Here is a 288,358-nt window from a genome sequence, read left to right on the forward strand (position 1 = left end):
GCTTTCCCATTGTAGCCATCCCACGCCATTGGGTAACCTGCGGGCGTGGGTGTGCTGCCAACAAAGCGGAGGATCCCGCTGACGGAGAATCCCGCTGACTGAGAATCCCACAGAAGGTTTTGATGAGAACTTGGACTACTCAGCAGTTACCTTAGCACAACCAAGCCAATAGATGATAGCCATTGTATAGCTACTGCACACTCATTGAGCAAGAGTACCCTCCATTCCCTTCTGAAAATGGGTTATATTGTCCCGTCTCACCTTTGCTGACGGTCTGACATGATCAGTCAGTGTGTGAAGCTGTGGTACACCACCACCTGTCCAAAACAACACCACTCATATAGTATGAAGAAAGAATGTATGATTTAATGTTTGTTCTTACAAAACGTGTAGCATACTGAGAAATATCACGAGAAAATGTTGATCTTGACTTGCGAGTATTCGGAGAATAAGGAAAACAATTAAGGAAACCAAACATGAGAGTCGGAGTTTTCTTTCAAGTTTGAGAGTGAAATAGGAAGGGAGGCGTGTTTGCAGGTGGAGCCAGAGAATGGACGTAGCATCGCGGTCACTTTAATTGCAAATGGGAGAGGAAGTGGAGTGATGAAGACTGATAATTAGACTTGGGCAAAGAAACCGTCCCCTGACTGTAAAAATGGCCTCGTTTAACTATAGAGGGCGCTGACTTTCTCGGTCAGTGCAGTTTGATCATAGAACAAGAGAGAAGGAAAGGGAGAGCAGAAAGGATCACCCGGGCTCGGGGCGGTGGGACCAAAGCACATCGCTCAGAAATGGCCGAAAGATTGTGCTGGAGCCGAGGTTGGACAGTGCCCGTTCTCATTCTAGGGCTTTGTGCTATTTCTAGCCGGACTGAGGAGGACAGCTTTAGCGCAGAGGTAAAGAAGACATCCAAACTCCGGTTGGAGTCAGTTTTCAAGTCGGGTCGCTGCATGCACAGCTGCTACAGTATTCGTACAGACAAACGCATCTTCGTATAGCTGTTGCTGATCTGACTGTACACTATTAACAAACACCGGGAAATACAATGTTGATACACGTTATTTCTGTACAGTATAAAGTATGCATGGTTGGACTCGTCGGCCAGCATTAAAGCGTGCTAATAAATTGCACAGTATTAATATGCATTTAGTCGATGTTCAATAATATATTAATGGCTTGACTAATTTTACAGTATTAATTTGCATGGTTTGATTACTGCGCAGTATTACTACAAATGTTTTTATTTGCTGTACAAAATGAATATACATCCCTAAATTCATTCAATACTATAATATGCTATTAAACTGCGTTGTATTAAAATACATGAATTTATTCATTGTACATTACTGATACTTATGAATAGATTCATTGATCAGTATTGATGTGGAAGATAGTCTCACTGTACTTCATTAATATACATTCATAGTTTCATTATTCAATGGTAACAGTGCAAATACATTTCTAACATTGAAATGCATGCATATGTTTATTGTCCAATATTAAAGTGCACTGATTCATTTGCAGTATTAAGGTGCATGTATATACTCAGAACAACACATTTGCTAATAAAGCTAAAATGTTAAGCTGCATGAATATACCCATTGTCTCATATTAATGTGCATGAATTAACCTGATAACAATATGGGTGGATGGATCGGAGCATGAGAATATAAAGGCTATTTAACAGATTGAATCCATTAATTTGCAGTTGATAATACACTACATTATTAATATACACAAGTGTTACCAAGCACAATTAGACTGCATTTTATTATGCTAACTGTATGCTACTTAGATAATGATCTTAATTGAACAATAGTACTCAGATCCATTTACATTACAGTACACGTTTAATGAACTGAGACTGACTAGGGTGTGATTATTGTGCAGTGATAGGCTCTGTAAAGTATAGAACAGTACAGCACAGAACAGGCCCTTTGGCCCCTCTACAGTTAATTTTTACACAATAGGATCATTCACTGATATACTCTCTTTATGCTGTCACGAGCAGGGAACCACGATAAATATTAACGAGCACTGATCGAGTCAGGTCAGTAGCTACAGGCAAAAGACTTGTTTATTCAGTATAAATAATCAGGCAATAGTGAACTCCAAGAATATATGTACATTAAAGATTTTACTGGTGCTGCTGAGTTTTGTGGTTATAACTCCAGGTAATACAGTCATTCTAGAGTCTGATTTGGTTTAAAAATATTGTTGACATTGGACTTTAATACTGTGCTTGAAGCTTGTGGTTCAGTAAATCAAGGGTGAGAGCTTAAGGTAGTTACTCTGACTGACTATACGTGGGAAGTGGTGTTCATAGAATCACTCTCGTGGAGAAGGAGGCCATCCAGCCCTCATTGAGTCTGCACCGATCCTCCAAAAGAGCATCCTATCTAAGCCCAATCCCCACCTTATCCCATATTCCCACATAACCTTTGGACACTAAGGGGCAATTTATCATGGCCAGTCCACCTAACCTGCACATCTTTGGACCGTGGGAGAAAACCGGAGCACCGGGAGGAAACTCACGCAGACACTGGGAGAATGGACAAACTCCAGACAGACGATCACCCGAGGTCAGAATCGAACCCGGGACCCTAGCACTGTGAGACAGCAGTGCTAACTACTCTGCCACTATGCTGCCCTCTTCCCGAATTGTTGCTGGAAATGCTGTTGCTCACAATTTGCATAAATGCATTGGATTGGGAAGTCAAATGTACAATTTCAAAATTTGTGCATAACCACCAATTTGGAGGTCTTACTTAGTTAATAATATGAATTACTGTGACAAAAGACCGGAAGACGTTAATAAACTTGCAGAGTAGGCGTATAGCTGGCAGAAAAATGTCAATATAGCTAATTGCGATTTGGTGCACTTTAGTAGGAAGAATATCGAGACCACTGTCTCCATTGAAAATAAGACCAAATGAGGTAACATTGCAAAGGGACCTAGGGGTAGAGATGCAGAAATCACTAAAAGCAGCAAAAGACCATAATAAAACCATAAAATAAAATAAACACAGCACTGGGTTTTATTGCTTCAGAGAAGTAGAGAAGCCATATTAAATTTATATCAAACTTTGGGTAGACCACAATTGGTATACCATGCATAGTTCTAGTCTCCATATAATTCTAAACTAATTGAGGTACTGGAGAAGGAACAAAAAGATTTAGATAGATTATATCAGAATTCAGATATTATACCTACCAGGAAAGATTGAACAGGTTGGGATTCTTTCCTTTGGAAAGAGAAGGTGAATTCTGAAACAGTTTATTTGATTAGAAGATGGCAGCTTCATACAGGTGGTTTGCCTGTATTTTGTTGCAATTGGTGCAAATTTAGTACCAAAATAATGTCCATGCTCTGAGCAGAATGGTATATGCTAGACCATTTTGGTGAGGGTGTTAGCGTGGTTTTTGGGAGGTGTGCCAGATGTACGCGGAGCAGGTTGGTTCTTGCCAACTTGGAACAATTGCAGCTATTTTCAACCTCACTAGTCCAGCTAATGCCCTTTGTTAAACATCCATAGTTGAGCATGCATTCAGCAGTAGAAAGGACCTTCCCATTAGCGCCCCTCAAAGGGATGATCAGCTACTTTCAGTTTTGTTGCTGATTGATTTCTGCTGGCTCCGCCTCAGTTGGTAGAAATGCTGTGAATTTGCTATTGCTATTTAAAGTTGGTGAAATCAACAGGGAGTGGTGTTGCATGTAGTGAAAGCCTTTCTTCTGGTCAAACCAGTCATGTGTGCTTTAGTTATCATTCTTCTGAACTGCTACATGACAAAGAAATTGAGCAGAGGTAATACAGGGAAAAACAAGCTGCCTGTAGAGACAAAAGGACAAGAGACAGTGGGTCTCCAAGTATGAGGTCTTATCAACCCAAGTCTTCAGGAACCATTTCTCTTCCCTGAAGCTAAGCCAGGAGCAGAATTTGCAACATCTCTGTTTATGAAGGCAGTGATCGAAAAAATCAGCCACTTCTTGCAGGCAGACCTGCAGCCTTAAAGCAGGGTGAGGCAGGTGCTGTTAGTGGCTGTCCAAGTAGCGTGGCCATGACTTCGTTACACCAGGGTTCTTCCAGGCCGGGGCAGGTGATATCTTTAACATTTCCCAGTTTTCTGTCCACTGCTGTATGAAGTAGGAAATTGATACACTTTATGCCTCATTGCCTTCTTTAACCTGAGGGAAAGACAGATAATGCAGGTGGCTTCACCAGGATAATGGACTTTCCTAAGGTACATGGTGCCATTAACTGTGCACATATGGTTTTGCATAACCAGGGGCTGGTTTAGCACAGTGGGCTAAACAGCTAGCTTGTAAGGTAGAACAAGGCCAGCAGCGCGGGTTCAATTCCCGTACCAGCCTCCCCAAACAGATGCCGGAATGTGGCGATTAAGATCTTTTCACAGTAACTTCATTGAAGCCTACTTGTGACAATAAGCGATTATGATTTTTATATTATTATTATTTAAAAGCAGAATATCTACCACTCCCTGAGTATGCATTTGGTGTGTGATCATGCTCAGCTTATCAAAACGGTGACTGACCAGTATGTTGGAAGAAGGTTTGATGCTTTTATTCTGAGCAGTCTGTTGTTCAGAATTTGAGCCACCATGTCAAACTAGAAGGTCGCGGCTGGGCCGCAAGGACTATCGTTTCTACATTTGGCTAAAGACTTTGGAAAGCAATGTAACCACATGTGAGCACGATGAATATGAGAGCCACAGGAAACATCATGGAGAAAACCATTACGGGGCTCAAGCAATGCTTTCACTGCTTGAATGCTTTGTAGGAACTCTGCAGTACTCACCAGGCATTCGTCACAAAGTCTGTAGTTTCTTGCATAGCTTTACCATTGCAAGGGCATAGACCTTGCCACCAGGCATACAGTGATTGGCTGGGGAGGGAGGAAGGAGGCAATCAATTCATCTTCCTTCTGGTTGAGCTCTCTTTGATTATCTCATCCAACTGTGGTACCATTGAACACAATCCCAATTCTATACAGTCCCACATATTACCTTTCCCCTGTCACTGACTATTACAACTTCTTCATGACCAGAAATAATAACCACGACAAAATAACGGTTTCAAGCAAGCTTTATCTAAAAAATATTTAATATTTCATTGTTATGCATTTCCATTATGACTTTGCATTGGCTAATGCGCCTATTCAGCGTTACTCCAATGGCTGCAGTATGGCTGGTGGAATGCTGCTGATTTTCAGTGGGGGAGACTAAAGGTGGGCTTGCAGGATGTCCTCAACCAGCTCAGGGCCAAGAAGGCCCGCCTTCAGGCTGCACAGCTTGACATGGGCGGAAACAGTCTCAGCTGGCTGACTGACTGGCAACAACAGGAACAGTCCTGTTGTCATAGTGGTGGAAGGACAGATGCTGTCTCTCTGAAAGAGGACAGCAGATCTGTGCTCCATGGAGTCACCGCCACTCATCATGGGTAGGGCCTCAACAAGCCAAGTGACCTGTACGAGGAAAGATTACTAACCTGCTGTGAGACCCTACCTGCTTCTTTGAGCACTGGTATTGACAGCATTAATGGTACAGTCAAAGCCTGCATTGCAGCAAACTGAGATTGGTTGACCTTAATCTGAGCTTCCATTGCAGAACTCAGACACTGGGTGGCCACTGTTTGTGCTGCAATGGAAGTTAAAGCATAAAGATTCAGATGCTGTACCTTGGTTTGGTCTACATGTGTTTTCATGGAGATGGCCACAACCCTTCCATGTTGGGCTATAAGATCTGTGCCAAGTTTGTATCTGACTCCTCCACCCTCCTTCATGGTGATAGCAGTCTATGTGGCAAACCTGACAAAATCTGTCATTGTCACAGTACGGCTGGGCTGGGCGGGGGGGGGGGGGTGGATATAACTTCACAGTTCCTTTAACAGCACAAAAGATTATTAACAGTTTAGATGTCTTTGATGTGAGTCATGTGGGGTGGTACGGTGGCACAGTGGTTAGCTCTACTGCCTCACAGCTCTAGCGACCTGGGTTCGATTCCGACCTCGGTAACGTGTCGAGGTTGCACATTCTCCCCGTGACTGCTGGGTTTCCTCCGGGTGCTCCGGTTTCCTCCCACATTCTAAAGATGTGCAGGTTAGGTGGATTGGCCATGACAAATTGCCCTTAGGGGGGTGACAGGGTAGGGGATTAGACCTAGGTAGAGTGGTCTTTTGAAGTGTCGGTGCAGACTCGATGGGCCAAATGGCCTTTTTCTGCACTGTAGGGATTCTATGATTGTGCATCCTCTCAGCCTTTTACCATATGCTGCCCCATTAAGTCCTTATTTTGGTCATCTGGTGCAGAACTCATGTGCAGCCTCAACCTCTGGGGAACTGGCACATGTGCAAGCCTTACCTTCTGCCTTGGTTGCAGGCCACTCATGCCTGGTGATTCGCTATACCCATATCCTGTTTCTGTACAGCCCTCTAAAGTTTACAGAGTGCCATTGTTTGGGTTGGTCCTGCAAGTGTGAGATTGAATGATCATTTTTCATTGTCGCCGTCTTGTTCCTCTTGAATTCTATACTCTCAAGCCACTGCCTAACGAGGTGGCAGTTCTTGGGAGATAAGCATAAGGATAGGGGGCGGGATTCTCCCCTGCCCGGTGGGGCGGGGGGTTCCAGCGTAATGGAGTGGCGGGAACCACTCCGGCGTCGGGCCGCCCCAAAGGTGCGGAAGTCTCCGCACTTTTAGGGGCCAAGCCCTCACCTTGAGGGGCTAGGCCCGCGCCGGAGAGGTTTCCACTCCGCTGGCTGGCGGGAAAGGCCTTTGGCGCCACGCCAGCTGGCGCCGAAAGGTCTTCGCCAGGCGATGCATGCGTGGGAGCATCAGCGGCTGCTTCCGCTGACCATGTGAAGACCATGGCGAAGGTGGAAGAAAACGAGTGCCATCACGGCACAGGCCCGTCCGCGGATCAGTGGGCCCTGATCGCGGGCCAGGCCACCGTGGGGGCACCCCCCGGGGCCAGATCGCCCCGTGCCCCCCCCAGGACCCTGCCTGCCCGCGCTGCCTTGTCCCACCATTCAAAAGGTGATTTAATCCACGCCGGAGGGAGAGGGTTGACAGCGACGGGACTTCGGCCCATTGCGGGCCGGAGAATGGGCCCGCCGACTGGCGCGGCGCGATTCCCGCCCCCGCCGAATCTCTGGTGGCGGAGAATTCGGGACACGGCGGGGGCGGGATTCACGCCAGCCCCCGGCGATTCTCCGACCCGGTGGGAGGTCGGAGAATCGCGCCCAGGGTTACAATGAGGAAAAAGAGAGAAAGCAGGAAGTACATGCTTATATCAGAAAAAAATTATCGGATGAGAGGGAAGTGGAATGTGAGAAGGTCGATTTAGGTCATTCGATGACCTACTCGTGGTTGTGACCGCTCCAATAATAGTCAGTACCATCTCCTCCATTGGGCTGATGCATGTCCCTTTTCAGTTAGGTGCTGCTGCCTGTAGTTATACACACTACCCTGTCTGCAAGAGAGAGGGCAGTGTGTCAGTGAGTATGGTGCAATTATTTGGGTGATGAGGCCGTTATGGTTAAATAACTGGCAAAGTGTGCAAGCTGCGAGATGTGGTTGTGAGGCAAGCAGCAGTGGTATGTTTGTGGAGGTGAAGTGAAGCTGTAAATGTGAAGTATAAGCGGTAACAAAATGTTAGTAGCTGAGTGAAGGGGCAAAGGCTGGCAGTCAATGGAGTTGTGTGTGAGACTAGCGGTTCGTTTGCAAGGGTTTGGCATTTGAAGATGAGTGTAATGAGCTTGACCACTTGTGAGTTCATTGAATCACTTGTGGCACTGCATTCAGTCCTTGGGGCTAGACTGCTGACATCGATTGTGATGTCTATCTGTTGCCATCTATTTCTCAATGTTTATCTGGATGACCTTCAGGGTAGAGGACTTCATTCCTTTTGCATCGTGGGCTCCAGTGCTACATAAGAGAATCTTGTTGTGTGCTTCTGTCCTGTTGTGCCATATTCAATGTTCTGACAGGTTATATACTCGCCCACTGCAATTTTCGGCACCTACTGTAGCCAGAATGCACCTCCACTCTAAGAGTCACAGGCTGGTTTTAAGTGATGCAGGCTAGCAATACATGGTGCTAACCTTTGAAGAATGCGAGCCGCCGGTGAGATGTGGAGTCACTCAGCACACTACTACCTTTTTAATTAGCAACAGCACCAAGTATGCAGCACACAATCCCCATACTCGTTTTCTGGCTGTATCCACTCTGTCCCCCAGTGTTTCTACATGTGAGGGAGATCAAAACCAGGGATCTTAATTATAAAGCAGTCACTAGCAAATCCAATAGGAAATTCTGGAGAAAAGTATTCTATTCAAAGAATATGGAAGAAGTAGTTGAGGCAAATGAAATAAATGCATTTAAGGACAAGCTAGGTAAACACATGATGGAAAATGATGGTAGGATTAGATGTTGAAAGATGGAAGGGTGCTTGTGAGGAACATAAACACCAAGATGGCCCACTTGAGCCAGATGGCCTATTTCTGTGCTGTACAGTAAGCGTATTTCTATATATCCATTCAACTAATTATTGGGAAGAATTGCTTTGCTTAACATATAGTGCCACCAGATTGAACAGACAAACTAAACATATTTTTAATGTCAGTAATTCTTCCATCAAGGGCTTTCACCTTGTTAGCGATGTTTTTATGAGGAACTCCTTAGCAGAAAAGAAACTGATTAACAAAATGAAGGGATGATATAGTACAATCACATACAAAGGTAGTGGGGTGATTTTCTGGGCCTGTTAACCGCGGGTGCAAATCCCATTATGGCCATTAAATATAGTGAGAAGCCCAAAATAGGATTATTGCTGGCGGAAAATCCAAATGTGATTTTCCCAGCCCTTTCTCGCTGACATAATCAGATCATGCCCAGGAAGGGAAAGAACCTGATTTGAATCTAAATCAGATGTTCTGGCCTCACTGAATCTTCCTACACAGGCAGCAATTACTGTTGCTCTTTTAAAACATGGACCAGGCGCCATGTACTCCGAGAGGAAGTAAGGAGGTGAGTCCCACTCTCCACTTAGTGTCAGGTGCACAAGGGGAAAGAAACCGCTCGCCAGATCCCTAGGTACGATCCTTCAAGGATGTTGGGGTGTCGGGCTGGGGGTGAGGGGGCCAGATCAGGGGTCTCCCATGGGATAGGGGTCACCGTGGGTCTATGTTGCCTCGAGGCCTGCTGTCTTTGAGGTTTAACACCCATTAACACTCTGCAGCACATCAATTGGCTGACTGTCCAAAATCTTTTTATAAGAAGGAGCAATTCTGCATTTGTCGCCTGGAGAAGCATCTCAAACCCCATGAAGTTTGAATAGGCTCTGTTTTTTAATTTGTTCATGGGATGTGGGTGTCACAGGCTGGGCCAGCATTTATTACCCATCCCTAATTGCCCTTGGGGGGGCAATTAAGTAAGAATCTACCATGTTGCTGTGAATTCTTTAATTAATAATCTTTATTGTCACAAGTAGGCTTACATTAACACTGCAATGCAGTTACTGTGAAAATCCCCTCGTTGCCACATTCCGGTGTTAGTTCGGGTACACAGAGGGAGAATTCAGAATGCCCAATTCACCTAACAGTATGTCTTTTGGGCCTTGTGGGAGGAAACTGGAGCACCTGGAGGAAATCCACGCAGCCACGGGGAGAACGTGCAGACTCCGCACAGACAGTGACCCAAGCCGGGAATTGAACCTGGCGCTGTGCAACAACAGTGCTAACCATTGTGCCACCCAAGTCACATGTAGGCCAGACCGAGTAAGGATGGCAGATTTTCTTCCCTAAAGGACATTAGTGAACCTGATGGGTTTTTATGAAAGTTGACAATGGTTTCATGGTCATCATTAGATTTTTAATTCCACGTCTTCATTAAATTCAAATTTTACCATCTGCATTGGCAGGATTTTAACCTGGGTCCCCAGAGTATTACTCTGGGTCTCTGGATTACTGCTGTTAATGTTCAGGTAGGGAACAAGCAGATGGGAAACTATAGGCATCTATGAAGGGGCATGGACAGTATCAGTGACTGGTGGGTGAAGCGATGATGTGTTATGGACAACACCTACTTGAGGTCGCGCTAGCCGCCAGAGATTGGGTGCAGTTGTCAGTCTCATGGATCGTAGGGAAAGGAGTGTTGGGAAGCATTAAGGATTGTGGGATGGATCACTTACCCTGACTGTCTCTCCCTCCTCTCATTTCTCCCAGATTATTGAATCAGTGTAGGTATGGAGCCAGTGGAGCTGGCGATTATCTTGAGTATTGTTCTGGAGTTGGACAGACAGTGTCGACTCCAACCCAGGCTGTAGCCTGCACCAATAGAACAGGGGCCACTGGGAAGGCACTGGACCCCGCCGCCCATCAGGCCGAGGAGGAGGGGTCCAAGATCATGGAGAAGGAGGCCTTGTGTGTACTGGACCCAAATGTCCTTCATTGAGCTGTCGAACACCATGTGTGGCCGAGGACTCCAACTGAACAAGGAGCCGGTGTGGCACCCTTGTAATGTACTTGCGGACCTGGCACCATGTGGAGAAGGAGGATAACTGCACCCAGTGATCGTGAAGCTCACAGCAGCCCTGAACTGCTACACAACTGCGCTATTCCAGTCCTCGAGCGGCAACTTAGGTGGCATCTCTCAATCATCAGCCCACAAGTTCATCCGGGAGGTGACGGATGCTCTGTATGCCTGGGCCTCTGAATACATCCAGTTTGCTCTTGACCAGGTCCAGCAAGGTGCCTGGGCTGCAGGATTTGCTGCCACCACCGCAATGTCTTAGGTCCATGGGGCCATTGACTGGACGCATATCACTTTGAGAGCACCATGGTATCAGAGAGTGCTTCTCATCAACAGTAACAGGTACCCCTCGTTTGTGACCACCGCCTTTGCATCATGCACGTGTGTGCACACTTCCCAGGAAGCGTGCATGATAGCCAATAACTGATTCCTCGGGTCTAACAGGAGTCTTTGAAGACCACCCCCGGCTCTTGGTTGAAAGGGCTACCTGTTGAGGTCATGACTGATGATGCCAGTGCGGAGGCCTGAGACCCAGGCGGAGTCCCATTATAATGAGGCTCACACTGCCACATATACAGTTAATGAGCAGTGCATAGAGCTACTGAAGATGTAATTCCGCTCCCTGGACCGCTCTGGCGGTCTCCTGCATTGTTGTCTGCTGCGCCCTCCATAACCGTGTGCAGCAGCAGGGTGATATTCTGGAGAAGGAATGTGCTGCTCACTCTAGTGAGGAAGAGACCCAAGAGGGAGAGAAGGACCTGGAAGATGGAGGACTGGCTGCAGCCAGGCCAGGAGGGCGTGGAGGCCCTGATGGCCTCCAGATTCACAAATTTAATATCTTGATTTCTGCCTGCTCCACAACACCGTACCCCTCAAGATCTTCCGACCACTAACCCCCACACATCCCCGCCCCCTGAAATTGCAGCCCACCCCATTCCGAAGGTCTCCTTGACATCTCAGCAGGGTGTGGGCATGGGTTAGCAGTGTGAGTGAGTCGTTTGTCAAGGCAGAAGGGTGATGGCGACTCACTGTGAGGTAAGCTGTGATGTTTCTCAGGTTCGGCCTACGTCTGACTTTGACTGTCTGCTGACTGCACACTGACTCCCACGCTCATGCCTGAGTGAGGGACAACATTCCTTTGTCACACTGTTTAAAGGGTGAAAAAGGGGCAAGGTAAATGGTTCAGTGAGTGATAAAGCAGTCATTCGAGGATATCAGACACTGAGGGTCTATCTGTTGGGATTGCTTGGAGGGCCTGCAGGAGTTTCTGAGTTCAGATGTGGAGGTATACCCTCCCTGTGGGATAGGGGTTAAAGATGTATCCTCAATGTGGGACAGAGGTGTTAATGTTTTGAGGTGCAATATTATTTACTCAGATGAGTAAGTGTTACATTATCTATGCCCTTACTAACCGAGTCTGACTTCACCCATGCCCACTCAATGTCCACACAACCCCTTACTCTTGTGTGACCTACCACTATGTCTAGGTGTAACCACAGAATGCGCATCAGAGGTAGAGGGCGCCTGCTGCCTTCCTCCCTCTGTGGCTGTGATGCCCTTGACGGGCGTCCTATGGAGTGCCTGGACCTGGAGGGACCCAGCCGACTTTTGGGTGTCGTTGGTGTTGCGGCGTCACCCTGTTATGCCAGCTGCCACCGAGATGCGCCGGTGTCAGGAAGGGGGGATTCTGAAAGGGTGGGGACCGGCAAGGTCTTCTTGCTGGAAGGCCCTGGGATGGGCCCCAGCGCTTCCTCCTCCTTCAGGGCGCTCGTGGGCCCCAGGACTACTACATGGGAGGAGGGACAGCTGGAGTTAGCTCCAGGAGCCTCTGCATCCTGACACTGACAGTCCTGGAGGCCCGACATTGTCTGCACCTTGTTGTCGAAGGCTTTAGTGATGGCATCTATGACTGGTCTGTGATCTTAAGGCCCTCGACTATGGTCCTCATACATGACTCAATGCCTTGAACTCCACCATTCATGGCTCGGACCTCCTGCCCCAGGTTCTCCACTGCGGTCTCCACTCTTGCAGTATTGGCCTGGATGCCACGCAATGCTGGCAACATCTCCTGTGACTGAAGGCTTTGGAACTTCTCCAGTCGGGCTTGCAGTTGCAGGAATGTCCCTGACAATCCCTCCAGTGTTTCCCGGCTCTGCCTTTGCATCTCCAGCAGCTCTTGTCCAGAATCTGTCCAGAGGCACGGCATCTTTGAATCCCTGCAGTGAAGAAGGAGGCTGTTTGGCCCATCAAGTCTGAACCAACCCTCTGAAAGAGCATTCTACCTAGGTCCACTCGCTTGCCTACCCCGCAGCCCCATGCATTGATCATGGCCAATCCACCTAACCTGCACATCTTTGAACTGTGGGAGGAAACTGGAGCATATGAAGGAAATCCACACAGACACGGAGAGAACATGCAACCCCCACATAGGCAGATACACGAGACCAGAATTGAATCCAAGTCCCTGACACTGTGCGGCAACAGTGCTAACCACTGTGCTGGATGGGAACAGCTGTGTCCTCGGATCCAGCAGACCTCCGACTCCCACTCGTTAGTCGAGGGTAATAATTTGTGCTTTGGGTGTTTCAGTCTCGGAGTTTGCGAGAGGTCCCGGATTCAAATCCTGGGTGAACTCTTTAATAGACCGGTTAGCCTGACATCGGTGGAGGGATAAATGCTGGAGACAATTATTAAGGATGAAATAACTGAGCATTTGGAAAGCGGGGATAGGATCAGTCCAAATCAGCATGGATTCACCAAAGGGAAATCATGCTTGATAGATCTTCTGGATTTTTTTGAAGATTTCATCAGTGGAGTGGAAAAGGGTGAACCAGTGGATGTTGTGTATCTGGACTTTCAAAAGGCTTTTGACAAGGTCCCACCCAAGATATTAGTAAGCAAAATTAAAGCTCATAGTATTGGGGGAAATGTATTGACGTGGATAAAGAACTGGTTGGCAGACAGGAAGCAGAGAATGGGAATAAACGGGCCCTTTTCAGAATGGCAGTCAGTGACTAGTGGGGGTACCACAGGGTTCAGTGCTGGGACCCCATCATTCAAAATATACATTCATGATTTGGACAAAGGAATTGCATGCAATATCTCCAAATTTGCAGACACTAAGCTGGGTGGCAGTGTGTGCTGTGAGGAGGATGAAAAGAGGCTGCAGGGTGACTTGGACAGGCTGGCTTAGTGGGCAAATACTTGGCAAATGCAATATAATGTGGGTAAATGTGAAGTTATCCACTGGTGGCAAAAGCAGGAAGGCAGATTATTATCTGAATGATGGCAGTTTAGGAAAAGGGGAAGTGCAGCAAATACTGGGTGTCATGGTGGGACAGGTGCTGAAGGTTGGCATGCAGGTACAGCAGGCGGTGAGGAAAGCAAATGGCATGCTGGCCTTCATAGGGAGAGGATTTGAGTATAGGAGTAGGGATGTCTTGCTGCAATTATACAGGGCCTTGGTGAGGCCACACCTTGAGTAATGTGTGCAGTTTTGGTCTTCTAGTTTGAGGAAAGACCTTTTGCTATTGAGTGTGTCCAGTGGAGGTTCACCAGACTAATTCCGGGGATGGCAGGACTGACATATGAAGAAAGACTGGATTGACCGGGCTTGTACTCACTGGAGTTTAGAGGAATGAGAGGGAATCTCATAGAAACATATAAAATCCTGATGGGACTGGACAGGCTAGATGTGGGAAGAATGTTCCCGATGTTGGGGAGTCCAGAACTAGGGGTCACAGCCTAAGAATAAGGGGGTAAGACATTCAGGACTGAGATGAGGAAGACCTTTTCTCAGAGAACTTGTGGAATTCTCAACCACAGAAAGCTGTTGAGGCCAGTTGGATATATTCAGGAGGGAGCTGGACATGGCCCTTGCAGCTAAAGGGATCAAGGGGTATGGAGAGAAAGCAGGAGTGGGATACTGAATTTGCATGATTAGCCATGATCATATTGAATGTGGGGCAGGCTCGAAGGGCCGAATGGCCTACTCCTGCATCTATTTTCGATGTTTCTATATTTTCCCGATCCCTGGGACATTCCTGTCTCCACTTTATGTGCATCAGCAACTGTGTGGTGCTCACCAGATAGTGACCCAGAAGCCTGTCTGCTAAGAAAGCTCACTGAGGTGTGTATCTCTGGGATGGTGGATGGTGCGGCTGATAGCAGTGCTGCCTCTTTGTTGTACTCCCAGGAGATCTCCTCCGAGGTACTGTTGAGGTCAGGGGACTCTGCCATTGGATGGCCCGACCTCATCGGATGGTGATCCTACAAAAGAAGGGACATGGTTTTAGTGAGTGGGAAGGACAAGGTTGTGTGCAGTTAACAACTCACTTGAGATAGGTCATCTGGATGGAGGTTCAGTGAATCCTCACCTCAATGGCACAGGCCAACGTCACTGTCGGTGACGGCTCGCTCCATGCCTTCCCCCGCAAGCACGATAGCCCTTTCTTCTTAGGAGGTGAGGATTCTGAGCTTGGGCATCGCCCTCCCCCCATCCCACTCGCTCCCATCTTCTCCTTCTATCTTTTGTTATGAACTATCTGCACTCCTGGGATACAAGGAGGACATTGCGAGCCGGACACCTGGCGGGCAAGGTCCATAGCAACTGGCATCTGTTGGCACCACGCCTGGATTCCAAGGGGCAGTCATAAGGAGTTCTGTGGAGTTTGAAAGAAGATGTTGGGATATCGGGTGTTGGGTGGCTGCGAGGTAGCATCCGGTGGATTGAAGATAATATGCCTAGGGTGACTGACAAGAGTGATGCTATGGGGAGAGAGGTGGTCACTCACCCTTGCAAAATGTAGGCGGTCATTCATCTCTTTCTGGCATTGGAACCTCAGCCTTCTGGTTATGCTGCTGGCACTGACTGCAGCTGCCACCACCTCCCAGGTGGGGATGATTTGGGGGTCTCCTGCCAACATGCAGGCAGATGGTGGACTGCCTCTCTCCACTGCATCCGAAAGCCTCTTTAGGTCACCCTCCAAAAATCATGGGGCTGCTCTCCTTGCTGCCATCCTCCAGGCTTATCTGGGAATAAGTGCTGAGGAAATCTTTAAATACAGCTCCTCCTTGATTGCAGTACTCAGCTGAGCCTCAGCGAATCAGGGGCCGGATTCTCCATTCCTGAGACTAAGTGTTGATGCCAAGGCAGGATTCGTGGAGTGCTATGACAGCAAAACTAGTGCCGCACCTGGACCACTTCACTGTACGTTGAGGGACTAGCACCGACGCCATGTGGAACACGATCAATTCTAATGGAAAACAAGGGCAGCACAGTGGTGTAGTGGTTGGCACTGCTGCCTACAGCGCTGAGGACCCAGGTTAGATCCCGGCCCTGGGTCACTGTCTGTGGAGTTTGCACATTCTCCTCGTGTCTGTGTGGGTTTCACCTCCACAACCCAAAGATGTGCAGGTTCGGTGGTTTGGCGACAGTAAATTGCCGCTTAATTGGAAAAAAAATAATTGGGTACTGTAAATTTTTTAAATTCCAATGGAAAACGGTGTCTGGTTCGCCGGAGTCAGGATTGACTCAAGAGGCTGACAAGTTGCAGCCACATATTAGCACTCCACTTCCCACACACACTTATCCCAGCCATCAAGATGACACTGGTTGTGCTGGAGCGCGCCCATCCCTTTGATGGGTCGGCTGGGACCAGAGGGTACCTAGGGGGGTCGCCCGGGGCGCATCCATACAACTCATGGCGCTAGGTTCACAGTGGGCAGCCAGCGATGTGCACAGCCGCATGGCTACTTGGCAGGCTGTGGCGACTGTGTTCTGTGTTCATCCACCACAACCCCACAGCCCACCTTCTGGCTACCTCTTGCTACTCCCTCTGTCACTGGTAGAAGCTCCTCCCGGCCAGCGGCACAACTGTCAGCACACTATGACGATATTGGACACTTTCTGTATCCCCTCTCCCCCCTATTAGCAACGGAGCCTTTTTCACGATTTTTGAAAGTACAAATGAACCTCGCCATCGGAATTTCACCCCGGTGGACGCGGAGGATCGCGGAGGCCCCGCAGAATATCAGGTCAGGCACGCTAATGTTATGCCACAGTGTTTACTGTACATGTGGAGTGGAATGCATTGATGCCGCTGACGAGGCACAGGAGAATTGCAATTTGGCATGAACCCGGAGCCATCACAATTTCAACGTCAAAATCAATTCTCCACCCAATCGCGTTTCATGATTTCGGCTTCGGCTGATGGAGAATCCCGCCCCAGATGTCTGGCAAGTCAGCCGCGGCGTGCTTCATAGTGGGGGAGAACTAATTGCACTAAGTAGGGGATGGTCACGGTGAGAATTGCACCTCCTTACCGGCGCAAAGCGCACTGATTTTCATGCCCGAAATGACACTTAGTTATTCTTCAGGAAAAGTCGGTCGGTGCAGTTATTTTTCAGGAAAACTCTGCCAGTGTAAGTAACAGAAAAATGCTGTAGAGAACGCTGAAAGTTTTTTTTGGGGAGTGCTTTTTAAATTAACATTTCTTGTGAATTGATTGAATTACTGTACAGCATCACCAGACAGCATTTATGTTTTTGTGAATTTTGTGACAGGATGCAGAATTAGGATGAAACACTTCCAGATCAGGGACAGAGGGCAGGATTCTCTGATCCTGAGGCTAAGTGTTGACGCCATTGTAAACGCCGTCGCGTTTCACGATGGCGTCAACGGGCTCCCAGGAGCAGCGATTCCGAGTCCCTCAGTAGGCCAGCACGGCACTGGAGCGACCCACGCTGCTCCAGCTGCCGATACCGGCGTCAAATGGCCGCCACGGGTCTGCGCATGCACACTGTGACCGGTGCGATTGCACGCAAGCACGGTGGCTTCCTTCTCCGCGCCAGCCCGACGCAACATGGCATAGGCCTACAGGGGCCGGCGCGGAGCAAAAGAGGCCCCCAACCCGAGTAGGCCCCGATCGCGGGCCAGGCCACAGCGGACCCCCCCCCCGGGGGTCGGACCCCCCCAACCAGACCGCCCCCAGAAGGATGCACGCCGAGGTCCCGCCGGGTAAGACCACACGTGGACAGCGCAGGTGGGACTCAGATTTTATTTGCGGGCACTCGGCCCATCCCAGGCGGCGCGGCGGCGCCAATGGCGCCGATTCTCCGAAGAGCTGCAGGGGCAGCGATTCACGTCCAGCTGGCGATTATCCAGCCCGGTGTGGGCTGAGAGAATCCCGCCCAGGATATTTTGTTATGTTCTAGCACCAACTATAGAAAACCACTTTCTACGACATCTGGGTAAAAGTTCCCATTTCTGATATCATTTTCCTGGAGCGCCTCTGAGTGAGATTCCAACTTAGTGATAATTAATGGCAAGTTGGAGACAGTTTTATGCCCCAAACATTTCACATAATACACTTATAGCTGGCAGTATAAGAGGTTTTCAGCTGATCAGACTGGATGTAATTTAAACACAGATCACAGAGGTGAATGACCAACTTATCACCCAGTCTCGTGAGTCTTTGAATTTTCTCCCACTGTGGAATTTACCTGCCCCCAACACAGCACTGGGAGGGAGAGCCAACAAAAATATTAGAAATAAAACAGCTCAGAAGTACATTTATTAATTCTCTTTTGGCTGTTGCAATCATGTGATTTTTAAAAATGTATTCTTTCAAGGATGTGGGCTTCACTGGCAAGGTCAGCATTTATTACCCTTCCCTTCAGAAGGTTGTAGTGAACTGCCTTATTGAACCACTGTAATTCCTGCGTCTTGGGCACACTCATAGTGCCGTGAGGAAAGAAATTCCAGGATTTTGACCTAGCAACTGTGAAGGAATGGCGATACAGTTCCAAGACAGTATATGGATTCAAGGGGAAATTGCAAGTGGTGGTGTTCCCATGGATCTATTGCTCTTGCCCTTCTGGGTGGAGAAGCCATGAGTTTGGAAGGCGCTGCCAAAGGAGACTGGACAAGTTTATGCAGTGGATCTTGACTATGATACCCATAGCCAATGTGCAACAGTGGTGAAGATAACTTAAGGTGGTGGATGAGGTAGCTTTGTTCTGAATGGTTTCAAGCTTCTTGAGTATTGTTGGAGTTGCACTTATCCAGGCAAGTGGGGTGTATTCCATCGCACTCCTGACTTGTACCTTGATATGGTGGATAGGCTTGGTGAGTCAGGAGGTGTGTGACTCACCACTGAATTCCTAGCCTTTCACTTGCTCTTGTAGCCACAGTATTTATTGTTTATTTATTATAGTTGGTTGAGTTAAGTTTCAGGTCAATGGTAATCTCTAGGATTTTGATAGTGGCGGATTCAGCGATGATAATGACATGGAATGTCAAGGATAGATGGTTAGCTTTTCTCTTGTCGGAGCTGATCATTGCCTGGCACTTGTGTGTTGTGAAAGTTACTTGCCACTTAGCACAAACCTAAACCTGAATGCTGTCCAGGTTTTGTTGTATTTGGACACAGACCGTTTGGTATCTGAGGAGTCACGGATGGTGTTGAACCTTATGAAATCATCAGCGAACATCCCCACCTCTGACCTTATAAGGGAGGGAAGGTTATTGATAAAGAAGTTGAGATGACTTGGTCGAGTACACTATCCTGAGGAACTCCTGCGGTTTGTCCTGGGACTGATATGATAGACCTCCAATAACCATTGTCATCTTCCTTTATACTAGGTATGACTCCAACCAGTGGAGACATTTCCCATGATTTCCATTGACTTTAGATTTTACCAGGACTCCTTTATGCCACACTTGGTCAAATGCTGCCTTGATGGCAAGGGCAGTCACTCGCACCTCATCTTTAGAGTTCAGTCCATGTTTTCACCAAGGCTGTAATGTGGTCAGGAGCAGAGTGGCTCTGGCTGAACCCAAACTGAGCAAGTCTTCCATTTGTTTTTCAATCTTCAATTTACTCCGAACTGCGTTACCTCAGTCCTATGACAGTCTCATCAATATGCTCCCGACAGCGTTGCCTCAGCCCCAGGACTGTCTCTTGACTCTTCCTTGGACATTATTATAACTCTTACCCCAGGACAGTCAGTCTTTCACTACTCCACTCTGTTCTTTGACCACCCCCTAGGGCTGCCTCACTCTCCCCTTAACTCTCCTATTCCCCACTTGTCCTACCTCTGTCTCCTCCTCAACTCTCTTGTTCATTCCCTTGTCTTGTCTCTGTCTCTCCCCTCCGCTCATGTGTCTCCTTGCCCTTCCCAAGTCCTGTCTCTGTCTAACCCCTGCCTGGCCTTGGCACAGCTTGTGCTACAGGCACCCAATATATTGCACCAACGTTCTTAAAAGAAGGTGACCTCCAAATTGCAGATGATCGGAAGCTTACCAAGTGTATACCTCTTATATACAGTCATGGAACAGACCATTCTAATTATCCACTGGCAGGGCACTTAATTTAGAGGGGGACTGTAATTCTGGGGCTGGTTAGCACACAGCTAAATCGCTAGCTTTGAAAGCAGACCAAGGCAGGCCAGCAGCACGGTTCAATTCCCGTATCAGCCTCCCCGAACAGGCGCCGGAATGTGGTGACTAGGGGCTTTTCACAGTAACTTCATTGAAGCCTACTTGTGACAATAAGCGATTTTCATTTCATTTCATTCTCTCCTAGCTCCTATCAGCTCACGAATTGACCCCCAAGGAATAAACCTTAATTTCCTTAATCCCCTCTTGCCCCATCCCCAAAACCTCGCATCCATCCTCCCCGGCTTGAACCCATGATTCCCTCTGAATGGCATCCCCCCTGACTCGGCTCCCAGCTTAAAGTGCTGCCTAAACTGCCTCCAAATCTTCAATGTGGCCACCACTACTGAACTCACAAAGTACTTTCCTGGGGCCATCGGGAGCGGCGCTGTTGCCAGTGACCGCACCCCCGACTCCCTACAAGAACCCGCCTCCATCTTTACCCACAGAGCCCCCCCCCCCCTTTCCCCCTCCTCCTTACTCCAGCCCCGCACCTTCTCCACATTCACCGCCCAATAATAATACATCATGATTGAGAGGCCTAAACCCCCGCCTGCAGTCCCTTGTGCAATACCACCCTCCTAGTCCTGGCCAACCCCCCCACCCCCCCAAAACCAAATGAACGAGGAGATCAACTTGTCCACCCACCTGAAGAAAGACTTTATTAATCTGCTCCGGAACCACCACTACCTTCCCTGTCCTATCCCGTGCCCAATCTATCTCCCTTGTTGCTGTCTCCCTCCAGAGATGGCCCACCAGCCTTCTCCCCATACTCATAAACAGTCTCCTTCACCCTTCTGAACTGACGTACCGCATTCCCCATGGACAATTGGCCGAACCTTGCCTGCAACTCCTTCCTCTTGGCAAGGAGACCCGGGTCTGAGTCCCCCGCATTCCTCCCATCCACCTCCAAAATTTCCTCATCAGCTTTTACCGTTCCTTGCTATCCACCTTAGCCTTGAACGAGATCACCTCCCCCCTCACTACTGCCTTCAGAATTCCCCAGACCACTGTCTGCAAGATGTCTCCCATGCAATTAAACCCCATATATTCCTGAATCATCTTCCCGATCCTATCACAGAAGCTCCGGTTCGCTAACAACCCCACATCCATCTCCACCCCGGCCTCTGGGCTATCCATTTCTGCAAAACCACATCCATCCAATGCGGAGCATGATCCGAAATCACAATTGCTGAGTACTCCGACCTCCTAAACCCAGCCAATAGCGCCTTCCCCCCGAGCCCTACTATCAAACCCCGAGTGAAACACCTGACTCACTCAACCCTTCCTATGATTCACCTGATCTTTCACCCTCAAATGGGTCTCCTGCAGCATCACCATGTGGGCCTTTAAGCTATTCAAATGTGTAAAAACCTTCGATCGCTTCACCGGTCCCCCTACCCCCTCACGGTCCACGTCATTATTCTGACTGGGGCGGGGGGGGGGGGTGGTTCTCACCCCTCCTATCTGCCATGATAATAACCCTGCGCCCTGCCCCCTGTCCCTCAGGCCTGACCCATCCCATCCTGTTTTTACCGTCAAATCATAAGACCATAAGACATAGGAGCAGAATTAGGCTACTTGGCCCATCGGGACTGCTCCGCCATTCAATCATGGCTGATATTTTTCTCATCCCCATTCTCCTGCCTTCTTCCCATAACCCCTGATCCCCTTATTAATCAAGAACCTATCTATCTCTGCCTTAAAGACACTCAGTGAATTGGCCTCCACAGCCTTTTGCAGCAAAAAGTTCCACAGATTCACCACCCTCTGGCTGAAAAAATTCTTCCTCATCTCTGTTTTGAAGGATCGTCCCTTTAGTCTGAGATGGTGTCCTCTGGTTCTAGTTTTTCCTACCAGTGGAAACATCCTCTCCACGTCCACTCTATCCAGGCCTCGCAGTATCTTGTACGTTTCAATAAGATCCCCTCTCATCCTTCTAAACTCCAACGAGTACAGACCCAGAGTCCTCAAACGTTCCTCATACGACAAGTTCTTCATTCCAGGGATCATTCTTGTGAACCTCCTCTGGACCATTTCCAAGACCGCACATCCTTCCTTAGATATGGGGCCCAAAACTGCTCACAATACTCCAAATGGGGTCTGACCAGAGCCTTATACAGCCTCAGAAGTACATCCCTGGTCTTGTATTCTAGCCCTCTTGACATGAATGCTAACATTGCATTTGCCTTCTTAACTGCTGACTGAACCTGCACATTAACCTTAAGAGAATCGTGAACAAGGACTCCCAAGTCCCTTTGTGCTTCTGCTTTCCGAAGCATTTTCCCATTTAGAAAATAGTCTATGCCTAGATTCCTCCTTCCAAAGTTCATAACCTCACACTTTTCCACATTGTATTTAATTTGCCACTTCATTGCCCACTCTCCTAGCTTGTCCAAGTCCTTCTGCAGCCCCCTTGCTTCCTCAATACTACCTGTCCCTCTACAGATCTTTGTATCATCTGCAAACATAGCAACACTGCTTTCAATACCTTCTTCTAGATCATTAATGTATATTGTAAAAAGTTGTGGTCCCAGCACAGACCCCTGAGGCACACCACTAGACACCGGCTGCTATCCTGAAAAAGACCCCTTTATCCCCACTCTTTGCCTTCTGCCAGTCAGCCTATCCTCTATCCATGCCAGGATCTTACCCTTAACACCATGGACTTTTAACTTATTTAACAGTCTCATATGCGGCACCTTGTCAAAGACCTTCTGGAAATCTAAATAAATCACGTCCACTAATTCTCCTTTGTCTAACTTGCTTGTTACCTCCTCAAAGAACTCTAACAGATTTGTCAGACACGACCTCCCTTTGACAAAGCCATGCTGACTCAGTCCTATTTTACCATGCACTTCCAAGTGCTTCGCGATCTCATCTTTAATAACAGACTCTAAAATCTGACCAAAGTCAGGCTAACCGGCCTATAATTTCCCGTCTTCTGCCTCGCTCCCTTCTTAAACAGTGGTGTTACATTAGCCACCTTCCAGTCCTCTGGGACCATTCCTGCCTCCAGTGATTCCTGAAAGATCATCCCTAATGCCTCCACAATTTCCTCAGCTATCTCTTTTAGGACCCTAAGGTGTAGTCCCTCCGGTCCAGGTGACTTATCCACCTTCAGACCTTTCAGTTTCCCCAGAACCTTCTCCTTAGTAATGGTCACTGCACTCACCTCTGCCCCCTGGTTCTCCTGGAGCTCTGGCATCCCACTGGTGTCTTCCACCGTGAAGACTGATGCAAAGTAACTGTTCAATTTGTCTGCCATTTCTTTGTTTCCTATTATTCTCCAGCCACATTTACTGGTGGTCCAATGTCTATTTTTACCTCTCTCTTACCTTTTATATATTGAAAAAATCTCTTCCTATTTTGCTTTATATTACTAGCTGGCTTGCACTCGTACTTCATCTTCTCCTCCCTTATTGCTTTTTTAGTTGGCCTCTGCTTGCTTTTAAAGGCTTCCCAATCCTCTGGTTTCCCACTAATCCTCGCCACTTTGTATGCTTTTTCCTTAGCCTTTATGCTGTCCTTGACATCCCTCGTCAGCCATGGATGCCTTGTCCTCCCCTTAGCATGTTTCCTGCTCCTTGGGATGAATTTCTGTTGTGCCTCCCTAATAACCCCCAAAAACTCATGCCATTGCTGTTCCACTGTCTTCCCTGCTAGGCTCCTTCTCCAATCAACTCTGGCCAGCTCCTCCCTCATGTCTTTGTAGTTACCGTTGTACGGGTTTCCCGGCGAAGTTGGGTGGCTTCAACGGGAAATCCTATTGACAGTGGTGGGAGCAGAGAATCCTGTCACCAACGAACAGCACGTCGCCTCCCACTGCCGAGAAACACACGGCTGAGAGGCCAAAAAACTCTGCCCATGATGTAAAGACAAAGGCTGCTCATTATGCTGTACAAAATTCTAGGGTAGGGTACATCTCTGAGAAGGCCAGCATTTTTTGCCCATCCTAGTTACCCTTGAGAATGTGGTAGAGGACCTTTCCCTTGAACTGCTGGAGTCTGTGTGATGTTGGCCCATGGTGAAGGAACGTGATATATTTCCAAGTTGGGATGGTGTAATGTTAATTTCACCTCTTGGGAGAATATTTTGTCAGTAAGTCAACCCAGCTGAGATGAAATCTATTTTCCATGTTGAGAATCCATTCAATTCTAGTGAATTATTTTGATGATGGTGACAGTTTTCTGTTTCCATTACTCGTTTTCCTTCAGTTTTCTTTTATGAACTATTAGGGTTAAAGGCTGATCGGTGGAATGGGCTGTATGTCAAAGCTGCCTGCACACAGCGGGATGTAATTATTTTCAAAGCAAATGCTCGGATATGTGGCTGACCTCGGATTTTGGCAAAAAATTGCTGTCATCTAGTAAAAGTTTCTGAAAAGGAACCTACATCAAATTAAAGAAAAGTAGATAGGAGTCATGTCCAATTGACTTTTGTACTAAGTATACCACACCCTTTATCCGTAATAGTTCAATTGAAGGCATTGGATCTAATAGATTTGGGGTGGCATTTAATATGGGTGAAGAGGCTATTGCCTGCCGGTTGAAGAGCCAGTGAGAGTTCTGCATTGCCTCTTTTGCAGGGTGGCTTGCCTAGTTGAGGCACTTAACTGGACAGTAACGGGATCAAGGTCCTTGGGGGTGGAAGTCACAGTTGAGAGCTGACAGCCAGTCAGAGCCGTCAGCTCTTCATTGCTCGGCAACACCCCTGGGAATGTGGTGACTGTTGTCAGTAATGCACCCATCCATGGCCCAGGATTGCTGAGAGATCCAGGCCACTGATTTGTCTTGCCGGGTGAGATATTGTGGCGTGGCGGTCATGGAAGCGAATGGGAAGGATGATCAACAGTACAGGTATGGGATGGGCCTCAGAGAGCCCCCCTTTTCCCAATGCTGGGTCCCTCATCAGGCACTAAGTGTCTTTGAACGAGGGCCCTCTCGACTGGAAGCCCACAAGCAACTCTGATACGGTTTGCTTTAAGTTTCCCACATGGTGTCCCTCCCATCTAATGTTGGGCGAATGCCAGAAGTGGTTATGATCTGGTTAGAGTTATGTTTAAAGTAGATGAAGTTTGAGTCCGAGGTACTTACTAAGATAGTAAAGCCAAAAGATACCACGGTCCTAAACAAATAAAGTAAACTACTATACAAAGTCAGCAAAGTAAAACTGTGGGCAGGATTCTCTGGCCTCCCCATGGCGTGTTTGTCAGCAGCGGGAGGCAGCTCTCCATTGGCTGGATCTTCTGGTCCCGTCACTGTCAATGGGATGTCCCATTGGATACACCCCACACTGCTGGTAAACCCGCAGCAGGGGTATACCGTCAGTGGGACCAGAAGATCCTATTGGCATAAACTGTCGGAAGATCTCTCAAAATATCTATCTTGTGCTGGATTTTCCACCCCGCCGCTCCACTTTTCTGCCTCGACCCACCAGCAGGATTCTCCGGTAAGCCGGCCGGTAAATGGGGTTTCCCATTGTGGGGCAGCCCCACGCCATTGGGAAACCCCCGGGTGCCGGCAAAACAGAGAATCCCGCCCCTGATACTTTAACATTCAGAATTAACTTGTGATAAATATGAATTAATAGACAAACTATCGACAAACACAGCACACTGCACATTAATGGTAGCGGCAAACCAAGACAGATCCCACAGATTTCACAGCAACCCATCCAGACATCAGTGAGTTACAAAATCTTGTAAAAGCTTTGCCTCTTGAGGGATTCCCAGCCCTTCATTTTTAAAAATCTAGCCTCCGAATTCCATAATAAACTGCTCTGCCTCGATCTGCCTCAACCAGTGCTCATCTCTTGATGGTTCAATCTCTTCTTCTGAGAATACTTTCCACAAGATTCACAAAGCTGCACTCCCACCTCTAATTACCGGCACCATTCCAATTCTTTTGAAAAACACTAAGCTGGCAGCACAGGTGAGTTGACACCAACACCATCTGCTGATGTCATAAGAGTCATAGATGTTTACAGCATGGAAACAGGCCCTTCGGAACAGCTTGTCCATACTGCCCAGTTTCTATCACTAAGCTAGTTACAGTTGCCCGCATTTGGCCTATATCCCTCTATACCCACCCTGCCCATGCAACTGTCTAACTTTTTTAAAGGAAAAAATTGTACCGCCTCTACCACTGCCTCTGGCAGCTCGTTCCAGATGCTCACCACCCTCTGTGTGAAAAAATTTCCCCTCCGGTCTCTTTTGTGAGAGGTCTCTCCCCTCAAACCTGTGCCCTCTAGTTCTAGACTCCTCTATCTTTGGGAAAAGATGTTGACTATCTATCTTATCTATGCTCCTCATTATTTTATAGACCTCTATAAGATCACCCCTAAGCCTCCTACACTCCAGGAAAAAAAGTCCCAGCCTCTCCTTGTAACTCAGACCATCAAGTCCTGGTAGCATCCTCGTAAATCTCTTCTGAACTCTTTCTAGTTTAACAATATCCTTCCTATAATAGGGTGACCAGAACTGAACACAGTATTCCATGTGTGGAACACCAATGTCCGAACAACTTCAACAAGACGTCCCAACTCCTGTATTCAATATTCTGACCAATAAAATCTAGCATGCTGAATGCCTTCTTCACCACCATGTCCACCTTAACTCCATCTTCAAGGAGCTATGAACCAGTACCCTTTAGATCTCTTTGTTCTGTAACTCTCCCCAACTCCCTACCATTAACTGAGTAGATCCTGCCCTGATTTGATCTACGAAAATGTATCACCGCACATTTATTCAAATTCAACTTCATCTGCCATTCATTGGCCCACAGGCCCAATTGGTCAAGATCCTGTTGCAATCTTATATAACTTTCTTCACTATCCATTATGCCACCAATCTTGGTGTCATCTGCAAACTTAATAACCATGCCTCCTACATTTTCATTCAAATCATTAATATATATATAACAAATAACAGGGGACCCAGCACCGATCCCTGAGGCACAGGCCTGCAGTTTGAAAAACAACCCTCCACAACCATCCTTTGGCTTCGGTCGCCAAGGCAATTTTGTATCCAATTGGCTACCTCACCCTTGATTACGTGAGATTTAACCTTTTGCAACAACCTATCATGCGGTGCCTTGTCAAAGGTGTTGCTAAAGTCCATGTAGACAATGTCGACTGCACTGACCTCATCTACCTTCTTGGTTGCCCCTTCAAAAACCTCAATCAAATTCGTGAGACATGACCTTCCCCTTACAAAGCCATGCCGGCTATCCTTAATTAGCCCTTGCCTGTCTAAATGCCTGTAGATCTTGTCCCTCAGAATACCTTCTAACAATTTACCCACTACAGAAGTAAGGCTAACCGGTCTGTAGTTCCCAGGCTTATCCCTACTGCCCTTCTTAAACAAGGGCACAACATTTGCTACCTTCCAATCTTCAGGCACCTCTCCTGTGGCTGTCGATGATTCAAATATCTCAGCTAGGGGGCCAGCAATTTCCTCCCTAGCCTCCCACTAGGGAGGTCCTAACTACAAACTTCTTGGTACTAACTACAAACTCCAAGCCATTGCTACTGACTCTCCACTCACTGGCAACTGTCTGAGGTTAAAACAGAGTGCTCACAACTTTTTGTTGTCATGTTTTACCCTGACATGAGCTTCCAATGACATATCCACACCATTACTAAGACCCCCTATTGCTGCTGAAGTTCTCGCGCACCCCTTTGTTACCTCTAATCTTGACCATTCCAAGATACTCCTAGCTGGCCTCCCACTTTCTACCTTCCTAAACTCGAGGTCATCCAAACTCTGCTTGCATTTCCTTTACTTTTTAAGTCCCATTCATATTTTGCTCCTATGCTTGCTGATCTACATTGGTTCCCAATAAAGCAGCTCCTCCGTTTTAAATTCTTATCCTTGTTTCCAAGTAATTTCATGGCCTCGCTCCTTCCCTATCCCTGTAATCTTCTCTAGCCCCTGAACCTTCGGAAATAAACAATTTTTATTGCTGCATGAAAGAGGGCAATGCCTTCATCTGCTAAGGCTGTAAATTCTGTAATTCTTTCCCTAAACCTTTCTGACTCTGTCTTCCTTTAAGATGCTCCTTAAAACTTACCTGTTTGACCAAGCTTTTGGCCAACTGCCCTAACATCTGAGTTACACAGATTACTGACCTACACAAGATTATGGGGGCAGGCAAGAAAGTGGAGTTAAAGCCATAATCAGATCAACCATGATCTTATTGAATGGCGGAACAGGCTCAATGAGCTGAATAACCTACTCCTGCTCTTATTTCTTATGATCTTATTAATATTGATTGACGTGGCTTAGTGTAAAATCCTGCTTTAGAAAGCTTCTGTGCTTGGGACTTTTATTACACCAAAGGTGCTAGATAAGTACATGTTGTTGTTGTATCCGCAGTTAACTGTGCATATATCCCTTGCCTGAAATTGCTGGACCAGATGCACATGAATCACGACCAATGTCATTAGTGTCATTGTTAGTTTGACAGTAAAATTTGGTCCTATGATTTAACAGTTGCAGCGAGGAGCTTTCGGAACAACGGAAGATCCCACAAAACTATGGCATGATGTGAGTGATTGTCCAAGTCACTGACACCATAATGTCCGAGAATGACTACACTAATAATAGCGTATAAATTTAGGCTCATCCATTATGTTCTTGTTGTTCTGTAAAGTAGAAATAATTATCTTTATTCCTTGATATTTTCCTAAAAATTAGAGGTGTGACTTCTTGGCCGGGATTCTCCATGCCGCAATCGCGCTCGGCACGGGTGCGGAGAATGGGCCGTCAGACCCGCGATTGGGTCTGACACCTTCCCGCGATACCGGAGAATCACCGCCAATTGCACGCGCGCAGTCGAAGCAGCGGCAGTTGGGGGCCATTGAAAGGCCCCCGCAGCGATTCTCCGCCGGCAACTAGCTGAGTTCCCACTGGCGTGGTTCACTCATGGTTCCACCTGGCGGGCACTCGGAGTGTCGGCTGCGGACACAGTCTGCGGCCTTGTGGGGGGCGGGGGGATCCGTCACCGGGGGGGCCTCCAGGACGGCCAGGCTCCCGATCGGGAGCCACCAATCGGTGGGCGCGCGTGATCTGGGGGGTGGGGGGGGGGTCTATATTGTCAGGGCCGGCCCGCTGTGTGAATCTGCCATGTTGCACGGACCCGCGGCCGGAAGTGCAGGGCCCCGTATCGGCAGCCAGAGCTGCATGGACTACTCCGGGGCCCTGCTAGCCCCCTTCAAAACGGAGAATCACTCTGGACTTTCTCGAAAAAAAGTCCAGAGTGATTTGCGCCCGTTTTCTCGCAGGCGTGGGGATATAGCCCCATTATCAGAGAATTCCGCCCCTTATATCAGACAGATTGAAAGCACATGCTGGAATGACCATTTTTATCATGTATCGGATCTCCTGTGGCATTATGCATGCTCTGTCAGGTATTATGGTGTTTGATAAGAAGATAACGTAAGAACTAGGAGCAGTAGTAGGGCCATCTGGCTCTTCGAGCCTGCTCCGCCATTCAATGAGATCATGGCTGATCTTTTGTGGACTCAGCTCCACTTCCCCGCCCGAACACCATAACCCTTTATTCCTTTATTCTTCAAAAAACGATCTATCTTTATCTTGAAAACATTTAATGAAGGAGTCTCAACTGCTTCACTGGGCAGGGAATTCCATGGATTCCAAACCTTTTGAGTGAAGAAGTTCCTCCTAAGCTCAGTTTCATGTGTTATTAACAAGGTCATTGATTTATATTGATTACAGAAGTCAAATTATGTTAATATTAGATGTTATTATGGGAGTTATGGTGGAAAAGAACTGCCTGCAACATGAGTTCAGGGCTCTGGTCATGGCAAGATAGGAGCATAGAAACAGGAGCAGCCTTCATCCTTTTTCTGCCATTCAGTTATATTATGACTGATTTCCACCAGAACTTCCGGTGGTGCATATAGAACATAGAACAGTACAGTACAGACCCTTTGGCCCCGATGTTGTGCCGACCACTTATCCTAATCTAAGATCAACCTAACCTACACCCCTTCAATTTACTGCTGTAAATGTAGAGGGGAAGTCGCACATTGGATGGATTCTGCTTGAGGCATGTTTTTAGGAGTTTTAATGCCCAGTCCGAGGGACAATTTGTTAATGATTGAGTGTAGGCAGGTATAAAGAAGGCTAATAATGTCAAAGAGTCAAAGGAAAACAGATATGAAGAAGGGAGGGAGTGAGGGTTCACCGTTGAGTGAGAGGGCCAGCCCGGGAGCTGGCAAGATGGCGGAGGCCGGGCCGCTGGGCGGATCTGCACTGCTTACGGCAGAGAAGATGACTGAGGTGATGTCCTTGGAGTTGGAGAAGCAGTTTGCAAAACTTATGGAGGTGCTGAGAAAGGAGAGGGCGGTGGCATTGAAGGCGTTGGTGGAGGAGGCAATTACTCCAGTGAGGGTGGCTGTGGCAAAGACACCGGCCGAGATGAGGGAGCAGGGCGAGAAGATGAAGGGAGTGTAGGAGGCCATATCGCAGCACAGTGATCAGCTTACCTCTATGGGGGCTGAGCTGTGGAGCGTCGTCGAGGCCAATAAGTGGCTGGGAGCAAAGCTGGATAACGTGGAGGACCGCTCGAGGCGGCAAAATTTGAGGATTGTGGGCTTGCCTGAAGGGGTGGAGGGCCCGAGACCGACGGAGTACTTTGCCAAGATGTTGACGGAACTGACGGGGGCGGGAGAGGAACCCTCGGTATGAGCTGGACCGCTCATAACGATGTGGCGTTGGCTGCATCAAGTATGTACCGCAACATTTTTGCTGTTGTGCCAACTTTCACTTACCAGAGTCAGTGCAATTAAGAGTGCACCACTGACATTCTTAAAGATCATGGTCTGCTGAATTATAAGGCTGGAAGATGCAAGTGTGAATGCTGAACTTGCACCCTGCATTCTTTGGAAGCTGGAGATGGCTGCAAAGCTGTTAAATCTCGCAGCCTGGCTATCATCATTAAATGTAAATCTGACATGGTGATGTGCCTTGCTGTAGCAGGCACGTTTGAGCACTTTGATGCATCTATGTGTGGTGGACTGTGGGATGTCACACAGGTTCCCTGTGGATCCCTGGGACAATCTGCAGGCAAAGAAATTGTGAGAATGGCAGAGGCACCTTTAACATTGCCCCTAAATTCGTGACCCTACATGAGGCTGCCTCCATTCACTCCCATGCCAACCCCTCCCCCACTACCCACTTCCTGACCATTGCTATGTTCGCCGCCAATAATAATTTATAAAATTCGGTAGGGCACGCATCCCCCGACCCCGCTCCAGCAGTACCTTCTTCACCCGCGGGGTTTTACCCACCCACACAAACCCAGACATCATCGCATTCACCCTCTTGAAGAAGGCCTTGGGGATAAAAATAGGAAGGCTCTGAAATATGAACAGAAACCTCAGGAGAACCACCATCTTCACCGTTTGCACCCACCCCGCCAGTGACAACGGGAGCACATACCATCTTCTAAAGTCCCCCTTCATCTGCTCCACCAACCGAGCCAGATTCAGCTTGTACAGCTGCTCCCACTCCCGTGTCACCTGGATGCCCAAATACCGAAAGCTCCCTCCACCACCTTGAACGGCATCTCCCACAATCTCTTCTCCTGTCATCTTGCCTGGATAATTTAGATCTGAAAATAGTATCTTAAATGGAGGCAATTACAAAGGTATGAAGACAAAGTTGGCTACATTGGGCAGGGAAAATGGATTAGAAGGCAAGACAGTAGAGAAACAGTGGCTGACATTTAAGAAACTCATAACTCTCTTCAGATCTGTGGCTAGCTAACCAGTTTCAGGATGGATCACATTGAAAGGAAGACATACATGACTGTAACGAATAGAGCGAAGCCAGAAGGTTAGGAAAATTTCAGAAAATGTAATAAACAGGAGTTTTTAGAATATGAATGAAGATATTAGAATGTGCAAGAAATATAAACATAGACAGTAAGATCTTCTGCCAGTATGGCGGAATGGTAGCATAGTGGTTAGCACTGTTGCTTCACAGCACCAGGGTCCCAGGTTCGATTCCCGGCTTGGGTCACTGTTGGTGCAGAGTCTGCATATTCTCCCCGTGTCTGCGTGGGTTTCTCCGGGTTCTCTGGTTTCCTCCCACAAGTCCCGAAGGGCTGTTAGGTAATTTGGACATTCTGAATTCTTCTTCCGTATACCCGAACAGGTGCTGGAATGTGGCGACTAGGGGCTTTTCACAGTAACTTCATTGCAGTGTTAATGTAAGCATGTGACAATAAAGATTATTATAAAAGATTATTATTAGAAAAAGGAAGGTAATAGCTTAGTGAAACTGAGTATTACAGCTTTATTTCCCGTTGTCCAAAGTTAGGGGACGGGATTCTCCTTTTCAGAGATGACGGGCGGGATTCTCTATTGGCCGATGTGGAAATCGGGAAATGCAATTGGGCGGGGAATCGATTCCACCACCAAAATCGGGGCGCAAATTGCAATTCTCCATCACCTCAACAGCAGCACCAATGTTCAACACACGTACAGTAAACACCGTTTGCATATCATTAGGAGGCACGACCCGGTATTCTCTGGGGCCTCCGCGATTCTCTGTCTCCGATGGGCCAAGTTCCCGATGGTGCGGTTCACTTGTGCTTTTAAAAATCGTGAAACCGGCGACGTGGCTGCTGAGAGAGACAGAGGGGGTACAGAAAAGAGTCCAACAGTGACCTGGCTCCAAGAAGGCCAGGACTGAGTATTAAATATCCCTAGGTACAAGGGGCTGGATTCTCCGTTCTGGAGACCAAGTCCACATGCCGGCGTGAGAACGGTGGCGTTTCACGACGGAAAGATCATTGTGAAACAGCCACCGATTTCCCGTTTTGCGGGGGCTAGCAGGACGGCAGAGTAGAGCACCCGGCTCTAGCTGCCGATAGGGCCTGAAGAATTGACAGGTCTGTGGCCGCGCATGCACACAGCGGCGGCCTGCAGCGGCCGCGCCGTGCTTCATGGCGGATGCCACCCGCAGACCCGGCCCACAAAATAGTCCCCCCCTTCGGCTGGCTCGCGCGCCAGGACCGCCCCTCCTCAGTGCCCCAGCCCAGAATAATGTCCCCCTACCCGCGGATCGACCCTCCCTCGACTGGCGGTGCTGGACTGTGTCCGCAGCCGCCATGCTGAGTACGCGGCGGGTGAGACCATGAGAGACCCATGCCATCGGGAATCAGCCAGTCCGCGGCGGAGCATCGGGGGCGGGCCTCAGGCAATGGCAAGTACAGCGCTTTGGAGGGGGTGTGGAGCATCGCGGAAGCGGCGCCGCCCCCGATTCTGTCGGGAATTTGGATTCCCAAAGCGTCGGCGACCAGAGAATTCAGCCCCAGGCGTTTGGAAAATAAAAGAAAGCAAGGAAAAAGGAGGGCTGGCAGTCTTGTTTAAGGAGAACACTGCAGTGCTAGAGAGAGAAGACGCCTTAGAGGGGTCAATGACAGAATTTATTTGGCTGGAGCTAAAGAACAAAGAAGGTGTAATTACATTGCTCAGTGCAGACTGTAAGCCATCAACTAGTGGGAAAGATGTAGAGAAGCAAATTGGCAAGCTAATTACAGAGAAGTGCAAAAATTATAGAGTAGTTATAATGGAAGACTTTAATTATCTGAAAATAGACTGGGATAGTAGTAGTCTAAAGGGAAGAGTGGGGCAAGAGTTCCTAGAGTATGTTCAGAGGTATTTTCAACAGCAGTATGTTTTCATTCCAACAAGACAAGAGGCATTGCTGGACCTGGTTCTTGGGAATGAGGTGGGCCAAGTGGATCAAGTGTCAGTAGGGGAACATTTAACGGACAGTGATCATTGTATCATAAGGTTTATGTTGGCTAGAAAAGAGGACAAGAAGCTATCCAGAGTAAGAATAATTAACTGGTGGAAAGCTAACTTCATTGTGATAAAAATGGATCTGGCACACATAAATTGGAATCAAAAATTGGCAGACAAAACTATAACAACTGAACAATGAGCTACTTTTAAAGAATAGTTAGTTAAACTATAACTGAACTGAGCAATGGACTACTTTTAAAGAATAGTTAGTTAAAGTACAGTCAAGAGGCGGCGATGCAGAGCTAAGCCGCACATTTCGGCAGCTCCCGCTATAACGGACTTTTGGCTCTCCGGAGGAGCCCCAACGGAATTTTTTTTGACTAAATCCCGTGTGGGAAGGTGAAGTAAGGTCCCCCTTCCGTTGTATGGAGGCGATTAGCAGTGGAGCGGCGGAAAAAGAGGCTTTGGAGCAGCGGCAGAAACGAGGGGGAAAAATCAAGATGGCGGAGGTCGGAGATCGAGCAGCATGGGGGCTGGACCAGCAGGAGTTTCTCAGGCACTGCGTAGAGGAGCTTAAAAAGGAGGTGCTGGCGCCAATGCTGTTGGCGATCGAGGGGCTGAAGGAGACCCAGAAGGCCCAGGCGGTAGAGCTCCGAGAGGTGAAGGACAAAACTAACGAGAACGAGGACGAGATCTTAGGCCTGGTGGTGAAAATGGAGGCGCACGAGGCGCTGCACAAGAGGCGGGTCAAGAGACCCGAGGTCCTGGAGAACAGGTCGAGGAGGAAGAATCTCCGGATTCTGGGTCTCCCCGAAGGAGTGGAGGGGGCTGATGCCGGGGCGTATGTGAGCACGAAGCTCCATGCGCTGATGGGTGCGGAGGCCTCTCCGAGCCCCCTGGAGCTAGAAGGGGTTCATCGGGTTCTGGCGAGGAGACCCAAGGCTGGCGAGCCGCCAAGGGCGATAGTGGCGAGGTTCCATCGCTTCGCGGACAGAGAGAGTGTCCTGAGATGGGCCAAGAAGGAGCGGAGCAGCAGATAGAAGAATGCGGTGATCCGAGCCTACCAGGACTGGAGCGCGGAGGTGGCAAAGAGGAGAGCTGGCTTCAACCGGGCCAAGGCGGTGCTGCAAAAGAAAGGGTGAGATTCGGAATGCTGCAGCCAGCGCGACTGTGGGTCACTTATCAGGACCGACACCACTATTTCGAAACGCCAGAAGAGGCTTGGACCTTTATCCAAACGGAAAAATTGGACTCGAACTGAGGGATTGTGGATGTGGGGGAGATGTTGACTGTATACAGGGTTGTAAATATGGGTAAAGAATGTTTCATGGGTGGGACGATGGATGGGGATGGGGGAAGAGTTCTTGATGGGGGGACAGTGAGGAATGTGGGCGTCGGTGCTGGAGGGAGGTGAGACTCGGGGATGGGGGAATTGGGATAAGGCCGCAACAGGAGCTGCGCCACAGGGGGGCGGGTCTGGCTCAGGAAAGCGTGGGCTTTTTCCCGCGTTAGGGAGGGGGGGGATGGAGGAGCGCAAGGAGTAGGAGGGATTTCCACATGGGGGGGGGTCAACGGGAAGGCGGGGGAAGCCGGGGTCAGCAGGAGTCAGCTGACTTACGGAAGTATTATGGGGGAGCAAAAGAGCTAGATTCGGATCTAGCGGGGAGGGGGGCAGGGGAGCGAGGGAGAGGGGGGGACAATAGGGTTGCTGCTGCATTGGCCGAGGGGGAACTGAAAATGGAAGAGGTGGTCGGGGTGGGGGTTCCCCGTCTGGGGGACTGGAGGTTGCGGGAGACGCGGGCACAGGACTGGCCTAAGATAGGAGATGGCTAGTCGGCGGGGGGGGGTGTAGCCCCCCAATCCAGCTGATCACATGGAATGTGAGGGCCCGAGTGTTCGCGCACTTAAAGGGACTGAAGGCAGACGTGGTCATGCTTCAGGAGACACATCTGAATGTGGCAGATCAGGTCAGGTTAAGGAAGGGATGGGTAGGACAGGTGTTCCATTCGGGGCTGGATGCGAAGAATAGAGGGCTGGCAATACTGGTGGGGAAGCGGGTGTCGTTTGAGGCCAAGAACATAGTGGCGGACAATGGAGGCCGATACGTGATGGTGAGCGGTAGGTTGCAGGGGACGGCGGTGGTATTGGTAAATGTATACGCCCCGAATTGGGACGATGCTGGATTCATGAAATGGATGTTGGGGCGTATTCCGGACTTGGAGGTAGGAAGCTTGATAATGGGTGGGGATTTCAACATGGTGTTGGACCCAGCACTGGATCGCTCCAGATCTTGGACCGGAAAGAGGCCGGCTGCGGCCAAGGTGCTCAGGGGGTTTATGGATCAGATGGGGGGAGTAGATCCGTGGAGATGTGCCAGGCCTTTGGCCAGAGAATTTTCTTTTTTCTCCCATGTACACAAGGCCTACTCCCAGATAGATTTTTTTGTTCTGGGCAGGGCATTGATCCCGAAAGTGGAGGGAACGGAGTATTCGGCCATAGCCATTTCAGACCATGCCCCACACTGTGTGGAACTGGAGCTGGGGGAGGAGAGGGACTAACACCCGCTGTGGCGGTTGGATGTGGGACTGCTGGCAGATGAGGAAGTGTGCGGGAGGGTGCGGGGGTGTATCAAAAGGTATCTGGAGGCCAACGACAACGGGGAAGTGCAGGTGGGAGTAGTATGGGAGGCGCTGAAGGCGGTGGTCAGGGGAGAGTTAATCTCCATCAGGGCTCATAGGGAGAAGAGAGAGGGCAGGGGAAGGGAGAGGTTAGTGGGGGAGATCTTAAGAGTGGACAGGAGATATGCAGAGGCCCCTGATGAGGGACTACTCGGAGAGACGAAGTCTCCAGACGGAGTTCGACCTATTGACCACAGGGAAGGCAGAGGCACAGTGGAGGAAGGCACAGGGGGCGATGTATGAGTATGGGGAGAAGGCGAGCCGGATGCTGGCACATCAGCTCCGTAAGTGGATGGCAGCGAGGGAAATAGGTGGAGTCAAGGATGGAAAGGGAACTACGGTGCGGAGTGCGGTGAAAGTGAATGAGGCATTCAAGGCCTTCTACGAGGAGCTGTATAGGTCCCAGCCCCCAGGGGGAAAAGAGGGAATGCGACGATTCTTGGACCAGCTGAGGTTCCCGAGGGTGGAGGAGCAGGAGGTGGCTGGTTTGGGGGCGCCAATTGGGGTGGAGGAGCTGGTTAAAGGACTGGGGAGCATGCAGGCAGGGAAGGCCCCGGGACCGGATGGGTTCCCGGTGGAGTTCTATAGGAAGTATGTACACCTGTTAGCCCTGTTGCTGGTAAGGATCTTCAATGAGGCAAGGGAGGGGGGGACCCTGCCCCTGACAATGTCGGAGGCGACGATCTCTTTGATCCTGAAGCGGGATAAGGACCCACTGCAATGCGGGTCGTATAGGCCGATCTCACTCCTCAACGTAGATGCTAAGTTGCTGGCAAAAATGTTGGCTACGAAGATTGAGGACTGTGTCCCGGGGGTGATTCACGAGGACCAGACGGGATTTGTAAAGGGCAGGCAGCTAAATACCAATGTGCGGAGGCTCCTAAACGTGATAATGATGCCATCGGTGGAGGGAGAGGCGGAGATAGTGGCAGCTATGGACGCGGAGAAGGCCTTTGACCGAGTAGAGTGGAAGTATCTCTGGGAAGTGTTGCTGAGGTTTGGGTTTGGGGAGGGGTTTATCAGTTGGGTTAAGCTCCTGTATAGAGCCCTGATGGCGAGTGTGGTTACGAATCGGCGGAGGTCGGAGTATTTTCGGCTGTATCGAGAGACGAGGCAGGGGTGCCCCCTGTCCCCCCTGTTGCTTGCATTAGCAATTGAACCTTTGGCCATGGCATTAAGGGAGTCCAGGAAATGGAGGGGGGTGGTCCGAGGGGGAGAGGCGCATCGGGTGTCGCTGTACGCAGACGACCTGTTGTTGTATGTGGTGGACCCAGTGGAGGGATGGTGGAGGTCATGCAGATCCTAAGGGAGTTTGGGGACTTCTCGGGCTACAAGCTCAATGTAGGGAAGAGTGAGCTCTTTGTGGTGCATCCGGGGGATCAGGGAAGAGGGATAGACGACCTACCGTTGAGGAGGGCGGAAAGGAGCTTTCCATACTTGGGGATCCAGGTAGCTAGGAGCTGGGGGACCCTGCACAAACTTAACTTGACGCGGCTGGTGGAGCAGATAGAGGAGGACTTTAAACGGTGGGACATGTTGCCACTCTCGCTAGCGGGCAGGGTACAGTCGATTAAAATGGTGGTCCTCCCGAGGTTTCTTTTTGTATTCCAATGCCTTCCAATTGTGATCACCAAGGCCTTTTTTAAGAGGGTAGGCAGGAGCATTATGGGTTTTGTGTGGGCGAGTAAGACCCCGAGGGTAAGGAGGGGGTTCCTGGAGCTTAGTAGAGATAGAGGAGGGCTGGCGTTGCCGAATCTGGGTGGCTACTACTGAGCAGCCAACGTGGCGATGATCCGTAAGTGGGTGACGGAGGGAGAGGGGGCAGCATGGAAGAGGTTTGAGATGGCGTCCTGCAAAGGAACGAGTCTGGGAGCGCTGGTGACGGCACCGCTGCCGCTCTCGCCGACAAGGTACACCACGAGCCAGGTGGTGGCGGCAACGCTAAAGATCTGGGGGCAGTGGAGACGGCACAGGGGTCCGATGGGAGCCTCGGTGTGATCCCCGATCAGAGATAACCATCGGTTTGTCCCAGGAAGGATGGACGTGGGGTTTCAGAGCTGGCATCGGGCAGGGATTAGAAGAATGGGGGACCTATTCATCGATGGGACGTTTGCGAGCTTAGGGGCGCTGGAGTAGAAGTTTGGACTATACCCGGGAAATGCTTTCAGGTACATGCAAGTGAGGGCGTTTGTGAGGCGGCAGGTGAGGGAATTCCTGCTGCTCCCGGCACAGGGGATTCAAGACAGGGTGATTTCGGGCGTATGGGTCGGAGAGGGCAAGGTGTCGGCAATATACAGGAGGTGAAAGAAGAGGGGGAGGCTTTGGTAGAGGAGCTGAAGGGTAAAAGGGAAGAGGAACTGGGGGAGGAGATTGAGGAGGGTCTGTGGGCTGATGCCCTAAGTAGGGTTAATTCCTCTTCCTCGTGTGCCAGGCATAGCCTGATGCAATTTAAGGTTGTTCACAGAGCGCATATGACAGGGGCGAGGCTGAGCAGGTTCTTTGGGGTGGAGGACAGATGTGGGAGGTGCTCAGGAAGCCCGGCGAACCATGCCCATATGTTTTGGTTGTGCCCGGCACTGGATGGGTTCTGGAGGGGAGTTGCGAGAACTATATCTAAGGTGGTGAAAGTCCAGGTCAAGCCAAGTTGGGGGCGAGCATTATTTGGAGCAGTGGACGAGCCGGGAGTGCAGGAGGCGAAAGAGGCCGGCATTCTGGCCTTTGCGGCCCTGGTAGCCCGGCGGAGGATCTTGTTAGTGTGGAAAGATGTGGAAGCCTGGATAAATGACATGGCAGGGTTTATCAAGTTGGAGAGGATAAAGTTTGCCTTGAGAGGATCTGCGCATGGGTTCTACAGACGGTGGCAACCGTTCCTAGACTATCTCGCGGAGCGTTAGATGAAGTTCGGTCAGCAGCAGCAGCAACCCAGGGGGGGAAGTGGGGGGAGAGGGGGGGATATCTTTCTTGGAGGGGGGGAAGAGGGAGGGACGGGGAAGGTTTTTTTTTCTGTTTCGGGGGGGGGGGGGGGTTTGTTTGTATGGTTGAAAATTTTGTTAAAAAATTCTTAATAAACATTTTTAAAAAAAAGTACAGTCAAGATTCATTCTCACAAGGGCCGGCATGTGGTGCAGTGGTTAACACTGCTGCCTCGCAGTGCCGAGGTCCTGATTTTGATCCCGACCCCGGGTCACTGTCCATGTGGAGTTTGCACATTCTCCCCATGTCTGCATGGGTCTCAACCCCACAAACCAAAGATGTACAGTGTAGGTGGATTGGTCCTGTTAAATTGCCCCTTAATTGGAAAAAAAATGAATTAAGTACTTTAAATTAAAAAAAAGATTCGTTCCCACAAAAGGGAAGGGGAGGGCAAACAAATCCAGAAATCCAGATGACGAAAGAGTAGAAATTAAGATGAAGCAGAAAAAGTATGCTTATGAGAGATGTCAGGTGTGTACAATTGAGAACCAGGCCAAATATAGAAGGGCCAAATTATGCCTGTGTCAGCTCCAAGAAAAATGTAAAATAAAATCAAAATACTTCGGATGCTGAAATAAAAGCAGAAAATGCTGGAAAAACTCAGCAGGTCTGGCATCATCTGTGGCGAGAGAAACAGAGTTAACAGGTGCGATTTAACTGGGGGGGGTCACGCTTGATCGAGAGTGCGACAAGGGAGAGGCCAAAACCGGGAAACGAGACGGTTGCCGATCGGTTTGCGATTTAACCAACCCGTCCCCGTTGGTGAGAACAGAATCGCGCTGTGGCGTGGTGATGAACCAATAATCACCAATCTCCATAAAATTCGTGGGAAAGACCCCCTCTCTAACAGCAAGTCGCCTCCCAGCAAGTGGTCACAAGGACGCCGATTAGTATACCGTATTAAAAACGTGAAGCTGGTGGAATGGCTGTTGTGGGGATCGGAGGAGGTGACAAGCCATCCTCGCTCCTGGGCAATAAGCCGGCAGGCACTGGGGGGGAGCCCTTGTGGTTTGGGGGGTGGTGGAGGTAGTGTCCCGGGCTGGGGAGGTGGTACGTGATTCGGCGACCATGGGTCCGCATGCCACCCCCCCGAATCAATGTACCCATAATAGGGACAGCCCCAGCTTCTGCCTGTCTGTCCCACCGACCAATCATAATTCCAAACTTACATAAAAGCTTACAAAACATAAACAATTCGGGGAGCAAACTCCCCAACACACAACTATACAGTTTGTACTAATTTGTCCTTTTCACACACCCCCCTCCCTCCCCCTCACCCCTACCCCCCACCCCCAACTCCCCACGATGAATAGCTCCTCAAACATGGCCACGAAGATCCCCCACTTGCCTCGAAGCCCTCCACTGAACCCTTTAATTCGTACTTGATGTTTTCCAGCCGAAGAAAGTCATTTAAGTCCCTTAGCCAGGCCGCCACCCCTGGCGGTATTGCTGACCGCCACTCCAAAAGAATTCTTCACCAGGCAATCTTGGAGGCGAAGGCCACAACCTCGGCCTTCCTTGTCTCCATCAGCTCCGGCTTCTCCGATACCCCAAATACCGCCACCAAAGGGTCCAGCTCAACGTCCTCCCCCACCATCCTTGCTAGCACCGCGAACACTGCCGCCCAGAATCTCTCCAACTTTTCGCAGCCCCAGAACATATGTGCGTGATTTGCTGGTCCTCGCCCACACTTCTCACACTCATTTGCCACCCCCTGAAAGAACCCACTCGTTCTTACCCAAGTCATATGTACCCTGTGTACGACCTTGAATTGTATCAGGCTCATCCTTGCACATGAGGAGGTCACATTTACCCTTTGTACCACCTCACTCCATACTCCCCAGATTATCTCTGTTCCCAACTTCCCTTCCCACTTCATCTTCACCACCTGCTCTCCTCCCTGCTCTCCCAGCCACCCATATATATCTCCGATCCTGCCCTCCCCTTCCACATCAGGAACAGCAGTCGCTCCAACAGGGTGTACCTCGGCAGCCTAGGGAACTCTTTCAAACCTTCCGTGCTAAGTCCTTACCTGCAGTACCTAAACTCACTTCCTCTCGGAGCTCTACCCTCTCCTTCAGTTCCTCTATACTGGCAAACCCCTCTTCCAGGTACAAATCCCTCACCTTAACCAGTCCTCTCCACTTCCTATACATGCCATCTATCCCGCGCACCCCCCCCCCCCAACCGTTTTTGTACAGCGGCGCCAGCCCCAACATCCCTTCTATCCTGAAATGCCTCCTCAGCTGGTCCCAGACCTTTACTGTGGACTGCACCACAGGACTGTCTGCGTATTTCCTTGGCGCCGTTGACAATGCCGCCGTCACCATTGGACCGCCTACAAAATTCTTCCTCCATCCTAACCCATTCTGCCCCCTCTCCTTCCCACCACCACCTCACCTTCTCCACGTTTGCCGCCCAGTAATAGTGTAGCAGGTTCGGCAACACCAACCCTCCTTTCTGCCTGTATCTCTGTAACAGGGTCCTCTTAACCCTGGTACCTTCCCTGCCCATGCACAGTCTGAGATAATCCTTTCCAGTTTTCAAAGGATGGTTTTCGTCACAAAGATCTGAAGTATCTGGAATATGAACAGGAACTTGGCAAGACATTCACCTTCACCACTTGGACCCTCCATGCCAGACACAGGTACAATGTGTCCCACCTCTTCAGATCTTCCCTCACCTCCTCCACTAGCTTTGTTAGATTCCATTTATGTAGCATCGCCCATTCCCCCGCCACCTGAATCCCCAACTATCTAAACCTGTCTCTGGCCACCTTGAATGGCAACCCCCTCGATTGACCCGCCGACCCAACTTGTTCACCGGGAACACTTCACTTTTCCCAACACTTAGCTTATATCCCGAGAACGCCCCAAACTTCCCCAACAGGCCCATGATCTTCTCCATGGTCTCCAGTAGGTCCGAAACATACAATAGTAAGTTGTCCGCATATAGTGATACCTGATTCTCCCTTCATCCCCTCGTAATCCCACGGGCCTTAACTGTTCGTGCCGTTCCTGGAGGAGCACGGCCGAAAGGGTGCGGTCTGTGCTTGCTACCTCTATAGCGTAAGGGGAAAGCGGGTCTGGAACTTGTAGTGCGGGGCTGCTATGAGTGCTTGTTTCAAAGAGTCCACAGCATCCGTATGCTGCGGGAGCCATTCCCAGGGGGCTCCTTTCTTTAGGAGGTCTGAGGGGGGTGCTGCCTTGCTGGCGAAACCGTCAATGTGGTTTCGGCAGCAGCCAATCAGTCCTAAAAACGACCGGAGGGCTGAAACGTTCTGGGGAGGGGGCAATTTAGCAATCGAGTCAATCCTTTTATGCTCGATCTCGCGTTTACCATGCGTGATAATTGTACCCAAATATATCACTCTGTTTTCCAAACTCTGGGCCTTTTTGGGGTTAACTTTACATCCAATTGCTTGTAGGAGTTCCAGGAGTTCGGACAGTAGCTCAATGTGCTCTTCCTTGGTGTCTGTCTGCAGTAGTAGGTCATTTTGGCTAAACCATTTGCCAGCTGTCGGTGGAAAATGGAAGGGGCATTGTAGAATCCTTGTGGAAGGCATGTCCACGTGCACTGTTGATTTTTAAAGGTGAAGGCAAATTTGTCCTGGCACGCCTTTGCCAATGGAATGGACCAGAATCCATTACTGATATCCAAAACCGTAAAGTATCAGGAATTGAGTCCCTGCTTGAGCATGGTCTCGGGACTTGTTGCTACTGTGGGGGCTGCTGCGGGGGTGATTTTGTTGAGTTCCCGGTAATCGATGGTCAGTCGCCATGATCCATCGGGCTTTCTCACTGGCCAGATCGGGGCATTATTAGTGGAGGCTACTGATCTAAGTACGCCCTGCTCTAATAAGCTGTTGATTACTTTTGCTATTTCTTCTTCTGCCTCTTGGGGAAATCCATATTGCTTTTGGGGTCTGGGGTCAGGTCCTGTGATTTGTACTGAACCAGTCATCCGGCCACAGTCGTGTTTGTGGGTCGCGAATGCTGTCCTGTCCTTTTGTAACACTGCCCTAACCTGCTTGTCCGTGCTAATTATCATCGGGTTTAACCAAAATTCGCCTACTGCGCAAATTTTGTTGCCATATTCACCTATTGTGAGCGTTGCGGGGGCTCTTACAGATTTTGCCATTTTCCAGACACATTGGTTGACTGGATTAAAGGATAGATTGTGGGAATTCATAAAGTCTATGCCCAAAATGTGTTCTGCGGTGTGGGGCAGGTCATCTAAAACTGTGTGGTGCTTGGTGGTGATGTTGCCGATTTGAATGGGAACAGGGGCTTGTGATGTGTCCCTGCTGTGAGTGGCCTGTAAAGCCGCTGAGGGTGATAGTGGCTGTAGTGGGCCACGTGTTTTTTTGGAACATGGTGGAGGAATTTATTGTGGTGCGGGACCCTCCTGTGTCCCAGAGAAACTCGATGGGCTGTCCCCGTATTTTTGCTGCAATACCGGTCGGCCGGACCTATCCCAAAGGGTGTTGCAGACCCAACTGGGGGAGCCCGAACACCGTCAGTCCATTCCGTTCAGGTCCGTCTGACCTGAACGGGTGCTCACACTATGTATGGACTCTGTCTTATTCTTACTGAGAGTGCCCGTCTGCTGGGCTCTCTGTGGCTTTCGTGGGGCATTGCACTGTCTTGCAAAGTGTCCCAACTGTCGACAGTTGTAACACTTCTGTGACTTTTGTGGGGGGCTGTTCTTGCCTTCATTTACCCATGCGGGGTTCTGGTGTGTTTTAATTGCTTGTATGTCTGCTTCCGCCTGCTTTTCTTCGGGATTTTTAACTGCGGGTTTGTTTTGTACAGACTGTTCCCAGGTGCGGGACAATCTTTTTACGACCCATTTCTCATTATGAGCCTCCTCTGAGGGATCTGGGGCGAAATTCTCCTAAAACGGCGCCAATCAGACGGGCATCGCGCCGCCCCAAAGGTGCGGAATGCTCCGCATCTTTGGGGGCCGAGCCCCAACATTGAGGGGCTAGACCGACGCCGGAGGAATTTCCGCCCCGCCAGCTGGCGGAAACGGCCTTTGTTGCCCCGCCAGCTGGCACGGAAATGACATGTTGGGGCGGCGCATGGGCGGGAGCGTCAGCGGCCGCTGAAAGTTTCCCGCGCATGCGCAGTGGAGGGAGTCTCTTCCGCCTCCGCCATGGTGGAGACCGTGGTGGAGGCGGAAGGGAAAGAGTGCCCCCATGGCACAGGCCCGCCCACGGATCGGTGGGCCCCGAACTAGGGCCAGGCCACCGTGGGGGCACCCCCCCCGAGGCCAGATCGCCCCGCGCCCCCCCCAGGACCCCGGAGCCCGCCCACGCCGCCTTGTCCCGCCGGTAAATAGGTGCTTTAATTTACGCCGGCGGGACAGGCAATTTATTGGCGGGACTTCGGCCCATCCGGGCTGGAGAATCGAGCGGGGGGGCCCACCAACCGGCGCGCCGCGATTCCCGTCCCCGCCGAATCTCCGGTGCCGGAGACTTCGGCAACCGGCGGGGGCGGGATTCACGGCAGCCCCCGGCGATTCTCCGACCCGGCAGGGGGTCGGAGAATGACGCCCCATAATTCGCACAAGCTTTTTGTCCTGTTTCTGTGGCAAGGGAGATAAGGATGCGGGTCCATTTGGTCATGTTGTCTGGGGACAAATGGGCGCGGACTAATTCTCCAAAACCTGCTGCAAAATGGATCCACAGGCATCCAGCAAACGCTGTGGGGTGCTCGGTTTTCTTTTGCCTGCATTTATTGAGGCCATCTACGGGGTCACCCCGGTTATACCCGATCGAGTCTAGGACCGCGATATGCATTTCTGCAAGGGTGCCTCCTCCTACATTCTGTGGGTCGGGAAGGGCTGCTACGACCGAAGGGTCTAAACCCAAAACTGTGAGCTTTACATGCTCATGCTCGTCCAGGTCGTACATGGTCACCTGCTGCTTTACTCTGGCAAAGAAGTGGTGGTGGTCTGAGGTGGGGAGGAACGGTGTGATTTTCTCGCACGCGTCCCGTAATTGGGTCACTGTTAAGGGGTTGGTGTACAGAAATTCCGTATCGTCCGATGTGTGCGGTGGGTGGTGACTGGGTTCATTGGAGCCTGAACTATCTGCTCTATGGGGGGTTGGGGCGCTTTCCTCTTTTGGGGCTTTCCCTGCGCACATGTTCCCTGAACATATCTCTGCGCTGTCTCATTCAACTCTTCCCAATCAGGGCGGTCTTCCTCATCTAATTTTGCTCCAAAGGTTTCCTTGAATCCTTTTTGAACTGAAAGCAGAGATTGCAGCTCTGCAATCTGCTTCCGGCACTTTGTGTGGTCTAGTGAGCTTTGTCTTTGCTCCATGGTGGCAGCATGGAGTGCTCTTAACGCTGCCTTCAAGTCACTACACTGCCTCTGCAATGCCTCGACCTGCTTCTCGGTTTCTTCTCGTACCAGGACGGCACGTTGCGTGGCCTGATAGGCCTTTTCATACTGGGACTGGAAGCTGCTTAAGTGCGCCAGACAAGACTGGTGTGCCCGCTTGGCATCATCCACCTCTCCGTCTTTTGCTGCCAACTTCCTCCTTAACTCTAAGTTCTCTCTTTCTACCTCACTTACATCGACCTTGCTCATTCGATGTATGCCTTCTATCTCTTTCCGGAGCGTCCTAACGATCTCCTCTGTGCCTCGCAATTGTGCCAAGCAGGACACGATTACCATCGGCTTGCGAGCTTTTCCTAAGCTCTTCTTGTGAATCTCGGTCAGGTTCTCCCACCAAGTATGTCCTATACTCCCGGGACCTGTTCCCTCATTGTTACAGAATTCGCTCCAGAGGGGCCATCCTTTCCCTTTGAGGTACTTCCTGATTTCCTCTTCCCATACGGGACACTGTCCTACTCTACTGCTACTGGTCGCTGTGACCGCAAATTCGTCTGGGTTCATGAGGCGTTGCATTGCCTGCAATGCCATCTTTCTTATCTGAATGCTTCTTTTAAAATTTGGAACAGGGGGACTAAGGCGGTGCTGTAATTACGGGTACAGCTTTCGCTAATTTCCGAAATACAAACTCCCGACAATTTTGTCGCAACAAAAAGATCTATCAGTTTTACCTTATAGCCCTGTTAGTTACGCATGCATTTAACACACTTCCGAATTATGAGGATTGATCAAAACTGCTTGAACACTTGTGGTTTTCCTGTTCCCAATTGGATCTCTAATTCAAATTTTTGGGTTCTCCCGGAGTGGTTAAGCCACTTCTAGATCGGGTCCCGGCGGAGTCGCCAGTAATATGTTGCTAACTTTTGGTTGGTTCAATTGGCTCTGTTTTATAACCTTTGCTCTCGATTTGCCAGGTATCTTTATGATACCGCCATGAGGTTCAAGTTCAAGTAATGATCAATAACTCAATACACCAATTAGTAAGATTCAAATCAAAGCACATTTATTAAACACAGTAATCGCTACTCATGCATAAATTCTACTTCTAAGCTACTTCTACAACTAACAGGCCTATACTTAGCTTCGGACTGGCCCACCAGGTCAGGGGAACAAATGGCCTTTCGTTCGGGTTCTGAGTCTGCGGGATTCGAAGTTGGTACAAACTGGTAGCTAGGAGCGTCTATCTCACAGCGAGCGTTGACTTAAGACTTACTGGATTTCGGCGGCAGCAGCACCGGTCACTGTCAAGGGTTGGTTCGTGTTGCTGAGTAACCCGGTCAAGAAGAACGATTTGAACTTGGGCGCTTAACTTTATAGTCCCCAGAGGCTTCCCGCCTTTCGGGGCGGACCCTGTACCTGGTTCCAAGTGATTGGACTTCGTTCCAATCGCTTGGTTCGATTTCTCCAATACTGGAGCGATTCCCTGATCGATGGGCGGTCTTGAGGTGTCCGTTAACCTCTTTTGTGTTGGCTCCTGCTGGCGCCGGGGAGTCTTTGTTCATCCCACATGTTTTGCTTGTACCTGGGGATCACTCATTAGTATGTAGATGGCTGCTACATTATTATGCAGATGGCTGCTTGTATCGATGCTGTCTGGGCTTTTGCAGAGTTTAATACTCAGTAACTTGCACCTGCTAGTTTCTGCCTCTGTTGGCTGAATTTCCCTGCAGCCTTTACTGTTCTCCATTTTACGTCGGGTGTTGGTCAACCCAGGTGGCTACAGTTTCGCAAGGCGGTTTCTGGACACAAATGCCAGAATGGTCTGGTGTCAACACTTAAAAGTGCAGTAACTGGTATTATTAGAAACGGTATATTTTATAAGTATTCTAAGAACTGTATTGCTTTATCAGTATTGTAAAGTTTACTGGCAGTACCAAAACCTATTGGGAGGTTTTATTAATTATAATTAAATGAATTATCAATTATTAATTAATTAACACATATTGGATATGGCTGGACAGGTGATGTACTGCAATTGTCAGATGTGGGAGCTTCTGGATACCTCTGTGATCCAGGGCAAACACTTCTGGAGTAGGTGTTTGCAGCCGCAGTAAGTTTTATTGAGCTGGAGGCCCAGCTGCATTCACTGTGGCACATCAGGGAGGAGGAGGTTTACCTGGACACTTTGGGCGGGATTCTCTGAAGTGTTGACCCCGTTGTAAACGCCGTCGCATTTCTCGATGGCATCAACATGGCCTCAGGATCAGCAATTCTGGCCCCGACAGGGGGCCAGCACGGCACTGGAGCGACCCATGCTGTTCCAGCTGCTGACCCCGGCGACATGAGTAAGGTTTCAAAGTTGCAGGAGTGTACCGGCAGGCAGGAAGGTGGTTTAAAGTGTGTCTTCTTCAATGCCAGGAGCATCCGGAATAAGGTGGGTGAACTTGCGGCATGGGTTGGTACCTGGGACTTCGATGTTGTGGCCATTTCGGAGACATGGATAGAGCAGGGACAGGAATGGTTGTTGCAGGTGCCAAGTTTTAGATATTTCAGTAAGCTCAGGGAAGGTGGTAAAAGAGGGGGAGGGGTGTCATTGTTAATCAAGGACAGTATTACGGTGGCAGAAAGGACGTTTGATGAGGACTCGTCTACTGAGGTAGTATGGGCTGAGGTTAGAAACAGGAAAGGGGAGGTCACCCTGTTAGGGGTTTTCTATAGGCCTCCGAAAAGTTCCAGAGATGTAGAGGAAAGGATTGTAAAGATGATTCTGGATAGGACCGAAAGCAACAGGGTAGTTGTTATGGGGGACTTTAACTTTCCAAATATTGACTGGAAATGCAATAGTTCGAGTACTTTAGATGGGTCCGTTTTTGTCCAATGTGTGCAGGAGGGTTTCCTGACACAGTATGTAGATAGGCCAACGAGAGGCGAGGCCATATTGGATTTGGTACTGGGTAATGAACCAGGACAGGTGTTAGATTTGGAGGTAGGTGAGCACTTTGGTGATAGTGACCACAATTCGATTGCGTTTACTTCAGTGATGGAAAGGGATAGGTATATACCGCAGGGCAAGGGTTATATCTGGGGGAAAGGCAATTATGATGCGATGAGGCAAGACCTAGGATGCATCGGATGGAAAGGAAAACTGCAGGGGATGGGCACAATGGAAATGTGGAGCTTGTTCAAGGAACAGCTATTGCGTGTCCTTGATAAGTATGTACCTGTCAGGCAGGGAGGAAGTGGCCGAGTAAGGGAACCGTGGTTTACTAAAGCAGTCGAAACACTTGTCAAGAGGAAGATTATGTAAAGATGAGACATGAAGGTTCAGTTAGTGCGCTCGAAAGTTACAAGTTAGCTAGGAAGGACCTAAAGAGAGAGCTAAGAAGAGCCAGGAGGGGACATGAGAAGTCTTTGGCAGGTAGGATCAAGGATCACCCTAAAGCTTTTTATAGATATGTCAGGAATAAACAAATGACTAGAGTAAGAGTAGGGCCAGTCAAGGGCAGTAGTGGGAAGTTGTGCTTGGAGTCCGAGGAGATAGGAGAGGTGCTAAATAAATATTTTTCGTCAGTATTCACACAGGAGAAAGACAATGTTGTTGAGGAGAATACTGAGATTCAGGCTACTAGACTAGAAGGGCTTGAGGTTCATGAGAAGGGCAGCACGGTAGCATTGTGGATAGCACAATTGCTTCACAGCTCCAGGGTGCCAGGTTCGATTCTGGCTTGGGTCACTGTCTGTGTGGAGCCTGCACATCCTCCCTGTGAGTGCGTGGGTTTCCTCCGGGTGCTCCGGTTTCCTCCCACAGTCCAAAGACGTGCAGGTTAGGTGGATTGGCCATGATAAATTGCCCTTAGTGTCCAAAATTGCCCTTAGTGTTGGGTGGGGTTACTGGGTTATGGGGATAGGGTGGAGGTGTGGACCTTGGGTAGGGTGCTCTTTGCAAGAGCCGGTACAGACTCGATGGGCCGAATGGCCTCCTGCACTGTAAATTCAGTGATAAGGAGGAGTTGTTAGCAATTCTGGAAAGTGTGAAAGTGTGAGAGGATAGCAAATGTTGTCCCCTTGTTCAAGAAGGGGAGTAGGAACAACCCAGGTAACTATAGACCAGTGAGCCTTACTTCTGTTATGGGCAAAATCTTGGAAAGGTTTATAAGAGATAGGATGTATAATCATCTGGAAAGGAATAATTTGATTAGAGATAGTCAACACGGTTTTGTGAAGGATAGGTCGTGCCCCACAAACCTTATTGAGTTCTTTGAGAAGGTGACCAAACAGGTGGACGAGGGTAAAGCAGTTGATGTGGTGTATATGGATTTCAGTAAAGCATTTGATAAGGTTCCCCAAGGTAGGCTACTACAGAAATTACGGAGGCATGGGATCCAGGGTGATTTAGCAGTTTGGATCAGAAATTGGCTAGCTGGAAGAAGACAAAGGTGGTGATTGATGGTAAATGTTCAGACTGGAGTCCAGTTACTAGTGGTGTACCACGAGGATCTGTTTTGGGGCCACTGCTGTTTGTCATTTTTATAAATGACCTGGAAGAGGGCGTAGAAGGTTGGGTGAGTAAATTTGCAGATGACACTAAAGTCGATGGAGTTGTGGACAGTGCGGAAGGATGTTACAAGTTACAGAGGGACATAGATAAGCTGCAGCACTGGGCTGAGAAGTGGCAATTGGAGTTTAATGCAGAAAAGTGTGAGGTGATTCATTTTGGAAGGAATAACAGGAAGACAGAGTACTGGGCTAATGGTAAGATTCTTGGCAGTGTGGATGAGCAGAGAGATCTCGGTGTCCATGTACATAGATCCCTGAAAGTTGCCACCCAGGTTGAGAGGGTTGTTAAGAAGGCGTACCGTGTGTTAGCGTTTATTGGTAGAGAGATTGAGTTTCGGAGCCATGAGGTCATGTTGCAGCTGTACAAAACTCTGGTGCGGCCGCATTTGAAGTATTGCGTGCAATTCTGCTCGCCGCATTATAGGAAGGATGTGGAAGCATTGTAAAGGGTGCAGAGGAGATTTACCAGAATGTTGCCTGGTATGGAGGGAAGATCTTATGAGGAAAGGCTGAGGGACTTGAGGCTGTTTTCGTTAGAGAGAAGTGACTTTCGTTAGTGACTTAATTGAGGCATACAAGATGATCAGAGGATTAGATAGGGTTGACCGTGAGAGCCTTTTTCCTCGGATGGAGATGTCTAGCACGAGGGGACATAGCTTTAAATTGAGGGAAGATAGATATAAGACAGATGTCAGAGGTAGGTTCTTTACTCAGAGAGTAGTAAGGGTGTGGAATGCCCTGCCTGCAACAGTCGTGGACTCGCCAACACTAAGGGCATTCAAATGGTCATTGGATAGACATATGGACGATAAGGGAATAGTGTAGATGGGCTTTCGAGTGGTTTCACAGGTCGGCGCAACATCGAGGGCCGAAGGGCCTGTACTGCGCTGTAATGTTCTATGTTCTATGTTCAACTGGGCGCCGCGGGGTCCGCGCATGCGCAGTGGAATGGCACCAACGCGCGCATGCGCAGTGGGTCCCTGCTCGGCGCTGGCCCCGACGCAACATGGCGTAGGGCCGGCGCGGAAGAAAGGAGGCCCCCAGCCTGAGAAGCCGGCCTGCCGATCAGTGGTCTCCGATCGTGGGCCAGGCCACAGCGGAGCCCCCCCCCCCCCCCCCCCCCCCCCCCCCCCCCCCCCCCCCCCCCCCTCACAGTCCACCCCCAGACCCTTCCACGCCGAGGTCCCACTGGGTAAGACCACACGTGGACGGCGCCGGCTGGACTCGGGTTTTTTGTTCTGGCCATCCTGGGCCGAGAATCGGCGGTGGGGGGCGCGTAGAACGGCCCCCGACCGGCGCCGTGCCGACCATACCGGCGCCAATGGTGCCGATTCTCCGTCTGCGGAGAATCGCGGCGTGGTGCAATTAACGCCAGTCGCGGGGATTCTCCGGCCCGGCCCTGGGCTGAGAGAATTACCACCCTTTATTCCAGGAGGCGGTCACGCCCCCCCCCCCTCGATATGATCTTCTGATTTGGTCAGTGGTCAGGGACAGGAGGGTGCAAGTGGGACAGTAAGGGAATCCAAATGACAGGAATGCAAAAGCCATGGCATTGCAATTGCCCAACAGGTTTGCGTTTTTTTCAGCTTGTTTGGATGAGAGTGGGGGTTGCAAGATGGATGCACTAACTGGCCATGTCACCGTGGTACAAGAAGCCATTCAATATAGTGGCAGTAGGGGACATTATATTTAGAGAGATTGACACCATTCTCTGCAGCAAAGAGCGTGAGTCCAGCTGGCTGCATTGTCTGCCTGGTGCCAGGTTTTAGGACATCTGGAGAGGAACCTGCAGGGGGTGGGGGAGGATCCAGTCATTGTGGTCCATGTTGGTACCAATGACATAGGCAGAACAAAGAAGGAGGTTCTGTACAGTCAATATGAGGAGCTTGGCACCAAATTAAGAAGCAGAACCTTAAAGGTCATTTTGATAAAGGTGAGGGGAATCCGACAAATAGACAAAAGAATATTTATAAGAACTAATATTTACGTAAGGCCTGCTGATACCCCACTGGGTCCTCTCTCTCTGTCAGTCGTTTCCTGTCAGGCTGACTTTTTATACAACATGGTTATCAGCCCCGTAGTTAGTGGGGGAGTTCATACTCCTCGAGCCACACAGGGAAAACAATCAACCCCGCTCCGTGTGTTCCATGCAGGTTATTACACCCCTCCCCCAAAAAAGTCTGAAGATCCCCATGGGGAACTTGAAAACGAGGAGTAGAAGAAGAAGTCAAGAACACCGAAGATGAGGAAGGAACAGAAGAAACCAGCGCAGTCCCGGCAGATGATGCAGACACTTTGGCTTCGGCACATCGCTGCCAGGCTGTGGGACCGGGTCGACCAGAGTCCTAGCGAATCGCATAACTAGGGCTGCAGATTGGGCATTAAACTAAATAGTGGGAGGGAGGGTTCAGTTTAATGGAGAATTAGAAAATCAAAGTTAAAGGGGAAGATAAAAATACAGGTTATTGACAAGGACTTTAAACTCGTTAAAGGGGCCGAGGGCTCACAAGAGATAAGTAACGTTTCCAGAACACGTAATAGAATAGAGAGTATAGAAGGTGTCAGGAATCTAACTTTAAGCAGAGCAAAATAGGGTACAAATATGAGAAGGGGGGCAGTCAATGCAGGACTGAGGTTGTTGTACCTAAATGCGCGCAGTATATGGAACCAGGTAAATGAGCTTGTTGCGCACATTGAAATTGGCCGGTATGATGTGGGCATCACAGAGACGTGGCTGCAAGGGGATCAGGACTGGCATCAAAATATCCAAGGATATGTGCCCTATTGAATTGACAGGCAGATGGGCAAAGGGTGCGGGGTTGCATTGTTAGTATTGTTATGGGTCAGGGCTCAGAGAATCCGAAAGTGTATCATGGAGTTCACCTGACCCACAACTTTTAATAGATTGTGGTATGGGGAACACATGGCATTAGTGGGAAGCCAGAGGATTGAAAGCCTTTAAAAGCGAGCAGATGACAACCAAAAACGTAATAAGGGGGGAGAAGATGAAATATGAGTGTTAGCTAGCTAGTAATATAAAAGAAGATAGGAAGAGTTTTCTTCAATATATAATAGGTGGTTCCCCTTCTTTAGGATCAGTGTAATCGACACCTGTGTCATAAACACCTTATAAAAACTCCGCTAGAAAGCCGTCTGGCCCTGGGCCTTCCTCGACTGCATTCCCCTGATGCTGGCGAGGCAGTGGCGTAGTGGTATTTTTGCTGGACTGGTAATCCAGAGACCCAGAATCATGCTCTGGGGACTCGGGTTTGAATCGCGCCTTGGCAGATAGTGAAATTTGAATTTAATTAAAATCTAGAATTAAAAATCTAAAGGTGACCATGAAACCATTGCCGATTGTCATAAAAACCTATCTGGTTCGCTAATGTCCTTTAGGGAAGGAAATATGTCATACTTACCTGGTCTAGCCCAGATGAGACTCCAGACCCACAGCAATATGGTTGACTCTTAAATGCCCTTATGGATGGACAATAAATGCAAGCCCAGCCAGCGACACCCACATCCTATGAACGAATTTTTAAAAAAAATCTCCGCTCATGACAACGCTCAGCCTCCAACTCTGCCATGTCGCATTCCCTCCTCCTCCCCTCAGACTGGCCACCATTCGCGACCTCTCCTCCACCTCATCTCCGTTCACTAACATTGCTTGCTAGCATAGCAACTCCTACGTGAAGGCCTCCCTTGCATTCACCCCCATCCTTCCCCTACAAGTCTCTCCTTTGCCTGTGCAACTGACTCCTTAACCCCCTGAATACCGATGAAACCATCAACCCCACCCAAAGGGCCCCGTCATACACATCCCTTACATGAAAAAGAAAGCACCCAAATTCATAAATCACCTCCTCTCAAAAGACAAGACAAACTTACAACCCCCAAAAAAGTTCTCCCACTTCAGCAACACAAAACAGCCATAACACACAGCTTTTGCAGACTTAATCCCTCCATTCCACACCACCCCTCAGTTCCCCCGCAGTTTATGGGGGCATCGTGTCTCAAAATAATACTCCCGGCAATCGGAATTTAACGCAAAAGTCCTGCCGGGTACAGCACCCCAAAAAGAATCTTCCGTCAATACAACACACAGCCTTGGTGTTGTTGAATCCTGCGCGTCTTTTCACCAGCCCTGTGCCTATGTCCTGGTATATCTGGACTCGATTACCCTCCCATTTGCAGTCCCGCTTCGCCCTGGCCCACCTTAGAATCTTCTCCTTAACCACAAAATTGCACAACCACACAGTCACCACACGGGCAGCTTCCCTGCTCTCGGCTGCTGCCTCAAGGACCTGTGGGCCCGATCCACCTCTGGGGCCTTGTCCATAACCTTCTCCATTAGCCCGGCCAACATCCTCAAAACATACTTCGTGGTGTTCGTTCCTTCCACACCCTCTGGCAGACCCACTGTCCGCAAGTTCTGCCATCTGGACCTGTTCTCCTGCTTCTCCACCTTCACCTGCAGCAACTTGCATAGATCCCCAGGATCCCCACCTCCACCTCCATAGTCACAATCCGATTGCTCTGGTTGGACACCACCTTCTCCACTTCACGTATCATCGCCCCTTGTGCCTCGTGGTACTTCTCCAACAGGTCCAACAACTCTTGCAGAGGTGCCAGTGCTCCCTCAATCACCTACGACCAGTCATCGTGCAACTTCCTTTGCTGGTGAAATTCCTCCTTGACGAAGCTCATCAACTGCTCTGCCTGACACTTTCCAACTGTCGACGACCCTTGCCCCTCTGCCATTCTCAAAATTGGAGCCGTGCCACAGGTCTCCTCCAACTCCTTAGCCAGGTCTTTAACTGTCTTCTGCCGGGTCTGATAGCCAGTAGACATGTCAACCTTGGGAGAACCTCTTCTCCTGGACCTTCCGCACCACTTTTCTGCTGAAACTACCCCAATAACGAGTATAAAATGTTCAAACCAACGCCTTCAAGCCGGAGCTGCCCTGTATGCAACTACTCACTCCATGGCCGCCACCGGAAATCTGTATGGTGCACTTTTGTGCCAATGTCGGGGAGTAACAAGACTAACCGAGTCCAGAGTCACTGTGTTATGGGTCAGGGTTTAAAGAACCCCAAAGTGTATCATGGAGTTCACCTGACCCACAACTTTTAATAGATTGTGGTATGGGGAACACACGGCCCACTCTACAGGTGTGGTACAGCAGAAAATGGACAAGTATTTCTTAAAGCAGAACAGTGTTTATTCTATGAACTCAAGTTAACAACACTAAGTAACCCTGTAATCTGTCCTTTTAACATCCAAAAGACTTAACAAACCTTCAAACAGGAGCACATTAGGTTTACATTCAATACTGAGACCTTTTACAATTCTGGGTTCACTAAGTGATCCATAGATAGTCTTTGGATGGCAGAGATCAACCGTACAGCTCTACTTCAGATGCAGCTCACTGAAAAACACAGATACACCAAGCTTTTCTCAAACTGTAACTAAAAAGCAGTAGAGCTCAGCTCCACCTACACTCTGACATCACTCCAGTAACATGAGCAGCTCTATTTCTTAAGGGTACATTTCTTAAACACCCATTTCGTAAAGGTACCCTCATATGACACCTCCCCCCAAGAAAAAATAAATAAACCATCAACTTCAAGATGGTTTCAGTTTTCACCTTTTCATCATCCTTTAAGAAATGCACACAGTAAATATACTTTTACGTTTCAAAAAACAACACACGCAAACAGGTATAATAATATAGTCCATTCTTTTTTTTTCTTCTTCCTCCAACTGAAATCCTTCTCGATTGACAGTCTCGGCATTTCTCTTTAAAGTCAGATACTTTAGTTCAATCTGAACACAGAGTCCCTTGTAATTCTCCAACACAGGAGCATTGGTTATCACAGCTTTCAGGCAGTCAAATGCCTGTTGACACTCCGCTGTCTACTGGAATTTGTTACGCTTCTTGAGCAAGTCCATCAGTGGAGCAATCACGCTACAAAACATTGGCACAAATGTTTGATCAAATCCACTCATGCCAAGAAATCGCATTTTTCCTTTCATCTCGAGGACATCAAAAATTCCTCAAGGAAAGTGACTTGGGCTTTTCCAACTTCACTTTTGGCTAGGTTTATCACCAAACCCACCTCCTGAAGTCGATCGAATAACTCCATCAAATGTTCAGTCCATGTCTGGCTGAAAATTACCAGATCGTCGATGTTTACCGCACAATTGGGTAATCCTGAAACAACTTTGTTAGTTAACCGTTGAAATGTAGCTGGTGCATTTTTCATGCCAAATGGCATAGCTTTGAATTTGTATATACCATCTGGAATGACAAAAGCTGAAATCTCCTTCGCCCTTTCGGATAAAGGTACCTGCCAGTAACCTTTAAGTAAATCCAGTTTGGAAATAAAAGCTGATTGTCCCACTTTCTCAATGCAATCCTCCAAACGTGGGATAGGATAAGAGTCCGTTCTTGTAACTGCATTACCTTTCTATAGTCCACACACAACCGTTGGGTACCGTCTGGTTTAGGTACCATCACTGTGGGTGAGCTCCATTGGCTGCAACCCACTTCAATTATGCTATTTTTAAGCATACTCTCAATCTCTTTGTTAATCTGTGCCAATTTTATGTCTGTATGGATGTTGTTTGATCGAAACAGCATTTCCCACATCTACATCATGTATAGCCATTTTAGTACTTCCCAATCTATCTCTACAAACTTGTGCATGTGATATCAATAACTCTTTCAGGTCAGTTTGTTTTTCCTCTGGAAGGTATCTCAACAATTTATCCCAATTTTTAAGAACATCCTCATTTTCCAATTTAATTTGAGGTATGTCAAATTCACAATCATCTGGATTTGGTTCGTCACTTTGAGTTGGAATCATTAAAACTTCCTTTTTCTCTCCTTCCCTTTCAAAGTACCTTTAAAGCATATTCACATGATGCACTCGTTGAGTCTTCCTTCTATCTGGTGATTTTACCACATAATTCACCTCACTTAATTTCCTTTCAATTTTTGAAGGTCCACAAAACCTAGCTGTTAAAGGGTCACCTACCACTGGTAACAACACTAAAACTTTATCTCCACTGGCAAAACTACGAACTTTGGATTTCTTGTCCGCTACCCGTTTCATCACATTTTGTGCAACTTTCAAATGTTGTCTTGCAAATTCACCTGCTCTATTTAATCATTCCCTAAAATTTGACACGTAATCCAATAATGTAATTTCTGATTTCTCACTCACCAATTTTTCTTTAATCAATTTAAGTGGTCCTCTTACCTCATGATCAAAACTTAGTTCAAAAGGACTAAACTTGGTTGACTCATTAGGTGCATCCCTAATTGCAAACAGTACGAATGGAATTCCTTTATCCCAATCCTCTGGATAATCTTGACAATAAGCCCTCAACATTGTCTTTAATGTCTGATGCCACCTTTCTAATGCTCCCTGCGATTCTGGATGGTACGCAGTTGATTTACATTGTTTTATTCCTAAGCTATCCATAACTTCTTTGAATAACTTTGAGGTAAAATTTGATCCTTGATCCGACTGTATTTCTGTGGGTAGTCCATATCTAGTAACAAATTTAAGTAATTCCTCCACAATCTTTTTAGCTGTAATATTACATACTGGAATGGTCTCTGGAAACCTAGTAGACACATCCATTATAGTCAAAAGATATTGATTCCCACTTTTTGTTTTAGGAAACGGTCCTACGCAATCAATTAGGACTTTTGTAAAAGGTTCCTCAAATGTTGGAATGGGTATTCAGGCTGCTGGTTTTATCACTGCTTGAGGTTTCCCTATCACTTGACATGTATGACATGATTGACAAAATTTAACTACATCCTTATGTAGTTCAGGCCAATAAAAAATATTCTGGATTTTAGCTTGAGTTTTCCTTATTCCCAAATGACCTCCCACTGGTACCTCATGTGCAATTCGCAACACTTCCTTTCGATACCCTACCGGCAATACCACTTGATGAACTTCTGCCCACTTTTCATCCGCCTGCATATGAAAAGGTCTCCATTTTCTCATTAAGACATCACTTTTACGGTAATAACATTCTGGTATACATCCATTTTATTTCTATATCTTTCTGTTGTAACTCCACCAATTTTCCTGAACTAAAAATATCCGCCTCATCCTCCACCTGTTCTTGTTCTTTTTCAACCATCTGACCAAAAATCGTTTCTGATAATTGCACTTCAACTTCACCTTCACTCTCTGATTTCTCCTCTTGTCTTAACCTGTGACTTTGCGACCTTGTTACTACACAATCCGGAAACCCCCAGGATATTCGTCCTTCAACACTTCAGTTGTCTGATTTTCCACTGGCTTATCAACCACAGTAGGCATCACACCACCTGCAATCCAACTATATCATTACCCAAGATAAACTGTATTCCTAGACAAGATACTTTCTCTATTACTCCTACTACCACTTCACCACTCTTCACTGGACTTTCCAACCTTACCTTATATAATGGAACACTACTCCTCTCACCCTGAATTCCACATATTACCACCTTTTCTGGCAACATTCTTCCCAAACTACATAACTCCTCATCTCTTACCATTAAAGATTGACTAGCTCCCGCATCTCTTAAAATTGTGACTTCTTTACCTGCTCCTCCTGATACACATGAGTAAGCTTTACCCACACAAGTAAATTCTTTAAAGAGCTCTGGCACCTTCTGATCAATCACCTCTTGATCAGGCTTTACAATCTTTCGCACCTTCTTCGCTTCCCTTGGACTTTCCTTTACCACTCGAACAAACCCCACTGTCTTATCCTGTTTTACCACATCAGCCTTCCCAGTGCTTTTCTTCAACCATCGACACTGCGACTTTACATGGCCTAGTTTATTACAGTGAAAACATTTGAAACTTTTCATTTCTTTTCCACCTTCCTGGATTAAAAAAAAAATCTGAGATACACTCTCCTTATTATTTCCCATCAGATCACCTTTACTTTTACCACTTGAGTATTTCTCATATTCCCAGTTTCTATCCCTCACAGGCTGAAACTTATGTCGGAAACCAAGCTTTGATTTATGAACTAATTCATAATCATCTGCCATTTCTGCTGCTAATCTCGCAGTTTTAACCCTCTGTTCTTCAACATGAGTTCTCACTACATCAGGAATTGAATTTTTAAACTCCTCCTAAAGTATAATTTCTCTGAGAGCTTCATACGTTTGGTCTATTTTCAAAGCCCTTATCCACCTATCAAAATTATTCTGTTTGAGCCTTTCAAACTCCATGTATGTTTGACCAAATTCTTTCCTTAAATTTCTAAACCTTTGTCTGTAAGCTTCAGGCACTAGTTCATATGCACCTAAGATGGATTTTTTCACCTCCTCATACGTCCCAGATACCTCCTCCGGTAATGATGCAAACACATCACTAGCCCTACCTACCAGCTTTGTTTGAATCAGTAATACCCACATGTCCTGTGGCCATTTCATTTGTTTAGCTACCTTCTCAAATGAAATGAAAAAGGCTTCTACCCCCTTCTCGTCAAACCTTGGCAATGCTTGGACATATTTAAATAGATCCCCACCACGCCTTTGACTATGACGCTCTTTCTCACTATCCTCATCACTATCATCCAACTGTACGTTTCCCTTTACGTCTGCCAATTTTAACTGACTGTTATGTTTCATAGCCATTTTCTGAAGTTCAAACTCGCTCTCTTTTTCCCTTTCCTCTCTATCTCTTTCTTTTTGTTCTGCTAAGGCTACTCTTTCTTTGTTTCTTTCTTCTCTCTCCTTTTCTTTCCCCCCGATCTGTATCTCCCTCTCTCTTTCTTTTTCTCTCATTGCATATTCAAGCTGCTTTAATTCTTTTTCATGTTCAAGTTGCTTAATCTGCAACTGGATCTTTTCCATTTCTAATGAGTCAGACTGTATCTCAGGCAACTTTAAATGCTTAGCCATCGCCATAATTACTTCATCTTTTCGCATTCTGTCAGGTAATGTTAACTGCAATGTTTTTGCCAAATCTAAAAGTCTATTTTTAGTCTCTGTCCGTAAGGTACTGCATGTCTCCACCCCAAAAACTTCAGAGCCTCTGAAAGAGCCATTGTCCACAACACACTCCCCACTTAAACTAAAATACCACACCTGAAAAGCAACCACAATATGCTCACCCCTCACTGTCTTTAAGTTCACTAAGCCAATCCAATAGATAGACTTTTATCCCCCTCGAACCGCCAATTGTTATGGGTCAGGGTTTAGAGAACCCCAAGTGTATCATGGAGTTCACCTGACCCACAACTTTTAATAGATTATGGTATGGGGAGCACACGGCCCACTCTACAGGTGTGGTACAGCAGAAAATGGACAAGTATTTCTTAAAGCAAAACAATGTTTATTCTATGAACTCAAGTTAACCTTTTTACAAAAACAGTGAACATCTTAGCAACCAATAAATCAAATACAACCCCAAAGACTACAACACAAATAACCCTGCAAGCTGTCCTTTTAACATCCAAAAGACTTAACAAACCTTCAAACAGGAGCACATTAGGTTAACATTCAATACTGAGACCTTTTACAATTCTGGGTTCACCAAGTGATCCATGGATAGTCTTTGGATGGCAGAGATCAACCGTACAGCTCTACTTCAGATGCAGCTCACTGAAAAACACAGATACACCCAAGCTTTTCTCAAACTGAACCTAAAAAGCAGAAGAAGAGCTCAGCTCCACCCACACTCTGACATTACTCCAGTTACATGAGCAGCTCCATTTCTTAAAGGTATATTTCTTAAACACCCATTTCTTAAAGGAACTCTCTCATGACAACTGACCCATCAACATTTTGGTTGGGGCCACCCTAGTCACAGCATGAGAACATTCTATACGAGAACCGAAAATGTGCCAGCCTGATATCCATCGAACCTGTGGTTTGTTTCTTCAGGCCCCGTTTCACAGTCTGTATGGCGTGCTCCGCCAGTGCATTCAATGCCAAGTGATGAGGAACAGTGCAAACATGGTGAATGCCATTTGCTTTCACGAAGGCAGCAAACTCCTCACTGATATACGAGGCCCCTTTGTCAGTAACGAGAACCTCCGGTATGCCGTGGGCCGGAAAAAAGTAACGCAACCATTCAGTGGTGCCGGGGAAGGTGATGGGTGTAATTTTGTGTAATCACGTGGTGGAATGGAGCATAAAGGATGAAATAATAGGAGCTTCTCAGAAAGGCACAATGATAATCATGGAATAGATAGATTAAGCGAGCAGTAAAAAATCTGGTAAATGGAGTATAATGTGGGAAACTGAAATAGTCCATTTTTACAGGAAGGACAAAAGAGAAGCATATTATCTAATTGATGAGAGATTACAGAGGTCTGAGATGCAGAGGGATCTGGGTGTCTTCTCAATGAATCTCCAAAGACTAGTATGCAGATACAGCAAGTAATTAGGAAAACGAATAGAATGTTAGAATTTATTGCAAGGGTAATTTAATACAAAGTAGTGGGGTAATGTTTGAGTTATACAGGACAGTAGTGAGACCACATCTGGAGTACTGCGTAAAGTATTGGTCACCTTATTTAAGGAAGGATCTAAATGCTTTGGAAGCAGTTTGGAGAAAGTTTACCAAACTAATACCTGGAATGGCCAGGTTGTCTTGTGAGGAAAGGATGGACAGACTAGGCTTGTTTACACTAGAGTCTAACATATAAAATCCTGAGGGATCTTGACAGGGTGAATATGGAAGGGATGTTTCCTCTTGTAGAAGAATCTAGCACTAGGGGCCTCTGTTTAAAAATAAGGGATCGCCATTTAAAAAGAAGGTGAGGCAAAATATTTTCCCTTAGAGGATAATGAGTCTTTGGAACTCCCTTTCTGAAAAGGCAATGGAAACAGAGGCGTTGAATATTTTTAAGGCTGAGACTGATAGATTCTTGATAAGCAAGCAAGGTGGTGATAGGTTATCAGATGTAGGCGGGATGCAGATTTGAGGTTGCTATCAGATCAGCCATGATCCTATTAAATGGTGGAGCAGGCTTCAGGCTTGAGGGGCTGAATGACCTACTCCTGCTCCTTGTTAGTATGTTGGTATTGTTACGATCGAGTTGATGTTATGACTGGACAACCCCTACACCTAAAAAAACACCTTCGTCCCGCATCAATCTAACTATAGATTTTACCCTTCTAGGCACAGAAACATCAAATTAAACCCATTAAATACTAGACCTTGGGCTGGATTCTCCGATCCTCAATGGCAAAATCGTGTTCGGCAACAGGGCGGAGAATCCCCAATGGTGCCGAAATCGAGGGCGGCGCCGCTTTCACGATGCTCCGCCCCCTGAAAGGCAGCGTACTCACAGAGTACATATCCACGGTCTCCGTATGTTGGCTGAGACCCGCCCCGCGATGCTCTGTCCTCGACCGGCTGAGTTCCTGACGGTGTGGACACGTGTGGTCTCACCCATCGGGAACTCAGCGTGGCGCCTGCGCCTCAGTCCAGTGCCGCCGCAGTCGGGGGAGTGCCAATCCGCGGGCATGGGTGGCCATATTCCAGGCTGGGGGCACTGTGGTGGTGTGGTCCGAGGCTCGCGAGCCGGCCGAAGGGGGGGACTATTTCGCGGGCTGGGTCCTCGAACAGCATCTGCCATGAAGCACGGCACGGCCGCTGCAGGCCGCCGCCGTGCACATGCGCGGCCACAGACCTGGCAATTCTCCGGGGCTTATCAGCAGCTTGAGCCGGGTGCTCTACTCTGCCTCCCTGCTAGCCCCCAGCAAAATGGGGAAATTGGTGGCTGTTTTGTGACAGTTTTCCTGGCATTAGACGCCACCGTTCCCACGCCAGCGCCGGCGAGGACATAGTCTCCAAACGGAGAATCCTGCCCCTTATTTCTAATGTTTAATAATAATAATAATTTCTTATTGTCACAAGTAGGCTTCAATGAAGTTACTGTGAAAAGCCCCTAGTTGCCACATTCTGGTGCCTGTTCGGGGAGGCCGGTTCAGGAATTGAACCCGCGCTGCTGCCTTGTTCTGCCTTACAAGCCAGCTGTTTAGCCCACTATGCTAAACCAACCCCTATACAAATGTAAACCCCTTAAAGCTACCATTGTTTTCCTAACAGCATATTAGTCTGGACATTTTGACATCTAGGATGCAATCGAATAGCCACGCTGCGCTAGAAAAACAGTGCTCGCTATGGGACTTTGATCCCATTTAGTTAAATTCCACCCCTAGATATTGTGATCAATGTTACTTTCATGCCACTGTTTACCTGTTTAAAATGAATGTGTTAATGTTGATGAGTAAATAACACTGCTTAGAAAACTTAAAGTTTGTGGTGTATATGTTTGACAGATTAATAATTTGCGTTTGTATTTAGCACTGTATTGCATTGCAGAAGTTAGGTGCCTGTATTTCTATTTCTTACTGCGCGTTGTCAGTATTGCATACTGTAGATACAGTCTAGCCATGTCTTGTATATATGTAGAAGATGCAAGCAGAATATTACTGCAGAATAGCTGAATAACAAACTATAGTCTCCATTGTTCAGATGAATTTGCAGTGATGCATTGTGAGTGAGCATTTACAACAAAGCTGACTGCTTCATTTCCCATGAAGTGGGTTATCTTTACTCATCTTTGCAGCTCTCTGTGAAGGTTCCATACAGGGAACATCTTTGAAGTGGAAATCCTATGGCAAGATGCCACTCAGAAAGCTGGCTGCGAGTTTCAAGTCTGCAGCCAGTTTCTACACAAGAAGAAGCTGTGGAAAGACCTTTGTATTGTGAATCCTTGAAAAAAACAAACAGAATTCTGGATTTTCCACAAGACATTCACAAACACAAGGGAGACAAATTTACAAATTGGGAAATGTATCCCTTGGAACATGCAGAAATGGTGGCAGTACCACATCCCGTATTAGAAATGACCTCAACTGTAGGGTCTTTTTTAATGATGATCAAAATGCGTCTGTTGAGTGCATTATTTTTCTCATGGGTTGTCTACTCTGATACAGGGGTTGAGCAGTAATAAACCCTGATTCCAAGCTTTGGTGAGGAAGTGGATGACAAAGAATTCTGTATGTATACAGCATTAGCGTAGTGATGGGGGATGGCAAACACCATCAGAGTAAACTGCTGCTGATTAGAAAACCTTCTGTGGCCTAAAGATTTCTTTAGGTTTCCATGTAACCCTGTCAGAAGCTGAGACACTGCAGAGACTGTGTTGACAGGAAAAGCAAAGGCTGAATGAAACAATACTGTGGAGGAAATTCAGCTAGAGAGGTTATATTTAATCAGCTGTACACAGAGCCACTGTATTAGAGCATCTTCAGTTCCTTATATCAAAGTGGAGAACTCAAGTTAGTTAATCAGGTTATGTCAGAAGAAGTAATAAACTGGAAAAACTCACCAGGTCAGCCAAAATCTGTGGAGAGAGCAGATGTTTTGCACAGCTGGAGTCCCATTTTGAATCTGCAGGCAATTACACCTTTGAAAAAAGAATCCAGCCTAAAATGGTTTGACATTCAGGTGTTTGAATTCCTGTATTTTTGCAGCCAAATGTATCACTCATGATAATGAATGACTCATTATCCCAATTTTCTGCTTTCTGTTAGTTAGCCAATCCTTTATCCAGTGCTGGCCCGAGGCAACAGAAGAGCTCCTATGTGACTGCTTGGAATCAGTGGAACATAGAACATAGAAAAATACAGCACAGAACAGGCCCTTCGGCCCACGATGTTGTGCCGAACCTTTGTCCTAGATTAATCATAGATTATCATCCAATTTACAGTGCAAAAGGAGGCTATTCGGCCCATTGAGTCTGCACCGGCTCTTGGAAAGAGCACCCTCCCCAAGGTCAACACCTCCACCCAACACTAAGGGCAATTTTGGACACTAAGGGCAATTTATCATGGCCAATCCACCTGACCTTCACATCTTTGGACTGTAGGAGGAAACCGGAGCACTCGGAGGAAACCCACGCACACACGCAGGCTCCGCACAGTCAGTGACCCAAGCCGGAATCGAACCTGGGACCCTGGAGCTGTGAAGCAATTGTGCTATCCACAATGCTACCGTGCTGCACTTAAGAACAAATAAATCTACACTTTATCATTTTACCGTAATCCATGTACCTATCCAATAGCTGCTTGAAGGTCCCTAATGTTTCCGACTCAACTACTTCCACAGGCAGTGCATTCCATGCCCCCACTACTCTCTGGGTAAAGAACCTACCTCTGACATCCCCACTATATCTTTCACCATTCACCTTAAATTTATGTCCCCTTGTAATGGTTTGTTCCACCCGGGGAAAAAGTCTCTGACTGTCTACTCTATCTATTCCCCTAATCATCTTATAAACCTCTATCAAGTCGCCCCTCATCCTTCTCCGTTCTAACAAGAAAAGGCCCAGCATCCTCAACCTTTCCTCGTAAGACCTACTCTCCACTCCCAGCAACATCCTGGTAAATCTCCTTTGCACCTTTTCCAAAGCTTCCACATCCTTCCTAAAATGAGGCGATCAGAACTATACACAGTACTCCAAATGTGGCCTTACCAAGGTTTTGTACAGCTGCATCATCACCTCACGGCTCTTAAATTCAATCCCTCTGTTAATGAACGCTAGCACACTATAGGCCTTCTTCGCAGCTCTATCCACTTGAGTGGCACCTTTCAAAGATGTATGAACATAGACCCCAAGATCTCTCTGCTCCTCCACATTGCCAAGAACTCTACCGTTAACCCTGTATTCCGCATTCATATTTGTCCTTCCAAAATGGACAACCTCACACTTTTCAGGGTTAAACTCCATCTGCCACTTCTCAGCCCAGCTCTGCATCCTATCTATGTCTCTTTGCAGCCGACAACAGCCCTCCTTACTATCCACAACTCCACCAATCTTCGTATCGTCTGCAAATTTACTGACCCACCCTTCAACTCCCTCATCCAAGTCATTAATGAAAATCACAAACAGCAGAGGACCCAGAACTGATCCCTGCGGTACGCCACTGGTAACTGGGATCCAGGCTGAATATTTGCCATCCACCACCACTCTCTGACTTCTATCGGTTAGCCAGTTCGTTATCCAACTGGCCAAATTTCCAACTATCCCATGCCTCCTTACTTTCTGCATAAGCCTACCATGGGGAACTTTATCAAATGCCTTACTAAAATCCATGTACACTACATCCACTGCTTTACCTTCATCCACATGCTTGGTCACCTCCTCAAAGAATTCAATAAGACTTGTAAGGCAAGACCTACCCCTCACAAATCCGTGCTGACTATCCCTAATCAAGCAGTGTCTTTCCAGATGCTCTTTCCAGATGCTCAGAAATCCTATGGACTGGTCCATATTTAAGAACGCAGCGCCCAACCTAAACAAATATGCCACCACCGTCACAGACTTTATCAGCAAATGTGTAGACGACTACGTGCCAAAGAAAGTAGTATGTACATTCCCCAATCGGAAACCATGGCTTAATCGAGAGATTGACTCCCGACTGAAGGCCCACGTCTGAGGCGTTCAAGTCAGCCGACCCTGACCTATACAGGGAATCCAGGTACTACCTGTGACAACATCAGACTAAGTTAGAGTCACAGACTAACACTCTGGACTCTTGTCGGTTGTGGCAAGGCTTAAACAACATAATGAGCTACAAAGCGAAGCCGAGCAGAATCTCCTGCAGCAGCGCTGAGGCATGGTCAATTGATCAAAGACTAGAGTTGGATACAACTGAGGCTTTATTGCTCTAAGATGTGTGGCCTCCCACAGCAGCTGGCGAAATGGCTGCTGAATGGAGGGCACGCATATTTATACTCCGCCTACTGGGCGGAGCCAGCAGGCAGGGACTACCGGCAAACCTGAAGTACAGGTCCTACCTTACATCACCTAATACAGGTGTAACAGTGGTTTACCACATTCACCCCCTGTTAGAATTGAGTCCGGCGGGGGTGGTGGAGAACTTTCTACAGCAATGAATCTATATTTACAGTATTTGAGCAGAACAAAAATGTCTTTTGAAGTCCGGCAGACCTGTTAGAGGTTTAACCGGTCCGGTGCCTTGATGTTCCGCTGGAAGCGACGTAGTGGTGGCGGCGATGTCGATGCTGGCCCGATGTTCGGTGACTCCGGGAGCGTGCTTAAATCCTCTTCATCCTCGGGCGTGGGCAGGGATGGATGGTCCTGGTGGGGTTAATGCTGGGAGCGCCGGGGGAGGGGAGGGTGGCACCGGGCCGGAGGGGTGTGTGTGTGTGGAATCTGCTGGTCCCTGCTGGCGGCGATACCCCTGCTGAGCAGGAACTGACGCAACTCATCGCTCATGAATGAGGATCCCCTGTCACTGTGGATGAAGGTGGGGAAACCGAACAGAGCGAAGGTAGTGTTTAGGGCTTTGATGACGGTGGCAGACGTCATATCAGGGCATGGGATGGCGAAGAGGAATCTGGAGTACTCATCGACCACACTGAGAATATACGTGTTTCGGTCCGTGGACGGGAGGGGCCCTTTGAAATCCACGCTGAGGCGTTAAAAGGGGCGGGAGGCCTTCACCAGGCGCGCACAGTCCGTCTGGTAGAAGTGCGGCTTGCACTCCGCACAGACCCGGCAGTCCCTGGTGATTGTCCGTACTTCCTCGACGGAGTAGGGCAGATTGCGAGCCTTGACAAAATGGTACAACCGTGTGACTCCCGTGTGACAAAGGCTATCGTGCAGGGCCCGGAGTCGGTCTACTTGTGCGCTGGCACATGTATCTCGGGAGAGGGCGTCTGAGGGCTCGTTGAGTTTGCCGGGGCGATACAAAATCTCGTAATTATAGGTGGAGAGCTTGATCCTCCACCTCAGGATTTTATCATTTTTGATCTTGCCCCGCTGTGTGTTATTGAACATGAAGGCTACCGACTGTTGGTTAGTGAGGAGGGTGAATCTCCTGCTGGCCAGGTAATGCCTCAAATGACGCACAGTCTCAACAATAGTTTGGGCCTCTTTTTCGACGGATGAGTGCCGAATTTCTGAGGCATGAAGTGTGCGGGAGAAGAATGCCACGGGTCTGCCTGCCTGATTGAGGGTGGCGGCTAGCGCGACGTCCGATGCGTCGCTCTCTACTTGAAAGGGCAGTGTCTCATCTACTGCGTGCATCCCAGCCTTGGCGATACCGGCTCTGATACGGGCGTAGGCCTGTTGTGCCTCGGCCGCCAGGGGAAAGTGTGTGGACTGTATGAGTGGGCGGGCCTTGTCCGCATAGTTTGGGACCCACTGGGCGTAGTATGAGAAGAACCCCAGGCGGCGTTTGAGGGCCTTGGGGCAGTGGGGAAGGGGGAGCTCCATGAGGGGGCGCATGCGGTCGGGATCAGGCCCCAGAACTCCGTTCTGGACTACATAGCCAAGTACGGCTAAGCAGGTCGTGCTAAACACGCACTTCTCCTTGTAGGTGAGGTTGAGGAGAGTGGCGCTGTGGAGAAATTTGGCAAAGTTGGCATCGTGGTCCTGCTGATCATGGCCGCAGATGGTGACGTTGTCTAGGTACGGAAAGGTGGCCCGCAAACCGTACCGGTCGACCATTTGGTCCATCTCCCTTTGGAAGACCGAGACCCCGTTAGTGACGCCGAAGGGAACCCTGAGGAAGTGATAGAGACGACCATCCACCTCGAAAGCGGTGTATGGATGGTCTGATTTACGAATGGGGAGCTGGTGGTAGGCGGATTTGAGGTCTACCGTTGAGAAGACCCGGTACTGTGCAATCTGATTGACCATATAATATATGCGTGGGAGGGGGTATGCGTCGAGCTGCGTGTACCGATTGATGGTCTGGCTGTAGTCCACGACCATTCTGTGTTTCTCCCCAGTTTTAACGACTACCACTTGGACTCTCTAGGGGCTGTTGCTGGCCTCGATGATGCCTTCCCGAAGCATCCGCTGGACCTCGGACCTGATGAAGGTCCTGTCCTGGGTGCTGTACCGTCTGCTCCTGGTGGTGACTGGTTTGCAATCCGGGGTTAGATTTGAGAAAAGAGAAGGCGGATCGACCTTTAGGGTCACAAGGCCGCACACAGTGAGGGGTGGCAGAGGCCTGCCGAATTTGAGGGTTAGGCTCTGGAGATTGCACTGGAAATCCAAGCCTAGTAGTAGAGCAGCGCAGAGGTTAGGGAGGACGTAGAGGCGGAAGTTGCTGAATTCTACACCCTGGACTGTGAGTGTGACTGTACAGTACCCCCGGATCACGACGGAATGGGATCCGGAGGCCAGAGAGATTCTTAGGTTGGTGGGGTGTACCGCGAGGGAACAGCACCTTACCGTATCTGGGTGTATGAAGCTTTCGGTGCTCCCGGAGTCCAGCAGGCAAGAGGTCACGTGGCCGTTGATTTTCACGCTGGTCGATGCGGTGGCCACGTTGTGCGGACAGGACTGGTCGATCGTCACTGAGGCGAGTCGTGGTCGGTCGTCGCTGCCGTCGGATGATGGGGAGCCTGGGGGGCCCAGGTCCTGGAATGCTGTCGGTATCCATGCCCCGTGGGGGAGACAAGATGACGGCGCCTGAAGATCCTGCGGGGGACAAAATGGCGGCACCCTGGGCCGCATGTTGCGGGGGTTGGACAAGATGGCGGCGCCCATGGGCCGCACGTGGACTGAGGGGGAGAAGATGGCGGCGCCCACTGGCCGCACGTGGTCTGGGGAGATGAAGATGGCGGCGCACATTGTGTGTAGACTAGGGGGTGGGGGCGATAGCGGCGACTGCGCAGGCCTGGCACACCGCGGCGAAGTGGCCCTTTTTGCCGCAAGACTTGCTAAGGGCCGCGCGGGCCGGGCAGCGTTGGCGAGGGTTTTTCTGCTGGCCGCAGAAGTAACATCGGGGACCCCCGGGGTGCGTGGGCTGGCGCGTGGCGCAGGCGTACTGGCTGGATAAGGCCCCCGCTGGGGCGGCCGTCTGTGGGGTCCACGATGCATAGGAGGGGTGGGCCGCGCGGCTGGGGGGTAGGCCTGACTGTTGCGCGAGGCGACCATCATAGAGAGCGCTAGCTTATTTGTCTCAGCTAGATCGAGCGTGGTCCCTTCTAACAGTCTTTGGCGTATGAGGTCCGACCCAATCCCCGTAACGAACGCGTCCCGCATAAGGAGGTTCGAATGTTCAGTGGCCGTAACGGCCTGACAGTCACAGTCCCGGACGAGTGGGATTAGGGCCCGCCAGAAGTCTTCTATGGACTCACCAAGGAGCTGAGAGCGAGTGGCGAATACGTGCCTGGCGAAGGGCGTGTTCGTCTTCTGTGCGTAGTTTTCTTTGAGAAGCGCCATGGCGTCGGCGTAGTTCGGGGCATCCTGGATCAGCGGAAACCAACCTTGGAGACCAACCTTGAGTACAGGATCTGTATCTTCTGAGCCTCCGGAACAGGGGTGGTCGCTGAGTTGATGTACGCCTCGAAGCAAGCTAGCCAGTGAATAAAGTCCTTTTTGGTGACTTCCGGGTGCGGCGATGACCAGCTGAGTCGCACGTTTCGGCAGCTCCCTGTGAAACGGACTTTTGGGCTCTTGATAGGAGCCCCAACGGCAATTTTAACGGCTAAAAACACCGTGCGGTAAACCAGGAGGGTGTTCCCCCTGGACACGGATGGAAAAAGGAGAGGAAAGTGGCCGGATTGCAGCGGATCCTTTGGAACAACGGCAAGGGAGGCAAGCAAAAACCAAGATGGCGTCGGAAGGTGGCAGTTTCATATGGGGCCCTGAACAACAAGAGTTCTTGAAATGCTGCGTGGAGGAGATAAAAAAGGAAATGAAGAAAGAGTTGTTGGCCCCGATACTACAGGCGATCGAAGGGCTAAAGGAGGAACAAAAGACCCAGGAGCAGGAGCTTCGGGTCGTGAAGGCGAAAGCAGCCGAGAATGAGAACGATATACAGGGCCTGGTGGTGAAGTCGGAGATACAGGAGGCACACCAGAAACGATGTGTGGAGAGGTTGGAGGCACTGGAAAACAACGCAAGGAGGAACAACCTGAGGATTCTTGGCCTTCCTGAAGGTGTGGAGGGGGCAGACGTCGGGGCATATGTGAGCACGATGCTGCATTCGTTAATGGGAGCGGAGGCCCCGACGGGTCCGTTGGAGGTGGAGGGAGCATACCGAGTGATGGCGCGAGGACCGAGAGCAGGAGAAACTCCCAGAGCCATAGTGGTGAGATTCCTCCGTTTTAAGGATAGAGAAATGGTCCTTAGATGGGCGAAGAAAACTCGGTGCAGTAAATGGGAGAACGCGGTGATCCGCGTTTATCAAGACTGGAGTGCGGAGGTGGCGAGAAGGAGGGCGAGCTTTAATCGGGCCAAGGCGGTACTTCACAAAAGGAAGATAAAATTTGGAATGCTGCAACCGGCAAGACTGTGGGTCACACATCAAGGGAGGCACCACTACTTTGAGACGGCGGATGAAGCGTGGACTTTTATTGTAGAAGAAAAACTGGAATGAGTGGATTATGAAAAAGAACGTTTGGACAAAGTGGTGGGGCGAATGGGGGGGGCGAAGAGGGGTTTTATGTTCTAATCCTGCGGTATGGTAACTTTTCTTTCTCCCACAGGTGGTGATGGGGGGAGGTGGGGAGGGAGAGGAGATGGGGCATTGGCCATGGGAGGCAGGGCCGAGGGAGAGGCGCGGGCTTGGCTCCCGCGCTATGATAATTATGGCGGGAATAGAGAAGCAGGAAGGAGGGGGCGTCGCACGGTGCGAGCCGTGGTCACGGGGGGAAGCCGAGGTCAGCCAGAGTTTGCTGACTTCTGGGAGCAACATGGGGGGAGTAATTACGCTAGCGGGGGGGGTGGGAGGGGGGAATTACTGGGTTGCTGCTGCTGGGGAAAGGGGGGAGTGGGTACGGGAGAGGATGGGCGGGGGGGCACCGCCTGGGGGAGATACAGCTGCGTGGGAACTGGGTGAGAAGCTGGAAAAAGATGATGGCTAACCGGCAAGGGGGGGGGGGGGGTGGGAAGCCCCCCAACTCGGCTGATCACGTGGAACGTGAGAGGGCTCAACGGGCCGATAAAGAGGGCACGAGTACTCGCACACCTTAAGAAACTTAAAGCAGATGTGGTTATGTTACAGGAAACGCACCTGAAACTGATAGACCAGGTTAGGCTGCGTAAAGGATGGGTGGGGCAGGTGTTCCATTCGGGGCTGGATGCGAAAAACAGGGGGGTGGCTATATTAGTGGGGAAGCGGGTAATGTTCGAGGCAAAGACTATAGTGGTGGATAACGGGGGCAGATACGTGATGGTGAGTGGCAAATTACAGGGAGAGATGGTGGTTTTGGTAAACGTGTATGCCCCAAACTGGGATGATGCCAACTTTATGAGGCGAATGCTAGGACGCATCCCGGACCTAGAGACGGGAAAGCTGATAATGGGTGGAGACGTTAACACGGTGTTGGAACCAAGGCTGGATAGGTCGAAGTCCAGGACTGGTAGGAGGCCGGCAGCAGCCAGAGTGCTTAAGGATTTTATGGAGCAGATGGGAGGTGTGGACCCGTGGAGATTCAGTAAACCTAGGAGTAAGGAGTTCTCGTTTTTCTCCTATGTCCATAAAGTCTATTCGCGCATAGACTTTTTTGTGTTGGGTAGGGCATTGATCCCGAAGGTGAGGGGAACGGAATATACGGCTATAGCCATTTCGGATCATGCCCCACACTGGGTAGACTTGGAGATAGGGGAGGAAACAGGAGGGCGCCCACCCTGGAGAATGGACATGGGACTAATGGCGGATGAGGGGGTGTGCCTAAGGGTGAGGGGATGTATTGAAAAGTACTTGGAACTCAATGACAATGGGGAGGTTCAGGTGGGAGTGGTCTGGGAGGCGTTGAAGGCGGTGGTTAGGGGGGAGCTGATATCAATAAGGGCACATAAAGGGAAGCAGGAGAGTAAGGAACGGGAGCGGTTGCTGCAAGAACTTTTGAGGGTGGACAGACAATATGCGGAAGCACCGGAGGAGGGACTGTACAGGGAAAGGCAAAGGCTGCATGTGGAATTTGATTTGCTGACTACAGGCACTGCAGAGGCACAATGGAGGAAGGCGCAGGGTGTACAGTATGAATATGGGGAGAAGGCGAGCAGATTGCTGGCACACCAATTGAGGAAAAGGGGAGCAGTGAGGGAAATAGGGGGAGTGAGGGATGAGGAAGGAGAGATGGAGCGGGGGGCGGAGAGAGTGAATGAAGTGTTCAAGACATTTTATAAAAAATTGTATGAAGCTCAACCCCCGGATGGGAGGGAGAGAATGATGGATTTTTTGGATCGGCTGGAAATTCCCAAGGTGGAAGAGCAGGAAAGGGTGGGACTGGGAGCACAGATCACGGTAGAAGAAGTGGGGAAAGGAATTAGGAACATGCAGACGGGAAAGGCCCCGGGACCGGACGGATTCCCAGTTGAATTTTACAGAAAGTATTTGGACTTGCTCGCCCCGGTACTGACGAGGACCTTTAACGAGGCAAAGGAAAGGGGACAACTGCCCCCGACTATGTCTGAAGCAACGATATCGCTTCTCTTAAAGAAGGAAAAGGATCCGCTACAATGCGGGTCCTACAGACCAATTTCCCTCCTAAATGTGGATGCCAAGGTCCTGGCCAAGGTAATGGCAATGAGAATAGAGGAATGTGTCCCGGGGGTGGTTCACGAGGACCAAACTGGGTTTGTGAAGGGGAGACAGCTGAACACGAATATACGGAGGCTGTTAGGGGTAATGATGATGGCCCCACCAGAGGGTGAAACGGAGATAGTAGTGGCGATGGATGCCGAGAAAGCATTTGATAGAGTGGAATGGGATTATCTGTGGGAGGTGTTGAGGAGATTTGGTTTTGGAGAGGGGTATGTTAGATGGGTGCAGCTGTTGTATAGGGCCCCAGTGGCGAGTGTGGTCACGAATGGACGGGGATCGGCATATTTTCGGCTCCATAGAGGGACAAGGCAGGGATGTCCTCTGTCCCCATTACTGTTTGCACTGGCGATTGAGCCCCTGGCGATAGCGCTGAGAGGTTCCAAGAGATGGAGGGGAATACTTAGGGGAGGAGAAGAACACCGGGTATCTTTATATGCGGATGATCTGCTACTATATGTGGCGGATCCGGCGGAGGGGATGCCAGAAATAATGCGGATACTTGGGGAGTTTGGGGATTTTTCAGGGTATAAATTGAACATGGGGAAGAGTGAGCTGTTTGTGGTGCATCCAGGGGAGCAGAGTAGAGAAATAGAAGACCTACCGTTGAGGAAGGTAACAAGAGACTTTCGTTACCTGGGGATCCAGATAGCTAAGAATTGGGGCACATTGCACAGGCTAAATTTAACGCGGTTGGTGGAACAGATGGAGGAAGATTTCAAGAGATGGGATATGGTAGCACTGTCAATGGCAGGGAGGGTGCAGGCGGTTAAGATGGTGGTCCTCCCGAGATTCCTCTTTGTGTTTCAGTGCCTCCCGGTGGTGATCACGAAGGCTTTTTTTAAAAGGATAGAAAAGAGCATCATGGGTTTTGTTTGGGCCGGGAAGACTCCGAGAGTGAGGAAGGGATTCTTACAGCGTAGTAGGGATGGGGGGGGCTGGCATTACCGAGCCTAAGTGAGTATTATTGGGCCGCTAATATTTCAATGGTGAGTAAGTGGATGGGAGAGGAGGAGGGAGCGGCGTGGAAGAGATTAGAGAGGGCGTCCTGTAGGGGGACCAGCCTGCAGGCTATGGTGACAGCCCCATTGCCGTTCTCACCGAGGAACTACACCACGAGCCCGGTGGTGGTAGCTACACTGAAGATTTGGGGACAGTGGAGACGACATAGGGGAAAGACCGGAGCATTGGGGGGGTCCCCGATAAGAAACAACCATAGGTTTGCCCCGGGGGGAATGGATGGGGGATATGGAATGTGGCAAAGAGCAGGAATAACGCAACTGAAAGATCTGTTTGTGGACGGGAAGTTCGCAAGTCTGGGAGCGCTGACCGAGAAATATGGGTTGCCCCAAGGGAATGCATTCAGGTACATGCAATTGAGGGCTTTTGCGAGGCAACAGGTGACGGAATTCCCGCAGCTCCCGACACAAGAGGTGCAGGACAGAGTCATCTCAAAGAAATGGGTGGGGGATGGTAAGGTGTCGGATATATATAGGGAAATGAGGGACGAAGGGGAGACTATGGTGGACGAACTAAAAGGGAAATGGGAAGAAGAGCTAGGGGAGGAGATCGAGGAGGGGCTGTGGGCAGATGCCCTAAACAGGGTAAACTCGTCGTCCTCGTGTGCCAGGCTAAGCCTGATTCAGTTTAAGGTATTACACAGGGCACATATGACTGGAACACGGCTCAGTAAATTTTTGGGGGTGGAGGATAGGTGTGCGAGGTGCTCGAGAAGCCCAGCGAATCATACCCATATGTTTTGGTCATGCCCGGCACTACAGGGGTTTTGGGTGGGGGTGACAAAGGCGCTTTCAAAAGTAGTAGGAGTCCGGGTCGAACCAAGCTGGGGGTTGGCTATATTTGGGGTTGCACAAGAGCCGGGAGTACAGGAGGCGAGAGAGGCCGATGTTTTGGCCTTTGCGTCCCTAGTAGCCCGGCGCAGGATATTGCTAATGTGGAAAGAAGCCAAGCCCCCGGGGGTGGAGACCTGGATAAATGATATGGCGGGGTTCATAAAGCTAGAGCGGATTAAGTTCGTCCTAAGGGGGTCGGCTCAAGGGTTCACCAGGCGGTGGCAACCGTTCGTCGAATATCTTGCGGAAAGATAGATGGGGGAAAAAAGAAGGCAGCAGCAGCAGCCCAGGACTTGGGGGGGGGGGGGGGGGGGGGGAGGGATGGGGGGGGGTGGGTGGGTGGGGGGGGTATAGCCTGTGACAAGGCAGTTGCCAATTAGGGCTAGTTTTCATTTTTGTTATTTAATATTTATTTATTTGTTGTTTTTTGTTTATATAAAAAAGGTCATTATTATCTGTATTGTTATAATGTTGTGTAAAGGATGCACAATGTACTGTGTTGGTTGACCAAAAATTTTCAATAAAATATTTATTAAAAAAAAAAAAAAGTCCTTTTTGGTGTCGCTTGATTGCGGATCCAGCTGCAGGCGATCTGGCTTGATTCGGAGGTCCATCTTTTAGAAAATCTTAGAGCAATAAATTGAGGCACGATCAATTGAACAAAGACTAGAGTTCGATACAACTGAGGCTTTATTGCTCTAAGATGTGTGGCCTCCCACAGCAGCTGGCGAAATGGCTGCTGAATGGAGGACATGCATATTTATACTCCGCCTACTGGGCGGAGCCAGCAGGCAGGGACTACCGGCGAACCTGAAGTACAGGTCCTACCTTACATCACCTAATACAGGTGTAACAGTGGTTTACCACAAGCGCACTCCTCCCCGATGAACTCAATGCATTCTATGCTCAATCCAAGCAGGAAACCATCAAACCGCTGTCAACCGCCCCAGCAGCCCGAGACACACCCATATCCACCGTCATAGCTTCCGAAGTCAGATCGGCCTTCTTGAAAGGACCTCGGAAGGCGACGGGTTCTGACGGGGTCCCTGCTCAAGCACTCAGATCCTTGCAGACCATCTGGGAGATGTGTTCGCGGACATCTTCAACCTCTCCGTTCTGAGGTCCCCACCTGCTTCAAGAAGACCACCATCATACGGTGCCAAAGAAGAACCAGGCAACGTGTCTCAACGGCTGTCGTCCAGTGGCACTGACATCGATCGTAATGAAGTGCCTCGAGATGTTGGTCATGAGGCACATCAACTCCATACTCCCAGAATGCCTTGATCCACTGTAATTCGCATACCGCCACAATTGATACACAGCAGACACCATCTCACTGGCACTACACTCATCCCTGGAGCATCTCGACAACAAGGACTCCTACATCAGACTCCTAATTATTGACTACTGCTCCACCTTCAACAGCATGGGTGGGATTCTCCGAGCCTCTGCACCGAAATCGCGATCGGCGCTGTGGCGGAGAATGCCCTCGATCGAGTCCGATGGCGAGATGCGATTCTCCGGCGACTGGAGAATCGGCGCCAGTCGCGCGTGCGCGCGCGGTCGACGCAGCGCCGGTCGACGCAGCGCCGGTCGACGCAGCGCCGGTCGACGCAGCGCCGGTCGGGGGCCGTTGAAAGAGGCCCCCGTGACGATTCTCCGCGGTCGACCGGCCGAGTTCTGCCGTCGTGCTTCCCGTATGGTTTCACCCAGCAGGAGCTCGGCGTCGCAGCTGCGGGGGCCATCCTGGTGGGGGTGTGGGGGGATCAGACTCCGGATGGGGGCCTCCACGATGGCCAGGCCCGTGATCAGGGTCAACCGCTCGGCGGGGGCACGCATTCCGGAGGGGCCTGGGCCTATCTTCTTCCGCGCCGGGGCGCTGTAGGGCTCCGCCATGTTGCGCGGGGGATGGCGCAATAACGGCCACCACGCACATGCGCGGACCCGCAGCCAGAAGTGCTGTGGTCCGTATCGGCAGTCGGAGCTGCGTGAAGCACTCCAGCGCCGGCGTCAACACTTTGCCGCGATGTTGGAGAATCCCCGCCCATAATCCCAGCCAAGCTCATATCAAAGCTCCAAAACCTAGGAGTTGGCTCCTCACTCTGCAACTGGATCCTCAACTTTCTAACCCATAGATCACAATCAGTAAGTATAAACAACAACACCTCCTCCACGACAGTCCTCAATACCGGCGCACCGCAAGGCTGCGTACTTAGCCCCCTACTATGTTCCCTATACACATACGACTGCGTGGCAAAATTTGGCTCCGACTCCAGTTACAAGTTTGCTGATGACACGACTGTCGTGGGTCAGATCTTGAACAACGATGAGTCAGAATACAGGAGGGAGATAGAGAACCTAATGGGGTGGTGTAACGACAACAATCTCTCCCTCAATGTCAACAAAACTAAAGAGCTGATCATTGACTTCAGGAAGCAACGTATCGTACACACCCCTGTCTGCATCAATCGGGCCGAGGTGGAGATGGTTGACAGCTTCAAATTCCTAGGTGTGCACATCATTAACAATCTTTCCTGGTCCACCAGGTCAGCGCTATGACCAAGAAAGCACAACAGCGTCTATACTTTCTCTGGAAACTAAGGAAATTCGGCATGTCCACAATGTCTCTTACCAACTTGTACAGATGCACCATGAAAGCATAGAACGCATCCTGGGTGCGATTCTCCGAGCCCCGCGCCGGGCCGGAGAATCGGAGCAACCGGCGCCGGTGCGCGATTCCCTGAGGTGTGGAGAATCGGCGCCATTTGCACCGGCGCGTTTGGCCCCGACACCGCATCGCGATTCTCCGAGGTGCAGAGAATCGCCGCCATTTGTGCCGGCGCGTTTTGACAGCGTCGTAAATGCCGTCGCGTTTCTCGACATGACCTCAGGAGCAGCGATTCTGACCCCTACAGGAGGACCAGCATGGAATGCTGTAATCGGGCTGCTGGAATCGGCGGGGCCGCCAATTCTCCGGCCCGGATGGGCCGAGCGGCCGCTCCGATACGACAGAGTCCCGCTGGAGTCACCCCTGGTCGCTGCCGGCGGGAACGCTGCGAGAATGCTTGGGGGGGTGGCCTGTGTGGGGGGGGGGAGGGGGGCTCCTTCACCGGCCTCTCCTCCTCCGGGCCTACTTTCTGCCGCGGCCGGCCCCTGAACACCGACCCCATGTTGTGTCGGGGCCGGCGCATGTAAGAAGTTCCCCGCGCATGCGCAGGAGGGCGCGGCCCAACTGTGCATGCGCAGGATTGAGCTGGCCCAACTGCGCATGTGCGGGACCCAAGGCGCCGCGTCTTTTACGCAGCGCAAGGTCTCCGATGCCATGCTGAGGCCCCGCCCCCGCAAATCACGCCACGCCCCTGGCAGCCCCACGGAGGCCCCAGAATAGGGGTCTGGGAACGGGTGCCGACGCCGGAGTAAAACACTCCGGTTTTTACTCCGGCGGCGGCACTTAGACTCCTGTTGGGAGAATTCCGCCCCCTCTCTTTTTAATAGTAATCTTTATTGTCACAAGTAGGCTTACATTAACACTGCAGTGAAGTTACTGTGAAAAGCCCCTAGACCGGCATCTATTTGGGTACACAGAAGGAGAATTCAGAATGTTCAATTCACCTAACAAGCACATCTTTCGGGACTTGTGGGAGGAAACCAGAGCACCCGGAGGAAACCCACGCTGACACGGGGGAGTGTACAGACTCCACACAGACAGTGACCTAAGCCGGGAATCGAACCTGGGATCCTGGAGCTGTGAAGCATCAGTGCTACCCACTGTGCTACCGTGCTATCCCACCTGGCTGCATCACAGCCTGGTATGGCAACTGCTCGGCCCAAGACCGTAAGAAATTACAGATGCTTAACCCGATGCCTGTATCTATGTACTTATATTGTGTAATTTATGTTTGCCCTATGTATTTTCTTTTCACGTACAGAATGATCTGACTGAACTGTATGCAGAACAATGGGTGGGATTCTCTCAGCCCAGGCCGGGCCGGAGAATCGCCGGGACGGGCGTGAATCGCGCGATGACGCCCCGGCGAGCGGAGAATCGGCGCCGGTCGGGGGCTGCTCTACGCGGCATTCCCACCGATTCTCCACCCGGTTTAGGCCGAGCGGCCACGAAAAAAAAACTGAGTCCCACCGGCGCCGTTCACACTTGGTCTTACCCGGCGTGACCTCGGCGTGCATGCATCCGGGGCGGCCTGGTGGGGAGGAGGGGGTCTGACCCCGGGGCGGGGGGGCTCAGCTGTGGCCTGGCCCACGATCAGGGCCTACAGGTCGGCTGGCCAGCCTCTCGGGCTGGGAGCCTCTTTTGTTCCGCGCCGGCCCCTGTAGCCCTACGCCATGTTGCGTCGGGGCCGGAGCGGAGAAGGGAGCCACTGCACATGCGCGCATTGGCGCCGGTCCCACTCTGCATGCGCAGACCCGTGGCGCCCATCTGACACCGGGATCGGCAGCTGGAGCGACGTGGGTCGCTCCAGTGCTGTGCTGGTCCTCCTGTAGGGGTCAGAATCGCTGCTCCTGAGGTCATGTCGAGAAACGCGACGGCATTTAGGACGCTGTCAACACTTAGCCTCAGGATCAGAGAATCCTGTCCAATACTTTTCACTATACATCTGTACATGCGATAATAAACAAATCCAATCCAATCAAATCCCTTAATGGGGGAATCTCGAATGAGGGGCACAGATTCAGAATGAGGCGTTGTCTATTTAAAACCGAGATGAGGAGGAATTTCTTCTGCCAGAAGGTCGTTAATCTTGAATTCTCCATTCCAGAGAACTGTGGAAGCTGATTGAGTCAAGGCTGGGGTGACAGGTTTTAGAATAAAAAAGGGAGTCAAGAGTTGTGGGAAATAGGCAAGAAAGTGGAGTTGATGCCTGTGGTAGTATGTATTAGGGGTCATGTGGGACTGTGAAGCCGTGATGCTATTGGCTGACAGACCCCGGGTCCTGGTTGGCTGTTGACCCCTAGCTCCGCCCTGAAGGCGGAGTATAAGAACCCGGGCTTCTCCCCGCCGCTCCAGTCTGTTGCTGAACTGCGGGGAACAAGTCACGCTTAATAAAGCCTCATCGACTTCATCTCTATTCGTCTCTCTCGTAAGTCATTGTGCGCTACAATGCCATGATCACGTCAGCTATGATCTGCTGAGTAATAAAGTGGTCTTCAACTGTTATACGGCCTCCTCCTGCTTCTATTTCATGGGCTAGATTCTCTGTTGCTGAGAGTGTTGACACAGGGGCAGAATTTGTGGACTCTCAATACAGCAAATTTAGCGCAGAGCCTGGATAGATTCAGCGACTGTGGACAGGCTAGCACAGGCACCACATGGGACACAATCAATTGCAATGAAAAATGATGTGGATTCACTGGGACCGTGACTGATACTCGGGAGGCTTTCAAGCTGCAGCCGCATATACGCACTTCTCTCCCCACACACACCATGCCAGCCAACAAAATGGCACTGGTTGTGCTGGAGCATGCCCATACATACAGCTGATGGGTCGGCTGGGGCCAGAGGGCACCGGGTGGATGGGGAGGGATGCTGGGGGGGACACCTATACGACCCGTGGCCGTAGGTTCACAATGGGCTGTTAGTGGCGTTTGCAGCTGTGGCAATGGTGTTCCGTGCCTGTCCACCCCGACCCCACAGTCCACCTCCTGGCCACCCGCTAATACTTCCCCCGGCCCTAGCAGACACCCCCCGGCCAGCCGCACAACTGTCAGCAAACTATAGTGCTGTTGGACACTTTCCGTATCCCCATTCTCTTCCTCAGCAGCCACAATGCCGGTTTCACGATTTTTAAAAGCACAAGTAGCACAGTGGAGGCACGCAGTGGTTAGCACACTTGCCTCACAGCTCCAGGGTCCCAGGTTCAATTCCCGGCTTGGATCACTGTCTGTGCAGAATCTGCACGTTCTCCCCTTGTCTGCGTGGGTTTCCTCCCACAGTCCAAAGATGTGCAAGTTAGGTGGATTGGCCATGCTAAATTGCCCTTAGTGTCCAAAAAGGTTGGGTTGGGTTACGGGGATAGGTGGGGCTGTGGGCTTAGGCAGGGTGCTCTTTCCAAGGGCCGGTGCAGACTCGATGGGCTGAATGACCTCCTTCTGCACTGTAAATTCTATGATTCTATGCAGTGAACCGCACCATCGGGAATTCGACTCACCAGAGGCGGAGAATCACAGATCGCGGCGAATACTGGGTCAGGCCTGCCAATGATATGCAAACGGTGTGTACTGTACATGCGTTCCGGACCGCATTCACGCCGCTGTCGAGGTGTCAGACAATTGCGATTTGGTGTCAAATCGGCGCCCGCCGTGATTCTTCTTTTGCTATTCTTCGCCCAATCGCGTTTCCCGATTTCGGCGTCAGGCAACGGAGAATCCCGCCCCATATATTCTTAAACTTGGCATAATCTAATTACATCTTCCCTGATTCATCGCAGCTCTGTTTTGTTTTTCAACCACCTTGGTGTTCTGCGTTGTCGGGCAAAGACCTTATAAGCTTTCTCAATATAAAAGTGGCTAGATGGATCACCATTTCATCAGTGTTTTTCAGTCGACTAAAAGGTGAGAAATGTCAATACAGTGTTAAAGCCTGAGAGTAGTGCCTTTCTGTCTTAATTTATGATTAAGGAAATTTTGCAGAAATAGTAGGGAAACAACTATAAACATTACGATTTACAGACAAATTGGCCTTGGATCCTTGAATCCTCCACAAATCATTGCTGGCAGCTTTAGACTGAGCAAAGTCAAGGTTGATTCTATTGTTCTGCACTCCGGTTGAGGATCTACGCAGGCAAAGGGCTAAATCATGACTTTATGTGAATGCATAAAATGGATGATAGTGAGTCAGCAACATTTCAATGGAAATTGAAATCATGAGAGATATAAAACAGGCTGCCAATTCGCGAACACCAATTTTACACTATTGCACAAAGTCAAGTTCTGTACCAAGGATCATAATTTGAATAACTGTAGTTACGTACTGTAGCCATATCCCTGACACAGATGTCAGGCTGTGAGTGTCAATTTACTCCTATTGTGTTTCAGGGCCCAGCCTTTATAATAATAATCTTTATTGACACAAGTAGGCTTACATTAACCCTGCAATGAAGTTACTATGAAAAGCTACTTAGAAATTACATGAAGCTGACAACCAGTTCAAGGTCAGCAAGTGTTTATTTCCTTCTAATACTTAAATTAGATACCCTCTGTCTCATATGTTCCCATGAACATTCAGAAGAAGGTAATTGGAGAGATCTAGCATTCCTTGAAGTGTCTATTTTAATGACTGTACACAGTATTGTTTCTATGCAATTGAGCTGAAACCTAACAGGGTTTATATCAATTAGGGTTATGTCCTTTGAATTACTTTTCCTTTGTCCATGCTTCAAACATACTCTTCACACTAACTGCACATCCCAAAGCCATGCAGTCATCTATCCATGATGTACTCAAACCGAGCAACAAAGGGATAGAAAAAGTAATTAAACCTCTTTATTTGATTAGTGTTTCAACTTCTGATAGGAACAAGATGTTGGACTTCCGGTGGCAGCCATGGAGTGAGTGGTCGCACATTTGGCAGCTCCCACTCGAGGCTGTTTTTTCGGACCTTTTCCCCACTTGTAGGGTGGATGTTTTGCTGATACAGGGGAAGTCTCGGACACCACACTATGGGAGGCGCTCAAGGCAGTGGTAAGGGAGGAGTTCACCTCGATCCAGCACATAAGGAGAGGATAAACGAGCAGAGATGGCAAGGCTGGTGGACGAGATTCTGCAGGTGGACAGGAAGTGTTCGGAGGCCACCTCCGTGGTTGGTTGCTGAAGGAGAGGCAGAAACTTCAGATGGAGTTCGGGTTGATGTCCACGGGGAAGGCAATAGGGCAGCTCCGGAGGGCCAGGGGGTAATGTATGAGTACGGGGAAAGGCTAGAAGGATGCTGGCCCATCAACTTAGGAAGCAGGAGACGGCGAGGGACAAAAAAGGTGAGTTTATGTGCATTTGTGCTTTGATTTCATGAACAATGGCTGTTTCCTCTTTTATTTTCTAATCAAAAATGCATTTAGCCACTTTGGATTCCCAATTAACCATATGTAGCTGTTTTTCTTATTGATTTATGGGATGTGAGCATAGCTTGCTTGTCCAGCATTTATTGCCCATCCCTAATTGCCTGAGAAGGTGGTGGTGAGCTGCTTTCTTGAACTGCTGCAGTCCCTGTGGTGTAGGTGCACCTACAATGCTAATGACACTGACATTGAACATGAATTCTTAGGAAAATATCTATTCCATTCAGATTCTAGATAGCTTGGACATTCCCAAATGATATAAGGTTGATTAAAGTTTTTCACTTATATGGCCTTTATATGGCTCAATAGAGTAACCCAGTGTTCTTCAAACTTTTTTTCCGGGGACCCATTTTTACCAACCGGCCAACCTTCGGGACTCAACCCGGCCGACCTTCGCAACCCACGCCGGCCGACCTTCGCAACCCACGCCGGCCGACCCGCACGACCCACCATTTTCTCTTACCTTGTTTGCTGCTGACAAAAATGTAGGAAATGGTTTTGGGTCCCTTTGGCCCTCGTACACGCTCCTCCAATGGAATCTGTTGGATGAAGGTGAAGCCTTCCAGTGTCGGAAAGTATAGAGTCTCCATCTGTCCAAAGTTCTGCATTTTGTTCCTGTAAAATTTGATCAAATAAAACCCCCCCCCCCGAACTTGTAAAAAAACACAATAAAATGAGTAAAATAAATGAAAAAAATAAATATTAAATGAATAAAACCCCCTCCCGAACATGTAAAACAAAAAGCTGCGACCATTTAAAAAAAAAAGCGGCCGCACTGCGCATGCGTGTGCATGCGCGCCGATGATCAGGCATGCATGCGCAGTGCGGCCGCAATTTTTTTACATGTTCGTGGCCATTTTGACGGTCGCTTGCAGCCGGCGTTATTAATAGCCGACTGCTGCGCCTGTTGCGCGCAGATTTGCGCGATTGGGAGCGCCGTGACAGCCAGCTCCGCGACCCTCCCGACACCCGCCCGCGACCCACCTGTGGGTCGCGCCCCCGAGTTTGACAATGCCTGGAGTAACCTGTCAATTTTTATTTTGACCCAAAAATTCCAGAAATTAACTTTGTATCCTTCGGAATTGATGCTAGCCCATTGGAAAACCTATCCTGTAATATGGATCAACTTCTTTTACCTGACATACAGACTTACCCAGTCTCCCCTGTCTAGTCTGTCCATCCTGAACACTCTTGGTTTGTTGCCCACTTCCCTATCATTAGGGGTTTAACCTAAATTACTGAAAATGTTATTTCATATAGTTCCCAATTGCCTCACCAGCCTCATGTTTAGTCATCTTATTGGAAATGCTTTTAGCATTCATAATTAAATACTTTAATTTTCTATTTTTCTATTTTTGTAATAATTAGCAATCTCTTTCTTCTCTGTCCCTCTTTACTAAGTGCTGAATGCAGTGACCACTAAAACATCTCTGCTATCTCTTTGTGATTGCTGACCATTCTCCTGCTCTACTCTTTTGATGCTGACTGCTGACATTCATTTTGCAAAATTTTGCATTCTTATAATGCTGACATTATAAGAGTAGCTGAAAAATGGCACCAAATTAAAAAGTCTGAATTTTAGTGATGTACACATTTTTGCTATGTTTCTGCAAAGGGATATTTAAGCTTAGTTGTTAAAGGTTTTATGGGGTAGTGCAGCACGGTGGTGTAGTGGTTAGCACTGCTGCCTCACGACGCTTAGGACCCGGGTTCAATCCTGGCCCCGGGTTCAATCCCGGCCCCGGGTCACTGTCTGTGTGGAATTTGCACATTCTCCCCTGTCTGCGTGGGTCTCACCCCACAGCCCAAAGAGGCAGCACAGTAGCACACGTGGCTAGCACTGTTGCTTCACAGCGCCAGGGTCCCAGGTTCGATTCCCTACTGGGTCACTGTCTGTGCGGAGTCTGCACGTTCTCCCCATGTCTGCGTGGGTTTCCTCCCACAGTCCAAAGTCATGCAGGTTAGGTGGGTTGGCCATGCTAAATTGCCCTGAGTGTCCAAAAAGGTTAGGAGAGGTTATTGGGTTAGGGGGATAGGGTGGAAATGAGGGTCGGTGCAGACTCGATGGGCCGAATGACTTCCTTCTGCACTCTATGTTCTATGTGCAGGATAGTTGGATTGGCCATGCTAATTTACCCCTTAATTGGAAGAAAAAGAATTGGGCACTTTAAATGTATATTATAAAAAAGATTTTGGGGGGAAAAGCAAGTAAATTGGCTTCCTTAACTTTTTTTTGTACAATAGCCTTATCCTCCTTGATATCGTAGTTGTCGGCAGTTATATGTGGGTTTTTTAACCATGCTTTATTATTTTGGCAAAGATTAATGGCCAGGAGCCAGTCTTCCAACAAGTAAGTGCTAGGGAAGTTAGGCTGTATTTGGGGTTGGGTGGGGTGAGGGAGAGGCAATGGATTCTTGAAGGTTGTGAATGATCTCATAATTTGGCTGAGATTTCCTGGGGACTAAAATTTCAATCTGTAACAATAATAAATTCCCAGTTAGTTGTAAACCATGGAAAAAAATTATTCTACACGGACCAACTGCTCCGCAAGGAGCACAGATGGCTGTCTCAATGACACAATAAATAATAGATGATCTCAGAAATTGTATGTGATGAATAAAAATTACTTTGGCTAAATAACGTAAAAAGTCAAGGAATAAATACTAACTACAAAAGGTTAAGATTTTAGATACATGTTGATGAATCTCACTTGGGAACCTCCTTTATTTCTGAAAAGGTTTTGGTTCTGAAGACCAGAAAATATTTGTTGATACTTAACACATTACTTTCCACGTTTAAATTCATCCAAAAGAACCGGAGCTAAAATTTCAAGGGCCACTTTTATAGTGCAAAACTCCTCCTGTAATTACTCCACACTTTAAAAAAAGTAAATTTAGAGTACCAAATTATTTTTTCCAATCAGTGTGGCCAATCCACCTACCCTGCACATCTTTGGATTGTGGGGGTGAGACCCACACAGACAAGGGGAGAATGTGCAAACTCCACACAGACAGTGACCCCGGGGCCGGAATCGAAACTGGGTCCTCAGTGGCGTAGGCAGCAGTGCTAACCACTGCACCACCATGCCGCCCAATTACTCCACACTTGATCAAGGTGATGCAGGCAGCGCACAAACATTTTGCCGCTTACTCATCACCATGATTGTAGCGTGCAGTAATGTGCTGCTCATTCGCTGTATTCTCAGCAGGGGGACCAGGTTGTGAGCATGGCTGGCAAGAAGCCACCTGCAACTCCTAAAGAGGAGGTACATTCTGGCTTCAGCAAGTGGTGGGACTGCACATCAAAAAGTGGTTGTGCAAAATCTACTAATGGAGCAGCTGGCCAAACAGAGGGTTTCCATGTTCTCTGATAAATTTATGGAGGTCTTATGATGGAAGTAGACAAGAGAAGCGAACTCAACTTCCACCTACCTGCCAGTGTAGCCTCATGATGAAGGTGAGATGGCGCACATGACTGACAAAGTGTTAGGAAACCAAAGATAGGGGTGTTAAGAGATCTATATTTGTATTGGTAAACATTAGAAATAAGGTCTGTTTTCAGATGGGTTTACTTCTGTTCCACTTGGGATTCTATTGTGTTTAGAAAGCTGCGGTGTAAAAGGGAAATATAGTTGTTTAGCAACTAGGGGCCCTTATAAGATAAAGCAAAAAGTTTTCTTTGTTCTTTTGGTTTTAGCTGGAAGCTAGGGCAGTTGCAGACAGATCACGGAGCTGTGACCAGCTCTCTCTCAACTCTGCTAGGAGAAATTAGAGAGACCAGTTTTCTCAGCGTTGCTGGAAGAAAAACTGTATAATGGAGTAACATGCATGAAAGCAAGCCCCAGAGGAACTAAGGGATGCTTGGGTCTGGAAAGCTCGACATAGAACAGGATTCTGTACATGAAGCTGAGGAGGAATCGGTTGGTGAGAATGGTAGAAAAAGGTTTATGAAGTAATCCTAAAGTTTGTAATGTCTGTGAACAAATTTTAAAGTAATTGGAATGAACGTATTGACTGGATATCAGAATTTGTCTAACAGTGAAAGTCAATCAAGGCAACGAAAACCTAAAGGGTTGGTACAAAACGCTGGAACGGAATCACTGTTAAAAGTGGAGCAGAAGCTCTGGTCAAAAGAGAGTCAGTTGAAAAATGTGGAGTAGACTTTAGAATATAAATTACTAAGTGAATGTATTCCTACGAGAGAAGGTTTTAAAGCATCTTTTGGGAGTGGAGTTTGTAAACTCTCATGTGACAATAATCTGGATGATTCTGAGAAATCCAAGAACACTGGGGGCGATTCTCCGAGCCCCGCGCCGAGCCGGAGAATCGCTGCAACCGCGCCATGATGCCCCGACAACGGCGCACGATTCTACGAGGTGCGGAGAATCGGCGCCATTTGCGCCGGCGCGTTTGGAGCGGCGCCGGCCGAGGGCCACTGAAATCGGCGGGGCCGCCGATTCTCCAGCCTGGATGGGCCGAGCGGCTGCGCGGATACGACAGAGTCCCGTCGGCGCCGTTCACCCCTGTTCGCTGCCGGCGGGAACTCTGCGTGAACGGTCGGGGGGGGCGGTCTGTGCGGGAAGAGGGGGGCTCCTTCACCGGGGGGGCCTCCGATGGGGTCTGGCCCACGATCGGGGCCCACCGGGCCTACTTCCCTGCGCGGCCGGCCCCTGAACACCGACGCCACTGGGGCCGGCGTGCTAAAGAAGTCCCCCGCACATGCGCAGGTTGGCGTGGCCCAACTGCGCATGCGCGGGTTGGCGCAGTGTCCATTTGGCGCCGGGAAAGGAGGCTGGAGCGGCATGAACCGTTCCAGCGCATTGCTGGCCCCCTGTGGGGGACAGAATAGGTCATACCCAGGCCCGGTTCATGCCGTCGTGAAACGTGACGGCGCAAACACTTGGGCTCCATTTGGAAGAATCGCCCCCAATAACTTTGTGAGTTACTGAGACCATTATGACAAACATGAGGCATTATGAGCCATCAGCAGCAGATTGGTATTAAATCACAATCTATAACCTCATGGCCTCACGTATCGCCCAGTCTATCTGTAAGAGCTTGCATGGGGCCTACGGGGTGGAAATGATTATCTTCCCCGTGGTCCTTGCAGAGTAAAATCTCCCCCGCTTGGGGGTGGGGAGAATCTCTAGTAATGTTTGTATGAAAGGTAGGCCAGTATGGCACTGACAAGAAAAGGAACCCGGTAGGGATCTACCATGCAGTGTATATATCGTATATAAATAAAACGACATTTCTTTATTTTACCTGGTGTGAACTCCTCGTGTTCTTATTAAACTGGCAATGAGGAGTAAACTGGTTTGCTGTTGACGCTGCGACCTATTTAACTGAGCTACCTACCTGATTTTCTGGACCATTACCATCAAGCAGGGGGATCAATACTGGTTCAATGAAATGTGCAGGAAGGAATGCCAGGGAAAGCACCAGGCATACTGAAAACGAGGTGTCAACTTGGTGAAACTGCAACACCTGCATGCCAAACAGCAGAAGCAGCAAAAAAATAGACAGAGCTAAACAATCCCACAACCAATTGATCAGAATTAAGCTCTGCAGTTCAGCCACATCCAGTCAGGAATGATGGTGGACAATTCAAACTGACAGGAGGAGGAAGAGTTTCCACAAATATTTCCGTGTTCAATGATGGGGAGGGGGGGCAGCACATAAGTGGGAAAGACAAGGCTGAAGCATTTGCAACCAGACGTGTGGGTGGGATGATCCATTCTGGCCTCTTCCTGAGGTCCTCAATATCATGGATGCCAGTCTTCAGCCAATTCCATTCACTCCACTTGATGTCAAGAAACAGCTGAAGGCATTGGATACTACAAAGGCTATGTGCCCTGACAATATTCCAGGAATAGCACTGAAGCCTCGTGCTCCAGAATCTGCCACATTCACAGCCAAGCAGTTCCAGTACAGCTACAAATAGGCACCTACCCAGCAATGTGGAAAATTGCCTCTGTATGTCCTGTGCACAAAAAACAGGACAAAGCTAACCCAGCCAATAACCCGCACCATCAGTTTGCCCTCGATCATCAGCAAGGAGATAGAAAGTATTATCGACAGTGCTATGAAGTGGCACTAACTCAGCAATAATCTGCTCACTCATATTCTGCTAGGGCCACTCAGCTCCTGACCTCATTACAGTCTTGATCGTAACATAGACAAAAGAGCAGCATTTGACTGAGTGTGGTATCAAGGAACCCTATTAAAACTAACGTCAATGAGAATCAGAGGAAAAATCTCCATAAGTTAGAGTCATAGCTAGCACAAAAGAAGATAGTTGTGGTTGTTGGATGCTAGTGATCACAGTCCCGGGACATTGCTGCATGAGCTCCTCAGGGTAGTGTCCTAGGCCCAACCATTTTCAGCTGCTTCAATGATCCTCTCCTCCCGTTCCTTGAAGTTGAAGAGGAGATGTTCACTGATGTTTGCACAATGTTCAGCATCTTTTGCGATTTCTCAGGTACTGAAGCAGTTTGTGTCCACATGGAGTAAGATCTGGACAACATGCAGGCTCTGACTGATAAGTGGCAATTAACATTCGTGGCATTCAAATCCCAGACATTGACCTCTTCAACAAGAGAAAATCTTAACAATCACCCCTTGACATTCAATGGTATTACCATAACTTAGTCTCCCAATATCAACATCTTAAGGTGACCATTGGCCAGAAACTGAACTGGACCAGCCATATAAATACTGTGGCTACAAAAGCCTGTCAGAGGCTGGGAATTCTGTGGACAATAACTGAACTCCTGACTCCTCAAAATCTGTCCACCATCTAAAAGGCAAAAGTCAGGAGTAAGATGGAGTAATTCACATTTGCCCAGCTGAGTGCAGCTTCAACAACACTCGACACTCAACACCATCCAGGAATAAAAGCAGCCTGCCTTATTGGCACCATATCCACCACCTTAATCATTTATTCCCGCACTCGGGCTGAGTGGCCTACTCTTGCTCTAATGTTCCGCCACCATCGCGTAATGGCAAAAGTGTGTACCTTCTGCAAGATGTACTGCAGCATCTCACCAAGGCTCCTTTGACAGCACATTCCAAACCCGCAACCTCTACTGCCTGGAAGGACAAAGGCAGCAGATACATGGGAATAATACCACCACTTACAACTTTCTGACCGAATCACATAACATCCTGACTTTGAACTATATCACTGTTGGTTCACTGTTGCTGGGACAAAATCCTAACACTCCTGTCCTAACGACACTGTTATTGTATCTGCACCACTTGAACTGCAGCATTTCAAGATGACAACTGGTGCCTACTCACCACCACCTTTTCAGGGGCATTTAGGGATGGACCAGAAATGCTGACCTAGCCAACAACACTCACATCCCATGAATGAATAAATCAAACAATCAAACAAAATTCCCTCTGGACCAAATTAGACTGAGAAACAATCAGTGATAGAGTTGGGGAGATGTGAAAACAAATAAATTATAATATCGAACTTTGAAATGCTGGAGATCTCTTTCGTAGCTTTAACCCCAGGATAACTATCTCTTTTAAGAGCCACTTGCAACAAAATGTTGGTTCAATCAGAATAAGATAAAGGGCGAAATTCTCCGTTATCGGCGCAAAGTCCGCCGACTGGCGGCAAAAACGGCGCAAATCCCACCTACATCACGCCGCCAAAAATGTCGCAAAGTCTCCGGCCCGGAATGGGCTAGCAGCGACGTGACGCTATCCGCGCTGGCTCACGTGGTTCACGCCGTGCGGCGTGTATGACGCCGCACGGCGTGACGGCTCATTAAGGATGCGCTGCTCCCCCCACCCGACCAGAACACCCAACCGGATGGCCGCCCGCCGCTCAGCCCTGAGGTTCCAGACTCGTGACATTGAAGCGCTCCTGGACGCAGTGGAGCAGAGGAGGGAGGCCCTGTATCCCGGGCACGGCCGCAGAGTTGCCCCACGCCACAGCCGGCGTCTGTGGAGGGAGATGGCAGAGGCCGTCACCGCTGTGGCCCTGACACCACGGACAGGCACCCAGTGCCAAAAGAAGGTGAACGACCTCGTCAGAGCAGCTAGGTTGAACCTCCCTCCCCCCCCCCATGCCCGATATCCATATCCCCCTCCCCCATATCCCCCCTCCCCCATATCCCCCCTTCCCCATATCCCCCCTTCCCCATATCCCTATCCCCCATATCCCCCCTCCCCCATATCCCCCCTCCCCATATCCCCCCTCCCCCATATCCCCCTCCCCCATATCTCCCTCCCCCATATCCCCCCATATCCCCCCTCCCCATATCCCTCCTCCCCCATCCCCCATATGCCCCCTCCCCATATCCCCCCTCCCCCATATCCCCCCTCCCCCATATCCCCCCTCCCCCATGTCCCCCATATCCCCCCTCCCCCATATCCGCCTTCCCCCATTTCCCCAAGTGAATCCAGCCCTAACCTTAACCTCTGCAATACACGCGCAACCGATGGCGTGCATTCATATACCTGTCTTAACACTGTTGCCTTTTACCCCTGCCACCACCCCCCCACAGGAGAAACGCGCACACAACACCAGGGAGCATGTGAGGACTGGAGGAGGCCCCGCTGATGAGAGGCCACTGACCGAACATGAGGGAAGGGCCCTGGAACTGGCTGGCGGACCTGAGGACCGGGAGGTTGCTGATGCAGAGGTCGGGGGCCCACCAGCAAGTGAGCCACCGACAGCCTGTCCCCATATCCCCCCTCCCCCGTATCCCCCCTCCCCTATATCCCCCTCCCCCATATCACCTGATCACTGCCTGCGTGTCTAACCATGCATGCTTCATTGTGTATCGCAGGAGCAAACGTCGAGGCACCCATCCCCGCAGATGCAAACCGCCCGCATGATGCCCCTCGGAGACCACGGGGGACGGAGAGACCCGGACCCTCTGGCATGCGACGCCCGCAGGATGCCCCTCGGAGACCACTGGAGATGGAGAGACCCGGACCCTCTGGCATGCGACGCCCGCAGGATGCTCCTCGGAGACCACTGGAGATGGAGAGACCCGGACCCTCTGGCATGCGACGCCCGCAGGATGCCCCTCGGAGACCACTGGAGATGGAGAGACCCAGACCCTCTGGCATGCGACGCCCGCACGATGTCCCTCGGAGACCACTGGAGATGGAGAGACCTGGAGCAACAGGGAGACGACGCCCCCGTCTCGTGCGGGTGCGACGACGCAGGCGTGTGCCACCCAGCGACGAGAGGGGCAGCTACAGGGCCCCGTCACAGCCGAGCCACGAAACCACTACCCAGGACACCACTACCCAGGACACCACTACCCAGGAAACTGAAATACAGAACAGTGACACAGATTGGATGGGCGGAGACGAACTGCCACCCCAAAGTGCCATGGACTCAGAGTGGGACGATGCGCACGACACAACGCCACTGCTGTCACCAACACCCTCCACCATCGCAGAGACGCTCACCTCGGTTGGGCACTTGAGTGATGAGGCGTCTGGTACACTCACTGGTGCGCACAACACAGCCGTCCCGGTACAGCAGGTGGAGGTAGGAGCAGCAGAGAGGCCGGACGGTTGGAGGGCAGCCGGAGGGCAGTCCAGCACAAGCGAACATCTGCCGCCCAGATGGATCCTGGGTTCCTGGAGTTACCACACCCACCCATAGATCCGATGCAACCACCGAACCAGAGACGAGCGAAGAGGGTGACGGCCGGCTTGCGGCGGCTGCAGTCGCAGGTGGAGGAGTCCACCCGCAACCAGGAGCTGGGAGTGGTGCCGGTCATGCGTGCCACCCAGGCCGACACCGCATGGGTGGCGTCCGCGGTGGAGGCAATGGGTGCGACGGTGTCAGACATGGGGAACGGTTTGCGAGGCCTGGGGCTTTCCGTGCAGGCGGCGTCTGTGGCCCAGGACATGGCTGCCCTCTCACAGGAGTCCATGAGCCATCGCCAGCGGCAGATGGCAGAGGCGCTCAATGCCATGGCCCAGTCTCAACAGTCCATAGCCCAGTCTCTGCAGGCCATGGCCCAGTCTCAGCAGGCCATGGCACAGTCTCAGCAGGCCATCGCTGAGGGCATCGGCGCCATTGCCCATGTGCGAGCCGGCGTCGCACAGTCACAGACAGGGTTTGCCAATCCCCTGAGCTCCATGGCTGCAAACCTGCAGACCCCTGTCGATACCAGCATGGGCCTCCAGGACTGGCAGCGCCAGATGTCGGGGGGGGGGGGCGTCGGATGGCCAGTCTGTTCGCATCCCCCACCCATGTAGAGGCCTGGGGGCCATCGGGCACCCCGAGGGAGCAGGAGGTGCTGTGGTCCGTCCCGGGTCCCCCTGTAGGGGAGGCCCCGGAACACCGCGACACCTCGGACTCCCCCCCCCCCCCCCTTCCGTTCCAGGTGCATCGGGTGGGCAACGGGCAGGACAGGCTGGCAGCTCGCCATCCCTGTCGCCCGGGCCGCAGCCTGGCCCATCTAGGCCAGGCCACCCCAGGAAACGGCCGCCAAAGGGATCCCGTGTCAGAGGGCAGGAATCACAGGAGTCCACCTCCAGTTCTGCTGTACCATCTGGGAAACCACGTAGACGTAGTCATAGGGTCCGTAAGGCCAAACAATTAGACACTGAGTAAGTTGGCACGGGTGCAGGGCACAGATGAGTTTTAGGGGCTAGGGCACGTGCATGAACTCCTTTCGTTATTAAAGTCAATGTTACACCTACAGAAGCTGCCTTTGTGCTCTGTCCAAAGCGTGGGGGGTGTCATGTACGTTGAGCGCAAGTGTGTGTGTGAGGGGTGGTCTTACCTCAGCCCCAGGTGAGTCTGCCCCCTTCCCCCTGGGCCGCCATCAACATTCCCCCGGGCAGAGGACGGGACCGTGCGCTGCAGTGTCACAGCCGCATGCAGGGATGGTCCGGGTGGATGGTGGTACTGTGGTCATGGGTCAGACATAGTCCAACGATGTGGAGCCAGGAGCTCATCGCAGGGCGGGTTGTCATCATCCTCCATGGCCTGCAATAGACACGCGTCCACCGGCAACTGTGTGAGCCCGGCCGTTGTGCCGCAGGTGGATCGGCAATGGGGGGGTGGTGTGCATGCGGGTGGGGTGGGTGGGTTTGGGGAGGGGGGGTGAGGGTGCTGGGTGGGTGGATGGGTGGGGGGTGTGGGTGGTCGGCTGTTGCCATGGTGTGCGGTCTGTGGCCATACTACCCGATTCCCACGCCCATCTATTCAGTGAAGCGGGCGGCTATCAGCCTGTCCCCTGCCCGCTGGCCCAGCCGGTAACGGTGGACAGCCACCCGCCCGTGTCTAGCCCGTCTGCCCTGACCATTGCCCCCATCCCCTCATCTGGGGAGGACCGTGCCTCTTCCTGCTGCTCCTCCACTCCGCCCTCCTCTGCCTGTGGCACATCGCCCCTCTGCTGGGCTATATTGTGCAGGACGCAGCACACCACAATGATACGGCCGACCCTATCTGACCGATACTGGAGGGCGCCCCCAGAGAGGTCCAGGCACCTGAAACGCATCTTCAGCACGCCAAAGCACTTCTCTATCACTCCCCTTGTCGCTACATGGGATTGTAGCGGTTCTCCGCCTCATTGCGTGGCCTCCGTATAGGCGTCATCAGCCACGATCGCAATGGGTAGCCCCTGTCGCCCAGCAACCAGCCCCTCAGCCGGGGATGGCGTCCCTCGTACATGCCGGTGATGTATGACCACGACAACACGTATGAGTCGTGTACACTGCCCGGGTACTGTGCGCAGACGTGCAGGATCATCATGCGGTGGTCGCAGACCACCTGTATGTTCATCGAATAGGTCCCCTTCCTATTGGTGAACACTGCCCTGTTATCTGCAGGTGGCCGCACGGCGACGTGCATCCCATCAATCGCGCCCTGGACCATGGGGAACCCGGCCACGGCAGAGAAACCCATGGCCCGGGTATCTTGGCTGGCCCGGTCCACAGGGAAGCCGATGTAGCGGTGCGCCATGGCATATAGGGCGTCTGTCACTGCCCGGATGCACCGGTGCACCGATGTCTGCGATATGCTGGACAGGTCCCCACTTGGTGCCTGGAATGCCCCCGTTGCATAAAAGTTCAGGGCTACCGTAACCTTGACGGACACGGGGAGAGGGTGTCCCCCGCCAGTGCCGCGCGGTGACAGGTGCGCCAGCAGGTGGCAGATGTGTGCCACGGTTTCCCGGCTCATCCGGAGTCTCCTCCTGCATTCTCGGTCCGTGAGGTCCTGGTATGACTGCCGAGGCCGGTACACATGGGGCGCCCTCGGGTGCCTCCGTTGCCGTGGGGCCGCGACGTCCTCCTCCCCCTCCTCGTCCTGTCGGTCAGGAGTCCCTCCAGCCTGGTCGGCTGCCGCCTGCCCCTCTGCGGCAGCCTGCGCCGCCTCTCTGGCACGCTCCTCCTCCTCATCCAGGGCAACATGGACATTAGCGACGGCCTGGGGGTGTGGGGAACGACCCCATGTCATCATTGCCCATACCCCCTCCTCCCCCCAGCCAGGTGGCATGGACCGCATGGGTCTGACTGTTGGAGGTTGGCACCTGGCCAGGTGGACCAACTCACTTGCCCCCCCCCCACGTCCCTCCCTGGCACGGACCCCGTCCCCCCATCCCCCTCCCCGGCACGGACCCCATCCCCCTCCCCGGCACAGACCCCCATCCCCCTCCCTGGCACGGACTCCATCCTCCTCCCTGGCACGGACCCCATCCCCCTCCCCGGCACGGACCCCATCCTCCTCCCCGGCACGGACCCCATCCCCCTCCCCGGCACGGACCCCATCCCCCTCCCCGGCACAGACCCCATCCCCCTCCCCAGCATGGACCCCTCCCCCTCCCCGGCACGGAGCCCATCCCCCTCCCCGGCACAGACCCCATCCTCCTCCCCGGCACGGACCCAATCCCCCTCCCCGGCACGGACCCCATCCCCCTTCCCGGCACGGACCCCATCCCCCTCCCCGGCACAGACCCCATCCCCCTCCCCGGCACGGACCTCCCCCATCCCCCTCCCCGGCACGGACCCCATCCCCCTCTACGGCACGGAACCCCCCCCCCCCCCCCCCGGCACGGAACCCCCCCCCCCATCCCCCTCCCCGGCACGGATCCCACCCCCCTCCCCGGCACGGACCCCATCCCCCTCCCCGGCACGGACACCCCCCATCCCCCTCCCCGGCACGGACCCCATCCTCCTCCCCGGCACGGACCTCATCCCCCTCCCCGGCACGGACCCCATCCTCCTCCCCGGCACGGACCCCATCCACCTCCCCGGCACAGACCCCATCCCCTCCCCGGCACGGACCCATCCCCCTCCCCGGCACGGACCCCACCCCCCTCCCCGGCACGGACCCCGCCCCCCCCATCCCACTCCCCGGCACGGACCCCATCCTCCCCGGCACGGCCCCCCCCCCATCCCCCTCCCCGGCACGGACCCCATCCCCCTCGCCGGCACAGACCCCATCCTCCTCCCCGACACTGACCCCATCCTCCTCCCCGGCACGGACCCTATCCCCTTCCCCGGCACGGACCCCATCCCTCTCCCCGGCACGGACCCCATCCCCCTCCCCTGCACGGACCCCCCCAATCCCCCTCCCCGGCACGGACCCCATCCCCCTCCCCGGCACGGACCCCCCCCCATCCCCCTCCCCGGCACGGACCCCAACCTCCTCCCCGGCACGGACCCCATCCCCCTCCCCGGCAAGGACCTCCCCCCACCCCCTCCCCGGCACGGACCCCATCCCCCTCCCCGACACGGACCCCATCCTCCTCCCAGGCACGGACCCCATCCTCCTCCCCGGCACGGACCCCATCCTCCTCCCCGGCACTCACCCCCCCCCTCCCGGCACTCCCCCGGAGCCCAGCCCACTCTAACCCCCCCCCCTCCCCCCCCGCCGCACACACACACACAAAACCCTACACACACCTCTCCCCCATACATTCAGACTGCGGCCACGCCATCGCCTCTCCAGCGGCCAACCCCCCAGGCCGTCACCCACCTCCACGCTGATCGGCGTAAACCTTGAGCACTGGTTGACGCCGATTGAAAGGTGGTTTGATTTACGCCGATGTGACCCGTCATCACGTCGGCGGGTCTACGGCCCTTCCGGACGGGAGGATATCGGCAGCCCCAAAATCCATTGCTTTACGCCCACCCGTGCCATTCTCCGAGGTGTGCGGTGCCATTGACGCCCCGCCGACTTTTCTCCCTTTGGAGACTGCGGCGGGGGCGGAATTCAAGGCGGCCAACGGCCATTCTCCGACCCGCTGGGGGGTCGGAGAATCTCACCCAAAGTCTGTGAAATTTGGACAAAGACCCTGCGAAGAGCAGTTGTTGTTTTCCAAGTTTTATTAAGGCAGAGAATGAATCTGAAAGTTTTCAGCTCAAATAGATGAATAGGCCTATCAGTCAAAGCGGCCATCTTGCCCAGGATCTTCCGTTTCAAAGCATGTCGGTCAGTAGATAACTAAAATAATTGCTGTTGTTCCTAAATGAACCATTTCCCACACACATAGTTCTCACTTAAAATCATGTTTGTTTTTTTCTGTAGTGCTTGTTTTGATGTTCACAGAATCAGAGTGCGGCAGGAAGTATAATATGCTTTCCAATATATTATGATTTTACACTGAATTTTTTTTTGCTGATATCTGTGGTCTGTGAATGCACAGTGAGCATCTGTGTTAAAGCAGACCTGGAAATGGCATCAGCCTCTGGAATTATCTTTGTGAGACTTGAGTGACAATGATCATGATTGTATAGGTGGTAACACTGTTGTATGGCTTAAAATTTTCCATTGCATTGATCAGAATGAGCATCTGTAGCGATGACAAATCAGGCTCATTTATGATTAATCCACCACTCTAATTTGGTAAGCTTACTTTTATTGCTGGTTGTTCTACAAATACATACATAGCTGTCTTAATTGGATGGAAATCTCACTCGTCTTGTTTGTATTTCAGTCTTGGCTTCAGTCGTACGGATACATCCCTCAAGGTGGCTCACGAATGTCCACAATGAGATCAGCGCAGACACTCTCCAATGCCATTGCTAACATGCAGAGGTTCTATGGAATTCAAGTAACTGGGGAACTGGATGAAGTAACAAAAATGTAAGCTTGCTTGAAAATTATTCCATCTCAGACTAGTCTCCATATAACATTCAGATACACATGGGCCTCAATAAAACAAAATAACACAAGAGACTTGATCCCCGATAAACAATTCCATAGAATTGAATCCCTACAGTGCAGAAAGGGGCCATTCAGCTCATCGAGTCTGCACCGACTCTCTGAAAGAGCCCCTACCTTGGCCCAATTCCCCACTATATCCCCGTAATCTCACCTAACCTACACATCATAGACACTAAGGGGCAATTTAGCTTGTCCAATCCACCTAATCTGCACATCTTTGAACTGTGGGAGGAAACCGGAGCACCGGAGGAAACCCGCACAGACATGGGGAGAACATGCAAACTCCTCACAGACAGCCATTCAAGGCCGGAATTGAACCTGGGTCCCTGGCGCTGTGAGGCAGCAGTGCTAACCACTGGGCCACCCTGTTGCCCCATGATGAGTGCCTCAGTACACCATCCCACCATATTATGCTTTCACTGCACAACATACTTTTTTATTCTTTCCTGGGATATGAGCATCGTTGGCAAAGCAGCATTTGTTGCTCATCCTTAATTGCTCATGAGAAGTTGATGGTGAGTAGCCTTCTTGAACTACGGTAGTCCATGTAGTGCAGATCATCCACAGTGGTGTTAGGAAGGAGTTCCAGGATTTTAACCCAGCAATAGTAAAGGAATGGTGATATATGTCATGATGTTATGTGGCTTGGAGGGGGACTTGCAAGTGACTGTGTTCCTTGTGCTTTAAGGTAGTAGGTCCTGGGTTTGGAAGGTGTCGTCGAAGGAGGCTTGGAGAATTGCTTGGCATTTCCAAACAACATCTTAGATAAGAATGTAAAAAAGAAGACCAGTGTTAAAAAAATCACGCTCATTCCTTCAACAGGCTATGTATGGTTTACTATAATCTGATGAGAATTTTGTTGTGTTATTTGTTAAAATAGAAAAACTTGAATTAAAATATATATAATGTGATGCAATCATTTGCCCACCCTGGTGGAGAGTTTAGTGAAGGGTCATTTAATCAGGTGAGAGCTGGTTCCCCACCCTTGCTTCGCATCACCAACTCGATTAATTGCAGGTGGGAAAGACATGTGAATGTCCTTCCCGCCCGCTGCCAATTGAGGCCCTGAAGTTTATGCCCACTTAAGAGTCTCAGCCCACCACCGCTGGTATTAGCTTGATGGAAAATGAGGGGCTCGCTATGCGGGTAGCATGATAAGCAAACTTCTGTGGGATTGCTTGCAGGCTCACAGGGGGTTCCTCGTTCAGAGACATTCAGTACCTGATTGAGGGACCTGGTATTAGGAAGAGGGCTGCCTTTTGAGAAATGCACCACTGCTGTTCGTATCGATCCTGCCATCACTCACCTATAGCCTGAGATCCAGTAACGTTACCGGGCCTCGGGTACGTAGCATACCAGCGGGGCAGCATGGTGACGCAATGGTTAGCACTGCTGCCCCCCCCCCCGGCCCAGGACCTGAGTTTGATCCCAGCCCCGGGTCACTGTCCATGTGGAGTTTGCACATTCTCCCCGTGTTTGCATGGGTCTCTCCCCACAGCCCAAAAAGCTGTGCAGGGTAGGTGAATTGGCCACGTTAAATTGCCCCTTAATTGGAAAAACATATTTGGTACTCTAAATTTATAAAAACCAAGGTAGCATACCAGCAACAGCCACAAATTCCCCGGTGGCGTTGTCATTCAATAGAGCTGCTGGCCGACAGCTCTCGGTGGATGGAATCTTAGGTCCTTGATCCTACTACTGGTCTGTCAAGTGCCTGAGTGGAACAAGATGAGATGGGCCTTCCTGGAAAAAGCAACATAGGGCTCAGCTCTCCAGTCGGCAGCTAAGATACCGAAAACCTCCACAAGACTCCGCACATTAAATCTACACCACTGCTTTAATCTTCTTTGGAATACCTAGAATAATACTTCCTGATCGTCAAATTTACTCAAGGTAAGTTTCAGATCACAAATCGCCATGGGCTGGAGAGGGCGCATCACAGTTAGGAGTGAAAGGGAGGCAGAATGTGTACGAGATCCCAGGACTGCCTGGCTTCTACCCTGTCTGGACCAAAACTTTAAACTTCCATTCAGAGAGGGAAGCGTGGGCAGAGATAGTTCCCATCTAGAATTGAGGGTGTGTTGTACGGAGGTCTTGAAATTCCTAAGAAATTCCTCCCTTTATGGGCGGATTCTACAGTCCACCAGCCCTATTTCATAGAACATTACAGCGCAGTACAGGCCCTTCGGCCCTCGATGTTGCGCCGACCTGTGAAACCACTCTAAAGCCCATCTACACTATTCCCTTATCTTCCATATGTCTATCCAATGACCATTTGAATGCCCTTAGTGTTGGCGAGTCCACTACTGTTGCAGGCAGGGCATTCCACGCCCTTGCTACTCTCTGAGTAAAGAACCTACCTCTGACATCTGTCTTATATCTATCTCCCCTCAATTTAAAGGTATGTCCCCTCGTGCTAGGTGTGTCCCCTTGCACCATTTGCTGGCGGCGGGATTCTATCTTCCCACTGCTTGTCAATAGGATTTCCCATTGTAAGCACCCCATGCTGCCGCAAAACCTGTTGGCAGGGGTATGCCCTCTGCAGGAAAATTTAATTGCAATGACCAGAGAATTCTGGCCTAAGCCTTTGAAATATCTCAGTGGAACTGCAGTCATTTGAACCTTTGTGCCTCAGCACTCTGAAACCTTCTAAAAACCCAAAACCTTCACTACAGTTCTAATTGATCCCAGAGATGATTGATTACATTCTCTATTAAATCGAGAATTGAGGATATTTAAAAAAACAAAAAATGCTGGAATTTTGCTTTTGAAGAATTGATCAGCTCATCCTGGGGCAGCTGTTGCTGATGACTCTTGTAATTTAGAATGAGATATTTGGGTAACAGTGAGTGGGGATCCCACTTCACCACCAACTGAGCCAAACCCACAAATTTTCCAGGTCCAAATATTAACCTACTTTCATGTTTCCACTATTTAACTGTGGTCTTGTGTTTTACAGATTACATTGTGTCCCTTCAGGAATTGTTCTACCTGTTAAATAATTTTATCATCTTAACCTACAACATTTCCTTCAACTTGCAATCCCATTATCCAGTGGATATTTTTCCAGTTTTTTAAATTAATTAATTGTTATCACCTCAATTTCCTATTGTGCATATTCACTCTTCTGTGGGGAAAGTGAGCATTTTTTCTCCTTTGAAATTTGTTCATTTTAAACCCGTGTGTTCTCCTTCTGTCCATACAGCCAAGTGAAGTAACCAGCACACATTTACATTATTTATGGTTCCTAGCATTTTAAGAACTTAGATTGTATCCACACTTAATCTCTTCTTTTAGTAATTTATTAGGACTTCCGGTTGCGGCTATGCAGAGCTAAGTCGCATGTTCGGCAGCTTCCGTTAGAAACGGACTTTTGGGCTCTTTTTAGAGCCCATAACGGCGCTTGCTCGACGTTTCCCGGTGTGGGAAGGAGATAGCAACATTCCCCCACTAGTGTATGGCTTGGACCAGGAGTGGGACGACCAAAAAAGTGGTAGTGAAGCAAAAGAAGATGCGAGGGAGGAAGACCAAGATGGTGGCAGGTGGAAACCAGGCAGCGTGGATGCAGTAGGCGCAGGAGCAGCAGGAGTTTCTTCAGCGCTGCTTTAGGGAGCAGAAAGCGGATCTGTTGGAGCAGATGAAGGCGTCAATCGATAAGCTACTGGAGCCTGCTGGTGCGCAATGGAGGGGAGGGGAATTTCCACACTGGGAGGGGTCGAGGGAGTGGCGGGAGTAGCTGGGGTCAGCAGGAGTTGGCTGACTTACGGGAGTGCAATGGGGGAGCAATGCAGCTAGGGGGGGACCTAGCTAGGGTGGGGGGGGGGGGGGGGTGGAATCGGGTTGCTGCTGGAATGGCCAAGGGGGAGCTGAAGTCGGTAGAGGAGGTCGGGGCGGGGGTCTGCCGCTGTGGGGAACGGGCCGTGCGGGGTGCGCGGACACGTGGCTGGCCTAGGAGGGGATATGGCTAGTCGGCGGGTAGCCCCCTGATCCGGCTGATAACCTGGAACATAAGGGGACTGAACGGGCCGGTCAAACGGGCCTGGGTTTTCGCGCACCTGAAGGGGCTGAAGGCAGATGTGGCCATGCTTCAGGAGACGCACCTGAGGGTGGCGGATCAGGTAAGGTTGAGAAAGGGGTGGGTAGGCCAGGTGTTTCATTCGGGGTTGGATGCAAAAAATCGGGGTGTGGCGATCTTGGTGAGGCGTCGAGCATCGTGGCAGACAATGGCGGTAGGTATGCGATGGTAAGTGGCAAGCTGCAGGGGGAGCGGGTGGTGTTGGTCAATGTATACGCCCCGAATTGGGACAAGGCGGGCTTCATGCGCCGTATGTTAGGCCGGATTCCGGACCTGCAGACAGAGGCTCTGATAATTGGGGGGGGGGGGGGATTTCAATATGGTGCTGGACCCGGCACTAGATCGCTCCAGGTCTAGGACGGGTAGGAGGCCGGCGGCGGCCAAGGTGCTGAGGGGGTTCATGGACCAGATGGGAGGGGTGGACCCATGGAGGTTTGCGAGGCCAGGGGCCAGGGAATTCTCATTCTTCTCCCATGTCCACAAGGCCTATTCCCGGATTGACTTCTTTGTTATGAGTAGGGCGCTGATTCCGAGAGTGGAAGATACTGAGTACTCGGCGATAGCCATTTCCGATCACGCTCCGCATTGGGTAGACCTCGAGCTGGGGGAGGAGAGGAACCTGCGCCCGCTGTGGTGCTTAGAGGTGGGGTTGCTGGCGGACGAGGAGGTGAGTGGGCGGGTCCGAGGGTGCATAGAGAGGTACCTGGAGGCTAATGACAATGGGGAGGTCCAAGTGGGAGTGGTCTGGGAGGCACTGAAGACGGTGGTCAGGGGAGAGCTGATCTCCATTCGGGCCCATAAGGAGAGGAGGGAGAAGAGGGAGAGGCTGGTGGGGGAGATGGTGAGGGTGGACAGGAGGTACGCGGAGGTCCCAGAGGATGGATTGCTTGGGGAGCGGCGCAGCCTCCAGGCCGAATTCGATCTGTTGACCACCAGGAAGGCGGAGGCGCAGTGGAGGAAGGCGCAGAAGGCGGTATATGAATTTGGAGAAAAGGCGAGTCGGATGCTGACGCACCAGCTTCGGAAGCGAGAGGCAGCTAAGGAGATCGGGAGAGTTAAGGATGGGGGAGGGAGCATGGTACGAAGTGGGGTGGGTATCAATGGGGTCTTCAGGGACTTCTACGAGGAACTGTATCGGTCCGAGCCCCCACTGGAGGAGAGAGGGATGGGTCGCTTTCTGGACTGGTTGAGATTCCCGAGGATGGAGGAGGGGCATGTGACGGGGCTGGGGGCATTGGTTGGGTTGGAGGAGTTGGTCAAAGGGATAGGAAGCATGCAGGCGGGGAAGGCACCGGGGCTAGTTGGGTTCCCGGTCGAATTTTATAAGAAGTATGCGGACCTGCTGGGACCTCTGTTGGTAAGGACCTTTAACGAGGCAAGGGAAGGAGGGGCTTTGCCCGCGACGATGTCTCGGGAGCTGATCTCCTTGATCCTGAAGCGGGACAAGGATCCCCTACAATGTGGGTCATACAGGCCGATCTCACTCCTAAATGTAGATGCAAAGTTGTTGGCGAAGATTTTAGCCACGAGGATAGAGGACTGTGTGCCGCAGGTCATTCACGAGGATCAGACGGGGTTTGTGAAAGAGAGACAGTTGAATACGAATTTACGGAGGCTCTTGAATGTTATAATGATGCTGGCGGTGGAAGGGGAGGCAGAGATAGTGGCGGCGATGGATGCGGAGAAGGTGGAGTGGGGGTACCTATGGGAGGTGCTGAAAAGGTTCGGGTTTGGGGAGGGGTTTGTCAGGTGGGTTATGTTGCTGTATGAGGCCCCGGTGGCGAGTGTGGCCACGAACAGAAGGAAGTCAGAGTATTTTCGGTTACACCAGGGGACAAGGCAGGGGTGTCCCCTGTCCCCCCTGCTCTTTGCGCTGGCGATTGATCCCTGGCCATGGCATTGAGGGAGTCGAGGAATTGGAGTGGAATGGTGCGGAGTGGGAGGAACATCGGGTGTCGCTCTATGCGGACGATTTTCTGTTGTATGTGGCGGACCAGGTGGGGGGGATTGCCTGAGCTGATGAGGATTCTCAGGGAGTTTGGGGATTTCTTGGGGTATAAGCTCAATATGGGGAAGAGCAAGTTGTTCGTTGTTCACCCAGGGGACCAGGAGAGGGGGATTGGTGAGCTCCCACTAAAAAGGGCGGAGAGGAGTTTCAGGTACCTGGGGGTCCAGGTGGCTAGGAGTTGGGGGGCCCTGCATAAGTTTAACTTCACGAGACTGGTGGAGCAAAAGGTGGAGGAGTTTAAGAGGTGGGACATGCTGCCACTCTCCCTGGCGGGTAGGGTGCAGTCAGTTAAAATGACGGTGCTCCCGAGACTTTTGTTCCTGTTCCAGTGCCTCCCCACCCTGATCCCTAAGGCCTTCTTCAGGCGGGTTAATAGGAGCATTATGGGGTTTATGTGGGTGCAGAAGACCCCGAGGGTGAGAAGGGTGTTCCTGGAGCAGTACAGGGGCGGCGGGGGGGGGGGGGGGGGGGGGGGGGGTTGGCGCTGCCTAACATGGCGATGGTGCATAAGTGGGTGATGGAGGGTGATGGGGCGGCATGGAAGAGGCTGGAGATGGCGTCCTGTGTGGGCACGAGCCTGGAGGCGCTGGTGATGGCGCCGCTGCCGCTTCCTCCAACGAGTTATACGTTGTGGTAGCGGCTACCCTCAAAATTTGGGGCCATGGAGACGTCACAGGGGGAGGTGGGGGCCGCGGTGTTGTCCCCGATTCGGGGGAACCACCGGTTTGTCCCGGGGAGGATGGACGGAGGGTTCCTGAGCTGGCACAGGGCAGGTATTAGAAGGATGCGGGACCTGTTTGTGGACGGGAAGTTCGCGAGCCTGGGTGAGCTGGAGGAGAAGTTCGGGCTCCCCTCGCGAATCACCTTCAGATAAATGCAGGTAAGGGCGTTTTTTCGGCGGCAGGTGGTGGAGTTCCCACTGTTGCCGCCTCGCAGGGTCCAGGACAGGGTGCTGTCGGGGGTGTGGGTTGGAGAGCGGAGGATCTCGGCAATGTATCAGGTGATGCAGGAGGAGGAGGAGGCCTCGGTGGAGGAACTAAAGGGTAAGTGGGAGGAGGAGCTTGGTGAGAAGATTGACGAGGGGACATGGGCGGATGCCCTGGAGAGAGTGAACTCTTCCTCCTCTTGCGTGAGGGTCAGCCTCATATAATTTAAGGTGCTGCATAGGGCTCACATGGCCGGGGCAAGGATAAGACGGTTCTTTGGGTGCGAGGACAGGTGTGTTAGATGCTCAGGGAGCCCAGCAAACCACACCCACATGTTCTGGGCGTGCCCAGCGGTGGAGGGCTTTTGGAAGCGTGTAGCGAGGACGGTGTCGAGGGTGGTAGGTTCCAGGGTCAAGCTGGGCTGGGGGCTCGCAATATTTGGGGTGGCAGAGGAGCTGGGAGTGCAGGAAGCGAAAGAGGCCGGTATTCTGGCCTTTACGTACCTGGTAGCCCGGCGAAGGATTCTTCTTCAGTGGAAGGATGCGAGGCCCCCAAGCGTGGAATGCTGGATCAACGATATGGCGGGGTTTATTAAATTGGAGAGGGTGAAATTTGCCTTGAGGGGATCGGTGCAAGGGTTCTTCAGGTGGTGGCAACCGTTCCTGGAATTCCTGGCAGAACGTTAGAAGATGGTCAGCAGCAGCAGCAACCCGGGGGTGGGGGGCGGGGGGGGAGGAGGGGTTGGTTTGTTTTTCTTGAGTGGGCATGTATATTTGCTTTTGTGTTGATGAAGGCTGTTAATTTATTATTTTTGTATACGGGGGGAGGTTATTTTTTTTTTCTTTCTGTATTTTGTTGTTGATATTTTGTGAAAATTTGAATAAAAATTATTTTTTTAAAAAAAATAAGTAAATTATTAGAACAATTTGTTTAGGGACGTTTGTTTAAGGTAGACAAAATTTGAAATCCCAAATATTACAAAGAGAATAAAGATACAAGATTCCACAGTTTTAAACAAACAAAAGAAATTATACTGTACACGAGTCAACAAAGCAAGCAGTCTCATAGTGGATGTACATGCACATGTCCATGTGGAAAGGGGTATTGAGGAAAGAGCAATCGCCCAGAGTCTTGCCTGTATGTTTTTTGATAATTTGCATGAAGTGCAGCTTCTTGCAAGGTCTGCCAAGGTCGTTTGACCATCGTACACCCTAGCTTGGTTCCATGGTCACAGAATTCTATCTATCTTATACTCTGAGATATAAAATTATCATGACGTAAAGATGAACTAACAGGCAAACTGTGGTCAACACACCACAAACTATATATTAAAGGGTAGATACACCCAAGACAGGTGTCATGAATTCTGCAGAAACCTACCCAAGCATCAGTAACCACTGTGTGTCACAAAAATCCTTTGAACTCTGTCTTCCTCATGAAGGATTCTCGCCCCTCTTTTGAGGAAATAGATTCTGATTTCCCTCAACAGCTACTCCAAACCCCAAACACTGCTTGCCTCTCAGTTGTTCAATCTCCTCCTGAGATTGTGTCCCACTGGATACACAAGGCTGAACCCCAGCATCTACTCACCAGCACATTGCCAGTTCTCTAGCTACTCTGAGCACAGCACCATTGTTCTTGGGCTTCCCTGAGCCTCAACTCGCAGCTCCTGTGAGCAGGTCCTGGGCTTGCATGGAGCTAATGACCTTCTGCAACCTCTTCAGCTCTCTTTCATGCCACAAAACCCTGGTCGCATTGTTGGGTTTTTGCACTCTCTCCGACTGGCTATCAAAGGGCATCTGCCGATCGAACATGTGTGGCGTGTCCCCTGCCTTTCTCTCTTCTTGCACCTGAACACCTGGGAATTGTGGTTCTTGGCTCCCACCCAAGAAACCCACAGAGTATCCAACAATGTAGGTTTCCTCACAGAATATTAAAATTCTGCTGGCCATTCCTTGTGAGTTAGAGCTTTATATCTTGTAATCATTCTTGCCAGTTTTTGAACCCTCTCAATTACATAAATAACATTTTGGAGCCAGATTTACTGAATTTTCAATTTCTTCATTGCATTCAGTATTTCCTGTTCCATCTCTATGTTACTATGGCAAAATCAATGTCATCTACCTTTGCTGCTGTTTTTGTAAGATATATGTTGCTGCTATGACAAGATTGGGTGTTATATTTTATTTATTGAAGATGCTCCCTATTCCAATAGCAACTAAGTGAAATGAATGGGCTAGAATTGCTGAACAGCCTTACGGGGGTTTGCTCAGTTGATGTGGATTACATTTACTGCAGACCAATTACAATGGATGGTGGCTGAAACATGCAGTTTTCATGACACATTGTGTTGTTATGGTAAGAGTACTCGTGTGAAATATCACAATGGGCTAATTGCTACACAGGAAAAGATAGACCTAGAAAAGCTTCTGGACTTGTCCATAGAATCCATAGGAGCTCTACAGTATAGAAGGAGGTCATTCGGCCTATCGAGTCTCCACGGACCCTCTAAAAGAGCACTCTACCTAGGTCCACTCCCGCCCTATCCATGTAACCATACGTGCATGGATCATGGCCAATCCACCTAAGCAGCACATTTTGGACACTAAGGGGCAACTTAGCATGGCCAATCCAACTAAGGTGCACATCTTTGGATTGTGTGAGAAAATTGGAGAACCTGGAGGAAATCCACGCAGACACAAGGAGAACGTGCAAGCTCCAGTCAGACAGACACCCAAGGCTGGAATTAAATCCTGGTCCCTGGTGCTGTGAGGCAGCAGTGTTAGCCACTGTGCCACCATGCCATCCTGGTGATTAACTATTGTAGAATTTTTTTGGCAGCTTCAAGTCTCCAAGTTCTCCAAGTCTGCTGTGTCACAAATGTTTTGTCTGAGTCACTTTATGTTGAAATTCCTGCTTTGACCTTGCACAACTAATATAAATATCTACAGACGTTGCAATAATTGCTACATTATTATGAGTAATATATGTTACTGATTCTTATACTGTTTATAATGTTGGTTTCATCTGTATCTGGATATCTTATGATTTTTTTATTTTAGACTTTAAATATTAGGTGAATTAATGAGCTCATTAAGGCAAGGAATGTCATCGAGGAATGCAACATTTTTCAATATCATGCACTCAAACTTAACATTTAGGACGCCCAGGTCAAAACATACCATAGCCTAGTTACCATGTAAATTGCTTTCTGTTCCCAGCCTCAGGCACACACGTACGTATGCTCTCTCTCCCACCACCCTTATCTCAGCTCTTAAGTTGCAAGGATAGCGTGCTAATCATTAAATGGATCTGTTGAGCTCGGTCAGTATTCTGAAAGGCAATTAGGGATGGGCATTAAATGCTACCTAGCCAACGACACCCAAACCTTGTGAATGAATTTTAAAAGTGGCACGTTGTATGATAAATTAGTCAGCTGTATCAGGCACTATTCATGGCAAAATATTAGGGAAGTTGGGCAGAAAGACTTATCACTGTTTTCCAATCTCTGTCAGCACAGTCACTTGTTTTTCTCCACTTCTTCCCATTCAACCACCCCACCCTACCACTACTATCAGCCAGAAGTAATCCTTGCCTGTTTTACTACATTTAAATACCAGTGAAACAACAGGCTCTGGGTCAGCACCAGCCAACTTGTGCTTGAGATTATTGGAGGGAAAAGGCTTAGTAATGCAATTATTCTCCTCTATTTAGGCCCCATTAAAACTAACACTCACCTGATGAAGGAGCTGCTCTCCGAAAGCTAGTGATTCCAAACAAACCTTTTGGACTTTAACCTGGGTTGTAAGACTTCTTACTGTGCCCATTAAAACTGTCAGCGATCCTTTGGGTCATGTGCACACTGTCTTGAAAGATTCCCCAGGCTATTCAGCTCCTTTTAATGTCATTTATCTTATACATGCTGTAACATGTATCCCATATGTATCACTAGCTTTTGTACCATGCAAATGTGGGTTCCCTCTTTGAGGAGGGATCCTGTCGGAAAACCACTCGTTATGCTTTATGAGCCTCAATCCAGGAAAAAAAGTCATCCCAAAGATATCCCAACCCTACCCTCTCCAGTGGTGAATTCAGACCATTGAAGAGGTAGCCCAAAGGGATACCCAATCCAATGTATTTAAGCATCAACTATCAGAAAATCCAGCTGCTGTCAGTTATATTAGAAAGCTTTAATTTTGTCATTGTGAGAAAACCCAAATCAGACTCTGCAGTTAGCAAAGGAAAATGTGTTCTGGGTGGCTTGAGTAAATAAGCAGCATTGTTGATAATGAGGACAGAACGTAGGTTTTACTTAAACTTTTTGTTCATTAACCTCTACCAGGTGGATGAAGAAACCTCGCTGTGGTGTTCTTGACAACTTTGGTACAGAAATCAAGACGAATCTGCGACGCAAGCGGTATGCCCTCACAGGACAAAAATGGAACCGGGAACGTATCACATTCAGGTAAGGAACTCAGATCAAACCTTAAAACCTCATTCAAATCTTATAGCACTCTCTGTGATTGTGTACTGCTGCGTCTGTGCGGGTGTCTATATGATCAACCCTTTCTAAAATCTTATGTGCTTCATCTGAGTAAGAGGCATCACATTATTAAGTTGGAATTATGAGCAGTTTCTTTCTCCAAAACTTATGCTAAGATTTAAGGTCCCTAGTTAATGCCATTGCAATTTCTTCATGCAGTATCCAGAATTATACACCCAAAGTGGGAGAATATAAGTCACACCAGGCCATCCGGAAGGCTTTTGCAATCTGGCAGAAAGCGACACCATTAATCTTTGAGGAGATTCCTTATTCCGATATTCGATATGGCCGCAGAAAGAATGCAGATATCATGGTCTTCTTTGCCTCTGGTTTCCATGGAGACAGTTCCCCATTTGATGGTGAGGGTGGCTTCCTGGCTCATGCCTACTTCCCTGGCCCTGGAATGGGTGGAGACACGCATTTTGATTCAGATGAGCCTTGGACACTGGAAAACCTTGACCTTCAGGGTAAGAGTGTTTTTTTTGTTTCTCTATCAGACAGGAAAGGGAAGAGTGAACAGTAAACCAGCTTAAATTTATATAATCCTTCCTGTCCTGAGCTTCTGCCCTGAATGACACTGAACCTCAATGATTTCAATCTCAAGGTTAACTCCTGCAGCCCTTTCTCCTCTGAATTAAATGCCCTTCGTGTCCTCTCAAAATCATACCTTCAATATAGATTCTCTAACCCATATTCATGGGCAACCTCTTGCACCTGCAATCTATGTGGCCCTCTATCAGTGTCCATCATTAACAAGACCAATCCAACAACTTCCTTGTATCCCTTATCACCCTCTACTTCATTCTAACCTGAGGTTGTCAACGCTGGTTTGTTTTATTGCCTTGAGGTGTATGGTAAGCTGCTAAATTAAAAGAAAACTTGCTTTTGACGCGGGCAGGATCCATTTACTCTGGCAGGTGTTGTATCTGGCCTATTCAGATACTTTTGACCAGTTTACTTACTCAAAAGGTTTTACCTAGGTGTTTTTAATAGCAAGGAGAACAAAGGACAAATACAAATATAAATTCAACAATCTATATTAAACACACAATTAACCCATAAATTAACCCCAAATATATAATACTAGAAATACCCAAGAGGGGGATCCTCCGGCCGCGTTCGCCCGGCAGCCGGAGAATCCCACCCGAGGTCAATGGAGTTCTCCATTGTACGCGGCTCACCTGTGGCGTTCTTGCAGCGGGCGCGGTGAGAAAACCCAGCCCCAGGATTTGGTTATACTACCCACAAGTTGGCTTGATTGAACTATGGGTTCTATTCTTGAGTCCCTTTGGTCCGTCGTCACAAAGATGAGACTCGCTGGCAGCTTCTTCCTTCCATCCTTCTCAGATGTCTCAATTGCCTCTGCTTGGTTTTTTTGCTGCTGATGTGCCTTTTTTTATACCCCCTCTCTTTGCGCCCTTTTGCTATTTCCCCTGGCTTTCTACCAAAGAGTCCCAAAAGAGAGGGTCTCAGCACACAATGGTCTGGTTGATGACTGTTTGACAGGATACCTGAGCCTGCCCCAGATATCCAACTATGGTGGTGTGGTCTGCACATAAACTGTTCCCATATAATGTAACAGCAGAAACTCTGGGTGCCTTAGAGTCCAGCTCAATCTAGGCTGTGGACAATACATTGGTGCGTATGAATAAGGTGCACCATCTCTTGATGGTCGATTGACAGGGCAGATCCAGACATGCCCAGGCAGCCTGTCTGAGTTTGTATATTCGATCTTGGCCAAGTCCGAGTTCCCAGCAGGCCATTTGCTGGAGCTGACTGTAGTTTAATCTAAAGTGTCCAATTCTTGGATTTAGGATATTCAATTTTAATCGGACTCAAAACTAGGCCTGATAGGGTACCACATAGGGTCAGCCCTGGAGAACACTGATGGCTGTAACCCTGGGCTAACTGCTAAAATAGTTACTCATGCATTAAGAGTCTTGATGTCTGACCCAGACATTTCCAGGCACATGTCTGACAATATACTACTTCACAGATAGCTCACGAGCATCTGCTCAGATATTTCCCATCACAGTTGGGAATAGGAACTTACCATAGGTGAAAACAGACAACTCACCTCTCCGCTATGGACTCCCATTGCACTATTGCTTGTGACAGGATTTGAGATGCCTAATTTCAACATCCTGAACTCTGGCAGAAAGATTATAATTCATTTTTAAGGTTGCCTTTGGTTGTGACTTGCTGAGGTGACATGTTCATTCTTGAGAGGCAATAAAACTAAATCAAACATGTTTTGTGTTAATTGATGAAGTTTAATGAGAAAACAAAAATTAACACCCACATCAGAAATATATAACTATATCTAGAGGATAATTACCTTAACTCAAAATAAGTACATGCGGTAACTAATGCATAAAAGATCTTGTGTTGCCAGGTGTTATAATTTGCCTACTTACCATTGGCTGGGGACTAATGACAATCCCACAATCCTGTGGGAGTATGAGCTTCCCCAATGAGGGAGGCGGAGAAACCTAGTATAAATAAAGCTGGTCAGTTTAGGAACCAGCAGGAAGGAGTGTGCAGCAAGGGAAGTTGCTGCTGTTATATATATATATGTTATTGTAAATAAATGTTATTACTTTGTATCCTTAAAACTCGTGCTGGATTCTTCGTGGCCCTCACAAAACCAGGCATTAATTTAACGTCTAACCACTTTCATTCAGATGACAGTCACTGCCTGCTTTGACCTCATCCTTTCAAACAAGAGTGATTTTATCAAAGAGTATTATAAAGTTTATGCAGCATTGATTAAATTCATTTGAAGAGGTTTGTGAGAGGGAGATAAATGAATTATCTTTGACAAATGGCTACTTCTTGAGTGTATTTAACATTATCCCAATTCTCCTGCAGACTGGCAATTGTTTGAATAAACAGCCCTATGTTTATTTTGTTGGGCATTCAAGGGAGGCCAATGTGATCTAGCTGAGCCTTTGAAGTATAAAGTATGTTGATTGCAATGCCATAATTGATGCAGTGCTAATCAGTATCGTAGCATGGTAATCTTTGGTTTACTCTGCCTTCTATCCTTTAGCCATGTACCTCTACCTGATGTGAGGTGAAAGGTATATTTTACACTGGTTTAGATTACTATATTGCAATTTAACTAATTTTGGTTCTGATCTATTGTTTTTGTCCACAGGGAATGACCTGTTCCTGGTAGCAATACATGAGCTGGGCCATGCTCTGGGCCTAGAACATTCTAACAATCCAAGTGCTATCATGGCCCCTTTTTACCAGTGGATGGAAACAGAGAAATTTGAGCTTCCAGAAGATGACCTTAGGGGGATCCAGCAGATTTATGGTGGGCTTGAGGGATATCATTTTATTCATTCTCCATTTTTATATTTTGAGGTGAAATTCATTTGTAATTCCAAGCTCTATTCATGTACCAAACGTATTTCACAGAATGTATAAGATAACTCTAATGCCCAACTGTATATTGTAGCACCACCCAATTATAATATATTACAGGCCAAGAAGAGTGTTGACAGGAGTAGTTACAGTCTTAGGACACATTCCTAATACAGTATACAGCAAGGATGAATATAGGGATTAGACATGAGTGGTTCTAGTTTGTGTTTGGTTTATATTTTCATTGAGCCATGACTTTAGATTCACCGGAATGTGGCGACTAGGGGCTTTTCACAGTAACTTCATTGAAGCCTACTGTGACAATAAGCAATTATTATTATTAAATTCTGTCACAGCCTCCCCGAACAGGCGCCGGAATGTGGCAAATAGGGGCTTTTCACAGTAACTTCATTTGAAGCCTACTTGTGACAATAAGCGATTTTCATTTCATTTCATTTCAGGTGTCATATTAATTTTCTGAAAGCTTGGCTCATTCTGAAATGTGGTTCCATGGTTGCTGGCTGACAGCTTTGTGGTCCCATCCAAATGATTGCTATCCATATGTGGTGGGCATCAGTACCAACACTGACCCCACAGTAGCACAGTGGTTAGCATTGCTGCTTCACAGCGTCAGGGTCCCAGGTTCGATTCCTGGCTTGGGTCACTATCTGTGTAGAGCCTGCACGTCCTCCCCATGTCTGCATGGGTTTCCTCTGGGTGCTCTGGTTTTCTCCCACAAGTCCCGAAAGACGTGCTTGTTAGGTGAATTGGACATTCTGAATTCTCCCTCAGTGTACCCGAACAGGCGCTGGAGTGTGGCAACTCGGGGATTTTCACAGTAACATCATTGCAGTGGTAATGTAAGCCTACTTGTGCCAAAAATGAAGATTATTATTATATTTATACCTTGGCATTTTTCCACCAGGAATCTATAGATAGCATTCAGACGCAGTAACCTTGGTTATTTTCTGTTCTTTCACCCTTCTGGTTTGAAGGCACAGAGGCCAATTGCAGTGCTCTCACCCAAAATGAGATTACCCAGCTCAGCACAGAGCAGCGATTGAACTTGGGATTTTGGTGCTCTTTATGGCTGATTGCCACAGCATAACATCTGTTTAACCATTAACCCCCAAGAAATCTGGTACAAATAATACATCAAAACCAGATGCTAGAAATCTGAAATAAAAACAGAATCACCCAGGCAGCATAAGTGGAGAATTAACATATCAGGTTGATTCTCTTTCATATAATAAATAGACATCTGCCTCATCCTCTGTGAGTTTGGTTACTTATGCATCTTCCTCAGTCTTCTCTCTTCTTCCATCCAAGTGTTGACTGCTGCATTTTTCTGATTGGTCATTGCTTTGTTTCTAGGTCCACCAGATAGCAAACCCAAACCCACAAATCCACTGCCAACTGTGACACCACGGAGGCCAAAGAAACCTAAAATGCCTACGGAGAGAAAGCCAGCTCCCAGGGACCCTGATTCAGACAATCCCAATACTACAGATGGACCTACCCAATATGGTCCTAATATATGTGATGGCAATTTTGATTGTATGGCTATGTTGCGAGGAGAAATGTTTGTATTTAAGGCAAGTTGAGTTACTGGGTTTTGTTATTTAATCATCAGTAAGGTGTTCCTCAATAGATCTGTGTAGCAACATTATTATCAACTAAAGATCGAACATGTAGAGAATGTCAAGTAACCTGAAACAGTTTTAGCAATGGAGAGTTTTTAAACAGTACATTTAATTTGTGTTTCAAAGGCTTTTCTGTCACTGTTCTTAATAACTGATGAAAAAACAAAGTTGAGTCATTCTAACTGTATCCCTTAACAATGCACCAGAGATGTAGAAACCAAAACAGGGTTGAGTTTTCCTTTTTCTACCCAAACCCACAGTCCTCTGTAATAACACCAGTACGTGCCTGCAGCAGTACATGTTGGGTTTGTAATATCATCATTGCTGCTGGATCACTTATTATTGCAAAGCATCCAAAAGGATGATATTACTAACCAAAAGTGTACTGACCCATAGGATCGCCACACACTGACCAATTGTAGTACATAAATTCTGCTGTAACTTTTAGGCTTTCAGTTTTGATAATCAGACAGACTTATAAAGAATAATATAAGAATTACATATTAGTGAGGGATTTTGAGCTTGTGTAGATCCATAATTCACTGTCTGCGTGGCCTGAATTTGCTTTTCTGTCCAAATAGGGACTCTGGTTCTGGAGGGTTCGAAATAACCGAGTACTGGACAACTACCCAATGCCGATTGGCCATTTTTGGAGAGGACTGCCAGCCAATATTGATGCAGCGTATGAACGGCATGATGGAAAATTTGTGTTTTTCAAAGGTAAGGACAGGATCTGCTAATGAATTCAGGTTGATTATATCCACAATGGAAAGGAGAATGAGGCTGACACATTATTGCCTTTTTTGGGCCACCATCTTTTGTTGTACACATTAATATCCTATTTTTATTAAGAGGTTATTGCTTTCAGTTGTGCTGCCATCAGTGTCAAACCAATGTAAGTACAAGGCGCTGCTGTTGTTCCAGGCCATGCACTCCATAAAAGCAGGTGTTCTTGTAGCACCTCCAATGGTTCGGCAGCATAGACAAGAAGCGATGGAACAAAAGCCACACAAGTGGCCAAAAGTCTTCACCAGCCATTGGCTGAGTGACTAAAGTCCTAATTGACAATGAATTTGCTGTAACTGTCTTACTAGTTTGTAGCTGCTTTTGAAGGAAGCGCTAGTACTAAAAAAATAACAACCTGAAGATAAATGTGCATGCAAGCAGCTTGTACTTGAATATAATGTTGATGTAACTGCTATAAAACTGCACTGAAATATAAATTTGATGGTTTAATTTGAGCAGTAGCAGAGCTAGGAACTGGTATCACAGGAAATCTACTGATAGAAAGTGCAGACGGAGGCCTTTCGGTCCATTGAGTCTGCACCGACCCACTTAAGCCCTCACTTCCACCCTATCCCCGTAACCCAATAACCCCTCCTAACCTTTTTTGGTCACTAAGGGCAATTTATTATCGCTAATCCACCTAACCTGCATGTCTTTGGACTGTGGGAGGAAACCGGAGCACCTGGAGGAAACCCACACAGACAAGGGGAGAGCGTGCAGACTCTGCACATTCAGTGACAGTATGTAATTTATTTGCATATATTTCTCAAAGTTAGTACTTTTAGCACATATGGTGCACTGGACTGTTTCAGGCAATAGGCCACTTTTTATGATACAAGTAGTTGGGAGTGTGCAAAGCACATGCTATGCCAAATTACATCAGAATGGAGCAGCCTATCCGGCAGTCCTCAAAGAGGCCACTCAATCAGCTCAAGATCATTTTTATATTTTAGTTTTATGATGCTAGGGGGAGCAGAAATAGAAGTATTCAGCCCATCTATAGTTCCCGGTGTCCCCCGCCCCTATGCAGAGTGGTCGAGTTCCCACTCTCCTCAACAAGCAAGTTCCAGCACCCTACCGATCCATACAAATGTGATTCAGGCTTCAAAATGAAGATGGGTGGGGAGCGCACTCTGTCCAATGAATTAAAATGGTGTGCTTATTACTCTAGAGGTATTGTAGGAAAGGTTTATTACTGTGCAGATCTGTAAAGCTGGATTCAATTCCATGGTGGTATGGTAGATAATGTTTAATCCTCCAGATTTAATTCAGTGGAGATTTATTACTCAGGAAACGTTGTTGGCACAGGAGTGATTCCTGTTGTGCGTTAGGTTAATTGCTTTTGAGAAATATCAGGATGAATTAATTGCTTTGGAGTGAGGGCAGTATGGTATTGATAATCTGCAGGATTGACAGTATTTATTTATTGCTCAAGCTGTGACAATTTGGGGTCATTTCAAGAAGTGTCAGGGTGGTTTGAATTCTGGAAATGAAAAAGGGTGATATTGCAAAAAGGTGCAGCAGGTTGATTTATTGACATTGGAAGTATGACTGTGCGGTACTGATGCTCTGAGGGGCAGAGGCATAAATTTATATTATCCAATTGACTTTCAGGTTGCCCATGCAATTCAATTCCCCCACTTGGAAGTCATCTTTGGATTAAAATTTTTACAGCTATTGATTAGTTCAACACTGCCTTAGCGCTATTTTCAAAAGATGCCATTCCCAGAAAATGCCTTCATTGTCTCCTACCCCTGTCACTGTTTTGGTCACCATGGCCAAACCTGGTTTAAACCTGGCATATGCCAATGAACCTCAGCGGTCTCTGTGAAAATCTGAACTACTGTGGGATAATAATGGAAGCTAATCCCTAGAATCCTCCTATTTTCCAACTGCTTCCTTAAATCCCTCTCGCTTGCCTCTCTCACCTTCTCTTCGAACAGAAAGTGCAAAGAGTTCCTGAATTTCATTGACACAAAGTTTGAGACAATCTGTTTCGTTGCCTGCCACTTTCCCTTTATTCCTTAAGACAAGTCAAAAATCCCATTCCAGCTCAGAGACCATTCACTAGACGTAAGGGATGGAGAGAGGGTAGCAACAGTGGTTAATATGTAACATGGAAGATAAGGGAAGCTCAGAGCAGGGGAGGCCTACCTGGACATTTCTCTTTGTTCTTCAGATCTGGTTGTAGTTGCTGAGTAGCCACTACAGCACACTGTTTTCTGTGATAAGCTGGCATTTGGGACCTGTTATGTCATTGGGTGAGCCTCCAACTGAACTCAGGCATGCACCTCCAGCACGTGAATAATCAGACAACCCCTCCACTCTCTGATTTCTCATGCTGCTTTATGCAGCTTGAGCAAAGTATTTTCTGATTAAGTATTGGGAGGAGGAGGAGCAGTCTCTGTGAGTATAAAAACCTAACGGAAACTTCCTGTTTTCCAGTTTGTTTCCGAAAAGTGACGTCAGAGGGAAGCTGTGATCTGAGTGGTTGGTAGCAAATCTGCCCCAAATTTAAAAAAAAACACAGCTAAACTCATAAACTTAAATTAAACTTATTAATTAATTAGTGATGGCTGATCAGGTGATGTGCTTGAGCTGCTTGATGTGGGAGTTAGCAGATCCCATTGCGAGCTGCAGCGACCACATCTGCAGTAAGTGTTGGCTGCTCGAAGAGCTCCGGCTCAGAGTTGATGAGCTGGAGTCTGAGCTTCAAACACTGAGGCACATCCGGCAGGGGGAGACTTACCTGGACACTGTGTTTCAGGAGGCAGTCACACCTGTCAGAGTAAGTAGTTTAAATCCTGCCAGTGGCCAGGGACAGCAGGGTGTGACTGCAAGTCAGGCAGGTAAAGGGAACCAGCAGTCAGGAACTCAGGAGCCTCAGCCCTTGACTCTTTCCAACAGGTATGAGGCACTTGCTCCCTGTGTGGATGGCGAACAGGGCTGCAGGAAGGATGAGTCAGCTGACCAAGGCACCATGGTTCAGCAGGCCATTCAAGGGGAGGGAGTAAATAGGCAAGTTGTAGTTGTAGGGGATTCTATTATCAGGGGGATAGATAGTATCCTTTGTGAGCAGGATAAAGAGTCCCGCATGGTATGTTGCCTGCCCGGTGCTAGGGTGCGGGACATCTCTGACCGGCTTGAAAGGATACTGGAGAGGGAGGGGGAGGATCCAGTTGTTGTGGTCCATGTCGGTACCAACAACATAGGCAAGTCTAGGAAAGAGGACCTGTTTAGAGATTATAAAGAGCTAGGATTCAAATTAAAAAAACAGGTCCTCAAGGGTCATAATCTCCGGATTACTGCCCGAGCCACGTGCAAATTGGCATAGGGAGGCAAGAATAAGGGAAGTTAACACGTGGCTGAAAGAGTGGTGTGGGAAAGAGGGGTTCCTTTTCATGGGACACTGGCATCAGTTTTGGGACAGGGGGGACCTATACCGTTGGGATGGCCTCCACCTGAACCGAGCTGGGACCAGTGTTCTGGCAAAAAGAATAAATAGGGTGGTCAATAGGACTTTAAACTAAAGATTGGGGGGAAGGGAAAGTCAGGGAACCAAGAGGTGAAGTAATCAGTGGGAAGCGTAGCTGCTTAGGAATACAAAAAAGCACGAAAAGACAAAACTCAGGAGAGGTTATGATAGTCCCCATCCCACAAAATATGACACAGTGTATGGAAAGGCTCAGTAAACCAAGGTCCACCACACTAAGAAAACAAAAAGGGACGGTCAATAGAGAATTAAAGGTGCTATATTTAAATGCGCGCAGTGTACGGAACAAGGTAGATGAGCTTGCGGCCCAGATTGTGACTGGCAGGTATGATGTGGTAGGCATCACAGAGACATGGTTGCAGGGGGTTCAGGACTGGCATTTAAACATCCAGGGATTCACAACCTATCGAAAAGACAGGGAGGTGGGCAGAGGGGGCGGGGTTGCCTTGTTAATTAGGAATGAAATTAAATCGGGGGCTTCCGGGTGCGGCGATGACCAGCTGAGTCGCACGTTTCGGCAGCTCCCGGTGAAACGGACTTTTGGGCTCTTGATAGGAGCCCCAACGGCAATTTTGACGGCTAAAAACACTGCGGTAAACCAGAAGGGAATCCCCCCTGGATACGGATGAAAAAAGGAGGAGAAAGTGGCCGGATTGCAGTGGATCCTTTAGAACAGTGGCAAGGAAGGCAAGCAAAAACCAAGATGGCGTCGGAAGGTGGCAGTTTAACATGGGGCCCTGAACAACAAGAGTTCTTGAAATGCTGTGTGGAAGAGCTCAAAAAGGAAATGAAGAAAGAGCTGTTGGCCCCGATACTACAGGCGATCGAAGGGCTAAAGGAGGAGCAAAAGACCCAGGAGCGGGAGCTTCGGGTCGTGAAGGCAAAGGCAGCCGAGAATGAGGACGACATACAGGGCCTGGTGGTGAAGACGGAGACGCATGAGGCACATCAGAAACGATGTGTGGAAAGGTTGGAGGCACTGGAGAACAACGCAAGGAGGAACAACCTGAGGATTCTTGGTCTTCCTGAAGGTGCGGAGGGAGCGGACGTCGGGGCATATGTGAGCACGATGCTGCACTCGTTAATGGGAGCGGAGGCCCCGGCGGGTCCGTTGGAGGTGGAGGGAGCATACCGAGTGATGGCGCGAGGACGGAGAGCAGGAGAAATTCCCAGAGCCATAGTGGTGAGATTCCTCCGTTTTAAGGATAGAGAAATGGTCCTTAGATGGGCAAAGAAAACTCGGAGCAGTAAATGGGAGAACGCGGTGATCCGCGTTTATCAAGACTGGAGTGCGGAGGTGGCGAGAAGGAGGGCGAGCTTTAATCGGGCCAAGGCGGTGCTTCATAAAAAGAAGATAAAATTTGGAATGCTGCAACCGGCAAGACTGTGGGTCACATATCGAGGGAGGCACCACTACTTTGAGACGGCGGATGAAGCGTGGACTTTTATTGTGGAAGAAAAACTGGAATGAGCGGGTTATTAAAAAGAACGTTTGAACAAAGTGGTGGGGCGAATGTGGGGAGCGAAGAGGGGGGTTAAAAAGGGGGGAAAGAGGAGTTTTATGTACTAATCCTGCGATGTGGTAACTTTTCTCTCTTCCACAGGTGGTGATGGGGGAGGTGGAGGAGATGGGGCGTTGGCCATTGGGGGTGGGGCCAAGGGAGAAGCGCGGGCTTGGTTCCCTCGCTATGATAATCATGGCGGGAATAGAGAAGCAGGAAGGAGGGGGCGTCGCACGGTGCGAGCCGAGGTCACGGGGGGAAGCCGAGGTCGGCCAGAGTTTGCTGACTTCTGGGAGCAACATGGGGGGGAGTAATTACGCTAGCGGGGGATCTAGCGGGGGGGGGGGGTGGGAGGGGGGAATTACTGGGCTGCTGCTGCTGGGGAGAGGGGGGAGCTGGTATGGGAGGGGATGGGCGGGGGGGCACCGCCTGGGGGAGATACAGCTGCGTGGGAACCGGGTGAGGAGCTGGAAAAAGGGGATGGCTAATCGACAAGGGGGGGGGGGGGTAGGAAGCCCCCCAACCCGGCTGATCACGTAGAACGTGAGAGGGCTGAACGGGCCGATAAAGAGGGCACGGGTACTCGCACACCTTAAGAAACTTAAGGCAGATGTGGTTATGTTACAGGAAACGCACCTGAAACTGATAGACCAGGTTAGGCTACGCAAAGGATGGGTGGGGCAGGTGTTCCATTCGGGGCTAGATGCGAAAAACAGGGGGGTGGCTATATTAGTGGGAAAGCGGGTAATGTTCGAGGCAAAGACTATAGTGGCGGATAACGGGGGCAGATACGTGATGGTGAGTGGCAAACTACAGGGGGAGACGGTGGTTTTGGTAAACGTATATGCCCCGAACTGGGATGATGCCAATTTTATGAGGCTGATGCTAGGATGCAATCCGGACCTAGAGATGGGAAAGCTGATAATGGGGGGAGATTTTAATACGGTGTTGGAACCAGGGCTGGATAGGTCGAAGTCCAGGACTGGAAGGAGGCCGGCAGCAGCCAAGGTACTTAAAGATTTTATGGTGCAGAGGGGAGGTGTAGACCCGTGGAGATTTAGCAGACCTAGGAGTAAGGAGTTCTCTTTTTTCTCCTATGTCCATAAAGTCTACTCGCGAATAGACTTTTTTGTGCTGGGAAGGGCGTTGATCCCGAAGGTGAGGGGAACGGAGTATATGGCTATAGCCATTTCGGATCACGCTCCACACTGGGTAGACTTGGAGATAGGGGAGGAAACAGGAGGGCGCCCACCCTAGAGAATGGACATGGGACTAATGGCAGATGAGGGTGTGTGTCTAAGGGTGAGGGGGTGCATTGAAAAGTACTTGGAACTCAATGATAATGGGGAGGTCCAGGTGGGAGTGGTCTGGGAGGCGTTGAAGGTGGTGGTTAGAGGGGAGCTGATATCAATAAGGGCACATAAAGGGAAGCAGGAGAGTAAGGAACGGGAGCGTTTGCTGCAAGAACTTTTGAGGGTGGACAGACAATATGCGGAAGCACCGGAGGAGGGACTGTACAGGGAAAGGCAAAGGCTACATGTAGAATTTGACTTGCTGACTACGGGCACTGCAGAGGCACAATGGAGGAAGGCACAGGGTGTACAGTACGAATATGGGGAGAAGGCGAGCAGGTTGCTGGCACACCAATTGAGGAAAAGGGGAGCAGCGAGGGAAATAGGGGGAGTGAGGGATGAGGAAGGAGAGATGGAGCGGGGAGCGGAGAGAGTGAATGGAGTGTTCAAGACATTTTATAAAAAATTATATGAAGCGCAACCCCCGGATGGGAGGGAGAGAATGATGGGCTTTTTGGATCGGCTGGAATTTCCCAAGGTGGAAGAGCAGGAAAGGGTGGGACTGGGAGCACAGATCGAAGTAGAAGAAGTGGTGAAAGGAATTAGGAGCATGCAGGCGGGAAAGGCCCCGGGACCGGATGGATTCCCAGTCGAATTCTATAGAAAATATGTGGACTTGCTCGCCCCGGTATTGACGAGGACCTTTAATGAGGCAAAGGAAAGGGGACAACTGCCCCCGACTATGTCTGAAGCAACGATATCGCTTCTCTTAAAGAAGGAAAAGGACCCGCTACATTGCGGGTCCTATAGACCTATTTCCCTCCTAAATGTAGATGCCAAGATCCTGGCCAAGGTAATGGCAATGAGAATAGAGGAATGTGTCCCGGGGGTGGTCCACGAGGACCAAACTGGGTTTGTGAAGGGGAGACAGCTGAACACGAATATACGGAGGCTGTTAGGGGTAATGATGATGGCCCCACCAGAGGGGGAAACGGAGATAGTAGTGGCGATGGATGCCGAGAAAGCATTTGATAGAGTGGAGTGGGATTATTTGTGGGAGGTGTTGAGGAGATTTGGTTTTGGAGAGGGGTATGTTAGATGGGTGCAGCTGTTGTATAGGGCCCCGATGGCGAGCGTGGTCACGAATGGACGGGGATCTGCATATTTTCGACTCCATAGAGGGACATAGCAGGGATGCCCTCTGTCCCCATTATTGTTTGCACTGGCGATTGAGCCCCTGGCGATAGCGTTGAGGGGTTCCAAGAAGTGGAGGGGAGTACTTAGAGGAGGAGAAGAACACCGGGTATCTTTGTATGCGGACGATTTGCTACTATACGTGGCAGACCCGGCGGAGGGGATGCCAGAAATAATGCGGATACTTGGGGAGTTTGGGGATTTTTCAGGGTATAAATTGAACATGGGGAAAAGTGAGTTGTTTGTGGTGCATCCAGGGGAGCAGAGTAGAGAAATAGAGGACCTACCGTTGAGAAAGGTAACAAGGGACTTTCGTTACCTGGGGATCCAGATAGCCAAGAATTGGGGCACATTGCATAGGTTAAATTTAACGCGGTTGATGGAACAAATGGAGGAGGATTTCAAGAGATGGGATATGGTATCCCTGTCACTGGCAGGGAGGGTGCAGGCGGTTAAGATGGTGGTCCTCCCGAGATTCCTCTTTGTGTTTCAGTGCCTCCCGGTGGTGATCACGAAGGCTTTTTTTAAAAGGATTGAAAAGAGCATCATGGGTTTTGTGTGGGCCGGGAAGACCCCGAGAGTGAGGAAGGGATTCTTACAGCGTAGCAGGGATGGGGGGGGCTGGCACTACCGAGCCTAAGTGAGTATTATTGGGCCGCTAATATTTCAATGGTGAGTAAGTGGATGGGAGAGGAGGAGGGAGCGGCGTGGAAGAGATTAGTGAGGGCGTCCTGTAGGGGGACTAGCCTACAGGCTATGGTGACAGCCCCATTGCCGTTCTCACCGAGGAACTACACCACAAGCCCGGTGGTGGTGGCTACACTGAAGATTTGGGGACAGTGGAGACGGCATAGGGGAAAGACTGGAGCCTTGGGGGGGTCCCCGATAAGAAACAACCATAGGTTTGCCCCGGGGGGAATGGATGGGGGATATGGAATGTGGCAAAGAGCAGGAATAACGCAACTGAAAGATCTGTTTGTGGATGGGAAGTTCGCGAGTCTGGGAGCGCTGACCGAGAAATATGGGTTGCCCCAAGGGAATGCATTCAGGTATATGCAACTGAGGGCTTTTGCGAGGCAACAGGTGAGGGAATTCCCGTAGCTCCCGACCCAAGAGGTGCAGGACAGAGTGATCTCAAAGTCATGGGTGGGGGATGGTAAGGTGTCAGATATATATAGGGAAATGAGGGACGAAGGGGAGACTATGGTAGAAGAACTAAAAGGGAAATGGGAAGAAGAGCTGGGGGGAGGAGATCGAGGAGGGGCTGTGGGCAGATGCCCTAAGCAGGGTAAACTCGTCGTCCTCGTGTGCCAGGCTAAGCCTGATTCAGTTTAAGGTATTACACAGGGCGCATATGACTGGAGCACGGCTCAGTAAATTTTTTGGGGTGGAGGATAGGTGTGCGAGGTGCTCGAGAAGCCCAGCGAATCATACCCATATGTTTTGGTCATGCCCGGCACTACAGGGGTTTTGGATGGGGGTGACAAAGGTGCTTTCAAAAGTAGTGGGGGTCCGGGTCGAACCAAGCTGGGGGTTGGCTATATTTGGGGTTGCACAAGAGCCGGGAGTGCAGGAGGCGAGAGAGGCCGATGTTTTGGCCTTTGTGTCCCTAGTAGCCCGGCGCAGGATATTGTTAATGTGGAAATAAGCCAAGCTCCCGGGGGTGGAGACCTGGATAAATGACATGGCAGGGTTTATAAAGCTAGAGCGGATTAAGTTCGTTCTAAGGGGGTCGGCTCAAGGGTTCACCAGGCGGTGGCAACCGTTCGTCGAATACCTCGCAGAAAGATAGATGGAATGGAAAAAAGAAGGCAGCAGCAGCAGCCCAGGATCGGGGGGGGGGGAGTGGGAGGAGGAACCAGAAGGACTCTCAGGGTTGTTAATATATACTGTATAATATGTATAGGTCGTTGCTGCAGATAATTATATATTGGACTGTTAAATTATATTTTTGGAGAGTGTTACTTGTGATAAGGCAGTTGCCAATTAGGGTTAGTTTTCATTTTTGTTATTTATTATTTATTCATTTTTTTGTTTTTGTTTATAAAATAGGTCATTGTTATTTGTGTTGTTATAATATTGTGTAAAGGATGCACAATGTACTGTGTTGGTTGACCAAAAATTTTCAATAAAATATTTGTAAAAAAAAAAAGGAATGAAATTAAATTAAATCAATAGCACGAAATGACATAGGGTCAGATGATGTGGAGTCTGTGTGGGTAGAGTTGAGGAACCACAAAGGCAAAAAAAACATAATGGGAGTTATGTACAGGCCTCCTAACAGTGGTCAGGACCGGGGGCACAAAATGCACCACAAACTAGAAAGTGCATGTCAGAAAGGCAAGGTCACAGTGATCATGGGGGACTTCAATATGCAGGTGGACTGGGTAAATAATGCTGCCAGTGGACCCAAGGAAAGGGAATTCATTGAATGTTTACAGGAGGGCTTTTTGGAACAGCTTGTGATGGAGCCCACGAGGGAACAGGCCATTCTGGACTTAGTGTTATGTAATGAGCCAGACTTGATTAAAGATCTTAAAGTAAGGGAGCACTTAGGAGGCAGTGATCATAATATCATAGAATTCAATCTCCAATTTGAAAGAAAGAAGGTAGAATCAGATGTAAAGGTGTTACAGTTAAATAAAGGTAACTACAGGGGCATGAGGGAGGAACTGACGAAAATCGACTGGGAGCAGAGCCTAGTGGGAAAGACAGTAGAACAGCAATGGCAGGAGTTTCTGGGAGTAATTGAGGACACAGTGCAGAAGTTCATCCCAAAGAAAAGAAAGGTTATCAGAGGGGGGATTAGGCAGCCATGGCTGACAAAGGAAGTTAGGGAATGCATCAAAGCAAAAGAGAAAGCCTATAATGTGGCAAAGAGTAGTGGGAAGTCAGAAGATTGGGAAGGCTACAAAAACAAACAGAGGATAACAAAGAGAGAAATAAGGAAAGAGAGGATCAAATATGAAGGTAGGCTAGCCAGTAACATTAGGAATGATAGTAAAAGTTTCTTTAAATACATTAAAAACAAACGGGAGGCAAAAGTTGACATTGGGCCGCTCCAAAATGACGCTGGTAATTTTGTGATGGGAGACAAGGAAATAGCTGAGGAACTAAATAAGTACTTTGCGTCAGTCTTCCCAGTAGAAGACATGAGTAATATCCCACCAATTCCGGAGAGTCAGGGGGCACAGTTGAATATGGTAGCCATCACAAAGGAGAAAGTGCTAGAGAAACTAAGAGGTCTAAAAATTGATAAATCTCCGGGCCCAGATGGACTACATCCTAGAGTTCTGAAGGAGATAGCTGAAGAAATAGTGGAGGCGTTAGTTATGATCTTTCCAAAGTCCCAGAGGATTGGAAAATCGCTGTTGTAACCCCCCTGTTCAAGAGGGGAACAAGGAAAAAGATGGAAAATTATAGGCCCATTAGCCTAACCTCGGTTGTTGGCAAGATTCTAGAATCCATTGTTAAGGATGAGATTTCTAAATTCCTGGAAGTGCAGGGTCAGATTAGGACAAGTCAGCATGGATTTAGTAAGGGGAGGTCGTGCCTGACAAACCTGTTAGAGTTCTTTGAAGAGATAACAAATAGGTTAGACCAAGGAGAGCCAATGGATGTTATCTATCTTGACTTCCAAAAGGCCTTTGATAAGGTGCCTCACGTGAGACTGCTGAGTAAAATAAGGGCCCATGGTATTCGAGGCAAGGTACTAACATGGATTGACGACTGGCTGTCAGGCAGAAGGCAGAGAGTTGGGAATAAAGGTTCTTTTTTGGAATGGCAACCGGTGACGAGTGGTGTCCCGCAGGGTTCAGTGTTGGGGCCACAGCTGTTCTCTTTATATATTAACGATCTAGATGACGGGACTGGGGGCATTCTGGCTAAGTTTGCCGATGATACAAAGATAGGTGGAGGGGCAGGTAGTATGGAGGAGGTGGGGAGGCTGATGAAATTCAACGTGGGCAAGTGCGAGGTCTTGCACTTTGGAAAAAAGAATAGAGGCATGGACTATTTTCTAAACGGTGACAAAATTCATAATGCTGAAGTGCAAAGGGACTTGGGAGTCCTAGTCCAGGATTCTCTAAAGGTAAACTTGCAGGTTGAGTCCGTAATTAAGAAAGCAAATGCAATGTTGTCATTCATCTCAAGAGGCTTGGAATATAAAAGCAGGGATGTACTTCTGAAGCTTTGTAAAGCATTAGTTAGGCCCCATTTAGAATACTGTGAGCAATTTTGGGCCCCACACCTCAGGAAGGACATACTGGCACTGGAGCGGGTCCAGCGGAGATTCACACGGATGATCCCAGGAATGGTAGGCCTAACATACGATGAACGTCTGAGGATCCTGGGATTATATTCATTGGAGTTTAGGAGGTTGAGGGGAGATCTAATAGAAACTTACAAGATAATGAATGGCTTAGATAGGGTGGATGTAGGGAAGTTGTTTCCATTAGCAGGGGAGACTAGGACCCGGGGGCACAGCCTTAGAATAAAAGGGAGTCACTTTAGAACAGAGATAAGGAGAAATTTCTTCCGCCAGAGAGTGGTGGGTCTGTGGAATTCATTGCCACAGAGGGCGGTGGAGGCCGGGAGGTTGAGTGTCTTTAAGACAGAAGTTGATAAATTCTTGATTTCTCGAGGAATTAAGGGCTATGGAGAGAGGGCGGGTAAATGGAGTTGAAATCAGCCATGATTGAATGGCGGAGTGGACTCGATGGGCCGAATGGCCTTACTTCCGCTCCTATGTCTTATGGTCTTATGGACAGATGCCATTGTCTTATATCTCTGCCATAATCCTAGCCACTGGCTCTATCTCTCTCCTTGATCACTGCCTGAGCTGTACCAAGCTACTCAAGGTCTTTTGTGTCCTATTTGAACCTGATATGAACTTCCAACCATATATCTGCTCCAAAATCAAGACTGTCAAGTTCCGCCTTGTAACATTGCCTGACTCTACACCCACCTTAGCCTGCTTGATGGGGAAACCCACATCCGTGCTTCATTATCTTTCTTTTTATTCATTTGTGCAATGTGAGCATTGCTGACAAAGCTCGCATTTATTGCTCATCCCTAATTGCCATTGAGAAGGTGTTGTTGAGCGACCTTGAACTGCTGCAGTGCAAGTGATGTTGGTTCACCCAGATGTTTGGGAGGAAATTCTAGGATTTTGACCCAATGGCAATGAAGGAACGGTGATATTGTTGCAAATCAGAATAGTGTGTGATTCGGAGGGGAACTTGCAGTTGGTGGTCTTTATAAACACCTGCTGCCCATGTTCTTCTAAGTGGCAGAGATCATGGGTTTGAATTTGCTGTCCAAAGAGGCTTGAATATTTCCTACAGCGCCTTTTGTAGATGGCACAGGTGATGGAGGGAGTGAATGCTTAAGGTGGTGGATGGGATTCTGATCAAATGGGCAACTTTTTCTTGGACGATGTCATGTTTCTCCAGCAGAGCTGCAATTACCCAGGCAAGTGGAGGGAATCCATCACACTCCTGCATTCTACCTTGTAGATGATGGACAGGCTTTGGGAATTAAGGAGATGAGTTATCCGCTGCAGAATTCCAGCCTCTGACCTGCTCTTGTAGCCACAGTATTTATATGACTGGTGCAATTAAGGTTCCAGGTAATGGTGACTCCAGGATGCTTATGGTGGGTGCCGTTGAACATCAAGGTGAGATGGTTACATTATCTTTTGTTGGAGATAGACATTGCCTGGCACTTTTGTGCCATAAATGTTACTTTCCACTTATCAGCCCAAGCCCGAATGTTGTCGAGGTCTTGCTGCATCTGGGCTCAGAGTGCTTCGCTATCTGAGAAGTTGTGAATAGTACTGAACACTGTGGAATCATCGAAGACCATCCCCGAGTCTGACCTGATGTTCGACCTGATGTCATTGACGAAGCAGCTGATTGGGCCTAGGATAGTGCCTGGATGAATTCCTGTATATTTGGCCTGGGGCTGAAAAAATTGGCTTTAAACAACCACAATCATCTCGCTATGTATAATACGAGGCATTATTAAAACCAGTATAGAGTTGTCCCACTAACTCCCATTTTCCCATCAATTTTGCTCAGACTCCTTGATGTCACACTTGATCAAATGCTGCCTGATGTCAAGGACAGTAACTCTCACTTCAGCTCTTGAATTCAGCTGCTTTGTTCATGTTTGGACCTAGGTTGTATTGACGTCTGGAGCTGAGTGGCTTTGGCAGAACCCAAACTGAGCATCGGTCAGCAGACGAGTAAGTGTTGCTTGACAGCACTATCGATGATACCTTCCATCACTTTGCTGATGATTGAGAATGGAATGAGCACATATATGGGCAATTTTCCACATTGTCAGGTAGATACCAGTGTTGTAGCTGTATTGGAATCATTTGGCTAGGAGCGTGGCTAGATCTGGAGCACTAGTCTCCAATACTATTGTCATGGCCCATAGCTGTATCGAACATCTTCAACATTTTCTTGACATCATGTAGAGTGAACTAAATTAGCTGAAGACAGACAGTTGTAATGCTAGCGGCCCTCAGGAGGAGGCAGAAATGGACCATCCATTTTGCCATTCTGGCTGAAATTGGTTCCAAATGCTTCAGCGATGCCTTTTACATTGACAAGCTGGGCTCCACTGTCATTGAGGGTGAGAATGTTTGTGGAGGACTTCCGGTCCGCTAAGCCGCACAATTCGTCAGCTCCCGCGATCACGGACTTTCGGGCTCTAGAGGAGCCCCAACGGGAATTTTTTGAAGACGTTCCGTGTGGGAAGGGAAGAGTGAGGTCCCCCTTCACCGTTTATGGACCGGACTAGAAGCGAAACGGCCAAAAAAGCGGCGTTGGAGCAGCGGAAGAAGCGAGGGAAGAAAAACAAAATGGCGGCGGCCGGGGATAAAGTGGAATGCGGGCCGGAGCTGCAAGAGTTCATTAAGCGCTGTTTCGAGGAGTTGCGGAAAGAGATGCTGGCGCCTATGCTGTCGGCGATTGAAGGACTAGGAATGACCCAGAAGGCCCACGAGGTAAAGATCCAGGAGGTGCAGAAAAAAGTCAGTGAGACCGAGGATGAGATCTTGGGCCTGGCGGTGAGGGTGGAGGAGCACGAGGCGCTGCACAAGAGGTGGGCGGGAAGATTCGAGGACCTGGAGAACAGGTCGAGGAGAAAGAATCTTCGGATCCTGGGTCTCCCTGAAGGAGTGGAGGGGGCCGATGCCGGGGCATATGCGAGCACGATGCTTGTATCGATTATGGGTGCGGAGTCCTCTTCGAGGCCTTTGGAGCTGGATGGGGCACACCGGGTGCTGGCGAGGAGGCCCAAGGCTAATGAGCCGCCAAGGGCGATTGTGGTGAGATTTCATTGTTTCACGGACAGAGAGAGGGTCTTGAAATGGGCCAAGAAAGAGCGGAGCAGCAGCTGGGAGAATGCTGAGATCCGAATATACCCGGACTGGAGCACGGAGGTTGCAAAGAGGAGAGCGGGTTTCAACCGGGCCAAGGCGGTGCTGCACCAGAAAGGAGTGAGATTCGGAATGCTGCAGCCAGCGCGATTGTGGGTCACATACAAGGATCAACATCACTATTTTGAAACACCTGAGGAGGCTTGGACCTTTATTCAAACTGAAAAGCTGGACTCAAACTGAGGGTTTGTGAGGGTGGGGGGGGATGTTTGATGTTTGTTGTACATAGGGTGTTAATCACGCGCAGGAAATGGGGGGGGGGGGGGGGAAAGAAAGGGTTGCTGCTGCACTGGCCAAAGGGGAATGGGACACAGAAGAGGTGGTCGGGGCGGGGGTCTCCCGTCTGGGGGACTGGAGGGTGAGGGTGGCGCGGGCACGGAACTGGCCAAGAAAAGGAGATGGCTAGTCGGCGGGGAGGGTGGGGGCCAATCCGGCTGATAATGTGGAATGTGAGGGGCCTGAATAGGCCGGTAAAGAGGGCCCGAGTGTTCGCGCACTTAAAGGGACTGAAGGCAGACGTGGTCATGCTCCAGGAGACACATTTGAAGGTGGCGGATCAGGTCAGGTTAAGAAAGGGATGGGTAGGACAGGTATTCCACGCGGGGCTGGACGCGAAGAACAGAGGGGTGGCAATATTGGTGGGGAAGCGGGTGTCGTTTTAGGCCAAGAATATCGTAGCGGACAATGGAGGTCAATACGTGATGGTGAGCGGTAAGTTGCAGGGGACGTGGGTGGTATTGGTAAATGTATACGCCCCGAACTGGGATGATGCCGGATTCATGAAGCGCATGTTGGGGCGCATTCCGGACCTGGAGGTAGGAAGCTTGATAACGGGTGGGGATTTTAATACGGTGCTGGACCCAGCATTGGATCGCTCCAGATTTAGGACCGGAAAGAGGCCCGGAAAGAGGCCGGCAGCGGCCAAGGTGTTTAGGGGGTTTATGGATCAGTTGGGGGGAGTGGACCTGTGGAGGTTTGCCAGGCCGCAGGCCAGGGAATTTTCTTTTTTCTCCCACGTGCACAAAGCCTACTCCCGGATAGATTATTTTGTTCTGGGCAAGGCGCTGATCCCAAAAGTGGAGGGAACGGAGTATTCGGCCATAGCCATTTCAGATCACGCCCCGCACTGGGTGGAACTGGAGTTGGGAGAGGAGAGGGACCAATGCCCGTTGTGGCGGTTGGATGTGGACTGCTGGCAGATGAGGCGGTGTGTGGGAGGGTGAGGGGGTGTAAGGGGGTGTATCGAAAGGTACTTGGAGGCCAACGACAATGGGGTGGTGCGGGTGGGGGTGGTATGGGAGGCGTTGAAGGCGGTGATCAGGGGAGAGCTAATCTCCATCAGGGCTCATAGGGAGAAGATAGAGGGCATGGAAAGGGAGAGGTTAGTGGGGGAGATTTTAAGAGTGGACAGGAGATACGCAGAGGCCCCTGAAGAGGGATTACTTAGGGAAAGGCGACTTCTCCAGACGGAGTTTGACCTGTTGACCACAGGGAAGGCAGAGGCACAGTGGAGGAAAGCGCAGGGGGCGATGTAGGAGTATGGGGAGAAGGCGAGTCGGATGCTGGCACACCAGCTCCGTAAGAGGATGGCAGCGAGGGAAATAGGTAAAGTCAAGGATGGAAGGGGAGCTACGGTGCGGAGTGCGACGAAAGTAAATGAGGCATTTAAGGCCTTCTATGAGGAGCTGTACAGATCCCAGCCCCCAGCGGGGGAAGAGGGGATGAGACGATTCCTGGACCAACTGAGGTTCCCGAGGGTGGAGGAGCAGGAGGTGGCTGGTTTGGGGGCACCAATTGGGTTGGAGGAGCTGAGCAAAGGTTTGGGGAGTATGCAGGCAGGGAAGGCCCCGGGACCGGATGGGTTCCCGGTTGAGTTTTACAGGAAGTACGTAGACCTGTTGGCCCCGCTGCTAGTGAGGACTTTTAATGAGTCCTGGCAGTCCTGGCTTGACACAATTCACACCTCTTTAACCTGGGGTTACCCCATCTCTGGATCTGTAAAGATTTAATCACCTGCTAATGCTCGCTTTCCAAGCATTGTCTGGCATCTTTGAATCTGTCTATATATATGTTTCTGGAACATATCTCTTTATTCACCTGAGGAAGGAGCAGCGCTCCGAAAGCTAGTGACATCGAAACAAACCTGTTGGACTTTAACCTGGTGTTGTAAGACTTCTTACTGTGCTCACCCCAGTCCAACGCCGGCATCTCCACATCATGACTTTTAATGAGGCAAGGGACGGAGGGACCCTGCCCCCGACAATGTCGGAGGCGACGATCTCTTTGATCCTGAAGCTCCTTTACAGAGCCCCGGTGGCGAGTGTGGTTACGAATCGGCGGAGGTCGGAGTATTTTCGTCTGTACCGTGGGACGAGGCAGGGATGCCCCCTGTCCCCCCTGTTGTTCGCACTAGCAATTGAACCCTTGGCCATGTCATTAAGGGAGTCTATGAAATGGAGGAGGGTGGCCCGAGGATGAGAGGAGCTCGAGTGTCGCTTTATGCAGATGACCTGTTGCTGTATGTGGTGGATCCAGTGGAGGGGATGGTGGAGGTCATGCAGACTCTAAGGGAGTTTGGGGATTTTTCGGGCTATAAGCTTAATGTAGGGAAGAGTGAGCTCTTTGTAGTACAGGCAGGAGACCAGGAAAGGGGGATAGACGATCTACCGTTGAGGAGGGCGGAAAGGAGCTTTTGCTACCTGTGGATCCAAATAGCTAGGAGTTGGGGCCCCGACATAAACTGAATCTGACGAGGCTGATGGAGCAGATGGAGGACTTCAAAAGATGGGACATGTTGCCGCTCTAGCTAGCGGGTAGAGTACAGTCGGGCAAAATGGTGGTCCTCCCGAGGTTTCTTTTTGTAGTTCAGTGCCTTCCCATCGTGATCATCAAGGCCTTTTTTAAGAGGGTAGGCAGGAGCATTATGGGGTTTGTGTGGGCGAATAAGACCCCGAGGGTAAGGAGAGGGTTTCTGGAGCGCAGTAGGGACCGAGGAGGGTTGGCGCTGCCGAATCTGGGGGGCTACTACTGGGCAGCAAATGTGGCGATGATCCGTAAGTGGGTGATGGAGGGAGAGGGGGCGGCATGGAAGAGGTTGGAGATGGCGTCCTGCAAAGGAACGAGCCTGGGGGCGCTGGTGACGGCACCGCTGCTGCTCTCGCCGACAAGGTACACCACGTGTTCGGTGGTGGCGGCAACGCTAAAGATCTGGGGCCAGTGGAGACGACACAGGGGTGCAATGGGAGCCTCGGTGTGGTCCCCGATCAGGGGTAACCATCGGTTTGTCCCAGGGAGGATGGACGGGGGGTTTGAGAGCTGGCATCCAGCAGGGATTAGAAGAATGGGGACCCTGTTCGTTTGCGAGCCTAGGGGCACTAGAGGAGAAGTTTGGGCTACCCCCGGGAAATGCTTTCAGATACATGCAGGTGAGGGTGTTTGTGGGGCGGCAGGTGAGGGAATTCCCGCTGCTCCCGGCACAGGGGATTCAAGACAGGGTGATTTTGGGCGTATGGGTTGGAGAGGGCAAGGTGTCTGCGATATACCAGGAGATGAAAGAAGAGGGGGAGGCGTTGGTAGAGGAGCTGAAGGGTAAATGGGAGGAGGAGTTGGGGGAGGAGATTGAGGAGGGGCTATGGGCTGTTGCCCTAAGTAGGGTGAATTCCTCTTCCTCGTGTGCCAGGCTTAGCCTGATACAATTTAAGGTGGTTCATAGAGCGCACATGACGGGGGCGAGGCTGAGTAGGTTCTTTGGGGTAGAGGACAGATGTGGGAGGTGTTCAGGAAGTCCGGCGAACCATGTCTATATGTTTTGGTCATGCCCGGCACTGGAGGGGAGTGGTGGGAACAATATCTAAGGTGGTGAAAGCCCGGGTCAAGCCAAGCTGGGGGCTAGCAATATTTGGAGCAGTGGACGAGCCGTGAGTGCAGGAGGCGAAAGAGGCCGGCATTCTGGCCTTTGCGTCCCCAGTAGCCCGGCGAAGGATCTTGCTAATGTGGAAGGAGGCGATGCCCCCCCAGCGTGGAGGCCTGGATAAATGATATGGCATGGTTTATCAAGCTAGAGAGGATAAAGTTTGCCTTGAGAGGGTCTGCGCAGGGGTTCTACAGGCAGTGGCAACCGTTCCTAGACTATCTCGCGGAGCGTTAGAGGAAGGTCGGTCAGCAGCAGCAGCAACCCGGGGGGGGGGGGGGGGGGGGGGGGGGTGGATGTCTTGCGAAGGGGGGGGGAAGGGGGGTCTGTTTGAGGGGTATTCGAGCAAGATAATACATGAAGGATCTGGAAAACTGGCATGTACGGGAGGAATCCAATGTACAAAGTTCTGTAACATATCGTTTTACCATGTTTATGTGTTTCTATGTGCGTTTCCTTTCTATTTGTTACGAGGGGGGGGTTTGTTTGTAACGGTGAAAAATTGTGTTAAAAATTTTAATAAATATATATATTTTTTAAAAATAGAATGTTTGTGGAGCCTCCGCCTCTGGTTAATTGTTTTTTTTAATAAATATTTTTATTGAAGTTTACATTTTTACACTGTACTGGAGATGATTGAAACGGTTATTATTTACAATTTACATGCTGTTCCTTTTTGACTAGAGAAGCAAATGCAAGGGCGTCGGCCCTGTTCCCCAAGTTCGGGTTGGTCTGATGTCCCGAAGACTGACACTTTCAGGCACGGCTCCACCCTCACCCCCACAACCTTGGACATCGTCTCAAAGAAGGCTGTCCAAAACCCGACAGGCCTGGGGCAGCCCAGAACACGTGGGCGTGGTTGGCCGGTTCTCCCTGGCACAGTTCACATTTGTCCTCCACCTCCGGGAAGAACCTGCTCATTCAGGTTCTGGTTAGGTGTGCTCTGTACACCACTTTAAACTGTATGAGGCTTAGCCTTGCGCAGGAGGAGGTGGAGTTGGCCATGTTCTTCGCTCCAGATTCCCGACCCTACTTCCATCCCTTGTTCTTCCTCTCACTTCTGCCTTGCTCCGTCCAGTGGTGCTCTCGTCCTTTCCAAAAGTCATCCATATACGTCCCCGAAGTTCCCTTTTTCCATACTGTCCACGTCCAGTAGCTCCTCCAACATTGTGTCTCTAGGGGACCTCCATCTCCTTGCGAAGAAAGTTTTTGACTTGTAAATGTCAGAGTTCCTGTCCCTTTGGTAGTTCCAGTCTCTCCGTCAGCACTTCTAAGGTCGCAAGTCTGTCCCCCATGTAAAAGTCTATGATCGCTAGTGTCCCCCATCTGTTCTCCAGTTCTTAAAGATGGGATCTAGCATGGCTGGTGGGAGCCTGTGGTTTCCGCAGATGAGGGCCATGGTGGACACCTCAGTTAAACCAAAATGTTACCTCATTTGGTTCCAGGTTTTTAGTGTTGCTACGACCACTGGGCTCAATTGTATTTTGCTGGTGGGGTTGGGATCGCTGTCAAGGCAAGGGCTCGGAGGGTCGTTCCCATGCAAGAGGACTCCTCTCCCATTCCATGTTCGGTTTCCTTACATCCCCTCAATCTCTCGGCTATGGCTGCCCAGTGATAGTATTGCAATTTCGGGAAGGCCAGGCCACCTATGCTTCTTCTCCTCTGTAGTGTTGTCTTAGGGATTCTTGGATTCTTTCCCTCCCCCCACACACAAACACCATAATCATTTTATCTATTCTTTGGAAAAAAGCCTTGGGGATGAAGATCGGTATGGATCCAAACAGGAAGAGGAACCTTGGCAGTATGTTCATCTTGATCGTCTGCACCCTCCCCGCCACAGAAAGCGGGAGTGCATCCCATCTCTGCAGGTCATTTTTAACTTCCTCCGCCATACTGGTCAGATTTCACTTGTGTATCCGTGTCCAGTCGTGAGCTATCTGGATCCCCAGGTAGCAGAATTTGCTTTGGGCTATTTTAAATGGGAGACCCTCCAGCTCTGTCCCTCCCCATTTGGATTCACTGGGAAAACCTCACTTTTGCCCAGGTTGAGTTTGTATCCCGAGAAGGCCCCAAAGTCTTCCAGGAGCTTCATGATTTCTTTCAAACAATTCTGCGGCTCTGGGATGTAGAGGAGAAGATCATCCGCTCAGAGTGAAATTCTGTCCTATCTGGTTTCTCTTCGGATACTCGTCCAGCCTCTTGCATCTCGCAGGGCGTTGGCCAAGGGTTCAATTGCCAGGGCGAACAGGCGTGGGGACAGCGGGCATCCATGCTTGGTGCCTCTGTGCAACTGGAAGTTTTCAGAGCTGATGGTGTTGGTCCGAACGCTCGCCTTGGGGGCGTTGGACAGGAGTTTCACCCATGGGGGAACCCCATCCCGAGCCCAAACCGCTCCAGTACCTTGATAAGATACTTCCATTCGACTCTATCGAAGGCCTTTTCTGATTGATTGATTGATATTTATTTATTGTCACATGTACCAAGTACAGTGAAAAGTATTTTTCTGCGACCAAGGGAACGTACACAATACACACATAGTAGACAAAAGAATAATCAACAGAGTACATTGAGAGTGGTACATCAACAAATAATGATTGGTTACAGTCCGGAACAAGGCCAAACAAGAGCAGCATAGGGCGTCGTGAATAGTGCTCTTACAGGGAACAGATCAGTCTAAGGGAGAGCCGTTGAGGAGCCTAGTAGCTGTGGAGAAGAAGCTGTTCTTATGTCTGGATGTGCGGGTCTTCAGACTTCTGTATATCTGCCTGAAGGAAGGATCTGGAAGAGGGCAAAGCCTGGGTGTGAGGGGTCTCTGACAATGCTGTCTGCCTTTCTGAGACAGCGGGAGGTGTATACAGAATCAATGGGAGGATGGCAATCTTGTGTGACGCGTTGGGCTGAGTTCATCACACTCTGAGTTTCTTGCGATCTTGGGCCAGGCAGTTGCCATACCAAGCTGTAATGCAGCCGGATAGGATGCTTTCTCTGGCACATCTGTAGAAGTTTATGAGAATCGATGCAGACATGCCAAATTTCTTCAGCTTCTTTGTGTTCAGAACCTCTGGTGTTCTCTCCATGATGGGGTCAATGTCACATTCAGCAGCTGTCTAATGTTCGCAGTTAGCTGTCTACCCTTGACAAAGCCCGTCTGATCCTCTGTGACCACGTCTGGTATGCAGTTCTCCAGCCTCTTGGCCAGGACTTTCATGAGTATTTTCGCATCTACGTTGAGCAGTGAAATGGGTCTGTATAATCCGCATTCTGTCTTTGTCTTTTTTGGGTATCCGCGATATAGTGGCCTGAGTTAGCATTGGAGGCAGGGTACCCTTCACTAGCAAGTCTGCGAACATTTCCCATAGGTGCAGGACAAGAGCTGGCGCAAATTTTTTGTAGATGTCCACCGGGAACCCGTCCGGTCACGGCGCCTTGCTCGCCTGCATGGAGTTGATACTCTCCATGACCTGTCCCAATCCTATTGGTGCTTCCAGCCTCCTCCGCCTATCGTTCCCCACGACTGGCATGTCCAGTCCATCGAAGAACCGTTCCATCTCAGATCAGAGAAGACTCTGGATCTTTTCACTGGGCTGTTAAGTCTCCTAATGTAAGTTACCTGATGGACGTGCCCTTGCACTCCAGGGTTTACCTTTGTTAGGGGGCTGTCCAAAATGGCCACGGTCACCGTTCTCACTTTGAGTCCTGGCCCCTGCGCTCTGGGGTTTCCCTTTGTCCAGGGACCCAAAATGGCCTCCAACTGTGTGTACGCCACGCAAGTGCACCCCTGAACTCCGGGATTTTTCTTTGTCCAGGGACTGTTATGGGCCAGGGTTTAGAGAACACCAAAGTATATCATAGAGTTCACCAGACCCGCAACATTTAATAGATTTTGGTTATGAGGAGCTCAAGGGCCCACTTTCCAGGTGTGATGCAACAAACATCTTAAGTATTTTTAAACAAAACACTGTTTATTCTATGAATCCAGTTAACATTTTATAAACACTCAGTAAACATCTTATCAACTACCAACACTGATAACCCCCCCCCCAAAGATATAGTACTCTATAGGTAACCCTCAGTAACTTTCCTAACAACATCCATAAGCCAAACACCCTTTTTTCCTACAAAACAGTAGGTTTGCATTCCTTACAGAAACAGGTATTACTTTGAAATTATCAAGTGATCTGGAGACATTCTTTAGCATGCAGAGAGAGAGACTAAAATACACCTTCTTCGTTTACTTGCAGTTCCCAAATTGAAAACCGAAAGTAAAACTCAGAACGAAAAACAGCTTCCAGTTCAAAATGATAGTAAAAAGCAGAGCCAGAGCCCAACTCCACCCACACAATGTCATCACCGCAGCCACTTGAGAAGACAACCATTTCTTAAAGTGACATTCCCATGACACCTCCCCCAAGAAAAAAAACCCATCAATTTTAAGATGGTTTCATTTTTCACCTTTTCACTTTCTTTTAAGCAACATTGACAATAAATATATCTTGTTGTAAACAAAAACAAAACCCACAAACATTTATACTAACATAGTCCATTCTAATTCTTCTTCCTCCACCGAATCTGCTTCTCTTCATCACATTCGTGACAAAGCACCGGCTATCATGTTTTCTCATCCTGCCACATGTATAATTTTTAAATGAAATGGCTGTAACAATAAACTCCATTGAAACAGCCTGGCATTGTTATTCCGGACTCGCTTCGCTCCAAAAACGTCAATGGATTATGATCAGTATATATAATTGTTTCAGGCGAATTGCTGGTGATATAAATTTGAAAATGTTGCAAAGCCAGCACCAAGCTCAAAGTCTCCTTCTCAATCGTTGAATGCTTCTTCTGGTGCTTATTTAATTTCTTTGAAAAATAACCAATAGGCCGCTCAAGTCCTTCGTCGTCTTCTTGTAAAAGCACTGCACTTACGCCCACATCACTCGCATCAATAGCCACTTTGAATGGTTTTGTGTAATTTGGGATGGCCAACACAGGAGCAGTGGTTAACACAGCCTTCAGGCCATCAAATGCCTGTTGACTCTCCGCTGTCCACTTAAATTTGCTACACTTCTTTAGCAAGTCCATCAGTGGAGCGACCACAGTGGAGCGGCACATATTTCCGGTAAAATTCACTCATGCCAAGAAATCACATTATTTCCCTTTGTGTCGAGGATATTGGAAACTCCCCAATAACTTTTGTTTTCACATCCCGTGGACCATTCGACCCTGTCCAATTGTATGGCCAATGAAAGTGACTTGGGCTTTTCCAAATTCACCTTTGACTAGGTTTACCACCAAACCCGCCTCCTGAAGTCGATCGAATAACTCCATCAGATGCTTCAAATGTTCTTTTCATGTCTGACTAAAAATTACCAGATTGTCGATGTATACCGCACAATTGGGTATTCCTGAAACAACTTTGTTAGTTAACCGTTGAAATGTCGCTGGGGCGTTTTTCATGCCAAATGGCATAACTTTAAATTGGTATATTCCATCTGGAGTCCCAAAAGCTGAAATCTCCTTCGCCCTTTCGGATGAAGGTACCTGCCAGTAATCTTTAAGTAAATCCAGTTTGGAAATAAAAGCTTCTCCATGCAATCCTCCAAGCGTGGGATAGGATAAGAGTCCATTCTTGTAATTGCATTAACCTTTCTAAAGTCCACACACAACCGTTGGGAACCGTCCGGTTTCGGTACCATCGCTATGGGTGAGCTCCATTGGCTGCAACCCACTTCAATTATGCCATTTTTAAGCATACTCTCAATTTCTTTGTTAACCTGTGCCAATTTTAAAGGGTTAAGTCTATATGGATGTTGTTTAATTGGAACAGCATTTCCCACATCTATATCTTGTTTAGCCATTTTATCATTTCCCAACTTATCTCGATAAACTTGCCCATGTGATATAAATATCTCTTTCAGGTCAGTTTGTTTTTCCTCTGGAAGGTAACTCAATAATTTATCCCAATTTTTAAGAACATCCTCGTTTTCCGATTTAATTCGAGGGATGTCAAATTCAAAGTCATCTGGATTCTTCACTTTGAGTTAGAATCATTAAAACCTCCTCCTTTTGCTCTCCTTCCCTTTCAAAGTACCTTTTAAGCATATTCACATGACACACTTGGTGAGTTTTCCTTCTATCTGGCATTCCTACCACATAATTCACCTCACTTAATTTCCTTTCAATCTGATAAGGTCCACAAAACCTTGCTTTTAAAGGTTCACCTACCACTGGTAACAATACTAAAACTTTATCTCCACTGGCAAAACTACAAACTTTGGATTTCTTGTCCGATATCCATTTCATCATATGTTGTGCACCTTTTAAATGCTGTCTAGCCAATTCCCCTGCTCTATTTAATCGTTCCCTAAAATTTGACACGTAATCCAATAATGTAAGTTCCGACTGCTCACTCACCAATTTTGCCTTAATCAATTTAAGTGGTCCTCTTACCTTTTGACCAAAAACTAATTCAAAAGGACTTAATTTGGTTGACTCATTAGGTGCACCCCTAATTGCAAACAGAACAAATGGAATTCCTTTATCCCAATCCTCTGGATAATCTTGACAATAAGCCCTCAACATTAATGCCTGATGCCACCTTTCGAACGCTCCCTGCGATTGTGGATGGTACGCAGTTGATTTAAATAGTTTTATTCCTAAACTATCCATAACTTCTTTGAATAACCTTGAGGTAAAATGTGATCCGTGATCCGATTGTATTTCTGTTGTTGCTCTTATTAGTCTTAGTTTTATTAGCTCTAATTATGTCACCTTTGCTCACGAGTCGCCAGGTATCTTTCTGATACCGCCACGTGGTTCAAGCTCTAGTTATGATTAATAAGACAGCACAACGCTTAGTAAGATTGAAATCAACGGTCATTTATTATGTACAGCAATAAATACTTCCACAATAATCCTACTTTCTATATCACTACCTACCACTACTGGCCAATACTTAACTTTTGGAAATGGCCCACCAGGTCAGGGAAACAAATGGCTTATCGAATTGGGTCTGGCCTGCGGGATTCAAAAGGCTGATACAGGTCGATGGCTAGGAGTCTCTATCGGGTAGCGATCGCTGGAGTCAAACTTAGAGTTGCTGGTCGATGGTTCTTGCGAAGGTTGCGAGCAGGAGAAGAAGGGAGAGAAGGGCCGATCTGAACTTGGCCCCTATCTTTATAGGTCCTAGGGGCCTCCCGCCTCTCAGGGCGGACCTTGACCCTGGTCCCAAGTGATTGGACTTGTTCCCAATCACTGGGTTCGATATGCTCCAATAATGGGGCGATTCCTTGATCGGTGGGGTGGTCGTTCACCTGTCTTTGTCTCGGCCACTGCTGGCGCCGAGAGGTCTGGCCCGGCATTCAATTGCTAATATGTTGCAATTGTTCCCGGGGATAGCCGATTAAACTGCAGATGTCTGGGTTGATGTGCTGCTAATGGTCGCAGGTATCGATCTGGGCCGACTTCCCCAGAGCCGAATATGCTATTCTGTCTGCAGCTGTCCGTTTGTGCCCTGTTGGCTGCTTTTCCCATCAGCCTTTTCGGTTAGCCATTTTATATTGGATTTTGGCCAAATTAATCAGGAATCCGCCATTTTAGGTGGCTACACTGTGGGTAGTCCATATCTAGTAAAGAATTTAAGTAACTCCTCCACAGTCTTTCTAGCTGTAATGTTGCATACTGAAATGGCCTCTGGAAACCTAGTAGACACATCCATTGTAGTCAAAAGATATTGATTCCCACTTTTCATTTTAGGATGTGATCCTACGCAATCAATTAAGACCCTTGTAAAAGGTTCCTCAAATGCTGGAATGGGTATTAAGGGCACTGGTTTTATCACTGCTTGAGGTTTCCCTATCACTTGACATGTGTGACATGATCTACAAAATTTAACTCCATCTTTATGTAGTCCAGGCCAATAAAAATGTTTTTGTATTTTAGCTTGAGTTTTCCTTACTCCCAAATGACCTCCCACTGGTACCTCATGTGCTACTCGCAACACCTCCTTTCTGTACCCTTCCGGCAATACCACTTGATGAACTTAGCCTGTTACGGTGTTTAAGCCTTGCCACAACCAACGGGAGTCAGTGATGTTAGTCTGTGACTCCAGCTTAGTCTGGTATTGCCTCTTGGCATCCCTGATGACTTTGCGGAGGTCGTATCTGGATTTCTTTTATTGGTCAGGGTTGCCTATCTTGAACGCCTCAGACCTGGCCTTTTCAAAACATCGTGTAGTAACCTGGGATATTTATTTCCCAACCGTGGCCACCTTTTAACCATGCCTCTGTAATGGTGATTAGATCTAAACTATGTATCTCTATTGTGCCACTAGTTGACTATCTTATTGCTTCACACATTCAGAAATGTACCTATAATTTCATTTTTTAATAACTATTCCCTACATGAACTTTACCCACTGATGGATAATTACTGTTAAACTCTCGGTCCTTTCTTGACACTCTCTGCTTTGCTTTACCCACATTGCTACATTTTTCTGTTGCCTTGACTTTTCTCTTTGGATTTCTAGATCTCCCTTTACCCAAATCCTTCCCGCACACCCTTTCTGTTAATTTAAAGCCCTTCCCACAGCCCTAGTTATATGTTTCACCAGGACACTGGCCCCAGTCCTATTTAAAGTAGAACCAATCCCAACAGAACAACCCCATAAATTTAAACCCCTTTGAACCCCACCTTTACTTCTCTAACCTGCTTGACCCTATGCCAATTGGCATGTGACTCGGGTAACAATCCAGAGATGATTACATTTGTTGTTCTGCATTTAATTTGGATTGCAACTCTTCAAACTGTCTCAGCAGAACATCATTCCTAGTTCTAACATCATTCCTAGTTCTATCTATGTAATCGGCTCTTATGTGGATCATGGTAGCTGGATCATACCACTTCCTCTCCAAGTTCATCTCCAGCCCTGTTGAGTTGTCCTTAACCTTGGCACAACCTTTGGGGTTTCTGTTCGCAGCTACAAAGAACAGTATCCACCCCCTGACTACACTATCCCCCATAACTACCATGTTTCTTTTCGCTACCACCACAATTGCCATCTTGAATCATCATGCCATGGTCAGTTTGCTTATCCATCATGAAGTCCTTTTCCTCATCCACACTGGTAGCGAATATCTTGTACTCATTGCTCAAAGTCAAGGGCTGAGGCTCTTCCAACACCAGATGGATATCCATGCCTGCCTAACTCGCAGTCATAGCCTCCTGTCCCTTACCATTGCCCAACTCTTAAGTTATACCTAATCTAAGGGATCTGATTGCCTCCTGGAACAAAATGTCCAGGTAACTCTCCCCACCTAATGATTCACAATGTATGCAACTCAGACTCCAACTCAGCAACCCAAATCCAAAGTTGTTCAAGCCACAGACACTTCCACAATTGGCTGGTTATGTTATTGTCCAAGGACTATAATGCCTTCCACAGATTTCCATGTGTTGCAGTCATGCCACAATGCCATATTTGCCATGCCTGTCTAACGTTACTCATTTTGTTAGTCAATTAGTTATTAATTTGCACAGCTAAAGTATCAGCAAGATTCCTATTGTGGAGACAAAAGGAAAACGTTAATTAGCTTTTGGAGGCTGTAAAATGATCTAAAAAGGAATACCTCCTCCACCTCTTCATCAAATTCCCGGCATAGCAGTAATTCCTAGTTGCACTTAGTCCTTGTTGTCCCACCCTGTGCTCCTCCACCCCGAGTATATTCTGTGCCCCTGCTGCACTCTGTGCTTCATCCAAATGGTGTTCAACATGGAGGAGTACTGATTCATCAGTTGAGAGAGGGCAATATTTGGACATTGGCAAGAGGTTTCTTTGTCTATGTTTGAATTGATGCCATGAGACTTCATGGGGTGCGGAGTCAATGTAGAGGACTTCCAGGAGCTCTTGGGCGGGATTCTCCGAAATGGAGGCAGAGTGTTCGCGCCTTCGTGAACGCCGTCGAGGTTCACGACGGCGTGAAACGGCCCCTATCCCGACCGATTCAGGGCCCGATAATGGGCTAGGAGCGGCGCCGCGTCATTTACACGTGCCAGGCCTTGGCGCCGCGTAAAGGCAGCGCCGCATACATGACGCGGCCGGCGCCGCATAACTGGCGTCACCCACGCATGCGCGGGTTGGTGCGTGGTTGCCGTCCTCTCCGAGTCCGCCCCGCAAGAAGATGTCAGACGGATCTTGCGGGGCTGTGGAAGAAAGGAGGTCCTCCTTCAGAGAGGACGGCCCGACAATCGGTGGGCACCGATCGCGGGCCACACCCCATTTGAGGCCTCCCCAGTGCAGGATCCCTCTCCCAGCAGGCCGCCCCCCCCAGCCTTCCCGCGCTGTTCCCGCCGGCAGCGACCAGGTGTGGACGGCGCCGGGGGAAACCCGCCGTTTTGGCCTGGCTGCTCGGCCCAACCGTGCCTGAGAATAGCAGGGGTGCCGGAGAATCGCCATTTTGGGTGTCTCGGGCGATTCTCCGGCCTGCGCCGCGCGGAACTCGACGGGGCCGTTCTCACCGCTTGGGAGAATCACGGGAGGGCGTCGGACCGGCGTCGCGGGAAAATTTGGCGACCCATGCGATTCTCCCAACCGGCGCAGGAGCGGAGAATCGCGCCCCTTGTTCCTGACTGTATACCACTTTTCTTCCATCTCTGGTGATTTTGTCCTGTTGCGGGGACAGGACATACCCAGGGATTGTGATGGAGGAGTCTGGGACAATGATTTGGTGCTTGTATCAACATCAGGCTTTTGCTCCACTGGTCTGTGGGATAGTTCTCCCAATTTTGGTGCATACCCACAGACGTTAGGGGGATTTTGCAGGGTCTATGGACAGGGTGTATATTTTTTGTTTCTGGTGCCTAGATCAATGTTAGGTAGTCCATACGGTTTTATTCTTCCTTTACTTTTCTCCTGATTCTGCTCTCTTATGCATCCTCAAATTACATCACTCCGCAATTAATGACGTGCCTTCAGTTGCCTTGATCTAAGCCCCTTTGCCTCTATACCTCTTTGTCCTTCTTTAAGCCACACCTTAAAACATAGCTTTTTGAGCAAGTTTTGGTCATCAGTTGTAAGAGCTCCTTATTTGAATTGGTATCAAGTTTTGTTTTCTATTGTTCCTGTGACACGTCTTGAATTGTCTAATTTGTTAAAGGTGCATGTTAATGCAAGTTTTCTTGTTGATATTTCATCTGCTCCATTTTAACAGTCCGGTTTCTGTCCACCCTGCAGAGCAGATGAGAGGGCAGAGATGGAAATAATCAACAATGCAAACAGTATAAAAAATACCTTTTAAAAAAAAAAAAAAAAAAAAAAAAAAAAAAAAATTTTAAATTAAGGATGGCTTAACCTTTGACCTTCAGCCTTTTTCTATTTTCGGTATTCATCCAACAACAGATTCTTTCATAGGTGGGAAGTGGCAGGGGTTCGTATCTGCTGTATCAGGAGGTTTTGGTGTAAAGTGCAGGAAAATATGTGTTTGTTGCATAATTTGCTACTGTTTCCTGGCAGGATGAAACATCATCATTTTGCAGAGAGGGTGGACTGAACATACAGATTTCCCAGGCATATAGAACAGCTGTGGATGAGGCACTCTCTGCATCACATGAGCACTCCCAGAAGGTTGTTTACAGATTCCATTTCCTTACAAGCACACATACTGTGAGTGAAACTACACAGCGTATTGATAGGGCTGTTGTCCTTTGCTAAATCCAAAATTGGACAGAGGCAAGCTGTGGAAAGGGAGCAGGGCTGAGCAGCTTCATAAGTTCAAAGTAATCTCTTGGCAAAATCTCTCTTACTGAAAATGATCAACAGTAAATATTTCAGTCAATGTATACAATTGTGAGGTATTATTTTAGCATTGTATATAATAAGCTCAGCAACAAAATGCCTTAGCTGAGGGAAGCCTTAAAGAATGTACTGACTGGTCAAGATTCCATTTCTTTTTATGTCGTTTACAGAGATCACACTGCACATGTTGAAGAACAGTGTCTTGCCGCAAAAGTATTTTATCGGTAAAATCTGTTCCCATTCTCCAAAACTAAATTGTTCAGTGCACCACAAACCATACCGATTCCTGTCAGTTGAAAATGAAATGAAAATGAAAACCGCTTATTGTCACAAGTAGACTTCAATGAAGTTACTGTGAAAAGCCCCTAGTCGCCACATTCCGGTGCCTGTTCGGGGAGGCCGGTACAGGAATTGAACCCGCGCTGCTGGCATTATTCTGCATTGCAGCCAGCTATTTAGCTCTGTGCTAAACCAGCCCCTAATACAATATCCCACTTTAAAATTAACTTGTGGGCCTGAAATTACTGGTGCCGTGCTCTGGTGATGGAGGATCTTCAGAGGAGAATTTCCAAATGACAGTCTACTCTGGTCCTGACGATAACAGCAACAACAACTAATATTTATATTGCACCTTTAACATAGTAAAATGACTCAAGGTGCTTCGCAGGAGTGTTATAAAGCAAAATCTGACACCAAACTATTTACGCAGAGATTGGGGAAGAGGACAAAAAACTTGATCAATGCGACATGTTTAAGAAGTGTCTCAAAGGAGAAAAGTGAGGTAGAGATGTTAAGGGGGAATTCCAGAGCTAAGAGACTTGGTAGCTGCGGCACGGTAGGACAGTGGTTCGCACAGTTGCTTTGCAGTGTCAGGGACCCGGGTTTGATTCCCGGCTTGGGTCACTGTCTGTGCGGTGTCTGCATGTCCTCCCTGTGGATTTCCTCCGGCTGCTCTGGCTTACTCCCACAAGTCCCGAAAGACATGCTTGTTAGGTGAATTGGACATTCTGAATTCTCCCTCTGTGTACATGAACAGGCGCCGGAATGTGGCGACTAGAGGATTTTCACAGTAACTTCATTGCACTGTTAATGTAAGCCTACTTGTGACAATTATAAAGATGATTATTATTGTCAAAAGCACAGCCACCAGTGAAGGAGCGATTAAAATTCAGAATGGTTAAGAAGCTAGAATTAGAGGAGCACAACTAACTTGGAGGGTTGTAGAGCTGAAGTCAAACGCCTTACTGAAGTCCATGTATATGATATCTACAGCCCTTCCCTCATCACTGAACTTTGTCACTTCTACAAAGAATTCTATTAGGTTTGTAAGACATGACCTTCCCTGCACAAAACAATGCTGTCTATCATTAATTAAACATATTTTCTTCCAAATGTGAATAGATCCTATCCCTCAATATCTTCTCCAACACTGATGTCAAGCTCACAGGTCTCTAGTTCCCTGGATTATCCCTGCAACCCTTCTTAAACAAAGGGACAACATTAGCAATTCTCCAGTCATAGATTATCATAGAATTTACAGTGCAGAAGGAGGCCATTCGGCCCATCGAGTCTGAACCAGCTCTTGGAAAGAGCACCCCACCCAAAGTCCACACCTCCACCCTATCCCCATAACCCAGTACCCCCACCCAACACTAAGGGCAATTTTGGACACTAAGGACAATTTAACATGGCCAATCCACCTGACCTGCACATCTTTGGACTGTGGGAGGAAACCGGAGCACCCGGAGGAAACCCACGCACACACGGGGAGGATGTACAGACTCCGCACAGACAGTGACCCAAGTCGGGAATCGAACCTGGGACCCTGGAGCTGTGAAGCCACAGTGCTAACCACCATGCTACCGTGCTGCCCTCCAGGACCTCACCCGTGCTCAAGGATGCTGCAAGGATATCTGTTAAGGCCCCAGCTATTTTGTCCCTCGCTTCCCTCAGTAACCCGGGATAGATCCCATCGGACCTGGGGACTTGTCCACCTTGATACCTTTTAGAATACCCAAAACTTCCCCCTTCCTTATGCCGACTTGACCTAGAGTATTTAAACATCCATCCCTAACCTCAACATCCGTCATGTCCCTCTCCTTGGTGAATACCGATGCAAAGTACTCATTAAGAATCTCACCCATTTCTTCTGACTCCACGCATAAATTCCCTCTTTTGTCTTTGAGTGGGCTAATCCTTTCTCTAGTTACCCTCTTGCTCCTTATATACGAATAAAAGGCTTTGAGATTTTCCTTAACCCTGTTAGCCAAAGATATTTCATGACCCCTTTTAGCCCTCTTTATTGCGCGTTTGAGATTTGTCCTACTTTCCCGATATTCCTCCAAAGCTTCATCAGTTTTAAGTCGCCTAGATCTTATGTATGCTTCCTTTTTCATCTTAGCTAGTCTCACAATTCCACCCGTCATCCATGGTTCCCTAATCTTGCCATTTCTATCCCTCATTTTCACAGGCACATGTCTGTCCTGCACTCTAATCAACCTTTCCTTAAAAGACTCTCACATTTCAAATGTGGATTTACCCTTAAACAGCTGCTCCCAATCCACATTCCCTAGCTCCTGCCGAATTTTGTTATACTTGGCCTTTCCCCAATTTAGCACTCTTCCTTTCGGACCACTCTCGTCTTTGTCCATGAGTATTCTAAAACTTACGGAATTGTGATTGCTTCATCCACCTGGCCGGGATAACTTCAACAATTTATCACAGAGATCCTTGACTGCCCTTAAATGCTGTGCCAGTAGCCACGCGGGAGTATCTTCCAGCATCCTCCCCCACATCGCATATCAGTACCAGTGCACAGATCATTTGGCAATATGTATATGAATGCACATTCTACATCTTCCCCATTTTTTAGTTGGAACAATCTGTAACTGCATGCAAAGAACAGGACCAAAATGGCAGTAGAAAACAATGCAGAACTTGATTACACAGATCATGAACTTGAGCTAAAAACTGCCACAGAGCCCAAATTTGACCCTCCCTCCACTTTTCATAAATAGCGCATATATGTATTTAAGTTGGTACCTCATCCTTAAACTTGGGGTTTGGTCTGCTCAGCTGCCCCAAGTGTGTAGTCACACAAGTTGGCTGTCCCTGTGAGGCAGCTGGGTTATGGCGGATAGCACCAGGTGAACTTGGATGGGCATGGTAGCGACAGGGATTTTTGCATTGGTAGCAGGAAGGGCCTCCATTTCAGCTGGTGTGAGAGGCACGGACTGCAAACTCGATGTGTCAACCTCTGTGCCACTTACCGGAGCTGGTTCAGGTATCTGAACCATCAAAGTCATTGAATTCCCTGCACACTGCCTGGCATTATCTGCCATTAGCCATTGTGGAATGCCATGCATGGCGAAGTGTTCGTTCAGCTTCCGGATTACTGTAATGCTCTTCATGTCAAGTAATTAATCAACTTCAACCACCTTGAAAATGAATCAACAAGGACCAGATGCTGTTTCCCATTCCAGTCATCTATTCTAGTGAAGGACAATGGTAGGCCTGGAATCTCATGAAGGTGCAATGGTTCTTTAGTTTAGTGAGATTTGAGTGCATTTCATGGTGCACACCTGGACATTTCCCTCTCTATGTCACCATACATTGTTGGCCAGCACATAGTTTCTTTTGCATTCCACTTTGTCGCTTTGACCACTGAGTTCCATTGGTGGTATTTCTGCTGAGAGTTAGGGATTATGAACCTCTGGCCATGCATTATCAGTCCATATTGCACTGTTAACTCCTCTCTCGTGGCGTAAAGTGTGGAGCTCTTAGGGAAGTTCTTTTGCCATTGCAGGTCATCCCATCATAATGATATCATGGAGTTGCTTGTACATGTGGTGCATTTTAAGGACAGCTTTGAGTTCATTGGTTCACTGTGGATAACATGTGGATTGTCCTAACGTCAATATCCTCCTCATGCTCAGTGAGGTGTAGGTAAGCCCTTCAAAGGGCATCTGCTAAGTACAGTTTCTTATCGTGTTTGTAGATCACACTGAGATTTTATTGGAGTTTGAGCTTCATTCTCTGCAGACTTGGTGATGCAATATGGTTGTTTTTTTTGCGGATGGTGATGAGAGGCTGGTGATCGGTTTCAATGGTGGCAGTGCAACCGTAATTGAAATCGAGACATTTCTGACAGGCAAAGACAAGGCAAGAAGTTCTTTCTTGATCTGGGCGTAGTGAGCTTTAATGTAATTGAGGGCCCTTGATGCTAAAGCCACTGGTCTGCCATTCTAGATGCACACTGATCCAAACCCATCCTGAGAAGCAGGTGTTCTGACATTGGAATATTGTGGCACTGAAGGGGCTGGAAGCAGGTCCTTGTTGTGCACTGTTGTGGTGCTCCTGCCAAATGCATTCCTCATCCTGTTGGAGAAGTTGGCACGGGGTAGTCACTTCGCAGTAGCAAGAAATGAACCTTGATCGGTAATTTGTATTGCCGAGGAAATACTGGATCTCATGTTTGTCATAAGGAGTGGACATCTGCTTTTATGGCCTTGTCTTGTCTGGGTCTGGCTTCAAGCCATCAGCAGTCAGCAGGTGGCCCACATAGGGGATCTTGCTGACTCTGAATTTGCATTTGAAAGGGTTGAGCTTCAAATGTATGCTTCTGTTTCTGTCGAGGACCAAACTCAGACATTCATCAAGCTCCTCAACTGTGCTCCCCAAATTAGGATGTCATCAATGATGATTTTGCAAGATTGCCCTTTGTTCCGTAGACCGTTGAAACATTTCACTACTAGTGGAAGTGCCATTGGGCATGGGCAGGAATCTGTATTCACCTACTGCAGCCATGAATGTTGTAAGCTTCAAGGATTCTTGATCAAGCAGCATTTGCCAAAATCCACATTTTGCACCCAAGATGCTGAAGACCTTGGCAATAAGTATGCGGGCTCGTACCCCATGGTGAGGTCACAGAAGTGCTTTTTTAAGGTGAACTGGGTCAGTACAGATTCTGACTGTGCCGTCTTTCTTCACTGCAGCTACCATCGTGGAGATCCATTCCATGGCCTCAACTATGGGGGCTATAACATCCAGTCTTGTCATTCTGTCTGGTTCCTCCATTACCTCTGTTTCATGGCAAGGAGTACTACTCTTGGAGCACAGTCAGCGGGTGGCACTGAATCATCTGACCTCGTGTTATATATAATAGGCAGCTTCCCAATGACAGCACAGTCGTAAAGGTCTCTGGTATTCAAGCATCTCTGGTGCATGTTACTGTAAATAAGGTGCGCATGTCCGGCCCAAAGTGAATTAATTTTGATGCAATGCTCTCATGGAGACCCAGCAATGATTTAACATCCTGGTCGACAATATGGAATTGAAACTTGCCCTGCATGCAGTCCAGGGTGACTGTGCCTTCTATGTGTATGGTCTGTCCACCATATACAACAAGGTTCATTTTGTTGGTGGAATCAAGTGCAGCACAGAACTCAATTTTCTTTAGCAGACTTGTGCAAAACATTGTATTTTGTCCCAGTGTCAATTTTGACTTTTGGTTTGTCAATGTTGTGATGTTGGGCATTGTGAATATTTTACCTTTTTCAGCAATGAGTTCAATACTTTCACAGTTGAATGCTTCCAGGGGCTCATGGTTTTGATTTATCTTCAGTTCATTCACTTTGTTTATATGTTGAGCTTTGGAGAGGTAGCTGGCTGCAGGATGCCTTGTGATAGTAGCTGATTGATATGGCTTTGATCTGCAATATTTTGGAAAGTGACTTCATTTATCACAATTGTTACAGCACTTATTAAATGAAAAACACATTTTTCTTTTTTGTGGGTGCTGGCCATTGCAGTTTGAGCAGGGTGCATTTTGTACTGAAAAGATTTAAGCTTCTCTTAATTAGTTAGTGTCCCTCTCGGACTATTCATTCAGCATGCAAATATTAATGGCGGATTCCAATGCTAAGTGTTTTTTGCAGACCATCTGTTTGTGCCCAACGTCACTGTATTCCACACACTGTACATCTCTTACAGGTTCATCAGTGAGAGCACCGAATTTACACTTTTTTGCCAGAATTTTCAGTGTTGAGATGTACGACTGTATCGATTCATCGTGTTTCTGACTAGCAGTGTTGAAAGCGTGTCTATCCATGATTACATTTTTTACAGGCTTGCAGATTTGTTCAGATTTCTTTGGTAGTACCTCAGGGTCCACATGGTCTTCTCTCTTCTGGACTGCAAAACATTCCAGTTGCTCCAGGCCCACCAAGTTCAGTAATGTGTAGGCTTGGACGTAACTTCAACTTGTCAGATAGACCGGCTTAGCAGTATATGCGCCATTCAAATATTTTTAAATTGTCAGCGATGTTCTCATGAAAAATAAGCCGATCAATGTGCCTGAGTCCTTATACCTTCTCAACCAGCTCCTGACACCATATATTGTTGTGTGATTGTGCGGGAATGAGAACACAGGTAATAACTTCAACAGTTTGTTTCAGAGATCCTCAATTGCCCTTACATGCCATGTCTGCAGCCATGTGAGAGTGACTTCTGGCACCCTCCCCCACATCACATATCAGTACTGGGGTGCATAAATCACTTGGCAATATGTGAATGAATGCACATTCTACACAGGTGAAAATAGGTTGTTTTAATGATGGCATGAATAGGTGGTTGGAAGCTAATCTTAGGGCCAAGTATAATATCAAGATTGTGAGTGCACTGTTTCAGCCTTAAACATTTGCCAGGGATATAGACAGAGTCTGTAGCAGGAACTGATGATGATAACTTCTGCTTCCAAATCTTTAATTGGAGGGAATTTCTGTTTATCCAGCATTGTTCTTAGACAAGCAGTTTGACAATTTGGAGACAGTGCTGGAGTTGAGTGAAGTGGTGGTGAAGTATAAATGGGTATCACCGGTGTACATGTGGAAACCAATACTTGTTTTTCAGATAATTTCACCAAGGGGTGAAATTTAGATGAGAAAGAGAAGATGCTGAAGAATAGACTCTTTTGGGACACCAGAGGTAAAGGTTCAGAAGCGAGAAGAGAAACCATTGTGGAGGATTCTGCAACAAATTTTAAAAGAAACATTGGCCGCGATTCTCCACTCCCACGCCGAAGTGGCCGCGCCATCGTGAACGCCATTGAGGTTCACGACAGTGCGGAACGGCCCCGGTCCCGACCGATTCAGGCCCTGACAATGGGCCAGGATCGGGGCCGCGTCATCTACACGCGCCAGGCCTTGTCGCCCGCGTAAAAGTGGCGCCGCATAGATGACGCGGCCGGCGCGGCATAACGGGCGGCATCCGCGCATGCGTGGTTGCCGTCCTCTCTATGTCCGCCCCGCAAGAAGATGGGGGACGGATCTTGCGGGGCCGCGGAAGGAAGGGGGTCCTACTTCAGAGAGAACAGCCCGACGACCGGTGGGCACCGATCGCGGGCCACCCCACATTTCAGGTAAAGCCCGGTGCAGGATCCCCCCTCGCCCCCCCACAGGCCGCCCCCCCCCAGCGTTCACGCACCGCTCACGACTGCAGTGACCAGGTGTGGACGGCGCCGGGGGGAACCCGCCGTTTTGGCCTGGCCGCTCGGCCCATCCGGGCCTCAGAATAGCGGGGGTGCCGGAGAATCGCCATTTTCGGTGTCTCCGGCGATTCTCCAGCCTGCGGCCCGCGAAACTCGACCAGGCCGTTCCCGCCGCTTGGGAGAATTGCGGGAGGACGTCGGACCGGCATCCCCGGAAATTTTGGCGTCCCAGGCGATTCTCCCAACTGGCGTGCGAGTGGAGAATCCGCGCCCAGAGAGTCCCATCCAACTGGATGATGGTGGAGAGGTGTCGGTGACAGATGATGTTGCACAATCTCAAAGGTTGCAGACAGGTGGAGAAAGATGAGGAGTGATAGTTTGCCTTTGTCATAGCCACATCTCAAAATCATTCAGCCAACTCTAGTCATGTACCTGGCAGGGATAGGATTCATACTGTCACCTGCATTCAATTTGTGTGATAGTTCATCACGTGTTTCAACAACAGAACAAATTTAGCCATGAGAAGTGTACTGCATCTGTAATCCACCAGTTTGTTGGATATATTCAAGAGGGAGCTGGACATAGCCCTAGCGGCTAAAGGGATCAATAGGCATGGAGAGAAAGCGGGAGTGGGATACTGAATTTGCATGATTAGCCCTGATCATATTGAATGGTGGTGCAGGTTCAAAGGGCCGAATGGCCTACTCCTGCACCTATTTTCTATGTTTCTATTATATGGTTTGGGTGAGAGAAAAATGCTTGGCGATGCTTTGACTCACAAACCTACAAATAAAAAGAGTTGTGGCATCGTTATTTGGAAAATATTCACCATAGAGGAAATCATAACATTAATTTTTCCGCAGAATATGGGCCAAAGTTGAACCCTTCCATTTAGAGCCCGGTTGAGAGACAGATGGGGTGTCTGTAAAATGGGAGCAGACAGTGACTGTCAGTCCAACATCTTGACATCACTTGTGGATTTTGCCAACAACTGGAACCATGGAGGCAGACCTTGGATACTGAGAACATAGATAATTGGCAGGAGGTCAATTAAGGTTTTAGAAAGACCAATTAAACTGCAATTCTATGCTGCATTTCTCATTCTATCAATTGCACATGGGGAGCACTTGGCTTTGAAGATCTGTCTGGTTAAACAAGGAGACATGGAATTGGGGGCTAAGTTTTTTTTCACTTAAGTATCCATCGGGGGAGCCAGCGTGTGGTGGCAGGAAAGGTGGTTCGCAGGGGGAACTGTCAGAAGTTGGCAGAGGTGCCAGGGCTGTGGGGCATATTGGCATGCTTGCACAAGGATAGTGTCACATGCTCTGAAAAAAATAAAGGTCAGGTTTTGGGGGTGGGGCACCTACTGGGTGGAAGGCCTAGGAACAAAGAAGAGACCATCTGCCATTGACTCCATCCTTCAAGCCCTCAGGGCTCCCATTAAGAAGGAGGGGCAGCTGAGAGGGAGACACTTCCAGGAGCACTTCAGCAACCTCAGGACCAGCAAAGAAATGCAGAGGGGCATGCCAACATGCACATGCAGAGGGTGTGTACCGCCCGAGGCTGAACTTTAAAAAAATGTCCAAATGGGAGTGTCAGCTAAGACTGCAGGGAGGCCATCACTGATCTGTGTGTCACGCATTAGGGCAAACTAAGAACCTTGAGTGTTGATGTATAATCAATGTCAGTGGCATAGTGCTTCTCAACGTCTGTCCTTCTAGCTCTTTACATGGATCCACTGTGAACATGTATGGAATTTCTCAGTCTGCAGTCTATTTGTGCATTAAGTTGGTGACCAGTGCCATGTTCAAGAGGGTCAGTGGCTATGTGCACGACCGTAACGATTCAAACAGTCAGGCAGAGGAGTCCATCAGCTTCAGGCCATTATAGGATTCTCCCAGGTGCAAGGTATCATCGACTGCATATGTGTGGCCATTAACATTCTATGTTACACTCAGCAGCCTTCGTTAACAGGAAAGGCTTGCATTCTATCTATGTTCAATTGGTTTGGAACCGCCAAAAGCTTAACCTTTAGGTGGGTGTACAGTTCCTGGGAAGCAGTCAAAGCACCTACATAAATAAAAGCAAAATACTGTGAATGCTAGGAATCTGAAATAAAAACAGAAAATACTGGAAAAACTCAGTAGGCATCCGTGGTATCCGTGGCAAGAGAAACAGAGTTAACATTTCAAGTCCAATATGACTCTTCTTCAGAGCTAAAGAGAGGGAGAAATGTGATAGATTATATTCTGTATAAGAGGGGGTGGAACAGCTGGAACAGGGTGGGAGATCAGTGACATGGGAGCTAGGAGACATCACAACAAAGATAAGTAGGGCACAAGACAGGAAGCATTAATGCAGTGTGAAGGGCTGTAGAAGGTGCTGATAGTGGCATAATGGTAAAATAACAATGTGTTAATAGGAGAACAAAGGTCAGTGCATTGGGACAGACATTTTTGGGTATAAAAGAGGTCAAGATGAAGGAGAACAGTCACAGTTTAAAGTTGTTGAACTCAATGTTGAGTCCTGAGGGCTGTAATATGCCTAATTAGAAGATGAGGTGCTGCTCCTTCAGCTTGCGCCAGGCTTCACTGGAACATTGCAGCAGGCCAAGGACATGTGGGCATGAGAGCAAGATGCTGAGTTGAAATGGCAAACAACAGGGAGGTTGGAGTCATGCTTACAGACTGAGCAAAGGTGTTCCTCAAAGCAGTCACCCAGTCTGTGTTGAGATTCCCCAGTGTAGAGGAGACTTTTCAGGGAGCAGCGAATATAATATATTAAATTGAAGGAGGTCAAATGGGAAGATGTGTTTCGATGTGGCATCATGCTGGAAATGACAGAGGATGATCCTGTGAAAAGTGAGGACAATCTAGGAGGGAGGGTAAGGGGTGAGTGCAGAGGTGCGGGAAATGGATATAACCTGGTTGAGTGCTCTGTCAACCACAGTGGAGAGAAATCTCGGTTAAGGAGAAAGGCAGATATGTCAGAAGCACCATATTCAAAGGTGGCATCCTCAGAACAGATGGGACGGAGGCTGGGAAACTGGGAGAATGGGATGGAACCCTTACAGGAAGCGGGGTGTGAAGAGCTGTGGTTGAGGTATCTGTGGGAGCCAGTTGGCTTGTAATGAAGATCAAAGCAAATTACTGCGGATGCTGGAATCTGAAACAAAAACGGAAAATACTAGACAATCTCAGCAAGGCGGACGGCATCTGTGGAGAGAAAAGGGAGCTAATGTTTTGCTGGATAAGGCACTGAAGGAGAAGGTAGATGACCAAGGAAACAGACCCTGCCGGCAGAACCTATGGGATCGCCGGGAAACCGGAGGGCACAGAATTTGTGGCATTGATGTTCGGAAAGCTGATCAGGGAGGAGGGTATCGCCAAGCCCCCAGAGCTAGACCGAGCCCACAGGTCGCTCCGACACAAGGTGGGAGAACCACCACGGACAATGATACTAAGGCTCCTCAGATTCCAGGGCAAAGAACGGATTCTGAGGTGGACAAAGAGCACGGGGTCATGCAAGTGGGAACGACACACCATTCGCTTGTATCAGGATATTGGAGCAGACCTGGCCAAGCTCCGAGCAGAATTTAACGGGCCAAAATCTCACTGTTTAAAAGCAAGATGCGGTTCAGCATGCTGTACCCAGCTGGACCAAGCGTCACATACTGGGGCAAAGAATATTATTTCAATATACTGGCGGAGGCAAGCGAGTTCGTCCAAAAGAACGAGCTCAGGAAGAAGTAGTGAGGGAAAACAAACTTAATGCAGACTTTTCACGATCCAGGGTGAAAGGGATAACTGTACTTGGGGATGTGGAGCCGGGGGGGGGGGGTGGGGGGTGTGGGGTGAGGAAATCAGGCGGATAGAAAAAATGAATCAGTTTCCGGAGGGAGCCTCTACACTAGCAAGCAAGCTGGTGCATCGAAGTAAGAAGAAGGGTGATCTGTGATGCACCTCTCAGGAGGGAGGGAGCGTCTGGCAGGAGGGGGTTGAGCAACATACCAGTGGGACAAGGGCGAGAGGCAAAAGAAGAGGGGAAAGGCAAGGGGGGACCGCATGGGCAGAAGAGCTCGAGGGAGGGGGCAGAAAGGTAGAATGCTGGTTACAGCAGGTCACATAGGAGATGGCTGGAAAGAGGAAGGAGATGGCGGCCATCTTGGATGGCCCATCAACAAAGGGAAGCCCCGGCATGCAGGGGCACATCCATAAAGTAAGTACGTCTGACCCTGTAGGAGGGGAGGGGACAGAAACCCCCCCATCAGAATAGTCACAAAGACTGTGATTCAATAGACTGGTGAAACGATCCAGAGTCTTAACCCATCTTAAAAGCCTGAGGGTCGACATAGGCTTTTTTACAGGAGACACATTTAAGAGAGATGGACCGACTGGGAGTGAGGAAAAGTTGGGTGCGACAGACATATCAGGCGTCCTTTGACGCGAGGGGCGGTGGCCATACTGTTTAACAAAAGACTAGCAAAAAAATGGCAGAAATCCCCGACCTAGAGCCCCACCAACTCATCATGGGGGAGACTTCAACGATGTGCAAGATCCAAAAACGGACAGATCAAGCCCTAGAATGGAAACCAAATCAGAAATGGATTGGATTGGATTCGTTTATTATCACATGTACCTAGGTAAAGTGAAAAGTATTTTTCTGCGAGCAGCTCAACAGATCATTAAGTACATGGGAAGAAAAGGGAAGAAAAGAAAATACATAATAGGGCAATACAAGGTATACAATGTAACTACATAAGCACCGGCATCGGATGAAGCATACAGGGTGTAGTGTTAATGAGGTCAATCCATAAGAGGGTCATTTAGGAGCCTGGTAACAGCAGGGAAGAACTGTTCTTGAGTCTGTTTGCGCGTGTTCTCAGACTTCTGTATCTCCTGCCCGATGGAAGAAGTTGGAAGAGTGAGTCAGCCGGATGGGAGGGGTCTTTGATTATGCTGCCTGCTTTCCCCAGGCAGCGGGAGGTGTAGATGGAGTCAATGGATGGAAGGCAGGTCCGTGTGATGGACTGGGCTGTGTTCACGACTCTCTGAAGTTTCTTGCGGTCCTGGGCCGAGCAGTTGCCATATCAGGCTGTGATGTAGCCAGATAGGATGCTTTCTATGGTGCATCTGTAAAAGTTGGTAAGAGTTAATGTGGACACGCCAAATTTCCTTAGTTTCCTGAGGAAGTATAGGCGCTGTTGTGCTTTCTTGGTGGTAGCGTCGACATGGATGGACCAGGACAGATTTTTGGAGATGTGTACCCCTAGGAATTTGAAACTGCTAACCATCTCCACCTCAGCCCCGTTGATGCTGACAGGCGTGTGTACAGTACTTTGCTTGCTGAAGTCAATGACCCGCTCTTTAGTTTTGCTGGCATTGAGGGAGAGATTGTTGTCACTGCAGCACTCCACTAGGTTCTCTATCTCCCTCCTGTATTCTGACTCGTTATTCGAGATCCAGCCCACTATGGTCGTATCGTCAGCAAACTTGTAGATGGAGTTGGAACCAAAATTTGCCACGCAGTCGTGTGTGTACAGAGTACAGTAGGGGGGTAAGTACACAGCCTTGTGGGGGCCCTGGTATTGAGGACTATTGTGGAGGAGGTGTTGTTGTTCATTCTTACTGATTGTGGTCTGTGGGTCAGAAAGTCGAGGATCCAGTTGCAGAGTGGGGAGAATGGCAAGAGAGTTAACCATCTTCATGGAGCAGATGGAGGGGTGGACCCGATGAGGTTCAACCACCCAAGAGAGGAGTTCTCCTTCATCTCACATGTACCCAAAGCCTATTCCTGCATAGACCTCTTTGTAGTGGGGAAGTCAGTGCTTCCAGAGATGGTAGGAGTGGAATACGATGGTGATCTCAACACTACCTGTATATGAGGTTGGAGTCGGGCCTGGCCGGCCGCCCACCATTTAGGCTGGACATAGCCCTCCTTGCCAAAACTACATTTTGCAAAAAAATATCACAAGCCAACGACGGGTATGTAACCTGCAACTAAGGCGGGGAGGTCTCACCCTCCGCATTCTGGGAGGCACTGAAGGCAGTGGTCAGGGGGGAAATAATAGTGTATTGGGCTCTTTGAGACAGGAAGGAAAAGGTGGCTAGGCAGCGGCTGATCATCTCCTTATTGGAAGTGGATCAGCTGTACTCCACAGCCCTAACCTTGGAACTGCTGGTGAGAGGAAAAGCTACAAATGGAATTGAGCTGTTCTCCACTGGGAAAGCAGTGAACCAGCTCCATCAGACACAGGGAGTGTTGTATGAGCACGGAGACAAGGCTTGTTGCCTAATGGCACACTAGCTGAGGAAGCAGATTGCCACAAGAGAGCTAGCACAGGTAAGGGACGGGAATGGTAAGGCTTTCACAGCTCCAGGTGAGATCAACAGCACCTTCGCGAACTTTGACAGGAGACTGTACACCTCTGAACCCCAGGAGGGAGACTCGAAGATGAAACAGTTCCTCAACAGACTGGAAATACCAGTCATGAGAGAAGAAAGGTGACAGGGACTGAAAGCACCGCTAGGACTGGAAGAGATCATGGAATGCATTCATTCCATGCAGTCAGGGAAGGCACTGGGACCGGATGGATTCCCTGTGGACTTCTATAAGAGGTTCGCATCAGCACTGGCCCCGCACCTGACTTGCTGTGGAGGGGGTCCTGCCACCCACACTGGAACAGACCTCGATCTCATCGATCCCACCAAAGCGAAAGACCTGACAGAATGTGGGTCATAGAGACCCATTTCACTCCTGAACACTGATGCCAAAGTCTTGACGAAAGCTCTGGCGAGGTGACTGGAGAGCCGCTTGCTAGAAGTGATCGCGGAGGATTAGACCCGGTTTGGCAAGGACAGACAGCTAATGGCGAACATCACATCCTGATGAACGTAATTATAACTCCACCCGAGGAGGGGACACCAGAAGTGAACGTCTCCCTGGACACTGAGAAAGCCTTTGATCGAGTAGAATGGAGGTACCTCATAAAGATGCTTGAACGATTTGGGTTTGGGCCAGTGTTCACCTCGTAGGTGAAACTACTGTACAGCGCCCCCCTGACAAGCGTGTGAATGAACACCACCAGCTCTGAATATTTCCGGCCTCACAGATAAACGAGGCAGAGGTACCCGTTGTCCCCGCTGCTCTTCGCAGTGGCATTTGACCCACTGGCCGTTGATCTTAGATCAGTGAAGGGATGGATGGGAATTCAGACAGGAGGCAGGGAGCACAGAGTTTCACTCTATACGGATGACCTGCTGACTCTTATAGAAGTTCACCGGGAACCCATCCGGTCCCGGTACCTTCCTTGACTACATTGAATTAATGCATCCCATATCTCTTCCAGTCGAACCCCCTACCCAGCATGGGCAAGATAACGGAACTCCTGAGGGAGTTTGGAGCCTTCTCGGGATACAAATTAAACCTGAACAAGAGTGAAATCTTCCAGGTGAGGGGGGGGGGGGGGGGGGGGGGGTCTTCCTGGTAAACCTGGGGGAGCGGAGCACAGGAACAGAGTTGGCGAGGCCGCCATTGAAACTGGTCCAAACCAGGTTCAGGTACCTGGGGATGCAGATAGCTCACGACTGGACGCAGCTTCACAAGTAGAACCAGCCTGGTGGAGAACGTGAGGGGGAGTCTACGGAGATGTGGTACGCTCCCACCCTCCCTGGCGGGAAGAGTGCAGACAGTAAAATTGATTGAATGTGCTGCCAAGGTTCCTCATCCTATTCTGATCACTCCTGATCTTCACCCTCAAATCTTTCTTCACCAGGATGGATAAACTGATGATGACCCATCATCTGGGCGGGAAACAACCCTAGGACTCGGAAAACCATCCTACAAAGAAGGCGACACATGGGGCGACAGTGCTCTGCCGAACCTCCTATTCTATCACTGGGCAGCGAACACAGAGAGGTTACGGGGATGGTTGAGAGAGCTGGAGGTGCAACAGGTGCACATGGAGGAGGCTTCCTGTACTGGAACATCCTTCTGGGCGCTGACCATCGCCTCACTCCCATTCCCCCAGTCAAACACACGAGAAACCTGGTGGTAGTGGCCACATGACGGACCTGGAATGAACTCAGACACCAGTTCATTCTGGGTGACATGACTATTGCGAACCCATCTGCAGGAACCACAAATTTATCTCGGCGAAAATAGACGCCACCTTCAAAGCGTGGATAGAGAATGGAGGGATACTGGTGGTAAGAGACAAGTACATGGATGCTAGAGTAGCGACTCTTGTTGCTCTGTTTCTCTGGTTATGAATATGGCGGTCAATATGGTCGCCTTTCTTAATCCTAATTATGTTTGCTTTAGAGTCGCCAGGTATCTCTTGATACCACCACAAGGTTCAAACCAGAATACTGATCAAAGAGCCAATACACCAGTTAGTTAGTTCAAAGTCAATACTATTTATTTACACACACAGTAATATCTACTCATGCACAAAGTACGACAAACTAAACTATCTCTAATGCTAATGCCTATACTTAGCTTCGGGTGCCCACTCAGTCAGAGGAACAATGGCCGTTGTTTGGATCTGAGGTTGTTGGGTTCGAAGTGGGACAGGAGAACAGCTAAGGTCGTCCGTCTGGTAGCGAGCATTAACTTTGGACTTACTTGCTTCTGGTGCAGCTGGTGGATGGGTCTCTCCGCTTTGAGAGCCAAATCCAAGAGAGCGATTCTCTCGTGGGGGTTCCTTCTTATACCCGGAGGGGCTTCGCGCGCTTTTAGGCGGGCCTTAAACTTGGCCCCAATTAATTGGGCCGCTTCTCGATCACTGAATTGATCTTGACCAATAAAGGGGTGGGTGCCCTGATGGCTGGGTGTGTCTTTGGTGGCCGTTGGCCTTGCTTTGTTTGTGCTTTCGGTTGGGGAACTGGCGCTGGGATGTCTGAAACAGTATTGGTTGCTTGAGTGCCTTTCCTTTGTTCCCGGAAATGGGCCATCAGTATGTTAATTGACCGATAGTTTCAATTCCGTCTGGGAGCTGTCTCTCCAATATGCATACAGGCTCTGTGCCTGCTTATTTTCCTAACATTGTCCACAGTTCCCTACATTCTTTGCGAGCGTCCATTTTGTATTCTGGAAGTGGCCATCCCAGATGGCTACATTCTGGGGGAACTAACAGAGAAGCTCCAGCTCCCGAAAGGGAATGAACTCCGGTACTTGCAGGTGCGACATTTCCTCCACAGAGAGACCACGATGTTCCCCCAGACACCTGGGCGCAACATACTGGATAGATCACTAGCGCCGGACTTGCTAAGGGACGATAGTTGTTGCAACATATACAGACGATTGTTCGAAGAGGTAAGAGCCCCACTGGACGAGATGCAAGAAAGATGGGAGGAATAACTGGGCATGGAGATAGGGGTAGGACGCTGGATCGAAGATCTGCACAGGGTAAACTCCACCTCCTCATGTGCAGGGCTGAGACTAACGCAGCTAAAGGTGGTGCACAGGGCACACCTAACCAGTGGATGGATGAACGAATTCTTCCAGGAGGTGGAGGATAAGTCTGAGTGATGTCAGGGGTTCCGGCCAACTAAACCCACATGTTCTGGTCCTGCCCCAAACCCATTGGATTCTGGACTGCCTTCTTTAAGGCCATGTCCAGAGTGGTGGGGGTAAAGAGGAAGCTATGCCCTTCAGTGGCAGTCTTTGTAGTATCAGAGCATCAAGAGCTCCTGGCCTTGGCCTTCCTGATTGCCAGGGGGGGACTTCCTCTTGGATGGAGATTGGCAGCGCCACCCAGGGCCTCAGATTGGCCCTCCAACCTAGCGGAGTTTCTAAAACTGGAAATATTAAAATTCACAATCCGGATCAGAGGAAGCGTTCCACCGCACATGGAAACAATTCATTAATTGGTCCACATAACGAGGCCCCATGGCCTTCTCGCTGCAAATGAAGGCTAGCCAGCCGATTCGGAGGCACCACACTCGTCAGCCCCACGCTACCCAGTCAGGTCGGAACAATGCACCGAGGAGACCAGCCCCAAGATTCGGCGATGCGGACCTGGGGATGCTCCTAGACGCAGTGGAGGCCAGGAGAGATGTCCTGTTCCCCCGAGGATCCCGGAGGGTGAGCCACAGGGCAGTCAGTGCTGCCTCGGATAAGGTGGAGGAGGCTGTAAGCTCTAGGAGTGTGACCAGGAGGACTGACCTCCAGTGCCAAAAAAGGTTCAACGACCTACACTGGGCAGAAGGAGTGAGTAGACCAACCCCCCCTCCCCCCGCCGAGGTCTTTCCGCCCCACAGAAGCATCCACTCATCCCCCGCAACTCTCTATGCGGCCCCCAACCCTCCCTTCAGCTCTAGTCTCCCTTCAACTCCCCCCCCCGCAACTCTCCTTTCAACCCCCCGCATACTGGCACAAGATAACACATACTGAGGACTACTAACCACCCGCATGAGGTCAATGAGCCTCCTCTGGCATTAAGACTGCATGCTCCTCACCAGCCCAATTCTGCTGAGCACAGCAGCTACCTCCTCCCAGGCAGCACATGTTTTGGACAGGTTTCTCCTCCTCCCACCAGACGGCATGAGTTGATCCCATTGGTTAGAAACTGCACAGGGGAGGGCTCTGAGTGAGTCGTCCTAAATCGAGGGCCTGGTTTGACCCTTCTCCCCTGACTCTCCCCTTGCTCCAAACGTTCTGGCATCTCTGGAGGGAAACATACACCAACTAGACAACCCCTATATGCTAAGATGCGAAAACTTGTTAATGTTCAAAATGAATGCTCCTTCCCTCATTGGTGAATTTCAGACACAGATATCACACAAATGCACGCGTACCTTAAAGGCCAAGAGATTCAAAAATGATGCAGAACTCTGCCTAATGCAGACATTTGCTGAGTTCTCTGACACTGTCCCATGCCAGGGGGTCCTTTAATTTATTGTCCTTGACCCCAACAACTTCAGAGGCCGGAAATCCCTCCCTCTAACACTGATTGGGTGGAATACTCTTTGCATGTAGACCTCAAACTCGCGATTGGATCAATTTGTGCTTTAGCCCATTCCAACAGCAGGTTCAGAAGTCAGAGGTTGCCAATTTCCAGGTATGGGCCCCCCACTCCGGAGCATATTATTGAGTCCATTAACATTCTTGCGGAACTGGAACAGCTGCTGAACTCCTCTGTGATCTCCTTCCAGTCTTGCTTGGTCAAGCAGCACACCCTCTTCCTTCCGTCCCTTGGGAAAAGGGCCTCTCTCCTTGCCCTCGCAGCCTGGAGGAGAAACTGCAGAAAGGAATCTCTGAAATGGGAGCCACCTAGAGGTTTTCTGCTGCCATTATTGCTGTAGCCTTCAAGTCAGCTGATGATCATCTTGACATGCCTTCTTTTATGTAACATTCTGATCGCATAGTATGCTTCTAAAGAAGCGTTGAGAACTTACTCAGGCTCTCATATCTTTGTGTGCAATCACACCTGCTGTCAAACACAACTAGAAAATTTGAATCTTCCCAGGCTCTGATAATCTGCTGTTCCAGGCCCTTTAACCTGCGTCTACAGATACAAGTACGAATGTGTTACCAGATTGACATATTGCACCTCTCATAGAGCCTGACTTATCTGAGACACTCTTCTACCTCTTTCAAAAACTTCAAAAAGGAAATTCCCTTTGGGAAATCTTATAACCCCAATAAAGATCCAGGATCAGGACCATATGGTTTCCCATGACCTCCCCAGAATATGAACTTCCCCTTTAAGGGGGTGGGGCATGCCTCTTTAAGGGGGAGGGGCTATGCCCCTTTAAGGGGGAGGGGCTTCTCCTTAACAAGGAGAGCCACAGCTGCATAAAAAACACAGCCTGGTTGCAGGTTGGGAAAGGAGACTCTTATGGGACTGGGGGAGTATTTGGAATTGTATTGTAATAATCCTTTGTCGGTAATTTCTACTATTGTCCGTGCATTCTACTTACCGCGGATTCAACAGGAAAACAAATTGAGGGTGTGGGTGGGGCAAGGTAAGTTACTTGGACAAAAGTTTACAGAACAAACAATTTAGCCACAAATTTAAAATTGTTAGTTTAATTTTTTTGCTCTCTGCATGTACAAGAGTACATAGCTAGCCAATGTCTTTTTAGAATACAGAAGATTTCTCCAGGGAATTTCCTCAGGATTTCTTCCTCTCCATTTGAATTGTCACCAAAGCTATGGTTGCAGAAAGGAGATATTTCCCCAAGGAAATTTCCAGTGCGAGTATGCTAAGGCAGGAACTTACTCTACCTACCTCAGTAGAAGTATGCACCTTGCACAAAATGGGTAAAAAACAAATTCAAAGCTTATTCAGGACACAGTGTCCCCAATGCAATTGATCTGCTTCGTTTGAAAATAACTGCCCAAATGTTATGGTCCCATCCGCTGTGGGTATCACTGCAGGTGGGACGGAAGATTTGATGGGCCAGCAAAAGGGTCCATTGACTTCCAGCGGGAATTTCCAGTCCCGCGATAGCAAAAGAAACAAAAATAAACCTTGAGGTTTGAAAGGTGACTAGAATTCAATTCAGGTTGAAAAGTGAATAGAATTCTTTCTTCATTTCTAGGTGATAAATTCTGGCTGTTCAATGAGGCGATGTTGGAGCCAGGGTACCCTCGTCACCTGATGGAGCTTGGAGCCGGAATGCCTCATGACCGGATTGATGCAGCCATCTGGTGGGAAATCACTGGTCAGACTTACTTCTTCAGAGAAGACAGGTCTGCTTTGAGTTATGCGTCGTCTTCACTTGGGCAGGTTTTAGTTTCTTGCTGATTTTGAATCAGTATATCAGAGGGAAAACCTGTGTACTTCATGACCCAAAAGGCTTGGTGCTGGACCAGAGATCATTTTTATCCATGTCCCTTGAAAAGCTGCAGCCGTTTTAAATGGATCACTGTATATGATAGACATTACTAAAAGGCGTCCGCAACAGATGGTACATTGTCAAGTTAGATACTACAGAGAGATCCATGGTATCCAGAATAGACAGCCTGCCTTGCAATAACAAGGGGGAGTGTGCATTATGCCAGTGGAAAATGCAATGACCTTACAATGGAGGCACTGCTTCAGCACCACAAGAGGTGGTGAGGGACCATTGAAGGACTTAGGTTTTACTGCTGCTGCCTGAGGTTCAGATTGAGGTTACCTTTTATACAGCAGCCTGGAAAGGGATAAATGTGGTGAATGGAAGGTAAATCTTCCAAGGGCTGGAACCTGCTCCATCTTCAATACCATTTGCATGTGACAGGCAATGATTAAAAAATATATATTTTTATTAAGGCATTTGTATATACATTAAAACACAAATCAAAGAACAGTACAGCACAGGAACAGGCCCTTTGGCTCTCCCAACCTGCACCGATCACGTCTCCTATCTAGACCTGTATCCTTCTATACCCAGTCTATCCAGATAAGTCTTAAAGATCACTAACGTATCTGCCTCAACCTCCTCACTTGGCAGTGCATTCCAGGCCACCAGCACCCTCTGTGTAAAAAGCTTCCCTTGCACATCTCCACAGAACCTATCCTCCCTCACCTTGAACTTGTACCCCCTTGTAATTGTCATTTCCTCCCTGGGGAAAAAGCCTCCTCATAATTTTATAAACTTCTATCAGGTTGCCACTCAGTGTCCGTATTTTTAGGGAGAACAATCCTAGTTTATTCAATCTCTCCTTGTAGCTAATATCCTCCTGTAAACCTTTTCTGTTCTCTCTCCAAAGACTCCCTGTCCTTCTGGTAGTGTGGTGACCAGACTTGGACACGGTATTCCAAATGTGGCCTAACCAACGTTCTATATAACTGTAACATAATTTGTGAGCTTTTATACTCTACCCCGTCCTATGAAGGCAAGCATGCCATATGCTTTCTTTACCACCATTTCCACCTGTGCTACCACTTTTAAGGATCTGTGGACCTGCACGCCCATATTTCTCTGTGTGTCATGCTCCTGATGGTTCTGCCATTTATTTGATAGCTCTCACCTGAATTGGATCTACCAAAATGCATTTGACCGGGTTAAATTCCATCTACCATTTATCCACCCAATTTTGCAGCCTATCTATATCATGCTGTATTCTCTGACAGTCTTCACCATTATCCCCAACTCCTGCAATCTTAGTATCATCCGCAAACATGCTAATCAGACCAGCTATATTTTCTTCCAAGTCATTTATATATATATATATTACAAACAGCAGAGGTCCCAGTACTGATCCCTGCGGAACACCACTAATTACAGATCTCCATTCGGAAAGACAGCATTCCACTGCTACCCTTTGTCTCCTATGGCCAAGCCAGTTCTGAATCCATCTCTGCTAGAGGCCCAGCGATTTCATCTCTTGTCTGCCTCACAAATCTGGGATAGATGCCATCTGGCCCTGGGGGTTTGTCTACCTCAATGCTTTTTAACACACCTAACACTTCCTCCTTTGTAATAACGACCTGTTCTAAAGTGTTTACAGATCCCTCTGACACAAGAGTAAGAACAAACAGATACCTCATAAGAAATAAATAACCACCCAAACGCCCCAATCTCCCTGCCGTTCCCCCCCATCAGTCCTGCCTTCCCCATTTTAAACTCCCCTCCCCCCATTGCTGACACCTCCATTTTCCTTGAAGCCGATGAACGGCTTCCATCTCCGGGCAAACCCACCTCCCGACCCTCTTAAGGCGAACTCATTTTCTTCAGTCTCAGGAACACTGCCAGATCGCTCACCCACATTACCGGCTTCGGCGGCACCGAGTCCCTCACTCCAGCAAAATCCGTCTCCGGAAGGCAAAGACCAAAACATCAGCCTCTCTCGCTCCCGGGTCTTCTGACACACCAAACATCGCCACTTCTGGACTCAGGGCTACCTTCACCTTCAGTACCTCGGACATTACGTCCGAAAACCTCTGCCAGAACCCTTCAGCTTCGGACATGCCCAACACATGTGAACATGGTTCGCACGCCTCCTCGTGCACCACTCAGACTTGTCCTCCACCCCCTCAAAGAACCTACTCATCTTGGCCACTTGCATATGCGCCCTGTGAACTACCTTAAACTGAATTATGCTAAGCCTAGCACATGACAGAGATGTATTCACCCGCCTCCTCCCACAACCCATTCTCCATTCCCCCCCCCCTCCAATTTCCTCTTCCTACTTCTGTTTGACTTCCCTTATCGGAGTTCCCTCCCAGTCCATTAACTCCTTGAAAATCTCAGACACCTTACCCTCATCCACTCCTGTTTTTGATATCACCCTACTATAGCTCGGGCCTCAAATGCTGCCACCATTGTCCCTACACCCGCAGGGTCGCCACCTCTACTGGACTCTTGGAGTACTTAGCCGGCGAGAACAGCAGAGGCGCCGTCAACAATGCCCCTAAACTCGTGCCCCTACAAGAGGCCACTTCCATCCGCTCTCACGCTGACCTGTCCCCCACTTCCTAACCATGGCTACATTCGCTGCCCAGTAATAGTTCATTATATTTGGCAATGCCAGCCTGCTCCCCCGCGCGCCTGTTCCAACAGCACCTTCTTTACCCGTGGGGATGTTCCCGCCCACACAAACCCTGAAATCAAAGCATTTAACTTTCCCAAAAAATGATTTTGGAATAAAGAATGGGAGGATTTGAAGAATAAATAAGAGCCTCGGGAGTACCGTCATTTTCACTCTCTGCACCCGCCCCGTCAATGTTAGCATCCCACCTCTTGAAATCCCCTCTCATCTGTTCCACCCACCAACCGCGCCAGATTTAATTTATGTAGTTGTTCCCATCCCCGCATCACCTGAATGCCCAAATATCTAAAGCTCACCCCACCACCCTAAACTGCAGTTAGCCCAACCTCCTCTCCTGCCCCCTGGCCTCGAACCCTCTTCCCCATGTTTAACTTGTATCCGGAAAACCATTTTCCTCTAGATATTCATAATTCCCCTGATGCCCCCACTGGGTCCAAAATATAAAGGAACAGGTCGTCCGCATATAGCGAGACCCTGTGCCTCAACCCCCGCACTATCCTCTCCAACTCCTTGACGCTCTAAGCGCCATTACCAGTGGCTCTATTGTCAAGGCAAAAAGCAACGGGGAGAGTGGACACCCCTGCCTTATCCCACAATGTAGTCCAAAGTACCTGAACTCACCCGATTTGTCTGTACACTCGCTACTGGCACCCTATAGAACAAACGGGCTCAGTCCACAAACCCCTGCCCGAACCGTCGCAGCACTTCCAACAAACATTCCCATTCCACCTTCTTCGCATCCATTGCGACCAGCACCTCTACATCCTGTCCCTCCTGGGGCATCATTATCACATTCAGTCATATCCTGACGTTCGTCGACAGATGCCTCCCCTTTACAAACCTGGTCTGGTCTTCCCCTATCACCCCCGACACACAGGCCAAGATCTTTGCAAGTAGTTTGGCATCCACATTTAGCAACGATGTTGGACGAAAGGACCCACACTGCTCCGGGTCTTTATTCTTCTTTAATATTAAGGATATGGAAGCCTGTGATAATGTAGAGGGGAGTTCCCCCTTAGCCCTCACCTAGTTATATGCGCTTACCAGCAGGGGCCCCAGATCCCCAGAAAATGTGTTATAAAATTCTATAGGGAACTCATCCTGGCCTGGGGCCTTGGGGCCTGCATCGCCTTCATCACCTCCACCAGTCCAATGGGTGCCCCAAGTCCCTCCACCAGGTCCTCCTTCACCTTGGGGAACTCCAATCTGTCTAGGAATCGCCACATTCCCTCCCCCACTGGTCAGGGCTCCGATTCATAGAGCATCTTATAAAACTCCTCAAAAACCCCATTCACCCCCACCAGATCCAGTACCACTCTTCCCTTCCCATCCTTCACCCTTCCAATTTCTCTCGCCGGCTCCTGCTTCCTAAGTTAATGAGCCAGCATCCTGCCCGCCTTCTCCCCATACATGTACACTGCCCCTCCGCAACTGCCCCACTGCTTTTGCCATGGACAACAACTCAAACTCCATCTGGAGCTTCTGCCGTTCGTTCAGCAACCCTGCCTCTGGGGCCTCTGAATACCTCCTATCCACCTGCCGAATCTCTTCCACCAACCTTGCCATCTCTGCTCTTTCCACCTTCTCCCTATGTGCCCGGATCTATATAAACTCCCCCTGGTCACTGCCTTAAGTGCCTCCCACAGCGCGGCTGCCAAAACCTCCCCCGTATCGTTCAGTTCCATATACCCCCGGATGGCGGCCCTCACCCGCTCACACACCACCTCGTCAGCTAGCAACCCCACATCCAGCCTCCACTGTGGGCACTGCCCCCCCCCACTGGTCCACTTGTAAGTCCACCCAATGCAGCGTGTGGTCAGAGACCACCCCCGCCAGCTGCATCTTGTCCACCACATAATAATCGATCCGCGAGTACACTCTGTGCACATGGGAGAACTACAAGAATTATTTCGCCCTCGGATTCCCAAACGTCCACGGATGTGCCCCCCCAATGCTCTCCATGAACCCCTTCAGTTCCTGTGCCAACGCTGACACCCTACGTAACCGTGGGCTCGACCGGTCCAAACCTGGTTCAATGATCATGTCCTCCCCCATATTCAACCGGTGCAAGTCCAGGTCCCGGATCTTCCCCACAACCCTCCACATGAACTCAGCATCGTCCCAGTTTGGGGCATAGACATTCACCAAGACCACTTGCATCCCCTACAGCTTCCCACTTGCCATCACAAACCTACCTCCTTAATCTGCCACGATATTCTCCACCTCAGACTCCACCCATGTGTTTATCAGCACCTTCACCCCTGCGTCTTCATATCTAATGAAAAACTTGCCCTACCCTTTCCTTAGCCTAGTTAGGTCCCCAAACTTCAAGTGCGTTTCTTGCAAAAAGGCCACGGGCTGGATTCTCCGTCCCGCCATGCCACATTTCCGTTTCACCCCGCCGGAGGGATGCTCCGATACGCCGTCTGTTCAATGGGGTTTCCTATTGTGGGGCAGCCCCACGTTATCGGGAAACCCCCCGGCTGCCGGCAAAACTGAGCATCTCGCCGGCGGAGAATCCAGCCCACATCTTCCTTCAAGTTCTTCAAATGCGCAAACACGCGTGACCGGTTGACTGGCCCATTCAGCCCTCTCATATTCCATGTGACCAGCCAGGTCAGGGGCACCCCGCCCCCCCCCCCCCCCCCCCCCCCCCCCCCCCCCCTGCCGATCAGCCATATCCCTTCTTGGGCCAGCCCCCTGGCCCGTGTCATGCGACCTTCCAGGCCCATTCTTGGATGTCTACCGCCACCGCCTCCTTTCTTGCTATGCCACAACAGCCACACCTTTGTCAGAAGTCCCCCCCCCCCCCATCCTCCCCACCTCCCTTAAACAAAACAACACACCCATTCCTCTCTGTTACACGAACCACCTGCTCTTGCCCACTGCACTCCCTTTAACTAGCCCGCCCAGCTAGCCTGGCAGCCCCCGCTGATGGTGCAAAATCTCCTACCCCCACTGATCCCCCCCCCCCCACCACCCTGCTCGCATAGTGCAAACAACAATGGACTAAGATGGACGAAGAAAAAGGTGCACGCATCCTCCACGTTCCCCAAACATCCCGCCACAGAACCCAATGAAACTTCTCATAGAAGAGAGGTTCCCCCCTAACCAACAAATCAAAAGCAATAAAGCGAAAGGGTAGGGAGAACCAACATTATCTCGCATTTCCTCCACTATTCAATGTCCTCCCTCTCTTGCCAGTCCTTTATCTCTTAGAAATTCCATTGCCTCCTCTGGTGTTCCAAAATAACACTCCCGACTGTTGTAAGTCACACAGAGATGGGTCGGGTACAGTATCCAAAACTTAACCCCCTTCTTAAAGATGGCAATCTTCACTCGATTGAACCCGGCTCTCCTCTTCGCCAGTTTCGCTTCCAGATCCTGGTACACCCGGAGCACATTGCCTTCCCAGGTGCACCTCCTTGTCTGCCTGGCCCACCACAAAATCTTCTCCTTGTCAAGCAATCGGTGGAGCCGCACCACCATCGCCTTCGGTGGCCCATTCGCCTGCAGCTTCCTCATCAGCGCAGTATGTGCCCGGTTGACCTCCAGGGGCCAGTCGAAGGCCCCCTCACCCATCAACTTCTCCAGTATCTTGGCTACATGTAAGCCAGCGCGCTCCCCCCAATGCCCATTGGCATCCCCATAATTCTTAAGTTTTGTCTCCGGGAGCAGTTCTCCAGATCCTCCACTTTAGCCGCTTCTGGGTCTCCCGTATCATCCCGATCTTGGCCGCCAACCAGATAAGCTGCTCCTTGTGCTTCTCCACCGCCTTCCCCCACTTTCTGGAGTGCCTGGCCCTGGGACCCCAGCCTCTGCTCCATGCATTTAAGAAGTTCACCAGCTGCTCCATCGACCATTGGGCTGGTTGGGCCAACCCTTTACCCTCCGTCATCTTCACCTGTGCCGCACAAAGAATTTCTTTCTCCAACAGCTCCTTCCTTTTCCACCCACTTCTGGTTTGTGGATCTACACACCAACACCTTTGTGTGATGTTTGATGTAGATTTACCTACTCCAACCTGATTTCCTCTTGTGTAGAATCTAACTTTCCTCAACCGACTCTGCACCTATTCCAACAAAATATCTGCCCAACAAAATGGGGAAAAGGACTGAAAAAACCACCTTGAGCGGGTGTCCAAATGTGCGACCACTCACTCCATGGCCGCCACCGGAAGGCGAACAGGCAATGATGAAGCAGCCAATAGTGGTGCCAGCAGGGATGAGATTGGTGGAAGAACTCCTGCCAAGGGCAGTAGAACTCAACAGCTGAAATCTTCCTCAATATCTTCTGGGATCTTGTGATATTTCAGGTGGGGTTGTGGAAGAGCGATCTGGCTGCAGAGTCAGAAATGCATGACTACAACCTTCAGCTTTCTGGCTATTCCTCAGGAAAATTTTACTTTTAAAGTACTAACTAAACCCTTGCATTAACTGTGATCTGAACTGAGGACAATTTGAAAGAATAGCGTTGTCCATATGCAGATTATGCACTGAGTGGTTTCAATGACATGGCCCTGCACAATGCACTTTAAATTGTGCTTTGCATTCATTATTTCATTTGGTTTATTTGGTGTTTTGAATTGATTTATCTCACCTGGTTCCATTCCCTTTGTGTGATGTTTGATGCAGCTTTACCTACTCCAACCTGATTTCCTCTTGTGCAAAGAATTGTGAGGGTTTTTTTTGTGGGGGGGCGGTGGTGGGGCTGGTTTGCAAAACAACTACTATAGTGCTGCTTAACATTGAATACTGAACAGACTTTTTGATGATTTCAGATACTGGCGCTTCAGTGAAGAGAAGAGAGCAGTAGATAGTGGCTACCCAAAACCCATCAGTGTTTGGAAAGGAATCCCACCTTCGCCAAAGGGGGCCTTCCTCACAGTCAATGGAGGTAAGCATGGATCCATCTGGGGAAATTATGAGAAAATAAGGAGCCCGGTTAAGTAGGAACTGATGAGCATGTACTGTTGAATGCCTGAACTGGCTTCTGTTTGTATAATGAAAAGAAACTTTGTTTAATTCCAGGTAAAGGCTACATCTATGATGTAGGGGGCAATTTTCAGCCCACGATCACCGTCAGAGAACAACAACGCAGGTGGAAAATCGGGAAAGTCTATTCTCTCCAGAGAGATTGCGTTTCCCGATCTTTTTTTTAGCCCACCTCTCGCACAAGGTTCACACAACAAAGGGTGGGATCCTCATTTAAATTAAGTAGAATAAATTGCAATATATGAACAGACTCCCCACTACATGATCCCCCTCCCCACTAAAGATTCGTACCACGCCGACGTGACACAGCAAAGTTTACAACAGCTTTATAAAAACGTGAATAAGTTGATGGGATCCCTCCAGGGGCACATGTTACGCTCCGATGTTAGATCCATAATAAGAACCAAATCTCGGCTTCTTCGACTCCCAAGATTGTGTTCAGTAATCACTTCTCCATAACAAAACAGTGCCACCTGTATCCCCTTCATATATTGGTGCAATCAATTAAACAATAATGCAATCTATTAACCACCCCAATTCCAAGAGGGGAGTTCATTTCGCACATAGGGAGATAGGGGAACAGTTGGGGAGGCAGAGATTGGTGGGCCATCTTGACGGTGGATTGGAGCTACTCGGCGGCTCCTGAGGAGAAGCTGGTGAAAGAAAGGAAGAAGCTCCAAATGGAGTTTGAACTTGTGTCAACGGGGAAGGCAGTGGGGCAACTGGGCTGGGTTGGGGGGAGCGATGTATGAGCTTGGGGTGGGGGGGAGACCAGCAGGATGCTTGCGCATCAGTTGAGGAGACAGGTGGCGGTGAGGGAGATTGGGTAGATGAGGGACCAGATGGGGGCAGGGTGGTTACTGAGTCAGGGACGGTAAATGGAGTATTTGAGGATTCTTACTGGAAATTGTATAGTTCAGACCCCACGCGGGATGTGAGGACATGAGGTGATTTCTGGATGCACTGGAGTTCCCGACAGTGAGGCGGTGAAGAAACAGGGGTTGGGCGCTCCGATTGGGCTGGGGGAAGGATTGGGGTGTGTGGACTCAATGCAGTCGGGGAAGGCCCTGGGCCCGGATGGGTCTCAGCAGAATTTTATAATAAGTTTGGTTCATAATTTTGGCTCTTAGCCAAGATGAACAGTGAATCGGGTGAGCACCCGCCCATGCTGTCTCGGACTTCTATCTCGCTTATTTGTTAAAAGGACAAAGACCCGGAGCAATGCAGATCGTACCACCCGATATCTCTGTTAAAGGTAGACGCAAAGCTGTTGGCGAAGGTGCTGGCAACACATATATAGAGGACTGTGTGCCGGGCGTGATAGGAGAGGACCAAATGGGGTGCATGAAAGGGCGGCAGCTGTCGGTGAATATGAGAGGATTATTAAATATGATGTCCCCGGGAGAGCAGGAAATGGAGGTAGTATTGTCAATGGATGCAGAGAAAGCGGGTGACCATGTTGAATGGGTGTATTTGTTGGAGTTGGTGGGCTGGTTTGGGTTTGGACAGGGATTTGTGGATTGGGTTAGGTTGCTGTACAAGGCCTTCAAGGTCTATACAAATAACGTTAGTTCGAAGTACTTTGGATTTCACAAGGGGACGAGGGCAGGGGGTGCTGCTCTCTCCATCGCTCTTCGCTTTAGCAATTAAGCCATTGGCAAAGCCTCGGGGGGAGGGGCGTTTTTTCCGTTAGCATTAGCTGGGAAGGTCCAAATGGTAAAGATGATGTTGCTGAAGTTTCTGATTGTCTTCCAGAACCTCCCGATCTTTGTGCCCAAGTCTTTTTTTAGTAGGGTCAATAAAATGATTTAAGAGTTCATATGGGTGGGTAAGGTACCTCGGACTAGGAGGGTATTCCTGGAGAGGGTTAGACTGAGAGGGAGGTTGGCGTTACCAAGCCTGCTGAATTATTACTGGGCAGTGAAAGTCAGGAAGTGGGCAGTGGAGGAGAGGTCGGTGTGGGGACAGATGGAGGAGGCCTCATGCAGAGGGGTCAGGTTTGCGTCTCTTCCTTTCTTGCCAGCTAAGTATTCCACGAGCCCTGTAGTCGGAATAAGATTGATGATATGGAACCAATGCCGACAGCATTTTGAGATGGAAAGCATGTCGCTTTGGGCGCGTCATAGGTTTATGATCGGATTAGACTCTTCCATTTAGGGTGTGGGAGCAGGTGGGGATAGATGCTTCAGGGACCTGTTCATAGGGGGGATGTTTGTGGATGTAGGGGAGTTAGAGGTGGAGTACCAGCTGCCAAAACGGAAAAGGTTTTGATACCTGCAAATTAGGCACTTTATTAGGCAGGAGCTGGGTTTGTTTCCAAAATTGCCACCTCCGGCGCTGCAAGCGCTGCAAGATAAGATTCTGCCTGAGGACTTCCGGGTGCGGCTATGCAGAGCTAGGTTGCATATTCGGTAGCTCCCGCTTGGAACGGACTTTTGGGCTCTTTTACAGGGCCCCCACGGCATTTGTTTGACATTTCCCGGTGTGGGAAGAAGACTGCAACATTCCCCTGACAGTGTCTCCCCAGGAATGGTATGTCTTTTGGTTACCAGACCCGGCAGAAACAGTAAAAGATTTGGCTGTAACTGCAGGGGAGAGAGGGGCCTCTTCCAGCATGCAGCGGGGGGAAGGGCAAGCTTAAAGCTGGAAGCTTACTTGAGGGCCTCTATAAAGGTGAATTCTAGCAGCAGAGGGAACAACTGTGAAAAGATCTACCAAGGCCATTGAAGAAGCGGGGACGAGGCTTCCGGTGGCGGCCATGGAGGAGTAGGTCGCACATTCGGCAGCTCCCGTCTGGACGGACTCTCAGACCTTTTTCAGGAGTTTCCATAGACGTTTTCGGGCAGATTGGTGAAGCGAACACTGCCAAAAGGATTCCCTCTCGAGACTTCCGGTTGCGGCTATGCGGAGCTAAGTCGCACATTAGGCAGCTCCCGCAAAAACGGACTTATGGGCTCTTTTCAGGGCCCCCAAGGGAACTTTTTCGACGTTTCCCGGTGTGGGAAGGAGTTAATAATAGCTCCCCGTCAGTATATGGCTTTAACTAGGAGGGGGCGACAAAAAGGTGGTGGTGGACCAGAAGAAGGGAGGGAAGAAGGACAAAATGGCGGCGGGCGGAGACCAGGCAGCGTGGAGGCAGTGGGCGGAGGAGCAACAGGAGGGTATCCAGCGCTGCCTCAGAGATTAAAACGGACCTGCTAGAGCAGATGAAGGCTTCTATTGATAAGCTGCTGGAGGACACAGACGGCCCAGGGGGTGGCGATCTGAGAGGCTCGACAAAAGATCTCTGACAATGAGGATGAGATCTTAGGCCTGGCGGTAAAGGTGGAGGCGCACGAGGCGCTCCACAAGAAATGGCAGGAGCGGTTCGAGGAGATGGAGAATCGGTCGAGGCGGAAGAATCTGCGGATTCTGGGCCTCCTGAGGGGCCGGACGTGGGGGCCAATGTGGTCACCATGTTGAACCTCGCTGATGGGAGCGGGGTCCTTCCAGGGGCCCCAAAGAGCTGGAAGGGGCCATAGAGTGTTGGCGAGGAGGCCCAAGGCTAACGAGCCTCCGCGGGCGGTGCTGGTGTGGTTCCATCGGTTTGTCGATCGCGAGTGTGTGCTCAGGTGGGCCAAGAAGGAGAGGAGCAGCAGGTGGGAGAACGCGGCAGGTTCGGATATATCAGGACTGGAGTGCGAAGGTGGCGAAGAGGAGGGCTGGGTACAATCGAGCGAAAGCGGTGCGGCACAGGAAGGGGGTGAAGTTTGGCATGTTGCAGCCGCGCGACTATGGGTTACCTACAAGGACCGGCACCATTATTTTGAGTCTCCAGAGGAGGCATGGGCCTTTGTTCAGGCGAGAAGCTGGACACAGACTGAGGGTCGGGATGGGCGATTGGGGACTGCGGTGGATATGTTATCCCTATTTTTGGTTCGGGGGGGGCTGGGGGGGCCTTTGCATTGTTTTGGGTTTCTTTTTCTCTGTGTTTTTCCCTTTCGGGTTGGGGAGGGTGGATGGGGCGGGTTAGGCACTGTTTTGGTTGGTGGCAGGGCCTGGTAGTTGGAGAGCAAGGGCTTTTTTCCCGCGCCGAAGGCTGGAGGGGAGGGAACCGAGGATTGTTTCCCGCGCTTAGAACGGAGGGGGGAGGGTGAGAGCCTGTGGATGGGGAGCGGGAGAGGAGGGTGTGCCACATAATGGGAGGAGTCGAAGGGGAGGCAGGAGTGGCTGGGGTCAGCAGGAGTCAGCTGACTTGCGGAAGTGCAATGGGGGACGTAAACAGGCTAGGATGGGTCCTAGCCGGGGGTGGAGCGAGTGGGGGGGGGGGGGGTGGGGGGTCGAGGTGGGGGTATGCCACTGTGGGGAACGGGGCCGGGTGTGGGGTGCGGGCGTGTGGCTGGCCGAGGAGGGGGTCATGGCTAGTCGGCGAGGTAGGGGGGGCGGTAGCTCCCTGATCCAGCTGATAACCTGGAATGTAAGGGGACTGAATGGGCCGGTTAAACGGGCCCATGTTTCGCGCACCTGAAGGGGCTCAAGGCGGATGTGGTTATGCTCCAGGAGACACACCTGAAGGTGGCAGACCAGGTAAGACTGAGGAAAGGGTGGGTAGGTCAGGTGTTTCACTCGGGGCTCGATGCCAAAAATCGAGGGGTGGCACTCTTGGTGGGAAAGAAGGCGTCATTTGAGGCGTCGCGCATTGTGGCAGATAATGGCGGTAGGTACATAATGATAAATGGTAAGTTGCAGGGAGAGAGGGTGGTACTGGTCAATGTGTATGCTCCGAACTGGACGATGCGGGTTTTATGCGGCGTATGTTGGGTCGGATCCCAGACTTGGAATTTGGGGGCCTGATAATGGTGGGAGACTTTAACACAGTGTTGGATCTGGCACTGGATCGCTCCAGGTCTAGGACGGGTAGGAAGCCGGTGGCGGCTTGAGTGTTGAGGGGATTTATGGACCAAATGGGAGGGGTGGACCCTTGGAGATTTGCACGGCCAGGGGCTAGGGAATTTTCATTCTTCTCACATGTCCATAAGGCTTATTCTCGAATCGACTTTTTCATTTTGAGTAGGGCGCTGATAGCGAGAGTAGAGGATACCGAGTATTCGGCAATAGCCATTCGGACCACGCCCCACATTGGGTGGACTTGGAGATGGGGAGGAGAGGGACCAGCGCCCGCTGTGGCGCTTGGAGGTGGGGCTGTTGGCGGACGAGGAGGTGAGCGAGCGGGTCCGAGGAAGTATAGAGAGGTACTTGGAGACCAACGACAACGGGGAGGTCCGAGTGGGGATGGTATGGGAGGCACTGAAGGCGGTGGTGAGGGGAGAGCTGATCTCCATTAGGGCCCACAAGGAGCGGAGGGAGCGGGGGTGAGAGGGAGAGGCTGGTGGGGGAGATGGTGAGGGTAGACAGGAGGTATGCGGAAGAGCTGAGGAAGGATTGTTGAGGAAGAGGCGCAGCCTCAGGCCGAATTCAACCTGGTGATCACCAGGAAGGCGGAGGTGCAGTGGAGGAAGGCCCAGGGGGCGGTCTAAGAGTATGGGGGAAAAGGCAAGCCGGATGCTAGCGCATCAGCTTTGGAGCGGGACGCAGCTAGGGAGATCGGGGGAGTTAAGGACAGAGGAGGGAGCGTGGTGCGGAGTGGGGTTGGCATCAATGGGGTCTTCAGGAACTTCTACGAGGAATTGTACCGATCCGAGCCCCCACGGGAGGAGGGAGGGATGGGCCGTTTCCTGGACCAATTGAGGTTTCCAAAGGTGGAAGAGGGACTTGGCGGGACTGGGGGCCCCGATTGGGCTGGAGGAGCTGATCAAAGGGATAGGAAGCATGCAGGCGGGGACGGCACCGGGGCCGGACGGTTTCCCGTTCGAGTCCTATAAAAAATATATGGACCTGTTGGGCCCGCTGTTAGTTAGGGCCTTTAATGAGGCAAGGGAGGGGGGGGGGGGGCTTTACCCCCGACGACGTCCCGGGCACTGATCTCCTTGATCCTGAAGCGGGACAAGGATCCCCTGCAATGTGGATCTTACAGACCGATTTCCTTGCTAAATGTAGATGCCAAGATGCTGGCGAAGGTCATAGCCACGAGGATTGAGGATTGTGTGCCGCAGATCATCCATGAAGACCAGACGGGGTTTGTGAAGGGGAGACAGTTGAACGCGAATGTGCGGAGGCTTTCAACGTTATCATGATGCCGGCGAGGGAGGGGGAGGCGGAGATAGTGGTGGCAATGCACGCTGAGAAAGCCTTCGATAGGGTAGAGTGGGGGTACCTGTGGGAGGTGCTGAAGAGGTTCGGGTTTGGGGAGGGGTTTGTCAGGTGGGTCAGGCTGTTGTATGAGGTCCCGATGGCGAGTGTGGCCACAAATAGGATGAGGTCCGAGTACTTTCGGTTGCACGAGGGACGAGACAGGGGTGTCCCCTGTCCCCCCTGCTCTTCGCACTGGTGATTGAACCCCTGGCTATGGCACTGAGAGAGTCGAGGAACTGGAGGGAGTTGGTGCGGGGTGGGAGGGAGCATAGGGTGTCGCTTTATGCGGACGACCTGCTGCTGTATGTGGCGGACCCGGTGGGAGGAATGCCAGAGGTAATGAGGATCCTTAGGGAATTCGGGGACTTTTCGGGGTACAAGCTCAATATGGGGAAGAGCGAGCTGTTCGTAGTTCAGCTAGGGGACCAGGAGAGGTGGATTGGCGAGCTCCCACTGAAAAGGGCGGAGAGGAGCTTCAGATATTTGGGGGTCCAGGTGGCCAGGAGCTGGGGGGCCCTGCATAGGCTTAACTTTACAAGGCTGGTGGAGCAAATGGAGGAGGAGTACAAGAGGTGGGACGCGTTGCCGCTGTCCTTGGCAGGTAGGGTGCAGTCAAACGAAATGACGGTGATCCCAAGGTTTTTGTTCCTGTTCCAGTGCCTCCCCGTGTTTATCCCAAAGGCTTTTTTCAGGCGGGTTAATAGGAGTATAATGGGGTTTGTGTGGGCGCGAGGGACTCCGAGGTCCTGGAGCGGTGTAGAGATGGGGGGTGGCTGGCGCTGCCCAACCTCTGTGGGTACTACTGGGCCGCCAATGCGTCGATGGTGTGCAAGTGGGTGGGGGAGGGGGCTGCATGTAAGAGGCTGGAGACGGCGTCCTGTGTGGGTACGAATCTGGAGGCGCTGGCAACGGCGCCGCTGCCGCTCCCTCCATGGAGGTATACCACGAGCCCGGTGGTGGTGGCGGCCCTCAAAATCTGGGGGCAGTGGAGGCGGCATAGGGGGGAAGTTGGGGCCTCGACGTGGACCCCATTACGGGGGAACCACCGGTTCGCCCCAGGAAGAACAGGTGGTGGGTTTTCGGGGTAGCACAGGGCAGGGATACGAAAGTTGGGGGACCTGTTTGTGGACGGGTAGTTCGCGAGCTTGGGTGAGCTGGAGGAGAAGTACGGACTCCCCCCGGGGAACACCTTCAGGTACTTACAGGTAAGGGCGTTTGCCAGACGGCAGGTGTTGGAATTCCCGCGGCTACTGCCACACACAGTACAGGACAGGGTGCTCTCGGGGGGAGGGGGGGGGGGGGGGGGAGTGGGAAGATCTCTGAAACTTACCAGGTGATGCAGGAGGAGGCCTCGGTGGTGGAGTTGAAAGGTAAGTGGGAGGAGGAGTTGGGAGAGGAGATCGAAGAGGGGACGTGGCCGATGCCCTAGGGAGGGTGAATTCTTCCTCTTCGTGCGCGAGGCTCAGCCTCATACAGTTTAAGGTGCTGCACAGGGCACACATGACCGGGACAAGGATGAGCCGGTTCTTTGGGGGTGAGGACAGGTGTGTTAGGTGCTCAGGGAGCCCAGCAAATCACACCCATATGTTCTGGGCATGCCCAGCGCTGGAGGAATTTTGGAAGGGCGTAGCGAGGACGGTGTCGAGGGAGGTAGGATCCAGGGTCAGACCGGGCTGGGGGCTCGCAATATTTGGGGTGGCAGACGCCCCGGGAGTGCAGGAGGCGAAAGAGGCCGGAATTCTGGCCTTTGCGTGCCTGGTAGCCCGCCGAAGGATTCTCCTTCAGTGGAAAGATGCGAGGCCCCCAAGCGTGGAATCCTGGATCAGCGATATGGCAGGGTTCATTAAATTGGAGAGGGTGGACTGAGCACTCTCTCGCGCGGCTGTCATGGCGCTGACACAGGGAGCCGGGAAAAAGAAAGTTTGTTATTATTATGACGGTAAGAGAGAGATCGGGGGGACCCCAGAGATGGAGGGGGGAAAGTGGGGGGAGGAAGGGAGGGGGAAAAGTGGGGGGGTGGGGGAAGGGAGGGGGGAATGTGGGGGGGTGGGGGAAGGGAGGGGGGAATGTGGGGGTTGGGGGAAGGGAGGGGGGAACGTGGGGGGGGGGAGGGAGGGGGGAACGTGGGGGAAGGGGGGGAGGGAGGGGGGAACAGGGGGGTGGGGGAAGGGAGGGGGGAAGGGAGGGGAACGTGGGGGAAGGGAGGGGAACGTGGGGGAAGGGAGGCGGAACGTGGGGGAAGGGGGGAAGGGAGGGGGAACGTGGGGGGGTGGGGGAAGGGAGGGGGGAACGTGGGGGGGGGGACGTGGGGGGGTGGGGGAAGGGAGGGGGGAATGTGGGGGAAGGGGGGGGAGGGAGGGGGGAACAGGGGGGTGGGGGAAGGGAGGGGGGAAGGGAGGGGAACGTGGGGGAAGGGAGGGGAACGTGGGGGAAGGGAGGCGGAACGTGGGGGAAGGGAGGGGGAACGTGGGGGGGTGGGGGAAGGGAGGGGGGAACGTGGGGGGGGGGGACGTGGGGGGGTGGGGGAAGGGAGGGGGGAATGTGGGGGGGGTGGGGAAGGGAGGGGGGAATGTGGGGGGGTGGGGAAGGGAGGGGGGAATGTGGGGGGGGGGTGGGGAAGGGAGGGGGGAACGTGGGGGGGTAGGGGAAGGGAGGGGGGAACGTGGGGGGGTGGGGGAAGGGAGGCGGGAACATGGGGGGGTGGGGGAAGGGAGGGGGGGTGGGGGAAGGGAGGGGGGAATGTGGGGGGGGAAGGGAGGGGGGGAAGGGAGGGGGGAACGTGGGGGGGGTGGGGGAAGGGAGGGGGAACGTGGGGGGGTGGGGGAAGGGGGGGGTGGGGGAAGGGAGGGGGGAACGTGGGGGGGTGGGGGAAGGGAGGGAGGATCGTGGGGGAAGGGAGGGGGAACGTGGGGGGGTGGGGGAAGGGAGGAGGGATCGTGGGGGGGTTGGGGGAAGGGAGGGGGGAACGTGGGGGGGGAAGGGAGGGGGGAAGGGAGGGGGGAACGTGTGGGTGGTGGGGGAAGGGAGGGGGGAACGTGTGGGTGGTGGGGGAAGGGAGGGGGGAACGTGGGGGGGGATGGGGGGGAAGGGAGGGGGAACGTGGGGGGGGGAAGGGAGGGGGGAACATGGGGGGGGTGGGGGAAGGGAGGGGGGAACGTGGGGGTGGGTGGGGGAAGGGAGGGGGGAATGTGTGGGGGGTGGGGGAAGGGAGGGGGGAAACGTGGGGGGGTGGGGGAAGGGTGGGGGGAACGTGGGGGAAGGGAGGGGGGAACGTGGGGGGAACGTGGGGGAAGGGAGGGGGAACGTGGGGGGGGGTGGGGGAAGGGAGGGGGGAACGTGGGGGGGTGGGGGAAGGGAGGGGGTGGGTGGGGGGGGTGGGGGAAGGGAGGGGGGGTGGGTGAGGGGGGTGGGGGAAGGGAGGGGGGAACATGGGGGGGTGGGGGAAGGGAGGGGGGTGGGTGGGGGGGGTGGGGGAAGGGAGGGGGGGTGGGTAAGGGGGGTGGGGGAAGGGAGGGGGGAACATGGGGGGGTGGGGAAAGGGAGGGGGGAACGTGGGGGGGGAAGGGAGGGGGAATGTGGGGGGGTGGGGGAAGGGAGGGGGGAACCTGGGGGGGTGAAGGGAGGGGGGAACGTGGGGGGGGGGAATTGGAGAGGGTGAAATTCGCCTTGAGAGGGTCGGTACAAGGGTTCTTTAGGCGGTGGCAACCGTTCTTAGACTTTCTGGCAGAACGATAGACATTGGTCAATGGCAGCAGCAGCTCGGGGGGCGGGGGTGGGGTTTACTTTATTTTTGTTTATGTTATTTACACTGGTGGGTCTGAGGGGGTGTATACACCTGTTGTGTTAAGTCGGGGTGTTAATGTTAATTTATTATTTATGTACATGGGGGGAGGGGTTTAGGGGGGTTGCTTTTTTAGATTGTGTTTTGTACTTAACCCTGTTGGGTTCTTTTTTCTTTCTGTTATTGCTATTTTATGAAAACCTTTAATAAAAATTATTTTTTTAAAAATGATTCTGCCTGAGAATGAGGTAGGGGAGAGTAAGATCTTGGACATGTATGGGGAGCTGATGGAGAGAGGGAGATCCCCAGTGGAGGAAGTCAAATAGAAATGGAAAGAGGAGCTAGGGCGGACAGTTGAGGCCAGAATCTGGAGTGAGGCTCTGTGAAGGGTTAAGTCAACCTTGTCATATGCGAGACTAAGTTCATTCATTGCAACGTGGTGCATAGGGCTCACATGATGGTGTCAAGGATGAGTCGGTTCTTTCCTGGGATAGAGAATAGGTGTGGCCCATGTGCAGGGGGGCCGGCGAACTACACCCACGTGTTCTGGGCATGTCCAAAGTTGGAGGGGTTCTAGAAAGCCTTTGCAGAGACAATGTCAAAGATTTTGGGGGTGAAGGTGGCACCGAGCCCCTGGGTGGCAATATTTGGAGTTCAGAGGATCCATACGGGCAGTCTATTAAGCAATTAAAATCCCAATTCTAACTTAAGTACGAGGGATTATTAATTCTTTCCTAACAGCGCAAAGGTAAGTTTAGCCTCCGGGGAGAGAGGAACATGCCCAGGTAGTGCTAACCTGGCCGTGACACCCTGTGCTGGGGCAGTGCAGGGGCAGGCCTTCATGCAGGCCCCATGAGGTATGAGGTTTTGTGGGGGGGGGGGGGGAAACGGAGAGATCGACAGTGAGGAGGAAACTTGCAGGCACAGAGGGGTGTGGCCACTGGGGCAGGAGGGGTGCTAGTGATACTTACGTGGCGGTTGGTGGGGTGAGTCCCCGATGATTGATTGTCCGGGGGGGGGGCTGCTGTTGGAGGAAGAGAGAGAGGCCCAATACCTCTGTTGTCAGGTGGGGGGCTGCTGTTAAAATCACGTGGCTTTTAAATATTACGTCCCAATCTCAGTGGAGCCGAGCGCCAGCTCTATCAGGCCCCGTCCCACCAGTGTGATGGAGTAAACAACACCTCTCTTATTTTTTCTTTAACGAGGTTCAAGATCTGGAGAGAATACTGGTCTGTGCAACTGGAGAGCTACATGCCAGTTTTCTAGGCCAACAAAAGCATGCCATGCAATAGTATTACTACAGCAAAAGCTGTTACGCAGATACCACTTTACATTAACAGTTATATCGTTCCTGGAATTTTTTGGCCTTGATTTCGATGTGGGACCAGAAAACACGCGCAAAATGTTTCAGGGACCAGCTGTTTCTCACTTTTACGTGAAAATAGAATTACATAATATATTCAGTATGGAAACGGGCCATATGGTCGAATCAATCCATGCTGATTTTAATGCTCCACTCGAACCTCCTCTCATTTTCCTCATCTAACTCAGCATAACTCCATACTCCCTTCTCTCCCATTATTTAGTTTCCTCTTAAATGCATTTATACAATTTGCCTCAACTCCTCCCTTTGGTAGTAGGGTCCATATTCTCGCCACCCTCTGGATAAAGAAGTTTCTGCTGAATGCCCTATATGATTTCTTGAGTTATGCTCTTCTCTATAAGTGGAACCACGTCTATGGCTACTTAATCGCAACATGTCCGAATTTTAAAGACCTCTAGGAGGGCACACTTCACCTTCTCTTCCCCTTCCTAATAAATACAAGCTCAAGTCTATCCCTGTAAATCTTTTTTTACACCCTCTCCACTACATCCAGACACCTCTTATAATATAACGACCAGCAAAGTACACAGTGCTACAAGTGTGGTGAAACTAAGGTTCAATAGCAGTTAAGCACACTTTCCACTTTTCAATTCCATCCCTCTAAGAATAAGCCCTAATGTTTGGTGTGCTATTAATCCATGTTGCTACCTTTAGTGATTTGTGTATTTGTGCTTACAATTCCCTTTGTTCTTCTACCCCATTTAAATTTTTATTATCCAATAAATATGTGGGGTGCGATCTAACTGCTGCGCCAGGCGCAAATCCAAACGAGCCAGTTAGATCGCGGGAGGGTACGAAATCTGGAACTGCGGCAGGTGCCGATTGGTTTCTGATCTAACCAGCCTGCCCCTGTTGGCGAGAAACCAGTAATTACCGATTAACGCCAATGTCCATCCCATTAAAGGGATGCATCCCCTATCTAACGCCCTCCCGTGATATAACCGGCTCCCCAGCGAGCGGTTATACGGGTTCAAGGACGCATACCTTAGGCTGTATAAGGCTCTGGTCAGACCCCATTTGGAATATTATGAGCAGTTTTGGGCCCCGTATCTAAAGAAGGATGTGCTGGCCTTGGAAAGGGTCCAGAGGAGGTTCGCAAGAATGATCCATGAAATGAAGAACTTGTCGTATGAGGAACGTTTGAGGAATCTGGGTCTGTACTCCTTGGAGTTGAGAAGGATGAGAGGGGATCTTATTGAAGCTTACAAGATACTGCGAGGCCTGGATAGAGTGGACGTGGAGAGGATGTTTCCACTTGTAGGAAAAACTAGAACCAGAGGACACTATCTCAGACTAAAGGGACGATCCTTCAAAACAGAGATGAAGAGGAATTTCTTCAGCCAGACGGGGGTGAATCTGTGGAACTCTTTGCTGCAGAAGGTTGTGGAGACCAATTCACTGAGTGTCTTCCCCAACAGGGAATTGACAATGTTAGTTATGTAACCACTTCACAGCTTCCAAGTAGATTCCCGTGTGTAGGCATGCAAGTGGCTTTTACTGCGTAGCATCCCAATCAGACTGAGAGGCCTGGACACTTTGCCTGAACACTGGATGCTTCAAAACCGCTGGGGCAGCAGCAATCGAACACACAAGAGCTGGGCCACAGCACTGGGGATACCCCCACTACCAGAGGGTGGGTGTGTGGATCCTGAAAGGGGGGGGTTATGGTGAATGTATTCACCTAATGCATGCATGATACTGTGACCTATGACCTATGACCTGGAAGTGGTAATACAAGCTGCTTCCAGGTTCTGTACTGTGACCCCGGTGGGCTCCGCCCTGACCGGGGCCATATATAGACCGCCGCCTGTCGGCGGCATTCATCTGTACAACCGACTCTGGCTAGGCAAGTTCATGACTAATAAAGCCTTATGTTCACTCGCTCTCTCTGTCTCTCGGTGAATTGAAGGTATATCAATTTATTAGTCATAGAAAGCACTGTGGAAGCCGCTCTAAAGCCAGAAAGGCTCGAACTCGACACGCGCGCGTCCGAAGCCAACGAGATATTCGAACATTGGCTTCGATGCTTCGAGGCCTACCTCGACTCCTCCACAACGCCTCCCAGAGAGACCCTCAAGCTCCTCCACGCTCGGGTGAGCCATCGAATCTCAGTAATGATTGAGAAAGCGGCCACGTATGAGGCGGTGGTCGCAACCCTCAAGGCATGAGGGTTCGTGAAGCCCATAAATGAGGTGTTCGCCAGACAACTTCTCACTACTCGCCGTCAATGCGCCGGAGAATCGCTGGATGAGTATCTGGAAACCCTGACTCTACTCGCGAGGAACTGCAGCTATCGAGATGTGATGGCAGAGGAACACATGAACTCACAGATCCGGGACACCTACATGGCGGAGGTCCGCTCGAACTACATCAGGCAGCGCCTGCTGGAAAACGGGACCTCCGACCTGCGGGACACGGTAAAGCTACCTCGCTAGAGGTGGCCTACCAGAACCTCAGTGCATTCCCCGCGGGCCTGGCAAACCCCTCGTCGCAGTCCCCGTCGAACCCGACTACGTCGTAGGCCTGTGCCGCGCGTCTGCCAACCCAGCCCGGGGAATCGCAGTGCTACTTCTGCGTCCAGGGCCAACACCCCCGGCAGCGTTGCCCAGCCCGCACAGCGATGTGCAGCGACTGTGGGGAAAAAGGGGCACTTCGCTAGAGTCTGTCTGGGCCGACCTAAGGCTCAGAAATCGAAAAAGCACCAGGCCCGACCCCTGGACTCGCAGCCCTACAGACGCCGCAATGTGGCTGCGTGCCTGCCCGGAAGCCCCCATGAGATGCGTCATTAGCATTGTGCGACTCGTGGTGGCCGCCATCTTAGTCGCCGGCCCCAACACCGACCGACACGTGCGACTCGGGGCCGCCATCTTGGCCGCCGGCTCCGGCACCAACCAACACGTGCGACCGATGGGGGCTGCCATCTTGGTCGCCATCTTCGCCCTAGCCCGACACGTGCGACTCATGGGGGGGCCCCAATCTTGTGATTCCACCGACCACACAGGCGACCCGCAGCTGGGCGCAGTCACTCTCGACCAGACGCAGCCGAAACAGCTAAAGAACTCCATGATGGTCATCCGGGTCAACGGCCACGAGACTCCGGGCGTACGGAGAGCTTTGTCCACCCCGGCACGGTAAGGCGCTGCTCCCTCCACACCTACCCATCCTCCCAAACAATCTCCCTTGTCTCCGGGTCCCATTCGGTTCAAATCCGGGGGTACTGTATCGCCAATCTCACGATGCAGGGCACAGAGTACACTCGTTTTAAGCTCCACGTCCTCCCCCACTTCTGCGCCCCCCTACTGCTCGAATTGGATTTTCAGTGTAATCACCGAAGCCTGATCTTACAGTTCGGCAGACCCTTGCTCCCCCCCCCCTCACGGTGTGCAGCCTCGCGACCCTCAAGGTCTCCCCCGCCCCCCCCCCCCTTCACTCTTTGCGAACCTCACTCCTGACTGTAAGCCCATCGCCACCAGGACCTGGCGGTACAGTTCGCTAGACATGACGTTTATCAAGTCGGAGGTCCAGCGACTATTGAGTGAAGGGATCATCGAGGCCAGCAACAGCCCCTGGAGAGCGCAAGTGGTGGTCGTCCGGACCGGGGAAAAGAATCGGACTACAGCCAGACCATTAACCGGTTCACGCAACTGGATGCGTATCCCCTCCCCCGCATAGCAGAGATGGTCAACCCGATCGCGCAGTACCGTGTGTTCTCAACGGTCAATCTGAAGTCTAGCTACCACCAGCTCCCAATCCGCCCGGAAGAACACCACTACACTGCCTTTGAAGCAGCCGGCTGACTCTTCCACTTTTCAAAGTCCCCTTCGGCATTACTAACGGGGTCTCAGTCTTTCAGAGAATGATGGACCGAATGGTGGACCAGTACAGTTTGTGGGCTACATACCCGTACTTGGATAATGTGATTATCTGCGGCCATGATCAGCAGGACCATGACGCCAACCTTCAGAGGTTCCTCCAGGTCGCCCAATCCCTCAATCTCACATACAACAAAGAAAAGTGCGTCTTCCATGCTACCCGACTAGCCACCCTTGGCTACATCGTGGCGAACAGAGTCCGAGGGCCCTACCCCGACCGTATGCACCCCCTCACAGAACTCCCCCCCCCCCCCCGCTCCCCACAGCCTCAAGGCCCTAAAACGATGCCTGGGGCTGTTCTCATCCTATGCCCAGTGGGTCCCCAACTATGCGGACAAAGCCCGCCCACTTATTCAAACCACCAGTTTCCCCCTGACGGATGAGGCCCGCTCGGCCTTCAGCCGCATCAAGGCCGACATCACCAAGGCCACAATGCACGCGGTGGATGGGTCCATCCCCTTTCAGGTAGAGAGCGATGCGTCAGACGTCGCACTGGCTGCCACAGTCAACCAGGCGGGCAGGCCAGTAGCATTCTTCTCTAGGACCCTCCACGCTTCTGAAATTCGACACCCCTCGGTCGAGAAGGAAGCACAAGCCATAGTGGAAACCGTGTGGCACTGGAGGCACTACCTAGCCGGTAGGAGGTTCACCCTCGTCACCGACCAGCGGTCGGTCGCCTTCATGTTTGACAACGCACAACGAGGCAAAATAAAAAATGACAAAATCTTCAACTGGACGATCGAACTCTCCACCTACAATTACGATATCAAGTATCGTCCTGGAAAGCTCAACAAGCCCCCAGATGCCCTGTCCCGCGGTCTATGCGCGAGCGTGCAAGATGACCGACTTCGGGCTATCCACAATGACCTCTGTCACCCGGCTTACCCACTTCATTCAGCCCGCAATCTGCCCTCCTCCACCGAGGAGGTCAAGGCAATGACCAGGGACTGCCAAGTCTGCGCGGTGTGCAAACCGCACTTCTACCGGCCAGACAAGGTCCGCCTGGTAAAGGCCTCCCGGCCCTTTGAGCTCTAAGCATTGACTTCAAAGGGCCCCTCCCCTCCACCAACTGTAATATATAGTTCCTCTCCGTCATCGATGAGTACTCCCGCTTCCCCTTCGCTGTCCCCTGCCCCAACATGACCTCGGCCAATGTAATAAAGGCACTGCACAGCATCTTCACACTGTTCGGTTTCCCTGCCTACGTCCACCGCGACTGGAGCACATCGTTCATGAGCGATGAGCTACGTCAGTACCTGCTCAGCAGAGGCATCGCCTTGAGCAGGACTACGAGCTATAACCCGCAGGGAAACGGGCAGGTGGAGAGGGAGAACGCAACAGTTTGGAAGGCTGTTCTTCTGGCCCTCAGGTCTAGAAGTCGCCCGATCTCCCACTGGCAGGAGGTCCTCCCCGACGCCCTCCACTCCATCAGATCACTCCTCTGCACAGCCACGAACGAGACCCCTCACGACCGTTTGTTTATCTTTCCCAGGAAGTCCATCTCCGGGGTCTCGCTTCCATCTTGGCTGACAACTCCGGGACCAGTCCTTCTCCGGAGGCACATGAGGAGCCATAAGACCGACCCCCTAGTCGAGAGGGTCCAGCTGCTCCACGCCAACCCCCAGTACGTCTACATCGCGCACCAGGACGGACGACAAAATACGATCTCCCTACGGGACCTGGCGCCAGCTGGTTCCCCTACCAATGCGCCCCGCTGCCCGCCGCCACCTCCTGCGCCCCGTACGCTCCCCTGCATCTCCTGTATTGTCCTGCGCTGACACTGCCGCCACCCATCACCCCCCTGCCTACCCCCACACCCCAATTGTCTCCGACACACCAGACTGAGGCTCAAGCTCCAGACACAACGCCCCTGGAGTCACCACCTGCAACAACCGTGCCCGCCGCACCGCCAGAGCTGAGGAGGTTGAAGAGAACGATCCGTCCTCCAGATAGACTGAATATGTAATGACCCCACGTCACCCCCGCTGGACTTGATTTTATAACAGGGGGTGAATGTGGTGAATGTATTCACCTAATGCATGCATGATACTGTAACCTATGACCTGGAAGTGGTAACACGAGCTGCTTCCAGGTACTGTATTATAACCCCGGTGGGCTCCGCCTCTGGCTCCACCCTCACCGGGGCCATATATAGACCGGCCGCCTGTGGGCGGCATTCATCTGTACAACCGACTCTGGCTAGGCAAGTTCATGACTAATAAAGCCTAATGTTCACTCACTCTCTCTCTGCCTCCCGGTGAATTGAAGGTATATCAGGGGTGTACACCTGAGGTCTGGGGTCCGGTGTCCAAGGGCCAGGGGTGCGTGCGTAGGGCATAGTCCCTCAGAACAAGCAGCTCATTGGATAGCATCCTGAGAGATGACAGGGAGTGTTAGGGTGGGGGAGATTTGGGAAATTAGAGGGTACCGCTGGAAAGCCATAACTGTGCATCTCACACTATCTCCAATACCTTACAGCTATCACATGATGGATGATATTGTAGACACCTCAGCAGCTGCCCTTGCGGTGAAGGTGGCAGTCCATGTGCAGAGGCGCGCCACATACCCTGAGGACCCTGTTGCCCATCATGCCAGGGAGGGACCCAGAAGGGGAGGCCGGCGATGACCCAAGGTGTACAAGCATCGCTGGTCTTTTGAAGAGATGTTGGACAGCATGAGCCGCAGGAGGCTCTGCCTCAGCAAAGGGATGGTGCGGCAACTGTGTCATATCCTTGCTGACTTAGTGCCATATGGAGGGGGAGGATACCCGCTCCCGGTGGTTGTCAAGGTCACTGCAGCCCTGAACGTTCGCCTCTGGTTCATTCAGGACTCAAGCGGGGTTTGTGCAGCATATTCCAACCAACAGCCCACAAGTGCATCCATGAAGTCACGGATGTCCTGGTTGCTCTAGCAGCTGACTGTATAAACTTTGACCTGGACCAGGCCCATCAAGATGCCTGGATAGTAGGATTCTCTGCCTTGGAAGCCCCAGGTCCAAGGGCAAATAGATGGCACGCCTGTCGACTTGCACAGAACCAGGTGGTCCAGTACCGCTCTTCATTTACAAGAAGGGGTTACACTCCTTGAACGTGCAATTTGTGTGCAACCACCACCTAAAGATCATTCACGTTTGTGCTCGGTTCCCCAAGAGTGTGCACGACAGCTATATCCTCTGTCAGTTGGAGATCCCTAACGTCTTCGAGGGACACCCCAGGATGATCGGTTGGCTTTTGGGGGATAAGGGATACCCGCTTTGGACCTGGCTAATCACGTCAGTGTGGAGGCCTGTGACCAATGCGGAGACCCAATATTAAGAGGCCCATGTGGCGGTTCCTATGCCTCGAACATTCTGGTGGTGCACTGACCCCCTGAGAGTCGTCCACTTTGTGGTGTTCTGCATTGTCCTCCACAACCTGGGACAGCAGTAGGGGTGGTGGAGGAGGAACATCCAACCTTGTCAGAGGAGGTGGACGAGGAGAAGCCGAACCAGAGGGGCTGGAGGACGAGCCCGGGGAGGAATCGAGGAAACACCTAGAGGATGGAGGACAAGCGGCGGGACAAATGTGCAGCATGCCCGCAAGGCCAGCGAGGTCCTCATCCTCGCCCGGTTCTCATAGGACATGGCTCCATCTGTCATCTCACCACCTCCCGGTCTGTTACTCCCTGCACCCCATCCAACCATTCCCCCCACCTGCTCACCCTATTCCACCCTTCCAGAGTCTGTGTTATATCGCTCCAGGGTGATGGGCCATTGTCGGCACTGTCAGCGGGTCAATATACAAGGTAGGAGAGTGAGGATAACCCGCTGTCTGGTGCTCCTCAATCTATGCCATAGTCTGACTCCTGTCTGTCTGCTGACAGCGCGCTCACACCCATCACTTGCACATGGTGTGCCTTAGTACGGAGAAGCCCAGAACTAGAACCACAGTGCCTGCGGAGTTAGGGCCGGGGGAGGACGAAGGGCAAACGGGGGAGGGGGGTGCTTGCAGGCCGGCCCGCAATGTGGAATAACGTGACATAGGCTTCACATGTGTCGGATGTAAGCTGTTTTAATGGTATACAATCGTGACCCTAACTGTCCTTGGCTCCAGAAGCCTGTCCACTACTTTCACCCATCGAGATGTGTCTCTGTGCTGGTGGAGGATGGGGATGACAGCTGTGACGTCTCAACAGTGGCATCCTCTAAGCTCTCCTCCGTGGTGTTCTGTTGGATGGCAGGGGGTCCTCCTCGGATGGGCCACGCCATCGGATGAAGATCCTGCGGGAGAATGGATATGTGGTCAGTGGGAGGGAAGGATCATTATTCTTGGCATGAACAACTCATTGTGATAGGTTACTTGGGTGGATCCTCACCTCTGCGGTGCAGGCCAGTCTTGACCTTGGTGACCGATCTATCCTCTGCCACCCTCACTACCTCCAGGGCCCACTCCTCGTATGGGGTGAGGACTCTGATGTCTGGCACCCCACAGCCTGTCTGGGCCCTTTTCCCATCTGATCTGGGCTAACCTCTCCTGCGGGGACAGAGAGAGGCATTGTGAGCTGCCATCTTCATGCATTGCGGGGGCGGGGTGTCTAATGCGGAGGTCAGACGTGGGCACTGCCACTGGGGATGGGTGGGGTGCGCAGGTGGGTGCTGGGGGGCAGTCCCACTGCTGTGCCGCGGGAGGGCTGTCAGGCAAGACAGCTGCCAGGGGGCCGATGCCAACTCACTCGTAAGGCCCGTTGGAGGTCGTTTAGCTTCTTACGGCATTGGGTGGCTGTGCTCCTGGTGACACTCCCCATGCTGATGGCCGCTGCCACTGCACTAGCTGCCCGGTGACTGATCCTCCGACCCCCCTCGGGAGAACAGGATATCCCGTCTAGACTCCACCACGTTCAACAGTGGGGCCAGGTCGGCATCACTGAAATGTGGGGCAGTTCTGCGCGGTGGAATGGCTGCGTGCTGTGTGGGGTTTGAATGAAATGAAATGAAAATCGCTTATTGTCACAAGTAGGCTTCAAATGAATTTATTGTGAAAAGCCCCTAGTCGCCACATTCCGGCGCCTGTTTGGGGAGGCTGGTACGGGAATTAAACCGTGCTGCTGGCCTGCCTTGGTCTGCTTTCAAAGCCAGCGATTTAGCCCTGTGCTAAACAGCCCCAGGATCTTTGCGCTGCAAGATCGGTTTAGGAGCTGTTCCCCTTGTTGGCGGGGAGCTGCTGAGCGTGGTCCAGGCGAATCAGCTGGCAGGACAGTCTTTTCCAGCATGAAACCCATGAGGCATCATTAAGTTCCCTAATTAAGATTAGATTCCGGTGACGGTCTCGCCGGGTCGGCTGTCGGGAAACACCCGGCAGTTCCCGCTCGCTACCACACTTACAAACTTTTCCTTTAGGTCATGCCTGTGACTTCCTTATTTTTCTTACCAGTGTTTAATATCGCACAATTATCTTTTGAAATTAATTTGCCAATTACTTCTACATTCGTCACTTGTTGCAGTCTTCTTCAGTATTAACTAACCAACCCTAAATTAATTTGTTGTCATCTGAAAATTTAGAAATTGTTTCTGACTCTCGTGTCCTAAATTGTGAACGCACAGCCAATGCATAAAATAACTATCCAATTAAAATGCTGAATTAATTAATTGTACATTTCTGACTATTTGTATAACCTTTAAAACAGTTGAGATGACATCTCTAAAATTGTTTTTATTTTGATTGACAGCTTACACGCATTTTTACAAAGGTACCAAATACTGGAAGTTTAACAACCAGTTGCTGAGAACGGAACCTGGTTATCCAAAATCCATCCTTCGTGACTGGATGGGATGCCACCTGGATGTGGAAACTGATTTTGATGAAAAGAAGCCTACTCTGGATGTTGATGATTTTGATGATATTGATGACAGGGATGATGAAGGTGAGACAAAGGAAGAGAAGGAAAAAGAGAGGGAAGAAGAGGTGGACATCCATATTAACATCCCCGTGGATGACTATACGAGAACCATGAATATAGTAATTGTCATAGTCCCACTGATTTTGCTGCTTTGCATTCTGGGATTGATCTATGCCATCCTCCAACTGCAGAAGAAGGGAACACCAAGACTCCTGCTGTATTGTAAACGCTCCATGCAGGAGTGGGTTTGACGCTCACGTTGGTGCTGTTACTCGATGGCTCTCCCTTGGGTCACAGACATTGAGTCCAGGTGACACTGCTTCTCAATTTTGTTTTACTTTATACAGTTCTGCTCAATGCTGTTAAGTGAGGCATTAAACATACAAAACATGGAGAATTTGGAATATTTTGAGATGGTCCCAGGGTTATTGGGTTAAAAGAATTTGTGATGTGGTTCCAAGGAATGCTTCCTGTGCCTTTTTACCTCCCTACCGTTAACTGTGCTGTGTAAGATGGTACAAAAGTGAAGCCTGGCATGAGAAAGGATTCCTACAGTGTCACTGGCTGGAGATGATGAACCACAAAGCACGAAACACTTGAAATAATTAATACTGTTTGAGCACATCATTATTGCGATTAATTCATAAATAATTTCTATCCAACCTTTAGTCCACTGAAAAATTTCCACTCCTGAGCCGAATATTTTCTGAACATTGGCCTGGATCATCATAACTTGGTGTTAGACCAACTGCTGTCAGCTACAATGAGTCATAGAAACAGTGGACATTCATTTAAGCAGCCAAGCCACAAAAAATAACCTTGTTTCTCTATACCTTAACATTGTTGCAGTTTTATCAATTAGACTCCGAGAGCTTTAATAAAATCACTGCATCATTAGGAGAGAACTCCTATTCCATTGTATCACTGTAAGATAATTACTATAACTGTACAAACACTGGGAGATTGTCATTTCCTCTCCTATAATTTAGACTCAGCTGATTCTATGAGATGTCCTCATCAACACTATGACTCTGTTGTGGTTAAACCTGTTCTACTGAAAGAAAATCATTCCATTCCAGCAGATTTTAGTACAGGACCAAATAATTCTTTCATTTTATTTCTTAAATGTTTGCACTTGTGCCTTTCGTGTGGATTGGGTTGTTGCTGCAGTAAAGCATTACAAAAATTAGTTTACCAGAAGTCCTGGCTTGCCTTCTGAGACTAAAGGGTCTCCTTGACAATAGCCTCAGTCTGGGCTGCAATCCAGAGTCTGATGCCTGCTGATTGCAGACTTGTCTCTCCTGGCTGAAGGTTAAATCCTGCTGAATATCAAGCTGGAGGCAGATTTCTAACTGGATAAAGATAACTGTTTAAATAAAAAGTTCCCTTTATGGATAATGTACATTACATAGATTACATAGTACATACAGTGCAGAAGGAGGCCATTCGGCCCATCGAGTCTGCACCGACCCACATTAATCCCTCACTTCCACCCAATAACCCCTCCCAACCCTTATGGACACTACGGGTAATTTAGCATGGCCAATCCACCTAACCTGCACGTCTTTGGACTGTGGGAGGAAACCAGAGCACCCGGAGGAAACCCACGCAGACACGGGGAGAACGTGCAAACTCCGCACAGACAGTGACCCAGCGGGGAATCGAACCTGGGACCCTGGCGCTGTGAAGCCACAGTGCTAATCACTTGTGCTACCGTGATTGATTTTTCATCAATAGAATATATTGTACATAAACAATGGAGATGTTCTCGTTGGCACTTTGACTCTGTTAACAGCATAGGCCTGTCCCCATATTGGAGGCAGAAATCTAATTGAATGGAGATAATCAATGAGTAGAAGGATTTCCCATGGAGATATTTTGTCATCTGATGGCTTTGACTTAAAAAGAATATTGCATAAAAACAATTACAGTGGATGCCTAAAGAATAGGGTTGTCACTTTTTTTGCCAAGTTCAAAACTCAACTTTGATAGGCTGCAAATCTGCATTCTTTCTTTGGACACATACTTCAAAGAGGTCATCATTATAACCACAAAATTCATCTAAGATTAGCCTCCACCTTGAAGTCGTATGATGTGTTTATTTATCCACAATCCTCTCAATTATATTATGGTGAAGCATAGGGATCAGGGTTCACATGTATAACAACAAAATTGAACTCAGTCTCTTTTTCTGCTCCAAAAGTTAGTGATACACTTTCTAACTGCCTTCCAACATTAAGAGCTGGAGGTTCCAAAATTTCCTCCACTTTATTCAGAAAATCTGAAAATTTATTTTCAGTAGCTGCCAGTATTGACATGGCTCCATTAGCCTCTCTTGTCACACATCAGTCTAAAGCAGCCTCTGTAGAACTTCAGTGCATTCCTCAACCCCATTCCTAAGGCTGCATCCACATCCGCATCAGTGCCCATCTCCACCTAACTGTGTTCACTTCACCCAAGCTCTAGCCCATGACTTTATCACCCGTAATATTTTCTCATAGCCTTTTTGCTTCCAAATTCAGCAAAATACAACTCATTCAGAACTGTATAGCTTGCATTCTCACCCCTACAAGAATTCCAGCATTCTCATCATTCAGTCTTTTCTGAGCTTTGTCAGCTTATTTCAAGATTCTAAACATTGATTTCAAATCCATAGACTGCTCCTGTATTTCCTCCATTCAATCATCCCCAAACACCATCCCTTGTTCCCTCTGACTTCTCGCGCATAATTGGTACCCACACTTTTAGCTGCTATGGTCCCTCCCTCTCTTTTTTGTAACCACCTGCGTTCCAAAAAACTTCTAACTTCTTTCTCTTCGACCATGCAATTTCCCGAAATGCTTTTCCTTCCTTTTAACTATTTATCACTTTTTTTTCCAATATCAAGGCTTTCAGTTATTTTCCATTTCACGAAGAGTGTTAAGAAATGTGAATGAAAGTTGTTGTCTGCTTAGTTTTCCAGAACACCTTTGACAAAGTGCTCCACCAGAAACTGCAACAAACTGATGAAAATTCAGCATAAAATCTGGAAATGGTGTTACTAGGTTAAGGAGTGGGGGAAATAATTACAGTGTGGTATGGCCAAAAAGATCTGTTGAAGAATCCCTTCTGTTTTAAGTACACCTTGGTTCAAAATCAAAATGCTAAATCAGGTGGTACAATCAGTGTGAGGCAGCCAAAAACATTTTTTAAATCAGCTAGATAAAAATGGCCAAGGGAGTTTGTTGTAGATGAAACTGCATGCAGGTAAGTGTAAAGTATTGCACATCAGAAGAAAAAATGGACGATATACTCTGAGTAATGTTGACATTTCTAAGGGTGAGATTAGAAGAAACGTATGGTTGTTTGTAAACTTAGCACATAAAAAGTCATTGTAAAGCAAATAAAAGTTTGAGCTATGGAGCCTAGAATACAAGTCAGAAAAATCACATTGTAACTGTACAGTACCCTGGTCAAACTCCACTATTGCTCAAGGACATATTCAATACCCATAGCTATAAGACCATAAGACATAGGAGCGGAAGTAAGGCCATTCGGCCCATCGAGTCCACTCCACCATTCAATCATGGCTGATTTCAACCATAGTGTAGAGAAGAGCCATAAGGTTGATCCTTAATGCCAGAGAAAGGAGCTATATAAGGAAAGTAGGGAAATATGGGGCGGGATTTAACTTTTAAAAAATAGAGTCCCTTCTGGGTGGGAATTGAGGGGTCATTCCCGGTGCTGTTTTATTTTTCAGTCCCCGGCATGGAACGCCCCGCCAAGGACGCACTTAGCCACATATCCTGCACTGAGGAGCTCCGGTGAGCAGATCAGAGGGGCAGCTAGCCCACCACCTTCTCCTGAGCTGTACCCCATATTACAGGGGGTGAGTAGGCACCGAAATTGGCAGCTTGCCCGTTGTACTTAAATAAATAATTACGGGTCAATTGAGTTTGCTTGCAAGCCATAACATTGTTGGTGAGGACATACAGGTAAAAGTAGGCAGCTCATTCTTTTAAAAGGGCAGGAAGGAGGGAAGGTACTATCTCCGGGCAGGGGGGAAACTGCATTAGCTTTGCATATTGGAAGCACCCCCCAAAATATAGTATCCGTTCTTTCATTCCCACCTGCACCGCAAAACCAATGGCCATCATCTCCCTCCCTAGGGTGCCTAATACTTCCCCGCCAGTCCCCCAGACTTACCTGAGCCCAGGATCCATGGCCCCTTCAACCTGGGCCTGCTTGCAGTCCTAGCAATGCCCACTACTGAACTCTCGTGCTGCCAAGACTGCAAGAGATGCTCTCAGTTTATTTTCCTCAGTTGGTAATCAACCAACTTTTTAGTTGGGCGAAGCGAGCAGTATCATCCCACCCCCCCCCCACCCCCCCCCCCCCCCCCCACCACCCCCCCCCCCCACCCCCCCCCCCCCCCCCCCCCCCCACCATTTCTAAAGTCCAGCCTTAGGAAATGAAACAGAGGTTCAATCTGGTAAAAGGTCAATTTAAAACTAATATCTGGAAGTTCTTTTTTAGAATAATTGATACTTGGAATGGATTTCCTGGCAAAGCAGTCAAAACTTTGGAACAAACTGTGATTGGGACTGCAGATTTTTCTAGATGGATGAGCTACAGGTATCCAATGGTTTTCCTCTTTTGTAATGCCTTTGTAATCCCACATCTCAATTTTGGGATAGCCAAGAATGTGTTGTACTACCATAGAATGTAAGGATATGAAAATAAACTTCATTGCCTTTTGGATAATGACTAGATGCCATGATAGCCCCCCCCCTCAACTCATTTATAAGGGGCAGGATTTTCTGTCTCACCGCCCGCCGCACCCCGTCGGCAGTGGGGTTCTCCATCCCCCCAGCCGGCTAGTGGGGTTTCCCATATGGGCAGTTCCATGCCGTCGGGAAATCAGTCCCCGGCTGTGGGTACACTGCTGGAACAGACAGTGAATCCAGACAGTGGAGGATCCAGCCCCGGGTATTTGTATCTGAAGTGCTGTAACCTGCAAGGCTATGGATCAGGTGCTGAAAAATGGGATTAAAATGCACGGCTAGTCTCTTTTTCAATCGTTTTGGCCAATGCAGACACTGGCCAAATGGGCTGAATGGCCTCTTCTGCACCGTTATTTTTCTATAGTTCTATGGATTGCTACAGGTTCACAAAAGAAGATAAAAAGGAAGGCTGAAATTTGAACAAGAGCCTTTTCGTGTCCAGTTAGCATTTTAGAATTGCTCAGACAGTCCACTCAAAAACTGGAATGGTTGATCCAAAACAAAATAGATGGAAGTGCTGGTCAAGAACTTCCACCAGGCACTCAGAGAGGACACTGGGTCCATATCTCACACTGCATGTGTCTTTATATTAAGTATTCATCTAAACTGGGAGCATTTAACAGTCTTTTTCTTCATTCTAACCTGTTACAGGGTGCAGAAGCTGCCCCCAAAATTCAAAACTTTCAGAATCGCGATTCTGTGATGTTCAGTTAGAATTATTTTTCTGTAGGGAAGCTCTGTCATCAGTCCAAGATGATGTGATTTCAAGGTACCTTTTGAATTTGGTGCTAATTTGTAGTAATAGGGAGATATGCAACAATGACTTCATCAGGGTATTTACAATGTGATCTGGGCAGCGAACAGTCTATATTGTACACAGTACAGCCAGATAATCACACGTTGGATTTGTATTGCGGGTATTTACAAAATAATAAGTAACTAACTATGGGAGCATTACCACTCAACTCTTTTGTTATCTGATACTGGGTTCTGCACCTCTATGTAAATCAGTCATCACAGTGATGGTATCCAAACATTGCTATGTTGCGATAATCACTGTCACTCAATGTTCCAAAAATCATGCAATTTAGAAGCAAATGTTAGACGTATGGTTTTATTTTTAAAATAACTTTTTTCATGTATTTAGAGTTTCTGATGTTTTTTAAATTGGTTCATGCTGGGCGTGTGTTACAATTAAATACCACAAATGAAACTCCCTGCTTCTGCAGTGACTGGTCAGTGGCTTCATTTATGTTTGGTGAGGATACACAGCAACACATGTGTCCACACATTCACGACACAAGAAATGAGTGAAATGTTGATCAAGCAATATATTGCAATAGTGGTTTACAACAACATCAATATCCATAAGCAGAACTGTGTCTCCTCTGATCTGAAACTTAAAATCTTATGCATGTCATAAGATAACATGCCATAGGACAAACTATTACCATTTTACCATGATGCCAAACATTTGAAACTTGCATGAACTACCCATCATTTTCTACCCACTGCTCTGAAATGCAAAAAGTACAATATTTACACTTGACAGTTCAGGCAGAAACTAGCACAAAACAAGAACAAATCAGAAGTAAGACAATGCAGTAAATAAATAGCAACACAATGCATCGCTTGTAAAATGATCCCAGGAAAGGACAATAGGTTCCTAGGTCCCTAGCGTCGGATTTGGGGGTACCTCAAAGATCCGCTGGGGAATCCCTCTCAGATGTTTGCAGTAAGGTTCCCCTGACAATTGTCCAGAAACGCTAACTTCCCCTGGACAATGTGCTGCGCTGGGAACCATTCAACAAAGCGAGTTAAATCGCTAACCTTGGATGGGTCTGCCAGTGATACGCTAATAGTTACTCTGAAAAAGTTAGATGAAATAAAAGCGCTCCTAACTTCAGCGGAACTATATTAAATACCCAGTGTGAGCCTTGTACTGAGAAACCGCCCCAACCTGACCCCTGGACCTGACACCCCCCAACCTCCACCTGCCCAACCAATGCCCATCGCCCCGACAAAACCCAACCCAACTGATTCCTGACTCAACCCAGTTGCCAACCACCACCCTACTCCACCCCCCCGACCTGATCTTCAATACTGCGGTGTCTGTCCCCCCCCACCCTGATGTCCAACCACCCCTGATCCAGCCTCTGACTGCCCCTCCCCCACCGACCAGACTTGCACACCCCTAATGTCTTGCTCCACATTCCCCCTTCCCCCAATATCCAACCCCTCATGCTAACCACTGATGTCCGACCCCCCCCCCTCTGATGTCTGGCCCCTCCAAACCTGAAACACCCCAGCCTCGGTTCTCCCGCAATGTCCAACTGCCCACCCAAGACCCAATGCATGCTCTTTCCCCCCCCCCAGCCCCCAGTCCCATTCACTCACCTTCTCCCTGGCCTGTTATTTTCCACAGGATATTTAAACTCACTTGCATTAGGTTAGCTGGTGCTGTAAAAACTGGGCGTGGCCTCCTTTGCTGCACTTCGACACTGGAGCCAGGGACCTGCTGCGCTGCCTGAATCTCACCTAGCCTGAGTCAGGGAGGTCGAGCGAGACAGGCACTTAAGTATTTCAGCACAATAAAGGTACGGAGTGGCTAACCGACACTGATTGTCACTTCGAGGAAGTTATGGCCAATAAGTCCAAAAGCTTTGCTCTTTTCAAAGTCTTTCAACTGAATTTTTGCTAAATGTCACATGTGCTTCAGTGGAACCTCTCCCACCTCTTCATATGAAAATGACATTTAAGTACAGGGAAGCCCCATTATAGCATTTTAAGGAGAGGATCTCAAACTTTTGCTATTCAGGTCCCGTTCTTGTGTTATAAAACATCCACCGGTCATGTCAATCAACACAGGGGGCTGGGTTCTCCATTTTTGTGACTATGTCCCCACGCCGTCGGGAAAACTGTGGTCTTTTACGCCAGGAAAACTGGCGACAAAAGGCCACAGATTCCACGTTTTGCTGGGGGCTAGCAGGCAGCTGTCATAGAGCTTGCAGCTCTAGCTGCTGATACGGCCCCCCACACTTCCGGGTCAAAGGCCAAGCACGCGCATGGCGGCGGCCTCCAGCAGCCACGCCGTGCTCCATGGCGGACACAGCAGATCTGGACTGGCAAAATAGTGGCCCCCATCGGCCGCTCGCGCGCCCCAGACCGCCTGCACACGTTGCCCCCAGCCCCAAATGAAGCCCCCTGCCCGCCGATCGGCCATTCCCCAGCTGTGGCGGCCCCAGACTGAGTCTGCAGCCGCCACGTGATGCCACGGACAGTGGGGACATGTTGGAACCACATCATCGGGAATTCGGCCGGTTGGCAACGGAGCATCGCGGGGCGGGCCTGCACGGCATACTCCACGAGTACGCCGATTTTCAAGGGGGTGGAGAATTGCAATACCGCCATCAGTTCCTATTTCGTGCATGAAAACGGATTCTCTGCCCCATCTCCGAACACGATTTTGGCGTCGGGGGGTGGAAAATTCAGTCCAGGGACCTTTCTGTATAAAATTTAATTACATTATTAAATCTATAAATATATTATTTTTGTTTTGCTTACTTAATGTGACTAGAAGATTGATCACATAATTTACAGTGCAGGGCAGCACGGTGGCTCAGTGGTTAGCACTACAACTACGACGCTGAGGACCTTGGTTTGAATTCCGGCTCTGGGTCACTGTCCGTGTGAAGTTGGCAAAATTCTCCCCGTGCCTGCGTGGGTTTCACCCCCACAACCCAAGATGTGCTGGTTAGGTGGATTGACCACGCTAAATTGCCCCTTAATTGGAAAAAAAAATTATTGGGTACTCAAAATTTTTTTTTTTTAAATAATCTCCAGTGTAGCACTGAGGGAGTGGAGTGCTGCATTGAGCGAAGTTAGAAACAAAAGGTAAGAAGTGAATTGTGGTGATATGCCTGCAGATAATGTTACATGTATTCAAATGTATTCAGCAGTGTGACCTCCCACCAGCAGGTGGCGGCAGATATCAATCAGGTGACGTCTGGTGAACGCCAGAAGGTTGTAAGGCATACACGAGGAGAAAGGTAATTCCAGGAGAATCTAAAGTAACTGTAATAATTTGGGCTGTATATGATCGTAACCTTACCATGTGTGTACATTAATAAATCTTAATTCTGGCAAAGTCACCAGCAGTTCTGTAGAATCATTGCATTGACAAGATCACAGAACACAACATGGTACCCGAAGTTCTGAAGATTTGAGGGTAATGTCGGAAAAGGCGAAGTTAAATCGGTTGAAGAACCGACCTGGTGAACTGTGACCATAGGCGACTCAATGCAGCAAAATATATTGAAGTTCGAAATAGAAGGTTTGAAGCACCCCACCCGTTTAAAGTATCAGGAAACTTAGCCGAAAACTGCCGTGTCTTCAAACAGCAGTTTAAACTCTTATGTATCAGCCCTTGGCCCGCAAGCACAGCCTGACAAAAGGTGAATTGCGTTGCTGCTCCCGGTGGCGGGTCCACAAGCAATTGAAATATATAATACGTTTGCTTTTGATAGTGAGGAAGAGAGCAAGAGATACAATGAAGTCATTGGGTACTTTGATCAGCATTGCTCCCCCCAAAAAATGAAACAATTGAGAGATACATTTTTCGTCCGCGTACCCAGAAACCAGGTGAATCTCTCGGCAGCTTTGTCACTGACTTGAGGCTGAAGGCCCAGCCCTGCAATTTCGTAGTCTGACATCTTCCGTGATCCGTGACCAAATTGTGTTTGGTCTATCAAATGATAAGCTCCGTGACAGATTGCTGCAGGAAGAAGATTTGATACTGGAACAAGCAAGAAGGTTTGCCATGCGAATGAGTTAGCTGCACAGCAAATTAGCACACTCAGCTCGGAGCATTTTAGCGCCAACATATATGCCAGCGCCATTAGTGTCATTAAGAAAAGTGGTCTCAATGCAGGCGGCAATTTTAAGCGGCTGACAGGAGCCGCCATCTTGTGCCAGAAATGTGGCAATCGACATGGCCCACTGCAGTGTCCAGCCTTTGGAAAAGTCTGTTCAGGTGCAGCCATGTTGGTCACTTTGCGAAATAGTGTTTTTCGCGTCCCACAGTGGACCAAAACAGATCAGTCGACCAGATGGAGTCGATAAATGCAGTTAATGAGATGACCCTTGATGAGTTTTTCGTGGATTCAATCGCTACCAAGTACACGGTGAGCCAGAAGACGGAAATAACAAAGATTTTAATTGGAACAACAATTCCAGTCAAGCTGATACCGTCAAAAGCAGATGGACCATTTCAGTAATGTTAAACATTAACATAATAAAATGCAAACTTCACACGGGGGCGAAGGCTAACCTCCTCAGTTTGGGTGATCTGCATGGCCTGCGAGTGCCGCCGAAAGTCGTAGCCCAGCCAAGAAACCTAGTCAACTACAGTGGGAATGAATTTAAGATGCTGAGGGAACGTGACCTAGAAACATGGGTACACAACAGAAGACATGTTGTACCATTCTCCAATGTGGACACGAAACGGGTGTCTATCCTAAGGGCGGATGCATGTGAAACCCTGAACCTACTGGAACGGTTGTTCGTCCCAACTAGAGAACCTGAAAAAGGTTACAGTGATTCGCAACCAGACACGGTGTCGCAATTATCCGATGAGATACAAGCGATAGTGAAAGTGGAGGAAGATCAGCCAGAGACTGCAATGGAGAACACGACGGACGCTGCAGAGTTCTGGTTATCGGTCTTTGAAAATGAGGACAGGCTCAACCACATGATACAGAAGCATGATAAGCCCATTTTAAAGCAACTAGAGGACGTTGCAATAAGCTTTTCGGTTTCCGCACATCCAATGTGCTTCACCTTGGAGTTCAAGTTTGAGTCAAATCAGTACTTCACGAATAAAGTGCTCATGAAAACGTATCAGATGGAGGCGTGGCCTGCTGGGGCAGACTTCTTTGTATTTATGATCATGGGGTGCACAAGCTGCCGCATTCACTGGAAAAATGACAGAAATGTCACAATGAAAATCATTAGACTGAACCAGTCACATCATACTCAAAGCAGTCACAAAAACTGGGCGAAATAACTCCTTTTTCAATTTCTTCTTCTCCCCCTGAGGTTCCGAAACATGAAGTGTTCAATAAAAGAACTGCAGCAACACTCACTGTTGATTTAAAAATAGGTCAATTCCTGCATGAGTACATACTTCCGCGAGCAGTATTAAACTTCACGGAAGATGATGACAATGAGTACGAGGATATTGATGATGAGTACGAGGATAGTGATGATGAATACGAGGATATTAATTCCAGTGGGGAGGACTATAAGGACACATACCAAGTACATGAAGGTAATGAAAAAAATGACAAGTCCAAGGGTGAGTTAGCGGAGGGCGAGAAGAAAGTGCTAGAAAGATTGTTTTGAGGGCCTGATGAGGTGATAAAGCTGGACATAAATCGACAGTGGAGCAATTTGCTCCAGAGGCGCATGGTGAATCATCTCAGGCCTCTGAAATGGTTATGGTAGTCGTCTCCCTGACTCTCAAGGCTATTCCGCCGACAGATGAACTGGAGGAGCTGATGACTATATCGGTATGTAGCTCAACGGATCACACATACACACTAGAGCAAGACCAGGATGACCCATTACCTGAATCGTCAGGGCCAGAGAATGTTTGTATTGTAATTTCCAGTGATGAGGAACCATTAATCGTTGTTCCAACAAGCCAACAAAGTACAGCGCCTGATGTTATAAATGTGATTCCACCCAGGCACCAGAGAACGAGGATCTCCAACCTCTGGTTGAGGGCACAAAATTGGGCATGGCTGCATAATCCATTGAAAGCACTCCGGCGACGCAGTTCCCAACTGAGGATCTGCACACTTCTATGCACAGGGTGCAGTCCAGCACCAAATCCTGGGTTACCAAGCCCAAAGCTAACAAGAAAAATATTTGCCAGATGATCGCTAAAACAAAAAAGAGGAAGAGAAGAGTGGGAGAGCTAGCACATCTCACTGATGAAAACAAAAGAGAAGATGATGAAAAGCCACACAGAGAACAGACAATGAAACAGCAAACAGCGCCGTGGAAAGAAGCGAAAAGGAAAATGCTTGTGGCGCACACAAGGCCATCAAAGATACATGCCTTTAAGAGGCATTGTGTCAAAAGAATGCAAAACAAAAGACCGGCACGCAAACTAGTCTTCAAGAAGGCTGGCAATAGCGCAAGTGTTCATGGACGATCCCGTGAGGGAGGCACAATGAGCTGTGCGCAAGTGAAATACACTGTACAGGCATATCATGTCTATGGACACACTAGTTAAATCTGTTTATATTGTTTATGCACAAACCAATTGTATAGAGTATAGATTGTGATCATGTTTGTACATAAACATTAATATCTCCGAAGGAAGGGGGATGTGGTGATATGCCTGTAGATAATGTTATATGTATTCAGCAGGTGACGGCAGATATCAGTCAGGTGACACCTGGTGAGCACCAGAAGGTTGTAAGGCATACACGAGGACAGTCACACATAAGGGTAGTTCCAGGAGAGTCTAAAATAACTCTATAATAACTTGGCCTGTATATGATCATTACCTTACCACGTGTGTACACTAATAAATCAATTCTGGCAAAGTCACCAGCAGTTCTGTAGAATCATTGCAAGACAAGATCATAGAACACCACAGTGAATAACAAGCTTTTGTGTCCTGTCAACAGGAAAGGCCATCACACACAATCATTAAGTGTGTTTATAATACAAATCATTTAAAACCTAATCTTAGATTGGCCCCACACCCTTTACCAAATATCTGGAAATTAGATGCAACTTTAATTTTTCACTATCATCGGGCGTCATTCTCCGACCCCCCAGAGGGTCGGAGAATGGCCGTTGGCCGCCGTGAATCCCGCCCCCGCCGGTTGCCGAAGTCTCCGAAGGGAGAAAAGTCGGCGGGGCGTTAATGGCGCCGCTGCCGCGGAGAATGTCACGGGTCTGCGCAAGGCAGCCGATTTTCGGCCTGCCGATATTCTCCCTTCCGGATGGGCCGAAGTCCCGTCGGCGTGATGACCGTTCACGTCGACGTAAATTAAACCTCCTTTTCATCGGCGTGACCCTGTGCTCCAGGTTCACGCCGACCAGCGTGGAGGTGAGTGACGGCCTGGGGGGTTGGCTCTGGGCAGGCGATGGCGTGGCCGCAGTCTGAATGCGTGAGGAGAGGTGTGTCTCGGGTTGTGTGTGTGTGTGTGCGGCGGGGGGGGGGTTAGAGTAGGCTGGGCTCCGGGGGAGTGCCGGGAGGGGCTCCGTGCCGGGGAGGGGGATGGGGGTGTCCGTGCCGGGGTGGAGGTTGGGGGGGGGGTCCGTGCCGGGGAGGGGGATGGGGGTGTCCGTGCCGGGGTGGAGGTTGGGGGGGGGGTCCGTGCCGGGGTGGAGGTTGGGGGGGGGTCCGTGCCGGGGTGGAGGTTGGGGGGGGGTCCGTGCCGGGGAGGGGGATGGGGGTGTCCGTGCCGGGGTGGAGGTTGGGGGGGGGGGTCCGTGCCGGGGTGGAGGTTGGGGGGGGGGTCCGTGCCGGGGTGGAGGTTGGGGGGGTCCGTGCCGGGGAGGGGGATGGGGGGGGGTCTGTGCCGGGGTGGAGGTTGGGGGGGGTCGTGCCGGGGTGGAGGTTGGGGGGGGGTCCGTGCCGGGGAGGGGAATGGGGGTGTCCGTGCCGGGGTGGAGGTTGGGGGGGGGTCCGTGCCGGGGTGGAGGTTGGGGGGGGGGTCCGTGCCGGGGTGGAGGTTGGGGGGGGGTCCGTGCCGGGGAGGGGGATGGGGGTGTCCGTGCCGAGGTGGAGGTTGGGGGGGTCCGTGCCGGGGAGGGGGATGGGGTGTCCGTGTTGGGGGGGGGTCCGTGCCGGGGTGGAGGTTGGGGGGGGGTCCGTGCCGGGGAGGGGGATGGGGGTGTCCGTGCCGAGGTGGAGGTTGGGGGGGTCCGTGCCGGGGAGGGGGATGGGGGTGTCCGTGCCGAGGTGGAGGTTGGGGGGGTCCGTGCCGGGGAGGGGGGATGGGGGTGTCCGTGTTGGGGGGGGGGGTCCGTGCCGGGGTGGAGGTTGGGGGGGGGTCCGTGCCGGGGAGGGGGATGGGGGTGTCCGTGCCGAGGTGGAGGTTGGGGGGGTCCGTGCCGGGGAGGGGGATGGGGGTGTCCGTGTTGGGGGGGGGGGTCCGTGCCGGGGTGGAGGTTGGGGGGGGGGTCCGTGCCGGGGAGGGGGATGGGGGTGTCCGTGCCGGGGTGGAGGTTGGGGGGGGGGGGGTCCCTGCTGGGGAGGGGGATGGGAGGGAAAGTGAGTTGGTCCGCCTGGCCAGGTGCCAGCCTCCAACAGTTGGACCCATGCGGTCCATGCCACCTGGCTGGGGGGAGGAGGGGATATGGGCAATGATGACATGTCGTCGTTCCCCTCCCCCCACCAGGCCGTCATGTTTTCAGATCATCCAGCGATGCTGGCCGCCGTGGCGGCAGCCGCTCATGTCTATGTTGCCCTGGATGAGGAGGAGGAGCGTGCCAGAGAGGCGGTGCAGGCTGCTGCAGAGGGGCAGGCGGCAGCCGCCCAGGCTGGAGGGACACCCGACCGACAGGACGAGTAGGGGAAGGAGGACGTCGCGGCCCCACGGCAACGGAGGCACCCGAGGGCGCCCCGTGTGTACCGGCCCAGGCAGTCATACCAGGACCTCACGGACCGGGAATGCAGGAGGAGACTCCGGATGAGCCGGGAAACCGTGGCACACATCTGCCACCTGCTGGCACACCTGTCACCGCGTGGCACTGGCGGGGGACACCCTCTCCCCGCGTCCGTCAAGGTTACGGTGGCCCTGAACTTTTATGCAACGGGGTCATTCCAGGCACCGAGTGGGGACCTGTCCGGCATATCGCAGACATCGGTGCATCCGGGCAGTGACTGACGGCCTATATGCCATGGCGCACCGCTACATCCGCTTCCCCGTGGACCGGGCCAGCCAAGATGCCCGGGCCGTGGGCTTCTCTGCCGTGGCCGGGTTCCCCATGGTCCAGGGCGCAATCGATGGGATGCACGTCGCCGTGCGGCCACCTGCAGATAACAGGGCCGTGTTCACTAATAGGAAGGGGACCTATTCGATCAACGTACAGGTGGTCTGCGACCACCGCATGATGATCCTGCACGTCTGCGCCCGTCACCCAGGCAGTGTACACGACTCATTCATGTTGTCGCGGTCATCCATCCCCGGCATGTACGAGGGACGCCATCCCCGGCTGAGGGGCTGGTTGCTGGGCGACAGGGGCTACCCATTGCGATCGTGGCTGATGACGCCTGTACGGAGGCCACGCAATGAGGCGGAGAACTGCTACAATGATGCCAATGCAGCGACAAGGGGAGTGATAGGTGCTTTGGCGTGCTGAAGATGCGTTTCAGGTGCCTGGACCTCTCTGGCGGCGCCCTCCAGTATCGGTCAGATAGGGTCGGCCCCATCATTGTGGTGTGCTGCGTCCTGCACAACATAGCCCAACAGAGGGGCGATGTGCCGCAGGCAGAGGAGGGCGGAGTGGAGGAGCAGCAGGAAGGGGCACAGTCCTCCCCAGATGAGGGGGATGGGGGTAATGGTCAGGGCAGACGGGGTAGACACAGGCGGGTGGCTGTCCACCGTTACCGGCTGGCCCAGCGGGCACGGGACAGACTGATAGACGCCCGCTTCACTGACTAGATGGGCGTGGGAATCGGGTAGTATGGCCACAGACCGCACACCATGGCAACAGCCGACCACCCATCCACTCACCCAGCACCCTCACCCCCCTCCCCAACCCCACCCACCCCACCCGCATGCACACCACCCCCCCCCCCCCCCATTGCCGATCCACCTGCGGCACAACGGGCCGGGCTCACACAGTTGCGAGTGGACGCGTGTCTATCGTAGGCCATGGAGGATGATGACAACCCGCCCTGCGGTGAGCTCCTGGCTCTACATCGTTGGACTATGTCTGACCCATGGCCACAGTACTACTATCCACCCGGACCATCCCTGCATGCAGCTGCGACACTGCAGCGCACGGTCCCGTCCTCTGCCCGGGGGATGTTGATGGCGGCCCAGGGGGAAGGGGGCAGACTCACCTGGGGCTGAAGTAAGACCACCCCTCACACACACACTTGCGCTCAACGTACATGACACCCCCGCACACTTTGGACAGAGCACAAAGGCAGCTTCTGTAGGTGTAACATTGACTTTAATAACCAAACGAGTTCATGCACGTGCCCTAGCCCCTAAAACTCATCTGTGCCCTGCAACCGTGCCAACTTACTCAGTGTCTAATTGTTTGGCCTTACGGGCCCTTTGACTACGTCTACGTGGTTCCCCAGACGGTACAGCAGAACTGGAGGTGGACTCCTGTGATTCCTGCCCTCTGACACTGGATCCCTTTGGCGGCCGTTTCCTGGGGCGTCCTGGCCTAGATGGGCCAGGCTGCGGCCCGGGCGACTGGGATGGCGAGCTGCCAGCCTGTCCTGCCCGTTGCCCACCCGATGCACCTGGGACGGAAGGTGGGGAGTCCGAGGTGTCGCGGTGTACCGGGACCTCCCCTACAGAGGGAGCCGGGACGGACCACACCACCTCCTCCTCCCTCGGGGTGCCCGATGGCCCCCAGGCCTCTACATGGGTGGGGGATGCGAACGGACTGGCCATCCGACGCCCCCCCCCCGACATCTGGCGCTGCCAGTCCTGGAGGCCCGTGCTGGTATCGACAGGGGTCTGCAGGTTTGCAGCCATGGAGCCCAGGGGGTTGGCAAACCCTGTCTGTGACAGTGCGACGCCGGCTCGCACATGGCCACTGGCGCCGATGCCCTCAGCGATGGCCTGCAGAGACTGGGCCATGGCCTGCAGAGGCTGGGCCACGGCCTGCTGAGACTGGGCTATGGCATTGAGCGCCTCTGCCATCTGCCGCTGGCACTGGCTCATGGCCTCCTGTGAGAGAGCAGCCATTTCCTGGGCCACAGACGCCGCCTGCACGGAAAGCCCCAGGCCTCGCAAACCGTTCCCCATGTCTGACACCGTCGCACCCATTGCCTCCACCGCGGACGCCACCCGTGCGGTGTCGGCCTGGGTGGCACGCATGACCGGCACCACTTCCAGCTCCTGGACGCGGGTGGACTCCTCCACCTGCGACCGCAGCTGCCGCAAGCCACCCGTCACCCTCTTCGCTTGTCTCCGGGTCGGTGGTTGCATCGGATCTATGTGTGGGTGTGGTAACTCCAGGAACCCGGGATCCATCTGGGCGGCAGATGTTCGCTTGGGCTGGGCTGCCCTCCGACCGCCCGGCCCCTCTGCTGCTCCTACCTCCACCTGCTGTACCGGGACGGCTGTGTTGTGCGCACCAGTGAGTGTACCAGACGCCTCATCACTAAAGTGCCCAACCGAGGTGAGTGTTTCTGCGATGGTGGAGGGTGTTGGTGACAGCAGTGGCGTTGTGTCGTGCTCTTCGTCCCACTCTGAGTCCATGGCACTTTGGGGTGGGGGTTCGTCTCCACCCATCCACTCTGAGTCACTGTCCGGTATTTCGTCTTCCTGGGTAGTGCTGTCCCGGGTAGTGGTGTCCTGGGTAGTGGTGTCCCGGGTAGTGGTGTCCTGGCTCGGATGTGACGGGGGCCTGTGGCTGCCCCCCTCATCGCTGGGTGGTCGCTCCCGCACGTGACGGGGGTGTCGTCTCCCTGTTGCTCCAGGCCTCTCCGTCTCCCGTGGTGTGCGAGGGGCATCCTGCGGGCGTCGCATGCTGGAGGGTGCGGGTCTCTCCGTCTCCCGTGGTCTCCGAGGGGCATCCTGCGGGCGTCGCATGCCTGAGGGTGCGGGTCTCTCAGTCTCCCGTGGCCTCCGAGGGGCATCCTGCGGGCGTCGCATGCCGGAGGGTGCGGGTCTCTCCGTCTCCTGTGGTGTGCGAGGGGCATCCTGCGGGCGTCGCATGCCGGAGGGTCCGGGTCTCTCCGTCTCCCGTGGCCTCCGAGGAGCATCCTGCGGGCGGTCTGCATCTGCGGGGATGGGTGCCTGGACATTTGGTCCTGCGATACACAATGAAGCATGCATGGTTAGACATCAGGCAGTGATCAGGTGATACGGGGGAGGGGGATATAGGCGAGGGGGGATATGGGGACGGGCTGTCGATGGCTCACTTGCTACTACGCCCCCGACCTCTCGGTCCTCAGGTCCACCAGCCAGTTCCAGGGCCCTTTCCTCATGTACGGTCAGTGGCCTCTCATCAGCGGGGCCTCCTCCAGTCCTCACATGCTCCCTGGTGTTGTGTGCGCGTTTGACAACACCATTGACCTGGGGGGGGATTCTCCGGTCGCCAGGTGGACGCGGCTGGAGAATCTCACCCATTGTCTCCAGTACAAACCCTAGGTATTTGACAAGCAAGTTTTGTTTGCAAGCAATACTGAAAAGCTTTCAGGGATTTTTGCTTACAATTCTTGCAATGTGAGCTGTGCTGCCAAGGCCGTTATTTATTACCAATACCTAGTTGCCATGGGAAAGTCGTGATGGATCTTCTTGAATTGATTATCGTAGTTTTCTACAGCTGAGTGGCTTCAGAGTGCAGTTAGGATTCCACCAGTTTGGTATGGTACTGATGTCACATCTAGGCCAGACCTGGAAAAGATGGGGGAGGGGATTCTCTGTCGGGCATCGCCGGAATCGGGAAAAGCGATTCGGAGGAGAATCATGGCTGCCGCCCGGCAGAATACCATGCTCGAGTGCCTCAAGAGTGGCATCAATACATTCTACTCTGCACGTAAAGGATACGCCATACCATTAGCGGGCCTGACGCGGGGCCTCTGTGATGAGCCACCAGGAGGAATTACCGATGGCGAGTTTCACTTGTGGTTTTAAAAATAGGGAAACAAGCGCTGTGATTGATGAAGGAGAGAATGGAAGTAGGATATGCAGAGGTACGACAGTGGTCTGCCGGTTCTGCCTCTGGCAGGATTGACTGGGGTGGGGTGGCATCTGCCAGGTCCGAGGGGGGCAGCAGGGGGTGATGGGGTAACCAAGGGATGGGCTGTGGAGTTGGGGTGAACGGAGCATCCAGGCACGGATCGCCATTACCACGCCCTGCAAAGCAGCAAGCTTGCTACGCACCCCATTGACCACCTACCGTGGCCCATGGGTGCACAGAGTGACACCGGCCACCACAGCCTCCACTCCACCAACTCCACACAATATCCCCCACCAACTCCGCACAATATCCCCCACCCCAGCCCTGTTCCCGACCAACCGCGGCTTTCCAATTGTCTGGGCGACCACCTCAGATGCCATGTGGACCAGTACTAAATGGCACCGTGGAGAGGTCTCCCGAGGGGCAGCCAGTGAGTCCCGGGTACCAGGTAAATCTGGTGTAAGGCTCATTTAAATATGCAGGTCTGGATCTCAGCCAGCGAGGGTGAGATCCAGATCACACCGGTCAATCACACACTTGCGAGTCGAGTGACTTACGCAAGGTTTATGGCTCGTTCGCGATGTTACTGTTGCGCCCGGATCCGTGCCAAACACAACAAGGTCGCTGAATCACGGCTGTAATATTTGAACAAGTGTCCTTATATTTTTAGTACCCTGGTCTAAAAGTTACATGCGCTCTGGAATTGGCCAGAAAAACATTTTGCACGTGACCTGATTGGTGAAGAAGTTTCACAGGGGCCAGGTCAGTTGAGCGGTTCAAAGAAAATGATCCTCAATCCCCACTTTTAAGTATCTCAAATTCATGAAGTTCCTGCTTAACCTTAATTGGAAGCACTTGTTTTTTTTATTTTATAACTTGCTGTTTAATGACAGAAAGAATAATATCAGTTCAATGGAACTGTTTCACTTTCCTTCCTAATACCACCATCAAAGCAATGGGTGATTAACAGGAAAAGCCTGCTTGGGTAAGACATTGCTGCGAGAACAAGGATTTACTATTTTGTTTCATGCGTTCTGAGTCCTGTATCAAGGTGGGTAAACTGCATTGAGTTGTATCAGTTCTCTGCAACAGCAACTCAGATAGTTACAATCCTCCACCTTTCGCCTATAGACCTGAAGATCTTTTCTCTCCAGATAATTATTCAGTTTCCTTTTGAAAATTGCACCTTCTAAACCCATCCACCTCGAAGGACAAAGACAACAATTGTATGGGAACACCACCACCTGCAAGTTCCCTTCCAAGCCACACACCATCCTGACTTGGCGTATATCACGTTCATGTTGGTCATGGGACACATCAACTCCATACTCCCAGAATGCCTTGATCCACTGCAATTCGCATACCGGCCACAACCGGTCCACAGCAAATGCTGTCTCCCAGGCCCAACACTCTTCCCTGGAACATCTCGACAACAAGGACTTCTATGTCAGAGTCCTATTCATTGACTACAGCTCCGCCTTCAACACCATAATCGCAGCCAAGCTCATATCAAAACTCCAAAACCTAGGACTTTGCTCCTCCCTCTGCAACCAGAACCTCGACTTCCTGACCCACAGACCACAATCTGTAAAGAGGAATTGATGGAATAGGTGTGTTGGTGGAATTTTGGCAGTACACTCTTAAGGTTGGCCTGGTTGAAGTCCCCAGCCATGATGAACAAGACCTCCAGGTATTCTGTTTCATTGTTATTTATAGCAGTGTACAATTCATCAAGCGCCTTCTTCACTTTCGCCTGCAGTGTGAGGTAGAGCGGCGTGATGATGGCAGAAGTGGAAAGTACTATGGGCGGCACTTCACAGTCGGGTATTCCAGGTCCAGGGAGAATATTCGCCAGGGTTGCCACGTCTGAGCACCAGGAGGAGTTCATGAGGAGGCAAATCCCTTCACCCTTCACTTTGCCCGATTACACCGTGCGGTCCATCTGGTGTATTGAGAACCATCAGGTTGTATGACACAGTCTGGTGTGGCAGGAGTGAGCCATGTATCTTTGAAACAGAGCACACAGCAGTCTCTTATTTCCCTCTGAGAGGTAGGTCTAGCGTTAAGCTCATCCAGCTTGTTTCCGATCACTTGGACGTTTGCCAGGAGTATGCTGGGGCGAAGAGAATTGCAAGTCTTTTAGTCTCACCTGCAGACTGGTGCATTTGCCTAATTTCCTAGGTCGGCAGCTGCTTCTAGATAGTGCCGGAATCTGATGGGAGAATTCTGACCTTGTGTAAGTGGTTGTATCTGGTGGGGTCGTTGCAATTTTGGGGACTCCAGCGGGGTTGGGGGGGCATGTTTGCAATCCAGACGGGCCCCGGGGTTCCACAAGGATGGGTCTACCTTTCAGCGTGTTTGGGTCCTCGTGTGGGGTCTTCGCTGTTTTGGGGGTGTTTAGTTTGGATTTAGGTCGCTGGCAAGGTTTTCCTGGGTCAGGTTGGGCCTGTTCCACCGTTGGGGTTGAGTCGGGCATTCCTGAGATTGGACCTTGGAGTAGGCCTGGTCGGGCCTCCATGTCGATTCTCCTCATCAATCTTCCTAAGTCGAGACACTGGGTGGGCCTCTCCGGGTCGGGCAGGGTCTAGTGCTCGGGGACCGGGTCAGGCGTTTTAGCAGCCAGGTCTGATGCTTCGGGGAGCTGGGTCTATTCCTGCACAAGGTCAGGGTCGGGTCTCTGCATCGGGCCTCTTTTGCTTCCAGGTCAAGGTCATGGTCGGGTCGCTGGAGGGGTCCTGCCGGGTCGGGTCGTGTGGGCTTGTCCATGGACGGCGGAGGATCTCCAGACCTGTAAGTAAACATAAAAGAGCATGGTTCGAGATAATGTTAGTGTTAGAATTAAGTTTTACAAAGATCAAATAAAAGTACAGCACAGGAACAGGCCCTTCGGCCCTCCAAGCCTGTGCCGACCATGCTGCCCGTCTAAACTAAAATCTTCTACACTTCCTGGATCCGTATCCCTCTATTTCCATCCTATTCATGTATTTGTCAAGATGCCCCTTAAATGTCACTATCGTCCCTGCTTCCACCACCTCCTCCGGCAGCGAGGTCCAGGCACCCACTACCCTCTGTAAAAATCTTGCCTCGTACATCTCCTCTAAACCTTGCCCCTCGCACCTTAAACCTATGCCCCCTAGTAATTGACCCCTGGGAAAAAGCCTCTGACTATCCACTCTGTCTATGCCCCTCATAATTTTGTAGACCTCTATCAAGTCGCCCCTCAACCTCCGTCGTTTCCAGTGAGACCAAACCGAGTTTATTCAATCGCTCCTCATAGCTAATGCCCTCCATACCAGGCAACATCCTGGTAAATCTCTTCTGCGCCCTCTCTAAAGCCTCCACATCCTTCTGGTAGTGTGGCGACCAGAATTGAACACTACACTCCAAATGTGGCCTAACTAAGGTTCTATACAGCTGCAACATGACTTGCCAATTCTTATACTCAGTGCCCCGGCCAATGAATGCAAGCCTGCTGTATGCCTTCTTGACTACCTTCTCCACCTGTGTTGCCCCTTGCAGTGACCTGTGGACCTGTACACCTAGATCTCTCTGACTTTCAATACTCTTGAAGGTTCTACCATTCACTGTATACTCCCTACCTGCATTAGACCTTCCAAAATGCATTACCTCACATTTGTCCGGACTAAACTCCATCTGCCATCTCTCCGCCCAAGTCGCCAAATGATCTAAACCCTGCTGTATCCTCTGACAGTAATCATCGCTATCCGCAGTTCCACCAACCTTTGTGTCGTCTGCAAACCTATTGATCAGACCAGTTACAGTTTCCTCCAAATCATTTATAAAGACTACGAACAACAAAGGTCCCAGCACTGATCCCTGTGGAACACCACTAGTCAGAGCCCTCCAATCAGAAAAGCACCCTTCCATTGCTACTCTCTGCCTTCTATGGCCTAGCCAGTTCTGTATCCATCTTGCCAGCTCACCCCTGATCCTATGTGACTTCACCTTTTATACCAGTCTGCCATGACGGACCTTGTCAAAGGCCTTACTGAAGAACCTTTTAGAAGATTAGTACGGTTATAATAGATGTAGGAAGAGGATCTGAGGGGGGGAGCTAGCAGAGATCCCCCGCACCCGGCCCCACCTTGCCACTTTTAGTGTAAAGTGGTTTCACCAGTACGTCTATGGCCACCATTTGTTTATCGTCACCAATCGCAAGCCATTGCTAGACCTCTTCTGTGAAGACAAGGCGATCCCGCCAATAGCACCTACGAGGATTCAGCATTGGGCTTTGTTATTGGCTGCTTACGAATACCCCTTCAAGCACTGCCCAAGGACCCAGATTGCGCATGCTGTTGTGTTGAGCCGTCTTCCCCTGCAGACCGAATCAACAAACCCCCTACGGTGGACAAAGTGATTACTGTCCTGAATTTCATGGACTCCTTGCCTGTCACTGCCTCGTGTGCTCGTGACTGGACGTAAATTTACCCTGCACTTGCCAAGGTGCGACATATGGTGCTATACGGTGGGCAGCAGTGACAGCTACCAGGGGCTTTGAAGTCTTTCTCCTCCAAATTGTCGGATTTACTTCCAGTGGCGGCCATGGTGTGATCAGTTGCACACAAGGTGTCTCCTGCTTGGAGGTGTTGGTTTTGGATCTTTTTGCCCGATTTTCGGGGGACTTGGTGGAAAGTTGTGAGGAGAGTGGTTGGTTCTCTCTGGACTGGAATGCCTATGGGATATCAGAGCCGGTTAAAGGTAATGAGAGCCTTGGCCCAAGAGTTGGAGGGGACTCGTGTCGCAGCACAAACCGAGAAAATGGCGGAGAGGGAAGGGGCGCGTCGATGGAAAAGTTGCCAATGGAACAGTTGATGAATTTTATCAAGGAGTAATTTCTGCAGCAATGGAAGGAGATGCAGAGGCAGTTGCACCTCTTCGCGGGACCTTGGGTCGGGTGGAGAAGCACTCTGAGGTCCAAGAGGTGGAGAAGGTGATGTCCCACCAGAGTGACCAGATCATGTCACTGGAAGCAGAGATGGCGATCCTGGGGGATGTCTGAGAGACGCTGCGGGCGAGGTTGGAGGATCAAGAGAATTGATCTCGGTGGCAAGACGTGCGCATTTTGGGCCCGCCGGAGGGAGCTCAAGGATCAAGTGCCACAAGCTATGTCGAGAACATGTTTGTGAAGCTGGTGGAGTGGAAGGTTCTTCACAAGGCCCCAGAGGTGGACCGGGCCCACAGGTCTTGAGGCAGAAGCCGAGAGCAGGGGTGCCGGTTGCTGCTGCTGGGGAGAAGGGGGAGCTGGTATGGGGGGGGGGGGGGGGTGGTCGGGGCGCCGCTTGGGGGAGATACGGCTTCGTGGGAACCGGGTGAGGAGTTGGATTGAAAAAGGAGATGGCTAGTCTTCGGGGGGGGGGGGGGGGGGGGGCAGATGTGGTTATGCGTCAGGAGACGCATCTGAAGCTGATAGACCAGGTCAGACTACGCAAAGGATGGGTGGGGCAGGTGTTTCATTCGGGGCTAGACGCAAAAAACAGGGGGGTAGCCATACTAGTGGGGAAGCGGGTAATGTTTGAGGCAAAGACTATAGTGGCGGATAGTGGGGGCAGATACGTGATGGTGAGTGGCAAATTGCAAGGGGAGGCGGTGGTATTAGTGAACGTGTATGCCCCGAACTGGGATGATGCCAACTTTATGAGGCGTATGCTAGGACGAATCCCGGACCTAGAAGTGGGGAAGTTGGTAATGGGTGGAGATTTTAATACGGTGCTGGACCCAGGGCTGGACAGATTGAGGTTCAGGACCGGAAGGAGGCCGGCTGCAGCTAGGGTGCTTAAGGACTTTATGGAGCAGATGGGAGGAGTAGACCCCTGGAGATTTAGTAGACCTAGGAGTAAGGAGTTTTCGTTTTTCTCCTATGTCCACAAAGTTTATTCACGAATAGATTTTTTTTGTTTTGGGAAGGGCACTGATCCCAAAGGTGACGGGGACGGAGTACACGGCTATAGCCATTTCGGATCATGCTCCACATTGGGTGGACCTGGAGATGGGGGAAGAAAAACAACAGCGTCCACCCTGGAGAATGGACATGGGATTATTGGCAGATGAGGGGGTGTGTTTAAGGGTGAGGGGGTGTATTGAAAGGTACTTGGAACTCAATGATAATGGGGAGGTACAGGTGGGAGTGGTCTGGGAGGCGCTGAAGGCAGTGGTTAGAGGGGAGCTGATATCTATTAGGGCACATAAAGGAAAGCAGGAGGGTAGGGAAATGGAGCGGTTGTTGAAAGAACTTCTGAGGGTGGACGACAATATGCGGAGGCACCGGAGGAGGGACTGTACAGAAAAAGGCAAAGGCTACATGTAGAATTTGACTTGTTGACTACGGGTAATGCAGAGGCACAATGGAGGAAGGCACAGGGTGTACAGTACAAATACGGGGAGAAGGCGAGCAGGTTGCTGGCCCACCAACTGAGGAAAAGGGGAGCAGCGAGGGAGATAGGGGGGGTGAGAGATGAGGAGGGAGAGATGGAGTGGGGAGCGGAGAGAATGAATGGAGTGTTCAAGGCATTTTACGAAAGATTATATGAAACTCAGCCCCCGGATGGGAAGGAGAGACTGATGTGCTTTCTGGATCAGCTGGAATTTCCTAAGGTGGAGGAGCAGGAGAGGGTGGGATTGGGAGCACAGATTGAGACGGAGGAAGTGGTGAAAGCGATTGGGAGCATGCAAGCGGGGAAGGCCCCGGGACCAGACGGATTCCCAGTTGAATTCTATAGGAAATATATGGACTTGCTGGCCCCACTACTGATGAGAACCTTTAATGAGGCGAGGGAAAGGGGGCAGCTGCCCCCGACTATGTCAGAGACAACGATATCGCTCCTCCTAAAGAAGGAAAAAGACCCGCTGCAATGCGGGTCCTACAGGCCCATTTCTCTCCTGAATGTGGATGCTAAGGTTCTGGCCAAGGTAATGGCAATGAGGATAGAGGATTGTGTCGCGGGGGTGGTTCATGAGGACCAAACTGGGTTTGTGAAGGGGAGACAGCTGAATACAAATATACGGAGGCTGCTAGGGGTAATGATGATGCCCCCACCAGAGGGGGAAGCGGAGGTAGTGGTGGCGATGGATGCCGAGAAAGCATTTGATAGAGTGGAGTGGGATTATTTGTGGGAGGTGCTGAGGAGATTTGGTTTTGGGGATGGGTATATCAGGTGGGTACAGTTGCTGTATAGGGCCCCGATAGCGAGCATGGTCACGAATGGACGGGGGTCTGACTATTTTCGGCTCCATAGAGGGACGAGGCAGGGATGTCCTCTGTCCCCGTTATTGTTTGCACTGGCGATTGAACCCCTGGCCATAGCATTAAGGGGTTCCAGGAAGTGGAGGGGAGTACTCAGGGGGGGAGAAGAACACCGGGTATCTCTGTATGTGGATGATTTGTTGCTATATGTGGCGGACCCAGTGGAGGGGATGCCAGAGATAATGCGTATACTTGGGGAGTTTGGGGATTTTTCAGGGTATAAACTGAACATGGGGAAAAGTGAGTTGTTTGTGGTGCATCCAGGGGAGCAGAGCAGAGAGATAGAGGATTTACCGTTGAGGAAGGTAACAAGGGACTTCCGGTACTTGGGGATCCAGATAGCCAAGAATTGGGGTACATTACACAGGCTTAATTTAACGCGGTTGGTGGAACAGATGGAGGAGGACTTTAAGAGATGGGACATGGTGTCCCTGTCATTGGCAGGTAGGGTGCAGGCGGTTAAAATGGTGGTCCTCCCGAGATTCCTTTTTGTGTTTCAGTGCCTCCCGGTGGTGATCACGAAGGCTTTTTTCAAAAGAATCGAGAAGAGTATTATGAGTTTTGTGTGGGCTGGGAAGACCCCGAGAGTGAGGAGGGGATTCTTGCAGCGTAGTAGGGACAGGGGGGTGCTGGCACTACCGAGCCTAAGTGAGTACTACTGGGCCGCCAATGTTTCAATGGTGTGTAAGTGGATGGGAGAAGGGGAGGGAGCGGCGTGGAAGAGATTGGAGAGAGCGTCCTGCAGGGGGACTAGCCTACAAGCAATGGTGACGGCACCGTTGCCGTTCTCACCAAAGAAATACACCACAAGCCCGGTGGTGGTGGCTACATTGAAAATTTGGGGGCAGTGGAGACGGCATAGGGGAAGGACGGGAGCTTCGGTGCGGTCCCCGATAAGAAACAATCATAGGTTCGTTCCGGGGAGAATGGATGGGGGATTTGGAGCATGGCAAAGAGCTGGGGTAGTACAACTGAGAGATCTGTTTGTAGATGGGACGTTTGCGAGTCTGGGAGCGCTGACGGAAAAATATGGGTTGCCCAAGGGAATGCATTTCGGTACATGTAATTGAGGGCTTTCGCGAGGCAACAGGTGAGGGAATTCCCGCAGCTCCCGACGCAGGAGGTGCAGGATAGAGTGATTTCAGAGACATGGGTGGGGGATGGTAAGGTGTCGGACATATACAGGAAAATGAGGGACGAGGGGGAGATCATGGTAGATGAGCTGAAAGGGAAATGGGAAGAAGAACTGGGGGAGGAGATTGAGGAGGGGCTGTGGGCTGATGCCCTACGTAGGGTAAACTCATCGTCCTCGTGTGCCAGGCTAAGCCTGATACAATTTAAGGTGTTACACAGGGCGCATATGACTGGAGCACGGCTTAGTAAATTTTTTTGGGTAGAGGATAGGTGTGCGAGATGCTCGAGAGGCCCAGCGAATCACACCCACATGTTCTGGTCATGCCCGGCACTACAGGGGTTCTGGGTGGGGGTGGCAAAGGTGCTTTCAAAAGTAGTAGGAGTCCGGGTCGAACCAAGCTGGGGGTTGGCTATATTTGGGGTTGCAGAAGAGCCGGGAGTGCAGGAGGCGAGAGAGGCTGATGTTCTGGCCTTTGCGTCCCTAGTAGCCCGGCGCAGGATATTGTTAATGTGGAAGGAAGCCAAACCCCCGGGTGTGGAGACCTGGATAAACGACATGGCAGGGTTTATAAAGTTAGAACGGATTAAGTTCGTGTTAAGGGGTTCGGCTCAGGGGTTCACCAGGCGGTGGCAACCGTTCGTCGATTACCTCACAGAAAGATAGAGGGAATGGAAAAGAAGTAGACAACAGCAGCAACCCAGGGGGAAGGGGGGGGGGGCGGGGGGGGGGAGGAATCGAACGGACTCTCAGAGATGTCATTGTATATGTATAATATGTATAGGTAGTTGTTATAGGTAATTGTATATTGGATTATTGGATTGTATTTTTGGAGAGTATTTATTTTGGAAAAGGCAGTTGCCATTCAGTTTTGTTTTTGTTTATATATTATTTATTTACTTGTTTAAAACTGGCCACTGTTATTTATATTGCTTTATTGTTGTGTAAAAGAAACACTACGTACTGTTATGTTTGGCCAAAAATCTTGAATAAAATATATTTATTTTTAAAAATGTTTTAAATGCTAGTGAACAGAAGCGGATTAGGGGCCAGTCAAATTGTCCCGGATTGTCGCACACCTTAAAAGTTTAAAGGCAGAGGTGATTTTCCTACAAGACATACTTGCGCATGAAGGACCAGATGCAGTTGAGGGAGGGATGGGTGGGGCAAACGTTCCACTCTGGTTTGATTCAAAGCAGAGGGAGGTTGCAATCTCATTTAGCAAGAAAACAGTGTTTGTGGTGGCGAGGGAGGTTCGGGATCTGGGGAGTGGTTTGCGATAGTGAGTGGGGTGCACTGGTGGTGCTGGTGACTGTGTATGCGCCCAACTGAGTAAATGTGGAGTTTGTGAATAAGCTGTTAGGAGCGATTCCGGACCTGGACTCCCACCAATTGATTATGGGCGTGAACTTTAATTGTGTAATGGAGCCTAGGGTGGACAGGTCGAGTTCCAAGTCAAGGCGGAGGTCAGGAATGGCAAGGGAGTTATGAGCGTACATGGAGTAGATGGGGATGGTGGACCTTTGGAGATTTAGGCACCCATTTTCTTCTCTCATGTTCATCAGGCGTATTCCCATATTGAATTTTTCCTGGCGAGTAACGTGGTTTTGTCGGGTGGTGGCATGGAGTATGCGGGCATCATGATCTCGGGCCATACGCTGCATTTTTTGGACGCTAGGCTTAGGTCGGGGCAGGTGGATGGAGGTTGGATTCGGCATGGTTGGCAGATAAAGAGATGAGATCTGCGGTAAGGTGGCAGGGTTGATCAAGAACTATGTGGAGCTCAATCAAAATGGGGAAGTCTCGGCAACCATATTTTGGAGGTTTTGAAGGCAGTGGTTCGGGTGAAGTCATTTTGTTTATGGTCCTCAGAGGGAGGACTGAGAATGAGGAGGCATAAAGGTTGCTGGAAGGGATAGTAGAGGTGGATAGGATGTATTCTGCGGCCCCTAGGGAGTTACTGGCGGAAAGAAAGAAGCTGCAGGGGCAATTTGATCGGTTGATAACAGGGAAGGCGGTGGGGCAGTTACAGCATATACAAGGCGGCAATACAAGTATGCGGAGAAGGCAAGTCGCCTGCTGGCCCACCAGTTGCTGCGGAAGATAGTGTCAAGGGAAATTGTGCACTGAGGGCAGGGGGAGAGGACGCGTCGGAGCTGGAGAAAATTAATGAGGTGTTTGAGGCCTTCTATAGAGGGCTGTATAGGGCCAAGCATGGAGGGGAGGAGACCTGCATGGATCAGTTCCTGAATGGGTTGGAGTTCCTGGAGTTGGAGGAGGGGAAGTGGCAGGCATTGGAGGAGCCATTGAGCTTGCAGGGGGTAATGGAGTGCATTGGCATGATGCGATCAGGACAGTCGGCAGGCCGACGGTTTCCCGGCGGAGTTCTATAAGCAGTTTGCAGCAGAGGTGGCTCCCAATCTTCTGAGCATGTTTAATGAAGCAGTGAAGAGGGGAGAGTTACCCATTACATTGGCACAGGCATCCATTTCGCTGATCCCAAATAAAAGGAAGGATCTGATGGAGTTTGGGTCTTATAAATCCATCTCGTTGCTGAATATAGATGTTAAAGTCTAGGCCAAGCTGCTGGCAAGACGGTTGGAGTGGTGTGTGCTGGAGGTGGTCTCTGAGAGTTTCGTGAAGGGGAGGTAGCTCTCCAGTAACATCAGGAGGTTGTTAAATGGAGTGATGATCCCCTTGGAGTGGGGAGAGCTGGAGCCAATGGACGCGGAGAAGTCCTTTGGCCGAGTAGAGTGGCAGTACCTGTTCAAGATGCGAGGGAGGTTTGGGTTTGGGCCGAAATTTGTGGCGTGGGTGCAGCTATTGTATGTGTCCCCCATGTAAGCACAAATGAGATGAATTCGGTATATTTTGGGCTGCATAAGGGACAAGGCAAGGGCGTCCGCTTTTGCCATTGCTGTTCATGCTGGCGATTCAGCCTTTGGCGATAGCTTTGCGGCTTCCACTGCGTGGCAGGGGATTGTGAGAGGAGGTAGGGAGCATCGGGTTGTATGGCGACGATGTATCGCTTTTGTGGTGAACCCATTGGAGAGTATGGGGAGGATTATGGACCTGTTGGGGAAATGTGGGGCATTTTCATGGTATAAGTTGAATGTCAGGGAAAGAGATCTTTCCGGTAAATGCTTCTACACTGAGGGTGAATCTGGGGCCCCTGCCGTTTAAGGTGACGGGGGTTAGATTCCGGTATTTAGCGATTAAGGTGGCACATGACTGGACTACTATGCACAAATGGAACCTGACGGGCTTGGTAGAAGAGGTTGGAAAGGATTTTAAAAGGTGGGATATCCTGAATTTGACACCGGCAGAGAGGGTGCAGGTGATAAAAATGAATGTACTGCCGAGATTCCTGTTTATTTTCTGTTTGGACCTTTGTACTTTACGAAGGAACTCACCAAACACTTCGACCTGTCCGCCCCAGAATCCTTTATTGAGTCTCGTGTGGTAAGATAGCAATCTGATACAGAGCACCTTATCATAGAATCTGTAAGTCTGGAACTTACACCGAGCATTGACCATTGGCATGTACGTATTATTACCCTCTCAATCTTCTTCTGAAAATGGCCGGATGTGTCTCCCTTTATATCTGAGTCACAGGTCACATGACCTTGGTCTGGAGACCACAGGGTGTGTTTGTATTGTCACCTGCTGGTCAGAGGTTGCACACCATCCAACTATGATATAGCCCATAGGCATATCACCACATCCCCCTTCCTCACAAAACATTAAGATACATTTTTTGTTACAGGTAATATTAAACATTACATTTAGTACATTCATTATATGTAGCTGGTACAGCGAGTAAATTTTACCATTTACATGCTGTGCAGATGTAATTTTTTTGAGTTGTTGCCCACTTTGTCAGAGCCTGGTTTGCTTGCCGGCTTCTTGCTTCTCTTATGCTTCGTCCTGTGTCTTTGGAAGGCCTGTGTCCATAGTTGCGTAACAAGTCACTTTCTCTTCCGTTTTCTTGCAACCTGTTGCTTGGTTGCTTGCTACCTGCGACTGCTTTTGATCCTGGTTGGCTGGTAGGATTAGGTATTCTCCTAGTCTTCTTCTCTTTTTCCTTTTAAGTTTTAGGACACGGTGATGTATTTTGGTGTGTCTCTTGGTTTTATATTTTTTTGTAGCATGTAGCTGTCGTGTGTAGAGCTGTTTGCAGAGGTTTAGGCATCTCATCATCTCTGGGTGGTGTGACCACGCCCACTTCTGTGGGCTCATCAACATGCTGGATCATGTTGGTTTCTAGTGCCAGCATGGAGGATGTAACTGGGGTTGGCGGTTTCCTCTCTTCTTGCCGTGCTGGAGCAACTGTGACTTGTTTGTCATCACTGCAGATGACTATAGTTTCTGGCTGAGCTGATCCAAGCACTGGGTCTTCTAGATCCAACTCGCAAATGTGCGAGTGGTCCGTGGAATTGCATAATGATATAGCCATTAAGTCATCGGCAGAGTCAGTGTCAGAGTTGCCTACTATTTTAATCTCCATGTTGCTGTAATCAGCATCTTCAACTGTGTCCTCCCACTCGTCATCAGTGTCTTCGACTGTTTCGGAGTAAATTACCGGAGCCGTTTCAAGGTATTGTAATGGATCACCACATACCTCCGAGGCCAGTTTTTCCAAGATTGGGACGACTTCTTGCATCTCTGGTTCCATCAATAGCTGATCTTCGGTTGTATCACCAGCTTCAATTTCTGCATGCGCATCTCCAAACTCCCGCTCTCCACAGTCCAGCGCGGCCTCGGCGTCCCCCAGACCACTTTGTAATTGCTTGCAGACCACCGGAGCCATGTCGTTGGAGCCTGGTCTGTGCTGCTGGAGAAGAGATGTACAAGCAGCTCATAGTGTTCGTCAGCTGTCTCCTCTTCATTATTGTCATTAACTTCAAGCAGATATTCCACATTAATTGGCCTCGGATTCAGCATCATTGTCAGTCTTTTCACCTGAAAAATATAACTTTGCATGCGGAATTATTTGTTTTCGAAATAACGTACCAAGCTCAAAATCAGCCTTTTGTTTGGCCGCCAACGCTTGGCTTAAAATTCCATCCTGTGGAACTTCAGAAGAAGTTGAAGAACAATTCATTGGATATGATTCCTTCTTGTCACTGTTCTTGGAGTATCTGACCTCTGTACTTTGGTTTTGTTTCAATTGTTCTCGCTGTTACATTTTTGCCCTCCAGTCGATTCTGCAGCCAATGATTTGTGGTTCAGCAAGCAATGATTTCAGTGGTCATGTGTCCATCTGATACACTTTACTGATAACCTAATTTGTGAAATACTCATTTGGCCCGAATGTAAACTCCAGAGTGAAGCTCCACAGCTTGCCATTTTCTGTCCATTTAACACTCGCATGTCGCAGATGATTTAATACGGGTTCATCATGTCCTCGTATCATGCCGTTGAGCCTGTGCACATTCTTCAAGACTGTTAACCAGAAATGCAGAATGCTCACTGGCAGTTCCGTCCCTCTGCCTGGTTTGTCGTCCTCAACTAGGATTTCTTCTAAATCATCATACACCATGCACACTGTAATGCCTTGCAGTGATTCACTGTGCTCAGATGACCAGCTATCTTCTAGGATATTTAGCCGCTCGACTAGATTCAGGGATTCACATGATTTGATACCAATTATTGAGTCCACATCCATATCTACAACGTGAAAGAGTATTGCATGCTTTATGCTCACCACTGAGAGCACTAGTTTGCAAACATCAAAGATCTCTAGAGTTCTTGTTCTGAAATCTATCATGATCCCATGCTGAACAGCAAAGTCTCGCTGCACGTTTAGCTTTTGCAGAGCATTTCAACTCACGAGGTTGGCTGTCGCTTTAGGGTCAAAGTCACAACGAATGAAAGTATCATTGAGCATTATCTTCGATTTGAGTATGAACATAAAGGTTTTCAGAGAGTTCTTATTATCTTCAGCCTTTGTTTCGATTTTGCTTTCATTTTTGTTTCTGAGATTTGTCAGGTTTCTCACTAAGAAGAGATCGATTAAAAATTCTTCTTCTGTGTTTAAGTCATCTATTGCATGCACCACTCGTGCATGGTCCATGGTGGAACGTGCAAAACATTGTTTTGCAAAGTGCCCAACACGGCCGCACCTGGAACAAACTTTTCCATAGGCCGGACATTGCCGTGGGTCATGAGGAGTGCCACATTTCTGGTACAAGATAGCGGCGGCGGCTCCTGTTGGCTGCTTAAAATGGCCGCCCTCACTGAGACCACGTTTCTTCATGACCTGCGTCACAGCACTAAAGACTTACTTTAAAAGCCTTACCTTTACAGGAGCAGCCCTTTGGATTTCGGCGGCAGCGGTGCGCAGGGGCCTTCTGGGAGGTGAGTACTTACGTTAAAAGCCTTACCTTTACAGGAGCAGCCCTTTGGATTTCGGCGGCAGCGGTGCACAGGGGCCTTCTGGGAGGTGAGTACTTACTTTAAAAGCCTTACCTTTACAGGAGCAGCCCTTCGGATTTCGGCGGCAGCGGTGCGCAGGGGCCTTCTGGGAGGTGAATAGTGAATTTAAAAACCCTTACCTGGTCCCGTGTCTGTTCTTCTTTTCTGTTTTATTTGTTTTTATATAAGGCGGGAACCGGAAGTTCGACCCGCGGACCTCTGGGAAGTCCCCCCCCCTCCCAACCAATAAATTCTGGTGGAGAGGAAACCCGAGACACTACACGTGTAGTGTCTCCCACCCGCCCTCCTCCTCTAACCTAATAATAAGACCCATTGGTGTGAGGTAAGTGCCATATTATATTATTATTATATTATTAGCATTGTGCAGGTCAAGGTTCGGAGGTGGAGGAGCAGTCTCTGTCAGCGAGAGAACCTGAGAACATCTAAGACACTCAGAAGGTAAGAAGGTAAGTAAGTGATTTTTACTTATTTTTACTTTTATTCCTTTTTTCAAATTGTGTGTGTCGGGGGAAACTGAAGTGACATCACAGAAAAGCTGTGGCCAGAGTGGCTAGTATTTGGTAACTAATTAAACAAAATAACTTAATTATAATTTAGAGGGATATCTAAGCCAGAGATCGGAGAGTACTATAGTTAGCTATCGCATTTCTATTAGAAATCTAGTGCTAGGAAACAGATAGTTGACAGTAACTTTGAAATTTAAAAAAAAATATTTTAAAAAAAAGACAAATTTTAATTTTAATTAATTGATGCAATGTCAGTTAGAGGGGTGCTGTGCTCTGACTGTGAGATGTGGCAGGTCCGGGAGGCTTCCAGCGTCCCGGATGGCTTCATCTGCAGAAAGTGCACCCAACTGGAGCTCCTCACAGACCGCATGGTTCGGTTGGAGCAGCAATTGGATGCACTTAGGAGCATGCAGGTGGCGGAAAGCGTCATAGATCGCAATTATGTAAATGTGGTCACACCCAAGGTGCAGGCAGAGAAATGGGTGACCACCAGAAAGGGCAGGCAGTCAGTGCAGGAATCCCCTGTGGTTGTCCCCCTCTCGAACAGATATACCCCTTTGGATACTGTCGGGGGGATAGCCTATCAGGGGAAAACAGCAGCAGCCAGAGCAGTGGCACCACGGCTGGCTCTGATGTTCAGAAGGGAGGGTCAAAGCGCAGAAGAGTAATAGTAATAGGGGACTCTATAGTCAGGGGCACAGATAGGCGCTTCTGTGGACGTGAAAGAGACTCCAGGATGGTATGTTGCCTCCCTGGTGCCAGGGTCCAGGATGTCTCCGAACGGGTAGAGGGCATCCTGAAGGGGGAGGGCAAACAGGCAGAGGTTGTTGTACATATTGGTACTAACGACATAGGCAGGAAGGGGCATGAGGTCCTGCAGCAGGAGTTCAGGGAGCTAGGCAGAAAGTTAAAAGACAGGACCTCGAGGGTTGTAATCTCGGGATTATTCCCTGTGCCACATGCCAGTGAGGCTAGAAATAGGAAGATAGAGCAGCTAAACATGTGGCTAAACAGCTGGTGTAGGAGGGAATTACGGGTAAGGCAGATGAACTTAGAGCTTGGATTAGTACTTGGAACTATGATGTTGTTGCCATTACAGAGACCTGGTTGAGGGAAGGGCAGGATTGGCAGCTAAACGTTCCAGGATTTAGATGTTTCAGGCGGGATAGAGGGGGATGTAAAAGGGGAGGTGGAGTTGCGCTACTTGTTCGGGAGAATATCACAGCTATACTGCGAGAGGACACCTCAGAGGGCAGTGAGGCTATATGGGTAGAGATCAGGAATAAGAAGGGTGCAGTCACAATGTTGGGGGTATACTACAGGCCTCCCAACAGCCAGCGGGAGATAGAGGAGCAGATAGGTAGACAGATTTTGGAAAAGAGTAAAAACAACAGGGTTGTGGTGATGGGAGACTTCAACTTCCCCAATATTGACTGGGACTCACTTAGTGCCAGGGGCTTAGACGGGGCAGAGTTTGTAAGGAGCATCCAGGAGGGCTTCTTAAAACAATATGTAGACAGTCCAACTAGGGAAGGGGCGGTACTGGACCTGGTATTGGGGAATGAGCCCGGCCAGGTGGTAGATGTTTCAGTAGGGGAGCATTTCGGTAACAGTGACCACAATTCAGTAAGTTTTAAAGTACTGGTGGACAAGGATAAGAGTGGTCCGAGGATGAATGTGCTAAATTGGGGGAAGGCTAATTATAACAATATTAGGCGGGAACTGAAGAACATAGATTGGGGGCGGATGTTTGAGGGCAAATCAACATCTGACATGTGGGAGGCTTTCAAGTGGCAGTTGAAAGGAATACAGGACCGGCATGTTCCTGTGAGGAAGAAAGATAAATACGGCAATTTTCGGGAACCTTGGATGACGAGTGATATTGTAGGCCTCGTCAAAAAGAAAAAGGAGGCATTTGTCAGGGCTAAAAGGCTGGGAACAGACGAAGCCTGCGTGGAATATAAGGAAAGTAGGAAGGAACTTAAGCAAGGAGTCAGGAGGGCTAGAAGGGGTCACGAAAAGTTATTGGCAAATAGGGTTAAGGAAAATCCCAAGGCTTTTTACACGTACATAAAAAGCAAGAGGGTAGCCAGGGAAAGGGTTGGCCCACTGAAGGATAGGCAAGGGAATCTATGTGTGGAGCCAGAGGAAATGGGCGAGGTACTAAATGAATACTTTGCATCAGTATTCACCAAAGAGAAGGAATTGGTAGATGTTGAGTCTGGAGAAGGGGGTGTAGATAGCCTGGGTCACATTGTGATCCAAAAAGACGAGGTGTTGGGTGTCTTAAAAAATATTAAGGTAGATAAGTCCCCAGGGCCTGATGGGATCTACCCCAGAATACTGAAGGAGGCTGGAGAGGAAATTGCTGAGGCCTTGACAGAAATCTTTGGATCCTCACTGTCTTCAGGGGATGTCCCGGAGGACTGGAGAATAGCCAATGTTGTTCCTCTGTTTAAGAAGGGTAGCAAGGATAATCCCGGGAACTACAGGCCGGTGAGCCTTACTTCAGTGGTAGGGAAATTACTGGAGAGAATTCTTCGAGACAGGATCTACTCCCATTTGGAAGCAAATGGACGTATTAGTGAGAGGCAGCACGGTTTTGTGAAGGGGAGGTCGTGTCTCACTAACTTGATAGAGTTTTTCGAGGAGGTCACTAAGATGATTGATGCAGGTAGGGCAGTAGATGTTGTCTATATGGACTTCAGTAAGGCCTTTGACAAGGTCCCTTATGGCAGACTAGTACAAAATGTGAAGTCACACGGGATCAGGGGTGAGCTGGCAAGGTGGATACAGAACTGACTAGGCCATAGAAGGCAGAGAGTAGCAATGGAGGGATGCTTTTCTAATTGGAGGGCTGTGACCAGTGGTGTTCCACAGGGATCAGTGCTGGGACCTTTGCTCTTTGTAGTATATATAAATGATTTGGAGGAAAATGTAACTGGTCTGATTAGTAAGTTTGCAAACGACACAAAGGTTGGTGGAATTGCGGATAGCGATGAGGACTGTCGGAGGATACAGCAGGATTTAGATTGTCTGGAGACTTGGGCGGAGAGATGGCAGATGGAGTTTAATCCGGACGAATGTGAGGTAATGCATTTTGGAAGGTCTAATGCAGGTAGGGAATATACAGTGAATGGTAGAACCCTCAAGAGTATTGAAAGTCAAAGAGATCTAGGAGTACAGGTCCACAGGTCATTGAAAGGGGCAACACAGGTGGAGAAGGTAGTCAAGAAGGCATACGGCATGCTTGCCTTCATTGGCCGGGCATTGAGTATAAGAATTGGCAAGTCATGTTGCAGCTGTATAGAACCTTAGTTAGGCCACACTTGGAGTATAGTGTTCAATTCTGGTCGCCACACTACCAGAAGGATGTGGAGGCTTTAGAGAGGGTGCAGAAGAGATTTACCAGAATGTTGCCTGGTATGGAGGGCATTAGCTATGAGGAGCGGTTGAATAAACTCGGTTTGTTCTCACTGGAACGAAGGAGGTTGAGGGGAGACCTGATAGAGGTATACAAAATTATGAGGGGCATAGACAGAGTGGATAGTCAGAGGCTTTTCCCCAGGGTAGAGGGGTCAATTACTAGGGGGCATAGGTTTAAGGTGAGAGGGGCAAGGTTTAGAGTAGATGTACGAGGCAAGTTTTTTACGCAGAGGGTAGTGGGTGCCTGGAACTCGCTACCGGAGGTGGTGGTGGAAGCAGGGACGATAGGGACATTTAAGGGGCATCTTGACAAATATATGAATAGGATGGGAATAGAAGGATACGGACCCAGGAAGCGTAGAAGATTGTAGTTTAGTCGGGCAGCATGGTCGGCACGGGCTTGGAGGGCCGAAGGGCCTGTTCCTGTGCTGTACATTTCTTTGTTCTTTGTTCTTTGTTTGTTGATGCTGGCTTCTTCATCCATGTTGGCGCCAAAATGTTTTGAGCAGAGTGCGCCTATTCTTTGTGCAGCAATCTCGCCTGTCAAGTCTTTACTGCCTTTCCCAGCACCAACTCTTCCTCCCGTAATAATATCGCCCGAAGCTTATCATCATGTGAACCAAAGACAATTTGGTCGCGGATGAGCAAAGATTTCAGGTCACTGAAGTTGCACGACTGGGCCTTCAGCCTCAGGTCTGTGATAAAATTGTCAAATGATTCGCCAGGTCTCTGGGTAAGCATACGGAACATATAGTGCTCAAATATTTAATTCTTCTTGGGGGAACGATGCTTATCGAAGTGCTTTATCACTTCACCAAAGTTCTTGTAATCCCCCTCATTTTCAAACAAAAATTAAATGTACAGTTCGAGCGCTTGTTAACCTGCCATTGTTAGCAGCAGTGCAATTTGCCTCTCATCAGGTTGGGCCTGTAAGCGCACGGCTGCAACATAAAGTTCGAACTGCTGTTTGAACAGCCGCCAGTTCTCACTTACGTTACCGGATACATGAAGCTGGTTGGGGGCCCTCAGGTCGTCCATCTCAAGCTTCAGCATTTTCTTGCGCGTTGGGTCGCCTCAGGTTGCAGTTCACCAGACCGGTCAGCAAGCCGAATGCCTAACATTGTCACTGCCGTCGCTATCTTCAAATTTTCAGCACACCTGGTACCATTTTGTGTTTGGTCCTTTGTACTCTACGAAGGAAATTACCAAACACTTCGACTTGTCCAAACCAGAATCGTTTATTGAGTCTCGTGTGGTAAGATAGCAATCTGATACAGAGCACGTTATCATGGAGTCTGCTAGCTACTCCTCTGGAACTTACACCTAGTACTGACCATTTACATGTACATCTTAGTACCTTCTCAATCTTTTTCTGACGATGGCCGGATGTATCTCCCTTTATATCCGAGTCACAGGTCACATGACCTTGGTCCAGAGAGCGCATGGTATGTTTGTACCGCCACCTGCTGGTCGGAGGTTGCACACCTTCCATCAATGATATAGCCCATAGGCATGTCACCACATTTTCCAGTACCTCCGGACTTTGCGCAGAAGGAACTGTCCCCATCTCCCCAGGTACCAGAGTATTCGTGATGGAGACATTGCTCCCGGATATGTGGGGGGACGGAAGGATTGGGAATATATATGGGAGGTTGAGAGATAAGGGAGCAACCTTAGTGAAAGAGATCAAGTAGAAGTGGGAGGAGGAGTTGGAGATGGAGATGGAGTGGCAAATTTGGAGTGAGATAATGCTCCGGGTTAACTCAACCTCTTCCTGACAAGGATAAGCCTTATACAGTTCAAGGTGGAGCATACATACGACTCCGGCCCGGATGTGTGGGTTCTTCCAGGGAGTTGACGATGTGTGTGGTAAAGGGCCGGCAAACCATGTCCATATGTTCTGGGGTGTACAAAGTTGGACAGCTTCTGGGAGACGGAGTTCAAGAGTTTGTTGGGGATTGTGGGGGTTAGGATAGCAGTGGATCCTATGGTGGTGCTTTTAGGGTGTTGGAGGTGCTGGTGTGCAGGAGGGGAAGGGGCCGATGTTGTGGCATTCGCCTCTCTGATTGCCCAGCAATGGATTTTGTTAAATTGGAGGGCAGCCATGTCACCAGGAGTCGCAACGTGGTTGGGGGACTTATATGAGTTTGTCAGGTCGGAGAAAATCAAGTTTGCCCTCAGGGGATCGGAGGAGGGGTTTGTCGTACAGTGGGGGTTGTTTCTGTTCATGTTTGAGGGTTTGTTTGGCATGGGAGGGGGGAGAGAGACTGGGGATAAAAAGGGGTGAAATTGAACAAACTGTATGTACTATGCTTCATTGGTGTTATGTGGATGTTTTTTGAATGTGTTTGGAATAAAATGCATCAAAAAAACAAATTGTTGGAGCTGACCGTGGAAGACGGTATCCTCCTGTGGGGCACGCAGGTTGTTGTCCCAGCGAAGGGACAGGTATCACCTTGAAGGACCTCTGCAACAGACATCCCAGAGTGTCCAAAATGAAGATGCCAGCAAGAAGCTATGTCTGGTGGCTGGGTTTGTATACGGATATTGAGACATTGGCCCAGTAGTGCTCCACCTGTCAAGAGCACCAGAAACTCCCTGCAGCGGCACCCGTACATTCTCGGGAGTGGCTGTGGCGCCCTTGGGCTCGCATACAGGCTGACTTCGCTGGTCTCTTCTTGGGTTCAATGTTTCTCATTCTGGTGAACACCCACTCATAGTGGCTGGAGGTCCACAAAATGGTGTTGATCACTTCCCGGCAAACCATCGAGTGATTACGCATTTCCTTTTCCACCCATGGAATCCCTGAGGTACTTGTGACTGATAAATGGTCTCTTTTACGAGTGAAGAATTTGTTGCTTTTGTGAAAAGCAACGGGATTCACCATGTCCACACCGCCCCTTACCATCCGTCTTCGAATGGTTTGGCAGAGAAGGCCATGCAAATGGTTAAGCGGGGGCTCAAGAAACAGACTGGCAGGATTTTTATTTTCGTACAGAACCACGCCACACAAGGTAACTGGGGTTGCCCCCACTAGAATTTGTACATGACTGAGTTTGATTCTACCGGATTTTGGCGCAAAGGGGCGCTGTAACCATGATTTGAAAGGGCGTTGCCCAGTTTGACATCGACCTCTTCGATACTTCACACCTGAAGATGCGGTGTTCGTTTGTAACTTCAATGACGGTGCTCGCAGGCTCTCTGCAATTGTCGTCCATCAAATGGGACCAGTGTCTTACCAAGTTCGGGTCCAAGGCCAACTAATGAGAAAGCACCTAAATCACATTCGCTCACGGAAATTGCTCACTCGTGACGTTCCTCGAAAGAAGCTTGCCCTGCATCCTCTGGCTCCATTGCCAAACCAGCCTGCTGTGACGCCTCCAGTCTGTCTTGATGCCAACACGCCCGATGTTGTGTCTCCGAAATGGAAACTCATACCTCTGAGGCTGTGGATGCCGATACCGCAGTCCAGCTGCTTCCTGACGATCATCCGCCAGTGTTCCTGCTGCAGACACTGTTCACCATTGAGGTATATGCCAACTGATCTGGCGCATCAGCTCCATGATGACTTTCCAGAGCCGATGAGAGTCCGACGTCCTGCTCCTCCTCCTCCGCTTCATTGTCGAGGGGATCTTCAGACTTTGGGGGAAGGAATGTAATATACCACATGGGGTGGGAATGCTCATCTTCGATGTGCTCCTTGTGGAGTACGAGCTCCCCCACTAGTGTAGGGTATCTCAATTAGCCAATGTATAAATTGTCAGCAAGTAAGGCACCGACCAGAATAGGAATCTGGTAGGGATCTATTGGGTAGTGCACAGATCGCTTGTGTAAATAAAACTTTGTTCTTATTTTACTCGGTGTGGGCTCCTCATGTCCTTTCTAAATGAGGCTTCCACGAAGATCAGTTAAGTTTTTTTTTACAGATCTGTGTCTTGGCGATAAAATCCTGGCTTGCACCCTTAAGTGGCAATGCCACTCCTATGGGAACGAGCCTGGTGGTTTCCCTTGCAGCAGCAGCCTTTCCTGACACTGGCAAAATGCTGCCAGGGTAGCAAGTGGGCAATAATTGGTGATCAATCCTGCTGCTAGTAACATCCTATGGCAGCCAGAAGGCATTGGGAAGGTGGCTCCCCTCCCAGCACCTTCCACTGCCATTTTATGAGACTTCACAGCCTGGGGGCTCTGGTTTCCTCCTATGTTAATCTCTAAGTCTGAGTAAAGATTGTAGACTTCCAGTTAACACAAATACTTTATTCAATGGGTTTGTTCTGTTTCCAGAGCTTAACTAGATATAATACAGTCAAGAGGTACGACCAGTGAAGCTAAGGTAAGTTGCCTATGCTGAGCTGTCTCTGTGTGCTGCTGCTCCCTAGCCCTGAGCTTCTGAAAGAGGCGGATCCAACCTTGGGCTGGACCCTTTATATCCGTCTCTGATGCCCGCTAGTGATGCTGTGGCTGTTACATCTGTCTGCAGTCCCTGGTGTATGTGCAGATGTATGTACAGATGTACAGATCACTACATCCAACCCCCCTTTTATTGGACATGTTTTCTAGACTGGCCTCAAGAAAACTGTACATAACAAGTGGTGAGAATATGCAAATCTGCACACTGTGAAAATGATAAAAGTAATACAGAAACAAATAACTGTGTTGTGAGTCCATCGTGAGAAATGTCCATATTCGTCTTGTGCGTGTGTTGAAGTGTCGTCACGCACCTAGCTGGTCGGGTGCCTTACGGCTTCTGCTGGAGCATCTTAACGGTGGTAGTAGGGATGATGGTTTGATGTCATCAAGAGTACTGTCTGGTGTTGTGTGGCGAGGAATGTCCTGTGAACAAATGGACTCAGTCAAGTCCATTGTGGGAAATACTGGCGTTGTAGGTCGAATCTCTAATAGATCCCGGCAGTTACCGCGAAAAAGTACTCCCGCAGACGATTTGACAATGTAGGACCGCGGTGCCTCCTGCCTGATCAACGTGGCTGACTCAGACCATCCGCCTTCTGGGTCCCTAATTCTGATGCTGTCACCTATTTTCAGTGGCTTGAATGGGATCGCATGTTGATCGTAGTATAGTTTTTGTTTGGAGCATAGTGCCCGCATGTCGTCGAGAACTGATGCATTGCCGGAGTCTCAGAATTGCTTTGCCGGTAGGGTTGTCCGGACGTCTCTTATGAAGAGCATTTGCGCTGGCGACAGTCCTGAGCTCAATGGGGCTGCTCGGTACGATAACAGAGCTAGGTTGATGTCGGAATGTGACTCGGCTGCTTTGCTGATGAGTCGTTTAATGATGTGGACACCTTTTTCCCCTGTTCCATTTGATTGAGGGTCGCGATTCTGTGTCGCACCGTTGTCTGACCTCGACTTTTTCCTGTGTTTGTGGTATTGATTCTGTATGTCATCGTTCGTGAAAGCTGTTTTGTTTGCTTGTTCTGGAGCAGATGTGAATTTGTGAGATTCTTTATCATGCCATGGCATGTTTGTAGTTTTATCATTGTTTCGCAGTGTGCTGTGGCATTGTCCTTCACGTGCAGAGTTGTACCATGTTATACAGGTCGTTGTTTGATTGTTGTTGTTTCTGTCGTTTCTGTCTTGGTTGTTTTCGTTGGCGTTCGTGTTGTTGTCGTTCTTGTTGTTCTTTTTGTCGCGCTTGATGATTCTGTTTTCGTTGTTTTCGCTTTTATTCTTGTTCTTTTTCTTGTCGTGCTTGTTGTTTCTGAGATGCTTCTTGTTGCCTTTGTCGTTCTTGTTGCGCTGCATGTTGTTTTTGTTGTTGCTGTTGTTGTTCTTGTTTCTGCTGTGCTTCTTGCGGTTTTTGTTGTTCTTGTTGTGCTCAATGAGTGTGCCATGTGGATGATTTGAGTCATTGTCACAGTTATTGGTGTCAGTGTCCTTTGTGGATCTGCTACATTGAGAGTTTCTTCTTGAGAATTGTGAGAATGATCTGATGTTGCATTGATGTTGGTGACATCAGTCATTTGTGGTGGATTCGATTCCTCTTCTTTGCTTACTTGGTACTGCTCTTCTAGAGTCATTTCTGGTTCACTTGAATCATCATTGATTTCTAGGTGCTCCTCTTTTGGAGTCATTTCAGGTTCACTTGAATTATCATTGAGTTCTTGGTGCTCCACTTTTGGAATCATTTCAGGGTCATTTGAATTATCATTGATTTCTTGGTGCTCCTCTTTTGGAGTCATTTCAGGTTCATTAGACTCATCTGTGATCTCTTTGTGCTCCTTTTCTGGAGTCAACATCTTAACGATTTCATTTTGTTGCGGGTCGTGGTGCTCCTTTTCTGGAATCAAAATCTTCAAGATTTCTATTGACGTGGTCTCTCTGGACTCTTGGTGCTCCTCTTCTGGAGTCAACATCTTCAAGATTTCAATTGACGTGGTCTCTCTGGACTCATGGCTGGCCGTCCTCTGATTATTGAGTGCTTCTGTGCAGACGAGCTGAGATCTGTCAGTCTCGCTGTGATCCTGCACATCCTGTATGGGAATTGTGATTTCTTCGTCACTTGTCTCACATACAGTGGGTAGACATTCAGTGTCTTTTTCTGGTGGCTCAAATAAGCTTGATAGCTCTTCATGGTCTTGTACATGCATGGCGTTCCCTATGGAGTGTTTGCTTGCTTCCATTTTTGAGTCTGTCACCGAGCTGTCTGTGGAGACTTGCGTCACTCTCTTTGTGGAGTCCTTCATCGCTCTCTCTGTGGAGTCCTTCATCGCTCTCTCTGTGGAGTCTGTCATCGCTCTCTCTGTGGAGTCTGTCATCGCTCTCTCTGTGGAGTCTGTCATCGCTCTCTCTGTGGAGTCTGTCATCGCTCTCTCTGTGGAGTCTGTCATCGCTCTCTCTGTGGAGTCTGTCATCGCTCTCTCTGTGGAGTCTGTCATCGCTCTCTCTGTGGAGTTTGTCATCGCTCTCTCTGTGGAGTCTGTCATCGCTCTCTCTGTGGAGTCTGTCATCGCTCTCTCTGTGGAGTCTGTCTTCGCTCTCTCTGTGGAGTCTGTCTTCGCTCTCTCTGTGGAGTCTGTAATCGCTCTCTCTGTGGAGTCATGCAGTGTTCTCACTGTAGAGTTGATCGTGCTCTTTCAACAGAGTCGTTCTGTGCTCTCTGTGTGGCGTCGTCTTTGTCTTGGGTATTGCTGTCATCCAATGTACTAACGATCTGCCATGGCACCATGGTATTGGATTCATCTACCATGAGAAGAGTCGTATCGAGCTTTTCAACCATGTTGCTGATGCTGTGATCAGGATCTCCGAATAAATCAGCCATGTCTGAGCAGTATTGTGTGTATTGTTCGTTGGACAAATCATCACTTTCTGTTTCGGAGTTGTGATCGCTCTCTTCATGTTCAATGAACAAATCATCTTGTGTGGAGGCTGGGACCCTTCGTGGTGCATGGACGACTCTCTGTTTCTTGGCGTCAGGCCGCAGCATAATCCTGCACTCACGAGTCGGGATGTCATATATGCTGGGCTGAAAATTCCTCCAGTACAACACCTCTAGTTGCGGTTCGGATTTGGTACTTGGCTACCACCTCCCAAGATGAAATCTTCGTCTGAGTTGTAGTCTACAAGGACCATATCATCTTTGAGGGCCGTGCTAACTGCTTGTTCCAGGGTGTTGTGACAGTTAATTTCAACTGCTGGTGTAAGTTCGGGCATTGTTCTGTCTTTTGAGGCAAGAAAATTGGGTTTTGCAGCTTTAAATTTCTTTTTGTTCATTTTTGTGCATTTCCCATTTAAGTGGGCGTGGTCCTGGTCCTCTGACATCATGACGTTCATGATGTCATGTGTAGGACTCGATTGCCCATGCGCACTCCGAGTTTCCTGTACTGTGCGCACTTTTAACAATTGCGCATGTGCGGTTCCTTTCTCAAGATGGCTGCCGCTCAGAACTTCCATCTATCCTGCCTCTGCCTCGTGGTAAGTTTTGGCGCCGTTTTTTCCGATTTTCTTTTCTAGACACTGATTCTGTGTTTGGAAAGACTGACAGGATTGATTTTGTTTTTGTTCATAAGCAAAGCATTTTTGTATAGCAGTTTCTAGAGTTAGATGCTTATTTTATGATAGTTCTTCCCTCAAATTTTTTATCAGATAGTCCAGAAATTAATTGATGCATTATCACAGTGTCTCTGAAATCAGCATAATCACAGCCTTGTGGTATTAACTTGAAATTTGTAATAAAATCAGAGATGGGCCCTCTGTTTCTCTGACAAGAGTTACATCTTTCCAGCATTGCACCAGCCTGACTGTTACAGCGTTTAGCAAATATTTTGAGTATACCGTCTACTTTGGTGTTGTCTTCACCATCTAGGTAATTAAAGCAATTATACATTTTTCTCGCTTCATGCCCTCCTGTTGAGAGCAGTAGGGCGTCAGAGGCAGTGCTTAAATCAGAGGCAGATCTGTGATAAAATCAGTTAGTCGTCGAGGATCCATTTGCTGCGAAGACTTCCACAGTCGAATATCCGGTTTCAGTTTTTCTTATCTTGCTGGTGTCTAGCTAGCTTTCTGAAATCACTCGTGGTACCATATGTTATTCTCTAAATCTGAATAAAAATTGTAGACTTCCAGTTAGCACAAATACTTTATTCAATGGGTTTGTTCTGTTTCCAGAGCTTATCTAGATATAATACAGTCAAGAGGTATGACCAGTGAAGCTAAGGTAAACTGCCAATGCTGAGCTGTCTCTGTGTGCTGCTGCTCCCTAGCCCTGTGCTTCTGAAAGAGGCGGATCCTACCTTGGGCTGGACCCTTTTTCCTGTCTCTGATGCCCTCTAGTGATGCTGTGGCTGTTACATCTGTCTGCAGTCCCTGGTGTATGTGCAGATGTATGTACAAATGTACAGATCACTACACCTCCCACAGTCCAAAGATGTGCAGGGTAGGTGGATTGGCCATGCTAAATTGCCCCTTAGTGTCCAAAAGGATAGGTGGGATTTCAGGGATGGGCAGGGGCATGGGCCTCAATGGGCAAATGGCATCCTTCTGCACTATGGTCACCAGATCCTAAAATCCAGTCCTATGTATTTGCCAGCATGTCCTGTGTTTATTTCTTGCTTTTAAATTCTATTTAGACTTTACTGTGGATCGTATAAATGTGTGAATGTTTGTTTGTAAGGGATAATTATATAGTTCACAATGCAATTTTACTGAATCAAGAGGAATACACAAATCAATAACTCCCTAACACTTGATGGGAAAGCACTCAGACTGAACACAGGCATGTTGAGCTGTGGCCAAGGAGACTACTTAAGTGGAGAGTGGCTGGATCAGAAAGCATCTCAATTTTCTGAACGTATTACCTATCTTTAGCACTCGATGCGTGGGAGGAAGGACTGAACAGCTGAATGGGGACGTGCTTGTTCACATATCTTATCCCAGGATGTGCCTGCCACCATATTTCCTCTCCTTTAGAGCAAGGAACTAAGACGAAGTTCACAGTTAGATTTTTAATAATTAAATCAGTGATGGAAATATAACACTTAGTGGCCTGCAGCATCCCTCAGACATTGAAAAATTAAGATAACAGACCCTCCATCCCACCTACTGAAGTCTAAAGAAAGAGCAGATCTGTGAATTACAGATGTTGATAGCCCGTCACTTCACTTACATGGGTCTTAATGGGAAATCACGTTTGCCAGTTAACATTATTAACAGACTCTCCTACTCAGCAACAGGATCTAAGAAATAAGGCAAACAGTGGGTGGAATTTTCCTTATATTTTGCAACGGCCAATGGCAGGTGGGAAAACCACTGTTTAGCCCACTGCAGTAGATGGCGAGTTTTCGTGCCATGTTGTTAGCCACTTTAAAAAAACTTCAGGCCATGAGATCACGCTGGCTCTGATTCACCCATGCCGTCAGCACCTCAGCGTGCTCATCATGGGGGCCTCCATTTAATGGCTGCCCCAGCGTTCACCTGCCACTTCTCCTTGGTCCACGGCCACTCATGGCTGCGAGGAGGTTTACCCCCAGGTTTTAGGTTGCCTCCCTCAACGGTCTGATAGATGCGGTGGAAGCACAGTGTGGCATCTTTTCCCTATGCACAGGAAAGAGACCAGGGAGCAGGGACGCCAACCCAGCATAGGAGGCAGTTGTGATCAGTGCCAACACCTTGCAGAGGAGGGCAGGCGTCCAGTGCCGCAAAAGGGTGAATGATCTTCTCCTTTCTGCCAGGATAAGTCACTCTTCCCATTACTCTCAACTCACACACATACCCATTACAGATTCACAGAGAGCTCACTCACTGCCCGCTCAAGGGACACCACTACTTCTTCTTCCACACACATCACCTCTCTTGTGGGTCATGCCCTCATCACCTCACTGCTCCCACTCACCACCCACACATGCCAGGCATCCTTAGCATCTGCCCTGGCACATATCCAGCTTACACTTGATTTGTCTTCATGCAGGACAAGCTGGCACACAATAAGACCTGAGGAAGGAGCAGCGCTCCGAAAGCTAGTGACATCGAAACAAACCTGTTGGACTTTAACCTGGTGTTGTAAGACTTCGTACTGTGCTCACCCCAGTCCAACGCCGGCATCTCCACACAATAAGAGGGAGAGATCCCAGACAGACGGAGGGATGCCCGAGTTGAATGTCCTCACCAACTTCAAGGAAAGAGTCCTGCAACTAGCCAAAGAGGGAGTTGAGTGCTCCGGTGATGTGGGCGGCAATAAACCAAGTGAGGATCCAGCACAGTATCATCCTTCACACAAAACTGATGTGAATCATGTTAATCATCTTAAGTCTCCTACCATGCACTAATAAAATCTTTCTTTTATAGGCTCAGCAGTCCAGCAGCCAGGTTGTAGACAGCTTCAACACCAGCCCAGATTATTTCTTGGATGTTGACATAGGAGAATTGCTACAGCTTTCACCCACACCCATCACCAGCGCAGAGACACAGACCTCGGTGGGACCTAGTGTAAGAGAGGCCTTGGGGTCACAAATTGGTGAGCACCTCAGTCTTTCTGATCCACAGCAGGAGGAGGCAGGGACGCTCAAGTGTTCCAGGACTCGGAGGATTATTTTAGGCCAGGAATCTGCTGAGGCCCAGTCAGATGAACTACCTCTGAACTTGGCCATGACTCAGTTGCTGGATCTCCATAGGCAAAGTCGGGAACATCAGGAAGGGATGTCAGCTACACTCCTCGGATTGAAAAGCAGAATGGAATAGCCTTATTGCCTTCCATCCGAGGAGATAGTGCCGACACTCCGAAGCAAGGTGATGACCACAGGGAAACCATGGTTTAAGGCGTCAGTCTTGCACTGCTGCAGTACATGTACTCCATGGTGCAGGACATGCATTCCGTGGTGCAGGACACACACGTCATGAGCAGGACATCCACCCCAATGTCCAGGACATGCACTCCATAGTGGATGGGTATCCACGAGTGCCAACGGCTGAGGACTATGGGATTTTTGAGCTCACCCCAACTGCCTATCTATCCCAAAGAAAAAGCCTGGGGCCCTCAAGCATCCATAGGGAGGAGGAGCAGCTGGTGCACAGCCTAGGGCCATCCATGCAGGTAACTCCAGGAGTGTCCAGCCCATCCAATTCACCTCTTCCTGTAATTGCTTCTGTTCCAGCTCCACAGGCTGAGGAGGGTGGCCTGTGACCGTGAAAGCAGGTCTGAAAGGGCCTCCAGGTTACAGCCCTCCAAAGGATGCCCACCAAGGTCATACAGATAACAAGGCGTGGCAGACAGCAGATTGCCTCCACTTCCGTTGTGGATGCTGAGATGCAGCAAGCTTAGAAAGGTTAAGCAGTCTTGTTACAAGGTGTGGGCATGGTTGTTAGGCACTTGTAGATAGTGTCCACCTCTATAAATAAACTCACTTATTGCACCCTTTCAATGGCTCGTTCTGAAGAGATGTCTTCCTGTAGTGCTGGGCAGAAAACATGCTTCCTGTGCCAGAGAATGGTTGGGTGGTCAGTTCAAAGCTCCCTCTACATGCTTTCTGCAATGTTGATGGCTTCCCCTCACAGTGACTGGACATTATCACTCATGCCTGTTTCTCATAGGGAATGACAACATTTCCAGAATGTACAGGGCTATAGTCACTCATGCCTGTCACTGTCTGATGGCTAAGAGCACACCCCGAGATTGTCTGCACATGTAGTCCTTCTGCTTGCCCCCATATTCGATTAACCTCAACCTCCAGTGACATTGAACCTCAAGGGCTCAGATCGCTAAAGGTGACCTTAGATCAGGAGACGTGAAAGTGGTTCACACTGCTTCAGCCTCCCTTCCCGGCACCAACTGGGCACCACGCCAACCCACGCATGCGCAGTGGCACTGCGCCAATCCGCACATGCGCGGGGACTTCCTCAACACGCCTGCTCCGACGCAACGTGCGGGGGTTCAGGGGCTGGCCGTGTAACAAAATAGGGCTGGAGAGGCCGGCCCGTCGATCGGTGGGCCCCAATCGCGGGCCAGACCCCATTGGAGGCCCCCCCGGTGAAGGAGCCCCCCCACACAGGCCGCCCCCCGACCCTGCGTGCAGAGTTCCCGCCGGCTGCGAGCAGGTGTGGATGGCGCCGCTGGGACTCTACCATTTCCGCATGGTCGCTCGGTCCATCAAACGCGCTGGTGCAAATGGCGGCGATTCTCTGCTTCTCGGAGAATCGCATGCTGGCGGCGGGGCAGCGTGGCGTGGTTGCGGCGATTCTCCGGCCCGGCGTGGGGCTCGGTAGAATCCCGCCACGTGTCTGCAGCCCTCTTTTTACACTTTTTCTTTCCATTGTGCTCTGTATGGAGTTCGCTCAGAACCACCAACCTTAAAGATTTTGGAATTACTATTCGGTTTTTTCGCAGCAAAACTCCCATCTGCAGCACTCAACTCTGCTCTCAAGTTGTACAAATCGGAGCAAGATTCTCTGGGCCATCCTTCGTGAAGATATCTTCTCCCCTTTTGCAACATTGGGTCCTTCTTGGTTTCTTCCTTAGTGTAACACCATCAATACAGGTAATCCATTGTGGGGGTTCTTTATTGCGCTTCTTTACATATACCATTGAATTAACCCAATCTGGATGGACTTCATTACTTAAAAAAATAAATTTAGAGTACCCAATTCATTTCTTCCAATTAAGGGACAATTTAGCGTGGTCAATCCACCTACCCTGCATATCTTTGGGTTGTGGAGGCGAAACCCACACAAACCTGGGGAGAATGTACAAACTCCACACGGATAGTGACACAGAGCCGGGAGCGAAACTGAGACCTTGGCGCCGTGAGGCAGCAATGCTAACCACTGTGCCACCGTGCTGCCCTGTAGAGACGTCAGTATGCTCAATGACACCCTAGGCAGTCATTCTCTCTGGATCGGCTTTTAGTTTATCCCTTAATGGCGCCGGCACACATCTCGGCGCATAAATCACAGGCTTCGCATCTTCCTTTAATTGAACCTTGTACATGTATGGTAACATGCCAAAACCTTGGGAAAATTTCAGGGAAATCATTCAGTATGGAGTTTCCTGAGGGATGAGGGCCTGTTTCAGCATTGTCTGCACTACAGGACTAGCTGTAGCTCCCCACACGCCTCAACTCCAATTAAAGATCCACGGTCCACCACCACCACAGAAAATTTCAACTTGTGAAGTTTGGTTTTGACATCGACATCAAGCTCACATGCTCCTAACAATGAGATTTTGTTACCATTGTAATCTCATAACAATACAGTTCTGGTAACTATTTTTGGTTGAGTCCACAGCTTTTTTACATCGGAGAGGTTGATGAGGTTGGCCCTCGGACCAGCGTCGAGCTTGAATGATATCACTGTGCCATTTTATCTTTAATGGCACTGTCCATTTATCTTTATGATTATCTGCTTTCAATTCGCTATCGCTGCAGATTGGTACAAATATATTGTTGTTTGGTATGACTTGAGACTCCTTGTCTTCGCTGGAGATCATGTCTACAAAGAATGTATCCTCTAGGCACATTTCATCAATTGCGCTGATGCTCTTGGCTTGTTCAGGCCTTCTCCCTGAATAATGATTCCTGCCATTACACATGGCACATGTCTTTCCATAAGCAGGGCATTGCCATGGCAAATGCCATTTGCCACATCACGGGCACAAAATGGAGGAGTTGGTCGGCCGCTCAAAATGGCCACCTGCACTGGGAGCACATTTCTTATTTAGCTGCGTCACCATACTGACTTTCAAATCCACAGGCAGTGGATGCCCCCAGGACCTGCAGCGTCAACTCCTGCAGAAGGGTGCATAGGTAAGCCACCAGTTCCTTTTCTGTAGGCAAAGTCTTCGCCGATACTGGTTTTCACTCATCTGCAGGAAGGTCAGGCACCATCCGTACACCCTGAGTCTTGGAAGATGCCTCCGAGTGCCTTCTCTCTGAGGTACCTCCTCTGCCTGCTGAGCAGATCCTGTCACCCTTTCCTCCTCAGGATTCTCCTTGTTCCTCTAGAGAGCCGGGTACATCCATTGACATCTTCCCTCCTATCTGTGCACCAGAAGAATGAAAGTCAATACCACAGGCTCCATCGCTTCCTTGCGCAAATCATTGCAAAATTAAAGAGAGCGTTGACTGTTAGCTTTTGTCCCCAAGGGTTCACCCTTTGCCCAGTCACCTTCAGTAGCTGCGATTCAAGTGCCTGGAAACCATATTGATGAACGGTCCACCATTTGCTCCCTGAATCAGCAAGACCCACACCACGGTTGTCCCATGCAACTTGACCAAGTGTCCACAATTTTGGCCATTGTACTTCATTCTGAACTCTCATTTCTGTGCAGGCCCAAGCTTCACTCCAAGGTTTTGGCCTGCAACCCGGTAAATGGGGGGCACCTGTCAAAATGCATCTCAGCACACATCTGATGTCTCAGAACACTCGCCTCAGCCTGGGTGTCGTTGCTTACTGTCGAAGGGGATGTATGTGATTGGCCAGTGGTGCAGGAAAACCATAGCAGTCACTGAATCTGGGAGTCAGTGCACCAAGGGGTAACTACATGTTAGTGATGAACATTTTGTTTCAGCTGAGGTCATTCAGCTGTAACTCAATTAACTTGTCTGTAGTCTGACTGCTCATCTAATTATGCCCACTTATCTCATCACCGATGTGTTTGAGTGCCACTGATTGCCGCTCAGCATCTCACCATTTGACTTTCCCTCATCAGTAATAAGCCGGCAGACACCCTCCCACAACATTTGAATGGATCCGTCAGTCTGTGATGACTGGCCATGCACCCACCACACTGGCCCAGGCTTTCCTTTGGGTCTTGGCCCTCCAGGCCCCAGTAGCAGAAGAAGGCATCTCAGGCATGGTCATTTTTACACTTGGCTGTCTTGCTCGTTTGGCACCGAATCTTCACCTCTTCTGGCCCCGAGGCCTTAACCCTTTGTCTCGGTTTGTCTGCCCTTGTAGTCCCTGTGCCTGCACCCCTCACCCCTGGTGCCTTAACTCCTTGTAGCCCCTGTCATAATATACACCAGTATATCATGGTGCAGACACACACTGATGGACACACATTGGGACCAATCAACATACACAACACCGCAGCCAATCACCAGTGAGAGCACACGCACTATAAAAACAGGGGACATCAAAGTTCCCGCTCATTCGAGTAGCAGCTAGCTAGGAGCACAGAGCTCACAGCCTGCAACACAGACATTCACCATGTGCTGAGTGCATCAACTGGTTAGGACAAGGCAAAGGTCTTTAGTTAAAGCATGTATCGTATTTACCCACAGTTCAAGTATGTTTAAATAGTTAACCTTTTAATAAAATAGTGTTGCACTACTTCAAGTGTTGGTGACCTGTATGTGATCCAGAACACCCAACACATCAGCCCCTGTGATTTCAACCCTTTTTTTCGAAATGTATTTTATTCCCAACATGTATCATAACATGTTACAACACATAAACATCCCGGGAAACATACTTCCCAACAATCAACTATACAGTCTGTACAAATGTTTTCCCCTTTTTCACCCAGCTCCCACCCCCAGGATGAATAGCTCCTCAAACACGGTCACAAACATCCCCACCGTTTCTCAAACCCCTCTGCACAGCCCATTAACTGTTGTTATAACTTCTCCAACAGCAGGAAGTCATACAGGTCACCCAACCAAGCCGCTACCCCTGGTGGCGACGCCGACCGCCACTCCAGTAAAATTCGTCGCCATGCAATCAGCGAGGCGAAGGCCACGACATCAGCCCTCCTCCTCTCCATGAGTTCCGGCTTCTCTGAAACCACAAATATCGCCACCAAAGAGTCCGGATCCACCTCCTCCTCCACTATCCTGGCTAAGACCGCAAACACTCCCGCCCAGAATCTTCCAATTTTTCGCAACCTCAAAACATGTGCACGTGATTCGCTGGCCCCCGCCCACACCTCTCACACTCATCTGCCACCTCCTGAAAGAACCCACTCATTCTCACCCAAGTCTTATGCACCTGTGCACCACCTTAAACTGTATCAGTTTCATCCTTGCACAGGAGGAGGTCCCATTTACCATACTCGGTGCCTCACTCCATACTCCCCAATTGATCTCCATTCCCAACTCTGCTTCCCATTTCTCCTTGATCTTTACTAACTGCTCACCTCCCTTCCCTCCCAGCCACTTGTATATATCCCCAATTCTTCCCGCCCCTTCCACACCGGAAGCAGCAGTTGCTCCAGCAGGGTGTGTCCCGGCAACCGAGGGAACCCCCTCCAGACCTTTTGCGCAAAGTCCCTAACCTGCAGATACCTGAACTCACTCCCCCTCGGCAGCTCTTCCCTCGTCCTTAGCTTTTCCAGACTGGCGAAACCTTCCTTCCACCAATACAGATCCCTCACCTTCGCCAACCCCACTTCCCTCCACCTCCTGTATACACTATCCATCCCCCCCGGCTCAAACTCATGATTCTCTCACAGCGGCGTTAACACCGACGTCCCTTCCACCCTAAAATCCTCAACTGATTCCATATCTTCACCATGGACTGCACCACCGGGCTTCCTGAATACCTACTCGGAGCCATTGGCAACGCTGCCGTCACCATAGCCCTCAAACTAGACCCCTTACAAGATTCCTCCTCCATCCTAACCCACTCTACCCCTTCTCCTTCCCACCACCACCGCCCCTTGTCCACATTCGTCACCCAATAATAATGAAGCAGGTTTGGCAACGCCAACACCTCCCCTGCTGCCTCTGTAGCAGAGTCCCCCCACCCTCGGCACCTTCCCCGCCCATACAAAGACCAAATTGATCGTGTCCAATTTCCGAAAGAATGCCTTTGGTATAAAGGTCGAGAGAGCCTGAAAGATAAACAACAACCTCGGCAGAATATTCATTTTCACCACTTGGACTCTCCCCGCCAAAGTCAACTGCAGTGTATCCCACATCTTAAGATCATCCCTGGCTTCCTCCACCAGCTTCGTTAAGTTGCATTTATGGAGCACTGTCCATTCCCTCGCTACCTGAATCCCCAAATGTCTAAACCTATCCCTCGCTCCCAGAAATGGCAACCCCCCGTACATTTGCCCGCCATCCCAGTTCATTCACCGGGAAAACCTTGTTTTTCCCTACAAGGGGCTGTTTAGCACAGGGCTAAATCGCTGGCTTTGAAAGCAGACCAAGGCAGGCCAGCAGCACGGTTCAATTCCCGTAACAGCCTCCCCAAACAGGCGCCGGAATGTGGCGACTAGGGGCTTTTCACAGTAACTTCATTTGAAGCCTATTTGTGACAATAAGCGATTTTCATTTTATCATTTTTCATTCAGTTTATACCTCGAGAACCCTCCAAACCTCCCCAGCAGGCCCATAATCCTTCCCATACTCTCCAAAAACAAACAAAGAACAAAGAAATGTACAGCACAGGAACAGGCCCTTCGGCCCTCCAAGCCCGTGCCGACCATGCTGCCCGACTAAACTACAATCTTCTACACTTCCTGGGTCCGTATCCCTCTATTCCCATCCTATTCATGTATTTGTCAAGATGCCCCTTAAATGTCACTATCGTCCCTGCTTCCACCACCTCCGGTAGCGAGTCCCAGGCACCCACTACCCTCTGCGTAAAAAACTTGCCTCGTACATCTACTCTAAACCTTGCCCCTCTCACCTTAAACCTATGCCCCCTAGTAATTGACCCCTCTACCCTGGGGAAAAGCCTCTGACTATCCAGCGGACCCGAAACATATAGCAAGAGATGATCGGCATAGGGCGACACCCGGTGCTCCCTCTGTCCCCTCATTATCCCCTGCCACTCCACCAAGACCCTGAGAGCCATCGGCAACGGCACTATGGCCAGCGCAAACAGTAACGCCGACAGCAAGCACCCCTGCCTCGTATCCCTGTGTAAGTCAAAGCTCCGTGAACTCATATCATTCATCCTCACCCTCGCCCTTGGTGCCACATACAGCAACTGCACCCTGTCATGATATTCAAACACACACATCATGATGGACACACTAACAGGCAAATCAGAGTACACAACACCACAACCAATCACAGACAAGAACACCAACCACATAAAAAGCACGAGCACGACACCTGGAGGTCAGTAGGTCTGGGGAGAAGGAAGCATGAAAGAGCTGTTGAAACACCACAAGCAGGGAGCCCCCCACGTGCAGAGTGCAAAGACCAAGTTGTAAATAGTGAGTTTAAATAAACAAGTGTTGTACCATATGCAACTGTGTTGGCTCTTCTGTGTGTTAGAACACCCAACACCACATGGTACAGGAGTGGATCGATACCTGCCTACCAACCTGCCATTCTGGACATGGACCACACCGGCAAACCGCAGCCGATGCAAGTCACGGGGAACCTAGGCACCAACTGGAAGCTCTACAGGCAGCGATTTGACCTGTACATCCGTGCCACCGAAAAACAGAATGTCTCGGATGATTCGAAGATTGCAATGCTCCTCTTCTACGCAGGCCCCCACCCAAATGATGTCTTTAATTCACTGGTGTTCGAGGAAGGCGAAAACCAGGCCAAATATGACACGGTCATCCTCAAAATGGACCAGCACTTTCAAACTGAAGTAAACGAAACTTTCGAAAGATACATCTTTCAGCAACGCCTGCAAGGTAAGGAGGAGCTTTTTCAACCCTTTTTGACGCACCTCCGGATTCTAGCGCAGTCCTGCGGTTACGGCACCACCACAGAGTCCATGATCAGGGACCAGATTGTTTTTGGCGTTGCCTCCAGTGGCCTACGCCAGCAGCTTCTTAAAATAAAGAGCCTCACCTTAGCGTCTGCTGTGGAAGCCTGTGTCCTCCATGAAAATGCGACCTGCCGTTTTGCCCGATTTCAGGCGTCCGAGTTGGCACGGAGGGGGTCCCCAGCCGTCGAATCGGCAAGCCAGGCCGCCCACGACGTTGAACGCATCCAGGCCGTCGATTTCTTCCCGCCCCACGGCCCGGACGACAGCGGCCGCTTCCCGCGCTTTTCGCGGTCTCCCGCGCAGGTGCGCGCCAAGAATAACGGCCACAACGAGGGACGCACTGCGCAGGCGCGCCCACCGCAAGATCGCACTGCGCATGCGCAGTGGCGCAACGAACGCCGTGACGTCATGACGTGCAGCAAGTGTGGAGGTCTACACTTAAAAGGGCAATGTCCTGCAAAATACCAACAGTGCAACAGATGTGCCATGATAGGCCACTACGCAGCCCGCTGTCGTGCGGCTCAACCCATGGATCCGGCGCATCCTCGACAACCTCGCACACGAGTCAGGACCGTCCAGCCCACGCATCAAGACTTCCAGTTAAGTGATGCAGATGACCAGGATGACTTCAGAGTTGCCGTCATTGATGTCAACAAGGTCAATGCCATCAATCCAGACGATGAGTGGTGTGCCACCCTGACGGTCAACCGATCGCGCGTCGCCTTCCGTCTGGACACCGGCGCATCCGCCAACCTGATTGCTTACTCTGCAGTCCAGGCCATGAAGGTCAAACCACTCATCACACCATCCCGGCTTAAGATGGTTGACTATAACGGGAACGTTATCCCGTCCGTAGGATCTTGCCAGCTACAGGTGACTCACAAGGGGTACACGGCCACACTCCCCTTCGAAGTTGTGGGCTCATCAAAGGACTCGTTACTGGGCGCACAAGCGTGTAAGGTCCTTCACCTGGTACAGCGCATCATGTCTCTCTCTCCAGATGAGATATCCGACTTCCCGGATGCTGAGTTCCACGCGAATCTCCATTCCCTCCTCGCTCACAACCAGGAGGTTTTTGAAGGCATGGGGACATTGCCACACACGTACAAGATTCGACTCAGACCGGACGCCATCCCTGTCGTTCACGCACCTCGCAGGGTTCCTGCGCCTCTCAAAGACCGCCTCAAGGCACAACTGCAGATTCTTCAGGACCAAGGGGTCCTATCCAAGGTCACGGAGCCCACGCCATGGGTCAGCTCCATGGTCTGTGTAAAGAAGCCCTCTGGCGAGCTCCGTATATGTATAGATCCAAAAGATCTGAACAACAACATCATGCGGGAACACTATCCCATCCCAAAACGAGAAGACCTCACCAGCGAGATGGCGCGAGCCAACATATTCACTAAATTGGATGCGTCCAAAGGATTCTGGCAGATCCAACTGGACCCGGCCAGCCGAAGACTATGCACATTCAACACCCCTTTTGGCAGATTCTGCTACAACCGGATGCCATTCGGCATCATTTCGGCATCTGAAGTATTCCACCGCATTATGGAGCAGATGATGGAAGGCATCGAAGGGGTACGTGTATATGTGGACGATATCATCATTTGGTCCACCACTCCGCAGGAACACATGCATCGTCTTCGACGTGTCTTCACCCGCATACGGCAAAATGGCCTGCGTCTCAACCGTGCGAAGTGTGCTTTCGGCCAGACGGAGCTGAAATTCCTCGGGGACCACATCTCAAGGTCCGGGGTCCGTCCCGATGCAGACAAGGTTAGCGCCATCACAGCCATGCCACGACCGGCTGACAAGAAGGCTGTCTTAAGATTCCTGGGCATGGTCAACTTCCTTGGGAAGTTCATTCCCAACCTGGCTTCTCATACAACAAACATGCGCCATCTCGTAAAAAAATCGACGGAATTCAACTGGCACCAGTCGCATCAGCAGGAATGGGAGGAGCTCAAGCACAAACTGGTCACGGCACCAGTGCTGGCCTTCTTTGACGCGACTCGCCCTACAAAGATCTCAACAGACGCCAGCCAATCTGGTATTGGAGCGGTACTCCTGCAAAAAGACAGCACGTCATCATGGGCCCCGGTTGCGTATGCCTCACGAGCCATGACCCCTACCGAACAGCGCTACGCGCAAATCGAAAAAGAATGCCTGGGCTTGTTAACTGGACTGGACAAGTTCCACGACTATGTGTATGGCCTGCCACGATTCACGGTCGAAACTGACCACCGCCCCCTGGTCAACATCATTAACAAAGACCTGAACGACATGACTCCTCGCCTCCAGCGCATCTTACTCAAACTCAGGAGGTACGATTTTGAACTGATCTACACTCCGGGGAAGGAACTCATAGTGGCGGACACTCTTTCCCGAGCAGTGAGCACACCACCAGATGCGGAGGGGTTCGTGCGTCAAATTGAGGCACACGTGACTCTGACAGCAGCAAATATGCCAGCTGATGATCCTTGTCTGGCCCACATACGCGCAGAGACGGCGACTGACCCTCTGCTGCAGCGAGTGATGCGCCACATGACGGAAGGGTGGCTAAAAGGGCAGTGCCCCCAGTTTTACAATGTGCGAGATGATCTCACCAATATAGACGGGGTCCTTATGAAATCGCATAGGATCGTCATTCCACACAGTGTGCGCCAGATGATTCTTCGTCAACTACACGAAGGCCACTTGGGTGTCGAAAAATGCAGACGAAGGGCCCGGGCGGCGGTATATTGGCCGGGTATTAATGAAGACATAGCCAACATGGTGCTCAACTGCACAACCTGTCAGAGGTTTCAGCCGGCGCAACCTCCGGAAACACTTCTACCACACGAGATGGTGACGTCCCCCTGGGCGAAGGTGGGTGTTGACCTATTTCACGCGCTCGGCAGAGATTACATTGTTATTATAGACTACTTCTCAAACTACCCGGAAGTCATGCCTCTCCATGATCTGACGTCGTCCGCAGTCATTGGGGCCTGCAAGGAAACGTTTGCTCGCCATGGCATTCCAAGGACTGTCATGTCAGACAATGGACCTTGTTTTGCCAGCCGTGAATGGTCGTCCTTTGCCGCAGCATATGGTTTCACTCATGTGACATCCAGCCCTCTGCATCCACAATCGAACGGGAAGGCTGAAAAGGGTGTCCACATCGCAAAGCGGCTCCTGTGCAAGGCGGCTGATGCCGGATCGGACTTTAACCTTGCCTTGCTGGCCTATCGATCGGCCCCGTTATCCACGGGCCTCTCGCCAGCGCAGCTACTAATGGGTCGCTCCCTCAGGACGACGGTACCTTCCGTCCTGGCACCGACAACAGACCATGAGGCGGTTCTTCGGGACATGCAACTGCAGCGTGATCGCCAGAAAGGTCGGTACGACACACGAGCGACGGACCTGCCCCCCCTGTCCTCCGGAGACAAAGTACGCGTCCATCAACCGTATGGTGGCTGGTCAGCACCGGCCGAAGTCCTCCGACAAGTGGCTCCCCGCTCGTTCCTGGTTCGCATGCCGGATGGTTCCGTGCGTCGCCGCAATCGGCGCGCCCTTCGCCGACTTCCACGTTCACAGCCACACAACACGCCAGATCCTCAACAGGCTTCCGAGGATGACTTTGTGGAGCTGCCGCACATCACGCCCTTTCCATCGCCACCCATGGCCATGCCTGCACAGCAGCCGGTGGTTCTTGATCCACCCTTAAGGCGGTCAACCCGAATTCGTCGCAAACCCATTAGAATGGACTTATAATACAGTTCATATGTTTAATAAGTTGGACAATTTTACATGATAACCTGTTGTTGTTTATCGTTCCAGATGTCGTCGGACTGGACAACTGTTCAAAATTTTTTTTCTTCTTCTCTCGTTCGCATTTCTGTTATGTTATGGTACAACTGGATTCATGTGACGCACTCGACATCGCCCCATGTACATAGTTCCGTCATAGACACATGCTGCACACGACACACACACACTCTTAGATGCACTCACGTCACGATCATATTTATTACCACGTAGGCACATATCTTTGTAAAAAGGGGGGATGTCATGATATTCAAACACACACATCATGATGGACACACTAACAGGCAAATCAGAGTACACAACACCACAACCAATCACAGACAAGAACACCAACCACATAAAAAGCACGAGCACGACACCTGGAGGTCAGTAGGTCTGGGGAGAAGGAAGCATGAAAGAGCTGTTGAAACACCACAAGCAGGGAGCCCCCCACGTGCAGAGTGCAAAGACCAAGTTGTAAATAGTGAGTTTAAATAAACAAGTGTTGTACCATATGCAACTGTGTTGGCTCTTCTGTGTGTTAGAACACCCAACACCACACACCCATGCTACAAATGTCAGCCCAAACTCAAACCTTCCCAAAACCTGGAACAAGTACCACCACTACACCCGATTAAATGCCTTCTCCGCATCCATGGACCCCACCACCTCCGATACCAGAGCCCTTGACGGATTCATCACTCCATCGGGTACCCATCCGGCCCAGGGGCCTTCGCGACTTCATACCCTTGATACTATCCAACACCTCCCTCAGACCTCGGGGCTCCTCCAATGCCTGCCTCTTTGCTTCCTCCACTTGAGGAAATTCCAGCTTGTCCGGAAACCGTCCCATGTCCCACTTCTCTCCCCCCCGGGTCCGCCTCGTACAGTCCCTGGTAGTACTCCCTAAACGCCTTGTTTATCTTCCCCAGTCCATATCTGCAATAATTTCCTGGACGCAGCCTGCCTCCGCAGCTGGTGCACAAGCATGTGGCTTGCCTTCTCTCCATATTCTAATTGCACCCCTCTTGCCCTCCACAGTTTCCCTACTGCCATCCCCGTTGTCAACCTGTCAAACTGCCCCTGCAACTTTTTCCTTCTCGTCAATCCTCCTGCGGTGGGCACCCTCCAATACACCCTCTCCACCTCCACTATCTCGCTCACGAGATGGTCATGTTCCTCCCTCCTTTCCCTATTCGCACAAAATAATTGCCCCCCGGACTACTGCCTTCAGCGCTTCCTAAAAAATGGCCGACGACACCTCCCCATTCTAATTCAATTCCACATACCCCTTAATCGCCGGCCGCACCTTATCACAAAAACTTCCGCCAATAACCCCGAATCAGACCTCCACCCCGGCCTCTGCTCTCCTGCCGATCTAAACCGAATCTTCAGCCAGTGGGGTGCATGGTCCGAGATAACTATCCCCGCAAACTCTGCCCCCTCCACCCCAACCAAGATTTCCCGACTCACCACAAAGTAATCAATTCTCAAATACACCTTATAGACGTGCGAAAAGAAGGAATACTCCCTTCCCCATGGGTTTTGAAAGCATCATGGATCCACCATACCCACCCTCTCCATAAACCCCCCAGCTCCCTTGCCATTCGTACCCTACCCACCGACCTGGGGCTCGACCTATCCACGCTTGGCTCTAGGACACAGTTAAAATCTCCTCCCATGATCAACTGGTCTGTGGCCAAATCTGGGATCGCTGCCAGCAACCCCCTCATAAAACCAACATCATCCCAATTTCGGGCATACACATTTACCAACACTACTAGTGCCCCTTCCAATACCCCATTCACAATCACATATCGCCCACCCGGATCCCTCACCTCCTTCGCACTCACAAATCCCATTTTTTTTGCTCATTAAAATCACCACTCCCTTCGATTTCAAATCAAACCCCAAGTGGAAAACCTGCCCAACCCACCCCTTCCTCAACCTAACCTGGTCCTTTACACAGAAGTGCGTCTCCTGCAGAAAGACTACCCCCACTTTCAAGTTCCTGAGGTGCGCGAACACCCGTGACCTTTTAATCGGCCCATTCAGCAGTGATTTTAACCCTGCATCCTTCAGCCCCAGAGCCTTCACCACTGTAGCTCCAGAACCTTCACCCCCTATAGCCCCAGAGCCTTTGCCAGTCACCCCAAGGCTTCTCCCGGTACCCCTGAGCAATTCCTAGGCTCTCCCCGCATGCCTCTAATGGAAACACCCACTCTTTTTACATAACCCCGAGGCCTCTGCCGATACCCTCCCAGTGTCTCCAAGTATTCCATGATCCCCCCCATGCTTCCCCAGGGATCCCCGAGGCTTCTCCAGATACCCAGTGGCCTCTCCCAATACCCTGAGTATTTCCCAGTGCCCCCGCATGCCTGTCCTGATACCCCAACACCTCTCCTGCAACTCCTGAGACCTATCCTGTTGCCCTCTCACCCCTCTGAGTCAGCTATTCCACTTTTCAATCTGTGTGCTGTTGCTAACTTTGCCTTGGTTCAATTGCTCTGTTTTATTACCTTTTCTCTCTTGTCGCCAGGTATCTTTATGATACCGCCACGAGGTTCAAGCCCGAGTAATGATCAATAATCCAATACACCGATTAGTAAGATTTAAATCAAAGCACATTTATTATACACAGTAATCGCTACCCATGCACAAATTCTACATCTAAGCTACTTCTAGAACTAATAGGCCTATACTTAACTTTGGACTGGCCCACCAGGTCAGGGGAACAAATGGCCTTTCGTTCGGGTTCTCAGTCTGCGGGATTCGAAGTTGGTACGGATTGGTAGCTAGGAGCGCCTATCTCGTAGCGAGTGTTGACTTAAGACTTACGATTGTCGGTCTTCACTGCACCGGTCACGGTCAATGCTGGTTCTTGTTGCTGGGTGACCCGGGCAGGAAGAAGAGAGTGAAGAGCAGGTGAAGGGCAGGTGAAGAGAGGTGAAGAGAGCGATTTGAACTTGGGGCTCAACTCTTATAGTCCCCAGGGGCTTCCCGCCTTTCGGGGCGGACCCTGTACCTGGTCCCAAGTGATTGGACTTTGTCCCAATCGCTTGGTTCGATTTTCTCCAATACTGGAGCGGTTCCCTGGTCGATGGGCGGTCTTGAGGTGCTCATTCACCTCCTTTGTGTTGGCTCCTGCTGGCGCCGAGGCGTCTGGCTTTGCTTTGTGTGTCCAAGATGTTGTTTATTGTTCCCGGGGATTGCTCAACAGTATGCAGATGGCTGTTACTTTGTTATGCTGATGTTCGCTGGTATCGATATTGTCTGGAAATACACAGCAAACTTGCAGCTGCTGGTTTTTGTCTTGTTGGCTGACTTTCCCATTAGCCTTTGCCGTTCGCCATTTTGAATTGTGAGTTGGCCAATTTAAGTGGCTACAGTGCTCACCTCCAAACTCCCCTTGGAAGTCCACCAGGTATAGTCATTTTGAAAGTAGTGAAGCACACCGTGACGTCACGCCACCATGGGTGGGCTTTTGAACAGGTACCTGTGGGGAGGCCTAATAATGAGATGGAAATAAGGTTCCCAACGTTTCATGGTGGGAAACCCGTTACGTCATTGGTGGTGGGAAGAGACAATCGCAGTGAGATTTCCCACCGACGTAAAATGCGATTTTGGCACCTTGCGAGACTTTCTGCTCCCGTCACCAAACCCGCCCACAAAAACTGGAGCAGAAAATCCCGACCTGTGAGTTTCAAATATTAGGTGCGGGATTCTCCGTTGCCTGACGCCGATATCGCAATCGGGCGGAGAATCCCTGTTTACGACTGAATCGGGGGTGGTGCTCCTTTTCAGACGCTCCTCCCCATCCAAAATGGCATCATCGAGGAGTACATCGCACACCGTTGGGATAGCCTCAGGACGTTACCTGAAGGCCCTCCTCCGATGTTCCTCCCCTGATGGGCTGAGCACCCCACGTCGCGGGGGATATGTGCTCTCAGCTTTTATGAACCTGGCGTGCCAGCTGCAGACTGTGTCAGCGGCAGCACAGTCGGGCGGGGTGGGGTGGGGGGGGGGGGGGGGGGAGCCGTGCTGCTGGCTGGGAGGGCTTCAGTGAGGGCTGGGGTGATTGGCGGGGTTGGCCCGGGGGGGTGCGCATGGGTGCCCAGGGGGCACCATCTGGCATGTTGTACGGCGTGATCGCTGTAGGTCGTTGTCACGCGCATGCATGGCCACGGTCCCATCAATTCTCCAGACGTTTATATCGGTAAGGCCATGCGTTTTACGTGATGCGGCTGCTAGCCCCTCATTGGTTGGAGCATCGGTGCGAGGGCAGCACCAACATTTCTGTCGTAAAACCAGACACTTCCTCCGGACATAGCCTCAAAATCGGAGGATCCAGCCTTAAGTTTTTTTTTATTGCTTCTTATTTGGTATTTAGAAGTGGCAGTACATTTGCCATCATTGGACAACTTATGATTCCTAATTTTCCTTTTGAGTGATTAATCCTAGAGTCTTACCTTCTTGGAAGAGCTCCAAGATAATTCTCCTTCATCTCTAGGTCTATTTGACTTTTAGTTCCACATGCAACGAAAAATCGAGAGCATTACATACTTAAATTTCACATTTCTTTCTCAGATTTGTCACTGCCAGATGATTGCAGTTGAAATCATTAAATGTATTCTCTGTATTTTCTTTAATCTTGGTCACCATCCAGATAAGGGCCTGAATGGATTTGTCTGTGCTGTCTTGAGTATCAGCTCATTGTGACCCAGATTCCTCTTTGATTTGTTATTTGTTTCCCTAATTCTTTCTCAGGCTGTTATGATCCTTTTCACACCAGGCGAGGCCTTTGCCTTACTCCTGGCTGAATTCCTACTGGTGCTTATGAAACTTCGGCTCCTCGCATTCACTTGCTGATTTCATAGAATTTACAGTGCAGAAGGAGGCCATTCGGCCCATCGACTCTGTACCAGCTCTTGGAAAGAGCACCCTACCCAAGGTCAACACTTCCACCCTATCCCCATAACCCAGTAACCCCACCCAACACTAAGGGCAATTTTGGACACTAAGGGTAATTTATCATGGCCAATCCACCTAACCTGCACATCTTTGGACTGTGGAAGGAAACCGGAGCACCCGGAGGAAACCCACGCACACACGGGGAGGATGTGCAGACTCCGCACAGACAGTGACCCAAGCCGGAATCGAACCTGGGACCCTGGAGCTGTGAAGCAATTGTGCTATCCACAATGCTACCGCATTTTACATGATCTAGATTCTCAGGTTGCCAGATCATGGAATCATAGAATTTACAGTGTAGAAGGAGGCCATTCGGCCCATCGAGTCTACACCCCTGAAAGAGCTTACCTCCACCCCATTCCTGTAACCCAGCAACCCCACTTAATCTTTGGACACTAAGGGGCAATGTAGTCCTGAAGGTGGCAAATCGGGAAAGGATGCTTCCTCACAAAGTCCTGGACCTGTAAGTATCGGAACCCGTTCCCACTGGGCAGCTTGTATTCCTCCGAATAAGATTTTTTTAAAAACAAGAGTAGAAAGTAACTTCACCTTTAGTGAAATGTAAGCTGTGCATAAATGAGCTGAAGCAAAACTAAATCTGATTGACAAAACTCCAAATCTGTGTTCTGGTTCAGAATGTTCCTGCAACCTGTTTGTATCAAATAGGTTTTGTTGATGGATGTTCAATACTCAGTAGCTTAAGGTAATAACAGGAACATATGTTGGGTATTGATTGGCTAATTATGGTAAAATCATGTATAAAAGAGTCAGCCAGGATTGGCTGTCTGGTGTCAGAGTGGCAAAGTGAGATGAATGAATCCTGGAGGACCACAGACAGGCGGGCGGGCAGGCAGGCAGGCGGGTGAGAAGGTGGGCGGGCAGGCAGGCAGCCTGTCACCCCACCTCAGACAAGGACAAGGTTGAGAGCCTACAGGAATAGAAACCACGCTGTTAGTATTGCTTCGCATCACAAACCAGCCATCCAGCTAACTGGGTTAACAGACCTCCTACAGTCTCTACCACAGCAGCCAGTCTTGGGAATTCCACTGACACAGCCCATTGTCATCTTTATGGGGCAATGGTAGGACCTAACCAAAGCAATCGATTGTCGTTTACGTCAGTCCAGTTGGCATGTTTTCACTAACAGATAGAACAGCAGTAGAAACTGTCAGTAGGATGGTCCTGCTAGTGATCAAACAAAACTTATGGCATATTTCACAGAAATCATCTGTGAGTTTGAAAGTGTTAAAAGATCATTGCACCACTAAATAAAGCTGTTTCATGCTAAAAGCAGACGTGTTGGACCTGGAATAGTTAATTACATCTGAGATATGGCTGTCGCCCAAATCAAGATCTCTTTGTTAAGTTCATGAATCCACAGAATGCATTGCATCATGGATCATTTATTATCACAAGTGGTTATGGACCAGGCAGCGGATTGGTTTGTGATGATCTGCCAAGAGTTGACCTACTTCGAAAGGCTAACAACAGCCTCCAAACACATGGACACTATGTCATTGTTCTCAAGGAGCCACAGTTTAGGACTCTAAATAAGGATCTTTGTGGTTTGCTACACTGGAAGTCTTTGTGCTCACTGCCGTTATTCCAGATGCCCTCAGCAATCATTAACCATTTAAGACCACAATTAAGCGGCAGTGCTAAACACACTACATCACAGCGTCAGTCAGCAAAGGCTATCAGCACAAATATTACAAGCATTTATCACAGATGCTTAAAGCTGCACTTGTGAACCATGGATGGGAATTAACTAGATTACAGAACAGAACATTTCCCAGATACAATTAAGAGGGTGAGAATAGCAATTCAGGGCACACCTCTGTGCTTATGTGTAGAGTTTCATTTACTCTCTGCAAAGTTTTGAGGAAGATGATTGCTTGAGAAAAAATTAGCTCATTGTCTTCTGGGGAGATGTCCTGTCGAGCTGTGGTGACCTGTGGCCATCAGGTCTGACCACCACATTGTTTTAGTGGCAAAAACAAAATGCTGGACAATCTCAGCAGGTCTGACAGCACCTGTTGAGAGAGAACAGAGCTCAAGTTTTGATTCTGGATGACTCTTTGTCAAAGCTAGAGAGAACTGGAAATAAGATCAGATTTACACTGTTTTGGAGGGGGAGCGTAAAGCAGTGGGGCTGGATAGAGGGCCAGCGATAGGTGGAGATTGACAAAGATGTTGTGGGCAAAGGGAATGTATATGGTGGTGATAATGACAAAGAAGGTTGCTGATCAGCGCACATGAAGACATCAGAATGTGTTAATGGCAGAACAGGGGTAAGCAGAGCGTCAAAGGACAACTTGGAAAAGGGAACAGAAGGCCTAGGTGGGGTGGGGTGGGGGGAGGGGAGACAATGGTGAGAGAAAAATGGATGGAGGGAAGAAACAAAAATAAATTGATAGAAATATAAAAAAAGGGATGAAGGTAGAGGAGAGAGTTCACAGTTTGAAGTTGTTGAACTCAGTGTTAAGTCTGGAAGGCTGTAACGTGCCTAATCGGAAGATGAGGTGCTGTTCCTCCAGTTTGCGTTGCGCTTCACTGGAATATTGCAGCAGGCCAAGGACAGATGTGAACATGAGAGCAGGACGGTGCGTTGAAATGGCGAGTGACAGGAAGGTCTGGGTCCTGCTTGCGGACGGACCAAAGGTGTTTTGCAAAGCAGTTACTCAGTCTGTGTTTAGTCTCCCCACTATAGAATAGACTGCTTTGGGAGCAACAAATACAGCAGACCAGATTGAAGAAGGCGCATGAAGTGCTGCCTCACCTGAAAAGAATGCTTTCAGCCCTTGGTTGGTGAGCAGGAAGGTTAAGGGGCAGGTGTTGCCCTTTCTATGAATGCATGGGAAGAGGTGAGATGTTATGGCTGATGGAGGAATGGACCAGGGTATCCCAGAGGGAACGGTCCCTACGGAATGCTGACAGGGGAAGATGTGTTTGATGGGTTGATGATGGCATTATGCTCGAACTGGTAGAGGATGATCCTTTTAATGCAGAGGCTGGTAGGGTGAAAAGTGAGGAGAAGGGGGGCCCTATCCTGGTTCTGGAAGGGCGAGGAATGAGTGACAGCATAGGTGGCACCCACAGTGGGTAGAAACCACGGTTAAGTAAGAAGGAAGACATGTCAGCAGCACTCTCTGGAAAGTGGCATCATCGGAGGCGAAGACATTGGGAAAATGGGATGGAGTCCTTTCAGGAGGTGTGGTGTGAAGAGCAGTAGTCAAGACAGCTGTGGGAGTCCGTGGGCTTGGAATGAACACTAATGGACAGTCTATCCCCAGAAGTGGAGATAGAGAGGTCGTGGAAGTGAAGCGAGGTGTTGGAGATGACCATGTGAAGGTGTTAGAGAGGTGGAAATTGGAAGCAAAATTGATAAATATTTACAGGTCCAGACGAGAACATAGAGTCGCACCAAAACAGTTGTTGATGTACCGATGAAAGATTTGTGGGAGGGGGCCAGAGTAGGACTGGAACAATGAATATTCTACATACTCCATAAAGAGTCGGGCAAAACTGGGACCCATAGGGGTACCCTCAGCCATGCCTTTGGTTTGGGGGAAGTGCGACAAGTTAAAGCAGAAATTGTTCAGTGGGATGTTTTGGTGGCGACTGGGTTGGGTAAGCCCTATCCTTGGAGAGGGGGGGGGGGGGTCACTCATTGAAATGGGGGCGTCAACGCTGTGTACATTGTAATCCATAGAACCCTGAAAGCTCTTGGACCCCTTTTCCACATTCTCGCAGGAGGACAACAGTTCTATGGCCCTTATCAGATCCAAGGCCAGTTCCGCTAACATCTTTGAGTCGACATATTGTTAATGCCACCAAACAAGGGATGGGTCGAAGTCACAATGTTCAGCAAACTTGCAAAGGCGCATCAGATATTCCGTAACTGAGACTTCCGGTGGCGGCCATGGTGTGAGTGGTTGCACACAGGGCAGCTCCAGCTTGAAGGCACAGAAAGTAGCTCTTTTTACTCAATACTAGGTGGAATTTTGATGAAAAGGCAGAGGGGAAGGTTGGAGGAGTAGTTTCTCTCGGGACTGGTATGTTTGCTGGTTACCAAACCTGGCAGATGACGATGAGAGATCAGGCAAAAGAGTTGGAAGAGGCCTGTGGTGCAGCAGCAGCCAGTGCAAGGATGGCTGCGGGGGCAGGGCTGATGCAAGGTGGAAAGCCCCAGATAGTGCAATTGATGGTTTTTATTAAGGAAGAATTTTGGCAGCAGAGGAAGGAAATGCAGGAGGATTGCTCGAAGGCCATCGAAGGAGCTGTGGCACCCCTGAAGGGTTCGATGGAGCGGGTGGAGAAGTGTGTGGAGGTGCAGGGGTCGCAACATTGTTAAATGTTGACGGCAAAGGTGAAAGAGCAGGAGAACACCCCGAAAAGGCAGAACCTGCGAATAGTGGGCCTGCCTGAAGGAGTGGAAGGTATGAGTGCCACGAGGTACGTCTCGAAGATGCTGGCCGGGCTGGTGGCAGAAGGGGTGCCAGACAGGTTCCTGAGGCAGAAGCCTAGAGCTAGGAAGCCGCGGTGGGCAGTTATCGTGAGACTCCACAAATTTGTGGAGAAAGAGAAGATATTGCATTGGGCCAGGGAGAAGCGTACCTGCGAGTTGCAAGGGAACAAGATCCAAATTTATCAGGACATCGGGGCCGAGTTGGCTAAGTGGCAGGCAGGGTTCAACAAGGCCAAGGCGGTGCTGTACCGGCGGCAGATCAGGTTTGGGGTGCTTTACCCGGAGAAATTACGGGTGACGTTCGGAGGCCATGAGTATTATTTTGAGACCCCAGAAATGGCCAAAGACCTCATTAAGGAACATAAACTGGGGGAGAATGGAGTGGACAATACTTGGGACCCGGGGTGCTGGCACTTCGTAATGTTTGGGAACATGTTTGAAGTGGGGGTAGGGATTGGGGGATTTTTGGCCCCTCCGGTTTGGCGGGGGTCCTTTTTTGGGTTTGCTGTTTGATGCGACCATCAATTCACTCGAAGACACGTGGAGAAGTAAACCGTGGTTTTAATCAGCTTAGAACTGAGCCTGCCTGTGACCGGTACAACACTGAAGGCGGCCCCGCAGGTCAGCAGCTCTTATACTTCCTGTAAAGGGGGTGGAGCTATGGGCGGAGCCCATACATGCCCCAACATATCTTCTGTGGGTGAAGCCACACAATGGCCCATAGGTAGAGCCCACAGGGTTAATAAAATAACACAGTGCACTGGTGAATTATCAGTAATTATACATTCACCACATTCACCCCCTGATTAAAAAATGAAGTCCGGCAGGGGTGACAGGCTCATAGATTCAGTCGGTCCGGTGCCCGGATCGTACGTTGCGACTGCCGAAGCCTGGTGTTGCAGCCGCTTCGGGTGGCTGTGGAAGTGGGTCCGGAGCTGGCACAGGCGTGGACTCCGGGAGCGGCTTTTCCGGAGCTTCATTCCTGTGGACAGGTGCGGCGGGTGGGAGGGAGCGCGGGAACCATATAGGGGTGGGGGCGCTGAACATGGTAGGTTGGACGGGACATGGTGTGGGGGATGCAGTAGTGGTCATGGTGTTGGAGCCTGCAGGCGCCAGGTCCCGGAGGGAGACGGTAACTTGCCGGCCATCGGGGTGTTCGACGTATGCATAGCGTGGGTTGGAGTGCAGGAACTGGACCCTCTCTACCGGGGGGTCGGTCTTATGGCTCTGAACATGTTTTCGGAGGAGGACTGGACCCGGTGTCATCAGCCAGGACGGAAGCGAGGCCCCTGAGGTAGCTCCCCTAGGGAAAACAATCAAACTGTCATGAGGAGTCTGGTTTGTGGCTGTGCAAAGGAGGGACCTAATAGAGTGGAGCGCATCAGGGAGGACCTCCTGCCAGTGAGAAACTGGGAGATTCCTGGACCGCAGGGTCAGTAGGACGGTCTTCCAGACCGTCGCGTTCTCCCTCTCCACCTGCCCGTTTCCCCTGGGGTTATAACTGATAGTCCTGCTCGAGGCAATGCCCTTACTGAGCAGGTACTGACGCAGTTCGTCGCTCATGAACGGCGAGCCCCTGTCGCTGTGGACATAACTGGGGAAATCAAACAGGGTGAAGACACTATGCAGGGCTTTGATGACAGTGGGGGTGGTCATAATCAGGGCAGGGGATGGCAAACGGGAAGCGGGAGAACTCATCTATGATGTTAAGGAAGTACGTGTTGCGGTTATTGGAGGGGAGGGGCCCTTTGAAATCGATACTGAGCAGTTCAAAGGGCCATGATGCCTTTACCAGGTGGGCCTTATCTGGTCGATAGAAGTGCGGTTTACACTCCGCACAGATTTGGCAGTCTCTGGTTATGGCTCTGACCTCCTCGGTGGAGCAGGGCAGGTTGCGGGCCTTGATGTAATAGGCGAGCCGGGTGACCCCCGGGTGGCAGAGGTCATCGTGGATAGCCCGTAGTCGGTCATCTTTTTTTAAAAAATATTTTATTGAAAGTTTTTGGTCAACCATCACAGTACATTGTGTATCCTTTACACAATAATATAACAGTATAAATAACAATGACCTGTTTTATAAACAAAGAATAAATAAAATATAACAAAAACGAAAACTAAAACTAAATGGCAACTGCCTTGTCTCAGATAAACACTCTCCAAAAATATGATTTAACAGTCCAATATACAATTATTTATAGCAACGATCTATACATATTATACATATATATTAACAACCCTGAGAGTCCTTCTGGTTCCTCCCCCCCCCCTCCCCTCCCCCCCCCTCCCCCCTGGGCTGCTGCTGCTGCCTTCTTCTTTTCCATTCCCTCTATCTTTCTGTGAGGTATTCGACGAACGGTTGCCACCGCCTGGTGAACCCTTGAGCCGATCCCCTTAGAACGAACTTAGTCCGTTCCAGCTTTATAAACCCTGCCATGTCATTTATCCAGGTCTCCACCCCCGGGGGCTTGGCTTCCTTCCACATCAACAGTATCCTGCGCCGGGCTACTGGGGACGCAAAGGCCAAAACATCGGCCTCTCTCGCCTCCTGCACTCCCGGCTCTTGTGCAACCCCAAATATAGCCAACCCCCAGCTTGGTTCGACCTGGACCCCCACTACTTTCGAAAGCACCTTTGTCACCCCCACCCAGAACCCCTGTAGTGCCGGACATGACCAGAACATGTGGGTGTGATTCGCTGGGCTTCTCGAGCATCTCGCACACCTATCCTCTACCCCAAAAAATTTACTGAGCCGTGCTCCAGTCATATGCGCCCTGTGTAACACCTTAAATTGTATCAGGCTTAGCCTGGCACACGAGGACGATGAGTTTACCCTACTTAGGGCATCGGCCCACAGCCCCTCCTCAATCTCCTCCCCCAGCTCTTCTTCCCATTTCCCTTTCAGCTCATCTACCATAATCTCCCCCTCGTCCCTCATTTCCCTATATATATCTGACACCTTACCGTCCCCCACCCATGTCTTTGAGATCACTCTGTCCTGCGGGAATTCCATCACCTGTTGCCTCGCAAAAGCCCTCAGTTGCATATACCGGAATGCATTCCCTTGGGGCAACCCATATTTCTCGGTCAGCGCTCCCAGACTTGCGAACTTCCCATCCACAAACAGATCTTTCAGTTGCGTTACTCCTGCTCTTTGCCATATTCCAAATCCCCCATCCATTCTCCCCGGGGCAAACCTATGGTTATTTCTTATCGGGGACCCCACCAAGGCTCCTGTCTTTCCCCTATGCCGTCTCCACTGTCCCCAAATTTTCAAAGTCGCCACCACCACCGGGCTTGTGGTGTATTTCTTCAGTGTGAACGGCAATGGGGCCGTCACCATAGCTTGTAGGCTAGTCCCCCTACAGGACGCCCTCTCCAATCTCTTCCACGCCGCTCCCTCCTCTTCTCCCATCCACTTACTCACCATTGAGATATTGGCGGCCCAGTAGTACTCACTTAGGCTCGGTAGTGCCAGCCCCCCCCTATCCCTACTACGCTGTAAGAATCCCTTCCTCGCTCTCGGGGTCTTCCCGGCCCACACAAAACTCATGATACTCTTTTCGATCCTTTTGAAAAAAGCCTTCGTGATCACCACCGGGAGGCACTGAAATACAAAGAGGAATCTCGGGAGGACTACCATTTTAACCGCCTGCACCCTCCCTGCCAGTGACAGGGATACCATGTCCCATTTCTTGAAGTCCTCCTCCATTTGTTCCACCAATCGCGTTAAATTTAACCTATGCAATGTACCCCAATTCTTGGCTATCTGGATCCCCAAGTAACGAAAGTCCCTAGTTACCTTCCTCAGCGGAAAGTCCTCTATTTCTCTGCTCTGCTCCCCTGGATGCACCACAAACAACTCACTTTTCCCCATGTTCAGTTTATATCCTGAGAATTCTCCAAACTCCCGAAGTGTCCGCATTATCTCTGGCATCCCCTCCGCCGGGTCCGCTACATATAACAGCAAATCATCCGCATACAGAGATACCCGGTGTTCTTCTCCTCCTCTTAAGTACTCCCCTCCACTTCTAGGAACCCCTCAACGCTATCGCCAGGGGCTCAATCGCCAGTGCAAACAATAATGGGGACAGAGGGCATCCCTGCCTTGTCCCTCTATGGAGCCGAAAGTATGCAGATCCCCATCCATTCGTGACCACACTCACCACTGGGGCCCTATACAACAGCTGCACCCATCCAACATACTCATCTCCAAAACCAAATCTCCTCAGCACCTCCCACAGATAATCCCACTCCACTCTATCAAATGCTTTCTCGGCATCCATCGCCACCACTATCTCCGCTTCCCCCTCTGGTGGGGGCATCATCATTACCCCTAGCAGCCTCCGTATATTCGTATTCAGCTGTCTCCCCTTCACAAACCCAGTTTGGTCCTCATGGACCACCCTCGGGACACAATCCTCTATCCTCATTGCCATTACCTTGGCCAGAATCTTAGCGTCTACATTTAGGAGGGAAATAGGTCTATAGGACCCGCATTGCAGCGGGTCCTTTTCTTTTTTTAGGAGAAGCGATATCGTTGCCTCAGACATAGTCGGGGGCAGCTGTCCCCTTTCCTTTGCCTCATTAAAGGTCCTCATCAGTAGCGGGGCGAGCAAGTCCACATATTTCCTGTAAAATTCAACTGGGAATCCATCCGGTCCCAGAGCCTTCCCCGCCTGCATGCTCCTAATTCCTTTCACTACTTCCTCTATTTCAATCTGTGCTCCCAGTCCCACCCTTTCCTGCTCCTCCACCTTGGGACATTCCAGCCGGTCCAGAAAGCCCATCATTCTCTCCCTCCCATCCGGGGGTTGAGCTTCGTATAATTTTTTATAAAATGCCTTGAACACTCGGTTCACTCTCTCCGCTCCCCGCTCCATCTCTCCTTCCTCATCCCTCACTCCCCCTATTTCCCTCGCTGCTCCCCTTTTCCTCAATTGGTGGGCCAGCAACCTGCTCGCCTTCTCCCCATATTCGTACTGTACACCCTGTGCCTTCTTCCACTGTGCCTCTGCAGTACCCGTTGTCAGCAAGTCAAATTCTACGTGTAGCCTTTGCCTTTCCCTGTACAGTCCCTCCTCCGGTGCCTCCGCATATTGCCTGTCCACCCTCAGAAGTTCTTGCAGCAACCGCTCCCGTTCCCTACTCTCCTGCTTTCCTTTATGTGCCCTTATTGATATCAGCTCCCCTCTAACCACTTGCCTTCAGCGCCTCCCAGACCACTCCCACCTGGACCTCCCCATTATCATTGAGTTCCAAGTACTTTTCAATGCACCCCCTCACCCTTAGACACACCCCCTCATCTGCCATTAGTCCCATGTCCATTCTCCAGGGTGGGCGCCCTTCTGTTTCCTCCCCTATCTCCAAGTCCACCAAATGTGGAGCGTGATCCGAAATGGCTATAGCCGTATACTCCATTCCCCTCACCTTCGGGATCAACGCCCTTCCCAAAACAAAAAAGTCTATTCGCGAATAGACTTTGTGGATATAGGAGAAAAACGAAAACTCCTTACTCCTAGGTCTGCTAAATCTCCACGGGTCTACTCCTCCCATTTGCTCCATAAAATCTTTAAGCACCTTGGCTGCTGCCGGCCTCCTTCCAGTCCTGGACCTCGACCTGTCCAGCCCTGGTTCCAACACCGTATTGAAATCTCCCCCCATTACCAACTTTCCCACCTCTAGGTCCGGGATACGTCCTAGCATACGCCTCATAAAATTGGCATCATCCCAGTTCGGGGCATATACGTTTACCAAAACCACCATCTCCCCCTGTAGTTTGCCACTCACCATCACGTATCTGCCCCCGCTATCTGCCACTATAGTCTTTGCCTCAAACATTACCCGCTTCCCCACTAATATAGCCACCCCCCTGTTTTTCGCATCTAGCCCCGAGTGGAACACCTGCCCCACCCAACCTTTGCGTAGCCTCACCTGGTCTATCAGTTTCAAGTGCGTTTCCTGTAACATAACCACGTCTGCCTTAAGTTTCTTAAGGTGTGCGAGTACCCGTGCCCTCGTTATCGGCCCGATCAGCCCTCTCACATTCCACGTGATCAGCCGGGTTGGGGGGCTTTTTACCCCCCCCCTTGCCGATTAGCCATCCCCTTTTTCCAGCTCCTCACCCGGTTCCCACGCAGCTGTGTCCCCCCCAGGCGGTGCCCCCCGCCCATCCCACCCCATACCAGCTCCCCCCTCTCCCCAGCAGCAGCAGCCCAATAATTCCCCCCTCCTCCCCCCCCCCCGCTAGATCCCCCACTAGCGTAGTTACACCCCCCATGTTGCTCCCAGAAGTCAGCAAACTCTGGCCGACCTCGGCTTCCCCCCGTGACCTCGGCTCGCACCGTGCGACGCCCCCTCCTTCCTGCTTCCCTATTCCCGCCATGATTATCATAGCGCAGGAACCGAGCCCGCGCTTCCCCCTTGGCCCCGCCCCCAATGGCCAACGCCCCATCTCCTCCACCTCCTTTCCTCCTCCCACCACCTCCTGTGGAAGGGAGAAAAGTTGCCACATCGCAGGATTAATAACATAAAACTCCTCTTTCCCCCCTTTTTACCCCCCCTTCACCCCCCATACTCGCCCCACCACTTTGTTTCAAACGTTCTTTTTTTAATAACCCGCTCATTCCAATTTTTCTTCCACGATAAAAGTCCACGCCTCATCCGCCGTCTCAAAGTAGTGGTGCCTCCCTTGATATGTGACCCACAGTCTTGCCGGTTGCAGCATTCCGAATTTTATCTTCTTTTTGTGAAGCACCACCTTGGCCCGATTAAAGCTCGCCCTCCTTCTCGCCACCTCCGCACTCCAGTCTTGGTATACGCGGATCACCGCGTTCTCCCACTTACTGCTCCGAGTTTTCTTTGCCCATCTAAGGACCATCTCTCTATCCTTAAAACGGAGGAATCTCACCACTATGGCTCTGGGAATTTCCCCTGCTCTCGGTCCTCGCGCCATCACTCGGTATGCTCCCTCCACCTCCAGCGGACCCGCCGGGGCCTCCGCTCCCATTAACGAGTGCAGCATCGTGCTCACATATGCCCCGACGTCCGCTCCCTCCGCACCTTCAGGAAGACCAAGAATCCTTAGGTTGTTCCTCCTCGCGTTGTTCTCCAGCGCCTCCAGCCTTTCCACACATCATTTATGGTGTGCCTCGTGCATCTCCGTCTTCACCACCAGGCCCTGTATGTCGTCCTCATTCTCGGCAGCCTTTGCCTTCACGACCCGAAGCTCCCGCTCCTGGGTCTTTTGCTCCTCCTTTAGCCCTTCGATCGCCTGTAATATCGGGGCCAACAGCTCCTTCTTCATTTCCTTTTTAAGTTCTTCCACGCAGCGTTTCAAAAACTCGTGTTGTTCAGGGCCCCATATTAAACGGCCACCTTCCGACGCCATCTTGGTTTTTGCTTGCCTTCATTGCCGCTGCTCTAAAGGATCCACCGCAATCCGGCCACCTTCCTCTCCTTTTTTCATCCGTATCCAGGGGGGATTCCCTTCTGGTTCACCGCACAGTACTTTTAGCCGTTAAAATTGCCGTTGGGGCTCTTATTAAGAGCCCAAAAGTCCGTTCCACCGGGAGCTGCCGAAACGTGCGACTCAGCTGGTCATCGCCGCACCCGGAAGTCCGTAGTCGGTCATCTTACGCCCTGGTGCATGTGCTGCGGGACAGGGCATCTGGGTGCTCATTGAGCTTCCCAGGACGATATACTATATCGTAGTTATAAGTGGAGAGTTCGATTCTCCACCTCAAGATCTTATCATTCTTGATCTTGCCCCGCTGCGTATTGTCAAACATGAAGGCAACCGATCGTTGGTCGGTGACGAGGGTAAACCTCCTACCAGCGAGGTAGTGCCTCCAGTGCCGCACGGCTTCCACGATGGTTTGGGCTTCTTTTTCAACCGAGGAGAGTCGAATTTTGGAGGTGGTGAGGGTGCGTGAAAAAAACGCTACCAGTCTGCCTGCTTGGTTGAGGGTGGTGGTGAGAGCGACCTCTGAGGCGTCGCTCTCCACCTGGAAGGGGACGGACTCGTCCACCGCGCGCATCGCAGCTTTGGCGATGTCCGCCTTGATGCAGTTGAAGGCCTGGTGGGACTCGGCTTCCAGTGGAACGAGGGTGGCCTTAAATAGTGGACGTACTTTGTCCGCATACTGGGGGACCCACTGGGCGTAATAGGAGAAAATTCCAAGGCACCTCTTCAGGGCCTTGGGACAGTGAGGGAGAGGGAGTTGTAGGAGGGGGTGCATACGGTCAGGGTCGGGCCCTCGGACCCTGTTTTCCACGACGTAGCCGAGGATGGCTAGCCTGGTTGTGCGGAAAACGCATTTCTCCTTGTTGTAGGTGAGGTTGAGTTTTTGGGCGGTTTGGAGAAATCGGTGGAGGTTGGCGTCGTGGTCCTGCTCATCATGGCCACAGATGGTGACTTTGTCCAAGTACGGAAACGTGGCCTGCAGCCCGTACTGGTCCACCATTCGGTCCATCGCTCGTTGGAACACCGAAACCTCGTTCATGACGCCAAAGGGGACCCGGAGGAAATGGAAAAGGCGGCCGTCTGCCTCAAACGCCGTGTAGTGGCGGTCTTCCGGGCGGATTGGGAGCTGGTGGTATGCAAACTTCAGATCCACCGTGGAGAACACGCGGTAGTGCGCGATCTGATTTACCATGTCTGCAATTCGGGGAAGGGGGTACGCATCGAGCTGCGCAAACCGGTTAATGGTCTGGCGGTAATCAACCACCATCCGGAACTTTCCCCCGGTCTTGACGACCACCACCTGAGCTCTCCAGGGGCTATTGCTGGCCTCTATGACCCCCTCCCGCAAGAGACGCTGGACCTCAGACCTAATGAACGTCCTGTCCTGCATGCTATACACCCTGCTTCTGGTGGCTACTGGCTTGCAATCGGCGGTGAGGTTTGCGAAGCGGGGGGGGCGATTTTTAGGGTCGCAAGGCTGCATATGGTGAGCGGGGGCAGGGGCCCCCCAAACTTAAGAGTTAGGCTCCTGAGGTTGCACTGGAAGTCGAGTCCCAAAAGGAGTGGAGCGAAGAGGTCTGGGAGCACATATAGTTGAAAATTAGCGTACTCAGCGCCCTGTATCGCTAGGGTTGCAGTAGTGCACCCTTGGATTTGCACCGAGTGCGACCCAGAAGCGAGGGATACGGTTTGTTGCGTCGGGAATATTGGGAGCGAGCAGCGTCTTACCATGTCCGTGTGAATGAAGCTCTCTGTGCTCCCGGAGTCGAAAAGGCAAGGTGTCTCATACCCGTTAGCTCCGGAGGTGCTTAGGTCGCGGCTGGTCCAGGGTGACCGCGCTGAGGTGGTGCTGGGGCGTGATCGGAGGTGCTGGGGCGGCCCCGTGATGGCTGTCCATGTAGGTTGTACTCGTCGAGCGGCGTAGCAGATGGTGGCCAAGATGGTGGCCCCCGTTGGTCGAGCATGGTGGGCGACGAGGAAGATGGCATCCAAGATGGCAGCCCCCATGGATCGCACGTGGCTGGCCGCGTGGGGGAGCATGGCCAAGATGGCGGCCCCCATGAGTCGCACATGTTATGCGGAGGCGGAGTCGGCAGACACGCTGCCACCTTGCGGGGTCAGCGGGCCTGTGAGTCTGTGGATCGGGTCTGTGAGTTCGAGTTCCTAGACCTGGCCAGGCAGACCTTGGCGAAGTGTCCTTTTCACCCGCAGCTGCTGCAGTTCGCGTTGCAGGCCGGGCAGTGCAGTCGGGGGTGTTGGGACTGGCCGCAAAAGTGGCAGGGTAGTCCTGCATGATGGGCGGGCGGCCGCACGGCACAGGCCTGGGGTAGTCTCGGGTCGGGGGCCCACGAGGGGATCGCGTGATCGGCCGGGAACGCAGTAAGGCTCTGAAAAGCGGCCTTCAGAGAGGTAGCCAGTTTTACCGTGTCGTCCAGGTCCTGGGCCCCTTTTTCGAGCATGCGCTGTCTCACATAGTTCGATCGGAACCCCGCCACGTAAACGTCTCGGACGGCGAGCTCCATGTGCTGAGTGGCCGTAATGGCCTGGTAGTTACAGTTGTGCGGGAGGGCTTTGAGGTTGCGTAGGTAATCATCTAGCGACTCCCCGGGGTACTGGCGGCGAGTGGTGAAGACGTGCCGCGCGTATACCTCGTTCACAGGCCGCACGTAGAGGCGTTCGAGTAGTGCGAGGGCCTCTGTATAGGAAGCGGCTTCGTCGAGCTGGACAGAAATGCGATGGCTCACCCGTGCGTGGAGGAGGCTCAGCTTCTGATCGTCAGTGACGGATGGCATAGACGACGCGGCGAGATAGGCCTTGAAGCATCAAAGCCAATGTGAAAACATTTATTTCACCTCCGCGGCCTGTGGATTGAGTTCTAGTCTGTCAGGTTTCAGGGCTGATTCCATAGTAGTATTTTAAGCTGATTAAATTGATGCGACCATCAATTCACTCGAAGACACGTGGAGAAGTAAACAGTGGTTTTAATCAGCTTAGAACTGAGCCTGCCTGTGACTGGTACAACACTGAAGGCGGCCCCGCAGGTCAGCAGCTCTTATACTTCCTGTAAAGGGGGTGAAGCCATGGGCGGTGCCCGTACATGCCCCAACATATCCCCCATGGGTGAAGCCACACAATGGCCCATAGGTAGAGCCCACAGGGTTATTAACATAACACAGTGCCCTGGTGAATTATCAGTAATTATACATTCATCACACTGTTTACTGTTGAGATTGAAAGGGGTTGTAGGAGTGAAAACTTTATGTGGGGATGGATGTTCCCATCCCCCACCTCTTGTGATATGGGAATGTTTGTGTTCTGCATTTGTTTGTTTGCTTTTGCAGGAGGCGGCCTGGAGTTCAGGAGGAGCCTTTGGTTTGTGGGGGAAGGTAAGGTCAGCAGGGAACCTTCTTCCTTGAGCTGAGGAGTGGGGGGAGGGGAGGTCATTGGGGGTGGCTTTGGGCAGAGGCTGTCACACTAGCAGGTGATGCTGGTGAACAGAAGTGAAGTGGTGGGAGAGAAAGTCGACAGAGGTGGGCCGGGGGGGAGGTTGTTGCGACGTGGCAGGGGTGAGAGATGACATGGTCAGGGGCGGAGAAGGGGGCCATCTGGGATGGGCTAGGTACAGGGTGGAATTAAGGGGGCGGGAGTTAAGTAGGGAAGATGACCAATTCCACAGAGCCATTAGAATGAAGGCTATGGAACTGGTATGGGGTGGATTTCCCCTATGAGTACATGGCTGATGCTTTTTAAAAAAAATATATTTATTAAAGTTTTTTAACACAATTTTTCTCCCTTACAAACAATAACCCCCCCCCCCGCATAACAAAAAAAAAACGAGAGATCGCGCAGAGCAAGATATATACATGGCAAAATGATATATTTACACAGCTTTGTACACTGGCCCTCACCCGTACGTGCCAGTTTCCCCAACCCTTCATGTTATCTCTTGCTCATCCACCCTCCCAGGCAGTCCCCCCTCTCCCCCCCCCCCCCCCTCCCAGGATGTCCATCCCCCCCCCAAGGTTGCGGCTGCTACTGACCGACCTTCCTCTAACGCTCCGCGAGATAGTCTAGGAACGGTTGCCACCGCCTGTAAAACCCCTGCGCAGACCCTCTCAAGGCAAACTTAATCCTCTCCAACTTTATGAACCCAGCCATATCATTTATCCAGGCCTCCAGGCTGGGGGGCTTCGCCTCCTTCCACATTAGCAAGATCCTTCGCCGGGCTACTAGGGACGCAAAGGCCAGAATGCCGGCCTCTTTCGCCTCCTGCACTCCCGGTTCGTCCACTACTCCGAATATTGCTAGCCCCCAGCTTGGCTTGACCCGGACTTTCACTACCTGAGATATTGCTCCCGCCACTCCTCTCCAGAACCCCTCCAGTGCCGGGCATGACCAAAACATATGGACATGGTTCGCCGGGCTCCCTGAGCACCTTCCACATCTGTCCTCTACCCCAAAGAACCTACTCAACCTTGCCCCCGTCAAGTGCGCTCTGTGGACCACCTTAAATTGTATCAGGCTGAGCCTGGCACATGAGGAGGAGGAATTAACCCTACCTAGGGCATCAGCCCACAGACCTTCCTCGATCTCCTCCCCCAGCTCCTCCTCCCATTTACCCTTCAACTCTTCTACCAGCGCTTCCCCCTCTTCTTTCAACTGCTGGTGTATTTCCGACACCTTGCCCTCCCCGACCCATACACCCGAGATCACCCTATCTTGAACTTCTTGTGCCGGGAGCAACGGGAATTCCCTCACCTGTCGCCTCACAAAAGCCCTCACCTGCATATATCTAAAGGCATTTCCCGGGGGTAACTCGAACTTCTCCTCCAGTGCCCCTAGGCTCGCAAACGTCCCGTCGATGAACAGGTCCCCCATTCTTCCAATCCCCGCCCAATGCCAGCTCTGGAACCCCCCGTCCATCTTCCCCGGGACAAACCGGTGGTTACCCCTGATCGGGGACCACACAGATGCTCCCATTGCAGCCCGGTGCCATCTCCACTGGCCCCAGATCCTTAGCGTTGCAGCCACCACCGGGCTTGTGGTATACTTTGTCGGCGAGAGCGGCAGCGGTGCCGTCAGCAACGCCCCCAGGCTCGTTCCTTTACAGGACGCCATCTCCATCCTCTTCCATGCCGCCCCCTCTCCCTCCATAACCCACTTGCGGATCATCGCCACATTTGCTGCCCAGTAGCAGCTCCCCAGGTTTGGCAGCGCCAACCCTCCTCGGTCCCTCCTGCGTTCCAGGAACCCTCTCCTTACTCTCGGGGTCTTATTCGCCCACACAAACCCCATAATACTCCTGCCTACTCTCTTAAAAAAGGCCTTAGTGATCACGATGGGAAGGCACTGAAACACAAACAGAAACCTCGGAAGGACCACCATTTTGACCGACTGCACTCGACCCGCCAGCGAGAGCGGTAATATGTCCCATCTTTTGAAATCCTCCTCCATTTGCTCCACCAACCTCGTCAGATTCAGTTTATGTAGGGTCCCCCAACTCCTGGCTATCTGGATCCCCAGATACCGAAAGCTCCCCTCCGCCCTCCTCAGCGGTAGGTCCCCTATCCCTCTTTCTTGGTCCCCCGCCTGTAATACAAAGAGCTCACTCTTCCCTACATTGAGCTTATAGCCCGAAAACTCCCCAAACTCGCTTAGAGTCTGCATGACCTCCACCATCCCCTCCATTGGATCCGCCACGTACAGCAACAGGTCATCCGCATATAGCGACATCCGATGCTCTTCTCCCCCTCGGACCACCTTCTTCCATTTATTAGACTCCCTCAATGAGTACATGGCTGATGTTGTGAGTCATTCTCCTAAAATAAACTGGGAGAATAATTGTGTTAAGGATAGACATTGGCAAGAATTCCACGAATGTGATCAGGAGAATGTCCTTCATCCATATGTTTCCAGTCCAACTGGAAGGTATTGCTGGGCCCCTGGTTCTTGGGATTGAGGTGGGCCAAGTGGATCAAGTATTAATATGAGTTACTCATATCATCATCTTTGCTTGGCTCTGGAAAAGGAGGAGCAATCCAGAGTAATGATAGTTAATTGGGATGTCGGTGGTCTGCTGGATCCCAGGACTCCGCGGAGTTCAAGTCAGATGCTGAGCCTCTGAAGAAGGTTATCGTCGAGCTGATGCAGATGCTAGGACATGGCCATGAGATTCAGGAGGGGATGTCAGCAACATTCCAGTGTGTGCATAGCCAATTGGAGGAGTCCCAAAGACTAGGAGTGCAGGAGATGATGCCAATAATCCACGAGGTCAGTGTCTTATGTGGTGTCCAAGGGATGGCTCAGTTTGCGACGACCATGGCTGAGGGCCTCGTCATCATGTTCCAATTGCTGAGGGACAGTCCCATACTCAGGTGGACATTGCCGAGGGACCGCAGAACATGGCCCAGTCACATAGCAGCATTGTTTAAGGCGTCGACACAGTGGTACAAAAAATGGGGAGCCGCCAGGACTGACAAGGCCAGATAACATAGTGGCCTCTGGAGCTCACTCCACCTGCCCCTCCATTCCATGTAGTCCCCCATGGCACTACCCATCTCTAGATGAGAGCAGGCCTCCAGGACTGGCAGTGCCAGGTGAGGTGGAGCCCCTGAAGCTCACTCGGCCACACCCCCATCCCAAGGTGTAGCCAGGGGCCATCGGGCCTGCAGGTGCAGTTGGAGGAGTTCAACCGCCTGCAGGAGCATGAGGCAGTACCGGCAATGCGTGCTATCCAGGACAACCCTGAACGGGGTGTTGTGCGCGGTGTAAGCCTTGTGTGCTAGGGTCATGACCATGAGTAAAGATGTTCAAGGCCTGGGGCACTCTGTGCGGGTGGTGGCTGAGGCTCAGGGCAGCCCTGTCACAAGCAACCATGAACATTGCTGCAACACTCTAGAGCGTGGCCCAGTCACAATGGGCTTTGGCTAAGGGTATCGAGAGCATTGGCTGAGCGCTGGCTGACGCGAGCCAGTCACAGAGGGACATGGTACAGTTACAGAGGGGCTTGGCCCAGTCCCTGCACTGGTCCATGACCAAGTGCATGCTCCTGCGGTTGAGCGTGCGGTTGAACTCCTGCAACTGCACCTGCAGGCACTAGATGGTTGCTCACATCTCCTTATCCCATAGACCCAGGCTCTGCATCACTAGCGAGCCTCGTCTGGACGAGTTCGGGTCTCATCCGATTGTTCGCCTGTCGGGGGTTCCTACCTCAACCTGACGTACCGTTGCATGTGTGACGTGCGCACCAGAGAATGTCTCAGGAGCCTTTTCACTAAAGTGACCCACCAGGTGAGAGTCTCTGGGATGGTGGAGGGAGTAGGTGACAGCAGTGACAAATAGTTGGTGTCATCCCTGCACTGGCGCTCCGAAGAATTGTGGGGTTGCAGCTGAGGGCGAGGTAGACCGGACAGTCCGGCCTCGTCGGATGGTGATCCTGCAATACAAAAGGCAAGACACATGATGAGATCTCGGGTCGGCATGGTGAGGAAGACGGGTGACCCGCTTTCCATAGGGACATCGCAATTCATTGGGGGTGACTTATTGCCCATGCCAACCTCCACCTGGGTGACAGCCAGCTCTCCCACCTCCCCGACCGGCACCATTGCCCTCTGCTTTGCGGTGGTCAGGACCCACAGATCCGGCAGGCCCCCTCTGGACGTTTTTCACTCCCGGCAGTTGTGGACCATCTTTTCCTGGGGGGTCAGATAATGCACAGTGTGAGACACTTGGACTTGAGCTGCACAGGGGGTCCGCAGCTAGCTGCCTATGTGTGCATGGCAGGTGGTAAAAGTGTTGGCGTGTGGTGCTTGGTGGCGTGCAAGGGGGCTGCATGCGGCTGGGTTTCGATCGCCCTCTTGGGAGGGCCTGTGGAGTGTGGGGCAGGTGTGATGCCAGGGGTACAGGTGGTGGCACACCCTGGCTGGCCTAGAGGTTTGCCCATCCTCATGCAGGACTACCTACCTGTCCACCGAGTGGGTGCCTCATGGGGGGCTGATGAAGTGAGGGGTGGGGTTAGGGGATGATGCCAGGGATGCAGAGGTGGTGTCTCACCCAGGCTGTCCTAAAGAGGTTGTTCAGCTTCTTCCGGCATTGCAGGCCGACCTTTACGGTGGGGCCTGGTTGACGGCCATGGGTGGTAGCCTCCTGCCCATCTTGGAGAAAAGGGTGTCCCGCCTCTCCTCCACAGCAACCAGCAGTGTCTTCAGCTCGGCATCGACAAACCTCGAGACCGCTCTCCTCAGTGCCATCTTTCTGGCTTGATGAGAGTGTGTGTGGAGTGGAAAGCTTATATGCCACTCCAGTGCCAATTCCTGCCCCGATGAATCTGACTTCTGTTGTCGGTTGGAATTGCACTAGTTTCATGTGGGCAGAGTGCTAGCCCAATAGCATGTCCAGAATGGCTCCGGGACTGGCGACCCCAGCGGGACCGGGGAACACTCCTAATTCAGTCCCAGCATCAACACTATGGGATTCTCCGATTTATTATTTTTTAAAAATTACTTTTTCTGAATTACAAAGCCAGAGTGTTGAGAGGAGCGAACACCCAATCCAGCCCCCCGCCTGCTCCAAAAACCAAAACAAGAGAGACATACTAGATTTGAGCCAAAAGGCAGAACAGATGCTCCACTTGATCTTTGCCAACAGCTCTGAATTTGAGACTATGTCCGCACACCCGTGTGGGAATGGTGGCTTTTTACAACCGAAAATTCGGCATAAAACGGCCACTAATCTCCATTTGGCTGGGGGCTAGCAGCTGAGCAGCATAGAGCACCCGGCTCAAGCTGCCGATATAGCCTGGAGAATTGCCGGGTCCATGGGTGCGCATGTGCAAGATGGCAGCCTGCAGCGGCCGGGCCGTGCAACGTGGCACCGGACGCTCATGGACCCGGCCTGTGAAATAGTGCCCCCCCTTTGCCCGGCTCACGTGCCCTGGACCACCCCCCAACAGTGCCCCCAGCCCCTGACGAAGTACATCCTGCCCACGGAATGGCCCTCCCCCGACTGTAGCGGCGCTGAACTGAGTCCGCGGCCGCCATGCCAGGAGTTCCTGACGGATGACAGCACACGCGACCGACATCGTCGGGAAATCGGCCGGTCGGGGGCGGAGCATCGGGGGTTGGGCCTCAGGCAACGTCCTGAGGCCGTCGGTATGGCACGAGGCGTATTCTGCGAGTATGCCACTTTGGAGGGGGTGAGGCATCGCGAAAGCGGCGCCGTCCCTGATTTGGTCGGAAACGGGTATGCTCCAGCCGATCGCCAAACCTGATTTCGGCGTTGGCGACCGGAGAATCCCGCCCTTAGTCTCTCAAACGGAGAATCCCACCCACTTTCTTTGTGGGCAACAATATGTTAAACCACAAAACAGAACATTCCCCTTTTTCATCCGGCAAAAACAAAAGTGCCTCTGGATGTTTTTACTGTTGAATTAATCAGCCATGATCTTATTTGAGTTGCGAGGCAGGCCTGAGGGGCCGAATAGCCTACTTCTGCTCCTGGTTCATAAATTTGTACAATGAAGAGATACTGCTGTGCTTCCTACCACCACTGATTTCAAAGCATATAAAGTTTTCTCAGGTGCAAAAAGAAAGAAATATTATTTTATTTACATGCCATCCGTCATGTTGAAGGATAAAACCAATCTTCAAAATAAATGACAGTGCAAGGGCTGATTAAATAAGAGTTCATTACAATGTAGAATACGAACTGCTACAAAAAGTATTAGATCACTATATAATTCTGTTGTCCGAAGCAAAAATTGAAATGTCGCCTGCTCCCTCGGGCCAATCAAAGATACCGTGAAGTGAGGGAGGAAGTGAGGTCAGGGGCTGTGTCCTGTCAGTGTCCAAATTTTCAGACAAAAACACGCTTGTTTGAGATTCTGTTTCAATTATGAATTAGAAAATGATGTAAAGCATATCTTAGAACCCTGGTGAAGATATCATTGGAGTTCTTCGATGATCAGGATATGATGTTACACAACGACAGTTGTTTTTGAATCTGTCGGTGCGTGTTTTCAGACTTTTTACATACAAATATTTTATAATAGGAATATAGGACTTAGGAGCAGGAGTAGGCCATTCAGTCCTTCGAGCCTGTTCTGTCATTTAATAAGATCATGGCTGATCTGACTTTGATCTCAGCTTCACTGCCTTTTGCTCTCCCATAACCCTTGAATCCATTGCCTATCAAAAATAAATAAATAAATAACACATAAATGATTGTTTTCTCCTGGAAGAGTTAGGTATCTTATTATTTATCATAAACAAGATTTAAGAGTTATCAGTGCACCTTTAACAATCTCTAACCAGCTGATAGATCCTCCAAGGGTGTGTAATAGAGGTTGCAAAAGAACTGAAGTATCAGGCTTGTAACTAGGAGGCCAGAGGATGAATTCTCCTCCCATTGATGGGATAGTGGTGAAGTGGGACCTCCACCTGCCAGTGTGGCATAACACACATCTTCTTTTATGCATCACTCTAAGAAGCTCCAATCCAGCTTGCTCCATTTCTTCATCTCTTCTCAAACATATAGGAATAGAGGAATTCCCATTGGGAAATCCACTTTCCTTGCCCAAATTCTTGAAAGAATCTCCAACGTGCCAAACTGCTCAGATCAATACGGTGGCAAAGTACGGCAAACATCCATCTCTAGTAAACAAATAGTCCTCCTCAATGCAGTATTCACTCCTGGGATATGGCTGTGCTGCTCGGAATTCCATTTATATAGTGGCGATAGTAATTTGGGTCTATGTTTGGTGGAAGTGAGGCAAGAAAATTAGCTTTGCCCACTTCACCCATTTAAAAGCACCAGGATAGGCTGGAGAAGAAAGGGGAATAAAGTTTTTCTTTTGGAGGACAATTTTCATTTTTTCACATTTTCTTTTTAGCACCAGGTTTAAGGTGTTAAGTCTTATCAGCCCGTTTTTATAGTCTGACAATGACTGGAAACAGGAAGTGGATCAAAGGAATTCAGCTGCCAAATTCTGGGTGATCTCAATGGTTTCTGGAAGTGACATTTCCCTTCAGCGTAAATATGATAAAAAATGAAGCAATTTAGTCTGTGCTGTAAGACATTATCAGTTTCTTGCTTCCTGTTGTGGCACAGAGAGAGTTAAATAGAAAATTATAATCATCCCTCTGCTGAGGAAATCAATTTTCTCAATAATTTACATTAAAGGAACTGCTTAAACACAAATTTATTACAATGCAGAAAATGATTCCGCTTGCATTTGTACACAATAACCCCTGCTGATAGTTTGAAAGGTTAGGGACTGGTAGAGATGCAAAATATCTCCGCGATGAAGAGAAAATCCCATTAAAGATTTGGAAGAAAGTTATTTCTGTATACTTTGAAAGCAATGTGTACTTGCACAGTATCTATGATCAATAGTTGGAATACTACTGATCCGAGCTTTAATGTTATTCTGCATTAGCTTGTAAATAATAATCACTTCACTAGTTTTCTTTGGCCATCAGTGTAATGCTCGCACCCATCAACTTGGGAAGTGTAGAATCCGCACAGAGAGAACACATGGAACGAAGGGTAGGATGCAAAATTGCTGGTTTACTGACATGTGCACTAACTCTCTCCACTCCCCTAAGGGTCTCCCACCCACACCTACACTGAAGTTGGGGTTTTTATACTATTTGGGCTCCCCTTGTTAAAGGGGAAACCCCGCCCATTACCAGGGAATTTTGTACACTGTGGAGATCACAGAAAACCAGATGGTTCACACCCCATGATCTCCGTGGGCTTTGTACACCCCCTGCCCCCCACGTCCGGAGTGACGTCCGTGTCCGCAGTTTAATGCGAGAGGCCCATCGTTGTCTTTGATCGTGGACGGTGTTCGGGAGTTGTCCTGTGTGGGATCCGGAGGAGTATACCGAATGGGGGACTGTCCCTTGCGCATAGAGAGCCTGGGCAGAGCCGTTCCATCAGGCATGGCGTCGGAAATCGGCTTGGAGGATTTTGTCGGTGGCTGAATTTTCATGTTGGAGTCAGCCGGGTCTGTGTCCGACATCTCGGTGTCCTGGAGCTCGACACTCGGTGGAGCTGAGGGTGGTGGGACATGCGGAACCAAGGTAGCCGGGATTGGGTCCGGCAAATCAAGGCCGCGGCTGCGGAGGTGGTCCATGTGCCAGTTCGATTCACGGTATTGTGCTTGCACTTTGTAGGAGACTGGTCCGGTCTGTGACAACACCATGCCTGGGACTTCGCGGTACCATCGCCACAATCCCGGACATGTACCGAATCGCCTAAGGCGAAATTTCCATTGGAGGCCAGGTTGCATGTGGCTAATCCCGTTTGTGGTCACAAATGAGAATGCTGGTGAAAGCCATCCCGTTAACTGGGACTAACACCTGGGGTATCCAATGACTGCTGAAGGTCTGCCGCAGGCGTTCGATTGTGGCCTTCATGGCAGTTGCCTGCATCCGGTGGACCTCCATCCACTTGGAGTGGGTGTTTACTATGAAGAGAAACATGGAGCCCTGGGACTCCACAGCGAAGTCAATGTGGAGGCGGGACCTGGGTTGACCTGGCCATTCTCACAGGTGAAGTGACGCTGCTGGCAGTAACCTCTGGTGCTCTTAGCACAGCAAACAACGCTGGGCCAACTTCCCAATGTTGACGTCTACTTCTGGCGACGAGACATAACCACGGGCCAGCATCTTCATCTTGGGTACTCCCGGGTGTCTGTGCGGAGGTCTTGCAAGAGCGGGCCCCGTCTATGTTCTGGAACCACGACACCTGTTCCCCACAGGATAATGCCAAACTCAACGCTCAACTCTTGGATCTTGGACGTATAGGACCTCAGGTCATCTGGCAAAGCACAGTGCTGGGCCCAGAGAAGATGATATGTTGGACGCAGGACAACTGCGGGTCCGTCTGGGTCCAACCCCGAATGCGAGATGCTGTGACCCGCAGAGGGTCCTTAAAATGTAATGTGGCGACGACTTTGTTGGCCAAGGGAAGCATCTGTGGCCTGGTGGCGAGATGGCTCAACGCATCTGCATAGGGAATCTTTTCCCCCAAAGGGTGTTCTAGTGCATACTCGTTTGTGGCCTGTAGCAGGGCCGAGTGGATTGTAGAGGAGGGTTCGTCCGGTCCTCTTTGAACAGACCTAACAGAGGCTTGTGGTCTGTGCAGACCATGAATGCATGTCCATAGACATACTGATGAAACTTCACCCCAAAACCAACGGCCAGACCCTCCTTCTCAATTAGCGCATAGTTTCTTTCTGCATCAGTGAGCGTACTGGAAGCAAATGCAATGTGCCACTCTGACCTGTCGCCCATGAGGTGGGCCAGGACAGCCCGAACACCATAAGGAGAAGCATTGTATGAGTGGTTTGGCTGGGTCGAAATGGTGCAACAAAAGAAGAGCCATCTTTTTACCTCAGAAAAAGGCGCTCGTTGTAGTTGAGCCCATTCCCTTGGTGGCCCTTTTCAGCAATCGATGGAGGAGTGTTAATAGGATCGGCAGGTTGGGTATGAATTTCCCGTGGTAGTTTATGAGCCCCAAGAAAGAGCGAAGTTCTGTTGGACCCTCCAACACAGGAGAGTATCATAGAATCATTGAATGTACAGTACAGGAGGTGGCCATTTGGCCCATCAAGTCTGCACCAGCCCTTGGAAGTGGCACCCTACTGAAACCCACCCTATCCCCTTAACTCAGTAACTCCACCTAACCTTTTGGATACTAAGGGGCAATTTATCATGGCCAATCCACCTAATCTACACATCTTTGGACCGTGGGAGGAAATTGGGGCACCCGGAGGAAACCCACGCAGAACCGGGGAGAAAGTGCAAACTCCACACAGACAGTCACCCAAGAATTGAATCTGTGACCCTGGAGCTGTGAGGGAGCAGTGCTAACCACTGTGCCACCGCGCCATGTCGGTTGGCTCGCACCTTGTCCTCAACAGGTTACAAGCCGTGACGGTCCACATTGTATCCTAAATATATGACTTCTGCTGCGTGGAACTCAAATGCCAGTCTCCTCGAAACGCCGTAGGACTTCGGTCGGGTTCTGTAGATGCTCCTGGTCAGGACATCATCCGGGTAGACTGCCGCTCGGGACCATCCCCCCACAAGATGTTCTCCATTAGAAGATAGTACCTGCCGAGCAGACCACAAAAGGCAACCAGGTATATTCGTATACCCCTTGGTGCATATTGAACTTCACAAACCATAGGGAGCCAGGGTCAAAAACCAACTGGAGATATGTGTGGCACATGTTTAATTTCATAAAGGTGCGATCAGCTGAACATGTGTAATCTTTTACCAAAGAGAAAATGCTGGAAAATCTCAGCAGGCCTGGTAGCATCCGTAGGGAGAGAAAAGAGCTAATGCTTCGAGTCCAGATGACCGTTTGTCATAGCTCCAGGGTTCCAGGTTATCTTTTGCTGTTCAGCTCATTAATTATGCGTCCACAAGGAGCTTGGCGACTCTCATGGTGGAGCAAGCAGGATGTCGCTCGCTCCACCGTTACCTCATGGGGTCAAATGTCCTGACACCATATTTAAAGGGCATCAAGAAGGCCGTTCACTCATTGCAGGCCAGGAGTTCTGGATCTGTGTGAGCAAACATGTCCAAGGGAATAAAGCAAACTTTGACCCCATGGTTCAGCGATACCTCCCTGGAGATCCTCCTCCAGGCCTTCCAGTGAAGGCCTGTTTCCTCGGGATGGGAGCAGGTGGAACTCCCGTCTGTCCCTGGCGGCCTAGGAGGAGGTTGCTGGGCTGGTTCGCACATGTGGAGCCAAAAAATGAGCTGGCATGTTGTGCAAGATATGGATGCTCTGGCAGGGTCAGTGCAATGTCTACTGTCTGTGAACTCATAAAGGCATCTGGCAGTCTAAGTGTTAAGGTCCACAGGGATGTCACATATAACCAGAAGATATCAGCACTGAATGTGTGCCAGCCACTTTAAGATCCTATTGGGGAAGGCTCAGGCCTGACAATAGGCACGTATGCTTCTGAACTGCTCATTCAAATAACTGCCTCATAATCAATCCTTCTGTCTTTCTGCGGGTC

At 50.1% G+C, this 288,358-nt stretch overlaps 1 protein-coding gene across 1 annotated transcript; it reads left to right on the forward strand.

Annotated features, from left to right (window-relative positions):
* Positions 1-524: 524 nt before the first annotated feature.
* Positions 525-200,476, forward strand: LOC140430803 (matrix metalloproteinase-15-like). The gene is made up of 10 exons (XM_072518505.1): positions 525-896; positions 98,759-98,907; positions 110,340-110,462; positions 110,700-111,007; positions 113,701-113,862; positions 115,287-115,507; positions 116,137-116,275; positions 167,008-167,158; positions 174,723-174,838; positions 195,908-200,476. Exons 1-10 carry the CDS (start codon positions 792-794, stop codon positions 196,327-196,329), a joined length of 1,896 nt encoding a protein of 631 aa, XP_072374606.1. The 5' UTR covers positions 525-791; the 3' UTR covers positions 196,330-200,476.
* Positions 200,477-288,358: the final 87,882 nt, after the last annotated feature.

The sequence above is a fragment of the Scyliorhinus torazame genome, chromosome 10 (assembly GCF_047496885.1).
Source record: "Scyliorhinus torazame isolate Kashiwa2021f chromosome 10, sScyTor2.1, whole genome shotgun sequence".
Classification (NCBI taxonomy): domain Eukaryota; kingdom Metazoa; phylum Chordata; class Chondrichthyes; order Carcharhiniformes; family Scyliorhinidae; genus Scyliorhinus; species Scyliorhinus torazame.

Excerpts from the sequence above, each read along its gene's own strand:
- LOC140430803 (XM_072518505.1), top strand. The coding sequence starts at position 792 with ATGGCCGAAAGATTGTGCTGGAGCCGAGGTTGGACAGTGCCCGTTCTC. Across the intron at positions 111,008-113,700 it reads GGAAAACCTTGACCTTCAGG|GGAATGACCTGTTCCTGGTA; the intron begins GTAAGAGTGTTT and ends TTTTGTCCACAG. Across the intron at positions 174,839-195,907 it reads CTTCCTCACAGTCAATGGAG|CTTACACGCATTTTTACAAA; the intron begins GTAAGCATGGAT and ends TTTGATTGACAG.